The sequence below is a fragment of the Podarcis melisellensis genome (assembly GCF_964234715.1).
Source record: "Podarcis melisellensis genome assembly, chromosome: 3".
In the NCBI taxonomy this organism is placed as follows: domain Eukaryota; kingdom Metazoa; phylum Chordata; class Lepidosauria; order Squamata; family Lacertidae; genus Podarcis; species Podarcis melisellensis.
In genome coordinates, this window is record NC_138530.1 from 11696256 (window position 1) to 11982693 (window position 286438).

General features: G+C 42.6%; 8 protein-coding genes and 4 long non-coding RNA genes across 30 annotated transcripts; 6 read left to right on the forward strand and 6 right to left on the reverse strand.

The window, feature by feature from the left end:
• The first annotated feature begins 8216 nt into the window (after positions 1-8216).
• Positions 8217-49414, forward strand: PNPT1 (polyribonucleotide nucleotidyltransferase 1). Of its 2 annotated transcripts, none has more exons than XM_081903920.1 (28): positions 8217-8427; positions 10001-10061; positions 10238-10312; positions 10896-11001; positions 11468-11517; positions 13272-13335; positions 13431-13478; positions 15369-15482; positions 18220-18406; positions 22302-22353; positions 23032-23089; positions 24346-24442; positions 26018-26120; positions 27558-27628; positions 29027-29063; positions 30458-30524; positions 30608-30697; positions 31645-31698; positions 31800-31909; positions 34423-34494; positions 34595-34658; positions 38632-38715; positions 39712-39795; positions 41412-41518; positions 43470-43525; positions 45830-45908; positions 46743-46790; positions 49094-49414. In XM_081903920.1, the coding sequence occupies exons 1-28, from the start codon at positions 8240-8242 to the stop codon at positions 49247-49249; spliced, it is 2382 nt and encodes a 793-aa protein (XP_081760046.1). In that variant the 5' UTR covers positions 8217-8239; the 3' UTR covers positions 49250-49414. The 2 variants fall into 2 exon arrangements, with proteins under 2 accessions (XP_081760046.1, XP_081760047.1); XM_081903921.1 differs by having other exon boundaries at positions 8294-8427; positions 10242-10312.
• On the reverse strand, positions 49254-51810 carry LOC309365999. Its single transcript, XR_014166376.1, has 2 exons — positions 50797-51810; positions 49254-50428 (listed from the first exon to the last, which is right to left on the reverse strand). It is a non-coding gene; the product is annotated as an uncharacterized lncRNA (long non-coding RNA).
• Positions 51811-56563: 4753 nt separating this feature from the next.
• Positions 56564-87031, forward strand: PPP4R3B (protein phosphatase 4 regulatory subunit 3B). Of its 2 annotated transcripts, none has more exons than XM_081903892.1 (16): positions 56564-57012; positions 58903-58958; positions 61917-62015; positions 62872-63495; positions 68880-68957; positions 69149-69265; positions 70148-70264; positions 72291-72440; positions 73793-73895; positions 76321-76362; positions 77922-78080; positions 78377-78546; positions 81167-81306; positions 82449-82633; positions 82776-82978; positions 84587-87031. In XM_081903892.1, the coding sequence occupies exons 1-16, from the start codon at positions 56871-56873 to the stop codon at positions 84680-84682; spliced, it is 2481 nt and encodes an 826-aa protein (XP_081760018.1). In that variant the 5' UTR covers positions 56564-56870; the 3' UTR covers positions 84683-87031. The 2 variants fall into 2 exon arrangements, with proteins under 2 accessions (XP_081760018.1, XP_081760019.1); XM_081903893.1 differs by having other exon boundaries at positions 56567-57012; positions 72291-72422.
• On the reverse strand, positions 86989-108748 carry CFAP36 (cilia and flagella associated protein 36). 2 transcript variants are annotated; one of them, XR_014166252.1, is made up of 11 exons: positions 108465-108748; positions 103617-103681; positions 102049-102150; positions 100442-100556; positions 95448-95535; positions 95152-95203; positions 93083-93191; positions 92093-92223; positions 89293-89457; positions 87674-87847; positions 86989-87111 (listed from the first exon to the last, which is right to left on the reverse strand). XR_014166252.1 is itself a non-coding variant. In XM_081904315.1 (10 exons), the coding sequence occupies exons 1-10, from the start codon at positions 108577-108579 to the stop codon at positions 87761-87763; spliced, it is 1029 nt and encodes a 342-aa protein (XP_081760441.1). In that variant the 5' UTR covers positions 108580-108748; the 3' UTR covers positions 86989-87760. The 2 variants fall into 2 exon arrangements, 1 of the variants encoding a protein (XP_081760441.1); XM_081904315.1 differs by having other exon boundaries at positions 86989-87847.
• A 1302-nt stretch (positions 108749-110050) lies between these two features.
• Positions 110051-130506, forward strand: LOC309365995. Of its 2 annotated transcripts, XR_014166371.1 has the most exons (5): positions 110051-110336; positions 112340-116075; positions 116176-116248; positions 116405-117579; positions 129439-130506. It is a non-coding gene; the product is annotated as an uncharacterized lncRNA (long non-coding RNA). The 2 variants fall into 2 exon arrangements; XR_014166372.1 differs by lacking the exon at positions 129439-130506 and having other exon boundaries at positions 116405-120236.
• On the reverse strand, positions 121846-135506 carry LOC309365988. Of its 7 annotated transcripts, none has more exons than XR_014166358.1 (4): positions 135451-135506; positions 126256-126363; positions 124511-124608; positions 121846-123570 (listed from the first exon to the last, which is right to left on the reverse strand). It is a non-coding gene; the product is annotated as an uncharacterized lncRNA (long non-coding RNA). The 7 variants fall into 7 exon arrangements; XR_014166360.1 differs by lacking the exon at positions 135451-135506 and adding an exon at positions 134767-134803; XR_014166362.1 differs by lacking the exon at positions 135451-135506 and adding an exon at positions 132714-132951.
• Positions 135507-135533: 27 nt separating this feature from the next.
• On the forward strand, positions 135534-210321 carry CCDC88A (coiled-coil domain containing 88A). 5 transcript variants are annotated; one of them, XM_081903591.1, is made up of 33 exons: positions 135535-136221; positions 136340-136440; positions 154642-154750; positions 157669-157738; positions 159077-159135; positions 159623-159706; positions 160693-160833; positions 162000-162169; positions 168116-168197; positions 169175-169333; positions 171182-171328; positions 172295-172439; positions 173214-173398; positions 174704-174841; positions 176299-177369; positions 179103-179230; positions 183017-183158; positions 184419-184595; positions 185019-185180; positions 186805-187082; positions 187261-187404; positions 187718-187904; positions 189553-189698; positions 190914-191006; positions 191147-191361; positions 195726-195809; positions 197560-197763; positions 198033-198104; positions 198982-199062; positions 200534-200802; positions 202454-202934; positions 207896-207997; positions 209204-210321. In XM_081903591.1, the coding sequence occupies exons 1-32, from the start codon at positions 136159-136161 to the stop codon at positions 207958-207960; spliced, it is 5652 nt and encodes a 1883-aa protein (XP_081759717.1). In that variant the 5' UTR covers positions 135535-136158; the 3' UTR covers positions 207961-207997; positions 209204-210321. The 5 variants fall into 5 exon arrangements, with proteins under 5 accessions (XP_081759716.1, XP_081759718.1, XP_081759717.1 ...); XM_081903590.1 differs by lacking the exons at positions 207896-207997; positions 209204-210321 and adding an exon at positions 203812-204542 and having other exon boundaries at positions 135534-136221; XM_081903588.1 differs by lacking the exons at positions 207896-207997; positions 209204-210321 and having other exon boundaries at positions 202454-203753.
• Positions 210322-214086: 3765 nt separating this feature from the next.
• Positions 214087-217037, reverse strand: LOC309365901 (prolyl-tRNA synthetase associated domain-containing protein 1-like). Its single transcript, XM_081904509.1, has 2 exons — positions 216557-217037; positions 214087-214528 (listed from the first exon to the last, which is right to left on the reverse strand). Exons 1-2 carry the CDS (start codon positions 216653-216655, stop codon positions 214091-214093), a joined length of 537 nt encoding a protein of 178 aa, XP_081760635.1. The 5' UTR covers positions 216656-217037; the 3' UTR covers positions 214087-214090.
• A 5754-nt stretch (positions 217038-222791) lies between these two features.
• Positions 222792-242865, forward strand: MTIF2 (mitochondrial translational initiation factor 2). Its single transcript, XM_081903972.1, has 14 exons — positions 222792-223209; positions 225316-225532; positions 225998-226118; positions 227551-227722; positions 229909-230069; positions 231408-231584; positions 231873-232012; positions 233569-233693; positions 234739-234943; positions 236345-236597; positions 237911-238051; positions 239329-239493; positions 241693-241833; positions 242499-242865. The coding sequence occupies exons 2-14, from the start codon at positions 225323-225325 to the stop codon at positions 242666-242668; spliced, it is 2181 nt and encodes a 726-aa protein (XP_081760098.1). The 5' UTR covers positions 222792-223209; positions 225316-225322; the 3' UTR covers positions 242669-242865.
• Positions 224395-225309, reverse strand: LOC309366064. The gene is made up of 3 exons (XR_014166459.1): positions 225134-225309; positions 225036-225089; positions 224395-224791 (listed from the first exon to the last, which is right to left on the reverse strand). It is a non-coding gene; the product is annotated as an uncharacterized lncRNA (long non-coding RNA).
• A 2573-nt stretch (positions 242866-245438) lies between the features above and the next one.
• RPS27A (ribosomal protein S27a) lies at positions 245439-249727 on the reverse strand. Its single transcript, XM_081904524.1, has 6 exons — positions 249635-249727; positions 249485-249549; positions 248081-248135; positions 247442-247527; positions 246083-246214; positions 245439-245623 (listed from the first exon to the last, which is right to left on the reverse strand). Exons 2-6 carry the CDS (start codon positions 249530-249532, stop codon positions 245474-245476), a joined length of 471 nt encoding a protein of 156 aa, XP_081760650.1. The 5' UTR covers positions 249533-249549; positions 249635-249727; the 3' UTR covers positions 245439-245473.
• Positions 249728-249982: 255 nt separating this feature from the next.
• On the forward strand, positions 249983-267535 carry CLHC1 (clathrin heavy chain linker domain containing 1). Of its 5 annotated transcripts, none has more exons than XM_081904067.1 (12): positions 249983-250004; positions 251780-252047; positions 253220-253407; positions 254805-254938; positions 255218-255419; positions 257544-257662; positions 258748-258835; positions 260680-260786; positions 262342-262516; positions 264549-264751; positions 265630-265809; positions 267205-267535. In XM_081904067.1, the coding sequence occupies exons 2-12, from the start codon at positions 251865-251867 to the stop codon at positions 267399-267401; spliced, it is 1776 nt and encodes a 591-aa protein (XP_081760193.1). In that variant the 5' UTR covers positions 249983-250004; positions 251780-251864; the 3' UTR covers positions 267402-267535. The 5 variants fall into 5 exon arrangements, with proteins under 5 accessions (XP_081760193.1, XP_081760196.1, XP_081760195.1 ...); XM_081904070.1 differs by lacking the exon at positions 249983-250004 and adding an exon at positions 250184-250204; XM_081904069.1 differs by lacking the exon at positions 249983-250004 and adding an exon at positions 250260-250370.
• The last annotated feature ends 18903 nt before the right edge of the window (positions 267536-286438 follow it).

Here is a 286438-nt window from a genome sequence, read left to right on the forward strand (position 1 = left end):
GCGGAACAGCTCTGTCTTGCAGGCCCTGCGGAAAGATGTCAAGTCCCGCAGGACCCTAGTCTCTTGTGACAGAGCGTTCCACCAAGTCGGGGCCAGTACTGAAAAAGCCCTAGCCCTAGTTGAGACCAATCTAACCACCTTGCGACCTGGGACCTCCAAAATGTTGTCACTTGTGGACCTTAAGGTCCTCCGCGGGGCATACCAGGACTAACTGGTATCCCGGAGGCATGTCTGCAACTCGAAGCGTTCGCATCCAGGAGCGTCGTGTCTGCGCAAGCGTGCGGCGCGATTTAGCGCTTCTGCGCATGCGCGAGTGGTGAAACCCGGAAGTAACCGTTCTGGTAATTCCGAGTTGCCACGGGATGCAACTTCAAAAGACGTAACCTGAAGCGGATGCAACATGAGGTATGACTGTGTATATGCTGTAACAACTTTTGATGTAATGATATTACAAGGTTTTGCCCATTGTCACTGCACCCCCGTAAAAGAACGTGGAGGACCGGAAAAGTTTAATAAAAGTTGGGTATGCGGTTAACCAGCTAATTGGTGCCACCTAATGGTAGAGAAAGGGTATCTGTCAAGAAAGAGATAAAGTTTGCGCAATTTGAAAGCCTTTTGTTTTCAGTACTTCTTGCTTTCGAAGTCAGAAATACTCAGGGCCCCTTCAGGTGTCCCCAGGAGGCAGTGACCAACTTAAATGGCTTTAAAAGATTAGACAAATTCATGAGGGACAAAACTAGCAATGGCTGCTAGCCACTATGGCAAATGAAGAAAGTGGGATAACGTAAAGGTAAAGGGACCCCTGGCCATGAGGTCCAGTCGTGGCCGACTCTGGGGTTGCAGCGCTCATCTCACTTTACTGGCCGAGGGAGCTGGCGTACAGCTTCCAGGTCATGTGGCCAGCATGACTAAGCCACTTCTGGCGAACCAGAGCAGCGCACGGAAACATCGTTTACCTTCCCACCGGAGCGGTACCTATTTATCTACTTTCAGTTGACGTGCTTTCGAACTGCTAGGTTGGCAGGAGCAGGGACCGAGCAGCGGGAGCTCACCTTGTCATGGGGACTCGAAGCACCGACCTTCTGATCAGCAAGTCCTAGGCTCTGTGGTTTAATCCACAGCACCACCCACTCTGACTACAATGACCGCCCCCGCTTAAAACGGGGGGCGCCCTTTGCGTGGACGCGTACAGCCCCTAGATCTGGAGTGGCTCCAACAGCATAGGCTTGGCTTTGCCTTCCCTCAGGTGGGATACCTGGAGGTCTCTGCCTACCTCAGTCAGTTGTCCAATCCCAACTGGGGGAAGCGGTGCCAAGGAGACCAGGCCAGGTAGGGGAGGGATTACCTGCCCACACAATAGAGGGAGGATCTTACCTGGGAATCCTCAATTGGCTCCAGACTACAAAATGACTACAAAATTTACATAATCACTTATGTAAATTACGTAATTAAGTAATAAATTAAGTAGTTTATTTAAGTAATTAAGTAAATTAAGGAATTTTCGCCACAGTAGGTGGGGAGACGAATAACATAGTTTTTTTGCAGAATACAACCTGCAGTGGAACGGAAATAGGGCTGCATGTGACAAATACAGGGTGAATCAGGAGACCATGCTTTCTCACATACTTACTACTATCATTAACTCATTGTTTACTGGCTTCCGTTCATCCAGCCCTTCTGCATTCAATCCTTGTACTCAGACACCAGACTAAATCCCACCCAAATAATAGCGACAAGGACATAACAGCAAATTCAGGTTGTGCTGTTAAAGCTCTTGCACAACAAACTCGCTTTCCCTACACACACACCAAAACAAAATAGGGCTTTTGGCAATAAGGAAAGTGACTAGGAAACGCTTTGGAAAGTGTGGGATAATGGTTGCTTAATGCAGTATCACATAATTTCTCCCAGAAACAAATCAGAATGGACGCGCAGTAAATAGCAAACATTGTCTAACCTCCCCATAAACTTTGCGCAGGCAAATCAGAATGAATGCCCAAGAAACAGATTGTCTGGGAGCAGCCATTGTTTTTATACAGTGTTTTTGAGATCTCAATTAGTGCACAAGACGACTGAAGGAAGTTAATAAACAGAGAGGCCACCTATGTGCAGAGATAATTTTTTCCCTCCCCAGGCTAGATCTAATTAAACCAAAAAACACAGCAGATGAGACTGACACGACCTCTTCGATCTTCCATAAACCAGAGAGCAATTAAAGCAGCTTCCCTATCAATAGAAAGTGAATTATTGATCATCAAATGTCACTCACCCAGTGCATGGTAGATGCTCACCAGCTTGGACTCAAAATTACCTTCCACAATATGATCTCAGAATGCGGTGCCTTCATCTTGTTGCCCTGATGCAGAGCAGACTTGGAACGGTCCTTTAGCCCAGAATGCATCAGCCAGGTTAATAGCTGGCATTTGCCCATTTTCACTACCATGGATGGTCACGGCACTTACGCTCTCTTCCAGGGATGAGGGACCCGTGTCTCTCCAGGTGTTGTTAGACTCCAACTCCCATCAACCCCAGCCACCCTGCAAAGAGGTCAGGGACGGTGGGAATTGTAGTCCAGCAACTTGTGGAAGACTACAGGTTGTCCGTTACTGTTCAATACGTCAGCTTTGCATTTATTCCCTCTCTTCTCTGTTCTCTCTATGTATGAACCAACTAATGATGGCACTTCACCCATCTTATCAAATGGACACTAGTTCACAAAAACTTGTGCTACAATAGATCTGTTAATATTCGTCGGGGAGCACAACACACTTTTTCATATTTTCATATTTCATATTTACACACACACACACACATATACACACACACATACATACCGAATCTGACTTCCGTAAGTGACGCTCCAAAAATGACACCACTGCTCTGTCAATTGCTTGTGAAATATATAAAAAAAAATTTCCTTCCAGTAGCACCTTAAAGACCAACTAAGTTAGTTCTTGGTATGAGCTTTCGTGTGCATGCACACTTCTTCTTGTGAAATATATGTAAGCCGCAAGCAATAAATAAAATGAAAATGAAATAGCTTCCAGCTATTTTTGCATTGTTATAGAAATAGTTATTTCAGACTAGCTCCAGATAGGAAGTGAAGTTAGTTTTGTAAGTTTTTGAAGTAAGTTTTTGTGGGGGGGTCAGTCTGAAAGACACTGCAGATTCCTTCTAAACCTATTCCTTCCACCCCCATCGTTCTGCCCAGACACTGAGGTCCAGTGCCGAAGGCTTTCTGGTGGTTCCCTCACTGCGAGAAGCCAAGTTACAGTGAACCAGGCAGAGGGCCTTCTCGGTAGTGGCGCCCGCCCTGTGGAACACCCTCCCATCAGATGTCAAAGAGAAGAACAACAACAACCAGATCCCTAGAAGACATCTGAAGGCAGCCCTGTTTAGGGAAACTTTTAACGTTTTAACGTTTGATGGATTACTGTATTTTAATATTCTGTTGGAAGCCGCCTAGAGTGGCTGGGGAAACCCAGCCAGATTAGTGGGGTATAAATAAATTATTATTATTATTATTATTATTATTATTATTATTATTATTATTATTATTTATGGGAGGCTAGAATCTATAGGAGGAAGCTTGTGGAATGGCCTTAGCTGCTCAGCTAAGTTCCCGCCATTTGCATTTTAAAAGAGTAATCTCTGTTGCCATAGATACAAATGGGGAGGGGGCTTTCCCCACCTTGCCTGGTAGGAAGCCACATCATCCTAGGCTGGAGAACAATAGGGCAAGGGGGCTTTTTTTTTTGTGTGTGTGTGTGTGTGTGTGTGAGTGAGAGAGAGAGAGAGAGAGAGAGAGAGAGAGAGTGTTTTGGATTATGTTGGAAGCTGGGTACACAGTGGCTTGCATTGCTCTGTGCTGGGATTCCCTGGAAAACTTAATGGGGAAGTGAGGTCTGTCGGGAGTGTTAATACTGTGAGTCCTACATTCCTATGCTCAGGCTGTAAAAAGGTAAAGGGACCCCTGACCGTTAGGGCCAGTCATGACCGACTCTGGGGTTGCGGCGCTCATCTCGCTTTATTGGCTGAGGGAGCCGGCGTACAGCTTCCGGGTCATGTCGCCAGCATGACTAAGCCGCTTCTGGCGAACCAGAGCAGCGCACGGAAACGCCGTTTACCTTCCTGCCAGAGCGGTACCTATTTATCTACTTGTACTTGAGGTGCTTTCGAACTGCTAGGTTGGCAGGAGCAGGGACCGAGCAACGGGAGCTCACCCCGTCACGGGGATTTGAATAGCCGACCTAATCAGCAAGCCCTAGGCTCTGTGGTTTAACCCACAGCGCCACCCCGTCCCATTGCTCAGGCTGTATATATGTGTAAATAAAGCCACATATCCTCAAAGATACCACAGCCACTTACCTTCATTCTAAAGTAACCACACCTCAGTAAGCTAGTCACCCATTGAGTCTATCGCTGTTTCGAGACTGAAGTTGCGTGCAACTGTATAATGCACATCAGCTAGTACTAATTTAATCATGTGTGAAGTCCAATACTGGCACAATTGTTGCTTTGAGCTCACATTATTCTGCTGTCTGAGCATGAATGAACAATCATCTCTGCTCTCCAACAAGAGAGCTATATAACTTTACACTTCATGGAATAATTAATATCCTTTTAAAAAATAAGAAGAAGACTTGTCCATAATGTATCATACCTAAACACACACAAGCATAATTAAAAACATTTTTGCTTTCCATAGTACACCATAAAGTTGGTATATAATACTCAGAGCTATTAAGTCTGTCTCTTCTTTTAGGGTTGCCAGTTTTTCAGCAGATTACTGTAGCTCTGTAGCTTCAATTGAAGTCGGACATTTAGTGTCACCAATCCCATGCTGAGGAATACACTTCTAGCAAAGGTTCAACAGACATCCTTGATTTTAATTTTCATGTGCCCCTTTCATGTTGAGAGGTCTCTTCAGTTGTTGCTGTTTTTTCCCCAAGATGCGCCAGTCATTATTATTTTTGTTGTTTTTAAGGTATATGATTTTTTTTGTACAGTCGTACCTTGGATCTTCAACGCCTTGGCTCCCAAACAAATCGGCTCCTGAACGATTGAAACCCAGAAGTGAGTGTTCTGGTTTTCGAAAGATTTTCGGGGACCGAATGTCCTGCAGCCAATCAGAAGCCACGCTTTGGTTTCTGAACGTTTTGGAAGTTGAATGGACTTCCATAATGGAGAATTCAACTCCCAAGGTACGACCGTACATGCAAATTTTATATAGAAAATAATATATTATATTTTAAATTTCCAGAGTTTACTTTATATAAAGGAGCTTGATAACTTTCAACAGCTTAACATGAGCTTATGATAATAAATTTCACTCAGTTTTGTACTAATTACCCTTTTTTTAGCTATTCTATTTATGTTATATTACATTATTTGTACATTTGCTCTTGAACAATATTTCCCCTTGAAATGACTTGAACAAACAAAGTTCTTCCCTGTCCTTTTTTGCTTTAGTGGTGTTACCCCAGTTCTTTGGTTGGTTTTACTAATCTCTAAAAATCAACACTGGGTAGTTCTCAGTGACCTGTTTCCTGAATTGCTTGCAGAGAGATTAGATGATGTTGGCTATTTAATAAGCATTAATTCTGATTTGTTTGCAGGGATGTTAGATGACGTGTCAAAGCAAGTGCTTATCCCACACATTCCGGTACACATTCCTAACCACGAAAGTGTGATATTTGCGGGGGGGGGGGGGTTGTTGAACAAGACCTCCTTATCAACTCCCCTGTTCAATGGGCAGGAGTTTCAACAATGTGCTTCACCGCAAGCCATAGGGCTGTGTCAACAAGACACAGAGTCAAATTATATTTGGAACAACACAAAGTGTCTTTGCCACACCTAAAGACCAACAGTTGCAAGTGTTGTTTTGCATCTTCAAAGAAGATATCTTTGAAGATATAGGTATCTGCCTATATGCAGATACTGGTTTATTAAGTCTGAACAAGTACAGTGGTACCTCAGGTTAAGAACTTAATTCATTCTGGATGTCTGTTCTTAACCTGAAACTGTTCTTAACCTGAAGCACCACTTTAGCTAATGGGGCCTGCTGCTGCCGCCGCATGATTTCTGTTCTCATCCTGAAGCAAAGTTCTTAACCCGAGGTAATATTCAGGGTTAGCGGAGTCTGTAACCTGAAATGTATGTAACCTGAGGTACCACTGTAGTTGGAAGGCTTCGTCTAGAAAGCCAAGTGAACCCTTAGTCACGCAGGCATGTCCAAAGTCTGTTTCGGGGGCCTAATCCGGTCCACCAGTCGGTTTAATCTGGCCTCTGTGCAGTTTATTTCCTGGGGTAAAAATCTTTTAAAAACCTCAACAATTTCAACCCTAAAAAAAGCTCAACAACTTCAATCTTTTAAAAAGCACAACAACTTTTGGTCATCAACTTTGGTCGGCCCTCACGGCCCTTCACTTCATCAAATCTGGCCCTCTTTGAAAAAAGTTTGGACACCACTTAGTGGCACAAACTCCACTGAGATATCTGTGCTGTCTGGATGTCACTACATCCCTTCTCTGCTCCACAAACCTTTGTGCCTGTAGCACCTTGAAGACCAACTAAGTTAGTTCTTGGTATGAGCTTTCGTGTGCATGCACACTTCTTCTTCTTGTTTTGACTATGGCAGACCAACACGGCTACCTATCTGTAACTTTGTGCCTGTGTCTGTGTCCAGCCTTGGGAGGCAAGATCCACAGAGGCAGCAGATCCCAATGTAAATCTTTATCCTCTCTTTGTTCCTGATGTAGATCTTTACTCACCCCTTCTTCCCTGGCAGGGAGGGAGGGGGAGGCGCCATCTTGTGTTTTCCCCCAGGCACCAAAATAGATTGGGCTGGCCCTAGTTGTTTGTACAGTATATTTAGCAGGCTACAGAGTTATGAGGAGGCCCAAAGCTCCAATGCTGTTTAAGCCTTTCTTCCCATATGAAGCAGTCTAAATCCAGGGAATTCCTTCATTGCTTATGCAGACATCCTCAGAGCCTGGAGATATGCAGTCGTGTGGCCACAGAATTGACCATAGAAGAAATGACTGCTAGGAGGACTGCAGAGAGAATAATAATAATAATAATAATTTATTATTTGTACCCTGCCCATCTGGCTGGGTTTCCCAGCCACTCTGGGCGGCTTCCAACGAAGACCAAAAATACACTAAAATGTCACGCATTAAAAACTTCCCTGAACAGGGCTGCCTTCAGATGTCTTCTGAATGTCAGGTAGTTGTTTATCTCTTTGACATCTGATGGGAGGGTGTTCCACAGGGTGGGCGCCACTACCAAGAAGGCCCTCTTCCTGGTTCCCTGTAGCTTTGCTTCTCGCAATGAGGGAACCGCCAGAAGGCCCTCGGCGCTGAACCTCAGCGTCCAGGCAGAACGATGGGGGTGGAGATGCTCCTTCAGGTATACCGAAGAAACTCCATGGTGCATCTACAGCAGCACAACTGGGCACCTTCATATGTCCCAGCTGCAAAAGAATATATATTTTTTATATTCTGCTGGAAGCCACCAAGAGTAGCTGGGGAAACCTAGCCAGATGGGCAGGGTATAAATAATAATTACTATTCTTAGTATTAAAACGTGTCTCTCCCACATTGGTCTCTACAGCCACAGCAGGCGCTGCAACTGTCCAGTAGCTTGACCTCACCCCAAAGGCACCAGCCTCCATTGTCTCCCAACACAGTTTAGAGATGCAGAACTAGATAATTCCAGCATTTCCCAAACTTAGGTGCCCAGCTGTTTCTGGACTACAACTAGCAGGACCAGTGATCGGGGTGATGGGAATTGTAGTCCAAAAAGCAGCCAGAAACCCAACTGATTTACACACAAAGTTTCAATAAAGTTTGTAATTCAAAACCAAAAAAGAACTACAGCACCCACAATTCTTTGCGGGAAAGAACGCGCATCGAACCTCTGCTCCGCCGCGCCCCTTGCCAAGAACAAGAGAGCGAGAAAACGCCGCCGGCGTCCTAAGTCTCCTCTTATTGGCCCAGCCGCGGCATCGGGCCGGCCACTGAGAGGCGAGCTCCGGCGCGTGCGCACTGTCGCCGGCTTCTCCCTGGCTTTCGGGGGAATCGAAATCGAACCTCAACACAGCTCCGTTCTCATTGGTCCTCCCCTTTGCTCCGCCCCTTTTGCCGGCGGTTTTATCGCGGGAAGCCAATCGGCTTGCGCCTTAGTGCGAAGTGAGCGCGGGGTCGGAGGTCGCGCTTTGCCGGGCGACTGTGGTGTCATGGCGGCCGCCAGCGCAGTCTGCCTTTCGTGGCTGAGGCGGAGGGCGAGCGCTTGCCGGGGTAACGGCGCCATGGGGCCCTGGCTGAGGGGTCCGGGCTGCCTCCGCCTGGCGCGGCTGGCTCGGGCTCGAGGCCTGTGGAGCTCTGCTGGAGGCCCCAAAGCGGTGTCTGTGGACGTGGGGGGCAGGTAAGGAATCCGTTCCCAAAGCCGCGCCTGACTCCTGGGGGTGTTTGATGTTGCCTCTGGCCACGTGCAGAGTGTCTTTGCCCTCACCGCCTTGCATAGTGAAGAATCACAGAATCGCAGGGTTGGAAGAGGCCTCCTTTGAAGATAGGATAGGTTGTAACAGTTTGCCTGCAGTTGGGAATTTATTTATTTTTGTAATCGTTTTTATTCATTTTCCATTTTTCCAGTATTGTATCATAACAAATAATTCCCTACTTCAAGAGTTTCCCTTCCTCCCTCGGACTTCCCTCAACCTCCTTCTCTGGTTTATTTTAACATAGTATTATTTCCTGCATATTTTCATTCCATTTGTTTTTAGCATTTGCTCTTATGTTGTTGTTTAGTCGTTTAGTCCTGTCCGACTCTTCGTGACCCCATGGACCAGAGCACGCCAGGCACTCCTGTCCTCCACTGCCTCCCGCAGTTTGGTCAAACTCAAGAACACTGTCCAACCATCTCATCCTCTGTCATCCCCTTCTCCTTGTGCCCTCAATCTTTCCCAGCATCAGGGTATTTTCCAGGGAGTCTTCTCTTCTCATGAGGTGGCCAAAGTATTGGAGCCTCAGCTTCAGGATCTGTCCTTCCAGTGAGCACTCAGGCCTGATTTCCTTAAGAATGCATAGGTTTGATCTTCTTGCAGTCCATGGGACTCTCAAGAGTCTCCTCCAGCACTATAATTCAAAAGTATCAATTCTTCGGCGATCAGCCTTCTTTATGGTCCAGCTCTCACTTCCATACATCACTACTGGGAAAACCATAGCTTTAACTATACGGACCTTTGTTGGTAAGAGGGTGACCTAGTCCAAACGAATCTCAACGTGCAGTCAGTCCCCCCCCCCCCATCCAGTTTGAAACCATGCCGGACACCGCTTAGCTTTGCAAACGTGCTTGTGCTTTTGTTACTGCTGCACCACACCACTATACTTTTCCATTTCTTTTCCAGAGAAGGAGCAGCCTTGAGTTTGGTGCAGTTTAATGTTTGTCCGCATAGCTCTTTTGCCACGTTTCGTGTTATCCGTTCCCAGTGATCACTTTGCAATGTGGGGAGGGGAAAGATGAAATTTTTAAAAAAGCAAGGTGGAAGCAGGAACATGTTCCCACGTTGCTGTCACTTCTGAGCAGGTGCGGTAAAAATCATCAGTCCTGACTTAAAATGTATAAATAGGCATCCAAACAAGGTTGATGATAAGACATTTGTTCAAAGGTCGAAAGTGCTTTTCTTAATTGTTAACGTGAGCTGGTAATGTTTATTTTATTTTTGCTGTTATATCTTCAAGATATATATGTATATAAATATGAGCAAAACTTGTGCAGACTCTTCCCTCACAGATGTTTTATAGTAAAATGAAAGTTTCTCTAAACATGTGTGGGGTACCTTTTTCCATACCTTCTAACTATAGTATTGTGAAATGCCTACAGGCATTTGCAGGATCTGTTTGCCTGTCAGCTGAATAATGCAGCCCCTTGCCATACAGATTTAAGAGAAATATAAATTTTCACATAATGAAGCTTTTCTTTAATTTCCTTTTTTCAGAAAATTAGAAATCTCTTCTGGAAAATTAGCCCGATTCGCTGATGGATGTGCTGTAGTACAGGTAGAAAATTATTCAGTAACCATATACCATTGAAATATGTTTCAGTTGTTTGATACATTTTGCGAATCTTTCCAGAAATATAACAAATATAAAAAGAGATTGATATCTCATTGCTCTGTACTGAAGAAATGTGCCTAATATCTTTCTCACCCTCTTTTTTTTAAAAAAAAATTAAGCTAGGTGATACATCAGTGATGGTGACAGCGGTCAGTAAAACGAAGCCTTCTCCATCTCAGTTCATGCCTTTGGTGGTGAGTAGCACTGAAGTATTTAACATAATGCATAAAGTTATACTATGGGGCACAGGTGGCGCTATGGGTTAAAGCCTCAGTGCCTAGGACTTGCCGATCGAAAGGTCGGCGGTTCGAATCCCTGCTGCGGGGTGCGCTCCCGCTGCTCGGTCCCAGCGCCTGCCAACCTAGCAGTTCGAAAGCACCTCCGGGTGCAAGTAGATAAATAGGGACCGCTTACCAGCGGGAAGGTAAACGGCGTTTCCGTGTGCAGCTCTGGCTCGCCAGGGCAGCGATGTCACACTGGCCGTGTGACCCGGAAGTGTCTCCGGACAGCGCTGGCCCCTGGCCTCTTAAGTGAGATGGGCGCACAACCCCAGAGTCTGTCAAGACTGGCCCGTACGGGCAGGGGTACCTTTACCTTTACCTATAAAGTTATACTAGTTTGTTATAATCCAATTTAAAACATTTCTAGACAAAAGTCTATGAAATTATTTCATTGTTCTGGGTGAATCAGATAAACTGGATTGGTATCTTGTGATTTTCTAAAGTGTCCTGTGCTTAATAAAATAAAAGGGAACAATTATATTGTCTCTTCTGTAAGGTTGACTATCGACAAAAAGCTGCTGCAGCAGGAAGAATTCCTACCAATTATCTGAGAAGAGAACTGAGCTCTACCGATAAAGAAATTCTTACAAGCAGAGTAATAGGTATGCACTATAAGTCTGAGCTGTGTTCTATTATAACCATTTTAGTAATTTCTTGGAAATTTGAAAAGGGGGACTTTGTTTTTAAAGGCTTTCCCCATGATGCAGTAGTTCCTTAATATATTTAGGGGAAATTGTGCCTTAAGTGCTACTTACCTTGGGATGACATAGACCTGATCCTAAACATTCTAACCTGGATGCAAATCTCATTGATTTCAGTGGACTGGCTTCCAAGGTAATTGAGCCTTGCATGCATTTCTTCCATGGAAACCAATGATACTGATTTCTTGCCTGGATACGATCTTCATGTTTGCCTGGATCCCAGGAGATGGTTTTTGGGAGGCAGTCCTGCTTTGCATCAGGGAATTGTCTTAACTGGTTTTATGTCCCTATCTGCTGCAATATGAATAGCTTGTGAAAACAGACAGAGAGAGAGAGATGACCTTAAATATTTAATACTGTTTTACAGATCGCTCCATTAGACCACTCTTTCCAGCAGGCTACTATTATGATACACAGGTAAGTTGCTTTGATCACTTCTTACTTCTAGCCTAGTTCCTAGTGTGGTGTTAGTGCGATACCACTATTAAATACAGTGGTGCCTCGCAAGACAAAAAGAATCCGTTCTGCGATTCTCTTCGTCTAGCGTTTTTTTTCGTCTTGCAAAGCAAGCCCATTGACAGCTTAGCGGATTAGCGCTACAGCGGTCTAGCGGCTTCTAGCGATCAGCTGTTAAGCGGCTTATCAGCGGATCAGCTGTTAAGCGGCTTAGGAAAGGGGGGGAGCGAAAAAACCCCGCGGGGACTCGCAATATTTTTTCATCTTGCGAAGCAACCCCATAGGGAAATTCGTTTTGCGAAGCGCCTCCAAAACGGAAAACCCTTTCGTCTAGCGGGTTTTCCGTCTTGCGAGGCGTTCGTCTTGGGGGAACCACTGTAGCTGCTTTGTATGTTGCTACTAAAGAAATGTGGGAAATATCACTCTGGGTTGGATCCAGCGTTCTTTTGAGTGGAACTTCATTCATGAGATCCTCCTGCTGGAGGAAGAGAGGAAGGCAGTCTTTGCCAATTCCTCTGGCCCCCGTGGAAAACTCCGTAACTCTCAAGCAGTGGGGGAGGGGTGTTAGGGGCTGCATGAGGTAGGAAATGTCACTCGCCTTACCTTGCTTCCTCCAACAGAAGACTTTGCTGGGTCTCAGTGTTTTCCATGAATGGAAGGAGCCCTTCTGTACATGGAAGGAATGCTGTGGATCCAGTTAGCCTCCCTGTGAGAGGCGGCTGTGTTGAAATAGTCAGTTGTGTTCTCTTTCTACAGTCTATTAGAAAATAATTAATGAGAAACATAGGGGACACAAAAGGTATTTATTAAATGAAATATCTTAAAACTTTGGCTCTGGAAAAATCCCTCTCCTAAATTTTTAAACAAGGCAAAAATGAATAACATCACTATTGGACAACAAAACGTTAACAACCCAAAAAGCAAGCAGCAATAATAATACATAATCAGTAGGGCATTAAGGGAAATCAACCCCACAGTACGTTGGGTAAACCTGACAGATAAGAACCTCTGTTTGTTTTTTAAATGAACGGTTTTTCATGGGGGAATCAAAAGAACATAAAGATGGTCTTCCTGACACATCTTTGTTGGGAGGGCAAATCCAAAACAGGAACCACAATGTCATTCAGAGTGTGTGTGGAAGCACACATGTAAGGCGATAGTCCTTACCTAAATGTTACTGATGGCCTTTATATTTGTAGAGAAATCCATTTATTCAACTTCCATAGGTGCACAGTCTATAACGGGTAATACCCAGCTAAGTTGTACTCTATGGATAGACCACATTTAAGTATTTTAACTCCATTGATTTAATTTGTTCTGCTCTGAATATGACTATCTTTGATTGTCACCCAACACCTTGAATAATATTAGCCTTCTTTGCATGCTGCTAGGATATAGGGTGTATAGGGTGTAACCGCGTCTGTTTGGAGTGTGGCTGAGTCCCCCCCCCCCCCCGAGGTTTTGTCTCATTCCTTAAGCAGCTGTACTTTGCCTTGAGCTTTCTGAAAAGAAATCTAAACGTGCAACTTCTGGGCAACCGCGTGCCCAGTTGCAGGTAGGAGCTTACCTGTTGGACTTTAGATAACCACAAAGAACGCATCGTTGGGAGATGCCTCATTGGGGACTGAGCTAAAGACATAATCCTGGTACCTCCATATACATGAACAGGGTTGCTACATGAAATCATGCATCAACTTTTCTTTTGATTTCCCCAGATCCTTTGTAATCTTTTGGCTGTAGATGGTGTCAACGATCCTGCGGTGCTGGCCATCAATGGAGGTAATTTTTTTTTTTTATTTTTTGCAAACAAGACTAGTTCATCTTAGCAAAACAGTATAAAGAGTTTTCAAGTAATGCATCTCAATTACTTTTAGCTTCCGCAGCGCTTGCTTTGTCGGATATTCCATGGAACGGTCCCATTGGTGAGTAAAGATACATTAACTTAAATTTAGCATTGGTCTGAAAACGCATGGTGTAAGTTTATGAGAAATGAAAGCAAACCTCACCAGTTTGAAGCTGTAAAGTGTTTTTTTTTTTTAAAAAAAAAAAAAGCTTTAAAAATCCAGGCACCATGAAGGCTAGAAATCTTTAGAGGCTAGATTACACTGTGTCTCCCCACCCCCACCTAGGATGGATATTAAGTAGTCATTGATACATTGATACATTTGAAGTCATTGATACATTGAATATATCAGAACATATATAGAAGAATGGGGAAATAAAACTTGAAATGAATCATGAGCCAATTCCTAGGGGCCAAGGTCCCTTCATACACAGACACACTCAGTAAAATAGTTGATGAGCATTGCCATTCAAATGGTGTGCTTGTATGCGTCTTGTGATCGGTTATGTGGGGTGGGCTTACCTCCTCCCCCCCCCATATTATTCAAGTTTGCACCCCTGTAATGAATATTTGGAACTCCTCAAGAGATGTTCTGCCTCTGAGCTGGTTTATTAACGTTATATCTAGATTAGTCTTGCTTCAGTCTTGTAAGAGCATCTTTGTAGCTGCAAGACTGGCCAGTTCCGAAGTACAGTGGTGCCTCGCAAGACGAAAATTAGCGCTATTAGCAGCTTAGCGGGCTTAGCGGATCAGCTGTTAAGCGGCTTAGCGGATCAGCTGTTAAGCGGCTTAGCGGATCAGCTGTTAAGCGGCTTAGCGGATCAGCTGTTAAGCGGCTTAGCGGCTTGGGAAAAAGGGGGGGGAGGAAAAAAACCCCTCAGGAACTCGCAAGACATTTTCATCTTGCGAAGCAAACCCATAGGAAATTCGTTTTGCGAAGCACCTCCAAAACGGAAAACCCTTTCGTCTAGCGGGTTTTCCGTCTTGCGAGGCATTCGTCTTGCGGGGCACCGCTGTAGTCAGTCTTTATTGTTGCAAAGCTATTGGCAATTATAGCTTCATTTGAAAACAAGTAGCATACAGACATTAGCTGCAAACAATATAAACCTGATTCACATGTACAGCAAAACATCCATACATATAAATAGACAGATCACATGCGAGCATGTCCTTAGGGACTTGAATAGGTCAGGTAATACCTCCCCTCATCCTGTATTCCCTTTTTTCTCCAGTCACTCTGGACTCAGAGCCAGTTCAGTATTTGCTGAGGAGCATAATAAAGTGTAATATTGTGGCCAGATTTTTCAGGACCCACTTCATTACCTCTTGCACATCTCTCATGGGTTTCTGATTGGTTCCTTTGGAATCTTATCCTTTTGGGGGGTATTTTGGCAGATCTGTGCCAGCAGTGAATTAACATTCAGTCTGTGCAACCTTTGCAGTGATTAGCTCCTGTCCTTCAACACAGTGGAGTTCTGCTTTGTCTTTACTTGAACAGCTGTCCAACCTCTCCTTGCTGTATCAAAAATTGCTTTAGGGACTCATTGTAGTTTGCTGTGCAGCAAGGGGAGGGAGCTGCTAAATTGCCCTCTGGGAACTAGTTCCTCAGTTCTCTGATCTACTGGTCACCACATACTATGTAGAGCAGAGTTTGCCTGCTGTCAAAGCACAGATAGACCAAGTTGTATCATACTTGCTTGAACAGAGCTAAATCCTCATCCCTATCAGTTGTGTCCAGTACAGGCAAATTAAGGGTAGGCAGCTCTTAGAGGTGCAGCTGCTGAAATACTCCTGTGTCACAGCAAAATCTCTTGAATTAATCAATAGTCAAGCCCTACGCAGTTCTCCCAAACTGCATTAGCTTTTCCATGTTAAAAGCACATCTGAAAAGTAACCTCACAAGCTAGTGTTGCCTTAGTTGCAAAAAGCTAACTGACGGAATATCTTAATTTATGGAGTATCTTCTCAGGTGCTGTGAGGGTAGGACTGATTGACGGCGAAGTTGTTGTGAATCCCACACGGAAAGAAATGTCTTCCAGCACGTTGGATTTAGTGGTCTCTGGAGCCCCTCGTAGCCAAATTGGTAAGTGATTCAAATGGATTATTTACTAGTAAAATGGCCAGAGTATAGTATGAAGCCATTTTATGCTATTTTAAAGCCAAGCAGGTGTCAGCCTTATGATTATTGTTCTTACTGGTATCCCATTTATTTATATTCCACCTTTTTCCCTAAAAGGGACTTAAGGCAGCTTACAGCTAAAAATTTTAAGGAGTGTTTTTCCCCCCACCTGTGCTTAGCTGTTAGTAAGAACAGGAAAAAAATCAGTACAGTGGTACTTCAAGTTACAAACGCCTCAGGTTACAAATGCTTCAGGTTACAAACTCCGCTAGCCTGGAAGAGTTACCTCGAGTTGAGAACTTTGCCCCAGGATGAGAACGGAAATTGTGTGCCGGCGGTGTAGTGGCAGCAAGAGGCCCCATTAACAAAAGCACGCCTCTAGTTCAGAGCAGTTTCAGGTTAAGAATGGACCTCCGGAATGAGTTAAGTTCGTAACTAGAGGTACCACTGTACTTAAAAATAACAAAACATTAATAGAATATCACAACACCAGCCCTTTCCTTAAAAACTGTTGGTTCCCAAAAGCCTGCTGGAACCAGAAAGTCTTCACCTGCCATCAGAAGGACAGCAAGGAGGGAGCCAGCCTAACCTCTCTAGGAAGGGAGTTCCAAAGTCTGGGAGCAGCCATTGAGAAGGCTCTTTCCTGCATCCTTGCCAAACCTGCCTGTGAGAGTGGCAGCACCGAGAGAAGGCTTACATGGAAGGCTCATTTGAAAACCAGTGTGCGCCTCTCTCCAAGGGCTGGTTCACATACGCATATTCATCACTTGATGACTAGCATGTGTGAATCAGCAACCACAGATCAAAACACTGCAGTTAGACTTCATGTATCACCTCAGATAACTTCAGGTGCAATAATTCTTGGTTCTTGCATTGAACATTGAGGGGCTGAGAGATGTGTTGAAGGACTTTGATGTGTATGAACCAGTTCTAAACTTAAGTGGTTTCCTGATTCCTCAGTTTTGAGGTCATTCACTAAATTGATTAATTGGGCTGAAACTTTGTCTTTCTTTGAATCAATGGTGCAACCACACTTGGAAAACAGTGTACATTTATGGCTGTCTCACCTCAAAAAAGAAGTTGTAGAGTTGGAAAAAGGGTAACCAAAATGACCGAGGGAATGGAGTAACTCCCCTAAGAGGAAAGGTTACAAGATTTGAGGCTTCTTAGTTCAGAAAAAGGATGAGTAAGAGGAAGCGTAATAGAAGTATAAATTTACACATGGTATGGAGAAAATCAATAGAGAAATGTTTTTCTCCCTTGCAGAGCTAGAACTTGGCAACATCTAATGAAGCTGAGTGTTGGAAGATTCAGGATAGACAAAAGAAAATACTTCTTCACACAGCACATGGTTAAACTATGACATTTGCTCCCAGGAGAAGCAGTGTTTAGGGCTTGGCAATATCTGGTTTTCAACATCGTGATATATCAACAGCAAAGCATCGTGATATGCTGATATATCATGATGGTTGAAATAAGGATGGAGCTATGTAGAGGCATTGGCTGGCTTCACGTTTTTCCCTGTATCGTGATTTTTGCCAGTGATTCGCTGCCCTCTGCAGGAGTCGGGAGAGCTGAGCTGGCAGAGTTAACAGGGAATGCGGGAGTCGAGAGAAGCATTGGCTTGTATCACAGTTTCCCCAACATTGTGGTTTTTTTGCATAGCACACACACACACGTGATTCAAAATACATTGCCAGATCAAGAATTATGAAACCGGATCTGATATCACGGTACGGACATCAAACTAGTTTTGGACAATATATTGATATATCGCCCAGCAGTGATTGCCACCAACCTGGATGACTTTAAAATATTATTTATTTATTTATTTATTTATTTATTTATTTATTTATTTGGATTTATTTATACCCCGCCCTCCCCAGCCAGAGCCGGGCTCAAGGCAGCTAACACCAATAAAATCACAGTAAAAACATAATAGGGGGGAAAGAAAAAAAACCCAATTTAAAATACAGGTTAAAATTTAAAATGCAGCCTCATTTTAAAAGTAGCCGATAAATCAAGACCATAAGGGGAGGGAAACATCAGGGTCAGTGAGTCCAAACCAAAGGCCAGGCGGAACAGCTCTGTCTTGCAGGTCCTGCGGAAAGATGTCAAGTCTCGCAGGGCCCTAGTCTATTGCGACAGAGCGTTCCACCAAGTTGGGGCCAGTACTGAAAAGGCCCTGGCCCTAGTTGAGACCAATCTAACCACCTTGCGACCTGGGACCTCCAAAATGTTGTCATTTGTGGACCTTAAGGTCCTCCGCAGGGCATACCAGGATTAGACATGGAAGATAAGACTACAATGGCTATGATCTGTCTCCACTGTGGTTGCCAGTTGCTGGAAAGCTCAGGAGGGGAGACTGCTGTTGGGCTGAGTTCCTGCTTTCAGACTTTCCACAGGCATCTGGTTTGCCCCTGTGAGAACAGGACGCTGGACTAGATGGACCACTGCTCTGATCCAACAGGCTGCTACATTCAAACGACTGTATGTGATGTCTCATGGCTTACTGTTTCTACTTCATCAGGATCAATGTCATAATGAAATGACCTGTGTTGCAAGAGTGCAAGTTAAGTTGTTAGCTTCTGTTTTCAAAATCCACACTGGCCATTTGGGTTTCTCTGTGATATTGGTTGATAGTATCAGTCAAAGAAGACAGCTGTGACTGACTTTCCCATCTCTGAATCTGAATAAATAGTGATGTTGGAAGCTGCTGCCGAGAACGTATTGCAACAGGACTTTTGCCATGCTATCAAAGTGGGCGTGAAGCATACCCAGCAAATAATTCAAGGCATACAACAGCTGGCAAAGGAACAGGGCGTTGCCAAGAGAACCGTGCAGAAGCTATTCACTGCTCCTGAGCAGATCGTGGAATGTGCAAAGCAGTAAGTACACAAAAGGCTTTCTGGGCTACGTGGGCTGCAACTGCAGATATAGTAGCTGAATTTAGGCTTTCCTTATTTTAAAAATCTAAAATACACCTACGTAAATTTTCACCCACCTTCAAAACACAACAAAAGCTGCTATGATGTGGAAAGAAAAGGATATATTAAAACTGTTCTGCTCATATGCTAAATAAAAGCCCAGCTGTTGATCACTTTCTCTTCCGTTTGGTACCCTTTACTAATTATATTTGTCTTAGTAATTGCCTTTCTTTACTGATCCTCCTTTGTGTGTAGGAGCCTAAATTGTGCTGGTAAAAATAGGCTTGCTTAATCCTTGGTGAATGTGAAATTCCCTGAAATTCTGAAGCTGTGGAAGAAAAAACAGTTTGGTGGGGAATATGGAGGGATATGCAATATTTCATTTTTAGGACTGCCCCTCCTCTGCAAGAACCCAGGGATGGACAACCTGTGACCCTCTGGGTGATGCTTTTTTCCATCCCCATCATTCCTGACCACTGGGCTTGCAGGCTACCCGTCTCTGCTTTTGGGAACGTAACAGGCAGAGCAGAGCAAGGGATCTGAACAGAACGTTAAAACCTTTTCACTGTGTGCTTCCCACCATCCTCGTCCTTAGCTAACACTGCTGACGAAACAGTGTCTCACAAAATACTGCTCAGCAATGACAGTGGTGCTTTTCATCTTGGGAAATTTTCAGTTTTGTAGCTGGCAGAATCTGTTGACCTGTTTGGCCCCTGTCCGCCCAGCTGCTGATGTTGCCTTCTGTCTCTGGAGAAGAAAACGGGACAGAGCTGGGCACCAGGATAACAAAGCACACAAATTTCTTCTTTTTTAAAAAAAGTGTTCTCCCAGCCACCCCCCAACTGCCACTGGGGCTTAAAGTGGGTTGTATTAAAAAAAAATCAACATTAAGTGAAAGCAACTACTTAGTTCACCATCTCTGTAAAGGCAGTTGGACTGTCTTATGAATTATGAATAATTCTTAACCCATGGTTTATTTTAGTTAAAGAAGAAGCCCTTTTTTATTTTTAAGGGAAAAAAGTATTTTTGTCAAGCTGCGTGCAGTCATACTTTGGGTTGAGCGTTTTTGGGTTTCACATTACTTCCGGGTTTCGCCGCTCGCGCATGCGCAGACGCTCAAAATGACATCATGCGCAGCTGCAGCAAATCGCGGCACGTGCAAATGCAGGTTGCGTTCGCTTCAGGATGCGAACGGGGCTCCAGAATGGATCCCGTTCGCATGCTAAGGTACCACTATATTTCGCTTGGCACATGTGGTCCAATAATTGAAGAGAGCAAGAGGGGTGTTTTCATATGCGTGCAGTCTGGAGCAGTGAGGTTCTCCCTGTGAATTGTAGGAAACCTGCTACTGAATCAGCTTAAACTTCCACCCTCTTCTTCACAACCACTCTGAGCAATATTTTGGGAATCTGCCTTGAACAGAGAGGCTGTGAAGTGCTGGAGTCTGTCCAACATCTTTGCATTAAAGTGAGGATTGAAGATAAATTAAGTAACGAATCGGAACACCCAAATACATGGCAGGGGTTGAAAAGGCATAAGGAGTAGAAACAAAAATCTGACCTACACTGAATGAGGCTTTTTTTTCTTTAAAGCAATTGTACTTTTTAGACGTATAAAGTGAAACATAGTCTCAGCCATGAGACACCTTATAGCCTGGCTTCCTCAACCTTGGCCCTCCAGATGTTTTGAGACTACAGTTCCCATCATCCCTGACCACTGGTTCTGCTAGCTAGGGATCATGGGAGTTATAGGCCAAAAATATCTGGAGGGCCAAGGCTCAGGAAGCCTGCCTTATAGCGGTCTTATCTTATGTTTTCTGGTGTGGTGTTCTTTCTTCTGTTGCTTCATGACAAATAAAAAGGTAAAGGGACCCCTGACCATAACGTCCAGTCATGGCCGACTGTGGGGTTGTGGTGCTCATCTCACTTTATTGGCCGAGGGAGCCGGCGTCCAGCTTCCGGGTCATGTGGCCAGCATGACTAAGCCGCTTCTGGCGAACCAGAGCAGCACTCGGAAACGCCGTTTACCTTTCCGCTGGAGCGGTACTTATTTATCTACTTGCACTTTGACGTGCTTTCGAACTGCTAGGTTGGCAGGAGCAGGGACTGAGCAACGGGAGCTCACCCCTTTGCGGGGATTCGAACCACCAACCTTCTGATCGGCAAGCCCTAGGCTCTGTGGTTTAACCCACAGCGCCACCCACATCCCACTCATGACAAATAGTTAGGCTTTATTTCATGCCTGTCTGTAACAGCATTCAATTGTACTTTCCACTGTGCAGATTGGAAAGCTAGTGCCCCAGTAAAAAAGAATAAGCTGGAAATTCTCATTATAAATTTCACCTGTGCTGTAGAAAACCAGGTGCTGGCCTTAGACAAGTAATTCCCTCTCGGCCTCAACTTTCCCATCTTCAGTATGGGCACAACAGCTTTTGCCGAAATAATTACAGCACTGTTGCAATTTGGCTGCAGTTCCATTGTGTTCCGAGTGCCTAAGGCGACATGTTGGTAGCCTTCAGGGTCGCATCGCACGCTGACTTTGTGTATTGCATTAGGACTGTGTATTGTTCTAGATCTAATTGCCGCCCGGTCCTTGTGAGTGTTGTTGCTTATGCAGCCAAAACAGCAACAGCCATGTGTGAGAGGGGGAGGTATTGTTGGACTGAGGTTTGCAGAAGTACAATAAAATATTTAGGGTGGAAAGAGACACACACACCCAAAACAGCCTAATGACAGCTAAACACCTTCATTGAGTGATTGACTGTTGGAATGGGGAGGGGATTATACTGCCGCTTCTACCCCCACCCCCAACATTAACCTAAGATTGGGGGTTGCTCTGAAGAGGTGCCAGCCTTTGACTTACATTGTTCTATAAAATACCTTATGCCCTGACAGCATAACAGTGGTACCTCGGGTTACATACGCTTCAGGTTACATACGCTTCAGGTTGCAGACTCTGCTAACCCAGAAATAGTGCTTCAGGTTAAGAACTTTGCTTCAGGATAAGAACAGAAATCGTGCTCCGGTGGCACGGCGGCGGCAGGAGGCCCCATTAGCTAAAGTGGTGCTTCAGGTTAAGAACAGTTTCAGGTCAAGAACGGACCTCTGGAACGAATTAAGTACTTAACCTGAGGTACCACTGTATTGAAATAAAACAAGAGCAGCGGTGTTGCAGTGGTCTGGTGCCCACTGTTCTGCTCTAGTTTTCTCTGTAGTGGTTCATAAGATGAAGCAGAAAGGGTAAACTTCCTCACTATTTAACTGATGGAAATGGCAAGGCTTCTCTTTGCTTGAGAGACCTCTAACATGTGGGACTCAGGTGGGCAAAATGTGTTGCAGGTATGCTTCTTTTCATCTTCTTGGCACAGCTGTTTGATTTTTGCGGTCTGCTTCAAGGCAGATTGGGATCCTTCTGGAGGCAGAATAAATGAGGTACTAGAGAAGAACTGTCACTCGGGCCTTGGCCTGTCTGGCTAGGATTTATGTGTAGCACCTGTTATTTTCTCTGCTTGTCCTTTGTTGCTGCTTTAAATGTCATGGGGATCAACCAGGTTGGCATTCAGATACAGTGGTACCTCGGGTTAAGCTCTTACTTAGTTCTGGAGGTCCATTCTTAACCTGAAACTGTACTTAACCTGAGGTACCACTTTAGCTAATGGGGCCTCCTGCTGCTGCCACGCAATTTCTGTTCTCATCCTGAAGCAAAGTTCTTAACCCGGGGTACTATTTCTGGGTTAGCGGAGTCTGTAACCTGAAGCGTCTGTAACCTGAAGCGCCTGTAACCCGAGGTACCACTGTATGATTTGGCTATAATTTTTTGTCTTTCTCTTTTCTCCTCTGCCTTCCCGTGCTTGAAGCCTTGCATCTGGAAAGATCACTGCTGTGTTTTCCGACTTCACGCATGATAAAGTGAGTACTTTGGTAAATTGCGCCTGAACCACTTCTCGGGTTTTAGTTGTTTGGCTTCAGCCGGTTTAAAGAGATGCACACACAACTCCTGTCTAGGTATTCTGCTCTGAATTTGTTCCTCTTGTTAGATGAAATGTAAACGGCAATGCAAAGAACCCACTTGCTGTAGCCTCAGTTGGCCTGCTCCCTTCTGCACCACAGCGCCCTCCCATTCCGATCCAAAGAACAAGAAGAGTATCTCCAGAAGCCTTCTGCTGCTTGATTCCTTCCTAAGTTTGAGGGCCAGCATAAAATGGTAACCGCCTGCATACGGTGGGAATTAAAAGTGTCCCCCATCGGTGGTGCCAGCATGGAGAAATTGCACGCATTGGGAGAATGCACAGGGTAAAAGCTTTTTCAGGATCCCAGCTAGATCATACATAAGCAGAGCTTGGGTGGTCATTGTCATGTAAGATCAAGTTGAGGTTCCTGCATTACCTGGAGTTGGGCCTGGTAACTCTTGGGTTCCCTTCCAATTCTATGATCACATCTACTGAGTGGTGTGACTCTCTAGGGAAGTGTGTTTCTATGGCCTCTGCGTGCTGATGTACATTAGCTCCCAAGCGTAGGATGTGCAAGAGATTCTATAGCTCATCTTAATAAAATTCAGAATGTGTCAATGGATATCTTACATCCTAGATCTCAAGAGATGAAGCAATTAACAAAATCAGGCTTGAAACAGAAGAGCAGCTGAAAGGTCAGACTCACTCATAATTGACTATGCTATGTTCTAAAATGTTTTACTTTGCCAGGGTTTGTCTTAACAGTTCTGCATTCGGCAGTCTAACATTTTTTTCATGGACTTGGGGATACAGATATTTGCAGTAGCCTGGTTCTTACTCAATGGTGAACCTGTGTTGGGGCTATACCACTTCTGTGTGTGTGTGTGTGTGTGTGTGTGTCACATGATCTAATGCTTCTTGCCTCATTTCTTAACATTCTCTGCAAATTGAAAATCAGATTGACATCCAGTGGGGTGGGGGGCTGGATTGTATTTTTAATGAGGAGCAATCTGTCATATGCAATCCGAAGAGATAAATGTGTCTGGGCTGAATTGCACCCATGAGAACTAAGCCTATGCTATAGTCCTCCCTGTTGTGGGTGTTGAAGATGAAGATGCTGTAGACAGAAGCATGTACCCCCACCCCAAACCAGACTTCTATTCTGACCTCCAAAGGCACAGAGAATACTCTTGGCTAGTGTTGGGCTGTGTACTGTGTACCTGCTTAATGAAAAGAGACAGAAACCAGCCCGACACTGTAATCCAAACCCCCTTTGTGCCAAGGGGTGTGTGTGTGTCTTATGCAGACCTGTCCCTGCCCATGGGCTCATGCCAGCTTCACTCCACTGGTGCAGAGCTCACCATTCTGCCCACCAAACATGCAGGTGGACAGTAGTATCACCAGCAGGATCCCTGTAGGTGAGGGGCGGCATTTCAGGAGAGGGGCTGAGCCCCACTACTGTCCCATGACAGCACTGAGGATAATCAGTGTGTTGGCTCCAGACTGGTGCAGCTCTTTGTCTTCATCTTATGCCCCAGCCATTCTCCTAGGTGCTTTGAGCATCAAACCTGCCAACGCCAGCGTGGTGTAGTGGTTAAGAGTGGTGGACTCATAATCAGGTGAACCGGGTTCGATTCCCCCACTCCTCCACATGCAGCTGCTGGGTGACCTTGGGCCAGTCACACTTCTCTGAAGTCTCTCGGCCTCACTCACCTCACTGAGTGTTTGTTGTGGGGGAGGAAGGGAAAGGAGATTGTGAGCCGCTTTGAGACTCCTTAGGGTAGTGATAAAGCGGATATCAAATCCAAACTCTTCTTCTTAACTGAAAATTTAAAGCAAGTTGTGACACCTACTGTCACAAATTCCTTTTACTTCCCTTCTAGTCATATAGTTGGGGGGGGAATAAGCATTGTGTTTTAGGTTTCGTTTCAATTTTCTTCTTTCTCTCTAGAAAAGTTCCCGGAAGCGGATTGTTATGAAATCATGGAATCTTTTAACGTCGTCTTGAAGGAAGTCTTTAGAAATCTTGTTCTGAATGAATACAGGAGGTAAACATGGTGTTTTCCGGGTCACTGTCTTTAAAACAGGTTCTTCCGTGGAATAAGGACACTGAAAGGCCAAAAGCAGCAGCATCTTTGCACCAGTTTGCAGTGGTCTAGCATACCTAGCAGCTTCCACCTGGTTCCTTTGAGGAATGGATGCTCACACACATAGAACTATCAGTATGCTCCTACTTTGTGGTACACAGCCTTGTTTTCTGCAATTCTGGTTCTAAACGCAGCATAAGGGGTCTCTATAGTATAGTGCATTTTAAAATGGGGCTTCAGAGTTTTTAGGGGTTTTGAACGTTTTATGTAGTTTTGTAGTAGTTTTATGTAGTTTTTCAATTTCATTGTTCTGCATGGGACAATGACAATAAAAATATCGTATATCATCGCTTTAAGCCCATGGTTAAGCTTAACTATGGTCTAAAGGTGAGCACACAACATGCTGGGAGCACAATTGCAGGTCTAGGTAGGCAATTTCAGGAGCTAAGGCTCAGTGCTAAGCCCCCATACTTGCCCACTGAATTGAATATATCTGACTTCTGAGTAGGCCTGGTTAAGAATGTGCTGTAAACGAACCAAAAGTAACAGTAAGCCAGGAACAAAGCTTACAGCTTGTGGTTTGTTTGGAGGGAGACAAGCCACAAGCCCAAGTTTGGATGTAACACTAGGCCTTCTCACGGTTTCACTCCCAGCAATGCAGCAGGAGAGGAACAAATCGCCTGTGTGTTTTTTTTATATAAATATTTATACAACAAGAAAAAACACACACAAAAACACAAATACCAAATTACACACACATTACAAAAATAACCATAGACACATAATTTTCTTGGCAAACAATAAAACATCTATTGGTCTTAACACTAAAGACCCAACTTCCCGTCTATTCCATATTTCAAATTCATATTACTTATTGCCAATACACATTTTTTTCATAATTAAACTTATTCTCAATAAATCTAATTTCTTCTATCTACCTAGCAATTATTACTGAAGTTCCTCGAATGCTGCAACAGAATTTAAACTACTATATTTATTTTTCAGATATTCTTTGAAAACCTCCCATTTAGAAACAAATTCCTGTTTTGGTTTATTCCTTATTTTTTTCTGATAAACCATCTAATTCGGCATATTCTGTCAGCTTTTGGATCCAATCTTGTATAGAGGGGATTTCATTACTCTTCCATTTTGCTGCGATCAAAACTCTTGCTGCCGCCGTCGCATATAAAAAGATACCTTCGCCTGTGGTTTTAGTGCTGTGCACCAGTCTGCTTTACATTGTGGTTTAAATCGAAAAGCCTTAAATCATGGTTTTGTTTGAGTATGTTTAAGAGCAGTGTGTGACCGAGGCCAAAACCTGCTCTCTTTGGGGCCTTATTTGACTGTGGCTTCAAATGTGTGCACATCAGATTGGACTAGAGGCAAGGTGGGCAGCCACAATCATCGCTTTCCCCCAGTTATATCCATAATAACACTTGCACTGGACTCCAAATATTCATGAATGTAGGCCCAAATCTAGAGCCGAGGTGGGAGGAACCTGTGGAAACCGTCCTCTCTGCTGCTTTATTCCCGTAGATGTGATGGTCGAGACTTGACTTCACTTAGAAACATCACTTGCGAGGTGGACATGTTCAAAACCCTTCATGGATCAGCGTTATTTCAGAGAGGCCAAACCCAGGTATTCACTGATCTTCCTTTAACCCCCCACCCCTTTTTCCGTTTTTTATTTTACTCAAAAATAAAAATACTGTGGTTCAGTGGCTGTGGGTCAGCAACTAAAATGAAATTTACGAAATGGACTTAGTTGGTGTGGATAAGCTCCTGAAGACCATCCTGAAATAAACTTGATTCTTTATTTGAATAAGTGCAAAATCATTCCTAACTTTCTCCGAGCGTACTTATAAAATTAGAGCACACGTATGTTCTGCATCACTATTAAAAACCGCACTGTGTGGGGGATGTGTGAGTCAGTGAATGAAAAGGTTCCCCGTGGGCGAATTGCTTAAAATAACAGCATCTATGAATCAGACCTGCTGCTCTGCTTAAATTGAAGGGTGATAAATTCTCTCTCATATATATATATATATATATATATATATATATATATATATATATATGAGAGAATCTAAGTTTGGCCTCATTGAAGGGCAGTATTTCAATATGAGTAGGAAAATGAGAGTACCCCTAATCAATTTTTTAGAAAAAGCACTGCACGCATGCATATATCTATCTATCTATCTATCTATCTATATATATATATATATATATATACACACACACACACACACACACACACACACTGCCCCTCAATGAGACCAAACTTAGATTCACAAAATGTTTAGGGCTATGCGTTCCCCAAGAAAACAGCACTGTATATATGAGATGTGTGAGAGGTGGGTGTGGGGGGGGGTGTGGTAGTCCTCCCCCCCCCCCGTGTCAAAAAGAAAATCTGTTCAGAAGAACTGTGTGTATATTTTACTGCAAGTTCTTCTAACAAATATCAATTTAAAAGTTGTCGCACCTCTGAACTGCATTAGTGACTCGACCAGCTGTAATCGGTATACGGTGGGAGGGCTAAAATAGCAAATGTGCCCTCTAGATTAGTTCATAATTAGCAGAACCTGTAGCCAAGAAGGGGGGAGGGCTGAAACTTGAAGTTGTTCTCTGTAAATCCAAAACAGTGCAGTGCAAACAGAGAGCCAGTGTGGTGTAGTGGTTCGGAGCGGTGGACTCGTAATCTGGTGAACCAGGTTCGATTCCCTGCTCCTCCACATGCAGCTGCTGGGTGACCTTGGGCCAGTCACACTTCTCTGAAGTCTCTCAGCCCCACTCACCTCACAGGGTGTTTGTTGTGGGGGAGGAAGGGAAAGGAGAATGTTAGCCACTTTGAGACTCCTTAGGGTAGTGATAAAGCGGGATATCAAATCCAAACTCTTCCTCCTCTTCTTCATGTCAATGATTCCCCTTCTGATATCATTGTGAATTTGTGCCCAGAGCAATACTTATCTGGGTTTTTACGTGTCTTGCTTTTGAATCATTGCACTTCCTTATTTGTTGAGAACTTAATTCCTCTCCCCTAAACCACAGTATTTTCAGTAGGTCCTTTGTTTTCTAGGTCCTCTGCACAGTTACATTTGACTCACTGGAATCGAGTGTAAAATCTGACGTTATCACAACAGCTTTAAGGTATATATACCACCATCCCTTCTCCTTTCAAATCCCAACTTGACTTTGGTGTGTTAATTGCACCATGTGACTCTTTAGGACCTTGTGTTCATAATCTTCAAGTAAATCAGGAGGGGCCATAGCTCAGTGGTTAGAGCTTCATGCTTTGCATGAAGGAGATCCCTGGTTCAATCCTGGCATCTCCATTTAAAAAGGATCAGGTGGCAGACAGTGGTGAAGACCTCTCCCTGCCTGAGAGCTTGGGGCAGACTGCTGCCAGAGTCGATAAACTGGACTGTATGGGCAAGTCTGATGCGAGGTAATGCAGCTCCCGACATTCATATGAAATCACCTTTTCTTTGAAGGCAATCTCTCTAAGTGTTATTGAAAATGGGTATATTCAGCCCCTTCAGCGAAATCAAGACTGGCCACATGCAAAAAAGAATATCAAAATAACGTAGCTAAGTTGTTGGAAGAATCCTGAGACAATACAGTGCAAAAGTAGTTATTAAAAGCTTTCCTAAGAAGAAAGTTGCTGGGTTTTTGCTTTTTTCTGTTTCTGTAGGGACAAAAATTTTATTGGATCAGGCAACTCGAATGTGAGTTGGTTATTCCATAGGGGATAGTTCTAACTGGTTAAGGACAAATCCTAATCAGTGGAGCAGATGTATTGAGAAATGGCAGGATATATTAAAAAACGGACTTTGCTTTAGCAATAAGCAGGAATCTAACAAAGGCTGCCTCATCTGTTATTTACAGTGGTAGCTTGGGTTAAGTATTTAATTTGTTCCGGAGGTCTGTTCTTAACCTGAAACTGTTCTTAACCTGAAGCACCACTTTAGCTAATGGGGCCTCCTGCTGCCGCCGCATTGCTGGAGCACGGTTTCTGTTCTCATCCTGAAGCAAAGTTCTTAACCTGAAGCACTATTTCTGGGTTAGCGGAGTCTGTAACCTGAAGCGTATGTAACCCGAGGTACCACTGTATTCAGTATCAGAAAAACACTTCTAGCATGGTTTTGCTCATATAGGCGGCAACCATCTTAGCCGTGTCCAACTGACACGTGATCAAAGACAGAACAGGATTGGAACACCCGCGAGAAATGGTCGCTGCCTGTATGCAAACGATTACTCAGATAAAAATTATTTAAACTGTTGTTGGTCTGCTGCTCACCCAACTTCGCATTGAAGCATAAGCCGGGCTCAGATGCACTTTGTTTTAACGATAGAGTAGCTTACTGTACCCTAATATTGTTCTCTGAGCTCTGGTAGAGGCAGGCATGGCCTTCCTGGGAAAAGAATTTCCCCTAGTATTTAAGGTATTACAGAAACCTACCCCTCGTTTGTACCCATTCCCTTCCGGAGAGGGACAAATTACTTGCAGCTCATTTCGTTCTTTGTAACACTTGTTTCTGTTTTTAGTGGAATAAAGGAGAAGAACTTCATGCTCCACTACGAGGTATGGGAACTCACTTCAGCTTCATAAAAAGCCTTGCAAGTTGAACGTTTTGGCTCCTGAACGCTGCAAACCCGGAAGTGAGTGTTCCGGTTTGTGAATGTTCCTTGGAACTTGAACATCTGACGTGGCTTCCGATTGGCTGCAGGAGCTTCCTGCAGCCAATTGGAAGCTGTGCCTTGGTTTCCGAATGTTTTGGAAGTCAAATGGACTCCAGGAACGGATTCCGTTCAACTTCTGAGGTAACAATATAATAACAGTAGCAGTGGGATCAGTCTGATCCTGGAATACAGAACCAGATAGGTGATTGCTGAAAATGCTCTGCATCCATAGCTGCTTGCACAAAGGAACCTAATCCACTGGAATTTTCGATTTCCCACCCTCTCTTATTAAGAGGACAATTTGTAAATCATCCCTTAGGTTATCCAAATTATATTGACAGCGAAACTTTTGAGTACCGAAGCTGGAAGATGGCTGAACTTAAGCATTAAGACCTTTCTGCAGTTTTAAGACATGTTGGAGAGTTTCAATTAGGTTTTGAAAGAAACCTCTTTCATATTTTGAAACAGAAGATCCTGAAAAGTGTCTAAACCTTAAAGTCAGGCACTAATTCAAACTTCCATTTCTACAGCATAGTATAGCAACTGTAAGTAAAACTACTTTAACTGATAAAATGTCTGGAGGTATCACTTCAAATTATAGTGCAAGTATTCACTCTGATCTACTTAAGATTGTTGCTTTCATTAAAAGGTAAAGGTACCCCTGCCCATACGGGCCAGTCGTGTCTGACTCTAGGGTTGTGCGCCCATCTCACTTAAGAGGCCGGGGGCCAGCGCTGTCCGGAGACACTTCTGGGTCACGTGGCCAGTGTGAATAAGCTGCTCTAGCGAGCCAGCACCAGCGCAGCACACGGAAACACCGTTTACCTTCACGCTATAAAGCAGTACCTATTTATCTACTTACACTTAGGGGTGCTTTCGAACTGCTAGGTGGGCAGGAGCTGGGACCGAGCAACGGGAGCGCACCCCGCCGTGGGGATTCGAGCCGCCGACCATACGATCGGCAAGTCATAGGCACTGAGGTTTTACCCACAGCGCCACCCGTGTCCCTGTTGCTTTCACTAGGAGTGCCTAACTCCACATAGGATAAGCCAGATAGTTTATTTTTTAAAGGTCATATTGTTTTTGTGACGACTGTGAAAGTGTACACCTTAAAATATGTGGCTGAAGATTATTCCAAAGGGCAGCATATTAATAACCCTGCAAATGACTCATTGCATGAGCATGTTTTTATCCTTTTGGGTGAATTCCATGGATGTTTGCCTTGAAATGAATGCTGACAATCAGAAAAGCATTATACTGACTTTCTCCCCCTCTTGATATATTAAAATTTTGCAGTTTCCTCCATACGCAACTAACGAGATTGGCAAAATTACTGGCATGAATAGAAGAGAGCTTGGCCATGGTGAGTAAGAACAGAAGAAGCTGAATATTTAGACTGAAACTGAATTACTCCTTGTAATTCACAACATAATTTTTTACTTGTAGGTGCACTTGCAGAGAAGGCTTTGAAGCCTGTGATTCCCAGTGAATTCCCTTTCACAATAAGGGTTACTTCAGAAGTACTGGAGTCAAATGGTATTTGATTTTTATTATTTAACTATTGCTCAGAATGTGTGGGTGGAATTCAACTTAGCGCTAAGCAGATCGTTCCATCGCGTAAGCAGAAATGCTTGCACTGATAAAACTATCTCCACTCGCCCCACACCTATGATTTGAAATCTGGCAGGGCCCTTACCACAAGGCTAATGTGAAGGGCAAAGGAGGAGGTTCACCCCTATTACTTTTTGAGATTTCCCCCCTTTTTAGAAGGCGCAAGGGGTCATGAATTGGCTAATGGGCTTTGGCCTAATGTTTGTGGATTTCATTAGAGACCCCCTACTCTTTCCCCCAGGGACGCGGGTGGCGCTGTGGGTTAAACCACAGAGCCTAGGACTTGCCGATCAGAAGGTCAGCAGTTTGAATCCCCGCGATAGGGTGAGCTCCCGTTGCTCAGTCCCTGCTTCTGCCAACCTAGCATTTCGAAAACACATCAAAGTGCAAGTAGATAAATAGGGACCGCTCCAGCGGGAAAGTAAACGGCATTTCCGTACGCTGCTCTGGTTTGCCAGAAGCGGCTTAGTCCTGCTGGCCACATGACCCGGAAGCTGTACGTCGGCTCCCTCGGCCAATAAAGCGAGATGAGTGCCGCAACCCCAGAGTCGGTCATGACTGGACCGAATGGTCAGGGGTCCCTTTACCTTTACCTTACTCTTTCCCCCATAATTTGAGCACATGTCTTTAGACCATTTACTGTTGCAGACGTTGGCTGAAATTTTTGAACCACAACAAAATGGTGCAAAAACAGAGTGCTTCTTGTATCTGGAAAGAAAACCCCCTATCCCAGGGAGAAATATAAATCATATGGTGGCAAACGGTTCTCCATTTCTTTTGTGTTGCTAAGAAACCTATTTATATGCAGATCATTTATTTTAGTGGCTACTCAAAAATGGTTGATAGCATAACCTTGTGGTTTCTGTTTCCAGGATCATCATCAATGGCTTCTGCTTGTGGTGGGAGTTTGGCACTGATGGATGCAGGTATTCCACAAAGAGGAATTCATATTTTGGGACGTGTTTATGCATAGGTCAATGGAAGTGGCACCAAAACTCTGAAATGCTATATTCTCTTTTATTGTTAGGAGTCCCAATATCGTCTCCTGTCGCAGGTGTTGCTGTTGGTTTGGTTTCCAGGGCTAATTCTGAAAAAAATGGAGACATTGAGGATTATCGCTTGCTAACAGACATTCTGGTAAGAGTTCCTAATTGAGTCTGTTTCTCAGTATTCAAAAGATCTGGACTCTAGCTTAAAACTCAGATCTGTGACATGTGTAAATTATAGGTAATTGTGCACAAATTGGCAATAACACGTGGCTAGGAGGCTTGGCTATGAATCTGGAAGTCCTCCTTTTGAACCTCTCCTCTGTTATGAATTCAGACAAACTACCATCTCTTCTCCTTAATCCCTTCCATCTGCAATATGAGATAATAATACAGGATTGCTTTACAGGATTAGAGGATTCCCTATATCAGGCATCAGCAATCTCAGCCCTCCAGATGTTTTGGGACTACAATTCCCATCATCCCTGACCACTGGTCCTGTTAGCTAGGAATGGTGGGAGTTGTAGTCCCAAAACATCTGGAGGGCCGAGTTTGGGGGTGCCTGCTTTGGATAGTACAAAATGATTATAAAAGTTCCCTTTGTTTATTATTAGTTCACGTTGGAGAATGCATAGCGTTTACATGCAGAACAGCCACCTTAACACTTCATTAGTAGCCACAATGCTAAAATGGGGAATAATTTGACGGCCTGTTGTAACCACAGTACCTGATTTGACATTAATGTTTTTATCACATTGACTGCCAGATGTTCAAAATCTGCTATCCGTGCAAAAATATTCCACATCTGCAACAGAACTCACATTAATCACAGCATCGCATTAGATCAGTAGTTTTCAACCAGTGTGCCGTGGCACCCTGGGGTGCCTTGAATGGTGGTCAGGGCTGCTGTGGGCAACACTGGCCTCTGTCCTTCCCTCCCTCCTCTGATGCCCTCTCACGTCTCTGCCTCCAAAAGGCTTGCACAGCTGTTTGTTGCAGGAACCCTGGATACCAGCTCCCCAGGTGAATGGTGCCTCTGTGGCTGGACAGGGGTGCTGGTTGCCGGGAGCTAAGGCAGCTCAGAGGCCAGTGGTGGATGCAGTGTCTGCCCAGAGGACTCCCAAGGAGAGGGCAGAGGAGAGGAGGCTGAGTGAACACTCTACAAGGGAGGGTGTTTGGAAAAGGGTGAGAGGCTGCCAGCTCAGCAGGCAAGGGGTGACATAACTGGGCTCCTGAGCCCCACAGAGGTGCAGCAGAATGAATGTAGTTGGTCAAGGGACCCATGGACCCAAAAAGGTTGAAGACCTCTGCATTAGACATATGCATGAATTGGTATACAGTAATTGTGTCTGCTTACCTGAAATCTGGGAGAAAGGTGATGACAAACCTAGACAGCATCCTAAAAAGCAGAGACATCACCTTGCCAACAAAGGTCCATATAGTTAAAGCCATGGTTTTCCCAGTAGTGATGTATGGAAGTGAGAGCTGGACCATAAAGAAGGCTGATTGCCAAAAAATTGATGCTTTTGAATTCTGGTGCTGGAGGAGACTCTTGAGAGTCCCATGAATTGCAAGAAGACCAAACCTCTCCATTCTGAAGGAAATCAGCCCTGAGTGCTCACTGGAAGGACAGATCGTGAAGCTGAGGCTCCAATACTTTGGCCACCACATGAGAAGAGAAGACTCCCTGGAAAAGACCCTGATGTTGGGAAAGCTGGAGGGCAGAAAGAGAAGGGGACGACAGAGGACGAGATGGTTGGACAGTGTTCTCGAAGCTACAAACATGAGTTTGACCAAACTGCGGGAGGCAGTGGAAGACAGGAGTGCCTGGCGTGCTCTGGTCCATGGGGTCACAAAGAGTTAAAGGTAAAGGTAAAGGTACCCCTGCCCGTACGGGCCAGTCTTGACAGACTCTGGGGTTGTGCGCCCATCTCACTTAAGAGGCCAGGGGCCAGCGCTGTCCGGAGACACTTCCGGGTCACATGGCCAGTGTGACATCGCTGCTCTGGCGAGCCAGAGCTGCACACGGAAACGCCGTTTACCTTCCCGCTGGTAAGCGGTCCCTATTTATCTACTTGCACCCGGAGGTGCTTTCGAACTGCTAGGTTGGCAGGCGCTGGGACCGAGCAGCGGGAGCGCACCTCGCAGCAGGGATTCGAACCGCCGACCTTTCGATCAGCAAGTCCTAGGCGCTGAGGCTTTAACCCACAGCGCCACCTGTGTCCCAAAGAGTTGGACACGACTAAACGACCAAACAACAACACCTGAAATCTTGGGAATCATAATTCTTTTGATGGAGCTAGTGTTCTCTTATTGAATTCTTACCACTTCCATTGGCTTAAAATAAGCTTAAGCTTGTAGTGCAGTTGTATTCAAACTCTTACACAAAATACCCCTACTTTGTTATCTGACTTTTTCCAAGGAAACCATGAAACTATAATTAGGGGACTTCCGCTAAAGCTTCCTCAGACAGGCACCGACTGTGAAAATATGTTGCAAGTATAGGTTTTGTGGTTGCAGGCGAAATGTAGGAATTATTTTAACCTATTGTGGTAGAATTTGCATCCCTTTATTATGTTCAGGGCTGGGTGTTGGTTTTTTGGGTCTGTGAGTAGAACCTCTGTGGTCTTGGGAAGACATTTGGAATATATTTATTTTCTGCAGGGAATAGAGGATTATCATGGTGATATGGACTTCAAAATGGCTGGAACGAATAAAGGAATCACTGCCTTACAGGTATCCTCCTCCAATCCTTTTAATTTGAAATAAACCTCTGTTCCAGAAAAAAATGATGCCGTTGATAGTGATTTTAACTTTTTCACTTGTGTATCATTAGGCTGATATCAAGCTACCGGGGATACCCCTAAAAATTGTGATGGAAGCAATTCAGCAAGCCACGGGTGAGTGTAGAGAGCATGGCATTTGATTTTCACTGCTGTTGTAATAATTTCCCATGAAATGGACAATCAGCCCTATTAAAACAGTACAGTGGTACCTCAGGTTACGAACTTAATTCGTTCCGGAGGTCCGTTCTTAACCCAAAACTGTTCTTAACCTGAGGCGCGCTTTCGCTAATGGGGCCTCCCGCTGCAGCGCTATTTCCATTCTCATCCTGCGGCAAAGTTCTCAACCCGAAGCAACTACTTCCGGGTTAGCGGAGCTCGTAACCTGAAGCATTTGTAACCTGAGGTACCACTGTAAATCCTTATCAGTGCCCACCTTAATATCTCTGACTTTTGTATTGTATTTAGGTGGTCTCTTTGAGGTTAAGCCTTCTAAATAAAAGCCTCTTGAAAGCTTCTGTATCGACATGCATTCTGTCCCTGCATAATGGGCAGAACCTCAGTCCCACAAACATGCTTTTTCCTGATTTGAAAGTCCTTGGACGTCAGGTGCATTTTGCTTGTCTGGGTGAAGGATAAGCACATGCCTACTGCACAGAGGTAACAGTCACATTCGTTGCTCTGTCTGCTTTTGCCTCTAGATGGCATGCGGTCTAAGGGGCTGCCCATGATGCCATTTGCTGTGTATCCCATGGACAGTCCTTATTTTTTGTGTTCCCTACAATTGGTAGCCTTACTGGTAGTGCTGTCATCCTCTGTGTTGCCATAGTGTTTCTCAAACCTTAAGCACCCAGCTATTGTTGGACTACAACTCCCATCGTCCCTAGCTAGCAGGACCAGTGGTCCAAGGGATGATGGGAGTTGTAGTCCAGCAACAGCTGGGGAGCCAAGGGTGAGAAGCACTGCAAAGCATGTGAGAAGGCTTCTGTGATGGCCCTTCTCCTCCGAGGTGACCTCCCCTCTGAGTGTAGCTTGAACCATTACTGTAATGCAGACTTCCTCAAACTCGGCCCTCCAGATGTTTTGAGACTACAATACCCATCATCCCTGACAACTGGTCCTGCTAGGTAGGGATCATGGGAGTTGTAGGCCAAAAACATCCAGAGGGCTGAGTTTGAGGAGGCCTGTTGTAATGCTTTTCAGCAATTCATCAAGATGGGCCTCTTCACCTAGGTCTATGGTTGTGTGGACGTATTGCCACCTTTGCTTTGATACTGGTCATTTTTGTGTTTTTCTTCGGCGATTTTCATTATTTTCCAACCTGCCCTAGGCCCATTTGGTGAAGTACACATTGCACTATGAGCACAAATAATAAATGAACAAATCGCTATTCTGGTTTTGGCCCTGATTTCGCCTTTTGAGGATGCCTGGTTAAAATTGTTGGTGTAACAAGCAATCATTGTTAGACATAGGAAGTTCAGTGGTGTGATAAGAATAATTCTGATGTGTGAATTTAAAAAAAACAAAACCATTTCATTGGTAAAATGTATGGCTTCTTATGTGCCAGGTAAATTGGTTGTCTCTTTTTCCAGTGTTTAAAAGTTAGGAGTCTGGTTCATGATATGCGGGGAAAAATATTTCATATTAAAGGGACTCAGCATATTTGAGAGGTTATTAACCTAATATGCATTATTCAGAATGCTTCTATATGAAATAAAATGTGGCATTATTGGTTATTGAACCAAAGACTTAAAGAAAGATATGCACTGGGCATATATTTGTTTGGAGCCAAGGTACTCCTTGGACACAATCTAAAAAATAAAAATATGATAATACTGAGATCCTCATCCTTCATGTTAAGTTTTGTAAAAGAGCTTTTAGCTTATGGGTCACTTCATTTTAAACTGGGGTGGGAAACCTGTGGCCCTCCAGATGGTTCTGGACTTTGTCCATTGTCCCTCACCATGCCCATGCTGCCTGGGGCTGATGAGAGCGAGAGTCCAAGAATATGTGGAGGGCCACATGTTAATTATCCCTGTTCTAAGCAAAATGACTGATTAGTTTTTTAATGTGCACGCTGCAAGACCTCAGTTTGGTGTCCTAATGAAGAGTTAGGTAAAGGGACCCCTGACCATTAGGTCCAGTCGTGACCAGCTCTGGGGTTGCAGCGCTCATCTTGCTTTATTGGCCAAGGGAGCCAACGTACAGCTTCCGGGTCATGTAGCCAGCATGACTAAGCCCCTTCTGGCAAACCAGAGCGGCGCACTGAAACGCCATTTACCTTCCCGCTGGAGCGCTGCCTATTTATCTACTTGCACTTTGACGTGCTTTCGAACTGCTACGTTGGCAGGAGAATGAAGAGTTATCGTGCATCTAATAAACAAAATCTACCATTGACTGTTAGACAGTGAGCCCAGCTTTAATATTTTCCTTTTCATGTTATCGTTCTCATTTCTTAAAGGACTGCATCTGAAGGCAGCCCTGTTTAGGGAAGCGTTTAATGTCTGATGTTTTATTGTATTTTTAATATTCTGTTGGAAGGCACCCAGAGTGGCTGAGGAAACCCAGCCAGATGGGTGGGGTATAAATATTATTATTATTATTTTTTTATTATTAAGCAGAATAGCCTCAAAAAAATAACCAAGAATGTCTTTAAGTTGCAGCCACCATGACTAATCAGCATATAAAGGAGACTTTCTAAACTTTGGGTTCTGAGATGTTCAACTACAACTCCCATCTTCCATAGTCAGCAGGGGCAGCAGTCAGGACTGATGGGAGTAGTAGTCCAACAACATATGGGAATCCAAATTTGAGAAAGGCTGGCATAAAGGTTTAAATAGTTGATTTACCAATTAGAAATAATTAAATGTTGCAGACTTAACTCCATATGGGGGAGAAAAATGAGAGCTAGCCTGTTACTTCCAGAGGTTCTGGATTCCAGTTCTGCCTCATGCTGGCTGGGGATCTGTGGTCAGAAACATCTGGAGGGCACCGGGTTGGTGAAGGCTGGTATGGGGAAAACACCTTGTGAATTCACAGCTGCATCATCTGCTTTAATACTCTTTGGCTTACAGCTTAGCCATATTTCTTCCCAGTCAAACTGTTGTTTATAGGCATTGAACTTTGCCCACCCAGCGTGATTTCTGTTTCTGAAGAAGAAAGCTGGCTAGCTCTCATTTTTCTCAGGAAAGCAATTTTGATTTCTTTGCATCTGCTAGCTTGCTTGCAGAAAAAGCTGTGTGTTAGAGAAAGCATTCCATGTGACATAAGCAAGTGTGACCAATTCCAAGCAACACGTTCATTGAAATAAATTTGAGGGTGGTGGGGCGGTTTCTACCTAAGTAACATATGGTGGCCCATTATTTAGATGAACTTGTGATTGCACTGGGTGTTGTGTTTTTGTATTCCAAGAATCAGCTCCAGAAGTCACACTCTCACGGTCAACACAATACAGTAGTACCTCGGGTTAAGTACTTAATTCGTTCCTGAGGTCCGTTCTTAACCTGAAACTGTTCTTAACCTGAAGCACCACTTTAGCTAATGGGGCCTCCAGCTGCCACTGCGCCACCGGAGCACGATTTCTGTTCTCATCCTGAAGCAAAGTTCTTAACCCGAGGTACTATTTCTGGGTTAGCGGAGTCTGTAACCTGAAGCGTATGTAACCCGAGGTACCACTGTACCAGAAAAGCTTACACCAATGGAATAAGGATTCATTATTGCACAGTGATTTAAGTGCTCTGTAGTGTAATGTGCTTCCCCTGGGGGAGGGAGATGTAGGGCTTTTTAAAACGCGCTGGAAATAATGCACAGAGATGGACAGAAGATCTGCTGCCCTAAGTGCCTTTATGAAGCATAAAACTGGAAACAATTCTGCTCTTTTATTGAACAATGCATCTCCCCAAAAGTGCCTCAAACCCTCGCTGTGCTGCTGCGTGCAAATGTTTTGCTTAATTAGTCATGTTAGAAGCATTAGGGAAGAAAGGAAGGTTTCCTTGCAACAAAATAGAGGTTTTTTTAAATTGAAAGCATTTAACATGTGTGTTCTATATTTAAACTAGAAGGGGTTTTTGTGTGTGTTTTTCTCCCTTAGTGGCAAAGAGAGAAATATTGCAAATTATGAACAAAACGATTGCAAAACCTAGAGCAAGCAGAAAAGAGAACGGACCACTTGTAGGTAATAACACTTGTAATTAACTGTACATGTTCTGAGAGGTGGGGTGGGGAGTGCAGTTGGACGACCAAAGTTCTCGCAGGTGTGCAAACCATGCTTTTTAAGAACAGTGGTAGGTGGTCAAGAATACAGCCCATAGTTCTCAGGCTATGCATGCATTACTTTTTAGATCAGAACCTTTCTTTCAAGTTAATTCCTAATTCAGTATCAATTTCTTAAATGTCTATTTCACTTCCCACTACAAAAGTCCTGAAAGGAGCTACAACGAAAGGAGAAATTCCATAACAAAAGTCACATAAGCATGTTAAAAATTTGTTCAGGATACAGTACTATTAAAGGCTTCATCCCACGTCTAAAATAAGGTAAATAATGCTGGTTTGTAAACATCAACTTGGCTGGTTATATCTGGCAAGTAAGAATCACCTCCAGGTGATCAGGCAGGGAGTAAACATTTGTTAATTCAGGGTAAATTTTGTTTACGCTTTATTTCAGACTGCTAGTATGGCAAAGCCCCCGCCCCTCCCATTTTTTGTGAACTAATGAATTTTAACTTACAAGGCTACCATAAAGTGATGGCATCTTTTGAGCATTATGTCTTTAAGATATTAGTTTAGGTTCTGAATTCCCTTCTGTTCATGGAAGGGCTTTTGATCTAACAGAGGATCCTGCTGGCAGAAAGAAAAAAGGTAGCTTTTCCTGATTCTTCCTGCAATCTCATATACACTCCAAATCCATCTTTTTGTGGGGCAGAAGGGAGTTGCAAGGGAAATCAGAGGAGGCCACCTCCCCTCATCTACTGGTAGGAGTGTCCCATGGATGGAACTTTTATTCCCATTGGAGAAAATGAGTTCCAAAATGATGCCGCAATCTTTTAAGTCTCTAAAAATATTAACATGTTTATGTCTTGTAGCCAGAAAAAAGTATTGTGTGGGTGGGTGTGGAAATCCCTTGATCCTATTATTGCAAGAAATTTCTCACTTAAAACTCTTTGCATTTCAGAAAATGTTCAGGTGCCATTATCAAAAAGGGCAAGATTTGTTGGCCCTGGAGGTTATAATTTAAAAAAACTTCAAGCTGAAACTGGTGAGTCTTTGTTGCTTTTTGATGTGTACGTTTGCCAATTTATTAAATTATCCTGTACTCCTTCCCCAAAGACTAAAAGCAGGGATACAAATAAAGTTTTCATTTTCTGGTGGCCATGTGCTTTCTCTTAGTGCAAATGGAATGTAGATGAGAATCATAGAATTGTAGAGTTGGAAGGACCACGAGGGTCTTCTAATCCAACCCCCTGTGATGGCAGGAATCTCAGCTAAAGCATCCCTGACAGATCACCATCCAGCCTTTGCTTAAATCCCCCAAGGAAGGAGAGTCCACAACCTCTCAAGGGAGTCCGTTCTGCTGTCAAAAAGCTCTTGTTGTTGTTGTTGTTTAGTCGTTTAGTCGTGTCCGACTCTTCGTGACCCCATGGACCAGAGTACGCCAGGCACTCCTGTCTTCCACTGCCTCCCGCAGTTTGGTCAGACTCATGTAGCTTTGAGAACACTGTCCAACCATCTCGTCCTCTGTCGTCCCCTTCTCCTTGTGCCCTCCATCTTTCCCAACATCAGGGTCTTTTCCAGGGAGTCTTCTCTTTTCATGAGGTGGCCCAAGTATTGGAGCCTCAGCTTCACGATCTGTCCTTCCAGTGAGCCCTCAGGGCTGATTTCCTTCAGAATGGATACGTTTGATCTTCTTGCAGTCCATGGGACTCTCAAGAGTCTCCTCCAGCACCATAATTCAAAAGCACAAATTCTTCAGCGATCAGCCTTCTTTATGGTCCAGCTCTCACTTCCATACATCACTACTGGGAAAACCATGGCTTTAACTATACGGACCTTTGTTGGCAAGGTGATATCTCTGCTTTTTAAGATGCTGTCTAGGTTTGCCATCGCCTTTCTCCCAAGGAGCAGGCGTCTTTTAATTTCGTGACTGCTCTTACCAATATTTAAATTTGTATTACTGCTTAGCTAGAATCACCTTTCTTGAAACTTGAAGCCATTGGTTTAGGTCCTACCCCCCGGTTTGCCTACCCATGCTGTAGACTCTTTCCCTATCTCATGAAAACTTTCCTTACTTTGCACTTCCTGCCGTTAACCTTAGCAACAGCCAATACCTTCCAGAGTTTCCTTAAGCTAGTTGGCTTCAATTTCCTGAGGGAGACCTGTATGGCATTGGCATCCTTCATTTTAGTGAACAACGTGGAGGAGAATTCATTCATGGCAGAGATGAGCAAGAAGGTGCATTGGGACCTACTGGAAGATCTCTTTGCAGTAGATTAGCACGGAGATTTCTGACACCCAGCAGCAAGATTACTTTCCCACTGACATGTAGGCTGGTGAGAGGCAGTGAGCAAGAGTGGAATTTTCTTCCATAAGGACTGTGAGTTCAGCTCTGTTGTGGAACGGAGAACAAATTCCTAGGCTCAGAATCTGCTCACTTGTCTCAGGAATCTGCAGAGTAGATCCAGCAAGTCTGAAATCTGCCTTCTCCTTCCTCTTGATCCTACGTTGACGATTTGGGCGTGACATTTTCGCCCCTTGATTCCTACACATCTCTAGCACCAGTGTGTTGAGTCACTTAACAATTCCTGTACAAAACCACCCAATCTTTTTTCTTTGTTTTACAGCAGTGTTGATTTTATCCACATTTTTATCCTGCAGGGGTAACCGTTAGCCAAATAGACGAAGAGACCTTTTCTGTATTTGCTCCAACGCCGTCTGCTATGCATGAAGCACGAGAATTTATAACCGAAATCTGCAAAGATGATGTAAGTGCATATTTTAAGGACTTTGATATATTGTTCATGTATCAAGATCCGTCTCTTAATATAGGTACGGCTGCTTTTCCTGCTGCCTTAAGCCTATTAGATAGGGTGTGCTAAAAACATATACAGTGGTGCCTCGCAAGACGAAATTAATTCGTTCCGCAAGTCTCTTCGTCTTGAGGTTTTTTCGTCTTGCGATGCACGGTTTCCCATAGGAATGCATTGAAAATCAATTAATGCGTTCCTAGGGAAACCGCCTTCAGACCAGGTCCGGGGACAGTCTGTCCCCGGACCTCTTCTGAAGGCTGGGGGGCGGGGACAAGGGCTTTTCTTCCCACCCCCAGCATTTTAAAAAACCTGGGACAGCGGAGGACTTCTCCGCTGTCCGGGGCGATTTAAAAGCCCCTGGGAAGGCAGGCAGGGGGGACAAAGACTTTTGCCCCCCGCCCGCCTTCAGAAGGTGTTCCCGCCCCCCGCCCGGCTTCGCAGCAGCGCTACGAAGCCCGGCGGCTGGGGCAGGTGTTCCCGCCCCCCCCACCCTGCTTCGGAGCAGCGTTCCGAAGCGGGGTGGCTGGGGCAGGTGTTCCCGCCCCCCCGCCCGGCTTCGCAGCAGCGCTACGAAGCCCGGCGGCTGGGGCAGGTGTTCCCGCCCCCCCCACCCCGCTTCGGAGCAGTGTTCCGAAGCGGGGTGGCTGGGGCAGGTGTTCCCGCCCCCCGCCCGGCTTCGCAGCAGCGCTACGAAGCCCGGCGGCTGGGGCAGGTGTTCCCGCCCCCCCACCCCGCTTCGGAGCAGCGTTCCGAAGCGGGGTGGCTGGGGCAGGTGTTCCCGCCCCCCCGCCCGGCTTCGCAGCAGCGCTACGAAGCCCGGCGGCTGGGGCAGGTGTTCCCGCCCCCCCCCCACCCTGCTTCGGAGCAGCGTTCCGAAGCGGGGTGGCTGGGGCAGGTGTTCCCGCCCCCCGCCCGGCTTCGCAGCAGCGCTACGAAGCCCGGCGGCTGGGGCAGGTGTTCCCGCCCCCCCACCCTGCTTCGGAGCAGCGTTCCGAAGCGGGGTGGCTGGGGCAGGTGTTCCCGCCCCCCGCCCGGCTTCGCAGCAGCGCTACGAAGCCCGGCGGCTGGGGCAGGTGTTCCCGCCCCCCCACCCCGCTTCGGAGCAGCGTTCCGAAGCGGGGTGGCTGGGGCAGGTGTTCCCGCCCCCCGCCCGGCTTCGCAGCAGCGCTACGAAGCCCAGCGGCTGGGGCAGGTGTCCGGGATCTCTTTTGAAGCAAGCGGCTGCGGAGAGACGCGATCTCCCCGCAGCCGCTTGCTTCAAAAGAGGTCCGGGATCTCTTTTGAAGCAAGCGGCTGCGGAGAGACGCGATCTCCCCGCAGCCGCTTGCTTCAAAAGAGGTCCGGGATCTCTTTTGAAGCAAGCGGCTGCGGAGAGACGCGATCTCCCCGCAGCCGCTTGCTTCAAAAGAGGTCCGGGATCTCTTTTGAAGCAAGCGGCTGCGGAGAGAAGCGATCTCCCCGCAGCCGCTTGCTTCAAAAGAGGTCCGGGGGCAGCGGGAAGAGCTGCCCCCGGACCTCTTTTGAAGCAAGGGGCGGTGGGGAGAAGCGATCTCCCCGCCGCCCCTTGCTTCAAAAGAGAAGACCCGCTGTCCCCGGGGCAAGCTTCGTTTTGCGAAGCACGCCCATAGGGAAATTCGTCTTGCGAGGCAACTCGAAAACGAAAAAACCTTTCGTTTTGCGAGTTTTTCGTCTCGCGAGGCGTTCGTCTTGCGGGGTACCACTGTATCTAAGATATGATGGCCAGGATGCATAGTTATTAGAAATGGCTTGTTGGTGCCCAGTATGAACTTTGCATTTTTCATCGAGCAGCAGGTCCTGTGCTGAATCACACACACATCCTTTAAATTCCAGATTCCTTGGTTTTGCCGAACTAGTTATTCATCTCTTTCTGGTTTGTTTCTTGTAGCAGGACTATCAGTTGGAATTCGGAGCTATTTATACAGCCACAATAACAGAACTGAGGTAAGAGAAACTAATCAGGTTATAATGACTAATGATATTAGGCTAGTCATTGCCTCTCAGTCCAGCCTACCTCACAGGGATGTTTTGAGGATTAAACATGGAGGAAGGAGAACAATGTACATTACCTTGAGCTTGTGTTTTTTATATAAGCAACTATTCAGTTGCTTAGCTTGAGTATATTTTATATATGCCTACAAACATCAAGAACACAAATCTGAAAATGGTGGTGAATACTAATATCTTTCTTCATTTGAAGGATTACCATATTTTCTTGTGTATCAGACACCTCCTATTTTGGGGGACTCCAAATTAAGAAAACACCCCTCAGCACTACCCATGTATAAGACGAGACCCAATTTTAAACCTAATTTTTGGGTAAAAAACCTAGTCTTATACACGGAAAAATACGGTATGTTTTAAAATAGGGCAGTTTAAAGTTAAATACAAGTGCAGTGATTTGTAAACGTCTCGATGCAGCTTCTGTTTAGTTTGATACCTCCCTCATCTCATAACTGACCTGATTCTGCACCCTATCCAGCCGTTTAATTATATTTTTATAATTAAATATAATTCCAGTGAATCTGGAATTGCACAACGGCTGTTAAGGTAAAGGTAAAGGTACCCCTGCCCGTACGGGCCAGTCTTGACAGACTCTGGGGTTGTGCGCCCATCTCACTTAAGAGGCCAGGGGCCAGCGCTGTCCGGAGACACTTCCGGGTCACGTGGCCAGCGTGACAAAGCTGCATCTGGCGAGCCAGAGCCGCACACGGAAACGCCGTTTACCTTCCCGCTGGTAAGCGGTCCCTATTTATCTACTTGCACCCGGAGGTGCTTTCGAACTGCTAGGTTGGCAGGCGCTGGGACCGAGCAGCGGGAGCGCACCCCGCCGCAAGGATTCGAACCGCCGACCTTTCGATCGGCAAGTCCTAGGCGCTGAGGCTTTAACCCACAGCGCCACCTGCGTCCCACAACGGCTGTTACCCATATATAAAAGCAGTTGTGTGCAACAGACATGAGGGAGTGCATTGTTCCACGACTCCCACCCAGACCCTTAAATCAGTATAGAGATGACACCCAGCTCCACCTCTCATTTAAATCAGAACCAGTGAAGGTGGTAAATGTCCTGTGTGAGTGCCTGGAGGTGGCTGGAGGATGGATAGCAGCTAACAGATTGAGGTTGAATCCTGACAAGACAGAAGTTTTGGGGGGACAGGGGGCAGGCAGGTGTGGGGGACTCCCTGGTCCTGAATGGGGTAACTGAAGGACCAGGTGCGCAGTCTGGGAGTCATTTTGGACTCACAGCTGTCCATGGAAGCGCAGGTTAAGTCTTTGTCCAGGGCAGCTGTCTACCAGCTCCATCTGGTATGCAGGCTGGGACCCTACCTGCCTGCAGACTGTCTCGCCAGAATGGTGCATGCTCTAGTTATCTCCTGCTCGGACTATTGCAATGCGCTCTATGTGGGGCTACCTTTGAAGGTGACCCGGAAACTGCAATTAATCCAGAATGCGGCAGCTAGACTGGTGACTGGGAGTGGCCGCCGGGACCATATAACACCAGTCTTGAGAGATCTGCATTGGCTCCCAGTGTGTTTCCAAGCGCAATTCAGTGTTGGTGCTGACCTTTAATACCCCTAAACAGCCTCGGTCCTGTATACCTGAAGGAGCGTTTCCACCTCCATCATTCTGCCTGGACACTTGAGATCCAGTGCCAAGGGCCTTCTGGTGGTTCCCTCAATGAGAGAAGCCAAGTTACAGGGAACCAGACAAAGGGCCTTCTCGGTAGTGGCACCCGCCCTGTGGAACGCCCTCCCATCAGATGCGAAGGAAATAAGCAGCTATCTTATCTTTAAAAGACATATGAAGGCAGCCCTGTTTAGGGAAGTTTTTAATATTTAATGCTGTATTGTTTTAATACTTCATTGGGAGCTGCCCAGAGTGGCTGGGGAAACTCAGCCATATGCGGAGTATAAATAATAATTATTATTATTATTAAATGTGATTTAATGCTGACCCCCTACCCACATTCTCACCAGCCTTATTGCATAAGAATGGAGATTAAAATGTCCACAAAACTATTGAGATAAGGACTGCAAAGCATTTTTTTGTACACTTCAGAAAGGGCTAGAGAATAAGTAAAGAAAACAAGCCTGCAAAAAATAAGGCGGTTCTTTTATCCTGCCAGTAATAGAGGAATGTGTGGAACAGGCTTAGCTTCATCTAAGTTAGGATATATTGTGCAACACAAGCCCTCTCATCACATTCTGTTGATGTAAAGCAAGTTCTACTCTTCTTTTTTTAATGCAGAGATATTGGGGTGATGGTAAAATTGTACCCAAACATGACTCCCGTTCTACTTCACAACTCTCAGCTGGATCAAAGAAAGGTATTTATTTTTTCCTTCAGTAGTGGCTGAGTTGTGCTTTGGTGCTTTTGCTGTTTCCTGTGCCATTACCTGTGGAGATGTCGTGCTCAGGAAGCTATGCTAGTAGGTCAAGAGGTCTGCCTTTTGGCCATAGTTATCAGAAGAGTCATTTGAGGCAGGAGCAACCTAACTAGTAAGTGTGTAGCCAATATCTAGCCATGACCACCTGCTGATGCAGTGGAACTTTTCAGTTCTTTTCTTTCCACCACCATCCCAGACCACCACCCCCTGTCCCAAATCTGCTCCAAATGGTCCTCTAGAGTGCGTGGGGGACTGCAGAGGGGAGGAGATGATGTGGAGAAGCCCAATTGTGTGAATGGACACCTCCATGTGCTATCTTCCATCTCACCCATTATCTTTAAGGTTTGGCCCCATTGATCTGTGCTATTACTGTCACATGAATGGGTCGTTCTGACCATGGTGGCCACTTAGAGAATTTTGCAGTTACAGTGGTACATCGGGTTACAGATGCTTCAGGTTACAGACACTTCAGGTTACAGACTCCGCCATCCCAGAAATAGTACCTCGGGTTAAGAACTTTGCTTCAGGATGAGAACAAAAATCATTCTCCGGCGGCGCAGCAGCAGCCAGATGCCCCATTAGCTAAAGTGGTGCTTCAGGTTAAGAACGGACCTCCGGAACTAATTAAGTACATAACCAGAGGTACCACTGTACATGTTAGCACCAAGCAAATGGAAGATGGAAAGGTAAAAGAATAATAATTCATGCCCCAGGAGAGTAGGATTTTCTGGCAAATAATTGGATAAAAATAATGATATTGACCCTCTGTTCTAGATTAAACATCCTAGTGCTCTTGGATTAGAAGTTGGCCAAGAAATCCAGGTAAACTTTAAGCCAATTTATGAACATCCTCTAGGTGTTTTTCAATTGTCTAAGAAGGTTAATGTGTATGTAAACTCAATGGACACCATCCGTAAACTGTTCCTTTTGCGCAACTAGCATTTCATTAGGTTGTACTTAATAGATCGCTGCTATGCTATACGATTTCTGCTGTAAATGTACTGTCCTTATAATGCACGTGTGGGGGCAAAGTGGGGTTGTTTGGGATGAGAGTGCGTGCCTATTCAGGTGTCCACAAATCCTCTTGCCAGGGGTAAATTCTCCGGGCTCTCTGGCATGTAAAGCACTGAAGCACAGATTCCCCTCCCCAGAGCTCCCATTCGCACTCTGCTTCAGATAAGGTGAGAAAACAGCAGGGATCTCTTCCCAGAAGTGGGACAAATGTTCTTGTTCTCCATACATTAGTGCAAATTAGAGAAGACCCCTCCCTTCCTTTCTCCTAAGTCTTCTGTGCTTGCCAGAGGATTCAGAGGAGGGAAGTGGGTCACTGGTGACTATAAATAGTAGCTGGCTAGTAAACTGACTCAATATTGGGGAGAATCCCGTGGCAAGGTTTCTCTTTTCATTTTTCATTTTCTGGCTTGTCAGTAGGTCTGTCCTTCTGCATTTCCACTTGGGACAGGCTCTGCCTGAGTGGAAGGCCTGTTTCTGAGATGCACCATTTCCAACTGCGAGAGGGCCTTGTTCTTATTAAATGATCCTCCGCACATAGAAAACTGGTCTGTTGGGGGAGAATCAAAGAATTCTAGAGTTGGAAGGGGACCATGAGGATCATCTGGTCCAACCCCCTAAGCTAGAATGGTTGTCTGTGCACAGTGTGTTTATATGTAGGAACATCCTGTTAGGTGAAGCCCCACTTGAAAGGGGAGAAGGGGGGTTGATGGGTATATATTCTTGTCTCATACAATCCCACAGGTCCATGTACATACCGTATGTACAAGACAACTTTTTATCCCTTGAAAATCACCCCAAAAATCAGAGGTCGTCTTATACGCTGGGTATACGTGTTGGGAAGGGACGCGGGTGGCGCTGTGGGTTAAACCACAAAGCCTAGGACTTGCCAATCAGAAGGTCGGCGGTTCGAATCCCTGCGATGGGGTGAGCTCCCGTTGCTCGGTCCCTGCTCCTGCCAACCTAGCAGTTCGAAAGCACAAAGTGCAAGTAGATAAATAGGTACCTCTCTGGCAGGGAGGTAAACGGCGTTTCTGTGCGCTGTTCTGGTTCGCCAGAAGCGGCTTAGTCATGCTGGCCACATGACCCGGAAGCTGTACGCTGGCTCCCTCAGCCAATAAAGCGAGATGAGCGCCACAACCCGAGTCGGCCACAACTGGACCTAGGGGTCCCTTTACCTTTACCTTATACACGTTGGGAAGGAGGAGAGGGAGCCAGTGAGCAGAGGCACTCCTTCTGCTGTCGTTCCTCCTCCCTCCCACAGAAGGGGACACAGAAAGTCCTTCTGAGCACGACACTTACCAGCCCTCCAAACACATCGCCTCGGGCTGCTGCTGCTGCGACGGCAGAGGCAGCGGAGGGGTGTGCGCTCTGCTCCTGGCAGCACTCAAACTCTATAACTCTGAAACTCTAAAATTGAGCAGCAAAAGTTGTCGGTTGTCTTATACGCCCAGTCACCTAATACACCAGAATCTACGGTACTTCGCAAAGGCTCGGTTTGGACATCATGCTAAACCAAAGTGTGGCATAGTGTGAATGAGCGAAGGTGTAGGCTCTTGGATTGGAGATTCTAGCTGCTTAGCTCCTGGTTGTTTTTCTGCAAGCCATGGTTTGGCTTAACGTGTTGTCTGAACCCAGGTTGTTTCCACACAAACCAAAGGTTGTAACCAAGGTTCGTAATGTGGTTCAAAGCTCAGGGTGAACGAGGCCAAAGTCAACACTCTCCATGGTCCAAAACAGAAATTTTAAAAAATGGGACCAGGCCACAAGGCCTTTATTCACTTGCGATGGTACACCCACAAAAGTATTCCTGCACAAGTTATTCCCTGTTTTCTGAAATTGCTTAGTGCGGTAGCAGGGAATCCTCAAATGTTATTAGTAGAAAAGAAAGGGAAGCTTTTTCACTATTGAGGGTTTCAGACATACCCAAGATGTCCCATTTCTAAAATCACTTGAGTACCTCTTGTGGGTTATTATTAATACTGTCTGCCTATATTGTAAAAGCAAATAGTTAAAAATAGGGTTTTAAAAAAACAATTAAGGTGTTTTAACTTTTATACAGAAGTGTCAAATCCCCTCACAGACTATCAATCCCATTTCTTCCCAATGAACAGGTGAAATATTTTGGGCGTGATCCTACTGACGGCAGAATGAGGCTTTCAAGGAAAGTGCTTCAGTCTCCAGCTACAACAGTGGTTAAAACACTCGGTGACAAGAGCAATATAGTCGTGGGAGGTGCCATTCCAGAGCCTGCTAGTTCAACATCATAGCAACTTTTATTCGGAAGTGTAGAAATCTTTCTGGACTTATCAATGCTGTGACCCTCTGACAAGAGACTAAATTGTTGTGAAATGACAGGTTCTTATCATGCAGGTTTGTATACCACACAGAGAAATATTTTAAATTTTGTATAAAGATCAGTGGATATCAGTTCATTTTCTGTCGTTTGATTCTTTTTCTTTTCCCCTCGTAGACTTTTTTCCTTTTGAAAAACATGCCCATAGCAACACCTCTATAAATTATGTAAAACTTGAAAAAACACTTCCAAGTAGCTGGACTGTTTCCAGACAATAAGAAAAGAAAACTGCCTATTACTTAACACCTTTTGTTGCTCAAGAGGTGTGTTGAAGATACATATGTGTGTGCACACACTCAGCTGTCTTCTGTATATTGTTCGGCTTGCAAGAATGTCTTTAAAAAATCCAAACAGCTCATTCTCTCGCATAACAGAAAATGACCTCCGTGATCTATTTAACTCTGCGGTAGGCTTTGCTTTGAAACCCTTTCAATACAATTTTATGTGCATCTTTCCCATTAGAAACTAGTGACGATGGGACTGACTGCTATAAAATGGAGCAAACTGCGCAAAACAACTTTGCAGGCGAACATTTTAGCAAATGCGTATTTATAACTGAACAAGAGCAGTCTGGCAAATTTAGTGCGACTTTGAAAAATGGCAGGCTGATCCCATTATGAACATTTTTTAAAAGACATTTTCAGGAGAGCTCATCAAAGACAGTGTGGCTTTTTTGTCATTTGGTCATGCTGAATGTGTAACATTCATATATTTCACCCTGGAATCAGGTCCTCAAGCTACCAGTTGAAAGATACAGGTGGTTAGGCAGGAACAACCTTTGGGATGTGTAAAGACTAGTGGAGAGAGGATGGCCTGTGGGCTGCCAACGTCTGCTCAGGAAAAACAAGATGAAAACTGAAATGGGTGCCTTAAAATGCAAATCCAATTATAGAAATCTGAAAAATTTATTGAAGTTCTGGAAGCATTGCTGCAAATCTCTTGTGGTGTTATATTAGAAATGGTGAGCCTGCCGTTGTGTACAATAGCACAAGGGGAAACGTAGGCAGAACATCCTTCTCCTCTTGGCCTCAGAATAAAAAAGACACACTAATTGTACGTACGGGGATGCACATTGTTAAATGTGACAATCTACCTTCCTGGGACGCGGGTGACGCTGTGGGTAAAACCTCAGCGCCTAGGATTTGCCGATCATATGGTCGGCGGTTTGAATCCCCGCGGCGGGGTGAGCTCCCGTCGTTCGGTCCCAGCTCCTCCCCACCTAGCAGTTCGAAAGCACCCCTAAGTGCAAATAGGTACCGCTTTATAGCAGGAAGGTAAACGGAGTCTCCATGTGCTGCGCTGGTGCAGGCTCGCCAGAGCAGCTTCGTCACGCTGGCCACGTGACCCGGAAGTGTCTCCAGACAGCGCTGGCCCCCGGCCTCTTAAGCGAGATGGGCGCGCAACCTCAGAGTCTGTCACGACTGGCACGTACGGGCAGGGGTACCTTTACCTTTACCTTACCTTCCTGGGGGGAGATGTAAGTGTGAAGAACAACACAGGATGAGCAAAACGAAACTGTCTCCAACCAGAAAGGAACCTTGCAAGATGTATGGATTTACCATGCTATTTTCATAAAATCCTAGCTCCCAAGTGTGTTGTACTTTGAAATTATTGTTGCATATTGGGAGCTGCGCTTCCCAGTAGAAGCGATAACCTAAATGTCAAAATGAACCAACAGCTAGAAGAAATATTGGGTGCTCTCCAGTGTTAAAACCATACTGAGAGTGCAGCTGTTGGCATCCGTCTTTCTTGAGAGACAATGGAGTGTGCCTCTGGGGGTGAAATAAAGCTATTGCATTAACAGCAGTGCTGTGACCTCCCTGGAGCAAAAGGCTGCCCAAATGACAAGACCCCCTCTCAGCCTCATGGATATTAGTCCAAAGGAAAGGAGAGCAATCAATTTGGCACCAGCTTGGCTGCAGGAGCTGCTGGAAGGAGGTATACAAGGCGCCTTCCAACTGTTTCAGATCTCCACTCCAGATTTGTGTAGGGTTTATTCCTCAGCCTTTTTTTCTCCTGAAGATATCCTGCAAGGCAGCGGAGGTTTAGGATCTGAGTTTTCTTTCTCCTAGGTGGGCTGCCTTCCCAGGTTGATGAGCCCCATCTGCCCCTCACTCCCCACTACGGCAAGCGTGCGGAAACTGCCTCCTTGACCATTGAACACTCTTGGTCTCATCCACGAGAACATGTTTTCACATGCTGCTGTTGTTGTTTAGTCATGTCCGACTCTTCGTGACCCCATGGACCAGAGCACGCCAGGCACTTCTGTCTTCCACTGCCTCCCACAGTTTGCTCAAACTCATGCTGGTAGCTTCGAGAACACTGTCCAACCATCTCGTCCTCTGTCGTCCCCTTCTCCTTGTGCCCTCCATCTTTCCCAAAATCAGGGTCTTTTCCAGGGTGTCTTCTCATGAGGTGGCCAAAGTACTGGAGCCTCAGCTTCAGGATCTGTCCTTCCAGTGAGCACTCAGGGCTGATTTCCTTCAGAATAAAGAGGTTTGATCTTCTTGCAGTCCATGGGACTCTCAAGAGTCTCCTCCAACACTTAATTCAAAAGCATCAATTCTTCAGCGATCAGCCTTCTTTATGGTCCAGCTCTCACTTCCATACATCACTACTGGGAAAACCATGGCTTTAACTATACAGACCTTTGTTGGCAAGGTGATGTCTCTGCTTTTTAAGATGCTGTCTAGGTGAGCCCCTATCTCACTGAGGTTTTGAGACACATCAACTTCTCTCCCCTGGTTTAGCCGGCTAGTCAAAGCCATTCCCAGGGTGTGGCTTCTAGTAGCCACAAGTGAGAACTGAACGCAGGGTGGGGACCAAAGGTGGACGTTTTACCTATCAAATACATCCAGGCACAGACAGAGAGCAAATTCTAGAGGGAATAACTGTGAAGCATCTTTTGTTTGCTGCTGCCAGAGAAGTCTATTTAGCCTCTTCAACAGCCCAGCGTTGACTGTTAAGAAGAGCCTGGCTTGATCAGACCAAAGCCTCATCAAATCCTGTACTCGGGAGCCATGGGGAAGCCTGCAAGCAGTTCCCTTATGGCAGCAGTGGGGCCCAGAGCAAAGGTGTGTGATGGGAGGGTGTCCCAAAGAGTAGGTGCCATCAAACTAAATGGTGCCATTCCTACGTCACATGGAACGGGCCTCCTGATGAGATTTGTAATGGTATTGTGACCAAACCTGAGCTCTTGCAATAGGGAAGGGACTAAAAAATATGTTTAATGATGAATAAAACAAATATGGATGGAATATTGCTTTTCTGCTGTTTGATCAAGGCTGTTATTCCCCCCTCCCGTGTTTGTGTGTACACTAGGAAGTAAATCCCACTGTGTTCTGTGGGACTTACTCGGAGTGCAGCCTGTACGAGTTTATTGTGCCATCAAGACTATGATTCCCTAGCGCTATAAACCCTTGACTGCCCTGAGAAGCACCTCTTGGTTCTTGCGTCTGTGCATTACGTTTAGCTGGCAAGGTCATGCAGAGGGTATTCTCAGCAGCCAGAGGCTTCCCCCAATGAGTGTGTCTTTCATAAGTGTTGTAGGACAACTCTCCCTGTTGCAGCGTGTTCTTGAAGCCTAAGGTTAAGGTGATCTCACATTTTATTTGCATAATTAGTTATGCAAATATGTGTCACAACAAGCCCCGAGTCTAAACAACAGTGACTGGTTTGTTGGTCTCTGCATAACCATTAGCTGCTCCAGTTTTAACCATTGAGACACGTCCTTCGTCCTGGAACTTAGTTGTAAGCACCTTGGGGAACAATAAAGGTGCTGAGGTGGAATTAACTTCTGAATTGTTTAGTATATAATTAGTCTAACACCCGGCATAGTATGAAGAGTTATGGACTATCCTTTAATGAAGGTGACATCATTTTGTGCATTAATCGTTCCAGGGGAAAAGAACTCCAATACTGCTATCCAAGTAGTGTTTTCTTATCTACAGTGTTCTTAGTGGTCTGTAACTTCACAGTTTTAGGCTTTTGTAAAACAGATATTCTGAGGACTGGGTTACAGTTCCCACAACTCTTAATGTTTTGTTTGAAGTTCAGTAGTAATTGTAGTTTCAATTGGAGAAAGTGGGACTGACTTTGGTGAATTTATTGTCAATTGATTTGGAAATAATGTTATGACTCTGAGTCTCTAGCCAACTCAGTAATTTTAATTTACAGAGTTTTTTGGGGGGAATAAGTGTTCTGTTACGGTCAAGACTGCTCCAATCACAGAAGCGAACTAGGCCACCGCTTGGTGTGCAAAACATATTGGAGAGTCTTCAGCTTATATACTCTTTGGAAAAGACACGCAGGAGCTCAGCAGTTCTTACACAGATTGAAATCTCCTGCATTCCATCATTTATTGAGCTTCATTTTCAGCCCAGGATTTAGACCCAGTTTTAAAGGGAAATAAGCAACTAGCATGAATTAGAAAATAGTATCCTAATCGATTATACTGCTTAGCATATCATAAAACACAACTGTATACAGCAGATCGGAATAGCTTTATGAATAAAAGCGAGAAAAGGAAGGTTCCATAAGTGTTACAAGGTTATGGATTGTACAGTTAGATAATGTCTTTTCCAAATGTTTAATTCATCCAAAAAATAAAAATAAAAAAGAGGTCCCAGGGCAGGTATTAGCCACTGCCAGGGGGCTGGAGTTTGTAGGTGCCAGCCATGTAAAGCCTGAATAACTAGAACTCATGTCCTCACAGGGACACAATAGATATTGACAACAGCCAGATGTTTGTTATTTTAAAGAGATTGTTTGTGTTTTTGTGAATGTTGTATCAGAACAGAGGTATCGTGAGCTTCATGGCTGAGTGGAGTGGGGAGGATTTGAACCCTTGGCCTCCCATGTTGTAGCCTGACACTCTAACCCAAGTATCTTCAATCTTTTCAGACCCAGTTTTAACCCAAACATGCATCTGGGGAATCTACTTCCCCATCATTTATCGTACGTTTGCATGGTGGTAGTGCTCCTGTTGCAGCTCATCTTGGATCAGGCTGTGACCCACCCGTCAAAGGCCATGCTCTAACCACTCCACCATACTAGCCAGACCCTTTTCCTGCCGCACCCCCCCCAATACTGGAACCCCTTGGCAGTGGCGTAGCGTGGGTTGTCAGCACCCGGGGCAAGGCAAGTAATTTGCGCCCCCTAACCCATGGATTTGCGGCCCCTAACCCATGGATTTGCACCCCCTAACCCTAACCCCCAGATGTTGCGCCCGGTGCGGCCGGCACCCCCCACGCTACGCCACTTTGGTATGTCCAACTCCCCATGCAAACTCCTCACCCTCACTATGTAACCAGCACCACTAATGTCAAATGGATAAATGCCTTTATGGCTTTGCAGTTCCAGTCTACACGCTATGCCATTGTTGTCGTTATTTTGTGTATGTGTGTGTCTCCACTGTGCCATAGTTGTCTGGAACTAGTGCCGGTGCCCTAGGCAAGGCTAGCGACTTACAACCCCCAAGCCTGACCGCTAACTTTGAATTTCAAAAGCGGGTGTCTTGTAGGAAAGCGAAAAGCGAAAAACTTGAAACCGCTGAATTTAACTTAAATTGCAATAAGTAGTAATGTAGCAACCCTTGATTACCTTCCTCAAATGCAAAATAAAATGTTTTGGCGCACAACCTTGCGAATTGTGATGTGAAAATTTAAGTCTCGCTTTGTGTGCCTTTTCCTTTGCAAATTTTGTCACCAATTCCTTCAGGTCAAAAGCGCTGGTGCTTGGGCATGTTCAATTGATATAGTTGAAAAGCCAGCTACTCTCTTTTGCAACGTTGTTGAGTTTAAGGAGGTTTTTTTTAATAATCTTGAGCTTTAAGAGAACGGCACATGAAGTGAGTGTTTGCCCATGTGGAGGCAATAGACCTGAAGCCTTACGCACTACTTACTGGTTTGTGCAATTTAGGAAGATTTAACAGCAGCCACGTCCAAAGATTTAAACATTCCAGTTGATAGATTGATTGAGCATCTGATTTAACTTTTTATTAGGGGACAGTGTCCCCCACACCTCTGAAAAAGTGGCCTGTTTTGGCCTTTGGAGCAGCAATTTTAAGGAGAAAAGTTTGTGGGGGGTTTAAAGTTAAATTATTCAGGGGAGCAAACTCATCTGACAGAATGCCTGGTTTTAATTTAAAATTACTATTTTTTTACCTTGTGGTGTATTTTATTCTGTTTAATGTATTTGCTGTTGTTATCGGCTTTGGCTACAAAAATAAATGATATTCATATATCCGTGATAACTGAGGGAAGTGCTTTCACCTCGGAGGCGATACCCGCCCATGCCTGCATCCCTTTTTTAATACATTTCAAATAACATTTAAATGGGGAAAAGGTACGGAAAAGGTACAAAAAAGAAGGCAGGTGCAAGAACCTTTAAAGCTTTTAGAAAACGCAGCCCACTTTTGTCTCATTTGCAACAAAGAACATGTGTGAACCTGTGGCATGACTGCTTTTCAAACCAGCAGCTATGAAATCAATGTATTATTTTGTTATTATTTATCTTTGTTAAATTTGTATGCCACCCTTCGTCCGCACATCTCAGGGTGGCTCATAAAAACACAAGATAAGAAACACCTGGACGTAGTAGGAATGGTGGTTGTGTGTGGGGAACCTTAACTGATTGTTTCAGGTAGGTAGCCTTGTTAGTCTGACACAGTAGAAATTAAAAAAATTAAAAATTGTTCAGTAGCACCATAGCAACCAACTAAGTTTGTTCTGGGTATAAGGTTTCCTGTGCATGCACGCTTCTTCAGATTGTTTGTTCCTGTATTCAAATATTGGTGCATGTGTTAGTTATTTAATTATAATTAACTAAATTTAATTATAATTTAATTTTAATTAACTAAATTTAATTATAATTTAATTATAATTCCTGGGCTGTGGACGTGTTTTTGTTTTGTTTTTTTATTTGCGCGGGCCTCAGACTCTCGCCACATGCATCTCTCTGCACGTTTTTTTCCATGTGTCTATGTGCCGTCAACTGCCAGAGAGGTCGAGAGAGGCGAAGGAACGCCGCCTTCCCGCGCTCAGCAGGAGCAGGCGCAACCGCGCAGGCGCAACCTCCTCCCCTCCCCATCACATCGACTCCTCCTCCTCCTCCTCAGCCCTTCCCTTCCAAACTACGCGAGCTCGAAGGCGTGCGCCCGCTCGCGTTCGCTTTCCTTCGCTTCTCGGCCGCCGTAGCCCCTGCTAGTGGAGCCCGTGCAGGCCTTCCGCCCCGCTCCTCCCCCCTCCCTCCCCGGCTCTGAGAGGAAGAGAAAGGCAGGGACGGGACAGGAGTCGGATTACAAGATGGCGGCCGCGCCGCGGTGGTAGTTGCTGCTGCTGCTGCTCGCCTGGTGACGCTGAGGGGGGACGACTCGGAGGCGGAGGCAGAGGCGGCAGGCCCGGGCGCCATGAGAAGCGGCGAGTTAAAGGGCTCCTGAGCGGCGGCGGCGGCGGCGCCCTCTTCTCCTTCCCCTCCCTTCCCTCTGCCGCCCCTTCCTCAGCCCCTCGCAGTCCGGCCGGGCCGGGCCGCGCACCATGTCGGACACCCGGCGTCGGGTGAAGGTCTACACGCTCAACGAAGAGCGGCAATGGGACGACAGGGGCACCGGGCACGTCTCGTCCACCTACGTGGAGCGGCTCAAGGGGATGTCGCTGCTGGTGCGGGCCGAGTCGGACGGTGAGGAGGGGCAGGGATAATGGGGCGAGGCGGAGGCTGGGCTGCCTGGGACAATGGAGAGCGGCAGGAGGGGGGAGGCGGCGAGGTGGTCCTCAGGCCCCGAGAGGGCCCCCCTCCTGGTTTCCCATCGGGACCCTAAGGAGCCCCCTCCCCCACTTCGTCCTGCTTAGGGGGCAGATGGCTCCCCGAAAGGGTGCCTCGGAGCACCTCTTGTCTCTCACAACACAATCCTCCTTCCCTCTCACTTGAAGTCTCGGGAGCAAGTTATTCGTGTTTTTGTTCTCTCACCCCACAAAATATTAAGGGGAAAAAATAAAGGCTGGCAGGCGCTGCTGATTACCTGCCTGCAACAATATCAATAGTTGCAATAATTGCAGGCGGGTTGGGCAAGATGACCCTTGGGGTCCCTTTGCCAACTCCACAGATCTGTGATTCTAGCCACTCTCTTCCCTCAGTTCTTGTCTCTTGCAGCCTGCCCTCCTTTACAGATCACAGCTCTCTTCTTTTCTCTCCCCCCTCTCTTTAGTACCCTCCCCATAAGGTTGCAGAAGTCATTAGTAAGCCCATCCCCCCCCATAGGTTAAACATTAGTTGTTTTCTGTCATAAGAAGAAAGGGGCTGAAAGGTTAAGGGGGGGGAGGTGAGGCAGCTTCCCTACTTAGTCACCTTCGTTCAGGTGATTCTTACTAGTAGATGACCAGGCCGTGGCTGTTTACAGGCCTGCAGTGGTATCAGAGTTACTCTTCCAAATACCACTTCCATCTTCCTGTCCAGACGTGAAATTCCTTGCAGTTCTAGAAAGCTGGGCTCAAAAGCTTATCCCAATGGGATGACCCATTCAAAGGCACTTCATACTTGATAACGAAATTTATTTCGTTGAACAGTCTTCTTCAGGTCCTTGTTCATCTGACAGTTTTACAGGGGGGAAAAACCCTAAACACTTGCTTAGGAGAAACTAGTGCCTACGATGGGGAAGGAGACCTATCTCTCTTCTCTCAATTCCTGCCTCTTTTAAGGCTACCGGGCCCATTACTATGACAGATGCCTAAATAATATGGAACATAGTTTCAAAAGGTTTTTTGTGTGCTAATACTTCAGCTTTTAGAATAGCTCAGTTACTAGTTAGTAGCTATGAATTTGACATGTTTATTTCGAAGTGTGTTGAGAACTGGGTTATAAGTATCTAAAGCACTACCTTAACATTGCCCCTTAGGGTGGAATCTGTATAAGCCTCCCATTGAAATATGTGTGTGTGTGTGTGTGTGTGTGTGTGTGTGTTTTGGTGTGAAGGCCTCTTTTAAAAAAGTTTCCTTGTTGCAATATATTTGTAGCAAAGATTTAAACTCTTGTTGTAATAGGTTCTTTTTCTTTAAAGATCAGGAAAGCTGTTTTTAGAAAATGTATTGGCAACGTTGCTAACGAACAGGTGTTAATGTGCTAAATAAACCTTGTGAGGGCTGGAAAAGATTACTCGAGCGGTTGCCACGATACATGACTGCTTAGACACACACATAATACAAAGTTTAGGGTTAAAGAGTTTAGTGTTATGAATATACTGCAACAGAATATCATCTTCTTCTTTGGCGATCACTCCTAGTCGAGTAAGATTGAACAGAATATATGTCAGCCACCTCAAGAAGATAAGAATACATTATTTCATGAGTAAGAAAAATTATATGGCGTAGTTGTATTTGCTTTTAGTTGCCTCTCAAGGTATTAGAATGGACTTGCAGATGTGTATTTTGATTTTGTGTTTATCTCTGCTGTCTTTCATCATTGCTTGTATGAAACTGTTAGACTGGAGGGTGGTGCTCTGAAACATAATTACTGATTTCTATAAAACTCATTTTACTTCACATAGGTTCCTAACTGTAATTCTTCTTTTTTCAGGTTCGCTTTTGTTGGAATCGAAGATAAATCCAAACACTGCATATCAAAAACAGCAGGCATGTACTAGCTTTTTCCTATAAGTATCTACTGTGTTGCCATTGTACAGAAATCTCTTGTTTGCACAGAGTTGGCACACTACTTAATTGCGAGTGCATTCTATGACAGAAAGGAAGGAACCTGGGGGGACGGGACTTTAAAAGCTAGATTACATGTTTCTTTGACCATTCTAGTTTTGGAATGATTAAGGAATACTTAGTCTGTTATAAGTACTGCACCATTTCCCCCATATTGCAAATTAAGTTTAGTATATTAATTTGGGGGGCAGGAGGGGATATCCCAGATACGTTTACTCTTGAGTTTAATTCCCTGCAAAGGCTTACTGATTAAAGTTACAACCATAGAACAGTTTTGGATAATGTTCCCCATCTTCATAAAACTATGATTGCATCCTGTCTTATTATTTTGGTTAGCTAATTGACTTTACACAAGTGTTTTCCAACTGAGGTGTATTAGGAACTTCAAGTTTAATGCAAAGCAAGAATGAAGCACTGAAGCCATCGCATGAGACGAAGGCAAAGTGCTCAGATCTGTCCTTCAATAAAAAAGGTTAGGGGAAAGGTCCAAACTGGCTGGTGCAGAATTTCAGAAAATGTAACACTTTCTTTTGGATCTTCAGGAAGCTACGAGAGGTTCAGCACTGAGTGTTGAGATATGAAATATGAGGATTTTGGAAAGGAACTGTGTAGGAAAAAAATTATATGCCTAGCAGTGAGGCTTGCGTCACTGAAGACAATTGTAGGTTTCTGTTTTATAGTTGGATCCATAGAAGGTGACCTGACTTCTTTACCTTTGGAAAATTTCACTTGACTTCATTAGAACTCTGCTGGCACAGGAACTGTTTTGCATGGAATAGAATGAAGGATCAGGGCTGAAATAAGTAAATCTTGTCTATAAATAGGTTTAGCAAGGCTTGAAGACAAATTCAAAAATACACAGGTTGCAGCCACTTGTTATCCTTTTCAATCATTCTACGTATATATAGAAACTCTTGCGTACTTTTTAGTTCCAAGAACAAGAAGAATTTAGTAGTATACATATAATTTATTTTTACTGTAGTAAAGAGCCTCTCCTTTTTCACTCTGTCCTGGCTCTTATGGCAGTATATATGAGGCTGTTTTATGCAATGCAGTTGAAATATTAGTGTTGTATCCAAGTTGCCTCCAAAGGTTTTCAACTAGTAGAAACAGGTCTGATTCAGGAGACAAGAAGCAAATTTAATACCCACCCCACCAAAAGAAGCATTTGGGAAATATTGGTGGTATTTCATTGTTTTATCTATTTTGGGAAAGGATCCAAAATCCCAAAGATGGGATTTGATGCATCATCATAGATGATTATATAAACGTCTTCATAGAATCATAGCTGGGTTGCCAGTTCAAGCATTAACAGAAATTACTTTAATATTGGCCATGGGTTTGCATTTCAAAAATACCTGAAATAATAAAATCAACAATATTGTTAACTAAGTTTCATTTGTCTTTTGTTTTGATTAAATTACATTGATTGGGGGACCCTCCACAGCAGATTGGGGGGGGGGGCTGGAGGAGACAGAATTAGAACAAGAAGTCCCGTTGCACAAATGATTTTTATTTGTACAAGTGGGCAGACTTCATTCTCAAAAATGTGGTTCAAAGTTGGTACTCGTTTCTTTAAGGTTGTTTAATAGCAGTCTTTTAATGTATGCTAGGCATGCTTTTGTACACTTTAAAAGTTATAAAAATTAAACATTTCCCACTAATTTTAAAATGCTTTTTTAGGAAAGGGGTTTTTCTTCATAGCTTTCCTGACCTATCCTGATCCTGTGAACGAAAGATGGCAAGATAATAATTAACTTGCAAATCTCTCCGTAAAAATAGAAATCTATCTTTGAATGACTTTGAATTAACGCTGCTTCAGTGAGAGGGTGGTTTTAAGATTGTAAAAGTCCCTTTACAATATGGCTTTCTGATCCTAAATACATCAGCTGTATGTGTTGAAAATAAGAGTTGTGTCTCAGGAGCTAGTTAAGTGGTATATCATGCAAGCTTTTCAACTCCTGTTGTATCCTCATGAACATGATAAACAATGGTCTCTGCCTGCTTGAGAACTTGTATCTCTGAGAGAGCAAAATCAAGAGAGGTGAGGTGACTTCCCATTTTCTCTGATCAACTAGATCTTCATTGCTAGTGTTGTGTATGTCTTAATGCTGAAGGCTTCACAGTATAATATAATTTTCTATAAACAAAGAAATGCAAAATTCTATCTGGATCATCACAAATACTCATAATGTCAGAGATTCCCCCCCCCCCCATTTAAGGACATTGCAGTTCCCCACCTATTGCTGTTCTCTTTCTAAAAGAATAAGAATATTGTGACAATTAAGATAAATCATTATACTTCCTGGGTGAATTTTATTAGGTTCTGTGCATGCCTTTGATAGGAACATAGGAACAAGCCTTTGATAGGAACATGAGTCAGGCCATTGGTCTGTCTAGCTTGGTATTGTCTACAATGATTGGCAGTGGCTTTCCAGGGTTTCAAGCAGGGAGTGTCTCAGCTGTATCTGGTGATGCTAGGGATTGAATCAAAGATGTTCTTAAATACATAGCTAGCCTCTTGGCCTTTTATCCAGACATGCATAACCAAAGAGTATTCAACTGCATTCATTGTAGATCATTGGCGATTTATATGGTAAATTATATTGTAAAAATAATCCTGCATGTATAATATAAAATCAGTTGTAAATATTATTGTTTCTTTAAACTGGAGGGTTAATATTTCTAATTAAAATTTCCTAATAGGAAATTGTGAAAGGGCATATGAAGAGCAGTTCTAAAAAGGTAGCATTTTTTAAATAAAAAACCCCAGTATCCTGTTTCACCAAGTTGTTTTGTTGGATATATCAACCTAATTGTATGCCACTGTTGTACTTGTATGGAATCAAATAATCAGTACAGTCTTTCGTTTTGAAATAGGATACTTTGATTGTTTGGTCAGAAGCAGAGAATTATGATTTAGCCCTGAGTTTTCAAGAAAAAGCTGGCTGTGATGAAATCTGGGAGAAAATTTGCCAGGTAAGGTTAATCTTTTTAAAACTTACCACATTTTTATTGCAATCATATTATTTACAAATCCCACTTTGAATATGTTATGTTATTGTTTCTTACATGTAACACAGTCATAGAATTTCATAGTACAGTGTTAGAACTTCATGGCATCAGGGCACAGGCTTATTTTACAGTTTCACCTGCTTGCTCCTTTCATGGGTGTTTTTCAATTGCCCCTTTTTATAGTAATATTTTAGGCTTCCTTGGCATTTTACATGGCATCAAATGTGCCTGCAGTGCTACAAGTTCATGCTTCGGAGAAACAGTAATTCTAAGCTCCATGACATGTACATGTGCGTGAAATAACATGTAACTGAAAACATGCTGCTGTGTGTCTACATGTTCTGTAAAATGCTTTATATGCATCTGTGTAGGACTATAATGTGTAAGTTTCATCCAATTCCTAGGACTGAGCTTTAAACCAACTACTTGGGCTGCCTTGTCTCCTAGCAGAGTACTCCTGTGCCTGGAATTACAGCCACCATAGACTGCATGTGACTCTCCTGTATGACATCTACTGGGTTGGGATGTGAATAGAACTGTTGATCCTTTGCCAATGAGTCATGTTCAGAACAGTTGCTCATATGCACAGCCCTGGTGGGCCACAAGAAAGTTCTTTCCCCTTTTCGCACTATCAGCATCTGCCGCAGGAACAGAGCCTGAGTTTGCGCAGCCCAAGAGCCACATTTCATTCCTGGTCAGTTTGCAGAAGCCTATTAACGTTACGTGATTTGACCAAATTATTTATTTCCTCTTCTCTGCCTCCGACAGTCACCAGTATGTTTCAGAATGAGTCAGCAATTGTTCATGTTTCCATTTTTAGGTTCAAGGTAAGGACCCTTCAGTGGAAGTCACACAGGATCTCATTGATGAATCTGAAGAAGAGCGCTTTGAGGAAATGCCAGAAACAAGTCATTTGATTGATCTCCCTACTTGTGAACTTAACAAACTCGAAGAGATTGCAGACCTAGTTACCTCAGTTCTCTCGTCGCCCATCCGTAGAGAAAAACTAGCTTTGGCTTTGGAAAATGAAGGCTACATTAAAAAATTATTGCAGCTTTTCCAGCTTTGTGAAAACCTAGAAAATACTGAAGGCTTACATCATTTGTATGAAATTATCCGAGGAATTTTGTTCCTCAATAAAGCAACTCTTTTTGAGGTGATGTTTTCAGACGAGTGCATTATGGATGTTGTGGGATGCCTTGAGTATGACCCTGCATTAGCTCAGCCAAAAAGGCACAGAGAATTCTTGACCAAAACAGCAAAGTTTAAAGAGGTCATACCCATAACAGACTCTGAACTTAGGCAAAAGATTCATCAGACTTACAGGGTACAGTACATCCAGGACATCATCTTGCCAACACCATCAGTTTTTGAAGAAAATTTTCTTTCTACTCTCACATCTTTCATTTTCTTTAACAAAGTCGAGATTGTCAGTATGCTGCAGGTAAGTGAAACTAGACGTTTGGAAGGCTTGCATTTTGGAGATTTGACATACAAATGTGAGGTTAACCGTAGCATGCCTTTAATTCAGTGCTGTTTGTGGTACATGCTTTTAAACCTAATTTAGTAGTTCTGGTGCTTCCTCCTCACCCCCCTTGGCTAGCTTTGTTCTTTGCTGTAATGTCTCAGTTGTGTATTTCACAGTCTTCTTCATAAGCACAGTGCATTCCTTCTAAAGCAGATACATTACGTTCAGCTCATTCTGTTATGTGAGAGGTAGGTGCCTTTCAGCAGTGGCCTTATTCGTGGCAGATGGTTAACAGTTTTTTCCTGCTTATAAGCAGCTGTGTTGTGTGTTGTATTAAAAACGAAATGCAGTATAAATAGCAACTCTCACAAATGCTATCATTAGCCGCCTTACACTTACAAACTGTAATATTCGAATTGTAACATTATTTGATTAAAGTTTTATACAGGCTGCATGAGAAAGGCACAGCTTTTTAATTCTGTAAATGTTTTAGCTCTCTATAAAATTATGCAACAATCATAAGGTTCTGAAGCTAAATCGAAAACAAACTCGATAATTTCTCTTGGCTTGCTTATGATTAATGTTTTTTGTTTCTGTGAATCCTCTAACAGAAAATATTTTAAAAATACGCAGGAAACAAATTAAGAATCTCCTGAGCATAACCTTGTTCATCCCAAGAAACTTTTTAAAAAGAGCTAAACCAAGGGTTTGACTGTAGGGGACGTAGGAAGCTGTCTTAGGTCCACCTAGCACAGTGTTGTCTATTGTGATTGGAAGAAACTCCAGCATTTCACATAGAGATATTTGTATCACCACCTACCTTAATTGAAGATACTAAGCCCAGGACCTGCTGCATGAAAATAATGGGCTTTCCCATTGATCTGTTCTGTGGTCTCTTCCCCATGAATAAAAAAGCAATCCTTCTTCTAGTTAACATTTTTTGTTGTTGGCATAATCTTATTTAGAATTTGCTGTTATAAGTCTCCTAGATTTAGGAAATCTTTTTGCATAATAGCTTAAAAATAGAGTTAAATGGTCTGACAAACGGGGAATGTCTGACAAATCCTCTGTTTAACCCCCTAGCTGCCAGAACTATTGTTTGAGAGCTCCGAGTTCATTTTTAGGTACTCCTAATTTTTGTAGTACAAATAATGTATTGAAGAAAACATTTCACATGCCAGCATTTAAGAATATAGAACCTTGTCTTCCTACATAGTCTTAGTTTGCAGTTTTTATATGTCAGATTGTGGGAGCCAAATGAAAACGAGTGAATTCCAGCTCTTCGGAGGCTGTAAACCTTGTCATTTTGCTCTTAAGCCCTTAAGTGGCAGCATATAGTAGTTCACAGACTTTTGGAAGATACGGCCAGAACAAATGTAGATTTAAATAACCTGATGTGGTTCTTAAAATAATGTGTTAGTTGCAATGTTTTATTGGCTGCCATACCACCTGCAGTGTGTCATCCATAGGCAATTGCTTGGGTTCAATTCATCTTCAAGTTCACCCTATCCAGTGAAAAGACAAGTTGACTAAATCTTCGCTAAATGATTACTTGGGTCATTGTCATTTTTTGTTGATAGCAAGGTGGTTGAACTCATGCCCACTGTTGGGCATAACCTAACAGCAACGCAAGCCTAGAGTGCAACAAGATATACTGTACCCTGATAAATCTTTTAAACCTTTGTTTATAAGACGTTGAGGAAAGCTTTCAGTTTTTCAGATGATAAAATGTTAGAGAACACTTTAAAAAAGCTGTGGAACGGAGTGGAAATGCCCCTTTTAAAGACAATACTTCAGTCACTCAAAATGTGTGGTTTAAAGAGTTTATGCAAGGCAGTTCAGCATTAGAGGGGTAGTTCATATATTGCAGACATAAACAATAGTCAGATCAAGATGTATTTCTGCACCTAGATAGTGAGTGTTACTGTCTTCATGAGATAGTGAAGTGCTGCATGCCTCCTCCTAAAAACATTTGACCTAGTTTAGAGGTGCTGAGTGGGATTCAGCTAATGAGCCCCAGCAGCAGATGCCCTATGCAAGGACTTCCACTTGCACAGTGGATCTTCCCCTTCCCCTTCCACTGCACATCTCCCATACCCCCCAGTTGGCTCTGGGGCAGTTTGGAGAACCTCTGGAACAGTGCACAGGAGGAGAAGAGGGGAATTTGTTCTGTCTGGCGAGCTGCAAGGTACTCCAAAAACAGCTGGAGACCAAAGTTTGGGAAACCCTGCTCAAGACTCTGAGCTATAGTCAACTAAAAAAATTGCACAAGCAAAAGAAATTCTGCTTCTGCACCCATGCACAACCTGCACTGACCCCAGATCTGCTTCAGGGGGTTGAGGGAACTCCCGCAATAGATTTAGGGGGCTTGGGGTATGGAAGAGAGGGGCAGCATTCTGTTGTGCAAGAAGAAATTATTGGGCTGGCAAAATATTTGCCTTGGCACTACATTGAATAACACACTATTGCTTGTAATGGAAGTCCATGTAGATTGGCCCTTGCTCGGTTTTACAACTGTAGAAGTTCTTCCTTTGCTCAGGCGTAAGCCCTTTATTTGAGTTGGCTTTTTATGGGTGGAGGCCAAACTGATAATGGATGGTCATTTTAATGGGTGGGATTTTTCTAAGATTTTAAATAGATTTACGTTGTTCTTGATGCTTCAAGCTTGATTTTAAATATTCTGTAACTTGAGTACTTTGATATTGAGTAGGATAAACACCTAAATTGCTAATACGTCATAAACAATACAACTTCTTGGTATTTCCCCCTTTCTGCCTCCCTCTTGTCTTCCAAAAGCAGAACACATGGAGGAGATATTTTCAATACTTGCCAACAACTGTGTTTTGGAAACAGTTTCTTTTATTTTGGTCCTTGGCTGCTGCTGCTGTGGCAACATGAAATTGGTGTACTTTTTGAGGTTTCTTGCTGCCTGCATAGCTCTAAGCATTCCAAATGAATAGATGTTGGACGACTCTTCTGATTGGTAGTGTTATGAGCAGTAGTAGGTAGAAGGGACCTGTATAGTAAGCATGAGTAGCATCTTAATTACTTGATAACTGAGGTCCAAAGAGCTACTTCAGAAGACAGCCCAAGGGTTTATGCATGCCCATGGGATTATTTTTAACTTCCTTGTTTGAATAGGAATATTTCAACCATGGCATATATATATAACCATGCCATGTTGCAAACACCTTGAAAGCTGCTTCAGTGATTTCTCTTACGCCGTGATTGAAAAACAGGCACACACACCGGTATGTGTAGTTTGTGTGACTTTTTGGATCTTCACTTATGCCCGTTAGCCATTTTGGAGGTTGTCCTCATAACCTCAAAACTTCCCCCTACTTTCTGGGGGCAAGCAAATACAGACGAAACTCAGGTCATGTCCTGAGTAGGGAGATGTTTTGCTTGCCATAGACAGGACTGCAATCCTTATTAACTAGTGTTTTTCATATTTCCTTTCAGGGTCCTTATAAAGACTTAGCAAATAAAACACTTAAGCTGTAACTTGCAGAGAAATGACTAGTTAATATTTGAGACTGTCCAGTACAGTTCCTTTTTCTACAGTAATGCCCCTGCAGCCATGCATTACACAAATGAAGAAATAACTATATGCCTAATTAATTACTGACATACCTTTTTTTACCTAAAGTAAAAGTGATATTCAGTACTTCGTAAGCTTTGATCATTGGACTCTTGTGTATCCAAATATCCAAGTGAAGGAGACAATTTGATGTAGGGATATGCCCACATATATGTCATGAGCATGACAGTTTGTGACACAGTCATTAACCTTTGATTGAGGAGGGTTGCATAAGAAGCAGCTCACTAGCTTACGGGTCCTGATTTTTTGTGTGCATTATGACAGTTTCATATAATGATGCATTTCTAAGAGTTGGACTATATCTAAAAATAGCATGCAAACTCCAGTGTCAGAGAAGACTTTAATGAGATGGTGGGCCATTTTGGGAATAGGACAGTAGGAAGCAAAAAATGGCTATGACCTATTTATGTGTTACCCACCCACCTCCAGTTCTAAAAGTGTGTAACATCTGTGTTTTGGCTTAGCAAAGTTACATTGACTTATGTGCAGTTGAAGATTTCCAGATGGGTGGAAACTTGTAAACACTAATATATCTGTCTTGTTACTGTGTCTTCCCAGATTATTAGGAGAGAATTGGGGGGGAGGCATTAATCTGTACTGGTTTTTTTTTAATGACATGTTTTTAGCTGCTTAATTTAAAGGCTTGGATTGCCCCTGCCTTGCACTGTGCCTGCCACTTCCTTCTCCTAGTTCACTAAATCTTTTATATAATCTTTTCACAGTCAAGCTCAACACATGCAGCACTTAATGCTAGAAAACTATCAAAAGGGTTAAAATAAAACGACTCACTGTTTTGTTTTGTTTTGTTTTGTTTTGTTTTGTTTTACATTTTTTAGGTCAGATACACCAATTGAGAATGAGTCTAGCATCATCACTGTTGAGTCCGCAACTGACTTCTAAACTTGCAAGGCTTAAGAAATTGTAAAAACTCAGTCCTAAATTTCTTGTTGGAACAAAAACACTGGCTGGATTGTTCTGTTGAAGTCACAAGTGCTTGACTTCTAAAACTCGTTAAATTTGGTGTGGAGCAGCAAATTAGCAGTGCCACTTTGATACCTCAGACAATCCACAGGGCAGATATAAATGTGTAGGGCTCCTGGGGCACTTTTTTGCACCTCAGTTGGAGGTTATACAGATTGGATTGAAGCCTCGTACATTCAGATCATACACCTAGTTATAGGGGTGGGCAATAATGTGGGTGTAATTGGTCTCGTTGGCTTTACTTCCCTCCATTGTTTCCCAAAGAAGCTTGGAGGGAGGAAAGAGACCTGAGTGAGAGGAGGAATCCTCTTCCCCCTGAAGAAGCTGGATGGAGAAGGAGATGCAGAGGTTTATCAGGGACGGGAAAAGTCTGCTTTCATTCATTCATCAATTTCTTCTTACTAACTATAGTCATCTGCATTTTGAATTCATTGTATGGATACTTAAAAGAATCTTAAGCTAGGTTCCTATACTGATTGGGCACAAGTTGACCATTATGACGGATAGACTTGTCTTTGGTAAATTGAAACAATGCTGTTCATACATAATACTGCTTACTGCAGTGGGACTCACTGGAGGAAAAAAGTGACTTGTAAATCTGTGGAATCTGCCTTCCTAGCTGTGAAAGCATAGGCAGCATAGCACAGATGGACGCATTAGTTTAGTGGTACATGAAATAAGAGAGTAACTTGCAACAGTACAAAACCTGATTTTGCATTGCAGCTATAAAATAGAGAACTTTGTGTCATAACTATGTAAAAATTGCTGTATTGTACAGGAAGATGAAAAGTTTTTGTCTGAAGTTTTTGCACAATTAACTGACGAAGCTACAGATGATGACAAAAGGCGTGAACTGGTAAGTCCAGTTTGGATGCTTTTACCTTGGGAAATAGTGTGCTAATGCTGCTGCCTCTTTTGCTTGAAATATGTGTTCTTTGTGTTGAGTTAAAACTCAGATTCTGTTAATATCTGAAACTGTATAAATGTTTACTTATTGGCTGTGTACTGGCACTTTCTGTATTGAAATGTTTCTTTCACCTCCCACAGGTTAACTTCTTCAAGGAGTTTTGTGCATTTTCACAGACATTGCAGCCCCAGAACAGAGACACGTTTTTCAAAACGTTGGCAAAGTTAGGAATTCTCCCTGCTCTTGAAATAGTAATGGTGAGTTGAATGGTAAAGTATGGGCAAGCTTTGAGATGTCTCGTTCGTTTGTCTTTACATTTTTGAGCTATTGCACTCTTTCAAATTGTTCATAGGTTGGCTGATTCTAATACTAGTCTCTGATGTATGTAGAGCCTTTGAGAAAGATACAGTTCATAGATATTTAAATGATTACTGACTTATTTAAATATACAGTGATCACTGAAGTGACAAATACGTGTGTATAAAAAACAGAGCACTAAGATTCAGTGGCCATGTTTAGGTATCCAACAGACAGAGGGAAAAGGGTTTTTTCAAATTTGTATCCTTTAAATCACCTTGGGTTGCACTCAGACTTTCTCTTCAACCAACAGAAGGGCTCTTCCATTTGTGGAAGATCCAGCAGAGGGCCTTGCAGAGGTGGTTTTTACAGTTTTCCTTTATAAACCCTGGTGACACCTGCTATGCTGTTCCAACCCTCTGGAGCAATTTCTCTGGAGGCTGCAGGGGGAAGGAAGATTCCAGAAAAATCACACACACCCCTTTTTCTGGTGGGAGTGTCCTTTGAGCAAAGATCCACTCACAGGAACTCTGGATCAGCACATCATCTTCACAAATAGCCACTAATCCTGCATATAGTTTAACTACCTGAATTTCAAGGCAACAAAGTTGGACTACTTCTTTTTTTTTTGTAAGCGAAATGTCCAAATCTACACCCTTAGATTCACAGCCATAGACTCTTGAGGATGATAAAGAAAGCTTTTGTACCCCATGGCTTGTAGAAATAAAATTACTATCCTCTTGTATATTTGAAGTCGGAGTTTTACTGTATTGTAATAGCTTTGTATAGCATTACGAACTCCATAATACCTCTTTTTCACTGTTAATTGATTTTCATTTCAGGGCATGGACGATCTGCAAGTTAGATCTGCTGCTACAGATATATTTTCTTACCTGGTAGAATTCAGTCCATCCATGGTGCGGGAATTTGTAATGCAGGAAGCCCAGCAGAGTGACGATGTAAGAAAGATGCAGTATGCTTATATGATACGGCTGGCAATGGCCAGTCCTACCACTATGTTCCTTTTATTAAGTAAAAAATTTAGTGTTCTTCGATATTTCACACCCAGTCTAAGATCACAGACTTGTATAGTCATACCTCGTGTTGCGTTCGCTTCATGTTGCGTCTTTTCGCATTACATCCCGCGGCAACCCTGAAGTACCGGAATGGGTTAATTCCGGGTTTTGCTGCTCGCGCATGCACAGAAGTGCTAAATTGTGCTTTGCGCACGTGCAGAAGCAGAAAATCGCACTGCGTAGATCCAGCACTTCAAGTTGCGGGCATTTCACGTTACGGACGGGCCTCCGGAACGGATCCCGTCCGTAACACAAGGTACCACTGTATTCTGAACTATAATTTGGGCTGACATGAGAGCTTCCTGACCTGTTACACCTGACATGTTTGATTCATTTAGCAAACAAAGGTTTGCTCTGAAAGTGTTCTCCAACAAGGGTTGCATCAGTCCTGGGCCACTGGGTTCCCATTTACTACTCCACTGTTGGTTGCTCATGGCAAGGCAGTGTTACTCCTTGTCGTCTTTTGTCTCATAGGTGTCCCAGATTTATTTATTTTTTAATTACACACCCAGAGTTTGTATCTGGGGGTGGATACTCTGGTTTGGAGCTTGAACGCTTCTCTCTCTCTAAATTGTGAGCAACCACAAAACTCAAATAATAATCAGAAGCAGTAATCTGGCTGCAAATCTCATAACAGAGGCAGTGGCTAGAGAAGGAGGGTCCTGGTACTCTTACATTTAACTTTTATAAAGCTCTCTTATGGAAGCTCTAGAAGAGTCACCAGGTAGCTTGAAGGCTTTGGTGTATCAGAATCTAGGTAAAGGTAAAGGGACCCCTCACCATTAGGTCCAGTTGAGACCGACTCTGGCGTTGCGGCGCTCATCTCGCTTTATTGGCCGGGGGAGCCGGAGTACAGCTTCCGGGCCATGAGGCCAGCATGACTAAGCCGCTTCTGGCGAACCAGAGCAGCGCACGGAAACGCTGTTTACCTTCCCGCCAGAGCGATACCTATTTATCTGCTTGCACTTTGTGCTTTCGAACTGCTAGGCGGGCAGGAGCAGGGACCGAGCAATGGGAGCTCACCCCGTTGCAGGGATTCGAACCGCCGACCTTCTGATTGACAAGTCCTAGGCTCTGTGGTTTAACCCACAGCGCCACCCGCGTCCCTGTATCAGAATCTAGGCAGGTACTATTGGGCCTCCATAGTAAGGTTTCTTTCCCATCTCCTCACTGTTGCATCTAGATATACTGCAAGCAACATGTCTTCTTGTACATGTGCTGCTGGAAGAAACTACATGTAAGCGAATGTGTATGAATTGTTGAGCAAAAATAGTGTGGCAGTCGCTGAAGGCAATAGATATCTGGGGTGGCAAGTGGCCACTAGGCAGTTAACCCTGCCTATTAGCTTAAATTTGTAAAGGGTTCATTGTGAAAAATCTGTTGTCTTTAACACACAGTCTCCAAAAACACTGCATAGCAGAAACATAGCAAACGGTTAAAATGTTGAATAGGCTACATAGCAATAAAAATGACTTCACGGGTGAAAAAATACCTAAGAACCACCATATTACAATTTTATTTTATTACAATTTATTACCCTTTCTTCACTTTAAGGCTCCAGGACAGGCTACAACAATCAGAACACAATGTTAATATTGAAATGCAATATTACATAATATTATAAACTGTTTTGAACTTAAAATTACAAAAATAAGGTGGATCCTAAAAATATACATCACAAGTGAACTCTCCATAAGTTCCTTTTTTTAATCAAGAGGAAATAAACATCCTCATCAATAAAGGTGGGAAATTACACAAAGCTCAGTAATTGGTACCCTGAGAGATGGTAACCAAAATCAAAAACTGTCATAGATTCCTATTATTACCCTTCCCCCGCAAAAGGAAAAAAATACTATTTACCTTTGTTAAATTTCTGAAAGCGTGTCTAATTTGTCTCTGTTTGTTTCAGGACATTCTCCTCATAAACGTAGTCATTGAGCAAATGATCTGTGACACTGACCCCGAGCTTGGGGGCGCTGTTCAGTTAATGGGGCTCTTGCGTACCCTAATTGATCCTGAGAACATGTTGGCCACAGCTAATGTAAGAAAATGGAAAGGGGTAAAGAAACTTTACTGTCTAAGAAACATGTTGACTCAAATCTACTTGTCTTTCGGCACACTTTGTAACTATTTGCAAAAATGTGCGTTAGCTTTGCATTTCTGGAAAATATACTTGGAAGCATGTTTTTTCTTTAAAATATATGTACGTATATGTTTCCACCACAAAACTGGAATGGTAGTTTTACTTCATCTCAGATGTCGTCCCCACAGCATGATGTCAGAACGTTTTATTTTAGACCATGTGCGTGACTTTTCATGTGCGTGGAGATTGCAGTACTTGTACACCGTTTTTTGTTCAGTTTAAATATTGTCCACTCTTGGGTTGAATCATGAGTTCTTCTTCCATGTCTGCTGCCCAGGGGATTGAAAGGCATCAACACCATATATGGACTGGGTGACCTTTGAGCTCCCCATGGCAGGTGGGGCATGGTTAATACCATTGCCTGCAAACCAAGGTCTTACATAATCTGGGCTGGGAGCAAGTGTTTATATAGTAAAAAAAAATTCAGTCTGGTGCAATGGGAAGAGTTGGGGATTTTAATTTAGAAGGACCAAGTTCATGCTCTCAAACTGAAGTTTACTAGCTAGGTAAGCTGCCATGGTGGCTTTGAGGTAAAACACAAAATGTGTTGCGATTTCCTGTTCCATTGTGACTGTACAATGGAAGGATAGAAATAAAGCCAATGCTCTGTAGCTGTGTGAATGTTTATGCTGGTGCGTGCGTGCCGTATTGTCGTTTAAAGCATCTCAGTCCTGCCCTTCATTATATGAGTCTCAAGGTATCTTACAGCATATCTTAAAACTGCTGCTTATAAAACAATTTAAAGAGGCAGTAAAACACAGAGTTTAATTTCACAACAGCCGCAGCCTCCAGAGCCATTTAAAGTCATCAAGCCGCTAAAACTCAGGAATGTTAAACATATGGGAATGTGTCTTTTTTTAAAAAGGGGGGGATTATCTGGTGCTTGAAAAGCAACAGTTTGGATTCTATGTTAATTGGTGAAGAAAGGCAGTTGCATAACTTAGGTACCAGGGCAGAGATGGGCCCTGCCCCACCTCATTAGGGTGAGGCCACCCTAATTTTATAGATTTTTTAATTTATTGTATTCATACAATTTATATACCGCTTGATTGCCCAAAAAAAAAACAACCCCTCAAAGCTATTTAAAACATTCAAATAATAATAGTGGGAATGTGATGGCTTGCATCTCTTCTGGGTAGAAGATACCTTGAAGGCGCTGAATTCAGCATCATCGATTTCTCTTTGTTTGGTTGTTTGTTACTTCTCAGCTGCATGACTTTACATGCTGTTAGCATATTTGCTAATCTAGTTAGTATTTTCTGTTTCAGAAAACCGAGAAAAGTGAGTTTCTCAATTTTTTCTACAACCATTGTATGCATGTCCTCACTGCTCCACTTCTGGCAAACACATCAGAGGACAAAAGCGACAAAGGTAAGATCAGATGTTTTGATTGTCTTTTCTGCCTTCTTCTATCCACGTTTTCGTATTTCAGACTCATGCCGCTGTTTGCAGGACAAACTGTGTTTTTGTTGTGCGGATTAATTTACTCAAACCGAGACTTACATACTTTTATGCCCTGGTTGTATTGAAGCTGTCCGAGGTTTGCAGAAGACTGGTGGAAGGAGAGTGTGGCCTGCTTCACATAGATTAGTGTTGCATGCGTGAGCTTGCATGTCGCCATTCTCCACAGTTACAAGGAGGAGATTGGACCTTTAGCTTCCTCTTTGCACTAACCACATTTCCTCATTATGGGCAAACCTAAACCAACTGTCTCTGGGGAAGAAAGCCAGCTTCAAACTGAGGTTTAGGTCTTTGGCTTGTTTCCCTAAGCCAGCCTTCCCCAACCTTGTGTCCTTCAGATGTGTCAACTACCGTCAGCATGGCCAGTAGTCCAAAACAACTTGAGGACACAGGGTTGGGAGAGGCTGTTCCTAAACATAGTTAGCCCTAGTCACAGTTCTCCATTCAGGTGAAATAAATACAGTGGTACCTTGGTTTACGAACTTAATGCGTACTGGAAGTCCCTTCTTAAACCAAAGCATTGTTCAACCAAGGCGTGCTTTCCCATAGCAGCGGGAGACTCTGTTTACAAATGGAACATGTTCTGCTTCCAAGGCAAAGTTCACAAACCAAAACATCTACTTCCAGGTTTGCAGCGTTCTTCATCCAAGTTGTTCATAAACTAAGCTGTTCTTAAACCAAGGTACCACTGTAGTTGGAAACTAAAGCTAACACTTCTAGTGTCTTCAAGGCTGTGCCAGAGGAGCAAGCAAAGCTCACTCAGGCTTGTACCCCTTTTGCTAAGCTGGTTTAGCATTAACATCTGAATGCTGTGTTTGTGGTTAGTCCAAATGTAGTCGTATCTTGGTTCTCAAATGCCTTGTGACTCGAATGTTTTGGCTCCCGAATGCCGCAAACCCGGAAGTGAGTGTTCTGGTTTGCAAACATTTTTTGGAAGCCATATGTCCTCCGCAGCTTCCGAATGAGTGCAGGAAGCTCCCGCAGCAATCGGAAGCCGCACCTTGGTTTTCAAACGTTTTCTGAAGTCGAACGGACTTCGAGAACGGATTCCGTTCAAGAACCAAGTTATGTCTGTACTGTTGTAAAATTCCAGATTTTTATGGGTTCTCGTTTTCACTGACTGCTGAGTACTGGAAATTCTGGTCTTCAGGGGCTTCAGTTCTAGAAACAACCTTCTGTCGTTGGATTTTAGCTGCTGATATTGACTACATTTTGTAAATTTTTAGACAAAAAGGTCTTGCATTATGATGTACAGTGCTTCATTTTTGAGTTACGGTGGTACCTCGGGTTAAGTACTTAATTCATTCTGGAGATCCCTTCTTAACCTGAAACTGTTCTTAACCTGAAGCACCACTTTAGCTAATGGGGCCTCCCGCTGCCGCTGCGCCACCAGAGCACGAATTCTGTTCGCATCCTGAAGCAAAGTTCTTAACCTGAGGTACTATTTCTGGGTTAGCAGAGTCTGTAACCTGAAGTTTCTACAACCTGAAGCGTATGTAACCCAAGGTACCACTGTACTCTAAAATAATTTCAGAAACCAAGGGATCTCTTGAGAAACTGTCTCATCGTTTTTGCCTAGCACACTGACTCAGGTGTAGCTTCTTCTCTCAAGCCCATGAGGAAGAGACGCTTCCAGTTTTAAAGCAACCACCGTTTCCCTTGGTATCCAAACATGAGGAGTTGTGATCTGAGAGCAAGATAGACTTGTTCTTACTTGCTGTAGTTTAAACAAATCTTTGTTTCCAGCATTGGGATGTCAAAGGGAACCGTGTTTAGTTTAAAACTGGAAGCTTCTCTTCATAGGCTCGGAAGGAGAAGAGAGGGAACACACAAACCCAAGGCTCATGCAGGCTTGGTCACACAGTGGGAAACCACAGTTTCCTGTTGTGTGTGAACCAGGCTGCTGATTTTTTTCAGGCACAGTGGTTTCTTACAAAAATAAACCCATATCTTTAAAAGTCACTTAAGCAGTTCTGAGATTCAAAGGTTGCTGCAATGAAAGCAGAGTAGAATGGGATTGGTAACTTGTTTTTGTAGCTTTTTGCAAACTTCTCCATGCTGACTTGCATGTCTCCTATCTTTTACCACCAATTTTTAGTGGCTAACACAGTACTATTTGCAGATGGAGTACATGTGTGCAACTCCAATGGTGTTACAGACAAAACTAGGTGGGTTCTGGTGCCTGACAACCCCCCTCCAAAAAGAGTTTGGGTGGGCTTCTTGTGCTGCACAGGCGAGTCAGAAGTTGTCTGACCTTGAAATAAAATGTATTTTCTGTTTGCCACAGCCATTAAGCAGGCATCTTAACAGTGCTAAATCTTTTCACTTCTTTTAGATGTGGTAGTTGGAAGCAACAAGAGTAATACAATTTGCCCAGGTAGGTGTATGCATTTGTGATTTTTTTTTTCTTAAACCCCCACCACCACCATCCTAATTTGAAATGAGGTGTACATATGGAAAGATCCTTTCCTAGGAATCTTAGATTGACAACTTTTTCTTCCTCCTGGGGGAGTGGGGCATTCTAGAGACATCACCCTAAAAAATGGGGAAATCGTGTCCCCAATTGACAGCAAGAAGGCTGCATTTCAGCCATCACTGCCACTGGTCTGCCAAAGCATGAAGGATCTGGAATGAGCCATGCGCTTGTGTGGTTCTCTCATGCCTCTGGCAGAATAGCAAACATCTTGTTTTGTCAAACTGCAGTGCGGTGCGGATAGAGAGAGGTTTTTCTATTTCTCTCATAATACTAGAACTAAAGTGCTTTAATGAAGCTGAGAGATACAGGACACACAGCAAATAACTCAACTGTGGAGTTTACTACCACAAACTGTAGCGATGGCTGGTGATTTGGATGTCTTAAAATGGGATTAGCAACTAGCCACGGTGGCTGTATTATCTTCAGTATTAGAAGTAGCATGCTTTGGAAAATTTCAGCAGCTGGGGATCATGAGCGGATGCTGTTTCACACAGGCATCTGGTTGGCCATTGTGAAAACAGGATACTGGACTAGATGAGACTTTGATCTGATCCAACAAGGCTATTCTTTTATACGTTTATGTCTGAACTGGGAAACCAGGATTGCAAGTGTGTCCTTGGCTCCTTCCAATCCTCCACGATGTGGAGGGTTGAAGAATGTGACATACAAATGCGTTGTGTGAATGGTTGTGTGAAATCATCCACTTTGTGAATACAGCCACTCTGCGCACAGGCTTTTCACAAATCTCTAAGCTTTTGGTGTGCCGTGGCAAGACCAGCCACCAAGACTTGGTAGCAAGACCAGCTACCAAGGGATTTTCAGAAACACCCCTGGACATTTAAGGACAGGGGTCAGCAAACTTTTTCAGCAGGGGACCGGTCTACTGTCCCTCAGACCTTGTGGGGGGCCAGACTATATTTTGGGGGGAAAGGGGAGGAGAACGAATTTCTGTGCCCCCAAATAACCCAGAGATGCATTTTAAATAAAAGGACACATTCTACTCACGTGAAAACACACCGATTCCTGGAGCGTCCGCGGGCCAGATTGAGAAGGCGATTGGGCCGGATCTGGCCCCCAGGCCCAAGTTTGCCTAGCCATGTTTAAGGAGGTACATGCATCTTCTGTAGCAACAGCTGACTGATTTGATACAGTTACTGAGGATTTTTTCCACACATTTGTTTGTTTGTTATTACATTTTTATTAACTTTAGTAAATCTGAGCCTCCTTAAGTAATCAGAGAGGCTGGGTACAGAAGATTTTAAATAAAAACAATGCTAGACCTAGGATCCCAGCTTGTGCTTAGAGAACTCTGCTCCATGGCAAAGGTTTTTGATCTCAAGCATGCTTGACATTAATGTCTGGCTTGGGGAAAGTCTTACTCCTAGGCGAACACTATTTTTGTTGTGACTTTGGCATTTGCAGGGTTCATTGTATCTAACTGGGTTTTGTTCCTTTGGCAGACAACTACCAAACAGCACAGCTGCTTGCCTTAATTTTGGAGCTGCTCACCTTTTGTGTGGAACACCACACATATCACATCAAGAACTATATTATGAACAAGGATTTGCTCAGAAGAGTGTTGGTCTTGATGAATTCAAAACACACCTTTTTGGCACTGTGTAAGTAGCAGGTCAATTTTCCTTTTCTAAGCTGGCTCCTAGACCAGCTTTCCTCAACTTGGTGCACACCAGTTGTTGGACTCTTGGATTCCCATCAGCTCCAGTCAGCATGGTCAGCGTTGATGGGAGTTGTAGTCCAACATCATCTGGAGAACACCAGGTTTGGGAAGGCTGTCCTAGACATCATAGTTTGCTGCTGGTCAGTAAACTGGACTACTCCTTTCAGCTGATGTAAACAGATGCTGGTAGTGTGAGAACCAGAAAGGACCCTCTTAAAGTGCTTTTTAACATTGCAGGTGCTCTTCGTTTCATGAGGAGGATAATCGGCCTAAAGGATGAGTTTTATAACCGTTATATCACCAAAGGAAACCTGTTTGAGCCCGTCATAAATGCTCTTTTGGATAATGGAACTAGGTACAATCTCCTGAATTCAGCAGTCATTGAGCTTTTTGAATTCATCAGAGTGGTAAGTTGTGCTTTCAATTCCAAGAAACCTTTCAGGCATGTGTGAGCTTTAGATCTTGCTACTGAACGCTGGAAATAACTTTTTTATGTGTTGTGGGCATTCATCTGTCTTGGGAGACTGTGGAGGAGTGAGTTTTTGGAGGTGAGGTCAAACTGTTGGCAGCTTGCAGTGCGTTCTGTGGTTGTAGAGGCTGACACAGCACCTGGGACAGATGATGGCGGCTGGTTCTACTGCTACAGATGGAGCATGGTTTTTCTTCGCTCTGCGCTCTTCCCAGCGGTCATTCCTCCTTTGGTCACTGCTATGGATACATGACCAGATGGCCTGTCTCCAGGTGTTGTGGTCTTCTGCAAGGGATTCCCACACAGGAGGGTTGATGTCACCAGCCTTCGTGTCCTGTTTGCAGACATTTTGTAACATAGAGTTGATCTGCCAATGGGCCTGGTGCCTGAAGTCAGCTCCCTGTAGAGCAGGTCCTTGGGGATCCTGCCATCTTCAAGGAAGTGTTAAGTGTAAAAAACAAAAAAACCACACCCTGAGTCACAGCAATATAGGGGAATGGACCATTACTACTAGAGTATGACATGGAAAAGACTGAATCTTGAGTCCATTCCCTATTCTCTCTCCCTTCCCTGCTGGCCTTTCCCAACGGTGCCTCTTGAGCAGCTGTGTCCATCCTTTCCTGTTCCAGAGGGTTTTCCTGGTTTGGCCATGTGTGACTTGCCACTCACTAGAGATTGATGCAACACTCTGCATGGGGAGCATGGCAAGTGGTTTTGTTAAACCCTTCATGCGAGCCACAGACTTGTTCTCATATTTTGTTCAGACTCCTTAAAAGTGTCTTGGCAGGCCTGCATAAATGCCTTGGAGAAGCTTTACCCATCCTGACACCTTCCAGATGTTTTGGACTACTAGCTTCCATCACCCTTAACTATTGGTCATGCTGGCTGGTGTTAGTGTAATCCAAAACTGTGGAAGGGCACCAAGTTGGGGAAGGCTGTCCTAGAGCTTTACTGGCAGTGTTATTCAAAGCAAGAGTATGGGGCACTCTTCTGCTAGAAAAACTGTCTGCGTTAGCTGCAGAGAAACTCTCAAGTATGTGCCATTGCTCAAAACGTTTTGACTTCTACACCTACCACCAGCTGCCAAAAGAGAGGAGCAGCTGAACAGGGTAGTTGACTCAAAATTCCCATAATGGAAGCCAGGTTTCTAGTGCGCTCTATGACTAGAACGCACTCCTTCCTTCCCGGCTGTGCATCTTGATCTCCACAGTGATTTTCCAGGAATTCATATACAAAACACATCATAGAACACTTCACCCGTTTAAATGCAAAAGGAAGTTAATCAGGCTTGTAAAGCTAGTTTCATTTAGTGATTTTGAGTCAGTGATTTTCCCCCCAGAGTATGTTAGTAATTTCAAGCTAAAAGGTGGTGTTCAACTGCGGTTTGCATAGATCAGAGCCACTGAAATTAAAGCTCCTGAGTTCTACTCTGGGTAAAACGTAGTTGAGTCCTGCTGTTTCTGAGTGTCAGCAATGATCATAATGTCCACACTTCATTTTTCCCCCAGCCTGTTATACAAACATCACAAGCAGGAAAAAGGGCAGCTTGAGGCAGTAGGGTGGCTAATTCAAAATCATTCTTCACACCCACAGAGATCCAAATAGAACTGATTTGAAGAATCTGTGTTAGAAATAGTATGGCTTCTGCCCCTACAGGCGTTGCAGCCGTGACTGGTGTGCCACGGTTGTGTCAATAGGCAGCAGAGAGGAACAGGCTATGTCTACGCTCAGTGTTCTGCAACCTGTGAGCACTCAGAATGATTAATAGCCTGACAGGTGTAGTAATGAAAATAAAGGAAATAGTATTACTTATTTGAATTTAAATCTCAGTCTTCTCTTATAGGTGTATTGACTTTAAGAAAGTCTTTTAACCCATTACTTGCTTCTCTTCAAATTTCTGGGAAATTGAGGGAGCTGTCGGTCTTACAGAAAGCCATGAGGCTGCTTCTTTTTTCTTCAGCCTATAAGGGATATCCCCAGGGTCTATAAAACACACAGTACAGCTTTCAAGCTTGGAAGAGCACCACTTATACTAAGAGTTCTGCCACAATCTTATCCCTGTTTGGCAGGAAGCAAACTGGCTGTCACATGGAGATGAATACAGTAGCCCCTTTAGTTTGATTCCGTTTTTGTAAGTGCTGCACCAAAGGCTTGTGTGAATTTGTAGAGGAAAATAATTTGGAAGGGGGCAGGTGTTTTGACTCTTAACTCTTACTACTACTACCACCACCCCCAATTTCAGAATTGTATTTGTGTATACAGCCATAGTGTTTGTGGCTACAGAGTTCTCTGCATATCTTTGCCTGTTAGCTCAGGTAGCACACAAGCATATGAGTGAATTGTCTGGAATTCCTCCTTGTGTACTTTGTCAGAGGGTATTACTTCAGTAAAATATTCCTGAGGCTGCTCGATCACGAAACCCAAGTTTCAAGCTTAAATCATTTTTTACCCTTTTGCTGTGAAAGGAAAAGTTAGCATTTAACTGCAGTGATGGGCTGAGATTGATATGTTTTCTTATCCAGCTTGGTAACGCTAGCCTTTGTTTTGTGTTAATGCAGGAAGATATCAAATCACTTACTGCACATATAGTTGAAAACTTTTATAAGGCACTTGAATCCATTGAATATGTTCAGACGTTTAAAGGACTGAAGACAAAATATGAGCAAGAGAAAGACAGACAAAGCCAGAAATTGAACAGGTATCCCTCTTGATCCTAAACGTCAAACTGAAAGCACCTTTGCATGGCCTTTCTAGAAGGTTTCATGACCTGTTCCTGCCTTGCTTGTCCTGTTAATGATACTGTCAAATGTGCCAGCCTTTCTTACAAAGAATGCACAATATATAACAATAGAGTGTTTTACTTGGTCAGGACTTTTTGTATTTAGTACATTTCTCTCTCCGCTTTACAACTACGAGACTTCCGGATCTCAGCATTTTGGTCCTTGGCTTGCTTTGAAAAGCATGTTGCTTAATTTCAAAACAGAGGTGAGGAAACTAGAATTTGGCCACAGGTATCTGGAAGGAAATTTTACGTTGCTTGGATCTCTGAGACTCTGACTCGGTAAGGCATCCTGAAAGCTGAAGGGCAGCAAATAGATTGTTTTAATGCATTAATACATTATATCCAGGGGTGAGGGGGAATCTCCCCCTTTAGGGAAGTTCTCAGGTTGGGATTTTGTCATGGTGAGAGGAACAGAGATTAGTTGAGCCAACAAGTAGGCTGGTGCAGAGCAGCCCATAATTCCTGAAGGTGTTAGAAGACCCTGAAAGGCTGCTGTGGAAGTTCAGGTGGCCCACAATCCTATAAAAGGCTGCCCTAAGCTCCTTAGAAGGTACGCGGGTGGCGCTGCGGGTTAAACCACAGAGCCTAGGACTTGCTGATCAGAAGGTCGGCAGTTCGAATCCCCGTGACTGAGTGAGCTCCCGTGGCTCGGTCCCTGCTCCTGCCAACCTAGCTGTTCAAAAGCACGTCAAAGTGCAAGTAGATAAATAGGTACCGCTCCGGCAGGAAGGTAAATGGCATTTCCGTGTGCTGCTCTGGTTCTCCAGAAGCGGCTTAGTCATGCTGGCCACATGACCCGGAAGCTGTATGCCGGCTCCCTCAGCCAATAAAGCGAGATGAGCGCCGCAACCCCAGAGTCGGCCACCTTTACTTTTACCCTTAAGCTCCTTAGAGGAAGACCAGGATTCTGGCATTAACTAACTACTCTCAGTGTTGTTTTCTGGTAACTTCTCCATACTGTAACAACCAAGCATGGTCTAGCTTTGTCATCTTATATAGGGGACCCCCCTGCTCTGCGCGTGTCAGATTTTGAGCGTTTTTGTGTGTGTATTTTACAGTGTCCCATCTATACTGCGTAGCAACAGGTTCCGTAGAGATGCTAGGACCTTGGAGGATGATGAGGAAATGTGGTTCAATGAAGATGAAGAGGAGGAGGGTGAAGCAGTTGTACCCCCTGTAGAAAAATCGAAGTCAGAGGACGATTTTCCAGATAGTTATGAGAAATTCATGGAAACAAAAAAAGGTATCCCCCCATTTTTGCCATGCTTCCCCCAGTTGGAAGTGCCATTTGAAGTAGTAGTTCAGTTGAGCTGCTGTATGCATCTCGGCTTATATAGGTCATTTATCTTAATGACAATGCTAAACAATTTTTTTTTCCCCAATAGCAAAAGAGAGTGAAGACAAAGAGAATCTCCCCAAAAGAACTTCAGCAGGTGGTTTCAAATTCACATTTTCCCACTCCGCCAGTGCAACTAATGGAGCAAATAGTACAAACAGTAAATCTGTAGCAGCTCAGACGTCGCCAGCAAGTTCAAATGGTTCTTCTTCTAAGAATGCCAATTTGACTGCAGCGGTCACAGCCACAAAGGTGAGCCAGCTGGTATCATTGATGATGGTGAGAAAGCCCCTTCAAATGTATAAACCTGTTCTTAAAGCCCAGAGGGGAGACCTTCCTCATTGTACTTACCGTATTTTTTGCTCTATAAGACTCACTTTTTCCCTCCTAAAAAGTAAGGGGAAATGTGTGTGCGTCTTATGGAGCGAATGCAGGCTGCGCAGCTATCCCAGAAGCCAGAACAGCAAGAGGGATCTCTGCTTTCACTGCGTAGTGATCCCTCTTGTTGTTCTGGCTTCTGAGATTCAGAATTTTTTTCCCCCTTGTTTTCCTCCTTCAAAAACTAGGTGCGTCTTATGGTCTGGTGCGTCTTATAGAGCGAAAAATACATACCTGCCAGGTAAAGCTGGTGGGAGTGTGACAAGTCTCTTACAGCACAGCATTGTTTTGGTCTGCAGTTCACTACAGCTTGACCCTGGCAGGAGTATAAATGTGACAAAACTTTGCTGATTAGGATGGGCATTTTGTTGAGAGCTGACATTGGGATTCATGCGCCTGTAGCTCTTTAGTGTGTGGGTGGTACTTTTAATACTGCTTTTGAATGTTAATCAGTTGAAATGTCTGGTAGTCAGCCAGGGTAATACATTTAAAATACAGTATTAATCCAGTGACAGAATTATCCATGTCATGTTAAGGAACTCCAGTGGCATTTTTAGGGCTCAGATTGTTCCATAGAGGCCACAGAAATTCCGGCTTGTGTCAAAAATATATGAAAATCTGCTGGAAACCACAGGAGGGGGGAGTGTGCTTGCAGAAGCCAGATGCTGTGGAAAATGGGATGCGGGACTAGATGGTCCCACAGGGCTCTTCATATGCACTTAAATGGATCATTTCCACTAGTTTGAATGTCTTGACCAGGGACTGCATCTCATAATGCTGTTTTCCAGGTTACGTGGGACATTTGAGCAGCCAGCCCAATGGCTTTTGTTTGCAGGGCTTAATGCTTAGTTGAACTCTTCCTGCTTCGGGCACGCTTTGAGCACAGCAGATCTGAATTGCAAGAGGCATCAGTTTATCCTTTTGCTGTTTAATAATGTTTTCTGATTATTACTCATGACAATCGGTGGCTGCATCTGCAGTCAGGCTCTATAACACATGAAAAGAGCCGAAGGTCCATGTAGCTTAGCCTCTTGTTTACCACAGTAGTCCGTCAGATACTGCCAAAAAGCCAAATGCAGCAGTAGTTCTTCCATCCGGTTGTGAGAGAGTCATCATCTCAGCATGGAGATGCCATTTAACTATCATAGTTAATAGCCATTGATAAGGTCTCATCTTGCAGCAGCATATTCCATAAGATAGAAACATACCATTGTTGTCTTTAAGGACTTTCCCCCTCTCTGCATGCGGAGTAATGCCTAATCCTCACTCTCCGAAATTATGGCAGATATATACATCGGGTATGCATGTCTTCATATCAAATGTAATCTTTGCTCTTGTCGGAGCCAGTGGCTACATCAGGCAACCCCAAGTGATGCTCTTAGTTTTCCCTGCATATGCTGGCAGCTAGTGGGGGAGTCATTTTGCAACAAGATTGTTCTCAAGAGTTCTTTTCAATATGAACCTTTTCTTTGCCTTCAACAGGGAAGTTTAGTCGGCCTTGTGGATTATCCAGATGATGAGGAAGAAGATGAAGAGGAGGAAACATCCCCAAGGAAAAGACCTCGTCTTGGCTCTTAAGAATACCGAAACAAACTCTAATTGAGGGTGCTCAAATGCTGTGACTGAACTAAATAGTCTGACAGAAAGCTTTCTCCCTGGAAAATACACGAGAATGCAAGGAGTAGCAAAAGAAACTCGACTAGAAGGGTTTAGTTCTGAGAACACCAGGCTTCCAAAGAACCTAATCTCTTTCTAGTCAGCGAGTCTGCCATTCGGGCTGTTAAAAATTAAACTGAAATGGTGGGTTACTAATCAGCTCCTGGATGACAGGTTGCCAGCAAAAAGAACATCTCGGGCTCTGTGAGGGGATGGGACAAGTAACTTTTTTGATATTGCAGGGTTTCCCCAAGCTAGAAGAAAATTGTAAGGCTTCAGTTGCAAACCTAGTAACATGACTTTGTAATGGTGCTGTCCATTGTGGGTTTTTTTAAGCAGTTGCCTCTTTTAAATGATTCTCTTTCCATAAAAAAAAAGAATTCAAAAGTTGGGGACCACTACTTGCACAGTCAGCCAAAACACAGAGGGTATCATCACCCTGCTACGTAGTGCATGTTGAGTGGCAAATTGGTTTCTTCCCCCTCCCCCCCATCTCTAGTTTTTTGGGAGGAAAAAAGAAGCTTGGTTCAAGATTGAAGATGACTACAAGGGGCTGTTCAGGAAGGCTGGTACCCAAGGCTCATCAGCTTACAGTAAAATATATAGAAAACATCAATAAGCCCTAGTGCTTGGAAGCAGCATCTGAGTTGCAACTACCAGTAGCATCTTACGGGAAGCCAGGCCGAATGGAGTTGCTCCCTGCTAGCTTCAGCATTTTTTCCCCTTGAGAAATCTGCATTTCACATTTGCAAGAGTAAAAGAAAGAGTACTGTGAAATGCCAGAAGCTTTGGGGGCATAGTCATTTTTAACCAAGAATGATTGGGAGGTGGAGTCAACGCGCAGCACCTTGAACCTGGGAGTGGGGGGATAGTAGAAAGGCTGCTTCTTAACACATTCCATGTATTTAAGCAAATTTCAAAAAAAAAAAGTACATTAGGTAAATTGATTGAGGCAACCATTTTGAGACCTTTTTTTATTTTGAGAGCAAGTGAACTGTAAATATTTTAATGTTAGTTTGGCCATATATGATCTGAGATCATGCAGAAGAAAGAATTCCCCAAACTACAAATTGCATTAAGAGTGATAATGAACTTATGAAACCAGCAGCAATTCACCATATAGATCACTCTTGCAATGTGTTAGGGTCCATTTCTCCTGGAACAGTTACTGACACAGTTTCCCTGTTTTGGAGATTTTGTAGTTAATTTTAATTTTAGCTATTGTTTGCAAAAGATGGGCTGACTGTGTAGATATGAAGTATAGTTTTTCCATGAAACAGAAGTTTATTTTGTATTGAAAAAAGAAAACCACTGTACTTGTTTTACACCATTTGTATACATGTGGTGATATTAATGCTGAACTGTAAAATTCAGGAATTAAAATGTGACCCTGTAATTCCATAATTATTGGTTTTGTTTGGTTTGTTGTAAATGGTAAGTTAATTCAGATTTTGAAATGTTGCCTTTTTAGAGGATTTTAATGAGATAGTTATTTGTACAAATTAATCATTATATGCCACCAAACCAAATCTAGCGGGGGGAAATGAATGTTCCCAGATTTGATTTGGTGTGTTGCAATGACTGACAGTTAATATGGCCTGAAGGACATATCTCTGCCATCTGGGGGCTCCAGGCAACTAAAAATAGGGGCTTCCTTCTCACTTCAGCTGAAGACTCCTTTGTTTGAAGGGAAGTGGGTGGCAAAACATTTGGGCTGGTTCAGCAGTGTTACTATGTAGGTTTGATATGCTCACTTTGTATTCCTGGCAAGTCTCTCTCTTCTTCTCCCCCTGCCCTCAAACCCGCTAACAATTTTCTTCTTAAGCTCTATATGAGGTGGGGACATCTGGCCTGTCTCCAAGCTTTCATTGAAAAAGGACCCAACGCATTTGGTCTCTCATCTTCCATCCATTTTCAAAGACTGTTGAGAGCTTTAAGAACACATGCAGGCCCTGCCCCACGAGTCACTTCTATAGCAACAATCAGTTTTTTTATTAATAGTTTAATGACATGGAAAGTTAGGAGCGTTTGAATATTGGCTGACAAATACTGCGTAAGATGAAGCTCCTCCCTTTCAAGTTACACAGTCTGCCTCAGGTGCTTTCTTCCCACCTTCCTTCCTGCTTGTTATGGTGGGTTTCTTTTTGCCACAGGACAGCCCACATTTCAAATGCCTGGGGCCCTTCAACTGATTTTTTTCAAAGAAAAAGATTACATCTGCCAACATGTCTCAGTTAAATACTATTTTAATAAAAAGTTACATGAAATGTGGATGAGCTGTGTTTCTTACTGTGTTGGAAATTTGTAGACGGTAGCCTTCTGGTGCCGGAAGCGCTGGGAGAGTGATTGTTCTGAATAAAGCACAAATAATATTGAATGGGTTCACTTAAAATATATGAAAATATATTAGCTTACTCTGTTTCTTCAGCCTGCTTCAAACATTACACAGCATATTTATATGTAGGCAAATTTACAATGTGCCTACTTCTGCCCTGTAATTTGCAAGGTTGCCAAACCTCCGTCTCACAAGACAATCTTGTGAGAAGGAAGGAACACTTGGAGCTCTATACAGTTGATTTTAAACTTCCTGTTGATTTAAAACTTGACACTTCTACATTCATCTGTATATAAAATCAAAACAAGTTTAAACACTTTAATGTCAGTCTACCAATGTACTTTTGACAAAAGAACCGACAAATATTAAACCAAGCAAAAGAGTTACAGTGTTCACATTCAGCAATACGTATTGGAATCGTAAGAATCTAAACTGCTGGATGCTTAAGACTTTGGAATGACCAAGCCTACCTTAAAAAAAAAAGTAAAATAAATCATTACTTTTATCTAATTTAAGTCTATTTAAAAAAAAACAAGAAAAAGTTAATGTTTAATATAGAAAATCAAATTAATGCATACAATGTTTGTGAGCAAAGAATTCAGTTCATGGTTAAATATACTAAACAGTCATTCTTGTCCCCAACTCCTAGAAGCAGCTTCTCTGAACTATCGCTTATTAATAACTTCTTCTTTAAGTTTTGCTGCAAGGATTCTTTTCTTTAACAACCTTTGCTCCTCTTCTTCTGTCATTCCCTAAAAATAAAAATGTGAAATTTTAAACTGCAATATCCTTTGCTAAGTTACACAGTACTATGCATTTCTATATAGACATACTTCCAGTTTAATGTAACTTTGTCTTGGTTAAAGTGTGCATAAGATTTTAGCCCATCAAGTATGGAAGAATAATTTTGCATAGAACATTGTAGGTTCGGCAGTTTGTAAGGCAAACATGTTACGGAGCTCTTTTCGGTGTGACATTTAAGAGAGAAACCTGCACTCCTGACCAACGCAGAGACCTGGACATCCATGCTGGGGGCTGAGTCTAGGAGCACACCCAAACTGACCCTGTATCTTCTGAATAGCTATTCACGGTTCTGCCTTCTGACTGACCAAGAGCACGTCTCTCTTGCCTAGATTAAGTTTCAATGTGTTCACCTTCATCCAGCCTGTTACTGAGGACAGACATAGGCTTAGATCCTTGGATGTTGGTGGAAAAAAATGCCTGGGTGTCATCAGCATACTGTTGACACATAACCCCAGAACGCCCTACAGCCTCTCCCAATGTTTTCAAGTAAATGTTAAACAGCATGTGGGACGGAAGAGAACCCTGAGGGACCCCCAAGGCATCAAACAGGAGTCCCCTTCAACCACATTCTGGATTTGGCTCTCCAGAAAGGAGCAAGAGTCCATGTAAAACAGTGCCTCCAAGTCCCATTCCAGCAAGGCAGCCCAGATGGATGCCATGGTCAACGGTATCAAAAGCCGCTGAGAGCTCCAGTAGAACAAACAGGGACACATGCCATATGTGGAATAGTACTGCCCCAGCTAATAGTTGTCATCAGGATTGCTGCAAGAATGTGAAGCGGTCTGAACACGTGAACGTTATCTCGCTTCCCAGTTTACAATACAGTCCTGAGCATGTCTACTCTAAAGTAAGTCTCACTAAGTTCGATAGGGCTTACTCTAAAGTAACTGCATAGAGGAGTGTAGCATAGTTAATGACACTTTTATAGGCAAATTAAAAGTTCATGCTATTACATGTGTGCATGTGTTGGGCTATTCACACACACAGGTGTGAATCAGCTCACTGACCTTAGAGTGTACACTCTAGATCTAGTGGCACATTAAATAGAAGCAAGTGGTCCAGCTCTTTTATCCTTTTCGTGCATCAACTCTGTACTATGCAAGTATTACTGTAAGGATGTTTAGCATGTCTGTTTACCATCGTTGCTTTCTTAGCTCCCATTTCAACTCTCTTAGGAATTGTGGAAACAGGCTTGTGGTTGCATATCCTTAACTAGATGAGGAACTAAGCACAGACCTACTTTGAATACTGAGCAGTTGTGCTAGGATGCAGCCCTGCCCTCAGCCTACCCCACGACTGAACAGTGCTATTCAAAGCATCAGTTTGGAACTGCACATAGCCCTGCATTTCTCCAATGCAGACTGGCTGGTTAGAACATTCTCTCCTCTTTTACCTCCTTAGAAGGTAACAGCTCTTCTTTCTGCTCTGTACTTTGTGGTGGTGGTGGCGGCGGCATATTAGTTTTGGACTCCTTCTTCAAAGCCATCAATGCATCTCGTTTCTGCTTTAGATAGTCTTCACGCTCCCTGAGCTCTTGTGCTCCAAGTTCTGATAGTTTCTGGTAAGTAGAATTTAAAAAGGCAGACTTATTGCATAGTTTCTGTAATGTATTTTTATCCAATTAGAGATTTGTGAATGAAAGAATGCAAGCTTTGTTTTTTAAAGAGTGTTAGATTAATTGTTAAAACATATATAGTCCCAACAAAATGGAAAAACAAAAGAGATGAAGGACAAGCATGTTTGTTTACAATGTACCGTATTTTTCACTCTATAAGACGCACTTTTTTCCTCCTAAAAAGGGGGAGTGTGTGTGCGTCTTATAGAGCGAATGCAGGCTGCGCAGCTATCCCAGAAGCCAGAACAGCGAGAGGGATTGCTGCGCAGCGATCCCTCTTGCTGTTCTGGCTTCAGCGAAAGCAACACAAAGCCTCTTCAGGGCACCGGAGGAACGCTCCCCCTGCCCTGAAGAGGCATTCCATGGCTATCCCAAAAGCCAGAACAGCAAGAGGGATTGCTGCGCATCAATCCCTCTTGCTGTTCTGGCTTCTGGTATTCAGAGTATTTTTTTTCTTGTTTTCCTCCTCCAAAAACTAGGTGCGTCTTATGGTCTGGTGCGTTTTATAGAGCAAAAAATACGGTATTTATTACAAGTAATAATTTGATGCTACCCCGCTTCAAAAAAAGGATTCCGCCAGGGGCCTTGAACTTTAATTGCTGCTGTGTTTTGGTAGCCTTTAAGCAAGTAGAAAGGGAGGTCTGGAGCCAGCCACAGGCAGAAAGAGAACATCAAGCACTCTGGATTGATTTCGTCTAAGCTAGAGAAGAATTGATGCAGGTGGCACTGTGGGTTAAACCACAGGGCCTAGGGCTTGCCGATCAGAAGGTCAGCGGTTCAAATCCCTGTGACGGGGTGAGCTCCCGTTGCTCGGTCCCTGCTGCTGCCAACCTAGCAGTTCAAAAGCACAAAGTGCAAGTAGATAAATAGGTACCGCACCGGTGGGAAGGTAAACGGTGTTTCCGTGCGCTACTCTGGGGTTCACCAGAAGCAGCTAAGTCATGCTGGCCACATGACCCAGAAGCTGTACGCCAGCTCCCTCAGCCAATAAAGCGAGATGAGCACCGCAACCCCAGAGTCGTCCACAACTGGACCTAATGGTAAGGGGTCCCTTTACCTTAGAGAAGAATTCAGGGAGCAGGTACCATTCGTTTTCTAATGTGGAACATTGCTAAGAACTATGGTAGCATCACTAGTGACATGCAAGCCACAATATTTTTTGCAGTGAGTGTACACGTTCATCGGTTTTGCACATTATGCAGAGCAGACTAAGGCTTGCTACCAGGTGTACAATCAACTGGGAGTCACAGTTGGTCCTTGCTGCCTGATAAGTGTACCTGATGAGTAAGCATGCTTGACACACTTACACTTTACATGTGTAATGTACACCTAAAAAGACAAAGTAGTACTTTCTTTTCTAAATTCTCCAAGGCATATAAAGGCTCACCTGGAAGGGGTTTCATAATGAGCTTCTTTCAAATTAATACAAGAGGGAAAATGTATATACCAAAGTTGTTCCCTAATCTAGTCTGATACATTGGCAGATCTTTAGTCAGAATATACTACTAAAGATAATATATGTGAAAGGAGAAGGAAGACTGCAGGATATATTACATTTTCAAGACCTTCTGCAAAGATGCCATAAACACAGGAATGCATGGCTGTTGGACTCAGATTTCCAGAAGTGACATTCTCTTTTAATAAAAAAGATATAAAACTGACATATGAACAACAGATGCCTTCTTAATTCAACTCAGCTGAACTGTTTAACTATGTCTGCCCTATCCTGCCACGTGACCAACAACAGACCACATCATCAACGCTCTTCTTACTCTCTTAAAAAGAGAATGAACAATGAAATTTAAATTCAATCTCTGAGCACATTTATTCTAAATCTAGTTACAACTACATATTTTTTCCTACAAACTTTAAGGTCAGTTTGTAGCATGTGCCCTTTTAAAAGTGTTGGGGGAGACAGTGTCTCATTAACATTTATGCTGACACATACCTTGTTGTGTATGGAATTGTGTTTCATAATAAATCAAATTTCCTTAGAATGTCTGAATACTGCTGAAGTGTGCTGAAAGTCAAATATCTATATCTAAAAAACTAAAATCCTCCTCCTCCATAGAAGTCTATAGTTATCCATCCTACTCATTCCTTGTGATTGTGCTATTCATTTTTGCTTTGTACACAGAGTTCCTTTTCCTTCTCGTATTCTACTGACTTCCTGGTATCTGGCTTCTCCCATTAGCACATTTAAACTCCTGACAAAACTCAACATTTCATTCTGACATTCTAACTGATTTTGCTTATTGATTCCACTCTCCTTACCTTCCTAAGATTGTAACTCTGGAAAGATATTTTTCTTGTTCTCATTTTATATATGGCACCTAGTTCTTGTGATGTTCAGTAAATGATATTCCAATGGTTCAAGCCAGCATTCCTCAACAGGGTGCCCCCCCCCCAGATGATTTGAACTACATCTCCCATCATGCCTGAACACCAAGGTGGGGAACCCTGGATCACACTTTCTAAATATTTATACACAACTATACCATACAAAAAGTAATCCAAAATGACATACTAGCTACTAAATAATATTAGTTATCTTAAATGAAGTGAGCATTCAGCTTACACGTCCTTCAGTCCCCACTTGCTTTGCTACACATTCAGAGCCATTCCCTATGGTTTTCTTCCGACTCTCTTCCTTCAGTTTGGCGGAGGGCAGTTCCCGGGTAGGTAAGTGTTTGTGTTTTGCCTCTCGACCTAAATTTACATTGAAAGGAACTAATCCATCATACGTTCATCATACTAATACAAATCAAAGGTAAGGGATCTTGGTACCTTGATGGAGTTTAACCAAAGAGCAAGAATTTTAAAAACAATTCTTCATTTCCTAAAGGCTTCCCAAATACTAATATTTTATGGATTGTATTCCAACTAAGTCCACTACATTAAATGAGGCTACTCTAATTTAACCATTTGCATTAACTTCACTAGGTCTTCTGAGCAGAAAGAACACACAAAATAAACACTGTGAAGTGCTTTACCCATCAAAAACAAAATACCAGGTTTTATTCAGTGTTCACGGTGTTTTTCATCTCCTTCAGTTCTGAATCTTTGAGGTCTGTTCTCTGGTTTATTACATCAAGTGGGGCTGAGCCTTAACAGGAAAGCAGGAGCAAGGTCTTCTGTTGAGACTTAGACATTTCCTGTCTGAGCTGCAGGGAGAGCTGCATGGCCTGCTAGAAGACCTCTTGACATCCATGAAGCAATACCATTTACAGTAAGAATAACTGTTTCTTCTCCCCATCCCAATTTCCTCTGGAGCATGTCAGGTGCTATTGCTCTTGGGATGAACTGACAGCTGGGTTTTGCTCATGCTTAGAGTCTGAACAATTGCTATACCAGGTTTCCAAAGAGCCTCTGCTTTTCATTTTTCAAACATACAACACAAAGTTCAACTGAAGCATCAAAATTCTTCCCTCCCAGCATTCCCATTTAAATGTCAATTCCCATTTATAATATTTTATGACCACCCAATCCAAAGTCCTGAGTGGTTCACACCACGTTATGCTGTATATTTTTTCATCTCTGTATTTTAGATACCTGCAGATAATCATACCTGATAAATGTTTTGTAGTATGGTCAGCAGGCTCTTTAGTTCCTGCACTTTCACTCAGATGTCCTGGAGATTTGTGTGCACCATCAGATGATCTCTGTTTCTCATGTGACTATATATTTAGGGGGGGGGGAGAGATAATAGAACAGTATCAAGTAATGCACTCAAGACACTAAAAACAAGTACAGCCAAAGCCACATATAGCTTTTCGCAGTCTTAGAGCTACTAAAACATGGTTTTTGACAAATGCTATACTCTCACAAAATTATGCTTTCACAAATTAATTAGGTAAGTGTGCTTGATCTCATTTAAAACATGGGAAGTTCTGCTATGGCTATACTTTAACCCTTATGATCTTCTCCACTCATGTATGGGAAATGGATGGCAGCTAACAGATTGAGGTTGAATCTTGACAAGACAGAAGTACTGTTTTGGGGGGACAGGGGGTGAGTGGGTGTGGGGGATTCCCTGGTCCTGAATGGGGTAACTGTGCCCCTGAAGGACCAGGTGCGCAGCCTGGGAGTCATTCTGGACTCACAGCTGTCCATGGAGGTCAGGTTAATTCTGTGTCCAGGGCAGCTATTTACCAGCTCCATCTGGTATGCAGGCTGAAACCCTACCTGCCCGCAGACTGTCTCGCCAGAGTGGTGCGTGCTCTAGTTATCTCTCGCTTGGACTACTGCAATGTGCTCTACGTGGGGCTACCTTTGAAGATGACCCGGAAACTACAACTAATCCAGAATGCGGCAGCTAGACTGGTGACTGGGAGCGGCCACTGAGACCATATAACACTGGTCTTGAAAGACCTACACTGACTCCCAGTACGTTTCCGAGCACAATTCAAAGTGTTGGTGTTGACCTTTAAAGCCCTAAACGGCCTCGGTCCAGTATACCTGAAGGAGCGTCTCCACCCCCATCGTTCTGCCCAGACACTGAGGTCCAGTGCCGAGGGCCTTCTGGCGGTTCCCTCACTGCAAGAAGCCAAGTTACAAGGAACCAGGCAGAGGGCCTTCTCAGTAGTGGCACCCGCCCTGTGGAACGCCCTCCCACCAGATGTCAAAGAAAAAAATAACTACCAAACTTTTAGAAGACGTCTGAAGGCAGCCCTGTTTAGGGAAGCTTTTAATGTTTAATAGGTTATTATATTTTAGTGTTTTGTTGGAAGCCGCCCAGAGAGGCTGGGGTAACCCAGCCATATGGGCGGGGTATACATAATAAATTATTATTAAATTATTATTATTATAAGCTTCTCGCTTCAGTCTCCCCAGTCACACATATCCAAAAGACCTCTCAGAGAGTGAGGGCCCCCCTAGAAGCCACCACATAAGGCACTATTGCTGCTGTTAAGACAAAATAACTGCCACTTCCTCTGTGCTTAAGAACTGATTTCTGGGAGGGGGCGCTCATATTCATGCATAGGTATTGCTGGCATATAAGCACCAGGAACATGCTAAGAAATATGAATGGAGAAAACAGCAACCTCTAAAGCACATTCAAAGTGAGGCACATACAAGACAGGCATTAATTCTATTCCAGATAAACACCCTTGAATGAGACACTAACTTTCCCAACCAATAGGACAAGGCTGTTCTCATGGCTCTTAATAGACATCCTGACAAATTGATCTCAGAATGCTGCGTGTCTTCCATATGGAATCTCTCTCCCCACCCAGATGTTGTCTACCTTCATTAGGGCCTGTAGATGATTAGTTAATATTTTCTTCCACTGCAGCACCATCTATCACCTACTTTGTGATTCATTAAAAATAGCCTTTACTTCAGAATATTTTCTCACACCATCATCAGTCAGCTTCCTGAACGATTTGCTCAGTAGCGTGATAAAGGGACACTCATCATATCCATGTCATCAAGTTCACAAGAGAAAAAAGGGAAAGGAAATGAGAGTTGCAAAGAAAGCATATGTAACAGGGATATGCTGGTAATTTTATTAAGCCACCAAAGCCTGATGAGAAGCACATGTATTTGATGGAAGGCTGGATTTATAGAGCTGTAATTAAATAATAACATCACTACATTCACAGAGTAGATTAATTCAATTGAACTTCGGCATACCTCATTAGTTCTTTTCCTTTCTTGCTCCAGATCATATTCTTCCTTTGACTTTCTGCAAAACAGAATGAGGGAACACACATTTCAACAGTTCAGTTATTTATCTGCTCACTCACAATGCAGGAACAACGAGCAGCCTCTCCTGACAGTCAAAATGTGCCCAATTTGGGGGATCCCTCCTTTTCCCCTCAACCACTTGGGCCCCAGCCCATGAAATTCAGGAGGTTCTCCCAACTCTCAGAATAGGCACTTGGGAGGCACAATTTGTTAGAGAAACAAAACAAAAAGGGTCTTTTTACCTGAGTACCTCCCTTAATATTTTCATTTCCTCTTCTTCAATTTCAGTATATGCGTCAGACCCATCCGTCAAACAATCAGGTAGCACACCTGTTTAAAAAAGAAACAAAGAAAGAGGAGTCAAAGGAGGATGACATTCAGTTTTCCACAGATGAAGTACAAGCTGTTATCTGATTGTCAAAATGTGCACAGAAACTTGAACTTTTAGAAGTGATCATTTTTAGGTGATTTCCACTGGAATTATCTCCATATGTGTAAAATAAAAAAGACATTTGTTACAGAAACCTTGGAAGATTATTAAAGAAAGAGAGAGATTGGAAACTCAAGCATCTGTAGCAACATCTTGAACTCTGTTTGAATCCCACATAACAAACCTAACAGACAATTTTACAGTTGGATTAAAAGAAATATGAAACAGATCACAGAAAAAGGCATTTTAATTAATAGATATTGCTTCATACAAATTCAGTCAAGTAAGAGAACTATCCATCATTTAAGTCCTTCCCTGCCCCTCTTTTTCAAATGACTGAAAGCCCAGCTCCTTCAAGAATGGAGGAGAAAGGGAATTATGTACAGTAGATGCTTTTCAACGATCCCAAGCTGTCCTGTGGGATAACCTCTGGGGAAATCGATCTCTGGGCTAGACCGAAGGAGCCGTAGCTCAGACAGCTTTACGATCCGCATCAATCACTTACAGCGGGTCCGGCACGCTTCCTCCAGAGCTGCGCAACAACTCCCAAGGAGCCCTGCTGTCTTCTCTCAGTCACGGCTTTTTAGCAGAGTAGAAACACGCAGCGTGTAAAGCAGCCTTACTTCTCCAAGCAAGCATACATAGACAGGTGTGCCTATATACAGCTCTTTATTAAAACATTACAGCATCAAAGGTCCGTCACTGCAGGCAGCCATTGCTGCAAACATGTCTCCCTCTCAGATACACAGAGGGAAGTGAAAGTACAGGGAAAAACTCCTCCTTCTTAGCTTCTGAAAGCTTCTGTCTCCGCCCAGCTTCTGTAAGCTGACGTTAGCAGGTGACACACACCAGGGAATTTAACCAGTTAAGTTCTGAACTATAACACCCCCCCTTGTGTCCCTGCGTGATACCTGTGCAACATCTTCAGTAACACCTTGTGAGATCAATCCCTTCCCCAATGCCTTGTGCCCTCCCTTGGCATACCTGTTTGGCATTTGTGGAATCACCTCACAACTCTCAGAATCGCACTGTGCGAAACTTACCCACGCACCTGTGGCCTGATACCTCTCTGGTGGGATACCTTTCGTTGTGCGACTGGACCTCCTAGGCACAAACTCAGGTGTTCCCCCTGACTCACTTTGATTGGCAGGTGTATCCTCTGCATCATGGAACTCACCCTCTGACTTAAAGCGTCCTCGAATCCTCTCCATTACACTCACAGGAGAACTAGGCTGACTCTTGGGCTGTCTCTTAACAACTTGTGGAGATGCCACATCCTGCTCTTGACCCTGGTCAGTGACCTGGTCGTCATCAGCAGCCTCAGCCCCTTCTTCCTCTGCCTCATCAGAACTGTCTTCTGGGTCAGAGAGACAATCTGAGAGAACATCACGCCTGACAGGAGTCTTTGACCTTACACCCTCCTCTAAGAACTCAGCGTGTTTACTGATCAGCACCTTACTCTGATCACCTGATGGGTAAGCAAAACGCCATGCACGGGCATCTGGCTCATACCCACAGAAGATCATTTTCTGGACTTTGGCTCCATCTGGCCCTTGCAAAGCCTTAGGCAAAGCGACAAGCGCAGGAGTCCCAAAAGTCCGCAGAAAGTGAACCTGGGGTTTGCGGCCATTCAACAGAGAAAACGGTGTGTCACCTACCAGTGAGTTATAGACACGATTCCAGGTGAATGACACAGCCCTAGTAGCCTCCAACCAAAACTCAGGAGGCAACCTGGCTTCTTTCAGCATCACCTGTGCAGCCTTGACCAGAGCTCCACTCCTCAGCTCTGCCCCCCCCCCTTGCTGGGGTGAATTAACTGTGTGGCGTATCCCTCTCTTCTGCAAGAACTTCTGCAACGCAGAACCAGTGTACTCAGCATTTCTGTCACTGATGATCTCTTGAACCCTGGTGGAGAACCTCTGTTCCACCCCCTCAATCCAGCTCTTGATCAGCTGTGCTGCATCCTCCCTGGATTTGAGACCATGAGCCCAGGAACTTTGCGAGAAATTATCCAAAAAAGTTAGGAGAAACCTGGCCCCCCCTAGACTTGGTTCCTTGACAGGACCGGCCAAATCTATGTGTACCAGCTCAAAAGGTTTAGTGGCCACACGTTCCACCTTTGGGTAACTGCACCCTCTCACCTTTGCCTGCTTGCAAGTGTCACAATCAATGGCACTTCCACAATTTTGAATCCTACACCCCGTGGCAACCTCGGGCAGAGTCTGCAAGTCCTCTACCGACCCATGAATTGTTCTCTGATGCCATACGCATGCACATGTAACATGATGAGCGGGAATTGTAGCACGTTGGTTGGGAACTGTAGCACGCAACGCTTGTGCTTTCTCAACCTTCCCCTCACCTCCAAGAGACGTTTTAAGAATGAAAAGATCATTCTGTCCCTTCCGCACTTTGGCCAGTAACCTCCCCTCTTTGGAGATTGTGCAGACATCATTTTCAAAACAAACTTTGAACCCCTTACTTAACAAATAAGGCACAGATAGCAAACAGTGATGAACGTCCGGAACAACACAAAAATCCACCGTCTCCTGTAAAATAGAAAGAAAGACATTAGCACATTTGTGAACTCTAGTTTTCTGTCCATTCGCGAACTTAATAGTTCGCCCCTTCGGAACTGCTGTGCAATTCCACCTCTCGACTGCAGGGGTCTCTGGAACCATGTTGCGGTTAGCTGCAGAGTCTATAACAAAGCTGACGGAATTTTCCACTTGGCCGTCGTCAAACACTGCCATACTCGCAGAAACTTGATAAGACTCTTCTCCCTGCTGTTTACTACGGCCACCTGCACGCCTGCCTGGCTGGCCAGGCCTGTTGCCATGGAAACCCGCCTGATTCCCATGGGAAAAGTCCTTCACAACATCCTGCATCGGCTCTCTGCTCCGGTGGGGGCAACTGCCACGCCGACGTTGAACTCCAGTGGAAAAACACTGCCCGGGGCTCCTCCCAGCTGGCCTGGCCTTCCTCCTTCTGGAACGGTGCCTTCCACCAGTCTGGCCCCCCCTGAAGCTCCTCTCTGCTTCAGCACAAAGCGAAAGTTGTTTAAACTTGCCTTTGGAACTCTTCGCCCCCCCGATCTGCTCACTAGCGCTCCTAGAGGCTAAGACATCGGGAACAGGGCCTGCCAGTCCAGCTTCTCCAGGACTCAGTCCATCACACAGACGTGTACGTGTAGAAGCATTACAACAGCTCCCCAACACTGTCCCAGCCCCCATTGGGCTTTCTGGGCATCCTTCAGCCCCCCCAGGGCTTCCTCCAGGGCTTTGGCCTTTCGCTGACGCCTCACACAAGCCCTTCAGCAAATTCCAGGCAGCCCACGCTGTCGTTACGCCCTCCAAATGAGGCCTCAGTGATGCATCAACGCATGCTCTGAGCATCTCTAGCTCTTGCAGCCTCTGGCTCTCTTCAGCCAACACAGCCCCACAGCTTGCATCTCCTGCTCCAGCTGCTGGCCGGCCAAGGGGTGATGATTTTGGCTCCCATTGACTTGCTTCCCAGAGCCCTTCGACCAAGAACCATCCCCTTATTTGTCTGGACCACGTTGCCCAACTCTTTAGAGTGAGCATTTCCAGCGGTATATTCTGGCATTTGGCCATCTTCTCCCGTTTTCCCGTGGGGCCCCTCAAGCTGTACTTACTCAGAACTCAGTACCAGCTGGGCGTCCAAAGCAGCCGTCTCTCTTGGCTCTTGCTTCCGTGGAAAAACGATTTCTAGCTGCGTCTCAGCTTCCAGCTATTTCTCAGCTTTTTAGCTGCTTTTTAGCTCAGTCTCTGCAGCCACCATTGCCTCTCCGAAAGCAGGCAATCATTCATTCTTGCTCTCCAGCACCCACGCTGACTTCAAAGCGTTCCCGGAGCTCACACCGACTGCTTTACGAGCGTTGTCTGACCCCATAACCTCTGGGGAAATCGATCTCTGGGCTAGACCGAAGGAGCCGTAGCTCAGACAGCTTTACGATCCGCATCAATCACTTACAGCGGGTCCGGCACGCTTCCTCCAGAGCTGCGCAACAACTCCCAAGGAGCCCTGCTGTCTTCTCTCAGTCACGGCTTTTTAGCAGAGTAGAAACACGCAGCGTGTAAAGCAGCCTTACTTCTCCAAGCAAGCATACATAGACAGGTGTGCCTATATACAGCTCTTTATTAAAACATTACAGCATCAAAGGTCCGTCACTGCAGGCAGCCATTGCTGCAAACATGTCTCCCTCTCAGATACACAGAGGGAAGTGAAAGTACAGGGAAAAACTCCTCCTTCTTAGCTTCTGAAAGCTTCTGTCTCCGCCCAGCTTCTGTAAGCTGACGTTAGCAGGTGACACACACCAGGGAATTTAACCAGTTAAGTTCTGAACTATAACATAACCAAGGTACAAATAACTTGGAAAAAGCAGAGTATGTAATTCAGCTCCCCTCTCATTTTGGGCTGCTCATTTGAGCGTTGACTGCAGCAACAGGAAGGAGGAGAACAAGAAAAACCCAGAAAGAGCTCACCTTCTGCCCAGTCTAGCCTATCTTCTTCCTCTGTTTATCTTCCTGCCTTCACTTTCCCTTCTCTGCTCTCATTGCCTTTTCAAAATATTTTTTCTTTCCGCCCTCTTAGCCTTCAGTATCTTGCCCCTTTAATGCTATTCTTTCAACTCCCTCGCTGTTGTGTCTCATGCCGCTTTTGACCACTTGCCCATGCCTCATTGAGCCCGCTGAAGCTCCCTGCCTCAGAAAAACCTGAAGCCACCCCTGGTCTCAGCAAATGAAGAGATGAAATGGGAAGACAAGTTTCTCATTGGCCGCTACTCACCATTTCTTTCCTGAATTATTCTTATGGCTTGCAGTTGCATTTCAATATTTTTCTGGACCATCATCTCTTTAAACAACCTGAAATCTTCAGCTGCCAATACTGGCTGCAAGATGGCCTGCGTGAGAAAAGATGTTTTATAATAATAATAATAATAATAATAATAATAATAATAATAATAATAATGTATTATTTATACCCCGCTCATTTGTTTAAATCTTACAGTGCAAACAAATTTGCAATCTGATCAATTTTTTTAAACAGGCTCAAGTCCCACATTACTGCAATGGTATAAATTTAGGGAGGAAAGTTCTGAAAAAGTTATTGTACCACCACCTACACGGCTTTATAGCTTTCCTCCTATACCACCTTAAAGGTAAAGGGACCCCTGACCATTAGGTCCAGTCGTGACCGACTCTGGGGTTGCGGCGCTCATCTCGCTTTATTGGCCGAGGGAGCCGGCGTACAGCTTCCAGGTCATGTGGCCAGCATGACTAAGCAGCTTCTGGCGAACCAGAGCAGCACACGGAAATGCTGTTTACCTTCCCAATGGAGCAGTACCTATTTATCTACTTGCACTTTGATGTGCTTTCGAACTGCTAGGTTGGCAGGAGCAGGGACTGAACAACGGGAGCTCACCCCGTCGCAGGGATTTGAACCGCCAACCTTCTGATCGGCAAGTCCTAGGCTCAGTGGTTTAACCCACAGCGCCACCTGTGTCCCTTACGTAGGAGTAAATCCCACAGAATCGATGAAAGTTACTTCTGATAAGATATTAAAACAGGACTGCATTGTCCTTTACCCAAGTATTCCTACAAATCAAGACTATATATAATATTGGAATACAGGAAATCATCTAGTCTCTCTCATGGGAAGGTGTGCAAATATCTGTTTCCAGGAGGTTACAATAATGAACATTTATATCAGAACTAGGGAATCTCTGGCCCTCCAAGCCTCTCTATTTAGCCTCCCTCCAACTGGCAGCCTGAGGCACAGCCATAGCTTGCTCTTCCTGCATCAATACTTACTGTATGTGCTCATATGTGCCTGCAGAAACACTTAGTGTTTGCAATTGTCCTGGATAGTAAGAAGTATTTTTAATTAGTATATTATTTAATTGTGCTGCATGTTAATATCAACATAATATGCAGCACTGAGAGTACATCCTGAGTAAGCAGGTAGTGCAGCTACAAAACCAGAAACTGGCAATAACACACCAGCACCCCTTGCACCTGATCCTATGTGCTTTTTCACCACTGCCGGGGAACCAAACTACAGATAACTTGCTAAGACACTTTCATCGTTAGTATTCCACTAGTTCACTTTTTTCTCAGCTTCTGGATGAAAGTTGAGTGACAAGGGCTGCAGTCTTAAACATACTGTTAAACATGAGTTCTGTTACCTTCAATGATCATTCTTTTTAGCCCATTGACTTTTAATTTGTGAGGTTTTATATATACAATGTGTGCATTCTGTTAAACTGAAATATCATTGTGTGTGTTTGACACAGGAGGGTTTTTTTAAAAAAAATACAAATGAAAATATATACAAAGGGAACACAATCACATATCTTCAGGACTGTTTTTTAATTTTGCTAAAAGAAAATTTACCTGTGAGGTACGAGTCTTGGCAAGAGGAGACATACAAGCTTCCTGGAATTTGTCTTCATTGATTCCAACTTCTTTAAGGTAACTGTCTAACAGCTTTTCAACCTGCAAAAAATGGATGGCGGAAAAGATTATTCCACAATTCTCTATAGCCTTGAACCTTACCCCCTTCCTTTAAACTGGGATATAAATATTTATTTATTTATAACAAATAATGTAAGTCATTGTACATAAGTTAGCTTACTGCGTTTGCTGCTGCCAAGTTTCCCTATTTCTCTTAAATTATATAGCAGCATATATGTGCATGATGTTTTACAAAATACAGGAGTACATTCCTGGAATTTGAGATTTGCAATCAATAAAGGGAAAACAACACTGGAACAGGAGAGAAAGGAAAGTGGAAGGAATTAGGGAAATAATATGTGATGATTTCAGTTGCACTTGCTTAGGCTTAGCTACAATACAGAATAGGAACTATGGGGGTTGTGCCCAAAGGTTTAATGAAAAAGTGGGTTTTGAGGAGGAATCTGAATGAAGAGATATGGAAATGCAGAGGCGGCAGTTCAAGGCCTAGGGATCAATAATGCAGAAATAATGGAGGCCTTTGGAGAATACCCAGACAGTTAAGGGGTGGTGGTGCTGTATAAGCCATCATAGGCAGTATGTATTGGGATGTAAGTGGAGAGAAGGAGGACAAGGCCAAAAAAGTACTCAGGTGGATAGTTATCACTGTGCATTACTAAGACACTATGGATGCTTCCAGATGAGGACTTAATATCACAAACAGGCTGTTCATATCATGGTTTATGTCTGCGTAATTGGCTTACTAGTTTTCCCACATTCCATTTTTTCAGTTACAGACATTAGTTGCTCTCAGCCATTTGCCACCCACTAGTGAGCTTGGCAGAATGATCTCTTGTGCTCTTTTTCTTGTTGCTCCCCTCTGTAACTCCTCTCCAGCCCTCCACTACTTTTTTCCAGTTTAGGTACATATGCAAGGACAACTGCTGCTAATATTCTTGCTGTGATGGGAACACAACAAATATAAATAATTCTAAGTGGTCTGAAACAGCAGAACTTGGATGTGCCAGATTATGACATAATTCAAGACAAAGTAGAACAGGAGCTCACTCCTAAAATCTTATTTTCAGACTCTATCACAGGAGCAATGAGCCATAGTTTTAATCTTTAGAAAGAAAAGAATGGCTATAGAAATGATTGACTGAATGGGATGAAAGCAGGAAAAAAGATGCAGGCAATTGCTTTTGATTGCGGTCATATAACCACAGCAATATCAAGTTCTGGCTATAAAGGCTCAGCACAAAATAAAAGGATACAGTTTCTTCAATCTAGAGCATCTGCAACAAACTAGGGCAATGATAACTAAGCACAATGCAAAGACTCAAAGATGGCAGAACAATAGCTCTTTTACATTAAACCATGACTCAGCTAATTTTCAAAAAATGTAATACTCATAGGAATATATAAGTTGCCAGAAGTGGTGCACAAACCATTCCTGTTTCAATAGCACATTTTTCTTAAAACGTGAAAATGAAACAACCACTACTCACCAGAGCTTTATATTCCTGATGAATCTCAGTGTAAGACAGCTTGCTTTCTTCTTCTTCATCAAAAACTAAGGAGATAAGTTTTACTTTTTTAAAAAATGTGAATTCTCAAAGAAAGTTTCCAAAATAATCTACAACTAGAAATCTTTTAAAATTACATTCGTAGTATAGTGAAATTTATCTAAATAAAAAATTAAGACCATTCATAACATTAGATGACCAATCCAACAGGCAATTGTGTCTCACTTCCAGATTTATCACATCCTCCATGACACATACACCCCTCTGCTTTCTTCTCTTCTACTGGCATATAACACCTATGCCCATTCAGCCCCTCAAGCTACTTTTTTTGCCTTACTTACACTAGTGGTATGTATTAACCACAAGATTCCCTTTGGGCCCAAGTTCAGCATTTCTAAACACATTCCAACTCAGTCCAAGGTGCTTCATGGGCTGCCAATTCAGCTCAGGCTCCACTTAGCCTTCCACATTCCCCACCTTTCCATTTGAGATTGGGATTTCTTTTTGAGGCCATAACTCCCCCCACCCCATTCCTTTATCAGACCTGGATGGAACTTGCAGGCATTCTCACCTCCTCCAAAAACCTGCCAAAACCAAAGGGTTTTGTGCTGGACACACTTGAAAGTTTGATATCTGTAACTTTTTTCTATTGCTGTGGAACTGAAATGTGTGGGCAAGGTTGCTCAATTCTGAGGGCACAAATCAGATTTCACATGAATAGCTGCAGTGGTTTTCCTGCAAGGGCAACTAGCACAGTTTTAGTGTAAGTAACAAGAGGAAATGCTTAATCTCCCCTGGTGTTTTGTGTCCAGATGTTCTGCAATCTGAGAGTAAGAAACCAACCAAATTGTGGACAGACAGGTCCAAAGGCTTTTGCCCTAGGTTTCTTTAAAATTGATTTTCAGGTGGGAAGAACTAGAAGAGATTTTATTTCCAAATACAATTATTCCTTCTGATTGCAAGCTTGACCTGTCAGTCAAAGTAGAACTTTCCCTCTTCCCACTCTGATGTTTGATCTCCCTCTTCCAATCCACCCTGGCATTATGGCAAGCTTAGAGACATCACTGTCGCTTTCAGCAAATGCTTGTCTACAACGTTTTTTGAATGTCTGGATTGCTTATGCATCACACAGCATTTCAGGGCACCCCACTTCAAATGATGCTACCTTGTACAGATCTTACTTTAAAACAAAATTTAAAAAATTCCTTCAGATACACAGTGTATCTGAAGAAGTGTGCATGCACACGAAAGCTCATACCAAGAACTAACTTAGTTGGTCTTTAAGGTGCTACTGGAAGGAATTTTTTTATTTTGTTTTGACTATGGCAGACCAACACGGCTACCTATCTGTAACTGAAATCCATAAGTCTACTCTTCTTTTCAGCAATCCTGGTAGGATCTTGATGCACAATTTGGAAAATCCCAAATCATAAATTTCACTCAAAATGTACCCAAAGAAACTAGAACACTGTTTCAAGCAGCAGGCCTAGGCAACAATATACTTCAGTTTAACAACACTTGATGTAAGATAGCTGTCAGGGGTTCAGGAGCAGAGACACAGGAGAGGGAGCAAATGGAGAGCGAGGAGGAGGAATCCGAGGGGGGAGTAGGCAGTGACAGTGGTCAGAGAGATTCCACGAGTCTCACCAGCGAATCGGAAGACTCACAGAAGGGAGCGCCCATGGCCAGGGCGAGGGGGGTGCCAAAGGGGAAGCTCCAGAAGGAAGGGGCCAGCGGGGACTCCTTGAGCAGCAGCTGGAAATCAGGACCAGCTTCCCCACCAGAGCACAGTAGGGGGGAGGAGTCCCAGGAATCAGGAACAGTGTTCTCGCCACCAGCGAGAGGAGATGAGTCAGGGTTGACCACGCCCACATCGGAGAGCGGGGGAACGGTCAGGAGGAAGGTTACCGGCTGGGCGCGCGCGCCAAGTTCAAATGTACAGGCGAGCGGCACAGCAGGTAGCCAGGATGGGGAGCCAGGTCCTAAAGCCCGCCGGAAGGAAGGGCAAGACTCAGGAGGGTCAGCGTCAGAAGAGTCCAGAAGGGAGGAAACCCCAGGGGGCAGAAGGACCCAGAGGAGGAAAGAACAGCGGAGGAGGTGGAGCCGGGCCAGGATCTTAAACTGGTGCGGAAGGGGTAGTGATTCAGAGGGGACTTCGCCGATCTGAAGTCAAGACGTAGGGCTGCACGCTCTGGGGTTTGAAATGGAAACTAAACTTCAATAAAGACTTTTGTACATTAAATCAACTGGGCGTTGGTCCTCTGTGAGCTGGGACCTGGAGGCAGTCCTGACAATAGCTGTCTGTACGGACAATAGAATAATACAGTACAGTAACAATATAATAATCTACAAAAAATCCAGAAGTGCTCTGATGAAAATTCAGCTAACTTCTCTGACACTCAGAATAAGCAAATCATTCCAAAAACAAAGTGGTTGTTAACAGAGACCTAACAAAGATTCAGTTTCATCTTGCCTGCAGGAAGGACATACAGTCATACCTTGGAAGTCAAACGGAATCCATTCCAGAAGTCTGTTTCACTTCCAAAACCAAATTGTGGCATCTGATTGGCTGCAAGAAACTCCTGCAGTGGACATTAGGGTTCCAAAAGAACATTCGCAAACCGGGAGCCAAAACATCCGAGTTCCAGGGCGTTTGAGATCCAAGGTACAACTGTACTTCAAATGTTATAACTAAGAAGTATTTTGTGGCAGTTCAAAATGTTTCCAGCTAACAAAAAAAAACCCCCAAAGAAGTAAATGCTTCCTTCTGTTCCCCATTGATCTTCAGTGAGCCATCTGCTAAACAGTTGTGAGGTTATAGAGCTCCCCTTTCCCCCCTAAGAATCCAACAACAAAAATAAGATGACTAACTAGCAATTTCTTCAAACTACTACAATATCTTTGCTTTAATATATGCTTTAAAACATATTGTTGTTGCACTTGCAAACCTCATTCATTTCAGAAGGGTGTGCACTAACTGCATGCTATATATTTGGAATCAGCTGCTCCCTACTGAACTTAGACAAGGCTGAAAACTTACTTTAAGAGGGCTTTCTCTGAAGTTTGATGTGGCTATTTCACACTGTATACACAATTTGTATATTTTGATGTATTTAAGATCTGCTTTTAAATTGCTATGCATATATTTATTGCTAATATATTATGTTTTCTGGCATACTCAACTTCAGAAACATTATTTGGGACGCAATTTAAACATTATAAAATAACTAAATTATCTATCAAATTGGAATCTCATTGTATGTAGGTGAGTGACCCCAATACAGGCTCAAGCTTAAACAATGTAGCTGCAGTATTTTTTTAATGGGGAGACCTTTCTGAAACTAAGAGCCAGCAACTCACAGTTTAACAAGTAAAGGATGAACAATCTTAAAAGCCTTTATTTTACAAAATAAATCAGCCCAATCCTGCTGTAGCCACGCATGCTTAAAAATGCCATGAACAGCTTCAGAACATGAATGGAAATGCCTACTCTACTGAAAGCAAGAAATGGCAGACATACATGCACATTCCAAACTCATGTTCTGTTAATACCCATACTCCTTGATCCAGCAAAGCAATAAACACATGGACAACCTGTTTACATATGCAGATATCTTAAACTGGATTTGTCCAAGTCTGTTTAAATTTGCTCTCCAAACAAAATACTTCAGGAAAATTTTAAAGGGTTGCATAAACACTTCTTTTAAATAAAAATAATAAAATCCTGGATTCCAAACATTCCCTTTCTTGCCCACTTCACAAAATTCACACCCTCTAGTCTAGCTAGTATCTGCCTCCAGCTTTTCTAGAAATGTTCGAACCAGAACAGAGTCAACAACAGTAAGCTATCTCCCACCAAAAGAATTAAGAGTCATAAAAGTATCTGCCTCAGCAAAATGCAATAGTGACTCAGTGCAAAAGCTATTAAAAACTGTAAGGTAAGTGGATAGAGAAGCTCAAAATGAAAAGGTTATGGGTGATTTGACAGCTCTGTAATTCTGATGTCATATAACCACCTTCATAGCAACTTCTCTGAATTCTGTGTGATTCTCTACTTAAGGGATTTTAGGACCTCCTACGCATACACCAGAAATCTACAAAATAACCAATATGTGCACAATCAAGTCCAAAATAAAGGTGCTCCCCCCTTTTTTTTACATCCCAACAGAAACGTCACTTGGGGTTTTTTGTTCCAACGGGTTTGACACGTGCACTTAATTTTGCTTTTGGAGGGGGTACAACCGCAAGCGTGCTACAACGATGGGAATTTTATTTTTACGTCTCAGCATATAGCCAATGGCCATCCCAATGGAGTATGAGCACGAATCACACAACTACAAGGCAAAAGACTGTTACCTGCATCAGGTCAGTACAAAATCTACAATGTCCAGAAATTAAAAGAAACACCCCTTCTGGTCAGCATCCCTAGGGGGTTTGGCACTTGCACTACCCGGAAAGGATTTCCCTTTTACGCGCTTTGAAGGGATTTCGTTTCTAAGCGCCCTTGCGAACTGAATCAGCCCCAAATAAACAATAATAACGACGATCATTCCCGCAGCCTCCCCTGGTCCCTAAGTGCCATTGGGCCTCTTTACATACATTTCTGAGGGAACGGGGGGGGGACACACACAAAAACAGGTTTTTTTAAAACCGGGGAGGGCGAAGACTGCAGGGAGATTCCCCTCAGGGGAGTGGGGGAGAAAGGTTGTGAGGGAAGGAGACGCTTATTCTTATTTCCTTATATCCCGCCTTTCCTCCTATATATTAATGGGAGGTGGTTCTCTACCCGCCCGCCCTCAGCCGCCGCCCCCCCCCCTGGTCGCTTCTCACCCTCGCACTTGTGCTCCACGAACTCCAGGATGGGGATAGACCAGGCGGGGCTGCGGAGGAAGCCGGCGATGCTGTCTACCACCCACTCCACCTCCGCCTCCCCCTCGGCCGCCATCTCATCTCCCCTCCCCTCTCTCCCTCACGAAACGCGGGTGCGCGCGCGCGCGGCCTTCGAGGGGAGGGCGGGAAAAGAAGGCGAAGGGGAAAAGGCGGGCTGAAAGAAAGAACCGCAAGGGCCTCACGCAAGGCGGCGGTTGGGCGGTGGGGGGGGGGCGTTCGGTTCCCGTCACTATGGCAACCGCCGTCACGGAACGGGCAGCGGGGAAGGAAGCGCGAGCGCACGTATTGTTACGCACGCGCGCGCGCGCCTGCGCTACCCCGCCCTCCTAAGGAGCGATCCAGTCACGCGCTCTCGTGCTCGCTCGCTCTCTCCGGCCGCGGGCGCATGCGCGTCGCGTTCGAAGTGGGGCTTCGTGTTCCCGTTATGTGTAAATCGAGAAACGTCGGTGTCCAACCGCCCGCTGCGGGGCGCGCGAGGTTCGCGAGCTCGCGGCAAACATTGGGGAGGGGGGGGGAAGCCTGCCCCTATTGCTTCGTGTATATATATGTGTGTTGCTGATATATAAAGGAAATTGGGAAATAAAGCCCCCTAAGCGGTACCTTCCCATCCTCGCAATGACTTTACGCTGCAAATGTTGGTTTGTGGAACCCATTAGCACACACAAAAACCACACCCCTCAAATTATGGGAATACAGTACATCAGTCAGGGCAGGGACGAATTAGGGAAATCTGGCTTCTGCTGAGGCCCCTTCTCGTCCTCTCTCAATTGCGGGGATGGAGGGGGGCTTATAGCAAAAGGTGCACCTTAGAAAAAAGGTGTCTTGCGTGGCACCTGGAAGACTCATTTTTATAGTGGCATGCACAGGTTGTCTAAAGCAGTGTTTTTCAACCTTTTTTGGGCAAAGGCACACTTGTTTCATGAAAAAAATCACGAGGCACACCACCATTAGAAAATGTTAAAAAATTTAACTCTGTGCCTATATTGACTATATATAAAGTAATTCTCTTGAATAGGAATCAAATAAACACGAAGAAAGTATGTTATAATTACTTTATTATGAAATAGTAAGTAAACAGAAATATGAAAAATTATAAAATACTTTATTTTTAAATCTTTCGAATTTTTCAATTTTTCCCATGGCACACCAGGCAACATCTCATGGCACACTAGTGTGCCGTGGAACAGTGGTTGAAAAACACTGGTCTAAAGGGTATTCGGGTTATCCTTGGAGGGATGATGATGATAATGCTCTGCCTTTTCCTCTCAAGGTGTCATACAGATAAAAATAAGGACAGCTAAAAACATAGGAAAAAATAGCATTTAAAAAAAACATGTTTGTTTTTTAAATTGACAATATTCAAACATAACATGACAGACACAATACGTTTGTGGGTAACTCACTCTGCATTTTGCTGAGGGGAGCTCTACAAAAAAAGCTTTATGCCACAATGAACCTGATAGACTTTTGAAACGCCACACAACTCTGCTTAATATATAACAGAAAGGCAGGTAAGACATCCTGTGAAGGAAATATTCATGGGCTGGTGCAACGGCAACAAAAAAAAATGTTTTTATAAAATGCCACGAGAACCGGTAGGGCCATTATCCATATGAAGGAGAGCTTTTTCTCTTTTCCCCATCCATTTCCCCTTTTCCTCCAGTGGGCTTTTGCCCCCTCTTATCAGTATTAATGGCCACATAGGGCCTATGCAAGTTAATGTGTTTTGTCTATTAATTTAGGACGAACTCAGCAAGAATGATGCTGTCATATTTCCACAGCTTACACACACAGCTATCAATTGTTGTTTTGGTGAGTGAGGATGCAGGTGGAGCTAATTTGGTTTTTAATACGTTTTTGTCTTTTTCCGTTGCTGGAATACTTTGTTGGCCTCTATACGTTGAATTTAAAAAAATTAAGAAAAAGAGCTTTTACTTTCACCATGGAGGGAGGCAAGGCACTTGAGGTACCAAACTGCCTCAAGATAAATTGAATTAATTCAGGAGGCAGTCGTGCCCCAGTAGGTTAAAGGCCAAAAGCCTGGTTACAGAGGAAGCTTTCAGCTGTTGACTAAAACTACATATACACACACACACACACACACACATACATATATACATATATATATATAAATAAAGATGGTGCCCGGTGAGCCTCGCTGGGGGAAGCATTCCAGAAATGGGGAGTCAGCACAGAGGACTGTTCTGATGTGCTCAAACTTCTTTTGGAAGGGACACACAAAGAATTGTCTTTTTGTCATCACATCAAGGACATGTTAATTCTGATAGGCATTTAATTTAACCCATTAATTTATGTTGTCTTTATTGGGATACCGATGCCTTGGAGTGTAGAGTTTTTGAGGACAATCTCCCAGTGGCTGCAAATGCCTTTTGAAGGCACAACCATACCTGCTCAACTGGTGTACACAGGAATATGTTAGAATCTATTTACATATGTATTACATTTCTAATCACCAGAGACCTATGCAGTTTTCTATAGGTTATTATCTAGATTTCTATTGCTATAAGAGCAGGAAGCCTCAGGGCACAATCTTTGCAGCACTTGCTCATGTGAGACTTTAGAAACTTATTTTACTGCGGCCTATTTTTAATTAGTCTGTTTTGCTTTGGTTTCCCATCTCCCATTTAGCTCTTTGTTCTCAGCTTTGCTGAGAACTTACTTCTGGCACCTTTTTAAAAAAATCTATTTTTCCTACTATGGTGGAGCAACCAAGTTAATCCAGCAAGTTCTTTGATCCTTGAAGAACAGATGTGCACAGATCTGTGTCCTGTAGTAAGAGGGGAAATGAAGCATTGTACTAGAAAGATATTACTATAATACTTTGAATGAGAAATATGAAATATTTATATTAAGCTTTTAAAAATACATTGTCTATATATTATTGTGAACAAGGAGATTGGATAAGAATAAAACTACATGAGATTTTAGGAGGTGAATATAAAGTATGTCAGTTTTACATGAAATCACAAGATGAGAATAGTATAACATATAAATTGCAATTGCTACAAGCATCAAAAGGATGAATAGTGGCAAGAAATCATCAGTCAGGAAGGCTTCCTAGCAGCTTAAACAAGTTCCATTACTGAGATATAAACATTAAAATAAAGAATACTTAATGAAAATAAAATGAAGGATCATTGACAGGGAAATCCATATAATTACTAACAGTAAAGAGAAGCAAGACAGCTAATAATAGGGTGTTAAGTCTCAGTGGAATGGAACAATTCCAAGATACAGTCAAGAATCAGAATATGCAAACTAATTACTATAGTCATTAAAAGAGGTGGCAAGGTGGTTAGTATATGCTGTTGTATGAAAACTCAAGACAAAACCATTGACTCATCATATTCTCCTGTACACTTTACCAAGCACAATTGCCAGGTTTCTGGTATTCCATTTTTGTTTTGCTTACTTAGCAAAAAATATTTCAGATAAACAGTCTTTCCATCCATTTAAAGTGTGTCTTATGTTAAAGGAAAAATCTAAGCATACAAATTAATATGGAGGCTATGGAACAAGCAGTCGGAAGGAAAGCCATTCAAATAGGTTTTGGCAATAATGAATAATACAAGTGTTTAGATGTTACTCAGCACCACAGATTTTGAGCACAATCCCAGATGCGACCTCCCTACCATGTTGGAAGTGATGTATAGACTCTGGTACAACAATCAATCCGATGATTTCCAGAAGTCCTCTTCATGAAAAAGAAAGCACACTGGGTGTGGGGATGCTCATTTGAACTACATTAGCAGAAAATCTTGAGTAATGCAGCACAGTTTCTTCAAATGTCTTAGGTACGGCTATCAAAGGAGACATCTTGGCTATTGTTTGTATTCTGGGACAGCATGTTTAGAGGAGATAAAAAGACATTAACAAAGGACTATAATCTATTATCAGGACCAAGGCTGAAAAGAAACCAGATAGCAGGAATTAACAGGAGGTACCATAACAAGGTACCATAACAAAATCTGATTTAGAAAGTCCTGCCATAAAAAGGGAAGAACAATGGAGATTTTCCCTTATGACCAATGCTACAACATGAATCCGTAGCTTTAAGTTGCGCTAATGAGGTCTGAGCTGCCACGACGGACCAGAAACAAGACCTTGAGGTCATAGAAAATAGCATGATATAAATGTTGACCTGGTATGTGGTCGCTGTGAAAAAGATAAATTCAATGTTAGGGATCATTGCAAAAGGGATTGAAAATAAAACCGTCAGTATTTTAATGCAGTGTCAAGGGGATCCCGAGTTGTGGTCCAGGAGATCCTGTCTGCTCCTCAAATCCTTGATCTGTGGAGTGGAGTGTCTGCTTTATCCTCTGATGACTAAATGTCTGGCACCAACCTACAGCCAGGCATGATGCTACTGTACCATAGGAGCCAACTCTTAGGAGCAGAGATCCCTTCATAAAATATTTGAAGGGGCTGGGCTCCCCAAAGTTGATGGGCATTGCCCTTCATGTGGTGTGCATGTGACGTGTCTTATGATCAATTATGCGGGAGGGGTTTAATTGCCCCCCAATTTCTTTATTCAAGATGGCACCCCTGTATTGTACTATGCAGCAAAATTTATCAGCTGAAAAAATATTGTTACAAAGGTTGTACGCCACCCCCTATCTCTGCCGAGTGGTAGCAAAATTCCATGGAGGTTCCAGACGGTCCCCTAGGACCTGGTTTTCACTGGGAATCAAGACACAGAGGAAACTGTTGTGTCTTTAAGAAATATGGTTTATTAGCACATATTTGGAGGAGACTCTTGAGAGTCCCGTGGACTGCAAGAAGATCAAACCTCTCCATTCTGAAGGAAATCAGCCCTGAGTGCTCAATGGAAGGGCAGATCCTGAAGCTGAGGCTCCAATCCTTTGGCCACCTCATGAGAAGAGAAGACTCCCTGGAAAAGACCCTGAAGCTGGGAAAAATGGAGGACACAAGAAGGAGACGACAGAGGATGAGATGGTTGGACAGTGTTCTCGAAGCTACCAGCATGAGTTTGACCAAACTGCGTGAGGCAGTGGAAGAGTGCCTGGTGTGCTCTGGTCCATGGGGTCACGAAGAGTCGGACACGACTAAACAACAACAACAATCTGGATACAGATGGAGAAAGTAGCGTTTACAGCATTCACATGTCACGAGGGGCTTGCCCTTTGCACAGCTCAGCATTGCATTCAGAGGCTTTCTTCTGCCTCAGATTGTCTCTGGCCAGCTCTCATGGCATCTGCCCTTCCACATTCCTGCATGACCTTCTCCCCACTTCCTGCTTCTCCTTCCCAGAAAACCCCTGGCCAAGCAACTCCTCCCCTTCTGGCTGCTATTCAAAGCCTAGTTCTAAGAGTTAAGAATTTTCCTGTAACTTACATTATTGACACAGACCCAAGGATTTCTCTGTGATGAGCCATCAACATCTTCTGTCACGATTAACGGCTTCTATCTTAGGTGAGGCCCCAGCCTGTATTTTTCCACTGGCCTGGCATCTTTCCTTCAATACTCCAAATATTATCCAAAAGCTACGCCTCTTATTAATTTCTAACATTTGCTAATGCTGGCAGTTATGGGTACATTTTCACCCCCAAACTCTGTTACCCATAGATCTGTAACAATATTGTATATAGCAACCCCATCAGCAGTCAATGTCAGCTGTGGGAAAGAAATGCCACTCCCTGTAGTGAAGAAAGAAGCAGACAAGTCCGCAGCTGGATTATTCTGAATTATCCCCAGGGATTTTCAACAATGTTGAGGGCTAGCTCTGAGTATTAAGAGATTCCTCCTCATTGCATTCTATTTTTAACTTAAAATTCCAGCAACAGAGCAGCACATCTTGCAGGTATTAGAGAAGTCTTACAGTACTTCACTATACTGATGATCTGACTGGAGCTCAAAAATAATCTTCCCAATGCCTTCCTTCAGCAACCCGTCATTTTAAACATGTCTTATATTCTGCAAAGATAGTTTAAGTTGGCCATGAGTTTTTTCCCTTTCCAGTTGTGAGAATTTTAATAGTTTTTCTGATAGATAAAACAGACTAGACTGTAGCAGCCTACCCATAAATATCTACATCGTCCTTAGGTCACCCCCATAAGACATGTTTACGTGGTTGCCACCTAGTGGCCCAAAAGCAAAATTGTTTCTTTTGAAGAATTGGAACTGAGCATGCTCTAAGCATGTGCTTTTAGGGGTAGTTTCAAGATGGATGCTGGACTGAGAACTGAATTAAGAGAAACCAATAAATAAAATGAGTTTCTTTTTCCCTCTTACTGGTGTAGCCTACATATTGTTACATGCCACCCCAGTCTCGACAAGCAATTAGAGATTCCAGGAATACCAGGCATGCTTAACTTTTGGGACAATGAGGCACAGTGGAGACTGGGTGGTCTTTATGATATATGGTTTATTTACACATATGTACAACCTGAGCCTAGGATGGAGGGTTGCACAGCATTACTCCTCAAGAGGGTCCTTTGCTCAAAGGCACAGCAGACAAATCAGGCATATTATTCTCTGAGTCTCTTTGCTATTGCCTGTCCCAGTCAGCCTACATAGTGCTCCAATCCCACTTCCTCTAGCTTGCCACTTTTTTCCTGTTCTCTTACGCCATCGACTCTGAAATCCTAAACCCCTTTGGTCTCTGCTCACCAACACACAGCTGGAGGAAGGGCTGTCCCGCCCTTGTTTGGTACTTCTTCGCTGTCTTGACAGCTTCCCTGATGGGTTAACAACGGGCCATCATACGCCTCAGGATCCCTTCTGACTCTACAATTCTATGATTCTATGATCTTTCAGTGTGCCAGCACCTACACTTTGGAACTCCTTGACAATTGTCAATAGGCAGGTGCCTTCACTGTTCTTTTTCTGCTGCCTGTTAAAAACATTTTTGTTCAAGGAAGCCTATTACTCACTGTTTAGCGTCTGATTTTTTTTTATTATTATTATTTCAGGATAAAGAAAAATGTCCATGTTTACACTGCAATACATAATTTCGTCTCTTGTTTTGTCGACTTCCCATTCCAATTTCCATGGTGATTTTGTTTTCTCCCCCTTTGCTGCATCCTATCCTCCATCTCTTATATCACAACAATATTACAGTAAGTCCTAATTCTTTCTGTTGCTCATACTTCAAATCCTGCTCACGAATTCATAAAACTATATTTCTTTAAATAGTCCGAAAAAGGCTTCCTCCACAAAACTATAATCATTGAGTTCTCTTATTTTAGCTGTTAACTTTGCCATTTCTGCATAGTCCATCACCTTACTAGCTTCTAATTTTAATTACATTTTGCATTTTTCAAATATCTGTTTTTAACTTTGTCTTTTATTTACAATTTTATTTTATTTTTATTTTTTGTAAACTGCTTAGAGGTTCTGCTTAGATTCATATATGCATTCTGTTAAATACATAAAATAAATATTGCAGATCAGGGACCTGAGGCTGAGACAGTGGCCACATGTGCATGTCACACTAAACATGCAACCATCCTAATTATAGCTATCCAATTAGATCTAGGGTGTGTTGGCATTCTGTAATGTGAGGGAGAGGTCATAGAATCATAGAGTTGGAAGAGACCACAAGGGCCATCGAGTCCAAGCCCTGCCATGCAGGAAACAGAGCACTCCTGACATATGGTTGTCAAGCAAGGTCGCTGCTGCCCTTAAAGAAGCAGTGGTACAGCTATTCCCAATTAAGCCCATTCTGCATCCAATGGTTTAAGGCAGTGGCGTAGCGTGGGTTGTCAGCACCCGGGGCAAGGCAAGTAATTTGCACCCCCTAACCCGTCGATTTGCGCCCCCTAACCCTAACCCCCAGATGTTGCGCCTGGTGCGGCCGGCCCCCCCCCGCACCCCCCACGCTATGCCACTGGTTTAAGGACAGCTAACAACCGATCACAAATACTGTACAATATCTTGAGCGTGAAGATGCCCGAGAGGGTGGCAGCAAGGCAACTGCAAACACTCTTAGAAGATATCAATTCCATTCTGGGTTCATGACTAGTTTCAGGAATGATTTGGTTGAGGAGATGCTCCATGAAATCATGTTTGCTGCCCAAAATAGCCCTCTTTTTAATTCTTTGTCCTTTCGCTTCAGCATATGTGGAGAGAATGTAACATGACATCCTCACATTGAGCATTGCTATGTCCCATCTGCTCCAGGACAGTCAGCAATACAGAATGAGGTGAGATAAATGACAAGGTGGTGGCATGTCACATATTTTTTCCCTATGTAGGTGTTACAGTGAGAAGACTGGGAACTAAATTTGCAGGGGCTGTTTTCAGCAGCAAATACACATTTAAGGTAACTTCCATTCTGAGCCTAAAGGAAAAGGCCACACACATCTCCCTCTTCACAAGCATGTAATCATGTGCTAATAAATTTTGTTGAACCCATTAACTGCTGCTTCAGGATGTAAATCTACTGTACTTGATTAAAAAGAAGTAAAAACAAGTGAGTCCCCTTCACTGCACCACTATTTAGAAATTGCCAGCTTCCATTCAGAATTAAACTACATGGAGACATCCAGTCTAATCATGCTCAGATGAAGAAGTGAACTCATTTGCCCTCTTTTAGAGAACTCTTTGTAAGTTTTATAATGTTGGACAGAAAAACCAGTGGCGTGTGAAATGGCCTAGAATAGATTTACAATAGAGGAGTCTAAAAATAAATTCACAACATTAAAAGAAAAATAAATTATTCCTCGGCTATCCTTGTGTTCCTCATCATTACCATTGTCTCAAATAGTTTCCACAGGTCATTATAAAAAAAGGTTAGGGAAGGTTTTGGAAATGCCATGCAAAATCATAACCTTCCTTTAAAAGAAAGTGTGCAACAAAAGCAAGCCATAAAAAAGCCACAGAATGACAAGATGGAAAAAAACAGTTACACCGCACAGGAAGGAGTCCAAGGAGAAACCGGGCAACTAAAATGATAGGGGCAGAGACATAAACTGACAAGGAGATATAAATTAAATACTGAAAATCTACAAGTGAGGGAAAATATACTGTTATCTCTGAATAGGTTGCAAAAGAAAGGGAAAATTCAGCAACGGTAAGTATCTCGGGCGCTGCTGAGTTCTGATGCAAAAGAAGAAAATAAGGGAATGCAAAACCAATAAATGTCATGGTCTGAAGAAACCAAGGAATTAAAATGCGGCATTCTTGAATTTAACATTGCTCTAGTCTTAATACAGCAAGAGGAAAGGAGGCTGAACAAAAATAGCTGAATGCAAACATTTGCACAGTGATTAGAGTGGATTACATGTTTTATCTGGAGCGCCCATAGTGTTTTTCTGAAACTCTGAGCTCAGGGAGGAAAGCAGAGTTCTGCAGTGATTTTACTGGCATTTTCGTCTTGCCCTCTTTTCCTTCTGCATTTTCAGAGCATGAAAAATCCTTGCTAGTAGGCCTGCCAGTAATTCTCTGGTCTGACTAATGAAAGTGTGTTCTGTTCATCTAGACATAGATGCGGAAGGTCCATCATCAGGGCTGCTTGTGGTCATTGCTGTTCCAGTTAAAAGCAGCTGGGGGAGGGGAACTGCAGTGCTATGGAAGGTGGGATTGAATTCTCTCCACCACCACCCCCTGTGCCATATCCCAATTTAATCCACCTTTTTCAAAGCTTCTCTTTGCCCTACTATGTAATTTTAGACCCTGGACTTAATGGTCTTACAGTAGGGAAAGTGGAGATCTTTAGACAGTGGAGGGAGCGGGGACCTGTGTATTATTTCAGTTGTGAAACACTCAATTAACATTTCTCGCCTCCAGAGTAGAACCTTGTGTCAGGAAAAGCAGCTGGGAGCTGGGGGTGGGGTGCAATTTGGAGCAGGAAAGCAACCAGCCTGGAAGGAGTTGCACTTATAGACTACAGACTGCAGCCTTATTGAAACGTTAATAGTCCTATTGGTAGGAAAGTACAGAATATTTAATTTATCTCTGGTTTATTTATACATTGCTCAATTGGAAACAAACAAACAAAAAACTAAAGTTTTACAACAGGAGTAAAACAATAACACTGGTATAAAAAAAATCAAAAAGATTAAAATCAGCAATAAACTGAAAAGACTTGTCCACATTCTGCATATCTGGGTAGCCTATGGCCACCTGCAGACTGTGAGGATTTTGCTGTAGGGATTCAAATGCATACCAGAACTTTAGCATCCCCTCGATTCCTTCATCCAAGCTGTTTAAAAAGACATTCATTGAACAGCAATGGGCCTAGGACAGAACCCTCTAGCACCCCATTAGTCTTCCCCCCCCCCACTTTGATGAAGAACCATTAGCAAGCATCCTTTGGGTTGGGTCTGTCAATCAGCTACAAACCCACCTAGCAGTACATCACCCAGCCCACATTTTACCAGTTTCTCACAGCCTCAGAGTAGCTGTGATAGCAACGGAGTAATGAGATCTCTTCTGCCTGCCCCTGCCAAGAAAGGAGCAGCATTCAGCAGCAATTGAGGCTTTTGTGTTTTAGGATGACGGTTTAAACAGAGACAGAACTCCTTAGAGTAACTGCAGATTCAAATAAATCTAGAGTCACCGTCTTGCCTTGTTAGCCCGGTGCTGCAAATCAGTTACTAAGGCAGCAGAAGGCAATGGCCCATTCCTTTTCTTCTCAAAGATGTCACAATGCAAAATTCACAATGTGCAAGCACAGGTGATCCTTTATGAAAGATCTGGGCCATACTTACTATAAGGGCATCTGCTTCACCAAGGAAAGTGTGTGATATATCTTTCTAGCCTTTGAAACCACGCATATTTTTCAGGTCTTACACCCAGCATCTTATATTGTATTGCATTTTTGGCAGTGCTGCCCTGCCATAAACTGTGTTGTGCTGGGTCTGATGGTTCAAAATATCTGGAAGATGCCTGGCTAGAGGAGGATGCTCGAAGTGAGGGGCAGCCAACAAGGTGCCCTTCATCTGTTGTTGGACTACGACTCCCATAATCCCTGAGACAATGGTCTATGCTAGGTGAAGCTGATGGGAATTGAGAGTACAACAACATCTGGATAGCACTGTTAGGAAATAACTGGTGAATGCCCACATGTGGGGGGAAACTATAAAAGAAAAAGGAACAGCTGACTGCCTGAATACAAAAAAGTGTGGGGCTTGACAGTCTCTAGTCAAAAGAACTCCTAGCAGATTTTAAAACAGAAATGCCTGTAACGTTTGCAAAGTGCAGGAAATACAGGGCGTGATACTTTTAAATGTCCCCATATTAGGCACTCACACTTGTGCTCTCCTGTCTCTACCCCTCTTGGGGTGAATAGATAACAACCTTAAGTAAGTTTAAATGCTTACAATAGTCAGAGGTCTCACTCATGCATCGCTCTATGCAGCAGCAGAGACAACACAGGCAAGGTATTCATGGTTATAGCCTCAGACGTCTGCTCAGTTACATGGTTCAAAAAGGAGAAAGAGAGACTGGGAGGGAGGAACAGGAAACAACCCAGTGTGGTGTAGTGGTTAAGAGCGGTAGACTCGTAATCTGGGGAACCGGGTTTGCGTGTCCACTCCTCCACATGCAGCTGCTGGGCTAGTCACCTTGGGCTAGTCACACTTCTCTGAAGTCTCTCAGCCCTACTCACCTCACAGAGTGTTTGTTGTGGGGGGAGGAAGGGAAAGGAGGGAAAGGAGAATGTTAGCCACTTTGAGACTCCTTCGGGTAGTGATAAGGCGGGATATCAAATCCAAACTCTTCTTCTTCTCCCTCCCTAAAGGTTAGGGGTTATCATGACCAACCTGAATCTTCTCTTGCTATTAATAATTCTGTGGTCCTTAACCTTTTCTTACTTGCAATAAAGCAGTTACGTTTGGCTGCATAAATCTCCCCCAGGCACCATGTATATGGGGTTTGCCATTTCAGATAAGCACAGCATCCATTCAGAACATCTCTCTCAAATTATTTGGCTATTTAATTTCTTGTTCCCCATTTTCTATACGTATGCACTTTCTTCTCCCAAAATTGCATTTTTAAAAAAAAATCTCTCTAAAATAGCACTATGCAATTATTTCCATCCCTACCTCATATCTTGCTTCAGTGGGCTGGCATCTGTACTTTCAGTCCACTTACATCTGTTTGTAGTTCCTTCTTTCGGCTCCTATAGTAGCCTTTGCCAACCTGTGCTGGCTGAGGCAGGCTGATGGGAATTGTAGCCCAAAACATCTGGAAAGCACCAGGTTCGTGAAGGCTATTCTAGAAGGAAGAGCCTGGAACTCAGTCTATTTCATCAGTTATAGAGACCATAAGGACCTCCACTTTTTCCTAATAATGCATACCTTTTTGTGGATTTTAATTGTAAGTTTACTTTGGATTAAAAGTGGAGCACAAATGAAGTGAATTGATTTGTTGTTGTTGTTTAGTCGTTTAGTCGTGTCCGACTCTTCGTGACCCCATGGACCAGAGAACGCCAGGCACCTCTGTCCTCTACTGCCTCCCGCAGTTTGGTCAAACTCATGAAGTGAATTGATATCCACCAATAAATATGATGCATCGTGCTGAAAAACAGTGTTTATGTGTGGAGGGATGGCTTGAAATGGAATCATAAAGTAGCACAGATTCTGGATAATCAAGTGGGGTTGTGTATAACCTCCGTGATATCATCATGAACACATATCATCATGAAAGCTCAATAAAAAGGACGTCTGGAGAAGAGAACACCCTCTCTTCTTGAACCCAATGCAGGACTTTGCGTCTTCTACTTTTTTGTCCTAGGAACAGCTGCAGTTCTAGCCTTGCCTGCCTGCTGTGTGTACATGGTTGTTTGATTACAGAAGGGGAAATTGCAGTTTTTTAAACCTCCTTTGTTTTGGATATGAGAAAGAGAGAGAAAATAGATAAGAACTGTGTCCAAAGTTCTGATATTGCCAGAAAGGGCCCTGTTCATGGACTGCTAGTCTTTTAAAAACTTTCTGGTCCTTCAACTGTACCAGAGAGGTGAGGGGAATAAAATGAAGTTTTCTTTATTCTTGATAACAGTCCTCTGCTAGCAGAACTATGAACGTCCCTCCACTGCAGACAAATTTCTTATTCCCCTGGAACATATGTCAGAGGCAATTTACTGTAGAAACATTTGGAGGGAGAAACACAGCCTCTTTCTGTATGTTTCTGGTGAGATCAACAGACTTTTTCCACTGTGACATCGCAGGCTGTATGCCTGCCAAGGCTAACTTTAAAGTATTGATGATGGCAGGCAAACTCAACAGAAAAAAACTACCTGCATAATTTCTAAAGGAAAATTATTACTTTTGATAAACAGTGGCTGGTTTAGAATTAAACATTTTATCACATAATTTGTCTTTTTTTTAAAAAAAAAAAAGGGAATCCTGAGCTAACTTGAATTTGTTTTGCTCAGGTGTTATGTTTCATGAAACATACTGTACTTTTCCTTCTATAGGACGCCCCCATGTATAAGATTTTGGGGGCCTCAAAATTTAGAAAATAGGGGGATTGAGCTTTGGGGAAGGATTATTTGGAGGGAATGCCGAAAATTGCTCACCCGCCAGAATATAGCACACAACCGCTTGCGTCGCTTACAATTGCCGCTTCCAATCTCGGGCTAGCGCGGGTGAGCGATTTTTGGCACCCCCCCAAACAATCAAGCGGCAAATCGCCACTTAAAATCTCCAGCTCGCTTCGTAAAAAACACCTATCACCTGCTCAATAACTGCCAGCAGCCGCCAATCACGCTCCCGTTTGCTGCAACTAGTGCAGCTGTCTATTGGTTGCCGCAGCAGAATCGGAAGGGCTAATGGCAGCGATCAGGCAGCTGCGACGCGAGCGGTTGTGTGCTGCATTCTGGCGGGTGAGTGATTTTCGGCATTCTCTCCCCCCCCCCCCAACAATCAAGCAGCCAATTGCTGCTTACAATCTCCAGCTTGCGCCAAAAAACCATTCGCCCATCCCCCTCAGCACTACCCATGTATAAGTTGACCCTAAATTTTCAACTTCATTTTTGGGTCAAAAAAGCTCGTCTTATACATGGAAAAATACAGTAACAGTGCCCAGGCTGCACTGCTTCTCATGCTCTACCCTACAAAATTTCATGAATGAAAATATCAGTTAATTACGTACGGGCAAGATAACTGATTTCATCTTTATATCATGTCTATCTTTTCAAGGTAACAATACTATGCAGAGGTTAGCAGGACTAACTATAGGATGGTGAGGGGGAGAAAGACAAGTACCAGTTGCTGTTAGCACCAGTTGCTGTTAGCTGTTCCCTCCCATCTCTGCTCTTAGTAGAACTACACCTTGTGCAAAAGGCTGTTCTCATATGCAGATTTTCTTTTTCTGGTAAGAAGCATTGGCTAATCACTCAATTCAGATACTACACCAAACAATGGTTAATGAAGCTTAACAATAGGTTGACACAATAACTGAATAAACAAGCCATGGTTTGTAACCAGCTGGCATTCAGAAACCATTGTTGGAGACTCGGGCTCGGCTCTCTCCGCCCCTTGGTCCCCCATGGCGGCGCCGGCGCTTCTTCCATCGTCCCCGCTCTCTGCAGCCCGCCGTGACCCGGGCAGCCCTGGTGCCCCAGGAGGGCGGCTGTGTCGGAGGAAGGACAGTCCAAGCTGTAACGTGACTTTCACAACAGCATGCAGTGCTCACCAAAAAGCTGTTTCTCAGAAGGTTGCCTTACCATGAGTGCTGTATCCCAGAGCATGCTGCAGTTGGGCCAATGTGCTCCCTTGAGCCCCAAAGACAGACACACTCACTGGGGAAATGGTGAGGTTCGTTCCGTGGTTGAGCTCTGCCCAGTGCTGGGAGAGAACAAGGGCAAACTCCGTGCTCAGGTTCTGTGGTTCATGGTGTCAGTATAAAAGCTGTTCTGCCCCTGCTCTCCCTCCATGTCTTCAAATATTATGTCATCCAAATGGAGAAGAAGAGAAGGCTAGCAATTATAACTGTTTAGGAACTTTCTTATATACCCTGAACATATCCTTGGAAATAGACATTACCTTCATTATTTTCCTTGGCATTTCTTCCTCCTGTCATCTTCCTGCAGATCAGGATAGCAGGAGGTCTGCAGAGCCTATAGGGAAACAAAGAGCCACATGGGATATGTCTATTTTCTGAACCTCCAAACAGGCCTCAAACAGTTACAGAGAGACCTTTCTTGAGAACCCTTAGGGACTAAAATTAATCTGGAAGCAACATCTATACGCTGAAGGGTTTTACATCTGCAGTGTAATAAAAAAATTTAAGGTATTATATATATAATAAATGTTCATAAATGTACCAACCAAGCACAAACATAGATACGTGGACCACATGTCTGGAGCAGCACAGGAACACTGTCCTGAAACCATTTCGACTCCCAAACTGACCAAATGTTTTCTTTGCAAGGAGGGAGGGCAGGAATTGGGTAATCACCAATTCAAAGGAATGGGCAGACTACCAGTAAAGGCAATCAGATAAGGCATTATCAGATAACCTGGCAGACAGGACAAACAACAACATTCAAATTTCTGCTGTAGACCACCTTTTCTATGATGTAGTTATGATGTTTGTGAGGGGTGGTCTTGGGTTACTCTCCTTCTGTGATGTATGTATGATGTATGGAGGGGTGGTCTTGAGCTCCAGGGCAGGGAATTTAAAATGTCTATATAAGGACAGGCACACCTTTGTTCTGGGTCCTCCTCCATCCTCCTGCATGTGAGGGGAGCATCCTGTTGCAACAGCTTTAATAAAGATCAGGCTTACTAACTGCTTTACTTCTCGATATTCTCTGGTTGGCCTCTGTTATTTTCTCCTACCAATAGGGAACCCACGTAAGGACTCATAAGGGATATCTCATAAGGGAAAAAGGGCAGATTTTGTTTACAACAGTAGTCCTCTGAAAGAGGGGCCCAAAGGCGGAGGCGGTGGGCAAGGGGGAGGACTCTGGGAGAAGAGAAATTTTATTTTTTCTTCCCAGACGGGAGAAGACTTTTCTGAGCCTTGAAAGTCTAAAAAAGAAAGAGAAATGGAACTCACAGTACTCTCTAACACCTCTATGCTCAAGATGAATTCACTATTATCACAGAATACAGATGCTGAGAGAAATCCTCCTTACATGTCTATCTTCTTCCTGTAACAAACACAAAATGATGCAACCATAGGAGCTCACCAGACCTTTTAGCACTCTGGTGACCAGTGAGCCAGCAGAGGGACGTGTCACAATGGCTTTTGTAAATCTGGGGCTGTCTCTTGAAAATAGCAACACTTGGTGGGTCTGCTGAGGTGCCCAGATGGAGACCACCAGGGAACCCATGATATGGTGTTTAGAATTATACAGACAAAAACTTTGTTGTTGTTGTTATTTAGTCGTGTCCAACTATTCGTGACCCCATGGACCAGAGCACGCCAGGCACTTCTGTCTTCCACTGCCTCCCACACAGGGACGCGGACTTATAAAAAATATTGGGGGGGCCCGGGAAAGCTCATGAATAATAAATAAGCTCATGAATATGCAAATAAAGTGGCGCCGCCTCCTCGTGAGTGAATAGGGGAGAGCGTGCTGCGCCTATTAATCAGCTCCTAAGGAAATTGGGTGGAGCTTTTGCTCGGGAGGGAGGGCAGGAGGCATGCAGCCCGCCCCTCCCTGTGCATTTTGGGCTGGGGGAGGGGCGGCGATGGCGCTCTGCTGGAGGGGCGCCGGAGATTATTGGGGGGGCAGAGCCCCCCAAACGAATTTTTGAGGGGGCTCGGGCCCCCTCAAGCCCCATGGAGTCGGCGCCTATGCTCCCACAGTTTGGTCAAACTCATGCTGGTAGCTTCGAGAACTCTATCCAACCATCTCGTCCTCTGCCGTCCCCTTCTCCTTGTGCCCTCCATCTTTTCCAACATCAGGGACTTTTCCAGAGAGTCTTCTCTTCTCATGAGGTGGCCAAAATATTGGAGCCTCAGCTTCAGGATCTGTCCTTCCAGTGAGCACTCAGGGCTGATTTCCTTCAGAATGGATAGGTTTGATCTTCTTGCATTCCATGGGACTCTCAAGAGTCTCCTCCAGCACCAGAATTCAAAAGCATCAATTCTTCGGCGATGAGCCTTCTTTATGGCCCAGCTTTCACTTCCATACATCGCTACTGGGAAAACCATAGCTTTTACTATACGGACCTTTGTTGGCAAGGTGATGTCTCTACGCAAATAAATATATAGGGGGAAAAGAAAAGAAACCATTGTTGGAATTTAAAGTGTTTTTGCAAACTATGGTTTAGTGTGATGTCTGGAATTGACAACCTGCCTTGATGTCTCTGAAGGTTATTACATTTAGAGACTAGAGTTAGCCTGTACGTTTGAAAACTGAAACCATGGCTTCAGTTCTAAACTATGCCAAGTGCAAGCAGAGTTTGGCATGATGTCTCAACTTGAACAAATAGAATTATTTTGCCTGCAAATTTACACACTTAAAACTTTACGACTAATAAATATAAACAATGAATAACAATGCTAAAAGAAAATAACAAACATTTGATGCATTTTATTTAACCAGGTAGAATGATCACTAATGGAGGCAGTTCTGGACAGAAAGTAGCCAAAAGTTACTTGGTGACATCCAAGCCAATGGGCCTCACTGCTAATGAAGCCTGTCCTGGGAGCACAGGATCCAAATGGTAGTCCCAGACAATTCACTGAGGGCAGGACTTGTTGTCTTCTTTCTCCCTTACATTGCAACTAAGTGGAATGGCCACTGAAGGAGACATTTCTAGGAAGGAGCCAAATGGCTTGGTCCTACCCAATCCAAAGCACAGTCCTCACGGCCTCACTTCTGCTGATGCAATCTGGAGCTACAGTTTCATCCTCAATCTTGAAGGTAGAGATTAAGCCCTCTAAAAAATATGGTCTGCAACCGTATAATAAAAATTGTTATTTATTTTGGCAGCTGATGTCTTATCTATTGTGTAACGGTTTAAACGTAAGGTTTCATTATCTATACTGGATTTTAGAGCTCAAAATCCAGTACAGTGATACTTCAGGTTACATACGCTTCAGGTTACAGACTCCGCTAACCCAGAAATAGTGCTTCAGGTTAAGAATTTTGCTTCAGGATGAGAAAAGAAATCGGGCTCCGGCAGCACGGCAGCAGCAGGAGGCCCCATTAGCTAAAGTGGTGTTTCAGGTTAAGAACAGTTTCAGGTTAAGTACGGACCTCCGGAACGAATTAAGTACTTAACCTGAGGTACCACTGTACAGTACACAGCCTACAGAGTACACAATATGGGACTTCCCCCACACCCAGTAAAACGGTGATGTAAAAACAACGAACTGCTCCGTTCTAAGCCTGTCTACTTAGAATAGAGTTTGATTGTTCTTCATGAGGCTTACTCTCAGATGTATATGATTGTAGCTATTGCGGCACCCTACAAACACAGAAATTTATTATTTCATAATAAATAATATTCTGGTCCACAGTACTCTTTATTTGATGGATGAAGTGCAATCCCAAATCTACAAGCTTATAAAGATATTTGTGTGCAAACATGCCTCCCTAATTGAAACTCTTCCCGTGTCTATCAGAGAGCAGACGAGAGACTCTGTACAGGTAAATAAAAGTTGCAAAAAGCTGCTACATTCTATCTGAAAAGTTTAGGAAAACAGTCCTTAAATTTACAGCTTCTATAACGTTAAAGGAGAACCTCATGAAGATGTTTTACCGATGGTATATAACACCTGCAAAGTTAGCAAAAATATATAAAACCTGTAACAAATGCTGGAAATGCAGGGAAAAAGAGGGATCATTTTTCCACATGTGGTGGGAATTCAGAAAGGTCAAAGGTTTTTGGGAAAGTGTTTATAATGAAATGAAGAGTATACTAAGATACACCTTTGAAAAAAAAACGGAGGCTTTTCTGTTAGGACTAGCAGGAAGGGATATCAAGAACAGTGACGGCAAATTCTTTCAATATGCGACAACGGCCGCAAGAGTCCTACTAGCTCAAAATTGGAAACAACAGAACATACCGACGGTTGAGGAATGGAGAGCAAAATTGTTAGATTACGCGGAGATGGACAGATTGACGGGGAAAATTAGATATATAAAGGACCAAAGGTTCATTGATGACTGGGGGAAATTTGTGGAGTATCTGGAAAATATAAGTGAAGGTCAGATAACGCTAGTTGGGTTTAAAAAGGCTCTGTGAAAAAAGTAGGAATATTGTCTAAAGAGAAAAAGATGAAAAGAGAAAATAATGTCAATATAAACTAGGATTTGCGTAAATTTGTTAAATAAGGGCATGGATGATTTGAGGGGAAGTTGAAGGAAGTCTCAAAGAAAGGAATCCGTGATAATAAGATGTAAACTGTTTTATTTTGTTTGTTTGTTATGGTTTAAAAACAATAAAAATCATGATAAAAAAAAAGAAAAGTTTAGGAAAACAGTCCTATCACTTTTCTTTGGGGAGAAAAAAACAGATAAGGATCTTTTGGGAAGGTTTTAAGCTTTTTAATTAGTTTTGGCTGGTAGCCAAAGACCTGCATTGAGGGCTTGCATTAGCCAAGTAACTTTTTCTTTTTTTACTTATTTCTCTTTGAACAGCTAATCCAGATTCCACATCACAATCTCCTTCCAGTTTCAAAAGCAGCTTGCCATATGGCAAGTGGGTGTGGAATTCCTTTAAGAAGAAAACAAGTCTAAAACCCTCTTAGACTCATGGAGCTAGTTCCATGGTTCCCAACTCCCAGGCTTTGATTTCTGACCCACCCTATGTCTAGGACAATTCAAAGTCAGCACGACAAAACACCCAATTAAAAGATAACAAATAAAAAGATTAAAGTCAGCACTGTTTAATCCCGCTTTATATTAGGAGACTGCGTTGATTGACCTGTGGTATTCAACTCTCTTATTCGAATTAGGTAGAATCCATTCTGAGTCCTGTACAAGCTGCGTTCTCTTGCAATTGCATCTTGCCATGAAATGCAAATCGCCAAAAGCAAATGATTTGGCTTGCACTTTTATTTGTCTCCAAAGAGATTTTATTAAACAGTGAGAAAAATGCCTGCTATGGATGTTGAAAGGACTCCTTCCACACAACAGACACATTCCGCCCTGCAGTATTGCTGCCAGTAATAGATAGCCATGCTAGCCAGTCCCAGAGTGATATGCAGAGTGAATTACAATAATATATGGGAGAAAGGAAAAGAGATATTCAGGGGCATGACAGCAAGTTTGGGGAGGAAAGAGCATGTTTAACCCATTCTCAGCTGTGTCCCAGCCAGGCTATTTTGCCTGGTTCAGTTTAAGGATGGGACAGTTCCACCTTCTTTTGGACTCAAGTTATGGCAACCAAATACAAAACAATAGTTTCAATAACTTCTTCTAGCAATCTTAGACTTAAATTATCAATGAGCATCAATTGCTACAATCAGCACACACTGAGAATGTATTGTTGTTGTTTAGTCGTTTAGTCGTGTCCGACTCTTCGTGACCCCATGGACCAGAGCACGCCAGGCACTCCTGTCTTCCACTGCCTCCCGCAGTTTGGTCAGACTCATGTTTGTAGCTTCGAAGACACTATCCAACCATCTCGTCCTCTGTCATCCCCTTCTCCTTGTGCCCTCCATCTTTCCCAACATCAGGGTCTTTTCCAGGGAGTCTTCTCTTCTCATTAGGTGGCCAAAGTATTGGAGCCTCAGCTTCACGATCTGTCCTTCCAGTGAGCACTCAGGGCTGATTTCCTTAAGAATGGATCGGTTTGTTCTTCTTGCAGTCCATGGAACTCTCAAGAGTCTCCTCCAGCACCATAATTCAAAAGCATCAATTCTTCGGCGATCTGCCTTCTTTATGCATTAGAGATACAGTATTCACAAACATACAGAATGGGAAAAGTTGCACAATAATCCTGAGGTTTTGAGAGCTGAAAACAAGCCCTGTATATGGACATTTTCTTATAACTGCCTCTTTCTAATATTATCTCAACAGATTTTGACAGGATCTATTTCTGAGGTGCTAGTTCCTTTTTTGATAGGCTGTGAGCTGATGTTCCTATTAGCAAGATTTACCCCCACCTCATGAGAAGAGAAGACTCCCTGGAAAAGACCCTGATGTTGGGAAAGATTGAGGGCACAAGGAGAAGGGGACAACAGAGAACGAGATGGCTGGACAGTGTTTTCGAAGCTACCAATATGAGTTTGATCAAACTGTGGGAGATAATGGAAGACAGGAGTGCCTGGCGTGCTCTGGTCTATGGGGTCATGAAGAGCCGAACACGACTAAATGACTAAACAACAACAACCACCCCTGGTAAAGCTTTAAAAACCAGGAAATGATCAATGCTGCAGTCATTGCTACTTGACAAAAGACTACGCTGATGAACCACAGAAGCTTGATAATATTTGTTCACAGGGTTATATTCTACACAGAAGCTTAGCAGATAAATATTCAGGCTTTTACAAAAAATGCTTTTGTAGTTGCCTTCAAGAGCTAGAAGTTTATTGGCAGTGGTTTTACTCATGTGTCATGAGACCTTTGCTCTAGTACAAGATTACCCAGGCTCCTCTTCTACCCCCACCCAGCCATAATTTCATCTGGAGACCAGTAATTAAACCCTTCCACAAAGATCTGATTTGCTGGGAAGGAGGGAAAGATGATCTGTCTTGGGCAAGATCCACATTTGATTAAAACTGGAAAGATAACATCTTATTCTTGCTGACAAATCCATCATATTTATGTTGATCTAGATACCACTAATTCTAATTTCTCCGAAATTTGATTTGAAAGGCTAGTTTTCCTACAACCTGTAATTTATTCTTTTCTCTTTCACAAAAATGATTTTCTCTTGTTTTGTGGATAACAGAAGAGGTTGGTGAAAGGGATTTTTCTACCTAATCTCGAAGAATTAGGACATATACATCATCCAGATATTTGGGTTAAAAGCATAATCTGTTTAGCTATTTGACCCTACTTGGAATTTTCCCTCTCCCAAATGTTTCCTTCTGAACCAACCATTAGTTTCTACTGCATAATTCTAAAGCTACTTGAATTTGAAGAACACTAAAAGTAAAATGTAAGTAAAATGGGGGGACACTACGAAGTTAGAATTTCACTCCTCTCGCACCTTATTTACACTATGCTCAAATTCAAGAGGTTTTTAAAATAGATAAAAAAGTTGGTTTCCAGGTGGAAAAATCGAAATTGGAGACAGAATTGTTAGAACCAAAGACCAAGACACTATCGAGAATGTATAACTTGCTGCTTAAGTGGAATATACAGGATGAGACAGTTAAATCTGCCATGATAAAATGGGCACAGGATGTTGGACATAACATTATGTTCGAAGACTGGGAAAGGTTATGGAACACCGGAATGAAATTTACGGCATGTAGTGCCTTGAGGGAAAACATTATGAAAATGATATACCGGTGGTACATGACCCCAGTCAAGTTAGCTAAGATATATCACCTGTCTGATAATAAATGTTGGAAATGTAAGGAGGCAGAAGGGACATTTTTTCATCTCTGGTGGACCTGCCCAAAAGTGAAGGCCTTCTGGGAAATGATTTATAATGAATTGAAAAAGGTATTTAGGTATACCTTTCCTAAGAAACCAGAGGCCTTCCTGCTGGGTATGGTAGACCAGAAAGTGTCAAAGAAGGACAGAACTTTTTTTATGTATGCCAGCACAGCAGCAAGAATACTCATCGCAAAGAACTGGAAGACACAAGATTTACCCACGCTGGAGGAATGGCAGACGCAGTTGATGGACTATATGGAATTAGCCGAAATGACTGGCAGAATCCGAGATTTGGAAGAAGAAACAATTGAGGTGGATTGGAAAAAATTTAAAGACTATCTGCAAAAATATTATATGTTGTATGAAGTTTAAGTTAGTGCACGATTAGGAAATGTTATGCTTTAGCAAATATGATTAAGTAAATGGCAAAATAAGTGATAAATGAGAAAAGGAGACAATCGGAATTAAAACATTATGTTTATTATAAAGGTGTTAAAATTGAGTTACAATATATTGAATTTGAAGACATAATGATTGGAAGTTACAATAAGGTTTGAAATAAGGTAACAATTTGCTGACATTGTTAATTTAAAGAACGCAGACCTGGAAGGTGTGGGGAAGTCCAAAAGGGATTCAAGGATAGTTGAACTATTAAGTATTTACAATCTCTTTGGGTATTTTCTTTCTTTTGTAAAAAAAAAAAAAAAAAATTGTTTCTTGTATTTCTTTTTTTCTGTATCGTTTGGAATGCATAAAATTATGAAAAGAAACGCAATAAAAAATTTGTTAAAAAAAAAAAAGAATTTCACTCCTCTCATTTGTGAAAGAACTGGGGCTTTATTCTCATGTGAGATTTTTAAAACTTCTTTATCAATACAGCATATAAGCACTCGTGACTATTAAGTACATTAAATCCCCTGGGTTAATGCAGCGCTTGGGAGTTTAATAATGCCAAACACGCAGGCAATCAATTCACTTGATTTCCTTTACTTTTCTGCAGCAACCTTGTTTCTCCTCTGTACTTTTTATGCAAAAGTTAAGTTGTGACAGGAATGCAGATGCAGAAATGTCTAAGCTGTAATGAAAATCTGAACTTTGGTGAGGGCTGCCATTCAGATGTAAATGTAGCAGGTCCAAATGAAGTTTCTGAATGTCCAGAAGCTCAAGGCTAAACTAAACATAATTAGTCAACACATCTGGGGTTTTTTAAATAGCATGTGCAGGACCCTTAATTCTGGGGATACCACAACACATGAAGAGGGGAGGTCTAACCCTTTTCTTCTTTTCCTAAGGTGCTATTATCTCCAGATGAAAAGCAGCTGTCCCTGCCCAATCAAGTAAATATCCAAAAATACTTAACTGACTGACCAATTGCACTGCAGATAACTCAGTTCTGCCCCCCCATAAAGCCTGCTTCCGCCCCCCAAAAAATAAATCTTGGCTACACCCATGGCTGTGACCTCAATCTTTGCATTCTCTTTCAACCATGTCTTATACATGCAGCCCATTTCACTCTGCTCCATAGAATTCAATGGAAACAATGAGAAGAGAGCCAGAGCTCATCTGCATTGCCCCACCCCTTCATCTGCATAGCTGCTGTTTCTTGATGTGAAACACACCATATATATATATATATATATATATATATATATATATATATATATATATATAACCTTGAATGAGAGCTACATCCACCCCCCTGCCTGCTTTTTCTTGATGTGAAATGCACACAATATATATTTTACCTGGAATGCGAGATATATCAATCTTCTGAGTCTGTACTTAAAACTAGATGAGCACCTATAATTGAAGTGTATAAACCGTGCCCCAGTCAACAGGTCCATATTTCTGGGTCTTCCAAGAATGCTATAGCATGTTGTGCACAGGGAAGTTTAAAGTTTATGTATTTGGGGAGGGTCTCTGACCTTGATTATTTTTCAGTGTTATCTTGAAACAAATTCATGTTCCTTCTTGGGGGTAGGAAGCGTTCACAAATGGAACTAATCCTGTCCACAAAAATTATTGCCGGGGTGGTGTGGGAATTAGCTAGAGAAAAAGACAATCTTCTCCCAATTCTTGCCACAAGGGGGAAATTCTTAAGATCCTGCCACTTCCCTCCCCCACCACACGGGGGTTCTCTCATGCCAGAGGTAATGATTCACACGGATCTTTGACCTGCAAGTGAATGCATGAAATGGGGGGGGGAGTATAATATTTAAACACCTCCCCCATTCACAAGCATTGATAAGCATTCACAAGCAATTCAACCTCAGTCTCTTTACATGCACACCCAATTCTTGACCAGATGGCATGTCATATAAGATATATATATATATATATATATATATATATATATGCAGGTTTTGGTGTCCTCGGGTGTCTTCCCGTGTAAAAGTTGGGGTGTCTAGGCGACGTTTCGACGAGGTCTCACTCGTCATCTTCAGGCTGGTGCTTTCGGCTTCTTGTTACTGGAACAGAGCAGGATCTCAGTGTTTGAGTTCCTATAAATACTGTTGAGGGGGTGTGGTGTATAGCCTCCAATGTTCTGGGCAGAGAGGAAGTTCCCAGGCTAGTGTGCCTTTTCTTCTTTTGTTCCTTAATTACTTGAGGGATATCCTGAGTGATTTCTTGAGTGATATCCTGAGTACCACTTAGGTGGGTCATTAGGTGTGGATTAGTTGCTAAAGTCTTTGTGTCTTGACCTCTTGAACTTTGTGAAGAGTTTTTCTGAGAAGATGGCTGTACTGCACTTAGTTGTGCTCTGGCTTGGCTTCGTGTATAGGGGCGAGCTGTGGTTTTGTGGCTTGTGTCAGCCACACTTATACACTTATACACAAAGACTTTAGCAACTAATCCACACCTAATGACCCACCTAAGTGGTACTCAGGATATCACTCAAGAAATCACTCAGGATATCCCTCAAGTAATTAAGGAACAAAAGAAGAAAAGGCACACTAGCCTGGGAACTTCCTCTCTGCCCAGAACATTGGAGGCTATACACCACACCCCCTCAACAGTATTTATAGGAACTCAAACACTGAGATCCTGCTCTGTTCCAGTAACAAGAAGCCGAAAGCACCAGCCTGAAGATGACGAGTGAGACCTCGTCGAAACGTCGCCTAGACACCCCAACTTTTACACGGGAAGACACCCGAGGACACCAAAACCTGCATTCCTGTACCCGTGAAAATCTACGAAAGCATATATATATATATATATATATATATATATATATATATATATTCTCATATATATTCATATATATATATCATACACACGTATATATATACACACATATATACACATACATACACACACCCCTGAAAAAAATAGAAAATTGATATAGATATAGAATATTCTAATATCTATATCTATGCAATATACTATTTCTTCTGAGGGTGTGTGTATACACACACACACACACACACACATATATATATATACCCCCTCAGAAAAATATAGGATAGATATAGATATATTATATAGATATAGATATGTATGAAAAAATAAAAATAATTCCCCCCCCCACCTCAGAAAGACAGCGCGCCCTCCCTCCCTTTCCACAAGGCGCTCTGGGGCGCGCTCTCGCCGCCCGTTACTGCAGCGGCTGCCGGCGCGTGCGCGCGCGCGCCATGCAGCGGTTTTCTCCCTCTCCTCCCCTTTCCTTAATTCACCCCCCCACACCCCTCTCTACCAGTCTCAATGAGGCGGAGGGATAAACCCAGAACCGTGAGGGATAGAGATTACATACATGCATATACAGTATACAAAAAAAAAAAGTGCGCGGCGTCTCCTCGCCTCTGCTGCGCTGCGGAAGGATCTCTCTTTTTTCCTCTGGCTTCTTCTCCGTTAGAGGGGAAGGAGAGGAAGGCAGGCGTGTGCCGGGGAAAGGGGAGGGGGGGCTAGGTGGGTGTGGAGAGAGAGAGAGAGAGAGAGAGCGAGCGCGCGAGCCGCGAGTGATGCGGCTGCTGGGCTGAAGGGTCGTTGAGCCGTTACTGAGGGGCGAAAGGCAGGAGAGCGGGCGGGGGGAATTAGTCCCTAGAAGTGTGTGTGGATTTTTTTTTGGGGGGGGGTGTTGCTGCAACTGGGACCAGCAAGGGGAGAGAGAGGAAAAAGAGGGTGGGAAATGGGGAGGGAGAGAGGAAGCTGAGGAGGCAGCTGGCTGGGGCGGGGGGCGGGGAAGGGAGTGAGTGAGGGGCTGAGGTGGTGGGTGAGTCACTGGGGGGGGGGGGAAGCCCGTGGAAGGGAGAGGCTGCAGACCAGAGCAGCCTTTGGGGGGGGTAGGTAGGCGGGAGATGTGAAAGGCGAGCGCTGAGGGGCCAGGCAACGGGGTGGGGTGGGGTCCCCCCTTACATATCCATCTCTACCTCTTTTGGGTAGAGAGGTGTCGCCCCCTGAGGAAAGCTGCCTCCCCACGGGGTGGGGGGTGGGAAAAACAACCTTCCTTCCTTCCCTTGCACCCCCCCACCACTCCAAACCAACCTTGGCTGAAGGAGCCGGCGCCCTCCTTGTCTGCATGGGGAGCAAAGCGAGCCTGGGGAGGGATTTCCTGTGCGGGCTCGCTTGAGAAAAGGGGGGGGGACTTGGAAAGTGGGGTGGTGGCTTGGAAGGAGAGATTTCTGTGCGCCCCCCCCCCTTGTCACACACATGCACGGGAGCGAAACTGGGTCGAGGTAGTTTTCCTTGGGATTTGCATGTCTTTGCAGTCTCGCTTGCTGGTGCGGCGGCAGCCCCGGGGGGGGGGAGAAAAGGGGCTGGGGGGGTGTTGCTGTTGTGCGGCTGGCTGATGTGGGGCTCTTTCGTAGGGTCGCTTCCTTTCTTTCTCCTTCCTCTTAAAGCACGGGCAGAAGAGGAAGAAAGAGAGTGAAGTCGAAGACATACATCCGTAGGAAGCGTCGGGGGAAGGGTTTTTTTTTGGGGGGGGGAATCCCTGAAAATGATCGTCGATGGCCTCGCGACCGCTCCTTTTCTGGACGAGGGGCATAATGAAAACCCTGTTGTCGCCGCTGCCCTGGCTACTTTTTGAATTTTATCGGGGGAACTAGCTTGGACGTATTCTTCCTGAACTCGTGGAGCATTTTACGGAATTACTGCAACGGAAGGGACCTCATACAGGCTTCTGGTTTTGTTTTGCTTTTCTTTATTTTTGGAAAATCCTGATTTGTTGTCTTTTTTAACAAAGCTCTTGAGATGGAAAACGAGATTTTCACACCTCTTTTGGAGGTCTTCATATCCAGCCCTCTTGTTACGTGGGTAAGCATTAATTCACTATTCAGTGGCAGAGATTTCAAATGTGTGTGTGTATGTATGTGTATAATTTCTTACGGTAGAGACCAAGACGAAGTATGTCATTGTGATAATTCTGTTATAGGTTAAGACATTTGGACCGTTAGCTGGAGGAAATCCAACAAACTTGGACGAATATGTTGCACTTGTGGATGGAGTTTTCTTGAATGAAGTCATGCTTCAAATGTAAGTTGTTTTATTGTATGATTTGGTGTCTTCTGTATGCCACTTTTAGCAGTTGGTCTAAGAATGCATTTATTTCTTGTGGTCACTTTTTCTGCTTACTTGGGAACATAGTTCAGTGCCTTAACATATTCCCAATTGTTTGTACTGCTTCTGTGTGCAGCTGTTTCCTGGCAGTTGTATATCCACAAGAATTCAGCAGAAGTGGGGAGATGCAAAATTGCTAGGCAGAAGTAACACAGGATTCGGTCCAGTAAAGGGTTAAGTACTGCATCTGGTCTGAGAATAATTGTACTCAGATGAAATGTTCAACTCTAAGCTTTTTATATTTGCCGTATAAGCTCAGTATACATTTTAATGTTTTGTAGAAACCTTCCAGGTTTCGTCCCTCATATGTTATCTGTGTGGAGCTTCAGATCCCTGATTTTGATCAATGTTTAAGACAAAATGCAATAGTGCTTGCAAACTGATCTTAATTTTACTTGGGAAGGAAACCCCATTGATTTCAGCAGTTTGTTTAAATGAAAGTTGCACTTAATTATTCTGTGCTGTAATATACTTCAGAAACACAGCTCAGAACAAAAGTTTGAGGGAAATCTGTTGAGGATAGTATTTTGGTTCAATGGCATCATTTTGTAGTGATCATTACAAAGGCTAGTCTGTCCCCAGTTTGAATTAATATTGGAAAACCCAGCAGAAATGGATTCATATTTTAAACCTTATGGCTAAGTGATGTTAATTTTTGTATCACTAATATGGATGGAAGAGGCATATATTCATTCTATTTTTCAGTGGTGAGATATCTTAACAAATAAAGTTGTGGGAAATTAAAAGTAGTTTTATAAGAAATAGGGCACTCCCAGAAGCAGCATGTTTCCTTTGAGATGAACATTGCCACAAGAGGTTTCCCCAGTTTTTGATGAGAGATGAATGCCACTAATGAAATGGCTTACAACTTGCTGCTAAAACATTTTTAGACTACACAGGACTAAACCTAAAAGTAACATTTCCACATCCTGAATTGGGAGCAAAAATGTTTTAGTCCTGTGTAGTCTATTGTACTTTGTTTGCCCAAGAGCTGTTGCTCATAAGCTAGTGATTCAACATGTGGAAATCATCATGCATGAATCAACATCTGTGAAAGATATGAGCAGCAACAAGTACTGTTGTTAAAACCTTCTGATTTAAGTAATATTCAAAGGGTTCCCAAATTAAGGATGCATGCAGTTAATAATGGCTATGTATAAAAAAGTCTAGTATGAAGTCAGACTTCACTGACATGAAATTTCAATGAATATGATTACTTGAAGCCAGAGATTACAATTTTTTGTTCTTTAATAAAGTTGTATAGCTGGATGATTACTTTCAGTATAGTCAGAAACATAATAGAATTTAGGATGTCATTCTAAAGACTAAGAGCCTTGTAATGTACTCATTTCTTTGCTGTTGGTGCAGTGGAGAATTGGAGATGATCCTTTGGTAGAGATGGAAATTCTTTCTTCTTATATGGAATAGTGTGTACTTTTGTTGAAATCTCTCTACCGTGACTTATAGTAGCTTGGGCACAACAGAACCTTGTTTAAACTGCTTTGTAGTTTTACCATCATTTTATGAAGATTTAGATTACTCTTGGTACTCAGGGTGGTGAGCCACTAGGATTTTATTCCTGAGAGTTATGGACCTAGCTAGCTTCCAGAATGCTTAGGCATAGTGATGTGTTTGGGATGGGACAGGCAAAGGTAAAGTTGATGCTGATTGATGACCTGATGTGGATTGGAGGTTGACTGAGGCTGTTGAGAAAATAGTTCCCAGAAAAACACTTGTGGTCTTCTCTTATTTACAGTGGAGGTTTTTGGCACTGGAGTATCAAGGGAGACAACAAAGAGTGGCAGAGAAATTAGTCTGCATCTGACTCATCACGCCACACCTGTACTATAACAGTGTCAGTGATAGAAAATGCTCTCTTCTGCTACCATTGTGTCTGAATAAAGGCAGCTTATTTTTGATACCATTTAAGCAGAGTTGCTTGGGGTAATGATAATTCAGTTTGCTAGCTGATTTGCAAAAAAAGTCAGTCGCATACAACTTGACTTGGATATCACATTTAGAGTACAGCTGTACCAAGTGCTCATGTGCAGAGATTTTCTGACAAAAACCCCTGATTTAAGGAGAGATGCAAAATGCTTCTCTCTGCTGCTCCTTTGGCACCATTTTCTTCTCCTTCACAATGTGACCCCAGCTAATTAACAACCATACAGCAACTATGAAATAACACTGCTATATAGATGATCTAGATTGGGTACATTTTATCCCAAGGTCAATTAAATTAGCACAAACTCTGAATTGGTATTGGGAGGGTAGCAAATATTTTAATCAGGAGTCTACAAAAGCTACTTGGAGCATCAACCACCACACCCTTTAACCACAGGGCCTTTTGACAAACCAATTGGCAAACTAAAATGAACCTCAAGATGTTTGATTCAGCATTCTCTCTATGTTGGTTCTATACCAGGAGAGGGTTCACTCACTCAATGTTAAGTGGGACACTTTTAAGACAGGCAGAGGGTCAAGTGCTGCTTCATAGTTGCTGTATGATTGGGGCAACCCAGTCAGATGGACGGGGTACAAATGTTGTTGTTGTTAATAATTAGCTGGGAGGCATCATAAATTGCATATTCCACTACTACAGTTGACTGTCTTACCTAGGCTGTGGTCCAAGTTTTCCAGTGAATCTGAACAGCATAACAATTTAGGAAACCCTTAGTTATCTTCCAGCAACTCCTGTAGCCAAGCTAGTGCCAAACATATTGCTCTGCTTTCCTTTGGACCACAAAAAATGCTGAGAGAGCAGAGATAACATGGGAGGATAGCCACAACAGACGCTGTAATTCTTCAACAGTTTGACTTCACCCCCAAAGGCACACTTCTCCACTGTCTCCCAAGACAGATAGATGCCAACCACAGTTAACAAATCATTTTAAGATTTAGGACAAGACTGCACATGAGGTTTACTTATAGTTTGACCTTGAGTACAAACTTCTCACCCCAAAAAACAGAAAGGTGGTGGTGTGGATATAGACCTGGGACTCCAGTGTAGTGGACATGAACCTTTTGTCCCCCTGAAATAATAGAGGACTCCCCATGCCTACAATTTTCTTAGGAAATTTTTTCCCCAGGCATGGGGAGTGGGTGGCTGCTTTGGTTCAGGACCCTAGCAAGGTAAAGGCTTAAAGTACCACTATGCCCCATGCATTCTCCTGCATGCAAAGACAGGCTGTAGCGGATTGAGTGAATGAGACCAATAGTGGGTCCAAAGGTCAATAAGCCAGTTTCTGCACATGTTGTAGAGGGAAATAAGGGACAGATGGGGATCTTCAAACTGGGGAGGTAGCCCATCTAGGAAAAGGAAAACTCTGACCCCAAACCTCCGCTGCTTTGAGGGACCGAAGAAAAGGCTAAGGAATAAACCTTACACAAAACTAGAGTGGAGTCCCTAAGATGCTTGGATGGCCCTTGTACGCCTCATTCTGGCAACTTTTGCAGCCTAGCTGGTACCAATTGTATGCTTTGATTTCCTTAGGACCACATCAGGCCAGGGGGCGGGGGCAGTGTTTTGTCATGTGGGCAGCTCGGAACCTCCACATATTCTGCCCAGGCTTGCACTCCGGAGAAGTCACTTCAGTGTTCCTAATGCAGCAAAAACAACAGTTTGACTTCATCCCTGGAGGCATACTCCATTGTCTAGGGTCCTGAACTGATAAGGATCATGCTGCTTATGCTGACAGTTCTTTGAAGGGGAAACCTAATGATAATTCCATAACTGGGGTACCACTGTTGAGAACTGATGATTTTCATATCTGGTGGTAGAAGACATTGATAGAAGATATTAATGTGCAGAAAATATTAATGATAATGTGCAGAAGATATTAATGATAATAGGATAGGTGCTCCTAATCAATAGCTTTTCTATATTTAGGTCAGGTCATGTATAGGAGCTACTTTCATAGGCTCCAGTATCAAAAGAAGCTTGTCAGTGTACTTTCCAGTCCTACACAGATTCTCACTTCACTACCATGCCATGAATAGACTTTGGTAACTAAATGTAACCTTTCTCTGAAATTCAAAACTCTTCCAAATTCCTTGTGAAAGCCAGTCCAATAAAATGGGTCTCTTCTTTCAAGTAGCTTTATCAGCTTTTGCAAATCAGGACTTGAGATTTCTCATGAGAGAGAGGACTCTCTGTGCTGTGCTGTGATGAACAATACTCACAATCAATTCAGTTTAACAAATAAGGCATCAGCTGCAGGATATTCCAGCTACATCCCCTCCTTTATTGTATTCAGCCACCCCGGGATCAGAGGGGCTGGCTCTGCTTAAAAACAAGAAGAAATCTGGAAGCTTTTAGAAACAATAAAAATACTACTACTACTACTTTGGCGATCACTCGTAGCCGAGTAAGATTGTCTTCCATGAACATGGTCTTAGCGGTGAGTCCGTAAGTGACTGTGGAGGCCAATTCTGGATCCATACATCCTTCCACAGTAGGGACATAGGTTTCCGGGTGGGAGTTGATGATGGTGAGGGTTCCTTCCTCTTAGCACATTTCTCCCTTTTGTTCTGAGTTTGAGCATCTTCCAAGTCCATGACACCTGTGGTAAAGGTGTTCTCCAATTGGAGTGCTCACAGGCCAGTGTTTCCCAATTGTCAGTGTTTATACTACATTTTAAAAAAGATTTGCCTTGAGAGAGTCTACATTTTAAAAAAGATTTGCCTTGAGAGAGTCTTTAAACCTCTTTTGTTGACCACCAGCATTACGCTTTCCATTTTTAAGTTCTGAACAGAGTAGTTGCTTTGGAAGACAATTATCAGGCAATTATCCAAACAACATGACCAACCCAACCAAGTTCATGTTGAAGAATAATTGCTTCAACACTGGTGATCTTTGCTTCTTCCAGTACACTGGCAGTAGTTCAACTGTCTTCCCAAGTGATGTGTAAAAAATTTTGGAGACATGATTGATGGAATCTTTCAAGGAGTTAGAGATGGTGTTTATAGGTGGTCCATGTTTCACAAGCATACAATAAGGTTGGTAGTACAATAGCTTTGTAAACAAGCATTTTGGCTTCCCTGTGAATGTCCCAGTCCTCAAACTCTCTACATTTCAATCGGGAGAAAGCTGGATTTTGGCATCGGTGTATGCTGATATCAAAGAAAAAGTGCTGTTTACTAGAATTTGCAGCCAGTGGTGAAGGGACTACCGTATTTTTCGCTCTATAACACGCACCAGACCATAACACGCATGTGGTTTTTAGAAGAGGAAAACAAGAAAAAAATTTTTTTAAACAAAATAGTGGATATATGATTTTTGTGGTTCATGCTGTGGCCACAGACATGTGATCTGACAGTGAGTTTGGAGTAGCCCAATGCAAAAATCCTGAGGATCCATGTGGATCCATGCTTTGTAACCACGGAGGAGGGAAGGAAGGGGAACCATGGATCCTCTGCTCACGACTGCAGCAGATCCCCCCCGCCACCCGCAGGCATTCGCTCCATAACACGCACAGACATTTCCCCTTACTTTCTAGGAGGAAAAAAGTGAGTGTTATGGTGCAAAAAATACGGTAAATAGACGGTGATGATTTCTGACCTGTGAAGCAGGAAGTTTGGATGTGGAGAGGCTTATTCCAGCAGGATGTTGGGAATAGCTATTTCGTAAGGCAAGGCATGGGATATAGGAAAATAGATGAGAGCTGTTGGAGGATGCTTGGTCCTTGAAGTACTCAGGGGCAATAGGGTTGCTGGTGAATATATTTTGGTATGCAAGATATGAAAAGGTAGCATCTTTTGATGGAGATTTTTATTAGCTAATCACTGCCCCTTTGCACATGAAAGCAGCGGGGGGTAACTACAGGTAATATCCAACTAAGTCATACTCTGCATAGTCCCATTGAAATCAATGGATCAGAATAATTGTGGATTCCACATTTGTTTCAAAATGAAATTAACCAGCACAGCAGCAAAAGAAGATGTGTAGAGCCCTCCTATTCCCTGTTGCATATACTCCTGCCAGAGGTGAAACCATTTGCACTTCAGTAGGGAGGGAGTTCCAAAATCGGGGGCCACCACAGAAATGGGCCTTTTTTTCATGAAGCTTATTGCCCTCGAGCTGTACCTCGAGTTGCAAACGCCTCAGGTTACAAACTCCGCTAACCTGGAAAAGTTACCTTGAGTTGAGAACTTTGCCCCAGGATGAGAACAGAAATTGTGTGCCAGTGGCAGCAAGAGGCCCCATTAGCGAAAGCATGCATCTAGTTAAGAACAGTTTCAGGTTAAGAACGGACCTCCAGAAAGATTTGAGTTCATAACTAGAGGTACCACTGTATTACTGAAATGAAGGTATTTTTAATCACTTTAATCATACTAGCCATAACTTGAAAGAAATGGCTAGAATAATGATGTGATAGCTTATTTGTTGTGTGGAGGGACTGAAGACATCGGATCTTTTACAAACGTCTTCCTTAAGTGTTTATTGATTTGAATATAATGGCTGTTAACAAACAGTCCAAAGCATCTGTTTAAAATATCATTTTCCCCATTCAGTTGTTCAGTAAGGCTTTTCTGTTCCAGCAGAACAGATTTTATTTCTGTTATGCCATGTTCCCTTCAGTTGTCTACATTTCCCATTGTAGGTCACTGTTAGGGCAACTTTATATATTCATTCCAGGGCCCATAACTAGGTCACTTGTGTTGAAGGCTCATATTAAGTGAGGCACTGACTGCATTTTTTTCCTAAGTAGGATCCCTACCCCCCACACCAGTCAGGTGATTACTTCAAACAATTTAAGCAATAAATGATGCAGACATAAGCTACAATACAGATAGAAATATAAGTATAAGCAGAATATAGTCATGGCCATATTATTTTAAGTTATAGCATTGTAAAAAAGACACAAGGTTGGACATTATAACTTATGGAAACAAAACCTTTCAAGAGAAGTAAAAACCATTCCTTTAAATTTATTTTCTTGCACCTTTTGCTGAACCCTGAGGGGGAAACATAAGTTTTATATATACTGCAATTTCTATTATTTTAAAATAACAATTCTGTTGTAGTGGAAGGTTCTGTTAATTTCCAGTGTTGGAGAATACATCTTCTAGCTGCTATTACCAGATTCTCTATAAGGTGTTTGATATTAACTGATAGGCTGTGATCTGTTGGGTTTTATTGATAACCTGATTCTGAAACCCCTGGAGATTTGGGCAGATTCATAAAATGTGTAGAAAGTGTGCCCTTGAAACCCTGAGCTGATGAGGGAAGCTACAGGAGGGGGTAGGTCTAGACTCCTTATCTATGTGTTCTTTTTCCTATTTAAAATAACAGAGCAATCCTAATCTTAGGCTAGGGTCTGGGAAGGTCAGCTGAAGCCTTGCAGGCGTCTACTGTCAAGGGCAAGAGGGAGCTGGGTGCATGCCTCCCCGCCCCCCTTTTCCCCTTGCTATGCCAGCTTCAAGCTGGTATAGCTGAGGAACCAGAGGATCAGACTCACAAAACTTTACTCAGTGGATGTAAAGCTGCTGGCACAATGCCCTAAAATGGCATTTTAGGGTTTTTTCATGCTGAACAGCTGGCAGCAGCTTACAGCTTGTTTGGGTTTACTGTACCTTGAGGCCTCTGACATGGGAGAGCTGCCTCCAACATAACAGCACTCCTTTCTGCCAGTAGAGAGAAATTTATGTGCTATCATAGTCCTACCTTCCTACCTACCTACCTACCTTCCTTCCTTCCTTCCTTCCTTCCTTTTACTTGATCAGAAAAATTCTATATGTAAACAAATGGCATTGCTGCCATGACATCTATTTTGGCTCTAATGTTATGGAGGAAAGTATTTTAAACTAAATAACTGGATAGCAGTGAAGTTTGCACTTCTGGTTTCTGAGCAAAAGATGAATTATTTGTATCAGTTTGTTTCTTCAATTCACATTTCAGAATTTGTCAACTGGGATTAAGGAAGCAGTATTTTTAATTTTAAAGGCTGCTGTACACACATTGAATTTAAGTGACTATATTTTAATGCGTCCTCTTAACTGTTCATAATTATGCCTTGAAAGCGAAAATATATGCACTTTTTTAAAAAAAGCTTGTGGCTATTTATGTCATTTGAAAATGTTGTAAGTGGGTTTATTGTGTCCACTTGGCAATGATTCGCTCCTGGGATGCCTGACAAAATACATGTTTGGTTTTGCTTGAACGTAGTAAATAAAACAAGTTTGTTTCAGTATATAAAGGAGCACATGTAGTAGTTAAACTAAAATGTAACAATAGTGCAACTGTTTTCACAGTTTGTGCTGCTTTGAGGACACAGCTGTTTAAATTAATGTAAAAAAATACTTCCTGGAGTTAAATTTCTGATTTGTCTTCAAGATCTCACAATCTTCTTTCTTAGCCATTTTTTGTTATCAGTAATTCTAAGATCATTACTATTTCTTTTGTCTACAAATAATCCTCTGATCATTCTGTCTTTCCTAGTTTTATGTCCTTCTTTATCCTCTGATTTTCATCTTTTTATTTAAAAATCCCGATTTGTTTTGTGGGTTGATGTATAAGATAAATTTTCTTTGGTCTTTTCCCCTTTTAATTCTTTTGATCCGTAATACTGGATAGTCTGTGACAGTAACTGTATCAACAGTTAATAATATATTTGGTGTAGCCTGGTGCAGAAAATAAGGGTATAGGAAAAAGTAGTAAATTTTGTCCTTCAGAAGCTTTTTACCCTTAAGGTTTCTGTGGGAGGGTGAATTATTATTGCCCCCACAATGCATTGCAGGACAATGTACACTAAAAACAGCAAAAACACAGTTGAAAACAACACACACCAAATATATATTGATATAGATACAGATATATAGTGTGTGTGTACACACACACACACACACACACACACACACACACACACGGAGAGAGGGAGAGAGAGAGACCCATGACAGAGACCCTTCATTCAGCTGGGAAGGCCTGTTGGAACAAAAAATGTATTCAGTTGTTAACACAAAACGCAGATAGTGTTGTATTTTGCAAGGAATCAGGTTGGTTGGCATCCATTTGTGTCGGGAGACAATGGATGAGTGCCACAAAACAGATGCAGCCATACTAAAGCACTGCTCTAAGTCTGAATGCATCAAAGCAACATAAAATTCTATTTGGTAATCAGATATTCAGTTTTCTGTCGAACACAATCATCTTTATAATGCACAAACTTAGATTTTCTCATCCCAGCCAGAAGTCGGTCCAATTATCAGTTTTCAGCAATCTGGTGTCTTCAAGTGATCTTTCCCAGCAGCCCCAGGTAGTACTACTAATGTGAGTTCTACTTCAGAAGATAATGATTTTTTTTACCCTGATATAAAATAATAATAATAATAATAATAATAATAATAATAATAATAATAATAAAAAATTTTATTTATATCCCGCCCTCCCCAGCCAAAGCTGGGCTCAGGGCGGCTAACAACAATCAAAATAGTTCAACATTCTAAAAACATTCATTATAAAATTAATTAAAATCAAATTAATGGCAACCATCAAGCAAAATTCTGTGCAGGTTGCCAGAGGAGGGAGTCAGGCTGTGCCCTGGCCAAAGGCCTGGTGGAACAGCTCTGTCTTGCAGGCCCTGCGGAAAGATGTCAGGTCCCGCAGGGCCCTAGTCTCTTGTGACAGAGCGTTCCACCAGATTGGAGCCGCGGCCGAGAAAGCCCTGGCTCTAGTTGAGGCCAGCCTAACCTCTCTGTGGCCTGGGATCTTTAGGATGTTTTTATTTGCAGACCGTAAATTTCTCTGTGGGACATACCAGGAGAGGCGGTCCCGTAGGTACGAGGGTCCCATTAAAGGTTAAAACCAGCACCTTAAACCTGATCCTGTACTCCACCGGGAGCCAGTGCAGCTGGTATAGTACTGGATGAATATGATCTTGCAGTGAAGACCCCATAAGGAGTCTCGCCGCGGCATTCTGCACCCGCTGGAGTTTCTGAGTCAGTCTCAAGGGCAGCCCCACGTAGAGTGAGTTACAATAATCCAGTCTGGAGGTGACCGTCGCATGGATCACAGTGGCTAGGTCAGGGCGAGAGAGATAAGGAGCCAAATGCTTAGCTTGGCGGAGATGAAAAAATGCCGCCTTTGTTATAGCTGTAATCTGTGCCTCCATAGAGAGGGAGGTATCAAAGATTACACCCAAACTCTTAACGGATGGTGCTGGCACTAATTGCACCCCCGCAAGATGGGAGTTGCCCCCTCAATCCCATATCGCTCCGTCCCAGCCAGAGGACCTCTGTCTTCGAGGGATTTAACTTCAACCGGCTCCCACGTAACCATCCAGCCACAGCTTCCAAACATCTGGTCCGTGTATCTGGGGCCGAGTCAGGATGGCCGTCCATCAACAGATAGAGTTGGGTGTCATCGGCATACTGATGGCAACCCAGCCCAAATCTCCGGACAAGCTGGGCGAGGGAGCGCATAAAGATGTTAAAAAGCACATAAAAGAGGCACATATATCTGAAGCTTGTCTTGGAAGTCTGATTTTGCATTTCAGCATGCAGCCCCCACATGGACCTCATGGTCCCAAAGCACTAATCTTTCTCCCCTGCTCCATATCAGCACCCTGATGGGGAATTGCACACAGCAAACGTTTTGAGTGGAGACTTTCCCCTGCCAAATCATGCTTTCTTTTTCATTCTCTTCCTGTATTTATGACTTAATGCTGAGACATCAAGCAGGAAGCACCTGAGCTGATGCACTCTAGCAGCACTCTAGACTTTATTTAGTGAAAGGAAATGTTGATAGTCAAAACCTTTTATAGAACCATTTTTCTTGCTACCTTTATTTTTTCTTTGTTTTTGTTTATGGAAAATGAATGCCTTTTTTGAATTACTTTTTCCTCTTAGGAAACCTAAGCGCAGTATAATAATAATAATTTTTGTTTGAAGTACTGTTTATAAAGGAATGGCTTTCTTGTTTATGTCTAGTGGAATAATATTTCTTAAAACTGAGCTTGTGATGAGGTAGCTTGTATCATGAACAGTTGCTTAAGGGAAGAGAATGGTGTCACCCATCCAAGCATAACTGTGAATGAGAAACTTGGCACATATCCTTAACACATCAGCGTGAACATGAGACGGCTCTGTTTCAGCTCACAGATTTCCTCAGTATTAACAGTTAGCGATGCGTGACATTATGTTTGCTTTCAACTTTGGCATCTTAATCACAGGATCACCCATACTTTCCTGCATGGGCAAATATACTATTAGAATGAATTGTGAACCAATGTGATCAATTGTCACAAGCATTATCTTGTCACTAGCTCTGTTAAACAGTAGCCATAGCCAGCTATCTCATAAGAGTGCTTACTTTAGATATTCAGAATATTTGTGACTTTCTAGTACAAAACTACTCAGATTTGAAGTCATTTTTGTTGGTTTTCTAAAAAAAATTTCATTCCATACAGAAATATTTTACTTCTAAGGTTCTAAATCCACAACCTCATAGAACTATCTACAGAAGGCTGTCAATTTTCCTTTATTCCTGGGTGAAATATCTGTATAACATAGATGAAATGTCACAGAGCCATATTAGCTTCCTCTCTTTTAAAAAAGTTAAATCTGATAACTATACCACTATGTTTGAATCTTATAATATAATAATATAATAGAGCTGGTTGAAATTGCTGATTGGAATGCTTTACTGGTAGTTTTCAAATTATCAAGTACAGCCTTCATTTATTCCACCTGCCACTGCTTACAGTTTGCAAACCAGAACAGATTAATAGATAAGTTATAACATACCAGTACAGACCCAGTGTGGAATCCTTTTCCAGTACAGACAAGTGCTGAAATGGATTTTGTGCATGTAGTCCATTTTAGACTTTCAAAAATTGACAAAGTATGTGTCATGTTCACAAAATATAAAACAGGAAGTTAGACAAACTCTTCCTTTTGAGTAGATATTGACGTACCATTAGTTTGGCAAACGGGGGCATGCCGGAAAATATGGGACATTATAAAAACATAGTGACAAAAATTGGCCATGTTTCACATTCATTTCACTAATACTTTCAAGAGGCAGTCCTTCAGAGATACTGAAAGACTATCTCTTTTAGGCAAAAGTCTTTTAGCTCAAGAGTTTCACTGCCAAATAAATACTTTGCAGTTATGTATTCCTCCTTACAACAAACGTAAAGTTTCAGTGTACCCTTTAGCAGTGCTATTTTTCTAGAAAAATAGGTACTTGAACTCACCATAGACACTTCCCTGAGTTCCAAATAGAAAAAGCCCTGCCCTTTTGTACCAGTACTTGAAAATCATAGCTAGAGTCTGAAGAGGGAAAGATGTTACAGCTATATCTGAACATATTCAGTATGATCAGTTTACTGTATTGGATTTTAGTATTCACCATGTATAAAATAATTTGAAAATGTATCTTTGCAGACATTATGAAGCATTGTTGAAACCATTAAAGTTTTCAGGGTTTTGATATGTAGAAATTAGTGACCTTCTGAGACATTTAAGCTGCAATTCTAATGATGTATACTCAGAATTTTGCCCCATTGATTCCAATGAGTTACTCTGTGGTGTGGTTAGGCCTGCAGCCTTAGAGATAGATTTTCACAAGAGTGTTTCTTGAATGATAGATGTAGTTCGTATGTCAGTCTCGCAGAGCTATGAATGCTCAAGCAAATCATGTATTGTGTGGTTAATATAGGTTGTATTTGTACTATAGTATAAATATATATTTTAAAATTAATAATTTAGTATAATTGAGTCTGGTTTAATCATTAAGTACCGTCATTGAACAGATGGCAGGAGAAGACACAACTGATTTGCTGTCTGGTTAGATTTAGAAATCTGATAGCTTAATGGCTTCATATTTATTTGTGATAGATTTTGTTGCATGAAAAAGATACCTAATCCCTGATTATGTGATGTCTGAATCTGTAGTTTATAGTGGTGATAGCATTTGAGAATAACAGACTCCCCTCTATTTACTATGCTTTTTGAACTAATGTATTATCATTGTGGGTGCTCTTGTCTGTTTTTCCTCCAGTTGAAATTAATGTAACTTGTCATATGTAGGTTGCTTTTAAATGTAAAATTGCTTAAGGCTATCTTTTACTGCTGGGCTGCCTATTGACTTCTAGACAAATTTGCCCTATTTTGTTAGGCTATTTGCCAGTGAAGCATTCTCATTTTCCACCTTACAAAAGGAGCTATTCAGATATGTAGGATTCATTGCCTTAGAATATATATAGTGTGACTTTCGAGATTGCCACTGGCAACTTATGTTTGTCTCATGCAGATATTTTTCTGTAATCCCATAAAGTGTAGGTCTATTTTTGTACTGGAAATATTTCAGAAGCAATGATCCTGCTTTTTAATATTGAGACTATGAACTGAAAGTAGCACCACATATTACACTGTTAAATTCAATGGAAACCACAAATAAGTTACTATGTTTTGAGATATGTTTTCCCCATCCTGCTCTAGAGCATACCTCAGGAAGCAGTCCAAGGTGCATGGAGGCCGAGGTCTTCCTACTCCTCTAGGTCTTCCTCCATTAGTGATAGCTTAGTAGAATAGCCATCTAGAGCCACTGTGATTTTCAATTGGTCCAGATGCACACATGACTCATAACCTGAAACATGGATCCCACTTTCAGATTTTCACTCTTGATTAAAAATTAATAGTGTGAATAATGCACATTTTCAAATCCTAAAATTACTAATTCTAAGATGGCAGTTCAGAGGAATATACATAGTGTTACCTGGACATTGCTACTATATCAAAAGCAGTGATTTTTTAAAACAGTATTGTAATTAAAAACAGATTTACGTTGAAGAGTCAAGAGTGTCTGTGCAAACAGGTGAGTCTTCAAAAACCAGTAGAATTCCAATACTGATAGGGCCTCTCATAATTCAGCAGAAAGTGTATTCCATATATACAACTTGAATATTGAAAGAAAAAAAATGCAACATGCAGTGCCCATCACTGGGGAAGAGAAATGCCAATATAGAAATCACATAATTTACTTGAAAATTAAAGCAGTGCTTCTCCAACAAATGGAAGAGGAAACAAAACCGAGAACTAGACGAATGGGTTTCTTCTGCTGAGGAGGAAGAAGTCCCCTGCCGCTATTTCTCATTCTTAAGGTGATCTGAACTGCCCTTAATCAGGAGCAAACCCTTTGAACCTCTGTAGGTTTTGTAACTTGATTCTAATACATGTTTGCAGAGAACCAAGAGCAATTATATGCATGTCTACTCAGAGGCATGTCCTGTTGAGTTCAATGGGACTTACTCCTAACTGTGTATAGGATTACAGCTTAAATCTACAGATCTCAGGTGGTGTCCAGAGAATTATCTAGTCCTGAGAACGGGGCCTTTTCTGCAGTGGCTCACTGTTTGTGGAATGGTCTCACCAGGAACACTCACCTGGCACCTTCATTACATACCTTAGATGTTAGGTGAAAACATTCCTCTGCTCCTAGGCCTTTGGCTGATGAAACAAACTACGACCTTTTAAACTGTGTGTGGGGTTATTGTTTTCTTTGTTATTATAGTATGTATTTTTGTGTTTTTATACTGTAAAGTGCCCTGTGATCCTTTGATGAAGGGTGGTATATAAATTTATTATTTAAAAAGCAGCAATTCTCAACATGTGTGTGACTGGGGGTGGGAAGCAGTGTATATGGTGGCATGAACAGGCTGCTTTTCCACTTACAACCTGCTTGCCTTCTCAGCTGGGTGTCGGTGGTAAAAATATTCAAAATACTTTTGGTTACATGTGTGTGCACTCCGCACTGCGCCCCACCCCCCTGCTTGTTCCATGAGTGTGAAGAATTGCAGCCTAAACCTTTCCTTCTTAAAAACATTTGCAAGACACCCTTTGAGGCAGCTAACAATTTTTAAAGAGAAAAAAATAGTCAATTTCAAAGTAAGTCAGATTATATAACTGCAGCTTAGATCCCAAATGTTTGCTTAAATAAGTGAGCCCTATATTTTTCCTGAAGGTTAATAAAGGGGTGAATTACTACAGCTCTGCTGGGAACTGATTCAAAAGCCTGAGGCCACTGTCGAAAGGAGAGGGTGCAGGGAATAAATAAAGTTTAGTACTGCACTTTGAATTCTTTTTTCCTCCTGCCTTATTGGGTAGTGTGTTGATTATTTATTTGCAGTTCTGCAGGTTTTAAGATTTCAGTTATGTTGGCCTTCCACTGGGATCAGAAATAATTGCTGCTTCCTACTCACATCTGCCAGACTCATGGGAAGAGCTTTCTTCAGCTGCATGTCTTGGCTTCTAGAATTTCTGTGAGATCCTTCCTTGACCGCTGCCAAGAAAAGCTATTTCCTTTGTCTAGCAGTAGCTACTGGTACAAAGACTTGGGCCTTCTGCTGTAATTGATCAGTAACAGCTGAGCTGCCTTTACACTTACACTTTGATTACTACAGAATCAAGACTCTCCATCTCATCCTATCTAAAACAGGCATTTCTAGGTTGAAAATCTTTGCCAAAAGCCGATACGATTTACAACTTGTATCCAAATACTTACTGGTATTTGGTTTTGTTGTCTGCCAGTGCTGAATCAGACAAAGGCCTCTATAATCCAGTACCCTATGTCCCACAGCAGCAAACCACAAGCAGAACATGTTGGTACTACTAACTACTAGCCTCCGTCCAGTAGCACCTTAGAGACGAACTAAGTTTGTTGTTGGTATGAGCTTTTGTGTGCATGCACAGAAGGTACTAACAAACTTAGTTGGTCTCTAAGGTGCTACTGGAAGGAATCCACCCCCCACCCCCGACTATGGCAGACCAACATGGCTACCTACCTGTTACTAGCCTCCTGTTCTTCTTACCTACTAGCTACTCATCTGATCATGAAAGTAGCATACAGGCATGATGTCTAGCAGCTGGTGATGTTAGGCTTATTCTCTGTGAAGTCTGCTAATCTCATCTAAATTAGTGGTGATCTCCATATTTTATGTTAGTGAATTCCATTACATTTTATGCAATTTTTAGTTTATGTATGTGACACACAGATAGAAGCTATGTATTCGGGAGACCTAGGTGCTGGGTTCTTGGTATAATACCATGTTTTAGTTTTATGCTGGTTTGAATGTATGCATTATTTGTTTGCTGATGTTGTAAGTGGCTTTTGAGTTACATTTTTTGGGGGGAAATTAATAAGTTTAATAAATATCTCTTGGAGTGCATTTCCATCAAATATTAATTATATGAACAGCTATTTTTGGTTCTACATAGCATCTTGTATTGGTTCTTCTGTTTTATAAAGTCAGGGTTTGAAAAAATGGGTAATAACAATCTTACAGTGTTCTCTATCAGAAGAAAACTTTAGTAGAAGAAATATTAATCTGAATCTCATGGCTGTTTCCATGTTGTGATTAAATTTAATACAGTGCTATGAGGAAGAGGGTGAAAGCTAGGGAGATACACTTTAAAAAGTATGTGAGGCTCTTCTGCTTCCTAAATTCTAGAGCTTTGATGTTTTTAGTTATTACATTTGAACCCTTTCCTCCCTTTGTGCTAATGTTTCTTATAGTTGACAGGTTTTTTTCCAGAGTTAATTTTGGACACACACAGTTTCACAACAGAAAAGAGTCTTCTTAAGAATGTGTGAGAACAAAAGCTACCCACTGGTAGAGGTGTCCCTTGCGTTTCTGCATGAGTTAATTATTCTGAATGTGCTTCCTGTTTGAAAGAAAGAAAAGCCAATAGAGTAGCTTGTTCCCATTTCCCTGAGGGCAACCAATTTTGCTGCATCTCTATCAGGAGCAATTGATCTAATTACACACAAAGCAGAGACATGTCAGAATTGTTCTCCAGTAGGCTAGAGCCATTAATCATGCAGATGCAGTGGGCAGCCTCCTCTGTGCTGAGTACTTTTGGCAAGGCTGGCGCTATGATTTTGGAAGCTCTTGGGGCAAGAGATAGTTGGAGTACCTGCTTATCAAGCCTCTTGCCCAGGAGCTTCCAAAATCATAGAAGTGAATTGACGCAAGGGGCAGCATATCAGATCAAATGCTTCTGTTACTTCCTCATCTGCTGCTTCATCTTGCACCAATTCAGATTTTGCACATGAAGTGGACCTAAGGTAATCTGGGGTGAGGGTTCTTTCCCCATATGCATAATGCATGCACTCAGTGCTTTTTGTTTTAGAAAAAAAAAGATGCCGGTACTCATTATGATGCTGTTACTTTAAGTGTCACACATTTAACATTTTTTTTTTGGGGGGGGGGAGGTGCTGGGACTGCACATTTTATGAAAAGTAGATCTAAAAGGCTAAGGGAAGGGTTAATTTTACGCTTAAGAAAAAAAGCAAACATTGAAAAATGAACAAGTCTATGAAAGATTATTGGAGTGAATCCCAGTACACTTAGATGTGGGGTTGCTCAGATAGTCAGAGATTGGGACAAAGGAATAGGAGCACCATATTCCTTATTTATGGTATTGGAACTGGTAGGTGGGGATTGAGTGACAGGCTTCTCAGCACAATCAATGGATTGAGTTTCTCATATCCATATATATTTGGAGGCTGGCATAGTTTTATTTAAAAAGGAGTTTGCTTGGGCTATCCCTGGCCGTCTTGACATAATCATGGGATAGCTCAGATTGTATACACAAATGTGGCAAGAGTTATAGGTCTTGGCCTCCCTGAATGAATGGAGGCTAGGAAGACTGTGTTTTACAAAGAGGTCTTACCTAGAATGGCAGACAAAAGAGCTGTGAGTCATATTTTGAAGTATTCCCCATCCATATGCTTGTGTAGCATTGTCCTTGCAGCCCTAGTTACAGCAGTGGAATTGAGCCTTTCAGCTAGTATTTTTATCTGGACTCCTGACACATATAACAGATCTGAGAACACAAGTATTGTCTATCTGGCCTTCCTTCTTTGTTCTTAGCCTTGCTTGTTTGTATAAACAAAGTGCCCCCAGTATTGAAGGTTCTATAGATATGAGAGCACAGTAATATATCAAAGTGCTTCTATTATTTTTGCAGCCCCCCCACTCCCGCAAAAAAGTTTGTGAATCTGGATTATATTTGAGTAACTAGTAACTGTCTTTCTCCTTAGCTGACACATAAATTTCCCTTTGTGAATTTCAACTAAATGAACTTTCTTTAATTTACTTTCATGTTTTATTTCAGCAACCCTAAGGCATCTAGTCAAAGAGTAAATAAGAAAATCAACAATGATGCATCACTTCGAATTCAAAATTTATCTATTTTGGTGAAGCAAATAAAATCATACTATCAGGTAAGTGATTTTTTCTTTCTTTTAAAAAGCATTTGTAAAGATGTGTTTTGTGGACAGTGCTAAGCTAATATAGACACAATTGTCTAAATTGTGAATTTGGTTTGCTGTGCTGCTGTTCTTCTCCTTTCCTCTATGAAACCCATAATGAATCAGAATGTCTCTATTTGAAGTTGACAGTGAGCTAGTTAGCAGGTAACTTTAAAACATGATTAAAAGTAAACTGTGGTTTACCCAAAGAGCTCACTGTGCTGGTTCATGCAGCTAATATAGTGCTTGCTTTGCTCTACCCATGCTCCTTCTGCTGCCTTGCAGCCGGCAAACAAGGCAAGAGATCCAAATCTGGATACTATCCAAACAAACCATGAGCCCAGGTTTGGATGTCATGAGAAGCTAGAAATTGACTTGTTTTCTGATGGCGTGCCAACAGTTGGGGAGGAGCAAAGCAAGCTCTGTGCATTAGCATTCTGCTGATTCACATTTAACCAGGGATCACTAACACAGTGCCTGGGGGTGCCATGGGAGACACTGGTGGACGCGAAAGGTCCCTACAAATATCTGCTCAAAAATCCACAGTGCATTAGAGACTGCTTTTCTCCTTCCTGTTGGCCGGGATTGGATATCAACCCTCACTTCCATTTAAACAGCTGAGAGGTGCAAAGAGCATCTCTTTCTGAAAGAGTGGTAACTAATTTAGGTGTCTTCCCTCTCCCCATTGATGGGTGCATGTCCACATCTTTTTGTATACCTGTCATAGATGGCCATTATTTCTTATTTCTGTCAAAGCACCTAAACAACATTCTTTTGAGTTGAAAACCATCCTAAATACAATACTAAAATTTAGAGGGCAGAGCAGGTTAAAATAATTGATTTCCATGACAGGAGTGTTGTGATTGGAGTGTCAGAATGTTGATTCATCCAGAAGGAACACTTTACCTTTCTGGTATCTTCATCTTCTGCTATTTTCTGGTAGAACTATAAAATTTCAGTATAATGGGTTATATTTTATTATGTCATACTCAGACTAAAACAATTGAAATGAATTGGTGTGACTAATGAGTCTATTGTTGCCAAGGGTCTACCCTTGAGTATGACTTATTGGAACCAGCTGAATGTATTTTAAATGCCGTCTGATCCTTAATTGCTTGGATGTAGCTAATACTTCCATCAGCTCATCTTTTTCTGATCAGTATTTTATACTATGGAACTTAGATTTGCTTCCCAGTAATGACTCAGCTTTATGTGTATAGAAAATGTAAACTTAAATTCATTATATTAAATTCATTTCAGCACCTCGGATCCTTTAGATTCAGTTCTGTTGTTACATCATTTTGTTATCTACTTAAAATCCTATCTTGCTTTGAGAAGTAGATTATCAGTTTCTTCATAACTGTGTCAAAATATGTTGTACAACAGCTGAAAGAAAAGAGGACAGCCCTCTTAATCATGCAGAACATAAATTTGGACATTTTTATTGAACATATGGCAAAATCCCTGTAATATAGAAAAACAGTCTTGTGCTGCCAAATCTGTGTATGTGTTAGCAGCTGCTGTGATAGGTTTCCAGATGTTAGAGGGAATACACACTAACGTTAAAGAATTAGGTACTGTCTAGACTGAGGATTTTCGCTCATTACCACTGCTGCACACTGGTATAGTTAGAACAGGTCAACTTCCATGAGATTGTTCATGGAACACATAAATTGTACTTGTTTTCTTTTTAAATATTTTTTTTTTCATTCCTGGACAACACTGCACATTCCAGTTGAAGCAAATTTGCACTATATCTGTAGTCCTTGTTGACCTGACTATTGTGATACAGTTCATTCTTGTCTGTCTGTAGTCTGCATTTTTAAATTTTCCTAGACCTTGATCAATGGAGGAAATTACTTTTATTATCAATTATATCTTGAATATGATACTGTTTTTAATTTGTTAACTTCATACTTAATGAGCAATCACTGGGTTTTAAATTTTTTGTCTCAGTCTTATATACACATTAAAGTTAACAAATGTTCATTTTTCATGTTTATTGTGAGTGTCTGGTGGACCTAATGCAGACTAGTCAGGTGGGTCTGAGGTTTTTTATTATTATAAGGTTACAAATTGTTCCTGGAGGAATGCTTAGTGCATGTATCAGACAGCATCCTACATCAGTGATAATATTATTAATTCAATTTATTTGTTGTCTAATACAAAATGTCTCTAGGCAGCTTACATACATAATTAAAAACAACCACCAAGTATACAATAACAGTACCCCACCCCCTTAAAAACCCACAGAAATCATGATGATAGTATTCTCTCAAATGCTTGGGTTAAGAGGCAGGTTTTAATCTGGCACCGAAAGGATGTAAGTGTTGGAGAGTGCATTTCATAGAGCGAAGGGCATCAGATGATGATAGTAGGGACTGGATACATCCAAGTCTAATGACACATTCCCTTAGATAATGGGATCCTGGGCTGAGTTTTGCAGGTTGAAAGTAGCACTTTGAAGTGGAATCAGAAACATATGTGCAGCCTCCTATATATGGTTTAGACCAGGTACGGACTTTGGTCTTTCAAATTTAAGCAGCGCCTTGTGCAAGGCCAAAAATGGCCCCCGCCTTCCGTTCTGCTCAGTTCACTAGATCATAGTTGTACTGCCCTGCTTTGTCACCAGGGCTCGGTACCCAGTGAGGCAGAAATGGTCACACTGCCCTAAATCCACCTCAAACAGTGCAGTCCTATGTACTAAGGTCATTGGGTCTTACTCCTAGGTAAGTATAGATAAAGAAATGTAGCCTAGGTATATGTTAAATAAGAAGTGAGTTTGAATGGGTGCTTCATTATTTTAAAGATATTTGTGTTTTTAGTTAACATATGGATGGTGTGGTCATCCTTCGCACAGCTCTTGTAAATCTTTACATTCATTTCTATAGGAGACATTGCAACAATTGATTATGATGCCTTTGCCAAACATCTTGATAATTGGCAAAAATCCCTTTTCAGGTAAGTAGTATATTCAGTTTAAAACTGACATTCAGTGTTAAGTTTATTATTAAATATTTAGAACTCAACATTTGCATCAAATTTTCAGGTGTTCAAAGGGGTTCCCATTCATTATCATATTTATGATAACCCTGTAAGATAAATCAGTATTAACATAGGGGGAGACTAAGGATGAAAGGCAGTAGCTTGCTTAAGACTGTCTCGTGAACTCATAACAGACAAGTTTAGAACTGAGAAAGACTTTCCTCCCTGAAAGAGAGGGGAGTGGTTGTGGGCGGGAGCCCGAGCACCGCCCAGCAGGGGGCGTTGCCCCCTGCCTCCAGCTCACCTGGCTGGCGCTCATGCCCCCTCCGGTGGCTACCCAACCAGGTGCCGCGGTGGGGGCGTGTTCAGCAGCCTTTTGCTGCAGCGTCAGCCTTTCCCTGGCCTCATTCCTCGTCGTCGTCCCATCACGAGTCACCCACCCTCCACTCCCTTTTAGTTAGGGCTTAGGTCATTGGCCTTGCTATGGACCTTAGGTTGGTTGCCCGGGGGGCCTGGTAGGAGTTTTTCCATTTGGCAATAGGCTTTTTGGTTTTTTCGCCTACCTCGTAGCAATCGTCACAACTTTTGTGGTATTGGTGGGTAGGTTAGGCATTGGAATAATGTGTTGTGGTGTGTCGAAGTGCTAGGTGTGGCCATCGCCTATGCCTTCAATTTTTAGGGGTATTCCGTTAAAGGAATCTGGCGGTTGTGTATTCTGTCCGATGCTGCTTGGCGGGAGGCCATGGCACGACCCGTGGTGACAGCAGGGGTGAGCCTATAGTTGGATTAGCATCAACAGGTGATGAACCCCTGGTGAATAAACCCACTTGTTTCGATCCAATGCCTAAGCCAATACCTTTTCATTGCTGTAATCAATAAAGTTGTGGCCTTTTCTAGCCCATTAACCTTATATCACGTGTCCTTGTGTCTTCATTTCACTTCGCGGGGGTCGGGCCCTCGAACCACAATTTCCTGATTCTTGACTTTGCTTACAAGGGATTGCATTACCATCCCATGCCCTAAAGGTCTTCATCAAACTCATAGTGGCAGTGGTAGCACACTTCTGCATGGAAGACCATCCACATGTATGTTTACCCGGATGACCTGTACAAAGAGCCCTTCAACATATTAATATCAGACTAGCCACCCTAAGTGATCATGGGTTCCTAGTGAAAAGGGTACTTATTCTTTTCAGGAAGAGTATAGCACCTAGGAGTGCTAGTCCTAGCCAAAAAGTAAAAAATAGTTTTGGTAGCGTACAAATAATGATTATCTAAAGATGTACACAGTGTGCTGTTTTTCTGATATTTTCAGAACAAGGCACTGAAGAAGTAAAAAAGCTGCTTCTACTCCTTCTTGGATGTGCAGTTCAGGTGAGCTCTCAATTATACAACCGCTCGTGATATTCACTTAAAGGTAGCAAGCTGCCTTATACCGAGTCAGAGTACTGGTTCAACCAAACTGGCAGAGGTTCTCTAGAGTGTTCAGACAGAAATCTTCTCCATTCCTACTGGATATATGACAGCAATTGAAACTGGGACCTTCTGCATGCAGAAAGAGGGGGAAATGCTGTTGTGCCCAGGTCCTGTAGTTTAACCAAGAATGGAAGCAAAAGCTTTTGAATTCCTCCAACCACATGGAGGAAGGAAAAGAGGGAAGTGTGTGAATCTAGGAGGAGGCTAGACTTGTTCACATAGTTTGGTATGATATCTGAATGTAACTGTTGTGTCTAGGTACTCAGTTATTGTTAATGAGACCTTTAGATATTTCAGTATGCCTAACAGATAACATTTTAGGTCTTCTTGAGCTATTATGTTTAGCCAATTGTAATGTTAATTTTGGTTAATATCTGTGTTTTAGTGTCAGAAGAAAGAAGAATTCATTGAAAGAATCCAAAGTTTAGACTTTGATATAAGAGCTGCTGTTGCTGCCCATATACAAGAGGTATTATCTGGTTTTCTACTACTAAAATCTTATCTATATATGGATTTTGGAGGCAGCCTTCCATTTTGATTTTTTTTTTCAGAAGAATATAAATTATAGTTACTACAGATTATGAAGCCAATATGATACACAGAACACACTGTAAATCTCTGTAAAATTAGAAAAAATACATTTAAAATGTTTCTGAAACAAGTCTTTTTCATCTTTTAATACTAAGTATCTACCCAGGTAACAACTTTAATCACAATGAATGAATGCAAGACATGACATTTCAGTAATTTTAGGGAAGGGAGATTCAAACCAACTGATGAATTTGAGAGTTTATCTGTATTGTGATTTAAAAAAAGAGTGTGAACAAGGGTGTGCACAAGATAAGAGCCAAAAAGTCTTGGGAGAAAAAAATCATGAGTCAATTTTAGTTTCAACTTTAAAAAGCCATAAAGGTGGTATGCTAGAAAGGTACATGACTGCTAAGAGTATTCAGATATGGTTTAAAGAGATGTTATTGTTGTTGGTACCTGTATTTGTGTTAACTACCACTAGTCCTTAATAGCAGTTGAGGAATTTTTCATTTTAAAAATAAAATGGAGTAGATTTTTTTCATTTGATTTATAGACGGCTTAATATTAAAAAAATCTCTTAAGTGGTTTACAGTAATTTTACTTCTAAACAGAGATGGTTTTAATGTGGTAAATAAAATTATTTAAAAATAAGATACGCGCTAAGGCTGTAATCAATATCTTCATTCTTGAAGGATGAGCCAAGTGAAACTATTCCCAAATCACTGGATTTTTCTTGGACTAAGTGGTACGGATTTCAGAATGTTCCTTAAAATGTATTTAAGGTTATGAATCTTTGTTTCTTAAAGCTGACATGGACTTCAAATCTTTTGCTCCACATTAGGTTACATTCTGTTAGCACATCTTTTCATAGTCTTATCATTGAAACAGCACAGTTTTCACTTTATTGTTATTTATCATATGCAGGTAACTCATAATCAGGAAAATGTGTTTGATCTCCAGTGGATGGATGACAGTGCTCTGTCACATGACTGTATTGAGTCTCTCCTAAAAAATATGGCATTGCATTTAAAAAGGCTTATAGATGAGCGAGATGAGCATTCTGAGGTATGTGTCGTACTAGTTTTCCCCTTCTGCTAATGGATTTTTAGTTCTTAAAGAAGTGTGTTAATTAGAAAAAAGCCTGGGAGTATAACTGCTCAACTATTTGCAAATACTGAAATTTGATAGATTTGTATATTTTGTTGATGTGTAGGTACACGTGGCCCCTTTCAGTGGTTATGTTTTTAATATTACACTTCTTTAAAAACAACAGCCAGCTTTTGCCTTAGTGCTGAAAATAGCTGGCAGCTAAAAGCAACAATTGACCGGTTTGCACATCACATTAAACCATAGCTTAAAACAAACTATGGCTTTAAGTGACTGAACATAGTTCTGATGGACTCCTGAGAAGTTCATGTAGCACTCTTCCCCTGCTCTTACTGCTGCCATTAGACTACAGAAATACGTTTTTTAATTGTCTTCTTCTCAGTTCTCTAAACTGAGTGGTATTGACAGATGAGCATCTTGGCCTTGAAAAATATGGGTTAAATTCACACACACCTACTTATGGACTCAGAGGCAAGAATACAGAAAATCAGTTATCTAGTGTCATGGACTGGCTGGATGCAGAGGAGTAGTGGGAGCACCAGCTGGGGAACTCCTTAAGGATCCCCCAGGGAAGAAGGCTCGGGTCCAGGGGATTGGTGGTGGGACGGTGATGAATGGTCAGAGGGGAGAAGGAGCAGACTGGGAGAAGAAGGAGGAGGTCTTAGCAGCAGGAGAGGTCACAGGGTTTAGTGAACAGGAGGAATCTGTGGCAGAGAGCAGAGGGTGGCCAAGAGGCAGAGTGGAGACAAGCTGCTGAAGAATCCAGGGAGTCTCCCCCTCCTGCTGCATCCAACTGCTCTCCTTGAACTCACAGAGAAATGAAACAGGCAGAACAGAGAGTGTGTGTGTGCAGGCACAGCCTGAGCTGGGAAAGACACTGGGGAGGAGGAATCCTAGTGGACACTGGGAAGGCAGGGACCTTCAGTCTTTGCAACTGCTTCATTGGGGCAAGACCTAGAAAGAGTTACTGAGACCAGTAGGCGTGAGCTGTAGTTTGTTTCCTTAAATAAAAATTTAACTACCCTGGCCTCGGGTGACACCCCCCCCCCCCAATTGCTGACCTATATCTAGCTCCTGCCCTGACATGCTTATGTGGTAATCAAAGCTTTCATGTTGTATCTTAGACTATCATAGAACTCTCTGAAGAACGAGACTCTCTTCATTTTCTACCTCATGCATCAGCAGCACAATCACCTTGTGGATCTCCAGGCATGAAGCGCACTGAAAGTAGGCAGCACTTATCAGTGGAACTAGCAGATGCCAAAGCAAAGATCAGAAGGCTTAGACAAGAGCTGTAAGTACACTATGAAGAGTGCTAGGCGGTAATGAGAAACTGTGGGCCCTTGGGGAAGTAGTGTAGAAATAGCCTTTTTAGCTTGAAGTTTTATTTTATTAGTATCTGTGTTATATATGCTGCTGTAGTTGTGTATCAGACTTGTGTATGTGGTTAGTTAACAGTTTATTCTTATTTTCAGTTCATATAGTTGGTAAGATGGAAAATAATGCTTAAAGTATCTTACATTCTTATAAGCGCTTCCAAATTCACCTTCTGTCTTATCTCAGTTACAATACTCCTAGGGTCAGGGTGTTTGAGTTGAACTTTCAAGTAAACAAGTGTAGATTTTGAATGATAAGTCACTTGGTGACTTCAATATGACTTCCAGTTATATGAATGTAGAACTGCAGCATAATTCTGTTGTGCTTACGCAGAGAAATATAAGCATTTTTGCAGTTTGGCTCCTCTCTTTTCCAATGGTGTATTGGTGGTTTTGCAGGAATGAATTTCTGGATGAGTTCAGTATTTTTATAAAAAGATACGCAAGCACTTTGCACACATATTCAGGCTTGCAATCATTTTTCTTTTCTGAAGGTCAGTATCAAAAGTTCCTTAGTCTTTTGGTGATGGCTTGTGAAGTGGTGTGAAGTACAGGCTTTTCTGCGTAGATTCGGGGAAAGCATTGGAACCTGAGTTTGTTGCAGGATGTGGTCCCTATGTTTATATATCCCTTTTTGCTGTCTTTTGTTGTGGGTAAATAACTTTTAAATTAAGGGAGTATCTCTAAGCAAGGACAGGCTTACCACTCAAAGGTCATAGAGATGGAAGGGACCCAGAGGGTCATCTATTCCAACCCCCTATAAAGGCTCTTTTGAGAGATTTTGGACTGGACTGGACTAGAGAACACTGGACCTTTGGAGTTATGCTAAATGGCTACTAATTTAACAGCCTTATCCCAAAAGGTTAAGAGTAAATGTTAGCTGACAAATTTGTAAGAAGTTGTTGTTGTTGTTGGTGGTGGTGGTGTTTTTAAGTTGGCATTTGGTCTGTCATTCCCCTTCCTCTTCCATAGGGGAAGAATTTGACAATCCTGACCATCTGTGTGGCCTTAAAACATTTCTTGAATAAAAGAATACAAGACTGCTCTGAACTGGAACTGACTTTTTAAAAAATTACCTAAAGGGGTGGTAGTTGGAGGCAGAAAATGTCCAGGAACAGTGGTATAGAAAAACAAGAATTTAGGGCAGTACAGCTCTGGTACTTTTGTCACAGCAGGATGACAGCACCATCCTTGCCATGGTTGTTTTATGGTTGACAGCTGATCCTAATAAATTCGTTATTCTACTGTCTCTGCTGCTTTTGGGGATTAGTAATGAAGCAACAAAGCTGCCTGCACTTCTAGATTCTCCTTGGAGGTGTGACTGTGGACTTTTTGGTTTATAGCTAATGAAGGCTGTCATGAAGAGTGCCTACACTTTAAAATTTACCCCATCCCACTGACTTCGAAATCTACTGCCAGAAGCCACTATCTAAGTCTATTATACCAAATTCTAGGGTGTTTCCGCCAACCTTTATCAGCTAGGATTTTCAAGGGTCTAACTTGGAACTAGTCACCTCCTTTCTTCCAGACATTGAATACTTATTGGTGACTGACAATGAAGTAAGCCTTCTAAGTAAGATTAATCTTTGGATATTATACACTCAGTTCTGAATCTGCAAACAAATCGGTTTTGTGTCAGTTTTCCTGAGTAAAGGATTTATTTGCAAAATATGTGGCAAATGCACGATAGCTGGCAGAAGGTGACAGCCCCCGGTGGGGTCAGCTTAGGTTAATGAAGTTGTTTTGCACTCAGCAACAGTTGTACTGGATGGCTATACATTTGTTTGCCATTACCATGCCACAATAGTGTTTTAAAATCACCTTATTTTTGGTTTTTAAAAATCCGTAAAAACAAGTGTTATCATCACATCCCTCAAATCAGGGTGTTGTGTTAGAAGAAATTTCTGCTTATTCTATCAGCTTTAACCTAAGTTACCCAACAGCTGTTCTGTAATTGTCTGGCCTTCTATTTAATTTTCTGATGTGTGCCATATGGTGCTGGGAACTTTGCCATTTGAATAATGGGAGGGTGTGCCTTTATGCCAGTGCCTGAGGTCAGCGCTCGATGACACCCCACTCAACTGGGCTATTAACAGTGTGTCCCCTTTGAGTGGTATGCCTTCTGAGCTTTCTGGAATCCAGCCACATGCATGTGTGTTCACTTGCTTTGTCTCATACACTGGGCTGCATGACAACTATGATGCTGCTCTCAAATGATAAAGTCCTATCCTGCCATTCATTGAACAGGTTATAGCATCAAGACAATAGCACTCAAATCTGAGAGTTAGTGTTGAATTGCCATTGTAGGAACTGCAGACCAGTGTTTTGAATCGTAGCCCAGCCATGAACTCTGTGAGTGGCCTTAATAGACCCATATGAAATCTCAGTTATTCATCCCCATAATTGTGTGCAAGATGTGATTCAAACACACTATAAATTGCAAGGTTTATTATTACCTGTTACCAAGACTAATGCAACCATCTTAGAGTTTTGTTATGGAACAAACATACTAGCAAAAGCTCAATGCATACTGGGCAACCATTTAGAGACTGAATGACTAAGAAAACAGGGTAATCCAGGGTAGAACTTCTTTCCCAACTGCCCGTCAAAAGTTGATTGTATATCAAGTACCTATCTGGAACAGTTGTGAGCACATGATGTTGCTCAGATTCCATCCAATTATATTAATAACTTTAGTGACTTCACTTTGGTTGATTGTTGTGTGTTTCATCACTGATTTTTGCACTGGACTGCAGCAGTGATAGTCTGGGTGAGTTCCAGTGGTTTTCATCAAATAATACAATAGAGGACAAACATAATATTGGGACATTTACAGGATACCTATACCTGCTAAGTATACTAAGAATGATGTAATTCTTACAAAAGAGTTTTGACTATACAGTATCTTCTAAAACTGACAGAGTTAATTGTTATCTCACTTCAACTCTCTCTCTGCCCCACAAGCATACACAAAGTAATATACCGTATTTTAGTCATCATGAGCACTGGAATATAAGAGAAACAGATCTCATTTTCTGATGTGTGGATTATTACATGTCTGTTGAAGTGAGCTTACTCAAGATATTCTGTAAACAGCTGCACTAGGAAAATTAATGCAAATTGCTGTTATTAATTTGACTGGCAGTTAATAGACTAAACAGTGCACACTGCTGCATTCTGTATAATTAAAAACAAATCATTTTATACTGTAGTTGAAGCACACAATTGGAAGTATAGACATCACTGAGAACATGTTACCACGTTTGCAGTGTGTTGGATTTATTTACAAATAAAGTTACAAATAAAATGCTAAATTTATTGATTAAGTTGTTTTTAGTAGTTAGTACTACTGAACCCTGTAAATTACATTCCACTTAAAATTGCATATACAACAAGAAACTGATTTACAGCAGTACCTTGGGTTACAGACGCTTCAGGTTACAGATTCCACTAACCCAGAAATAGTACCTCGGGTTAAGAACTTTGCTTCAGGATGAGACCAGAAATCGTGCGGTAGTGGCGGGAGGCCTCATTAGCTAAAGTGGTACCTCAGGTTAAGAACAGTTTCAGGTTAAGAACGGACCTCCAGAACCCAAAGTGTTTGTAACCCAAGGTGTTTGTAACCTGAGGTAGCACTGTACTTATCTTAGGAAACTGCCTTATATCAAGTCAGAATGTTGATCCCTCAAGTCAGCATAGTCTGACTAGCAGTGTCTCTTAAGGTTTCAGGCAGGAAACATTTCCAGCCTACCTGGAGATGCCTGGGATTGAACATAGATATAACCTTCTGATCTATGTCCCTTCCTCTCAGAGTTCATGTTCTGGTTCCATTTACAGCTTTCTCTACTAACTGCAATAGTGTTTGCTGGTATTTTCACATCTTTGTCTCTCTTGCATTTTTCATATCTCAGTCACAGCTCTTTTAAACTCTTATATATATTATTTCAACTCCCCATCCCAACCAGTCAGAATGCGAGTAGAGTCCTGAAAGTTTTTAGTCTCCAGTAGCTCTTTCTGTTCCCCCCTAAAATGTGTAACACTCAGTTTCCTCAAGTTCCTGTACTGACTATTTGACCATTCTGGTCAGCACAGCCTATTTAATAAAAGGGAGCAGTGCTTTTATAACAAACAACATAACATACAATGATGGAACCTTCTCCCTATTGCATTAATTGAAAAGTCTTTTCTGAGGGATTGTGAACTGTAGTATTTGGTGAGGATTGCCAAAAATTGGGCAGAGACACTTTGGGCAAGCTGAGGGTTCCCTGATTACAATTCCAGTGCCTTTTATTTTTGTCTAGTTGATGACTGAAGGGTCTTACAGTGATTCAGCGATAAATGTTTCATTAAAAAAAACCCACATGTATGGAGATTTAAGGAGCAATTACTATAAAAACATGTTTGTGTGTATCCTTGCAAGTTATTTTTCTCAAACTTAACTCTATGTACAGGAATCTTTTATATAATGTCAGATTTAGACTGTGATTTTCTAATCTTCAATAATTTGGATATCTTACCTTCATTTTGATGAAGCTTGAATTAAATTTCCATTGGGCATGTAAAAATTCATAATAAACTTGGATTCTTTGTAGTATGTATAAGGATAGGAAGAGAACATTTATTTACACAACCTTGCAGAAGTAGATCAGAGGATAATAATTGACATTTTTATCATTAGACATTGAAAATAAAGCATATATGATGTGACTGTTGACTAGGGTTTGCGTGCTTTTTAGTGAACTTTTGTAGTCCTGCTTTTTAGCAGTAGTTCAAGCTTAAGGAATTGGCAGGTGAAACTTTCCTATTTGAAAAGTAGGCAATCTGATCCATTTGATATTCCATATATGCTAGTAGGCTTTATGCAATTCTTTATTTGGTTTTAAAAAGCAGAGCTAATATCCCTTATTGCAGTGGTCCCCAATTGGTGATCCATAGGCCTCAGGGGGTCCAGTGTAACCCACCCGGGGGGGGGGGTCACAGAATCATAGACCATGGCCCATACCAGTCAACTGGGGAGGGGGGCTATTGGGTTGCTGTTTTTATTTTGATTATGTATTTTGTGGTTTTATATCTTGATTTTATTCTGTAAACTGCCTTGAGACCTCCAGTTATAGGACGGTATATACATTCAATATATTTTTTAAAAAAATTACACACATACACACACACACACTGTCCAAGCATCCCGTTTCACAGTGCCCAAAACCACATGAGATCGCAGGGCCCCAAAAAACACATTTTTGGGCGCTGTGCTCTCTCGCAGGACTGCAGTCCGGAAGATGCGCACCATAGTTTTGTGCTGGGACATGTTGGAGATATCAACATTTTCAAAAGCAGGGGATCCTAGTTAATTGGGAACCACTGTTTTTCTTGATATGCTGTTAACTTTTGAAGGAAATCTGTGATCCCCAGGTAAAGAGCAAGCCTGTGTTCATGAGAAAGATGTTAGATAAATTGTACTCACTAAGCTGCAAACCTACAGGGAGTACTGAAACTAAAGAAAAGTGTATTGTCAAGAAAAGTCATAGAAGCAGGGAGGGGACCTTTTTGCCTGCAGTTTTTGCTTCAGAACACCCCACACCACTCTCCCCCATCAAGTTAAAAAATGCATGTGATGTGTTGGTGGGGTTGGGGGGAAGTGACTTAGAGTGCAGAGAGTTAAGCACACTCCCAGCTCTTCCTTGTTCATGGTTGATGAATCCAGGAGTTGGGTTTTTTTGAAAGACAAACAAAAAGCACCCTTCAGGGGTTATAGGCATCTGAAGTATAAATTCTGGTGTGAACTATGAAGGGGAAGTCTATTCATTTTGTTCTGTCCCTTTCTTCTTTACTTCCTGTTTTTAATTAAATAATTTTATTTTTAGTGAGGAGAAGACAGAACAGTTACTGGATTGTAAACAAGAACTGGAACAAATTGAAGTTGAATTGAAAAGACTGCAACAAGAGGTTTGGAAATTAAAGATAACTTCTCAGGCCATTGTGCTTAGATTAAGTATATTTATTTGTGTTTATCAGTTTAATTAATTACATGTGTTGTCATGCTCCAAGCTAGGACCCTGGATTAAATAGGTTTTTGTGCTAAGGAGCTCTGGGTTCTGCCTCAAGTCCATATTTTGGTGTTTTTGGATGCAGTATTTTCCTGCTCTACTTGAGGTTCATTCAAATGTTTGGCCAATATGATATTATAAATTGTATGAACCCTGTGTTGAAAAGTGTTTCCAAAAACATGGAAGAATAAAACTGACATGTTGAAAAAACAATTGGCATTACTTTTATAATGGGTTGTTATTGATTTCATCAGACTTTAATGACAAGTCATCAAACATAACTTGATTCCTACAGTTTAATTGAGTTTAAAGCAAGCAGAGGATGTTTGTGAAACTGGACATTGGACAACTCAGTCTCCTCAAGGGAATAAATCCTTTGAAGAGGAACATTACAGCATTGAAATTGCCTCAACACTTTTATATACATATAAGAAATAACACAGTTATCCTGGGATTAAGATAATTATTTGATTACCACCTTTTCTGTAAAACTAGCAATCGTGTTACAGTAATTGTTTCAAAATTTCAGTGAGAAGGCGAATTTCCAGCTAAATAATGAGATTAATAATATATTGGGGCTTCAGTTTTCCCCACAATTACTTTGAAGCAAACCTCATTGAAGTCATGCTTATTTCCATGTAAACTTGCATAGGATTGAATTGCATGCAACGCATGCAGATTTCATACATGGATCTGAATGCATTTTGTGTTTTGCTTCTCATTGCCTTTAGTATTTTGAATAGCTTAGTGTCATTCTCCAAGCTTTAATTTTGTCATCTTGCATGAAAACTCAGTGTTGCTCACTGCAGATCTGTAATGTCAATGTTTTCTTCTACAAAACAATTAATAATTAAATATGTTTGTTTTGTTTGCTAGAATATGAATTTGCTTTCAGATGCCCGTTCTGCCAGGGTGTACCGTGATGAACTTGATGCTCTCAGAGAGAAGGCAATCAGGGTTGACAAGCTTGAAAGTGAAGTCAGTCGGTATAAGGAGAGGCTACACGATATTGAATTCTACAAGGCTAGAGTAGAGGTGACTTGAAATTCAAACATTAAAAATTAAAGGTTTTATTTGTTAATAGCTTCTGAATCTGGTTGTTTTGAAGTACTAGTTTTCACGTAATGGAAAGCTATGACTAACTGTAACTTCCTAGTTTCTTTCCCTGCTTGTATGATTCGGGAGCAAAGCAGTTTCATACTAGGGGTTGTATACAGGCACACAAAACTTGTGCATGTCAGTCACTTAGTCCTACCCTTCTGTACTGGAGGTTTGTTTGTTTGTTTGTTTGTTTGTTTGTTTGTTTTTATTGTTAGGGATTTTGGTGTTTGGATTTATTTATTTTTAAGATTTTTATTACCATTTTTCATAATACAATAAAACATAGAAAAGTAATGTAGAGAAAAATCAAAAACAGGGTCAGGAGCAAATCAGCCATAAATCATATGATGTAGGTGAAGTTAACTCCTTACTAGAAAAAACAGGATCTGCTAAGGAGTGCCAGGCCTAATGTGCACAACAATGCTTTGGTAGATATTGCCTCTATGAGGCAATTATGGAGACTGGAGGTCCCCGCCCTCCCACAGCTGCCTAAGCCTCCTCCTCTCCCCAGGTCCTTCCCAAGCATCTGAGACTACGCCAACGTGCCTATCTGTGCTCCTTCTGCTTCCTACCTCTCCTGGACCTGGAAGACCAGAGGGGAGGGGAGTCGGTTGCAGCAAGGCAGGGAAAAACCATTGCTTTTTCACTGGCTGACTCGTCTCTGCCTCTTGGCCCTCCTCCTTTCCTGCTTCTGCCTCTGCTTCTGCTTCTGGACTTCTATCTGCCACAGACTCTCCCTGCTCACTTAAGCCTGTTACCTCTTGAACTCCCAACACCACCACTTCCCAGGTTTCTCCTTTTGACTTCTCATTGTATTCCCACCACCAATCCCTGGGCTCTAAGCCTCCGTCCCTAAGGGGTTCCCCAGCCAGTGCCTCCCACCATTGAGCTGCCTCCAGCTAGTTCATGACATACAGGTACAAAAAGTACATATAGAATTGGAGTCTTCTCTTAAAGATAGTTGTTAAACTTTACTATCCAGAGAATGTAATATCTCCTCCCAGCCTCTCACCCTGGGAGACCAACATACCCAGGGTCTCTCCATCTACCATCCCCATGAGTGTATAATCCTTGGACCCCAATAATGCTTCAAGCAGAGGACTTGGTGTTTGAATTTAGAATCTGTTTCTGTGACTTCCAAAGTGGATTCTGAATATTAACACAATTTTAGCTCAGGGGTCAGAATGATGTAGCTGTAACCGTCAGGAGGTCCTACACACGAGTAGGAGTCCAGCAGAGACACATCCCCGACTGGCATGTTCTCTCCCTCCAGGTCGGTCGTTTGGGAGATTCAAAAGCTTTCTCCAGCCCGAACATCGCAGGGACAGATACCAAGAGGCATCAGCACACTTCAGGATCAGCAGAGTATAGGCAGTCAGCGTTCAGACTCAGTTGCGCAGCTTTTTGGCTAAACTACATTTATTTACATATATACACTTGGAGCATCGTAACTCAGCTCCTTCCTCTTCAGCATCAGACAGCAAAGGGAAGGAATAAAGGACAAAAATCCTACATCACAGAAACACAGTAATAAAAACATCCTGTCTCCGTCACTTCCCAAAATGTGGAATGAAAACATACACTGTCATGTGATAAAAACAATCCCATGACTGCAACACTGGGAATGAATCCTAACAGTTAACTTCATCAAACTTTTATGTGTGTGACACAACTCTGTTAAAAGCTTAATTCAGCAAATTATCACTTTTGTTCAGTTCATGCCATTTTTATGTTCTTTGACACAGTGATCCTCAGCTTCAATTTTCTTTCTGATTATTGTAGGAGCTAAAAGAAGATAATCAAGTACTGCTAGAAACAAAGACAATGTTGGAAGATCAGTTGGAGGGAACCCGAGCTCGTTCTGATAAATTGCACGAACTGGAAAAGGAAAACTTACAGTTAAAGGCAAAACTTCATGATATGGAAACGGTGAGCATACAACATGAGACATCAGATGTGTAGGTTTTAAAAACAGAATTAATTATTATAGGGGACATCCAGTGATACTTGCCTATTTGCTTAGCGGGACTTCCTACCTGTGTGTTCCAGATCTGCTCTGAAGAGTCCCCTAACTCTGGACTCCTGCTGCATGAGCAAAAGCCTGCTCACGTGACATTGAATGTCACTCTATGAATCTGCTAAACCATGGTTTGTTAACATACACAGAATGTTGGCTTTATATTGAATCAGGCAGTTGGTTTATCCAGCTTAGTACTCTCCAGAGTTTTGGACAAGAGGATTTCCAGCCTGGAGATTTCAGGGATTGAAACTAGGGCCTTTTGTATGCAAAGTATGTGCTCTTCCACTTAAATATTGCCCTTCTACTAACATCATCTTTACTAAAACAATTAAAAAAGTTATTTATGATACTATGTGGTGCTTGATTTTTTTTTAAAATCAACCAGTTTTATTTATTTTTATTATTTGTTTGCTTGCTTGCTTTTTTCTTAAAAAACAAGGATGTTTGACATAGAATGATTTTGGTAACACACTGTATTGATATAACATTCATTTAAAAAATGGTTGATTTTTAAAAAATATGTTTTCAAGGATAGGATAGCATAGCATGATAATCTTTAACATCTGATAATATGATTGTATATACAGGGGGAGACCATTTTAGGTGCGCCCAATTGACATGTGATTGCCAACGCACAGGTCCTTTTGTATCTGGAAGAAGGCAGAATGTTTGGGTGTGGGCAGGGAGTGCTTATGCACTCTCTACCGGCATAAGTTTAAATAGGTCTTTTTTCCACTGCTAACACTAGATCAAGATCCTTTAACATAAAAAGATTTAAGTCAGTAGCATTTTGCAAAAAATTGTTACTGAAATAGGTTTGTGCACTTTGAGAAGAACTTTTAAAGAGTTTTCCCCCCATGTAAACAATGTTTAAGGAACGTGATATGGACCGGAAGAAAATTGAGGAACTTATGGAGGAAAATATGACACTTGAAATGGCTCAGAAGCAAAGTATGGATGAATCACTGCATTTGGGCTGGGAACTTGAACAAATAAACAGATCATCCGAACTTTCTGAAGGTAGATGAAGATTTAATTCTGCGTTTTCTTATTTTCTTCTGTTTATATGGGAAATAGGCAACTGAACATTGCAAATTCTCCACATGCTGTAAACAGATATCCTGTAAACAGTTCTCCTTGGATGGGCCCAAAGATGTAGCCATGTGAACAAAGTAATATGGCTCAACAATAGGTGAACCATAGGTGTAGTTTGGTGTTTGGGCTGGGATAGCTAAATATATAATAGAGTGGTACCTCGGGTTACATACGCTTCAGGTACAGACTCCGCTAACCCAGAAATAGTGCTTCAGGTTAAGAACTTTGCTTCAGGATGAGAACAGAAATTGTGCAGCAGTGGCGCAACAGCAGCAGGAGGCCCCATTAGCTTAAGTGGTGCTTCAGGTTAAGAACAGTTTCAGGTTAAGAACTGACCTCCGGAACGAACTAAGTACTTAACCTGAGGTACCACTGTAGTTTAAGGAAGGTTGCTGGTTGGATTCACATAACTCCAAGCCAGAGTTAAAACACACAAAAGTTTACAAGCCAGCAACACACCATTATGTCGCATCATGTTTTGTTGACAGTAGACAAATGATCATTAAATTATGGCTTAGTCGTATGGGAGAACTATTATGTCTTCAGCGGTGTGTGGCAGCAGCATGATCAAGTAGGGAGTGGTGTGGTTCGCTTCAACATGGTTCCAAGGGTGCAGTGTCAATTGTATATAAGAAATACCTACAGATAATGGATGGGAAACGTAAGTCATTTCCATTTTTTTTTTAAACAAACCCACAGCGCCACGAAAGTCACTTGGTCATGAAGTGAATGAACTGACATCAAGTAGGTTACTGAAACTAGAAATGGAAAACCAAAGTTTGCTAAAGACTGTGGAAGAGTTGCAAAATGCAGTGGGATCTGCAGAAGGCAGCAGTTCAAAAATGCTGAAAATGGAAAAGGAAAACCAAAGACTAAGTAAAAAGGTACCATTTTTATTGTATTTTTAAAATAGGAAGAAGGTAAATCCTAGCAAATAATTCAAAAATGGAGATTCTAAAAACATCTTAGACTCTTAAAGTTTCTGTAAGCTTTCTGTCATGAACTTCATTGTAGGTTCCCTGTCTTAAGTCTCGTTTTAAACAAATGTTTTGTTTAATATTATCTGTGTATGTTTAGCCAGAGGATTTACTTAGTTTGACAAACATTTTCTGAAATAAAGTAGTCCTTAATGGTTTACCTTTTTTTTTTTGTATACTTTTTCAAAATTATATATATTAAATATCTGGCTTATTTATTAGTTAGACCTTTTCTACCCTGTTCCAGGTAACTTTTCTCAAAATTGGAACAGGACAGAAAAAATATGAAGAAACACAATTGACAAATGCCTTTTAACACATAATAAAGAAAATATAAATTCCGCTTTGTTCGAAGCCCGTCTTTTTAAATTTTGTGGTGTTACGCTACCTAGAAATATTTCATCCGAGTATATTTTGCTGTAACTATATTAATGTCTTGGTGGGTTACACACACTCTTAAGTTTCCCTTGGCAAACCAGGCTTCTAAACAGCAACCACTTTTGAAGGCACAGTTTGGATTCAAAGAACACCTGCAAATAGCATAAAAGGGGCTGGTTATCAGTGCTAATCAGCAGATCAGGAGCCATCCATTTTTTATTAACTGCAGTTGCTTGTTTCATCTATACCCAACAAAGAATGATTAATCCTAACAATGGTTTAGTTGAAACAAGCCATCTTCAATCCTTGAGTTATCAATCTGACTTGTTTCAACAAATTGTAGTTAAGATTAACCTACGGTAGAGCTGGCATGTAACGCTAAACTCTGGCTAATCAAAAAACAGATGTGAAAGCTGCTGATCTGCACTTCACAGGCACACTGGTGGAGGAGAATGTTGAAGCCCAAGGCTTGCTGCAGTTTATCTCTTCAAAATAATGATTTATTATTATATTTAAAGTGTTTTTGATTCCAATACAAATAACTGTTTTAATTTGCAAGATGTTCAATGTATTTTAACACTCTTTTACAAAATGCAGTATACATTCTTGTGCAGAACAATAGAAGCTACATAAATTTTCAGAAATAAAGGTGTAGAAAAACCAGATATTCTGGACACTTCTGTATGTTGTCCTTGGTCTTTAATTTTTCTTATAGGAAAATTTCATTTTGGGGAGTAGGGACTTAAGAAACAAATAGTAACTAAAAACTTTCGGCATGTCTTATACACTGTAATGTAAAATTTTATCAATTTTATTTTGTTCTTCTCTCTCTAGCTGGAAGGACTTGAGAAGGAACTTTCTGAAGAGAAACAAGGTCTTCAGAATAGTCAGAATCTTAGCAAAGATCTAATGAAAGAGAAAGCCCAACTTGAAAAGACTATTGAGACTCTAAGAGAAAACTCAGAGAGACAGGTAAAATGACAAAGATTTTCACTTGTCAAGCTTAACTTTCTTTAGATGGCCAAGACTGACATTTTAAAATAATTGTATATGTTATTTTATAGGATATGATAATCATGGTCAATTTTTCCTGCTACCATTTTCATGTTTTTTCAAAAATGTTACTTGGCTTTTTCTATTCCTCTACTTTGTCAGAGTACCTTGTGGGTGGACTATGTCCATGTTTTTCAGTAGTATCTAAGCAGGCAGAGAAGCCTCATGCTTTAGAAATCTTCTATACCGCTTTTCTTTCAATCCTAGTGTTTTCTAACATTGCAATCCTAACAGTGGATTGTCTCCAATGCTAATCGTACTTGGAGTAGCTACAGTGACATTAATAAGCTATTTTAAATTAGGGTCCTTAATTTCAGTGGCTCTATTCTGAGCAAAACTTAGTTGGCTACAACCCTGTTTACCCCAAAGTTCTGTATTTTTCCGTATATAAGACTAGGTTTTTTAAACCCAAAAATTGGGTTTAAAATTGGGCTCGTCTTATACACGGGTAGTGCTGAGGGGTGTTTTCTTAATTTGGAGTCCCCCAAAATAGTGGGCATCTTATACACAAAAAAATACAGTAAGTCCAGATGAATTCATTGTGACTTACTGAGATAAGTAGAATTGGAATTGCAGTTTAACTGCTTAACGAAGCCCTTCCTCTTTGGCAAAACCTTTCCACTTCTACTTTAGTTCTTTGGGTCATACAACCATTCATAATCTTGAGCTGAAAGAAGTCCAGGTACCAAAATGTTAGCCTTCCATCCTCAATTAAATGAAACCCCATATGTTGGTGTAACGGACAGAATTCTTAAAGAAGAACCCCATGAGATTCTAGAGCATCTTGCTCTCCTGCGCCCCTGAAATAGGGTGAGATCTAGGTTTAATAGGTTTGTAGGTGAGGCAGTTCTGTGATTGCTTCACAGCATACCAAAGATTCAAACTGACTTAATACTTTTGTGTTCTTTAACGCTTGAAATATTTTTTGTAACTAATTTTGTTAATGTAAAATATTTTTAGCCTGGTTTAAACTTTCATTTCAATTAGAAGTTACCTGAAAGTACCAAATAGGCCTAGGATTAAATTAGGAGTTAATTAAATAAATGTGATTTAGAATGTTAAGAAAAGTTAAGAAATTTGACTCTAATTGGAATATTGTTTTTGAATAATGATATTGGAAAATTGCTACATTCAGTTACAAGGAAATTCAGATGGGAGGGACTAGAGGAAGTCAAGCAATATGTTTATGAGGTTGGAAGTTTAATTAATTAATCAATTTGTATTGTTTGTGTTTGTTATCATATCTTCTGTTTTTATTCACTTTATTGTTTTTTTATTTGTGTTTCAGTTGTTTTATAGTATGTGTTATATTTGTATGAAACTCAATAAACATTATTGTAAAAAAAATAGAATAAACTTTCATTTCAATTACTTAGATTAAAATCCTGGAACAAGAGAATGAGCATTTGAATCGAACAGTGGCTTCCCTCAGACAGCGTTCACAAATCAGTGCTGAAGCAAGAGTGAAAGATATTGAAAAGGAAAATAAAATTCTCCATGAATCTATTAAAGAAACGAGCAGTAAATTAAATAAGATAGAATTTGAAAAGAAGCAACTGAAGAAAGAGTTAGAACATTATAAAGAGAAGGGAGAAAGAGCAGATGAACTGGAGAAAGAAGTTCAACATCTTGAAAAAGAAAACGAACTATTACAGAAAAAGATTACCAACTTAAAGATTACATGTGAAAAAATAGATTCCTTAGAACAAGAGAACTCAAGTCTAGACACTGAAAACAGGAAGCTGAAAAAGACTCTAGATAGTCTTAAAAATCTCAGCTTTCAATTAGAGTCATTAGAGAAAGAGAACACACAACTTGATGAAGAGAATTTAGAGCTCAGAAGAACAGTTGAAACTTTGAAAAGTACAAATATCAAGATGGCTCAGTTAGAGCTAGAAAATAAAGAACTGGAAAGTGAGAAAGGACAGCTTCAAAAGAGCCTGGATCTTATGAAAACTTCTTTTAAGAAGACTGAACGCTTAGAAGTAAGTTATCAAGGTTTGGATACCGAAAACCAAAGACTGCAGAAAGCCCTAGAAAACACCAACAAAAAGATTCAGCATCTAGAAAGTGAACTACAGGATCTAGAGACGGAAAATCAAACCTTACAAAAAAACCTGGAAGAACTCAAAATCTCTAGTAAACGCTTAGAAAAATTAGAAAAAGAGAACAAGCTTTTGGAGCAAGAGACCTCTCAGCTAGAAAAAGATAAGAAACAGCTGGAAAAAGAGAACAAGAGGCTTCGACAACAAGCAGATATTAAGGACAGCACATTAGAAGAAAATAATGTAAAAATTGGTGATCTGGAAAAAGAGAACAAGTCACTCGTTAAGGAAATTGGTATATGTAAAGAAGCTTCTGTTCGTTTAAAAGAGATTGAAAAGGAAAATAAAGAGCTTGTGAAAAGAGCCACCATTGACAAGAAAACACTTGTCACATTACGGGAGGTAATATTTCCTGCTGAATGATATACTATAATTATAAAGGGTAATGCAGCTGTAACATTCAAAAAATTCTAGCTGTCAATTTCATGCAATAATTCATGCAAATTTAATGTATTTTTGTTTTATTTGCATATTATTCAAACACTATTCATGAGCTTGGTGGATTCTGAGTTGCTCATACATTAAGAAGAAATGGTGACAGAAGATGTTCATACTTCTTTTTGTGCCCCCTGTGTTATGAGCAAAGCAGAAATGTTTGCATTTGAGCCGTGTGAATATCATGGACTCGCACACTGCAATGCAGGCAGCAGTTGCCAGCACTTCGTTTGCTTCCACCCTGGGACCTGTTGGCACTTTTGAGGCATTGTGGAATAATTATTGCCTTGGAAGCAGAATTAAAACGATGGTTTCTGTGTAGCAAAGGTGGACTGTATAATATCTAGCCCTTGCCCTCCTCATTGCTCCTTTTCTAATATTTATTCATAAGCAGGTCCCCTGCAACATTAGTTACTAGCTTCCTCCTTGCAGTAATGAGTGTGCCCTTAATTAATCAGCTTCTCTTCTCCATGGTGACAAGTCTGCTTTCCTTTAATTCTCCCCCACTTTACTTTTTATACTGAAACGATAACCATTTTGCTATGAAACAGTGAAAGGAAACCAGTAATGTACACAGGCATCAGAAGCTGACTAATTGAGGGCTAATTGATAACTAGTCTTCCAGGTGCATACGAACTGAAATGAAGAAATAATGAGGAAGAAACTGCAAGAAGGAAGCTTTTCATTGAAGGCACACTAGTTCTTAAAAGCTGTGATGGCACTTTGGCTGTCCACACTGAACAGGCTGGTGCTGTGATTGTGTTTCATTGCAAAAAAGAGCAGGAGTACAATACCAGAATACAACCATTTGACAATCTGGATACTCCATAAAAAGCAAATGAATAAAGAGAGACAATTTCAATCAAAGGAGCTAGCATGGAAGCAATTGTTATAACACTTGATGGCTTTATTATTCAGGATCATATGTACTGAACATTTGAACTATCTTGTTGGATTTAGTAACTTAATATAAAATTAGTGGGTTGTATCCAATGGTGGTTTAATGTGAGGGGAAAACGCTTCTGCCCAAGCAAACTGGGTCACTTCATCTTTCCTACCTACCTAACACTTCCCCAAAGCTACTTCTGAGGAATGTGGAATCCACTGGGACAGAATAGGATATGGTTGGGGAATTGGGGAAGAGTGAGTTTTCCAATTTAAACAAATGTTCTTTCTGCTAAGGCAAGTCCAGCATTGGATATATTAACTAAAAATACCCAGCAAAAATAAAGGAGGCAAACCTTTGAAATGAATTCATATTTGTTTTTGGAATATGATTGCTGATTAACTAGAAGTTTATGCAGTAAGTGTCAATAGGATGGAGACAAAATATAGTTTTTTCAGAGAGCTGAAGGTGGTTTGAAATAAGGATCACAGCTTTATTGCATGTATCTACATTTTAATTTCAAATCTGGCAAACTGATTTGGCATATTTTTGTAGCCTTTAAAAAACCTAAAAAAAATTAATGGGAGACAACTGAGATAAAAAAATATTTGTGTTCAGCATTGAAAGGGAAACCTCTCTTAAAGCCACTTTCAACTTCCTTAAAATCTATTGCCTGAGTCTCCTGCTGTAGTCTCTAGAAATGGCATTATTGCAATATTATACGTTCAACACATTTTCAAAAATCTATTTAAAGGATTTGGTGAATGAAAAACTGAAGACACAGCAGATGAATAATGATTTAGAAAAGCTTACACATGAACTTGAAAAGATAGGTTTAAATAAGGAGCGCCTCTTGCATGATGAGCAGAGTTCAGATGATAGGTGAGTATATTAAGGCCTCTTTGGAATAGGTTGAGCGCAGTTCTTTATGGCATTCTGCAATAACTGTTTTTCACAGGATATGCTCCTGAATGTATATGAACAGCTACTACAGTGTGCACTTCTTTCAGGTTCCACTTTCAATTTTGTTGTACGAAATTCTATATGTCATCAAAGGAGTAAACATCTCTTTGCAGAGTTGGTATAGACATTTTGAGCACTTATCTCCAACAGTTACTATATCCTTTATAATAGATTCCTGAGTCTATCAGCAGGAAAAAAATCAGTATCTCTGAAAGAGCTTTTGGCTCTCTTCAGCTTACTCCATCTGCCAATATAAAGCTAATAGCATACAAACATCTGTTTCCTTTACTTGGTCATGTGTTCCATCCTGTTCCTTGTGGAATTGGAGAAAATATGTGTTAACAAAAGCAGAATACTCCAGCTTCTGACCAGCCCTCCTGTCAGCATGCCACTCAGTTGAGAATAATGACTGGCGCTGTAGTCTGTTATTAGCAGTGATTGACATAATGATGGTGGCAAATTCAGAACCTTCTATCTTGAGAGGAAGCCAGCATTATAATTGTATGTATCCAGTCTTACTTTCAGGATACTGTTGAGACAATGTAAGCTTTTCACAGTGAATTATCAAGACTTTCCCCATTTAAAATAATTTTCATTGCTTTTTTCCACCCTATAAGGTTTCATTTCTACCTAGTTTTCAATCATTAGCTCCTGACAACTGCTTAAGAATCCTAGTTTGGTGCCCATGGAAGGGGTTAATTTCTATTCCAGAGTGATGGATTTGATGTGGGAAGACCAAATTTAGTGGCAGTGATGTTGGCTTAGGGAGATATGTGTGAGAAAGAGAGGATTGAATAGAGAGGTTAAACAAGGAATTTTTTTATTTTGGTGAGAGGCTTCAATGGAAGGAGTAGATTTTAGGTGTTAACTCGGTTTATCTTCAGATTTTGGAATGGTGGGTGTCTACAGGATATGCTGCAGTTGGTGGTTTCAATTACCTTCACTCAGACTGGCTGCTTGTGTGTTCTAGTCATGATAAAGTGCTGTATGCCCAAGCCTGGTGCAGGAAGCATGTTATGCTGCTGGCAGGGGCTACCCCAAAGGGGAACACTCCTTTTGGGAAGCTGTGTGGACCAAAGATTTACCCCCTTTTATCAGTTTTATTGGCCAGGGTTTTATGTGTGGTATTGTTTGTTCATTTCTATCCTTTGGGGAAGTGTTGTGTTTTCAGGGTAAGAGGTTGAAGGTGGTCTATGTGTGTTAGAGAATATTGATTTCATGCCTATGGAGTGTGGGTCCAATCCTGCATGAAACTGTGCCTTTCTCGGGTGGGAAACTGGGGGAGTGGTGAGTTTTTATCCCAGATGAGAGCTGAGGTGTGTCACATTTGATATTTTTATTTTAAAAGTATCTCATAGTTTGAGTTCCCCTGACATTAACCTCTGCTGTATTCCTGTCATTTCGTAGAGGTAGCACAGGGTGGTAATATGTTTAGGAGGCGATACAGAGGTGAATGAAGGTATACAGGGAGGAGAAATAATAATAATAATAAATTTTTCTTTATATCCTGCCCTCCCCGGCCAGAGCCGGGCTCAGGGCGGCTAACACCAATAAAATTACAATAAAACATAGTGGGAGGGGAAACAAAGAAAAGAGGTCTAGTTACATCAAAGCCCAGGCTCCTTCTGCTTCACCTGCTGTATTTCAGAATCTGGGGGTGCTAGTAAGCCAGCTCCCCCCTTGGTGCTGTGTCGCTAAATGCCAGGTCTGTTCAGAATACAATATTGACCATTCATAATTTGATCCTGGGTGAGGGAGCCAACTTGGCATGTATGACTGACACCTGGATGGATGAAGTTGGTGGCCCTAAGCTCACCCAGCTATGTTCACCTGGACACTCAGTGCAGCACCATTAGAGGTCAGAGGGATGGGGCAGGGAAGTTGCAGTGGAGACCAATCCCTACTGTGTCTGGATTTGAGGGATTGTTTGCATTGTTGGGCCAGAGGGCCGGAACAAGGATGTTTTTACTGTACCATCTACCCTGCCGCATTAAGTCTCCCTAATTGAGATGGCAGAGGTTATCTCAGATTTGATGTTGGAAAATGTTTTTATGGTGGTGTGGGGGAAACTTTATTATCCATAGTGAAACTGTCCCATATGGACCAGCTCAGGACTTCATGGTCTCAATGACAGCCATGGCGTTGTCTCAGTATATCAGTGTCCTCACACCTGGTTGGACATAACCTTGACCTGGATGTGACCTTGACCATAGGAGAGCGAATTACTTTCTGAGTAAAATAGTTTGATTCTCAGAATGGATAGTGATCAGACAAAATATATGATGCCATGAAAACTCTTGTTTACCTTTAACTAATTTTGCTGTACTTGGCTATATCTATATTTGTAAGTATTCCCGGATTTGCGCTACATTCAGTCTGTGTGTTGACCTTCTATCCCTCCTCACATACACCCTCTGTTATCTCTTGGCAGCATAGGGATGAACAGAGTGCAGCGTTTCCATTAATTTGAGCCAATGTTATTTCATGCTTTCTTAGCATTACATCACTTTAAGCCAGGAGAAAAATTTCCCACAGTCCAGTATTCAAAGGACATGTATGAAACTTTGGGAACTTGGCTGCAGACGCAACTGATGTGAAAACAAGCGTTGCTGTAGACTTAACTTTGCAATAAAATGCAGAAAGCAAAGGGTAAAATCAGATGTGGACAGCATCAGTCAATTTGGCTATATTGAGCAATGGAAGTACTAATTTAGAAATAGCAACTGTAGTGTTAGGTTCACACATTGTGAGTATATATAGGAAATCATCATGCACCTGTATGTTTGTTCCTTCTCTTCTCTGCTCCCATTATGTTTTGAAGAACCAGGGTTGTGTGGTTCAGTCCTTTGTAGTGGAGGGTTGTAATCAAGCTCATTTTTTTATCTTTGATTTTGTTGGACTGTAGCCAGAATGAAGACTGCTCACCAGCAATTCAGTCTCTTTGCATTCTGCATTGTTTATGTGCTAGAACTCTCTGTATGATTAAATGTACATCTTCCGTTCTCTTAGGGTGTACCCAGACCAGCATGGGTGACACATCTCAGTTTTGTCCTTTACTGTCACAGAACAAGTTTCTTTTCTGTTTGTATACACTTGCTGGATTTGTTTCTTTAGAGTTTGCATTATTTTCTTGAATATTCTCCATTAAATACATTTGATGAAAGTGATGGCAAAGGGATTAGGTCATGGCCTTTGAGGTCAGGAGATGGTGGTAGGCAGCTTCCTAAATCTCCATAGTAGCCAGATTTAGACTTTAAATTGGTCAGATGAACAAGTGCTATAGTGCTAATGCATTAATTAAAAAGAGGACTGTGTCTGTACCCACGGAGTAAAACTACTTCTGTCTAAACAGTTTAATGAGGTGTAAGAATTTGTAGAAAATCTTGTATGTTTCAATCTCTTTTTAGATCATTGCAGACTTTATATTTTGAATGTTTTAAATAGTTGCTTTTATTGTTTCAACGGATTATTTTATTCTCTTTGGATTTGTTTGTTTTTTACATTTGAGTGGTTTCTAAATTTTATGAAATAAATAGAACAATAGGAAGTGAAGACAGCAGACTGTTGGGTGAACTGTGGTCCTGTCCTCACACAGATTTATTGAAAAACAGTCAAGCTATCACCTTGATGAAGCTTGTATATTTTCTTAGGGGATTGTCTTCTTCTTGATAATTAAAACATTATTGTAATTTTTTTCATTAATAGCAAATACAAGCTACTGGAGTCAAGATTAGAATCCACATTGAAAAAGTCACTTGAAATAAAAGAAGAAAAAATTGCTGCTTTGGAAGCTCGATTAGAAGAATCAACAAATTTAAATCAACAACTGCGCCAGGAACTTAAAACAGTAAAAAAACCCAAATATTTCTATTACCTTAAATTGTTTCTAACAGTTATAAAGGTGTTAGAAAAAAAATCTGTTTCTTATATTGTCAAAAGTTTTTTCGAAAGATTTATGCACAGTGCTGCTTTTGATAAGCAAAATACATGCTGAATTATACTCTTGCTTTCTTAGTGAAAACAGTATATATATTACCAATTTATCTTCACAGAAATATATGAAAAATGTTGGTTTAAAAATTAATCAGTGCTTTCCATGCAGAAAACATTTTGTTTTTTGACTTGGCAAATTTTAGGTGTTGCTGATAGCAGTATTTAAAGTGCTGTTCAGCTTCATGTTTAGCCCCTTTCTGAACAGCTGCCACTTGAGACTGCAGCATGTGGTTTTGCTAATTTTTGCTAGCATTTATTTATCTATAAAAGTTTGTGTGTGTGCCCTCTCCTAAAATATTGGGGTGGTGTACCAGCAATCTAAAAGCATAAAAAATTAAGAGCAATACAAAACAATTATTAAAATGACTAAAATAATAAACCCTAATGATTAGAATCATGAACATTTAAAACAAGTGCATAGGCCTGTTGGTGCAAAAGTCTCCAAAGGGAGGCCACAAAGTCCCAAATAAGGATGCCTGCTGAATCTCTGCTGGAAGAGCCTTCAACAATATGTAACTTCTGGTTGAGGCCCATCAGGCCTCTGTAGCATGGGGGGAACAACCAGTACTCCTCAAGATGACCTCAGTATGAGTGAGCTGCAGTATATGGGCTCAAGTGGTCCTTGTGTAATGTGAAGTGGAGTAGAAGCTAGTGGGCCAATTAGTTGAGCTGAATGAAACTACACCTGAGACACTGAATGGTAGGCATTCTTGCAAAAAGCTTTGAAAGTAGCAGTCAAAGTCCCTCCTAAAGATGCTCTCCTTGTCATTAGTCTACCTCAAAAGGCCAGACTAAGCCACAGACATGAGAGTAACAATTGGGTTGCCACCAAATCCCTGTAAAGTCTGGGGTGGGGTGTGATCTAAGCTGCATAGGGCAGAAAAGAAGGCATGCTGAACCCTTCCACAAGCCATACCTACCCCCTGAAACTGCCTCTCCTCTTACTGCTTTTTTTCCCTATGGGGATCAAAGGTTGGAACCTTTGGTGAAAGAAAAACAGCTGTGGCAGGGCCATTTTTTCTAATTAAATAATAAGAATAAAGTTGTCCTGGCATGCTTAGGATTTAGTAGGATTTAGTATTTTACATTTGAAATTGAATTCATTGATCTTTAGGTGAAAAAGAATTATGAGGCCCTCAAGCAAAGACAAGAGGAAGAGAAAATGGTACAGAATTGTTCGTCAAAAACTGATGAAGAAAGTTTGTCTGTCAATAAATGGGAACGAGAGAGCCAAGAAACCACTAGAGAACTTTTGAAGGTTAAAGATAGATTAATTGAAGTTGAGAGAAATGTAAGTAATAATTTGGATTATTTTAATAATTTTACCTTGATTGTCAACCTGTGTAGGGTATAGTAAGCCACATTTTGTTGCCACGGATATAACAAAAGAATAGGCTAGTAATTAGGGTAGTCTGATCTAATACTGTGCTTGAAAGAACATACTGTTTCTAGGAAATAAATGTAGTTGATTTCAGCATAACTTATTATGCCTCTCTGCCTGTCTTATTTCTCTCTTGCATGCATACATAGGTACACCACATCGAGTAAACCCACTTTCATCAGAAAGCAAACCCATACTTTGTGTGATTTCTTCTGACTGCAAGAGTGTTTCCATACTTCAGATTGTTTGACATAAAATAGAAGTCTGAATTTAAACAATGTTTTGTTCATTTAAATGGTGCATGTATGTAATACATTTTGTTCCTTTTTAAAGAACGCAACTCTGCAGGCAGAGAAGCAAGCCCTGAAAACACAACTAAAGCAGCTTGAGACACAGAACAATAATGTGCAAGCTCAGATTGTGGCACTTCAGAGACAGACTGTTTCCTTACAGGAGCAAAATACAACGCTGCAAACTCAGAATGCCAAGCTTCAGGTTCTGTTTTCACAAATTTGTATTTATCTCCCAACCGCAATATAGAATTTACAAGTGAAAGCCTTGCTGTTATTCACATGGCTGTAGCAGCAGCTATTCTTGTGACACTCATGGGAAGCCTATACAGTGGTACCTCGGGTTAAATCCTTAATTCGTTCCAGAGGTCTGTACTTAACCTGAAACTGTTCTTAACCTGAAGCACCACATTAGCTAATGGGGCCTCCTGCTGCCGCCGCGCCGCCACTGCATGATTTCTGTTCTCATCCTGAAGCAAAGTTCTTAACCAGAGGTACTATTTCTGGGTTAGCGGAGTCTGTAACCTGAAGCATATGTAACCCGAGGTACCACTGTATTTTGAACATAAGTGGTTTGACTGGTGGGCAGTGCCCCATCTGTAGTAACTCCCTGGCTCCCTGGGCTAGATCTACTTCCAAGAAGTTCCTTTGGATAGCTCCCATTACTATTGGATTGTTTTGTACTTTATTTTTTCACTTCTTCGATGATCACATGCCCATATCATTTTGAGTCCCTGTATATCCCATTTGTGGTGGTATGGTTAAGTACTGCAAGATGGGGGTGGGTGGGTTCTTGTTCTACAACCCTATGATTCCATCTCTTCATGCTAGAGAGGTGTCTCTTATTTCCCAACCCTAATTAGAACTTGGTAACAAGAGTGAAACGTTTGAGTTTCCTGCTTCTGTTACATTTAGGTATCTTAGAGACAAAAACAAAAAAACCACTTAGTTCCTCTTGCATTCTAGAACAGCTGTGAAATTTTTTAGAAGGAGAATCTATAGGAAAGGGTCAGAAGAATCTCTATGAGGCTAGATGTAGAATTTGTAATCTGTTTGACAAAGAAAACAGGTCAGTACAGGCATCCCCCCCCCACTTAGGTGGGCATTACACCCCTGCACACATAAGTGAAATCTCATGAAGTGGGAAGCGCCCTGTAAACACCTCTTCTTTCTCTTCAATCCATACCAAAAATACTGTATCCACAACTAGAATTGAAGCTGTAGGGTTGGCAGGAGGCTGGCAAACACATGCTGTTAGGTGGGGAGACTGAGCGGCAGAAACAAAGCCCTGCTGCACCCCCGGTATCTTCTATCTCACAATTTCATGGTATGAGTCTATGTAATTGTTTCCCAGCACCACACGTATATGCAGTTGCGCTTCAGTAGAATGTGCCTAAGTGGGGGGACTCCTGTATTTACCTAAACAAGCCTAATTTAAGTATTTCACTGCTGATCCTCATGTTATTTCTGGAGTTGATTTAGGAAGCATAGGACAGGAGAAAATGTCCACTTTGACTGGCAGTGGCAGCTCTCCAGCATCTATGTCAGAGGTTTCCTGTACCACCTGTTACCTAATCCTTATAAGTGGATATGCATACAGATGCAAACTGCAGAGCTATGCAGTGAGAGTGCATTGAATGCACGAAGCCCCAGTTTGATCTCCAGCATTTCTTCGAAGAGATTGGGGAAATTGCTCTGAGATAACAGGATTTAAAACCTGTTAACAACCTAGGACCAAAATTGGCTAATTCTGTACAAGGCTAATTTTGAATGAGTACACCACAAAGTACTTTGTTATTGATTGTCCAATGTCACTTTGGCAATTGTAGGTAGAAAATTCTGCTATTAATTCGCAAAGTACATCTCTTATGAATCAGAATGCACAATTGCTGATTCAGCAGTCCACCTTGGAAAATGAAAATGAGTCCATAATCAAGGAACGTGAGGATCTGAGATCGCTGTATGATTCACTCATCAAAGATCATGAAAAACTGGAACAGCTTCATGAACGGCAAGCTACTGAATATGAATCTCTAATTTCCAAACATGGAAACCTTAAGTCAGCACACAAGAATCTTGAGGTGGAACATAAGGACTTAGAAGACAGGTGATTTCAATATATCAGTCATAACCAGTTTGCAGCTTAATCTGAAAATTATTTAAAATGTTAGATCTTAAATCCTTATAGTTGCAGCCATGTTGAAAGTGGAAGCTGTATTCATAATAACCTTTTGTAAATAATACTTGAGAATAGAATTAGTAATATTATATAATCCATTTGACAGATACAATCAGTTGCTGAAACAAAAAGTGCAATTAGAAGAACTGGAAAAAGTTCTTAAAGCAGAACAAGAGAAGATGCTGCAGCAAAACAAAAAGCATGAAACTGTAGCAGCGGAATACAAAAAGCTTTGTGAGGAAAATGACAGGTAAGAAAACAAAGCAAATGAATAATTATCTGAATTAAAGTGTATTATTAAATGTGCCAACTATATTTTGCATTTACCCTGATCTTAAACACTGCATAAAAGTTAGAAACCCTTAATACATTAGAATAAGAAAAAAACAATAAATCTACAGTATGCTCATAGAAATTGGTTATAAGATATTTCTACAAACATTATGATAATGTAAATCTCTCTTTAAATGTGAGTATATGATATAACTGTGCAGACACTTGTTTAATTGTTAATTTTGTGAAAACTTACTTTAATTTTGTTTTCTGTCCATTTTTAATTACAGATTGAATCATACATATACGCAGCTTTTGAAAGAAAATGAAATTCTCCAAATGGATCATAAGAATTTGAAAACATTACTGAACAGTTCTAAACTGGAACAAACAAGGCTGGAAGCTGAATTTTCCAAACTCAAAGAGCAGTACCAACAGCTGGATATTACGTATACAAAACTGAATAATCAGTGTGAGGTAATGAGTTTGCATTTCTTCAGTAATGTTTTATTATAGCCCTGTTTATTCATGACAAAAGAGGCTTTTTTAGATTTTCGCAGTAATATGCTTATCTTTATGAGTTTTCGGTAAGGGTTGTAATAGTTGAATTTAGTAATGTACAGTGGTGCCTCGCAAGACGAAATTAATTCGTTCCGCAAGTCTTTTCGTCTTGCGAGTTTTTGGTCTTGCGAAGCACGGTTTCCCATAGGAATGCATTAAAAATCAATTAATGCGTTCCTATGGAAACCGCCTTCAGACCAGGTCCGGGGACAGTCTGTCCCCCGACCTCTTCTGAAGGCTGGCGGGGGGCGAAAGTCTTTGCTTTCCCCCCCGCCTGCCTTCCCGGGACAGCGGAGACTTTTCCGCTGTCCCAGGGTGATCTTAAAATGCTGGCGGGCGGCAGCGAAGGGTTCGCTGCCGCCCGCCAGCATTTTAAAAGCCCCCGGGACAGCGGAGACTTTGCCGCTGTCCCGGGGCGATCTTAAAATGCTGGCGGGCAGCAACAAAGGCTTCGCTGCCGCCTGCCAGCATTTTAAAATCGCCCCGGGACAGCGGAGGAATTCAAAAGCCGTCCGGGATAGCGGGAAGCGCTTCCCTGCTATCCCGGACCGCTTTTAAAATGCTGGCGGTGGGGAGCAAAGCCTTTCGCCCCCGCCGGCCTTCCTGGACCTCTTCTGAAGTCCAGAGGGGGGGAAAAGGCTTTGCTCCCCACCGCCAGCATTTAAAAGAGGTCCCCGAGATTTCCCTATGGGCTTTCGTCTTGCGATGCAAGCCCATAGGGAAAATCGTCTAGCAAAGCGTCGCAAAAACCGAAAAACCCTTTCGTCTTGCGGGTTTTTCGTCTTGCGAGGCATTCGTCTTGTGGGGCACCACTGTATCTTAATAGTTTTGAAGGTGTCTTTGTATCATATTAGGAACAAACTTAGGTCTGTCGTTCTGCTTATTCTGGAATTGTTCTAGTGATTTTATTGAGGAATTAGTGGAGATGTTCTGAAAAGTTTCTTTAAGACTGCATGTATCCTCTTATATCAATCAACCTAGTGTCTTTGCACTCATTGATATGAAAGCTAAAAGTTTGATTCTCACTCCATAATTCCGAATATTGAATTCATGGTTTTCTTTCAGTCTGTTTTGTACATAAAGAGAGAATAATTTTTTTGCATTTAAACAAAAGATTAAGATTCAAGGAAGAGATATAAGATATCCTGAAGAGAGCCAGACGTCTTCTGCTCCCTTTCTTATTGGCTTGAACAGTGGATACATTGGTTAGAAGCTAAAAGGATGCTAGGACCTTAACAGAAGCTACAGATTGCTCTCCTCAATTGGAAGAAAAGCAATTTACAATTATTTACAAAAACCAGATAATAGAATCATAGAATTGTAGAGTTGGAAGGTACCATGAGGGTCATCTACTCCAGCGTCCTGCAATGCAGGAATCTTTTACCTATAGCGGAGCTTGAACCCACGACCCCAAGATTTAATAGTTTCGTGCTCTGGTGACTGAACTATTGCTGCCTCTATCATTTGACTTGTCTTCTTGACTTCATTTTTCTTTTGTACTTTATAAACAGAAAGCTGGGCAGACCTCATACACTAAAATATTGTGTTTTGTACATTTCAACAGTTGCTTAGCCAGCTAAAAGGAAATTTGGAAGAAGAAAACAGACACCTGTTGGATCAAATACAGACATTAATGCTGCAAAACAGAACATTATTAGAGCAGAATATGGAAAGCAAAGATCTGTTCCACGTTGAACAAAGGCAGTATATGTGGGTATCAAAAACGGTGAAGTAGTTGCACCCAACAGTTGGATGTTCAAATAGAAATAAATCATGGAAATGTTAATTGGTGCATTCCATTAACAACAGATGAAAATGTTAATTCGTAGTTGGATTTTAATCAATATTGTTCCTTGTGAAATAAAGTTTACTGTGGAATGATGTTGAATTATTGTTCCTTAAACTGCTAGAATCAGAAGAGCAGTGGGATTTCTTATGGGAAGTTATAAGCCACCTGTTTCCTCCTCATGTTGGCAGGTTTTTTTTAAGGAGCAATCCTTCAAGATATTTGTGCTGCAGCATGCATTTGCTGAAGGTATAAAAGGAATGGAGGAATGCCCCTGTGAGGAAGGATTGTACGATTTGGGGCTGTTTCGAGAAAATGCGAGAAAGATAGACGTTTATAAAATCATGCATGGCATGGGGATAGTGGATAGAGAAAAGTTTTCCTAGTCTCTGGCCCTTACAGTACCATCTTCCAGATTGTGCTAGGCCTAATGTGGGGTGGAGCGTTTCCATCCTTGGTTTGCAATTCTTTCCTAGGCACCTGAGATCACATTTCCCCGTGCTTTATAGCAAGCAAGACAACTGGGAAAGCATCTCAGACCACCAGACCTGCAACTGAAATCTAGGTGACTTAATCCCTGCCTTCCTCCTGCTTTCCTAACCTATCATTCAACCAAACCAGAAGGAACCTTCATGGCAAACGTCCAGTGTTCCCGTCTAAAATAAGGGGAGAATGACCTTCTGTAATGGAGAGAAGAGAGTGGTGTAGCTCAGTGTTAGAATGCATACAGAAGTTACCAGGTTCAATTCCTAGTTTTCCCAGGTAGGGCTAGGAGAATCTCCTCTGGATATCCTGGAGAGCTGCTGCCAGTCCTGTGCTACATGGATGTAACGGTCTGATGTTGTATAAGGCAGCTTCCTGTGATCCTTTGAGTGACATGTGTATAGAAACATCTTGTCATATGCCCAGCACATTATTCTAACACCTTCTCGCATTCTACATAGTGCCCATATTTCCCTAAAAATAAAATATTGTGACTTGAGTTCTGGCAAAATGTTGATGTAAACTGCCCTGATGCAATGCAAACTGCATTTAAACACACATGTCCTAAAAAGTCGCTGAGGCACACTGATACAAAGGAAAAACATATTTTAGAAACATACATGCCTTCTAACATGTCAATTACCTTTTGTTCACAGTGACAAGCTAAATGAATTGAGAAGACAAAAAGAGAAATTGGAAGAAAAGATTATGGATCAGTATAAGTTTTATGAACCATCTCCTCCAAGAAGGTAATGCATGACCACATATTTCTCTCCCTCTTTCTTTGCCAGAAATGTGCCAGTGTATGTTAGTTAAAGAAATAAACTAATTGTTTTATAATATTTGCAAGAATTTGTTCTAAATATAGCATTCTTCATTTCTCCAAAAGGAGAGGTAATTGGATTACTCTGAAAATGAGGAAACTGATAAAATCAAAGAAGGATATTAACCGAGAACGCCTCAAGTCTCTAACTCTGACACCAACCCGCTCAGAATCTAGTGAAGGATTTCTTCAGCTGCCACACCAGGACAGTCAAGATAGTTCCTCAGTGGGCTCAAATTCCCTGGAAGATGGTCAGACCGTGGGGGCTAAGAAAAGCAGCAGTGAGTAAATTGCTTAATTTTTGTAAGGGGTAGTGTGTCATGCAGTACTTCCTGATGCGGTGAAAAGGTTCAAAATACCCTTGGAGGAAGTTTGCTTAAAAGTATTTTGCTCATGTTCCTGTAGGCTCAAGGATGGAGAATCAAGCTCTACAGCAGAGGAATGCTCTTTAAAGTTTTTTAGGGGTGCAATATTTACTGACAGTGAAAAATTTGGTCTGAGCTGACTGTAGAGGTGAAATTGGCACCCCTTCTTTACCCATAACCATTGCTCTTTTCTGTACTGTTTCTTTTCATCCACTTATTACGTTTCTACTCTTGGCGTGTGAAGAGTTCCCTGTAACATGCTTCCTTATCAGCATCTTCATACTGCTGATGAATTGGTTGTGTGTTTCTGCATGTCTATGGGCATACTGCATGGAAGGGGGACTGTGCTGTATCGATCTGCCTTGCAAAGCTTCAGTGTCATGCATAGCTCTGGTCAGCAGGTTCTTGAGAGTAGCTGCATCCATTATATATACTCTAGAAGCAAGAGGTCCAGCTGTGTAATAGCTCTTCTTCCACTCCTTTTAACCCGTACCTTTACATCACATTCTGCTTTCAATTCACTGGTATGCCAGGCTGTGCTGACACAGGGTGTGTGACACTATATCGTTAACAGCATTTCATTGTACCAACATTGCTTTGGAATAGAATTTTGAACCTTAAGTAATCATATTATTGTTTTTGAGCGCCATATCAAAGCAAATATTTACAGTGGAATTCAACATGGAATTCAGCATAGCATCAAGTGAGATATTTATGTCCACTTGTACTAGAAGCACTGCATGCCCCCTAAACCTGTTCTGGGGGAATCTTGAAAATAAGATCTGTTAGAACAATAAGACCGAGTGGCAGACACGGTGTTGTTTTTTAAATGAATGTCTTTGATGTTTTTACATGGTATCAAAATGTGTGTAAACATTCTTCCGTTTGATCAGGCTGGAAAAGAATCAAACCCCAAATGATGCGTGCTTTGATTATATAGATTTCTGTACAAACATTAGAAATAACGTTCTGCTTCATAGTATGTTTAACTCTTTAGTTGAGTAATTGTTTTTACAGTTTTTATTCATTACTGATCTACTAATGATTGAAGATTACATTTGCTGTGCGAACTAAAAGAGGAGAGAAACTGCGGTAATTCTGTGGAAGAGAAGACTTTGACCAGCCTTTGTACTAGCCTAGCGTTTTACATCTTAATTTAGGTCCCATATTAGTTGAGTAGTTGCCTGTCATGATATCTGGTCCACAATTGCTGTCCTCCTAACTACAAAGATTTTTACTTTCACAATCTAGAAGATTGTTTGCTCTTAGTGATCTAGAGTAATCAGCATGTGTTGTTCAATTGCTGCACAGATAATTTCCATTCTGATGGGGATACTTTTAAACATTGCAGCAAATGTCAGGTATATTTGGAGGAGAAAGTGTGGCGATTCCCCCCCCCCCCCGCCCACCATTAGCATTATCAGGTAGGAAGGCTAGTTAGGTCTGAAGAATTGCTAAGCATTGAAGAATTGCTAAATAGTCTTTAAAAGTATTCCTTAAATTATTCCTTTCAAAAGGTTTGTGATCGGCAGGGAATCTTTTTTCTGTCATGAGATAAATCCCCTTGGGAAATCCACTGGGAGCTACATTTCTTTTTCCCAGATCATCTTCAGTTAATCAGTTTATTCCTCCAAATTTGTATCCTGATGCTCAGTAAATGTGCAGTCATTACGAAAAAATTTCATTGCTCCACCTCCCTCTTGCACTGGGATCAGTTATGTTCCAGAGATAAAGTAGAATTTCTATTTAAGACCATGGACCCACATGGACCCACATACTATTATATAACTGATTTGTGGGTTGCAGTTTATGTGTGTGTTCAGTATATTTTCACTGGTAATTATTAGGTAGCGACTGAACTAGAAAATATGTCCAAAATTATTTGTATTTTTCTTTATGATGTGTTACTTGTATCTGATCAGCACATAACTTACTTACATTTCCTCACACAGAGAAACCTATCTGATCATTTGTATTTGTGGACCATTTCTTCAGCATCAGTTTCCATAGAATTTTGTTATGAATAAGAAATATATCATTTGCATATTTTGTGAAAATGTAGGTAATACATTTACATCCAATGGTTTGGGTGCCAGCGACATATTTGCTACAAGATCATGCCTTTACCTTGAGTTAGACCCTTTTCTCTTTAGAAGATATTGTGAAAGCACTCCTGCCAAGGGGAATCAGAGCTGTCCACTCATGATGGCTGTCAGCAGTAGCTAATCTATGTGTGGGAGTTACTTCCGTGATGAAGGGACAGGATATCAAAACTGAAGGAGTATTCAATAGATATGAATTTATTTTGACTTGCCCAATATATTTTTTTCTATGTGCTTTTTGCAGTCTTTCTCTTCCCACAATTCTCTTGCAACTTTTTTCAGACAACTCAGATAACCTTTTTTAATCAAAATATGTATACAAATTTTAAATTCTTCTATTCCACCTCCACAGGGCGCACCATTTCAGTATGTTGCGGCAAAACCAACAGAGTGTTGTGGCACCTTTTAAAGACTCAGTGATTCATTCCACAATAAGTATTTTATTCTTTATGGTGCCACAAGTCTCTGTTTCCATTTCATTACTTTTTAGACAAAATGAAAAGGTGAGGTTTTTATCCAAAATTGTGGAGAAAGATTTGAATGTGAGAAAAGTTAACCTTCCATAGTAACACACTTTGATTTGATATTTTACTCTTGTAAATGATACTTTACTACACATTTCAGGGGAAGCATGGAATATCCATCACATGTTTGTTTCCCTTTATACTGCTGATCCCTGCTGGGCTGATACTTAACTCCTCTTCAGCCAGCCAGTTTATTGCTTCTAGGTCTAGGACATCTTTGAATGCTTCTATTATCACCGCTCCCAGCCAGTTACCAAAAGTGGGAGCAGGTTTGGCTGAAGAGGAACCAAAAGCATTTGCAGGGGGTGGGATTGGCATGCACTGGAAGGCTTAACCATATGCACATAGATTATCATATTATACAATGCATTCATGCTATCTCTGCAAAGAAGGGTTTTGGAATACATGTTTGTTGAAAACATGTATTTCCACCCGTAGTTGCTACACAAGGTGTCAACTGGTTTAGCAGAGAAGAACGCCTGTGGCATGCCTTCTAGGACACTGCACTAAGCATGCTGTGGCAATGCTCCTTCACATGTGCACAGCACGCAGATGAGGAAACAGGTCATGTGTAAGTGAAAATCCGTCTCTTCTCATTCAGCTTGTTTTACTGCAAGTAAACACCATTTATCACGGTGGAACTTATTCATGAATGAACATACATAGATAATACTGGATGACTCCTTGACTGAGATGAAGGGCTTGTATGTACACTCATGGCTTACATCTTTTGCACTGGATTAGTAATAATGCCACATTGAAATGCAAATGTTTGCTTTATTACAAGGTCTTCTTGTATAGGGTTTCAACCCTGCCACAAGCAAACATGTGAAAGCTTTCTGTAACATGCAATTTAAAATTCTCACTGCAGTTAATACATGTTTGCTTTTTAATGTTCCCGCACTGTCACTGTTCTGTTTGTTTCTTTGTTCTGTCATTTTTCTGTTTGGTGCCTCCCCCCACTTCACACCCCGTAGCAGTATGGTATGTCATTTAACCAATAATTCTTAATTAAAGCGGTAATCAGTCAGAATATTACAGTATTCTGCACTCCATTCCAATAATTTCTTGATCATATGTTCAGATGGTGTGTAAAAGGAGGTAAAGGTTAGATACTGCTGTTCTTGGAAGTTAAATCAACTAAGATGAGTTCACATTAATACAATTTAAAACAAGTCATTAATGTGAAAAATACAATGACTGCTTGGTCAGCAAGAAATGAAAGTAGTGCTTATTGAAAGATACTTTGATAAACCAAGTGAACTTTTTTTTTTCCAGTATACCTTTCCATCTCAGGAAACCTGCTTGCTGGTTTTTGACTCCTTGCCCATAATTTTTGTGCCTGGGTTTGGCTTCTTTTTATATCTTTTTTTTGCTTGGTTTTTAAGACATCCAATAGTTGTGAACTGTGAAAGTTCCTTATATTCCTCAGGCATGGTTTCCAGCGTTTCCTTGGATAGTTCCACAGTGAAGGCTTCATATCCATTGCCATTCAGCAACATGAGATTAATAGCTTTTAGTAAATAAAGTGCACCTAGCGGAAACTCAAGCATTCATTTCTGTCCTTAGTTTCAACATTTAACTTCCATCTGTTCTTCTCCCCTTTTTCTTTCATCTTCCCGTTTCCGTTTTTCCTTATGCTATGACATAAAAGTGGTTGCACTGAAAAGACTGCCCTTTTTGAGGAACAGACCGAAGGAAAAAGACAAAATGAAGGCCTTCTACCGTCGCTCCATGTGTAAGACTTTATGACAGTTCAGCTTCTTTTTAAATGGCTACACTGGCTTCTATTACTACTTTCACTAACCTTTCCGTGGACTGCGCTGTTTTTCCTATTTTGCAAAGTGCAGGTCCTGCTATAATACAAGGAGCTGAAGCAATGTTTCTAAACACCTTGGCACTCACTATACATAACTCTTGGGGTGTATAAAAATGTATATGTATTCATATAATAATAATAATAATAATATAATTTATTATTTATACCCCGCCCATCTGGCTGGGTTTCCCCAACCACTCTGGGCGGCTTCCAAAAGAATATTAAAATACTGTGATACATCAAACATTAAAAGCTTCCCTAAACAGGACTGCCTTCAGATGTCTTCTAAAAGTCTGGAGTTGTTGTTCTCTTTGACTTCTGGTGGGAGGGCATTCCACAGGGAGGGTGCCACTACCAAGAAGGCCCTCTGCCTGGTTCCCTGTAACTTGGCTTATCGCAGTGAGGGAACCGCCAGAAGGCCCTTGGTGCTGTACCTCAGTGTCCGGGTAGAACGATGGGGGTGGAGACACTCCTTCAGGTATACTGGACCGAGGCTGTTTAGGGCTTTAAAGGTCAGCACCAACACTTTGAATTGTGCTTGGAAATGTACTGGGAGCCAATGTAGGTCTTTCAAGAGCGGTGTTATATGGTCTCGGCAGCCGCTCCCAGTCACCAGTCTGGCTGCTGCGTTCTGGATTAGTTGTAGTTTCCGGGTCACCTTCAAAGGTAGCCCCACTGCATTGCAGTAGTCCAAGCGGGAGATAACCAGAGCATGCACCACTCTGGCGAGGCAGTCCGCAGGCAGATAGGGTCTCAGCCTGCATACCAGATGGAGCTGGTACACAGCTGCCCTGGACACAGATTTAACCTGTGCCTCCATGGACAGCTGTGAGTCCAAAATGACTCCCAGGCTGCGCACCTGGTCCTTCAGGGGCACAGTTACCCCATTCAGGACCAGGGAATATGCATACATCTATCTACACACACAATGAACACACATTTATAGGTTCAAGTTCTGGGAATTATATGCACATATATATGTTATGTGTGTGTATTTATAAAGATATAGTGCACTCAATGCATTTGCACATTTTGAATTCCACTCCTAGTAATCAGTTTTATAAACACCTCAGTACAAATCTAGAAAATCATTTGCTTACAAAATAAATAAACGGTGACCTGTTATTCCTTAGAAATGTTTTACCATTCTTAGTTGAAGGAGTGGGGTGGGGAAATCAGGTATTCTTTGTCATTTCTTCAGTGAAATGCTCTTGGGAAAGTTGGGAGAGGACACATTTATTTTAAACACTTTCCTCTATTGTCATGCAATAAATATTATTCCTGCAAAAACCTGCACTGAAGGACCCCTTATCATTGCCAACACTGACTTTGTATTAGCACTTCTGCTCATCTTTCCCTGTTCATTCCATTTTTCATTGCGAAACATATCAGAGCTTCTAACATATATTTATTTATTGTATAGCACTCCAGCACAAGCATGGCGGTTGTAGCTAATAAAAAGCAATAAAATCATCTGTACAAGGAGGCTTTGGCTTTTTAACACTTTTCATTCATTCAGCCAATTGCATGTTTTAACATGTAGAAACTTGTGGACTGTAGCTTTCAGTATGCCTTGATGCTTAGGTAAATGAAGCATTTTACAGTACAAAATAAAACTTTTAAAAAACATTGAACCATGCTGATTCATTTGCTTTCATTTGCATCCCAGCCATGAATGACCTGGTGCAGTCCATGGTCCTAGCAGGAGGACAATGGACAGGTAGTTCTGAGCATCTGGAGGGTCCTGATGATATATCTACGGGTAAAAGGAGAAAAGAATTGGGATCTATGGCCTTCTCTACTACATCCATCAACTTTGCAACTGTCAACTCTGCTGCAGGCTTGAGATCCAAGCAGTTGCTTAATAATAAAGGTATAGGTAGAACCTTTTCACGCTGTGGTGTGGTTGTGTTGGTAACCGTAGCGTTATTGGAAACTGTTTGTGCTCCATATTTCACATTCTTTTCCAGCAAATAACTGGAATATTTGATTTGCAGACTTGTGGAATATTAGGATGGGGAAACTAGTTGTATTTGTAAACTTTTGTGGGGATCAATGAGCCATAAAAAATTTCTTGTGTTTTAGAGATGATAAATTCAAAGGTCTGTTTTTGCAACAAAATTGTGCTTGTTTCCCCTTTAGATGCTACATCTTTTGAAGATGTAAGTCCACAAGGAATTAGTGATGATTCTAGTACAGGATCAAGAATTCATGGTAAGATTTGTGCTTTAAAGGAGTAGCAGACCTACTACGGAAATGCTAGTAAAGTTTATCCAGAAATAGAAAATGACCTGCGTTGCAAGTGTGCATGTTTGTACTCTTTCCTTACATCTCATCTCATCTAATTGTATGGGAACTTTTCCATTTCTTTCACTCTGATTTCACTCTTAAACAGAACAAACCTATTCAGTATGAAGTGCACCTGAACAGGACCCAAATTTCTCTCCTCTCCATCAGTCCTGAGTTCAATTGTGAGAACTTTCAGCTTATGAAATCTTCTTTTCAAAATTCATCTTATTAATAAATGTATTTTTCCTCTATCAAATTTTGGCATAGTTGTAAAATACTTCCGTTAAATTTGAATCACAGTAGTGCAGTTTCTAAAACCCTTTAACACTGCTTCTGCGCCTGCTTTGGTTAGGAGTAAAGAACATTCCTGAGCAGATGTTCTTTCTCTTCCTGTCGGTGACATTTCTGTAATGTGCAGAGTTCCGTGTCAAAATCTTTTGTAAGTGCCTTAACCGCAACCAGATTTCTGCATGTTGGTGCCATTTTTCTTTAAAACCTTGGTTATTCCCATCAATAAACCTGATACAATTCAAAACATGTATTTTGTTTCTCTGTTCCTTCTTTTGCTAACCTGCTCGCTTGTCTAGTGTACTTTCCTAAAGTGCTGACTTGGGCTGCCTGGGGACACCATCTTTTCCCACCTGCGAAAATCCACACTTTGACAGTGGACATGTTCAGCTTGTGCGATATCAGTAGTGCATGATTTCCTGCCTCAGAGCATTCTGTGATCAGAATGTACTAGGCACAGTGTCATCTGCTATGGTATGTGCTTCATGCAATCTACTGGTTTTTTTCCATTTAGCTTCCAGACCAGCCAGCCTTGATAGTGGCAGAACATCCACTAGCAATAGCAATAATAATGCCTCACTCCATGAAGTCAAAGGTATGCTTCCAGGCAAATTGACACATCTGCTTCATTCCTCACATTTCCAGGGCAGGGAGGGAGAGAATTCAGGGCATGTTTTCCTTTCCTTTCATCATTTCATTCCTTTTTAGATGAAGCTCTGGAATAAGGTGGGTCACATGTCTGATGTAGGAAAAGTAAATTAATGCAGGACGTTGCAGATATTCATCCACCCATGTAGTGTAGTAGTGTATTCAGATACATGGCAATGCCTTGCAGCTCACATAAAACAAAATATGAATAATGCTTTCAAATCCTTTTTAGCCTGCAAACAAATGTCATATTAAGACAGAAAAACAACATTTCTAATATAACAGCAAATTACATTCTGGGCAGAAGACACATAGGCCATTTTTACTAACCATGTTGTAGTAAACTCATTGCCAGGCAAATGTCTTGGAATAAGACCTCTTGAATCAGATGTGAATCTGTATTCTTTGGTTTTCTTCAAATGAAAGTGCCACTTGCCTACAAATTAAGAATAAATACATGGATAGTTCTAGAGAGGAATTAATGCTGTTGTGTTGCAAATGAGTAGAACCAAAGGGACAAATGATAACACTCAGCTTTTTCTGGTCATCTGCTTTGAGATACACCTGACAGGATGGTCTGTTTCCTCTTCTGTTGTAAAACAGTTGTATGCAAGGCAAAACTGGAAGATTTCTAGCAGTCACTGCCTTATAAGGGATTATTTAAACTTCATTTAATTCATTTCACTGTATTTCTAGATAGTATCTGCTCAGTGGAAAATATGGATAGGTCTTCTAAAATGTTTGTGATTTTCCAGTATAAACAATTCCTTGCAGTAGTGCATGATGTAGTTCAGTAGCATTGATAGTGTATGCTGCTTGTTTTTCTTCAAAATAATAATAATTCAAAATAACACAAAGGGCAGCTTCCAGTTGGTTGATTTGTATCTGTTTAAGGAAACAATGTGAACTGGCATTTCTTCAACCTTTACTCCGTGCAAAATGGGATGTTTCTGCTCCAAGTCATGACAAACTGATACAGGCATTTGACGGAATGCATTTTTAAGAAACCTTTCTCGAAGAATATTTCTTGATCAATCTGAAAATAAATTATTTGCATTCCATCTTTTATATTTTTACCTTTTGCCATATGTCATAAATAGTAGCGGATGTCAACTTTGTTGCTGAACTGGGTCATATTTAATGTCTGGGATCTCATTTTGTTGAGAAAGATTAAACATTCAAAGTTATTTGGTGGTGGTGTTTAATTGGAAACATGTCATGTCACATTGAAGAACCTTACTAGGTAAGGCAAGGGAACTAACTTTTATTTCTCATATGGCTTCCCCATAGGTTTTTTAGTACCTTATGACAAATGCTTCTTCAATGTGACAAAGGAAAAACATCCAATAATGCATTGTTAATGTTTAAAAATAATATAGCGTGCATAATAAAGATGACAATACTGTTTATCCCTAAAGCAGGCACAGTTACTAACCAAAGCAGGCCACAAAGCCACAGCAGTGGAGAATTTAGCCTGCTTCATGAGCATGACGCATGGTCCAGCAGCAGCAGCAGTCCCATCCAGTATTTGAAAAGCCATGCCAGGTCTAGCCCCATGCTCCATCCTAAAATGTCAGAAACAATGGATAGACAAGGAACGCACAGAATTAAAACGGACTCCCCTGGAAGTGAAGTGGTTACTCTGCAGCAGTTCTTGGAAGAAAGTAATAAAGGTACTTCGGCTGAGGTACGTTGAAAAGCTACTTAATTTCACTTGGCAAAACATAAAGCTGCAAAACTTAGTGCACTTTTTAGGTTGCACAAGAAAATCTGGTGGTGACTTTACATTTGTAAAGGCCAGAATTCAGAATTAAGTTGGTTGGGAAAATTAATTGACACATAGGGCAGGAATTTAAGTAACATTATGAGACAGGGAAAGAGAAAACGAACCTTTTCTGAGAGAAGAGCAAATCTCCTGTAGAGCAGTCTTTCAGGAATGAATGAGCTAATTTATAAATATAAATTAATTTTTCTTAGGCAGAGTGTGGGTGCTCATTCTCTGAACCAAAACTATAAGGTGTGAGTCGTTGTTGTTTTTGTTTAGTCGTTTAGTCATGTCCCCCTCTTCGTGACCCCAATAGTGAGTCAATAGTACTACACAAAAGGCCTACACAAAATTGTTGTCAGGTCTGCTGCAGTCTGTGATCCAAAGAGCAATGGGGTGGGTATTTGCAAGCTCTAAAGAATTTTTCCAACACCCATGGCAGATTACATTTATCTTCAGACAGTACCATAGCCAAAGCAACTCAAAAGTTACACTTTTAATCTCGACTTTTCTGCATTGCTTGTGAAATGCTTTGGACTGTGTCTTAACCACGTGCTTTGCACTGAAGAGATAAAGACTAATTGAAGAGCTATCTGACTATAGCATTTTCACCTACCCACCCCAAAATCTCCAGTGTGTATTTGCCATCATGATTGAACTGTGTCTTCCAGCCCATTCTATTTCTGTATCAAGGAAACAAGTGGCTGTATGCTGATGCCAAGTTCTAAAGCATTAAAATAACCTTGGAATAAAATGATGTACTTAATTTAAATAATAATGTGATTTCGGTGTTTATTTTTTAAATTGGAATAATTTAATTCTTGTCTGTCCGGTCTCACATATAATAGCCTTTTCAAAGATAGATAATATGGGTATACAATCAATTTATTACCTTTTCCACTGTTTTGAAACAGACCCACTCATTTTCTCAGCTATTTATTAATAACAGTATAAACTTTTTGCCTGGCGACTGCTCAAATGCCACAATCCGTCTGAAATAAGGTGCATTTGTGTTTAGGTGATTGGTTCTTAAATGAGCCTTAAAAAGGAAAGGCGGTCTTGTTCTTTTCTTATATCTTGGATATTTTCCAAGGACTCCAACTGGCAATTCCAAATCCGGAAGTCCACACAATGATTTCAGGCTTAGGCACTCCTGTACATGATGTTCAGATTGCTAAGGAAGTTGTTTAAACAGTCAGTGAGAAAGTTATGGGATAGATCTGAAAGTGAAATGGCCATCATTGGTTGAGCCTTTTGATGTTGGAGGAGAAGGGATATTTGCGTAAATGTTAAAATAAATGGAAATATTCACAGAAATCAAAATGTCAAGGTAGGAATGTTTATTTTCAGTACGTTTATGCATTTAAAATTGAAAAAAGAAATTGTGGCTTTTCTATTATTAAGTAAAACTACTAAACCTGGGTGATACCATATGTATCAAGGATTTCCATTATTTTGAACTGCATCATGGTTATGCATGTTTGTGCTGTCGAAGTATGAAACACTCTCTTGCAGAAACATTAAGAAACAAAGCAGCAGATAATGAATTAACTTATTTGGATATCTTTTGCAGCTCAAGTCCTCAAGCCAAGATAATCTTTTGGATGAAGTGATGAAATTTTTTTCTGAAAATGCTGAATTAGTCGGAAGAGATAAATTAAGAAAACAGTCATCAGGCAGCGGTGGTATTGCCAGATCACAGAGTGTGAAAACCACAATGGAGTTCTCCGATGGAAAGTCAGCTAAACAAGGACACCTTACAAGGCCCAGCTCGCGTAGAATGGAAGATGCCAACTTTGCAAACTCTTCAAAAACGCTTACAGCAGGCACTAAAGGAAGGGCCAGGTCTGTTAAAGAAAGTGTACAATCACAACGACAATCAAAAGATTGTAATCCTTATGCTACTTTACCTCGTGCAAGCAGTGTGATTTCGACTGCAGAAGGAACGACTCGGAGGACAAGCATCCATGATTTTTTGTCTAAGGACACTAGGCAGCCAGTATCAATTGATCCAACTCCACCTACAGGTGACAGAAGCGTCCCATCAGCTTCTAGTGAGTACAATCCCCAACAACACTCCTCTGTTTTTCATTATCCCCCTTTTCCTTCAGTTACCTCGTCAGAAAATGACTTGGGTAGGATAGCTACGCTAGATAATTCTACATGTAAATCAGAAAAGGCTAGGAGTTCAAGAGCAGACAAGACAAATTCTATTACTAAAACATTTTCTTGTAGTAATGTGTACAATGAGAAAATGGGCACATCAACAAGCATTATAGGTAAGTTGTCTGCAGTCCGTTTGTCCAGGCCATTTTTGGCCCTCAACACCGAATTAGTCAGCAATGTTAGTGGACTGCCCCAAATGCCTGTATCAAAGACAACTGATAAGACATTTGATTCATCTGTGAAATCTCCACAGAATGATCACAAACTACCTTCTGAGAATCAGAAATCATCTGATGGCAGAAATGTAGAGATGAGTCAGAATAGTGGTGAATCTACACCACTTACCCATTCAAATGCTAGTGATAGTAAAATACCATCACCCGTTTCTGAAGATACTCAGACTGTTTGGTATGAATATGGTTGTGTATGATAAACATATATAATATTAAGTAAATCTCTGCTACACATTGTGGATGTTCTTGTTAATGTTAATAGATTTAGACTATATTTAATTTTACTAGCCATGATAGTAACTAGGTGTACATAGTTTTTCTCAAAATGGAGATGGAGAATTCACCTTTACCCCCTTAGCATGTGAATGAATGTACAATTGTAACCATGCCAAAGCTTGCATGAAACATTAACTGCACTGTATAATTTCTGCATGCCTTTTAAAAGCCTTAATAATAAAAGCTAACTGTATTTTATTTTCTATTTGTTATAAATATTTTATTTTCTATACATTACTGGATGCATGCTAACCAGTTGCATGGTGCTGTGCCAGAAACAGCACAAAAAAACAGGTAACTTTCAGCAACAGTACATTCAGTTTTTCTTCCTTTCAGAGTCCACTTTATCATGTAGATTATACATTTTGGACTCAATTCAACTAAAGCTGCTTGTGACTGATATAAAATTAATGGAACCAACTCGGCTGTAACTGACTCAAGTCTCATTGCCTAGTGGCTTACAGATCAGTTACATGCATGTTTACTTGGAAGTAAGCCTCACTTTTGACTTACTTCCTAGTAGGTGTGTTTGGAATTAAATCTTAGCTTTGACAAGCTTTAGCTGGATTGGGGCCTTTTTGTATCAGTGTCCTTTCCCTGTTTTGCTGGTGAAAAACTGCAGGAGGCCCCTCTGCACCTCTAGCTTTTTACTTTGGACGTATACAAATTCTACTTAATAAATGAGCCATTCTCAAAATAGTGACTATAGTTTGCACACTGAATGTGTACTACCATTCATGCTGATAAAACATCAAGGTTTGGAATCCTAAACAGTGGGCCTTTTCTGTTTAATGATACATAACTAAATGTAGTTTCGTTGGAAAAGTTGACCCTCTTCATCTTTCCCTTTTATGTGCTTTTCCCGTCCCATGCTTGATGTATTTACATGGTCATGGTGTTGTCTCGTCGATAGAGCTTTATCTGAATCTTTATTATATAGCTTTTAATGGATTTTTACAGTGTATTAAAATAAAAAATAAACTGGTATTACGGTATTCTTATTTTCTGTTCAGGGATGTGATAGTGAATTAGAAAATGATGCACAAAATGTTTTTTTTAAATTGGCCTGATGGTCCAAAATGCTGCTTTAGACATGTCCAAGGTCTTGGGTTGACAGCTTTCTTTGAGAAAGTAGAATTCCATGCCATATTAAAAGTTGGGTTTAAAGAACTCTGATTTTATTTTATTTTTCCTTCTTTTTTGCCCTTAGCCAAGATGCTTCATTTTCTAAAATAGTAAACAGTACAGCCTGTGGTTCAGGGAGCTTCTGGGTTCTCCAGGTAGGGTGGGAAACAACTCCCATGTGAAATCTTGGAGAACTGCTGTATCAGTACAGGCAGCAATGAGCTAGGTGGATCATTGGACTGGCTTTGGTCAAGACAGCTTCCTATATTGATTAACTATTCAAGAAATAAAAGCTTAAAGACATTTTGGACTACAGAACAACTTGAGAGTCTAGTGACCAGAACATGGTGCATCTAAACCAATTTTCGTAGTTGCAATAAACCCTAATGCAACATGAGCTTGTTTGAAAGCAAAGAGTTATTGTGGGTTAAATTCCAAAATCGTTCAGTGAATAAGAATCCACAGGTACTTCAGGTAAAAGCATGGGCTACTTTCAGCATGCTTTAAGCTTGGGCACAACTATTTGGAATTTCTTCTTCTTTGAACAGCAGGAACACCCCTGTGCCACATCACACTATCCATCTCTAAGAGTTCCCTCACCTTCAGTAGTGATTTGCCATGGGATGTGGTGGACCGTTGTTCATGAAAATAAGCACGAAGCCCCTTTGCATGCACAAAACTTAGTTTTATAGTTCTTTGGATCCTCAATATGCATCTGTTTCTTTTTAGGAAAGTAGAAGTTATTAGCTGCTGGGTGACCTTGGGCCAGTCACACTTCTTTGAAGTCTCTCAGCCCCACTCACCACACAGAGTGTTTGTTGTGAGGGAGGAAGGGAAAGGAGAATGTTAGCCGCTTTGAGACTCCTGAAGGGGAGCGAAAGGCGGGATATCAAATCCAAACTCTTCTTATAATAAGTGAGTTGTTTAAAAGTTGCATTAGGAAAAATAAATTTCTGGGAAAATGAAAAATGCCTTTCCTGATTTTGATTGGCAGCCTATTTGGAGACTGAAGATTGCTGCTTTACTCTCAGGAGCAGCAAAATCAGAATGCTACAGGAAAAACTCACTAACCGTGTTTTTCGCTCTATAAGACGCACCCAACCATAAGACGCACCTAGTTTTTAAGGAGGAAAACAAGGAACAAGAAAGCAATGCAAACCTCTTGAGCGAAGACGGAGCGCTACTCCCTCTTCGCTCAGGAGGCTTTGCCAGGCTATCTCTGAAGCCAGGAGAGCAAGAGGGATCGGTGCACACCAATCCCTCTTGCTCTTCTGGTTTCAGCGATAGCTGCGCAGCCTGCATTCGCTCCATAAGACGCACATACATTTCCCCTTTTTAGGAGGGGAAAAGTGTGTCTTATAGAGCGAAAAATACGGTAGTTCTCAGCTATCTGGCCACCTCCAGGGACCAAAGGACTTGCTTTTTTTTGTCCCCATCTTAAAAAGACAAGAGGAACAAATGACTAAATTACACCTTTAAACTGAAGTATTTTATGCAAACTAATTTAATTCCATTTTGTCTTAATTATTTACATTTGTGACACATGAAGAATTCAGTGATGTTTGAGAAAAAGCCAGGAAAAAAAGTCCTTCACAGATATAAAACTTTTCTAAAAAATCTTGTCACAACTGACAAAATGTCCTGTAAATGCTGGCTGATAACTTCTTGCTTCTTCTTTTGTGGTCTCTGTGCAGTCCCACATATAGGGTCTGTGCCATTAAGTGTGAATTCACTACCAATTAGGGCTAGCCGATAAATGTTTTGGTCAGAAACCAGCCCATTGCCCTGACGGTGTAGAATTCAAGGGGCTTGGCCCCTCTCCGCTCAGTATCTTCCTGACTACTCCAGCACTGGTATCTGTAAGAATTTGTTTTGCTTTTCCCGCCTGAGGAAAGTATGAACTAAACCTGCCTTCTGTTTTTTTCTTTAATTCTATATTCAGCTCTTTTCTTCAGTGCTGTTCTTTCTGTCTTCAATTTTGCATTTGATGTGGTTTTGTTTATATGCCTCTATGGGTGCTTTCACTGCTTCCAAGCAGATGCTTATAGTGCAGAGGGCAACTTTTCTGATTTTTTTGGGGTAGCAGTAGGTCATCCCCAACCCTTTAGTATTAGGCAGAACCTCTGTCTTGGCGAGGTTCCCTTGGTAGCACTCCACCAGGCAGGCGTGTCAAAATCACTCGTCCCAGCTCTGAGCAACATTGTGAGGACAGGCTGTATTGGCAACACAATCTGATGTCTAAACCCACACAGACAACATGACACTGTTCTGTCCATAGTGTTACTGATGGTCAAGTCTGATCTTGCAGGCCAGGGAGCAGTTACTAGCATTGAGCTTCTGTCACCTAACTTAACTGTGACATCATTCTCCTTTTATAAGTGGACCCACTTTGTTTGATGGGACTTACTTCCTAGTAGGTGTGTTTGGAATTGAATGAGTGACAAAGGAATTACTGTATTTTTCACTCTATAAGACGCACCAGACCACAAGACGCACCTAGTTTTTGGAGGAGGAAAACAAGAAAAAAAATATTCTGAATCTCAGAAGCCAGAACAGCAAGAGGGATCGCTGCGCAGTGAAAGCAGCAATCCCTCTTGCTGTTCTGGCTTCTGGGATAGCTGCACAGCCTGCATTTGCTCCATAAGACACACACACATTTTCCCTTACTTTTTAGGAGGGAAAAAGTGAGCAAAAAATACGGTATATAGTTGATTTTGTACACGGGCCTTTCAGTGCACTTTTTTAAAAAATTGCATGAATTGACCCTAAGTAAAAGAATTAAATACAAGTCCAGCATCCCAAGAAAAGCATGAGGCACTTGATTAATTGTTTTGTGAATTGGGACAGTTGTTTTGCTTGCAAGGAAAGGCTTGCTTGAAGACTTACTTTTCTAAGCAAAGAGCTAATTTCAGATAATTTGATTTTGCATGTTCCATTTTATTGCATGCAAGGATAATTTGCTGCTTTACAGACTTTGTTGGTACGATGCATAAATCAAATGCACATGTTTTGCTGCACAGTTCCTTAAATGTTCTGTTATTGTAGTCTATTGACAGAATAAAGTTGTAGCACCTCCAGTTGTGTTCCTACCTTCCCTTTTTGTTCCTCTCCATTTTTGTGAACTTTTGGTCAGTAGTACCTAACAGTATATGTTGCAACATCAGGTAATTTCCTCCCTTGCTGAACAAGTAACACAAAATGCTTTTCTTCTGCAGATGTGGAAGCTAACCCAGAAAACAGAAATTCAAAAAGCAGGTCTAGGGAGCAACAAAGCTCCTAATTCTATTACCCCCACTACATGAGATGTGGGCCAAGTGGTGAGTTTTCTGCCCAACATGTAAATGAGATTGCTTTCATTTACAGAGGAGTAAAAAACTAACATTTATAAATGAAAACAAGCGCAATTTGCATTAACAGTTGTCCGTACCGCTTGCATTAAATGGCTCACTATCTTGCTTACTGTATTCAAGCTAAGCCAGCATGTGACACTTATTTATCTACCCAGGCATGGAGTGTCCAGTCTTCTAAATCCACCTTGCTTTTCTCATATATGTCTCCAATAATAAATCACAGTGTATAGTAGCAAGTCACTATCCAAAAAATGACAATGCGTTGTTCATTTGGGGACTCCTGTGCAATCCTGTGCCAGTGTAACCTTTATGTTAACTGCCTCTGAAGAGCCAGCTGTATTATACTGCTCATTTTTATACTGGTCATTTTCTCAAGCATATCCATTTTGAGGCTACAATAATACCCATTTTAGAACGTGATATATGATCAGAGCCATGCAGACTCCATAGAAACAGATTTTTAAAAAAAAAAATTACACCCAGAAACAGTTTAAGTTTTGTGGTTCTGGATTCTGCGAATTAAATAAATTAAGCGCAGTGCTTCTTATTTTATTTAACTGTCATTTTTACTATTTTGCTTGATTTATTTCAGTTATGTTGAGGGCACAGAAGTATCCCAGGCCCTTTGTGTACATTGGGAATGCTGTTCAGCCCCCCACCCCTCCAGTTCCAGAAAAACTTGTTTTCAAGCATATCTTTGCAGTCCTAAGGACTTGAAACCCTATCTTTAAAAAAACAGCCATGAATTATTATCAAACTTGAGTTCTACCCCAAGCAGCACCACTTGTGCTTTCTTCTCTGTCAATCACAGAGACTTCCAGAGACTTCCAGATTTCCAGACTACACAGCCCTGTATAGTATGCATGTAAAAGCATAGCTACAGGAATTGAAAGGCTGCAATCCTATACACATTTACATGTAAGTCCTATTGAAAATAATGGGACTTGTTTCTGGGTAATCATGTATAGGATTCAATTATAACAGTGGTGCCCAGATGCCATTATATAATATTTTACTCTTGGCATTCTGTCTCCCTTCTTCTTAATCATTGCTTAAACCATTTCTATTGTGTCCTCCTAGTTCTTGTAGTCACTTTACTTTTTTATATCTCTTCTATATCCTTTTAAGCTTTTCTTACGTTTACTTCTCTTTCTACTTTTCACTTGAACACAGAGAGAAAAGTGTCCTTCAGTATCTCAGTGTGAAGCCTTTATTACTGAAGTAACAAGGCATCCGGCTATAGGAATCATGTTGTGTTTTTAAAAATAGTTGAAGGTTTTTACAGGCCGACATGAATCGAACAATCAAGAAATATGCATCTTCTTTCCTTGAATCAAGGAGCTGTGCTGGTGTCTCCTGCTGAATTTTTTTAAAGAAGGAATTTATTGCACATTGCACTGTTAAGATCTACTGAATAAAGGACAGCTTTAACCTCTCTAACGACCAAGGGTTGTATGGCCTCAAGATTTGCTCCAGGAACTCAATTGCTTTTTTTTCTTCATTCCTTTATGAACCCTAGTCATCAACTGCTTACTGCTTCTGCTAATAATTAGCAATATTTAGTTCTGTAAATCTGAAAGGGGAGAAGGCTGTAGTATATTGTGGAATTTGTTGTAAATACAGGTACAAAAATGAACCCCTCAAGCTTATTTTATTGGTTTGCATAATTTGCATGATGTTGCTCTTTGTAAAATGCTGGTTATTTTGGTGCAAATGGCAAGAAGAAATTGTTTAGGTACCTGAAAAATTAGCTAAACACTTTAATCCACACTCAACATGAATTTTTTTTGTTCCATGAGTTTTCAAGGCAACAAGTTATTTTGCAAAACAATACAATTGGGGTGGGGTGGGGGCAGGGAAACGATGGAATTAATATTCCTGGCACTTTCTATGTCCAATAAAACAATCTCTGTTTTCAACAAATACAAATTTTGGAACAAAACTGTCTTTAAGTTAAATATTTTGTATTTTTACTTGTGTTTTTTAATTTGTGATTTTGTTAGGTTATTATGGTTTAGGAGGAAGCTTTATGGGGGAAGACGAAGGTAAACAAGGTTCTGATAAGCATTTTGAAGCCATTCCTTTTATTAAGGCTCTTACTAATATTTCCACCTTTTTGTTCCTTATAATTGTATATGAATTAAGATTTATTAATGCTGTTGGTACTTTAAAAATATTTGTTGTATGCATTTGTCTTAAAACTCTTGCAAAGAGCACAGGAAAATAGATTTGGTTAATCCTGGGAAATGTACATGAAATTATCCTGGTTTATATTAAATTTCAAAGGTTTATTTTCTTACGAGTCACTAAATGTATTAATATTTCCATGACAATATATCACATTTTAACCATTTAACCTCATTGGGTTCATTCAACCTTGCTAATATTTATGCACATGGGCATCCTTTTTATTTCAGCCAAACTATTTGCAAGGAGCTATACTATATCTAAAAGCCCATCCCTTGCTAATCTGGGGCCCACCAGATGTTTTGGTCTACAACTCCTATCAGTCCCAGCCAACATGGATGCTGGCTGGGTTTGCCTCATCTCAGGGTTGCGGGTTCAAGCCCCATGTTGGGCAAAAGTTTCCTGTTTTGCCAGGGGTTGGACTAGATGACCCTTGTGGTCCCTCCCAGCTCTACAATTCTATGATTCTATGGAGCGTTGTAATCCAAAACATCTGGAGGGGGCTATGTTTGGGAAGACCGACCTAGTAAACTCCTGTTGGGCTGGGACCGGAGCCCCCTATGTTAATATCAAACATTTTTTTTTAAAAAAAGAAAGCATTTTGTACAGCCTTGCAAACATTTATTACAGCTATCAGGCTTCTTGCAAATGATTACTAATGTTATTTGTAATGTAAGAATAGGTTCTGTCTCCCCCACTGGCAAACAGCAAGGTGCAAATGAAACACAGCAGGGGTGAGATAGGCAGAGTAGCTCACCAGTCCAGTCCTGTCCTGAGAGCAGCAAACATTCAGAATCCCCCCCCCCCATGGCTGTGTCAGGTATGTTCCTGAACAATAAGCATGTAACTGGATGAAGACACACACACACACACACCAAGCAGGGCATCTGATGTCCAGGCTTTTCATTTTGTTCTGTGCGGTTTTAATCTTACGGTTTAATTTTGGTTCAGGCTGTGCATCTTTCAACCCTGGAGGGGGAGCGTATTATAAATACTTGTAATAAATAATGATAAATTACAGGCAGCATACAGCTAGTGTGTGTGTGGAGAGGCTCTTCAGCCTAAAAGTTGTATGTACTTCCTACCCTCTGCATGGGATGATAGGATTGTGGCCATAATTGGTAATTTCTGAGTCCATGGCCTTTCAAATATTACCATGCATCCTTGACTATGATTTTGTCAGAATAAAAATAGAATAAAATGAATGAACGGTAAACTCCCCTTGAAGAGGAAAACAGAAGAGGTTGGATACTAGGCATATGAAAATCACATAAAACACATCAGTAATTTTGTTCAGTAGCAGGTTGTGCCACCCTGTCTTGTGTCACCAGTCTCTTCCCCTCTGAAGATACGGGATCTTTTAAAAGGATGATTTTAATATCTGGAAACATTGATGTTTCTAAATGTGGGTGTACATGGAGATGGTGATTAGCTAGCTTTGTAGATCAGCTTGTTTTTTTATGAACTGATCCTAGGCTTCTGTTGCTTTGTTTAGACTCTCAAGCTTTTGGGAACAATCGTATGTTTTTCATGCATTTACCAACCCGCTGATTGACCATACCTATTTTCTTAAGATTTGCACCTTTTTGAGCTTTGCACTTGTTTCATATTCCTGTGTGCTTTGGCTTAATGATTTCTTTCACATGCACTCTACCTTTCTACAGGCAATTATATCACCTAGAGACTGACTCTCATCTACCTGGAACTTCTCTTGTGCATGCAGGCCTCCCTTGAAGTCAAAGGGAGTTGCGCAAGAGCGTTGCTTTATTTTCACAACACTTGCACAGGCAAAGGGAACGCAAGATCATGCCTTTTATGATTTACCTGTTTTGGCAATAGGCTGGAGTTAGCACTATGTGTAAGGTTTCGTTGGTGGTCGTTTTCGTTTTTAATAGCATAATTCAAAGTTTTAAGACCGAAATACAATCTTCCCTGAACAAAACTTAATTCATTGATATTTCACAGAGGAAGAGGCTCACGAGCTGCAAGCATTTTGCTTCTCTAGCTCTTTCTCAACAAGCCTAGTAATTTGTTTTGTATAAAGCCAGATGTTCTGCTAACAGCTTAACAGAAAACAGTGCCTGGATTTTATGCAGGAGAACCAAAGCCCTGTATATTTTTAGCTTCCCTTCCCAGAGCACATTGAGGAGTATAACCTGGCTCCCTGATCTCTCTAGATTCCATCACTTATGAATCGGAAAGAAAATTGAAATGGTCCTCCCACTTAATCTCAATTTTCATTGCCGTCTACCCCGTTTCTAAAAATAATTAACTTTTTTAAAAACTTTATAAAATCTGTGACAGTGTCAGAAATTAATGTGTCACTTCACCATCTGTTTAAATCCCAGCAGCTTTAAAACTAAATGCAAGGGCTTTTTCACTGCACAAGACAATATCCAGCAGCTGGAAAGTGGAAGCTGGAAACGTGTTGTAATACAATGAAATGTTTTAATTTCCGCTCTGCTGCTGCAGTTGCCAAGGCTACAATCGCCTTTTCCAGAATGCATTGTTTCTTAAAATGTTTTGTGTTCTGAGAGACTGAGCAGCTCCAGCAATGGTGTGAACTGTTGTGTGTATGTGTGAGTGTGTGTGTGTAGCTCAAGCATTGTTAAGAATGGAACTGCCTTAAAAGGAGGGAGCACCTGGGTGCGACACAAACTGTTTAAACACTGTTTTACAGAAGCTGTTATTTAAAGCTGTAGTTTTCCTTTCTTATACCTATTAAGGAGTTTTGTAATGTTTGCCATTGTACACGACTTAATTATGTTATTAAAATTCCAAGCCAAATAACTCAACTTTCCCTCTCTCTTTATTTGCCTTTTTCAAAGATGCTTTTATTTGGTCCTTCCTGAGCACAGAGTTGGAACTAAAGGACTCTGTATCTGGAAAATGGTAATAAAATCACGTTTGTGGCTTATAGCCACCACCCATCCTACCTGAGCGGCAAACGATTAAGTTAAATGTGGTTGTATTTGGAATTGCGTAAATTGTACTGGTTGCCACAAAGGGTGGAGATTTTAGGTACTGAATCAGACATTCTAGATTTCAAACATGTGGCCTTACCACTGACTCACTGCCACTCACAGAGACTGATGTGGCTGGAAATAACAATGGTCACATCCACACCACAAACTTGAAGCACTCCTTTACCACTGCCATGGCTTACCTGCCCAAACTCTGCCTCCCAAGAATCCTGGGATCTCTGTTTAAGGCTTGTTAAGGGTGCTGGAAGTGAGAGCTGGACCATAAAGAAGGCTGATCACCGAAGAATTGATGCTTTTGAAATATGGTGCTGGAGGAGACTCTTGAGAGTCCCATGGACTGCAAGAAGATCAAACCCATCCATTCTGAAGGAAATCAGCCCTGAGTGCTGGAAGAACAGATCCTGAAGCTGAGGCTCCAATACTTTGGCCACCTCATGAGAAGAGAAGACTCCCTGGAAAAGACCCTGATGTTGGGAAAGATGGAGGACACCAGGAGAAGGGGACGACAGAGGACGAGATGGTTGGACAGTGTTCATGAAGCTACCAGCATGAGTTTTGACCAAACTGCGGGAGGCAGTGGAAGACAGGAGTGCCTGGCGTGCTCTGGTCCATGGGGTCACGAAGAGTCGGACATGACTAAACAACAACAACAACAAAGGGTGCTGACAATTATAGCTGTGAGAGGGGTACACTACAGTTCACAATATTCTTTGGCAGGGGGATAGCCATGACTGTATAAGCGCGCTTTAAAAGTGTGGTGTGGATTATCGTTATCAAATACATCATGAAACCGGTAGCAACTTCCTAACTAAAGATAAACTATTATAATTTTGAAAAACACTATACAAATAAAATTAACGGATAGCTAGCATCTTTAAATGGTGTAAAGCTACTTGTCACTTTCATCAAAATGTACAATTGTAGGCTCATGTCCTGTGGACTTCAGGAATCTTAGAAAGTCTTCTGGATGTAGTCCCATAGTTGCTGCATTTGTCATTGGGTGAAAATACAACATGTCGTGGCCTCCTTCCAGAAAGTCAGAATCCAACACAAACTTCACATCTCCCTGGTCACAGAAAAGAGCTAGGGGCGTTGCACACCCCTGGCCAACTTTCAGCTTCTCAAGCATGGCCGCTTCGTCAGCAAAACGAAGATTCCCGCTCCCGACGCCTAGTTTCTTTGCCAAGTCATTTAAATTGATTTGCCTGTCGTGCAGGACCGTCACCAGCCAGAACCCTTTTTTCTTCTTATCTTTAAGGAAAAGGTTTTTGCTGTGTGCTCCTTTCAGATGCTGGACGTAAGGCATCATTTCTTCAACTGTGAACACCTAAAAGAGATCATTGAAATAGTTTGGCTATTCCTTGCACAATCCATTGGCCGAGTTTTTCAAATTACACATAAGCCACAATTCACAGAATGACTCATGTGCAAACCCTAGTGCAATGACCGCAAAAATCTTGCTCGTTTCAACATAGTGCATACAGGAGAACCCCCAAGCGGAATGTTTCCACAGGCTTCCTATACAGGAACAAGACTGACTACAGTGGTACCTCTGGTTACAGACACTTCAGGTTACAGACTCCGCTAACCCAGAAATAGTACCTCAGGTTAAGAACTTTGCTTCAGGATGAGAACAGAAATCGTGCGGCAGTGGGAGGCCCCATTAGTTAAAGTGGTACCTCAGGTTAAGAACAGTTTCAGGTTAAGAATGGACCTCCAGAACAAATTAAGTTCTTAACCTGAGGTACCACTGTAGTTTAAATATAGAAATATGCCTTCTGAGCCTGAGCTTGAGGTCATTTTCAGCAAGGAGAAGGACTATTATCAGGATGCGTTCCATGTGGGTCACTGTCCAGCAACTAGTCACATCCAGGTTTATCAAAGTGATGGGGAGCTCCAGAGCAATCGACCCAATTTTCCCTTACTTATATCAGTTTCATGTTAGAAGCTACAACTAGTTCTAACTAACACTGTAGTTGCAGTGTGATCAATGTTCTCAAGTGGCTAGTAGGATTCCTCGTTTCTTGGACCCATGTTTGATAATGCACAGAAATCGCCCTGTTTTATTAACTCTGTATCTCAGACTATGGGGTTGCTTGGTTTTTTCTCATGTGATGGCAAAGGTGTTATAATGCAATTTTCACATAAGTAAAATACTTCCTATCACACTCCTGTCTTCAACCTGGTTGGTCCTTGTGAGAACAGGATTGCCAGGTTAGATAGGCCATAGGCCTGATCCAGCAGGCTATTACGACTTTAATATTAAGGCTGATGTAACTCTAAATACTTGCCTGGGAGTAAACCCTATTGAACTCAGTGCAGTTTACTTTGGGGTAGAACATGCGTAGGATTGCATCAGCAAGTGTAACATAATTAATTGCATTATTTCTCCCCTGCCAACAAAACACAAAATCACTTTTACCCTACTGAATTCCTAGCTTGTTCTTGTCAAAGGAATAATAATAATAGGAGCTGTAACATTAAAAATTAAGCCCCTCTGAGTGTGTCCAGAGAGCCATTCTCTTTTCCAAGGCCGTGACGACTTAGAGCTGTTTCTTTTATTGTTTGTCATTATAAGACTCTCGCTATCCTAATGTGTCTACTGTGGTTTTATTGCTTTAGAGCTTTAAACTTGATATTGGAGAGTATTGTAAGAAAAATGCTGGGAGCAGGGCATCTGCATCAGACTGTAGTCATATCTTTAAAAGACATCTGAAGGCAGCCCTGTTTAGGGAAGTTTTTAATATTTAATGCTGTATTGTTTTTAACACTCGATTGGGAGCCACCCAGAGTGGCTGGGGAAACTCAGCCAGATGGGTGGGATATTATTATTATTATTATTATTATTATTATTATTATTATTATTATTATTGCCTGCTGGATCGGGCCAAGTCCCATCTGCTCCTGAATCCTGCTCTCAGTGGCCAACCAAATGTGAGACACAACAGCACTCTCCCCGCCCTTGGTTTCTAACAGCTGGTATTCAGAAGCATTTCTGCCTCTGATCTTGGAAGCAGGGCATAGGTGAAATTTCTCCAATTTCTTAAATCTATCCAGGTTGCTGGCCCTGCGGGAGTGAGTTCTGTATAGTTAAAACTATGCGTTGCGCGAAGTTGTTCTTTCATCTGCCCTGGATCGTCCAACATTCAGCTTGGTTGGGTGCCCACTCGTCCTAGCGCTATGAAACAGGGAGAAAAACTTTATACCGATTTTCTCCACGCCTCTCCTCCAAACACCCGCTTTGGCCAGGACGCATAAGCACCGGGGGCTGGTAATCGGAGCCAGCCACGTGGCAACTGCTCTTCCCTGCCTCTTCCTCCTCCACGTGCGCCCGCGATCCGCGCACTCCCCTCACCTCGGGGTGCTCCACGGCCAGCGTTTGGATGCCCAAGCCGTGCAGGTGATCCTCTAGCGCCTTCCGAAGTGTCCCCTCCGCTTGCGGCTGCCCGGCCATGGCTGATCCTTCGCCCTCGCTTCGGGCCTTTTGGAGATGGGGGCCGTCAGCTGATCGAGCGACGCGCTGCGGGAGAGGAGGCGCCGCCTTTCCGCTTGGGCCAAGGAGAGGGGAACGTCTTCCGCCAGCCAGAAAGAAACGAGGGATCGCTTTCACTTCTGCCGCTCCCTTTCATCCGCTTTGCAGCTGAAAGTGCGCGGTTCGATTTCCGAATCTACTCGCGTTTACTCGGCAGCGAATCCCCGCTGATTGCAGGGGCGCTTCCTCTCCGGTAAACGCGCGTGGAATTGCAATCCGCAACTCGTTGGCTGCAGGCTTTTAAACCCGATTGCTAGAGAATAATCCTCATTGAGACCTCTGAGTAACGTGCATAGGATTGCAGTTACTTTATGTATAGTATGTGGGGCAGATGAGGCTCCTCAGCCTGGGAAGGTAGCCCATCTAGAAGGAAAACTCTGGTCCTAAACCTCTGCAGCCTTGCAGGATATACAGTGGTACCTCGGGTTACAGATGCTTCAGGTTACAGACTCCCAGAAATAGTACCTCGGGTTAAGAACTTTGCTTCAGGGTGAGAACAAAAATCACGCAGCAGCAGGCCCCATTAACTAAAGTGGTACCTTAGGTTAAGAACAGTTTCAGGTTAAGAACGGTTTCAGGTTAAGAACAGACCTCCAGAAAGAATTAAGTTCTACGTATGCTTCAGGTTACATACACTTCAGGTTACAGACTCTGCTAACCCAGAAATAGTACCTTGGGTTAAGAACTTTGCTTCAGGATGAGAACAGAAATCATGCTCTGGCGGTGTGGCGGCAGCAGGAGGCCCCATTAGCTAAAGTGGTGCTTCAGGTTAAGAACAGTTTCAGGTTAAGAACAGACCTCCAGAACGAATTAAGTTCTTAACCTGAGGTATCACTGTATTCTGGAGAAGAAAAGGCTAAGGAGCAAACCGCACACAAGTGGAGTCCGTAAAACGGTTGGACAGCGCCTTGCACGCTTCCTTCCAGCAACTCCTGCAGCCAAGCTAGTGCCAACCGCATTGTTCTGCTTTCCTTTGGACCACATCAGTGAGGCCAAGAGGGGGGTCTTGGACCTCCACAGACACTGCCCAGGCTTGTCCTCCCAGGAGGTCACTTCAGTGCTGCTAAGGCAGCGGTTTGACTTCACTCCCAGAGGCACACTCCATTGTCTCTGTAGACAGATGGATGCCAACAAAATTCATGATTAACATGATCTATTCCTCAACTACAGCTATTTGGGAACTCATAACCCACCTACTTTCAGCAGCAAGAAACACCGTAACCAGACACTGGAGAGACCTGTCAGGAGTAAGTATGGACCAATGGTACCAAATAGTATGGGAAACAGCCCTACTAGAAAAATTAACCAATAAACTGAAACTGACACGGGGACAAACGGAAGAAGACGCTTTTACCCCGGTATGGCTCCCCTTTATCACACACACAGCTCAACAACACAATGACAAGAATCCACCAACAGCATACAAATCAATATGGCTACCCTGATCCAAAACACCCACCCACCCCGTTCACACACGAAAACAAGGACCACCACAGCCAACCACAAATGAACAGCCACACCCTAGGCCAACCCCAACCTCTCTCGCCACCAAAGAAACACAACTGAACAGCACGAGCAACGCTGACACCAAACCCTACATGCATTAAGCAAAATAGAAACATCACCACCCGACCCCCCCATCCATCTTCCCCCCTCCCCCCTCCCCCCAATGTCTCAACAAATGAAACTGATTTGTAAAAATGTTACCTGGAAAAAATACGAGAGACATTACACAAGAAAATCTTTAATAATAATAATAATAATAATAATAATAATAATAATAATAATAATAATAATTACAACTATTTAGATCAAAGGTGCAATGCGTGCTCCTTTGCTTATGATGTGATTTCCCTGGCTAAAACAAGAGCACAATCTAGGAGTAATTTCATACGCAAAAGCAATAGGAACCACAGAAAGTGGCCTTCTCCCAAGTTAGACCATTTGTCCATCTAACTTAGTATTGTCTACACTGACCGGCAGCATCTCTCCAGGGTTCCAGGGAAGGCTTCTCTGCCAGCTGTATCTGTAGAAGCCAGGGATTGTATCTGGGGCCTTCTGCTTGCAAAGAAAATGTGCCGCCACTGAGCCATGCTCCATCTCTTAATATTCATTAGATTCCTGCTTAAATTAATATGTACTTTAGCGCTATTGATTCAATGTAGTTTAATGAGAGAGAAGTACCCAGTGGATTGGGCCTTAAGCATTTTGAGATTCTCTTGGAATGCTGTGAGCTAGCCTTTCCTAGTCTATGCCAGGAGGGATTTGCTAAGCTGTTAAGAACAACAATCTGTTCTAATGCAAGACATTAACTGGAAAGTGAATAAATTAGCATTAATTCTGGGGGAAATGGATATTAAATTGAATGGCTTTAATTGTGCATTCACACGTATTTGGCAATAGGTGAACTGCAGAGTGTGAAATGCATTGCAATTCAACTGCTTAATGAAAACAGCTGCTCTTGGTGTGTTTTATTTAATAAACCAATTATCTAAACAATCTTGCTTGCAACTGAAGCGAGATGTAATATTAATCCTGTTAAAATGCTTCTGCCTAGTTAACCAAAATATGAAAGGGGTGGGACCCACAAGGTAATTTTTTTAAGCTGAGAAACAACTTCTGATGTTGATTAGATCAAAGTCTTCTGTGCCATGTCATGATTTTAAAAATAAAAGTGTTTCGAGTTTCATGATGGTCCACTTATTCCAGGGGTTGCCAACTTTAGGTTTCACTGGCCAGCTGTTGGGCAGTGTCTACAGAACAGGCGTAGTATCATCTGATAGAATTGTAGAGTTGGAACGTAAGAAGAGTCCTGCTGGATCAGGCCAGTGGCCTATCTTGTCTAGCATCGTGTTCTCATAGTGGCGAACCAAATGCCTATGGTAAGTCTGCAAGCAGGACCCGAGTTCAAGAGCACTCTCCTTTCCTGTGGTTTCCAGAAGCAGACAGCCTCTGACTGTAGAGGCAGAACATAGTCCTCATGGCTAGTAGCCAATGGTAGCCTTTACTTCCTTGAACTTGTCTAATCAACTACCTCAGTGGTAATCTGGCCTAAACCCCTGCTGATGCTAGAATCATAGGGATTTTCTAATGGTTGTGTAGAAAAGGAAATTCCAGTACAGTAGTACCTCGGGTTAAGTACTTAATTTGTTCCAGAGGTCCGGTCTTAACCTGAAGCACCACTTTAGCTGCTGCCACACCACCGGAGCACGATTTCTGTTCTCATCCTGAAGCAAAGTTCTTAACCTGAGGTACTATTTCTGGGTTAGCGGAGTCTGTAACCTGAAGCGTATGTAACCTGATGTACCACTGTGATAAGCTCAAAAAGCAGTTCCAGCAGTGGCAAGTAGAGCTCATCCCGCCCTGCCCCTCTGTTACGCTGGGGCATTTTACCTAATTGTATAGAATCACAGAATCGTAGGGTTGGAAGGGACCCCAAGGCTCATCTCGTAGTCCAACCCCCTGCAATGCCAGGAATCTCACCTAAAGCATCCATGACAGATGGCCATCCAACCTCTGATTGGAAACCTCCATAGAAGGAGAGTCCACAGCCTCCCAAGGGAGAGTGTTCCACTGCCAAACAGCCCTTACTGTCAGAAAGTTCTTCCTGATGTTAAACTGGAATTTCCTTTGTAGCCAAGGACTTACTACCATCACAAAACCCATAGCACTAGGTTATTATTGTATTTATTTACCTCCCGCCTCCCCTTCATGGATCACTGCCTTGCTGTGGCGAAGGGGCTTGAATAACTCAGAGAAGCTATGAACTATGCCGTGCAAAATGGAGGGCACAAGGAGAAGGGGACAACAGAGGACAAGATGGTTGGACAGTGTTCTCGAAGCTACCAGCGTGAGTTTGACCTAACTGTGGGAGGCAGTGGAAGACAAGAGTACCTGGTGTGCTCTGGTCCATGGGGTCACAAAGAGTCAGACACAACTAAACGACTAAACAACAACAACATCATCCCGCCTTTTTCATAGTTGAACACCAAGACAGTTCATGTTAATTACATAAAACAACACAGATAAAATACAAGCGGCTAAAAAATTATTAATAACAATAGTTTAAAAGTAATGAAACTATAGCAGAATTAAAACAACATAAAAACAGAGGAGAAAATAGTATAAGTTTCAAAGTGATTTTTCACTATGGGTTTAGTAAAAAGGAGACAATGGAAATATGGCAAGGTATGTTCTGACCAATCCCAGTCAATAATCTGACCGCTGTATTTTGAACCCATTGAAGTTTCAGTGTCATCCCCCAAACCATCCCATGTACAATGCATTGTGAAAGGCATGGCAGACTCCTTTGCCAAATGATTAGCAACCGGCACAGGGATGCATAAACCTGAACCTGGATATGTAAAACGTATTTGCAGAGTCTCTCAAGTCCTTTCCAAAGAAAACTCTACAGAATGCTGTTTGTCTGTTAAGGACAGCACCTGTCAAAAGCACTTTCACTGACATCGCAGCAGTCAACATATGTCTGCTGTGCTCACTGATTGCCTGTGTTTTCCTCTCACCGCCCCCCCAACCCCCCACTGCAGCCAGATTACAGATGGCTGGGTCTTTTCAATGAAATTCTTCCTGGCACACACATGACATCAGTCCCATAGATTAGAAGAAATTCTAGGCAGAAGCAGTGGTCCTTTTAAAAGCCTTTGAAAACCCTTAATCTTCTTCTGCCCTCCCCTCACATTAACAATGCAGAGAAACCCCAGGGATAATCCCAAATGACACAGTGCAAGCAAGTGCTCTTTAGCCTGAGGAGAAGAAGGCGGATTTTTTTATTGGGCCTGGGAGGAAGGAGCAGAGGATTGCTGCAAATTATAGTGCCTTGGCAGGAAAGAAAATTAGAGCTTAGACTATCAGTGCAACCCTGTGCAAATTTACTCGAAAGTAAGCGCCACTGAACCCAAATAGGTGCAAAGGGGATTGCAGCTGGTGTCATGTCAAAATTACTGTGCTTGAATACTTCAGAAACTTTATATCTGATAATGCATGTTAAACAACGTTTGAATGCCCCAAAAGAATGTGTCAGACTACCCAAAGGAGGAAAAAAAAAAAATTAAACATGGGCTGTAAAATGGAGAATCAAAAGAGGAACTAAGTAATATTGTTTCAGTCTTCCAGTTTTGCTTAAGAAACAGCACACACAACCATAATCTGGGGGTGGGGGTAGGGTTCGTCTTTGTCACCGCAAATTTCTATATTACATCCATTCTTTTTATTGTTAAATTTGCAGCTGTTAACAATCTGCCCATCCTTGCAGCTGTTAAAAATTCCAATCGCTCGCCAGCATATGGAAGACAGAACTTCTGCCTAGTTTAATATAATATAAGTCTAGTATACATGTCTACTCAGTAGTTTGTCCCATTGAGGTAAGTACATGTAGGAATGCCAACTCAATTCTGCATAAACCAATAATGGCAAAACTCTACTTTTGCTTTAAAACGAACACCATTTATCAAGGCTAGGGCAGATTAAAGCTACAATACACCACCACAAATAAGGCTGCAAATATTCTCCCTGCTTATGTGGATGCAAGTATCATTGAACAATCAAGGGACGCGGGTGGCAATGTGGGTTAAACCACAGAGCCTAGGACTTGCCGATCAGAAGTCGGTGGTTCGAATCCCCAAGACGTGGTGAGCTCCCGTTGCTCGGTCCCTGCTCCTGCCCACCTAGCAGTTCAAAAGCACGTCAAAGTGCAAGTAGATAAATAGGTACCACTCCGGCAGGAAGGTAAATGGTGTTTCTGTGCGCTGCTCTGGTTCACAAGAAGCAGCTTAGTCATGCTGGCCACATGACCCGGAAGCTGTACGCCGACTCCCTTGGCCAATAAAGCGAGATGAGCGCCGAAACCCCAGAGTCGGCCACGACTGGACCTAATGGTCAGGGGTCCCTTTACCTTTATCACTGAACAAAAGAATGGGTTGCATTTATTTGTATTTATTTTGCAGCACCGAATACAGTGTAACCTCCACCTCTTATAAGTGAGGGAGGCAAATGCAACTCTCAGGGACGACTCAAAATCAGGACTGACCCCAACTTTACACTTTATACCGTTTATTTTGTGGCTTCAGTTTTAACATTGTAAACCAGACTTTTGCGCCCTGGCAGGAAGTGGGTATATAAATAGACAGCTTCAAGTAAACTTGCGACAAACATCAGCTGAAAATTAATTACTAGGAAGCAAAACCTATAGAACTCAGCCAGGGGCTTATTCAGCTTTCACTCAGCAGCTCTCTAACATCCCTTTTCACCACGTGAGTTGCGGCCCCGCCCTTCCCGAGTGAGGGCGAGAGAAGGGCTACAGGGCTTCGGCCGCCGCTACCGAGCATGCTCAGGAAGGGTGGCGCATGCTCAGTGAAGAACTCGGCATGAAGAACACCTTTCCTCTTTTCTTTTCAAGGGTTGCGCTGGGGCCTTCGGCTCCCCGCTGAGGGAGAGGGCAGGCTTCTTCCGGAGAACAGGTAGCTACAGAAACACACGCACCCGGGTGGGGGTGCTCGGTGCGGGGGGGGCGGCGAGGACGGCGCGGAATACCAGCACGAGAAGCGGCGGCGGCGGCGACAGCGGCTTTCCTAACGGCCCTGTCTCGAGACGCGGCGGTTGGGCTGCGCATGCGCGAGGGGTGGGTGGTTTTGGTTTTTTAAAAAAGAGCCGTTAGCGGCCGAGGAGCGCGAGCGCCACCTTCAGGCAGGGTGGCGGCAAAGCAGGAGGGAAGCCGCACGGCGAGGGGACTGAAGCAATGAGAATGTGGGCGGGGCTTGTCGGTCCTCTCCCGCTGATTTGAATGGATGAACGGGAGCCTTGGAGCAGGATTGGCTGTTCCCTCACCCGCCCTGTTTCTTTTCTTCATATAAGGAAGAGCGGCCCATTTGCCATGTCACAAAGCCCATGGGCGGCATCATCATCATTATTATACCCCTGGCCCCCTTTGAGTGTCTGTGCCACTCTGTTTCCTGTCTTCTATTGTTATTGTTACTGTATTTATTTATTTATCCCCCCCCCCGCTTTTTTTTTGCTTGACAGTGACTCAAGGCAGGCTTACAAATAAAAATAAGACCTTCATATCCTCATGCTTTCTGGTAGCAAGTACTCATGTTTATAATATATATATATATATATATATGCTTTCGTAGATTTTCACGGGTACAGGAATGCAGGTTTTGGTGTCCTCGGGTGTCTTCTGTTCCAGTAACAAGAAGCCGAAAACACCAGCCTGAAGATGACGAGTGAGACCTCGTCGAAACGTCGCCTAGACACCCCAACTTTTACACGGGAAGACACCCGAGGACACCAAAACCTGCATATATATATATATATATATATATATATATATATATATCTTGGTAGCTGCTGCAAATATATATATACACACACACGGTATTTTGCAACGAAACATAAAACCAGAAAATAACATCAAGAAAAATTTAAAATGAGTTAAAAGCATATATATATATATATATATATATATATATATATGGAATTAAAAGCAGGCGTATGGAACTAGGGGGACGTGGGTGGCGCTGTGGTCTAAACCACAGGGCTTGCTGATCAGAAGGTCGGTGGTTCGAATCCCCGCAACGGGCTGAGCTCCCGTTGCTCGGTCCCTGCTCCTGCCAACCTAGCAGTTCGACAGCACGTCCAAGTGCAAGTAGATCAATAGGTACCTCTCCAGCGGGAAGGTAAACGGCGTTTCCGTGCGCTGCTCTGGTTTGCCAGAAGCGGCTTAGTTATGCTGGCTACATGACCTGGAGAAGCTGTCTGTTGACAGCCTTCTCATCTTTGCCGTGTGCAGCTTCTTCCATCACTGCAGCGCAGTCCACATCTGGGGAGATTCCTCCTTTTGATTCATAACGTGGCCAGATTTCTTTCTTGGGGTCCGGACATGACAACCTATTATTATTTTCTGATTAGGGTGCCAGGAATAAAGTAAGATGTGAGCCTCTGTGGTTTTCAATAGTTATGTAGAATATTGAATTACAGTAAGCATGTCGAAATAAATTTAAAAATTGTCCAGTAGCACATTAGAGACCAACTAAGTTTGTTCTGGGTACAGTGGTACCTCGGGTTAAGTACTTAATTCGTTCCGGAGGTCCATTCTTAACCTGAAACTGTTCTTAACCTGAAGGACCACTTTAGCTAATGGGGCCTCCTGCTGCTGCTGTGCTGCCGGAGCACAATTTCTGTTCTCATCCTGAAGCAAAGTCCTTAACCTGAAGCACTATTTCTGGGTTAGCGGAATCTGTAACCTGAAGCGTATGTAACCTGAAGTGTATGTAACCCGAGGTACCACTGTATAAGCTTTTGTGTGCATGCATACTTCTTCAGATACAGTAATCATGGTCTTCTCTCCCTCTCTCTCTCTCTCTCTCTCTCTCTCTCTCACACACACACACACACACACACACCCCTCAATAAAAATTTCCTGCTGACATTTCCTCTTCCACACAGCCATGGAAGACACAGCATTCCTGTTCCTCCTTTGCATCTGGTGCTGCTTTTTGTTCCGATTTGTGGCTTCTAATGGTCCATATATCTTGAAAGGTGACTCGTTCTATCCTTTCCTTCAGAGAAGAAATGAACTGGAGGGTGATGCTGACGCTGGAGAACTTGGGCCAGTTGCACCGTGCTTGCCGCCAGCTGCACTCCCTGGCTTATGGGAAAGTACACCGAACACAGTGGAAGCCTGTCTTGTCATCTGCCTACCCCATGTGCCCCGTTCAGCTGCACCCCCTGCTCTGGCAGCCAGACACCAGCTCACAATTCAGGCTTTTAACAACCAAGGAGGTAATTAACAGCTACTTTATTCTTGCTTCCAAGAATTCCTGTTGTGTGTGCCTGTGGAATGAAAGCTGGCGCTGTTTTGTGGAGGAATCTTCAGTGTATTTTGTAGGGAAACAAAAACGATGCTTAATGCAAAAGAAACGTCGAGTAAAAGTGTTTGATCTGTTCCGAACAAATTCAAGTGTGCCTTTTGCCCAGCCCATCTTGAAATGACAAAAGTGAAAACCATTGGAAACAAGATGAAAAATGGTAATACGGCACAACATATGGTTTAATTGTTCCTCTTTCAAAGTGCATCAGCACTTTGTTCACTGGAGCTGAGTGCCTGTGGATCTTTCTTACATAGCTGTGTGTGTGTCCGGCTGCCGTATAAGCAAAGCAGGCCTTGCATCTTAAGATTTTACAGCCTTGCGTGAAACTGCTTCCCCTTCCATCCATCCCATGTGTGCTCCTTGACCTCTCTTGCAGAGAAAGAAATCGGCCAAGGAGAAACCGCGACATGTACAACCAAAACCAGAGAAGCAGGAGGTTGAGATAATGTCCAGGATGACCGTGGAAGACCTTGCAAAAGCCATGCATAAAGACATAGGTGAGACTGTTTCTTTGACTTTGCAAAGGGCACCATCATCAGAATTCCTTCTCAGCTGCTCCCACTTGAATCCCTTTTTAGTGAAACTCAGTATAGCATCTGCCCTGCGGGCATGCAGGTTGAGTTCACAGCCTCTCCAGGCAGCACTGGCAATGTCTCCTGCCTGAAACCCTGAAGAGACCCTGAGATAGATGGACCAATAGTCTAACTCAGTATATTGCAGTTTCCTGTGCTGACAAGACAGGAGAATGTGGTCCTGGTATCTGCTGACTTGGGAGTCCTGCAGCGGAGCTTATGTCACTCATTAGCCCATTTTAATTGTTTCAAGATTTCCTGCCTTTCCAGTGCCATAAAGGAGGTTTGTGTAAGATGTCTTTCATCCTCTAGAGCATTCCTCAGCCATCTGCTTCCGATGTGCTTGAGCTACTTTCATCTGAGAAAGGTTTGAATTAAATGAATTTGCCATAGAATTGGTCCCAGTTGGATGGGTTTTTTTTTTTGCAGTGGGAGGTTGGGAGAGGAGAATGGGAAACCCTTTGTTGTACTTCTTTAGCTTGTTTCATTTAGAGTTTTTCCCCCACATGTGAAATATATTTCCCCAAGGTGGTAGTGATAAATTTGGTTATTTAGTAATTTAGTCGTGTCCGACTCTTCGTGACCCCATGGACCAGAGCACGCCAGGCACTCCTGTCTTCCACTGCCACCCGCAGTTTGGTCAAACTCATGCTGGTAGCTTTGAGAACACTGTCCAACCAGCTGTCGTCCCCTTCTCCCTGTGCCCTCCATCTTTCCCAACATCAGGGTGTTTTCCAGGGAGTCTTCTCTTCCTTCTCATGAGGTGGCCAAAGTATTGGAGCCTCAGCTTCACGATCTCTCCTTCCAGTGAGCACTCAGGGCTGATTTCCTTCAGAATGGATAGGTTTGATCTTCTTGCAGTCCATGGGACTCTCAAAAGTCTCCTCCAGCACCAGAATTCAAAAGCTTCAATTCTTTGGCGATCAGCTTTCTTTATGGTCCAGCTCTCACTTCCATACATCACTACTGGGAAAACCATAGCTTTAACTATACAGCACTGAAATCCAGGCTTGAATTCAGCGGCTGCTGGGGTGGTGACTGCAAGTCCCTGTGTGACAAAGACCCTATCCAGCTAGGCTCCAAGTAGTCCAAATTGCTATGTTTTACTTCCATTGTTGGAGGCAGTATGTGTCCAATTGGCAGTTGCTCCGAATCACAAGTGGAAGGGAGTGCATTTGTTCTCACGTCCTGCTTTTGGGGTTCCCATAGGCATCTGGTTGGCTAATGTGAGAACAGGATGCTGCCCCAGATGTGCCACTGGCCTGATCCAGCAGGCTCCTCTTAGAGCTGCTTCATCAACCAGGTTCTTCCTGAGGTTGGTGCACTGACCAATACAGTTTTCCGTTTCTGTATTCAGATCATATATACGAAGCCTTGCTAAACACGAGCGTTGATATAGACGCACTAGAACCCGACTCAGTCCTGGATGAAGTGTTGATCAAGGACATCGTTCAAAAATCCGGCATGAAACACAAATGGGCCAAGTTGAAAGAAGACAAAATCAAAGAAAACAAAGATGCCGTAAAGAGGTAACGGCTTGGGTTAATTGATTTTGGTTGCTAGGTTTGTGCAGACCTTGTTTTCCATCACTCTTTGGCTATTCTGGCTTACGTTTGATGTCTATAGTCTTTGATTTTCATTCACAAGCTCGGATCCTAACTTTTCGCTTAGGTTTTTGTGTGTACTGGAAACCGCCCAGAGTGGGCAGGGTATAAATATTATTATTATTATTATTATTATTATTATTATTATTATTATTATTACTATGAGTCAAAGGAGTTTCTGTTCATGGAAGGAGAGCTGTACTCATGGAAGGGGTTCTTCGGTGAGCAAAACCCATTATATGAAGCAACTCTTACTATGTGAACAGAAGCTCCTGCAGCTGAATGGAACATGGCTGTGGGAATTCTTAGAATGTACTATCCACCTTGGACCTACCCCTGGAAGCAAGTCTAGAGTGAGAGACTAAGGCGATGTCCGCAGTTTGCAGGAACTCTTCTCATTGTGAGACTTTTGTGGGTGAGCTGATTGTTTGGACCCTGGGTGAGAGCCCAGAGGCTGAGAGGGAGAGTGTGTAAAAAAAAAAAAAAAGAATTGATATTGATTTAAATATATTAGTAACTTTGTATGAATGTACAAATTATATCTAACTGCATTTTCATAATATTTTGTTTTAAGTCGTCTGTTGTTGCTTCAGTTATTTCTATACCGCTTAGAGATATTTTCAATATGTTAAGCAGTATAGAAATTAAAAGGGACGCGGGTGGCGCTGTGGGTAAAACCTCAGTGCCTAGGACTTGCCGATCGTATGGTCGGCGGTTCGAATCCCGGCGGCGGGGTGAGCTCCCGTCTTTCGGTCCCAGCTCTTGCCCACCTAGCAGTTCGAAAGCACCCTTAAGTGCAAGTAGATAAATAGGGACCGCTTACTAGCGGGAAGGTAAACGGCGTTTCCGTGTGCGGCACTGGTGCTGGCTCGCCAGAGCAGCTTTGTCACGCTGGCCACGTGACCCGGAAGTGTCTCCGGACAGCGCTGGCCCCCGGCCTCTTAAGTGAGATGGGCGCACAACCCTAGAGTCGGACCCGACTGGCCCGTACGGGCATGGGTACCTTTACCTTTACTATAGAAATTAAATAGTCAATCAAAGCCTTAATTAATATTGAGCCAATATTGTTTTCTCTCTGTCCACACCCCCTTTGCTTTGCTTATCCTCTAGCCCACTGGTTCTCAACCATTTTTCTCTGATGGTTCTTTCAGAATAAAAATTTGCTTGCACCACACTGAAATTTTTATTGATAAGAAATATGTTGGAAAACGATTCCCGTGCATCTGTCTACGAGTCCAAATAAAAACCATTTAGCCGTTATGGAAATCTCATTTGGTCAGTAGTCTTTGAAATAAACTTTTCTGAGATCTTTTAGTTTCTATAACTCAATAAACAAAGAAGCTCTGACTGAAGTAAAGCCATTTGCTGTGAAGAGAGCACCCCGTTTCATTTAGCCGCATATCCATGCTTCTTCTGTTTCCTGAAGAAAAGAAAAACCACATCTTGGCAGGCTACTGGCATTGGGCTGTGACTTGTTGCTGAGGATCGCATGCTGAGATCATTGATGCTCAGGAATTTTAAGGGATCTGTTAAGAGAAAAATGTTAAGGAGAAATACAAGGAGAGTTTACTTCATGGGTAGGCAAACTAAGGCCCGGAGGCCGGATCTGGCCCAATCGCCTTCTCAATCTGGCCCGCGGACGGTCCAGGAATCAGTGTGTTTTTACATGAGTAGAATGTGTCCTTTTATTTAAAATGCATCTCTGTGTTATTTGTGGGGCCTGCCTGGTGTTTTTACATAAGTAGAATGTGTCCTTTTATTTTCAATGCATCTCTGGGTTATTTGTGGGGCATAGGAATTTGTTTTTGTTTGTTTTTTCAAAATAAAGTCCGCCCCCCCCCAAGGTCTGAAGGACAGTGGACCGGTCCCCTGCTGAAATAATAATAATAATAATAATAATAATAATAATAATAATAATAATAATAATAAATTTTATTTATATCCCGCCCTCCCCAGCCGAAGCTGGGCTCAGGGCGGCTAACAACAGTCAAAATAGTTCAACATTGTAAAAACATTCATTATAAAATTAATTAAAATCAAATTAATGGCAAAGGTTTGCTGAGCCCTGGTTGACTTCATCTGCAAGCCTTGTGCGTTTCTTTTCATTGCAGGCCTCCTGCAGATCCTGCTTCATTAACTCCGAGGCCTCCGGTTGTTACCATCCTGGGCCACGTCGACCACGGGAAAACCACGTTGCTTGACACGCTGCGGAAAACTCAGGTGGCAGCAATGGAAGCAGGCGGCATCACGCAGCATATTGGTGCCTTTCTTGGTATGATTTATCAAAGTCATCTTTGTTGGCTATTTGCAGATTAGTTGCACTACAGAAAGTGTGCTGGGGAGACCACACATTACAAGGAACGCAAAAATAACTTTTGCTAGGTTTTAATAACAAAAACAAAAACTCCTTTTACAATATATCAATAAGCATGACCCAACCACCAACCCATCCACCAGGGTACTGAGAGAGTTGGTGCTGCTCTTTATATACTATACCCAACAGCTTAATTAACATAACTTAACAGTACCTGCTGGGACGCGGGTGGCGCTGTGAGTTAAACCACAGAGCCTAGGACTTGCTGATCAGAAGGTCGGCAGTTGGAATCCCCGTGACGGGGTGAGCACCCGTTGCTCGGTCCCTGCTCCTGCCAACCTAGCAGTTTGAAAGCATGCCAAAGTGCAAGTAGAGAAATATGTCCAGCAGGAAGGTAAACGGCATTTCCGTGCACTGCTCTGGTTCGCCAGAAGCGGCTTAGTCATGCTGGCCACATGACCCGGAACCTGTATGCCGGCTCCCTCAGCCAATAAAGCGAGATGAGCGCCGCAACCCCAGAGTTGGTCACGACTGGACCAAATGGTCAGGGGTCCCTTTACCTTTAACAGCACCTACTATACTGCTTCACAACTGTAAAACTAGGTCACGTTATTTGCTCTGGCCCTTAAAGAAAAACACATCTTGTGGAACAATAATGAACCTTCAAATTTAAAGAGACCATTCAGCAATTTTAACGTGCACTGATAATTACGCCAGCTTTTTCCTGGGATTGTCCCATCCACACCATACATTTAAAGAACTCTTGGGCCACTTTAATGGTCATAGCTGTTAAGGGTGTCTGCTCAGCACCCTTGAACAGCCCCCAGGATTCCTTGGGATCTCAACACAGTCTTGTTTCCTAAGGTGTTTTGGTGTCAGAAAACAGTCCCACATCTAAAGATTGAGTTGCTGACACTACTCTGCTGTACAGCCTGGAAATGAAGACCAGCTTCAAGAATAAGGGGTGTGGCTTCCAAGAAAATAATATTTATCATGAAGGCATACAGTGGAGCTTGGGACTGCAGCAGTGACAGTAAAAGAAACCTTTAAAAAAATATATGTTTTGCAGATTCCCTGAGTAGAAATTGGAGTTTGGCTTTGTGAAGAACTGCTGCTGCCTTAACAGAATCCATGTTCAAAAAAAATTTGAGCAGTCTGTAATCGTGTAACCATTTTTTGGTGGGGAACAAGAACCATGGAGCTCAGTGGAGCATAGATTTTTGACATGCATTTATAATTTTTACAATAGCGCTGTGTAGATTTGATTGTTGTTGGGGTTTGGGGTTTTTTTTGCAGTGCGTTTGCCTTCTGGAGAAAAAATCACATTTCTGGATACTCCTGGCCATGCTGCATTTTCAGCCATGAGGGCGAGAGGTACACATGTCACAGATATTGTCATATTGGTGGTAGCCGCAGAAGATGGCGTAATGAAGCAGACCGTGGAATCTATTCAACACGCTAAAAATGCCAAAGGTACAGCACTTTGCTTTAAACAGGTGGGAGGAATGGAGAGATAAGTGCCATTGGTCAAATACCATATATAATCACCGAAAGCCTTCACTTTTTTCCAAGGCCCTTAGGTCAGATGCTCACCTGTTTGCGAGCTGCTCTTTCTGATATGGTGGGATCAAAACAGCTTCACAAATAAATATCCTTCCACTCGATTGAACTGTAGTTTTGGGGAAACGTCTTTGGTTTGCTGCTTCCCATGCTTCGCTGTTTAGACTTTGGCACTCTCCCCCGTTTCCTTTTCTCTCGCAGTTCCAATTATCGTTGCCATTAATAAATGCGACAAGCCTGAAGCCGACCCGGATAGAGTTAAGAAAGAGCTCCTGGCTCACAATGTAGTTTGTGAAGAATATGGAGGAGATGTTCAGGCTGTCCATGTATCAGCACTAAAGGTAATTTTCACCTGTCGTCACGGTGCTAACCGTGGGTCATAGGTGGATTTCATTTCTGGAAGCGTGCTATTTCCAAAAGCACATTTCCTTTTCCCATAAGCTAGTTCCAGCTACCGTATTTTTCGCTCTATAAGACACACTTTTCCCTCTCCAAAAATGAAGGGGAAATGTGTGTGCGTCCTATGGAGCGAATGCAGGCTCCTTGGCTTCAGCAATAGCAACGCGAAGCCTCCAAAGCGCAGAGGGAGAGTTCCCCCTGCGCACTGGAGGCTTCGCATTGCTTTCGCTGAAGCCGCCTGAAGCCCCCGGAGCACAGGGAACTCCCACTGCGCTCCGGGGGCTTCAGGCAGCTATCCGCAAGCCTTCAGAGCGCAGCAGGAGTTCCCGCTACACTACGAAGGCTTGCAGATAGCCGCCTGAAGCCGGGAGAGTGAGAGGGGTCGGTGCACACTGATCCCTCTTTCTCTCCAGGCTTTGCTTCGCTGGAGAGGCGCTGCACAGTTTTCCCTCTCTGCGCAGCGCCCCTTCAGCGAAGCGGGAGAAGAAATGGAAGGGGCTCTGTTTCTCCTGCTGCTTCGCTGAAGGGGTGCTGAGCAGAGAGGGGGAGAATTTATTTTCTCCTGTTCTCCCCCTCCTATGGTCCGGTGCGTCCTATGGTCCGGTGCATCCTATAGAGCGAAAAATACGGTAATTCTGGAAGGTAATTTGTAGTGTTTTTCACGGTGCAAAAGAAAAATGCTTGTGCCATTCTTGTGTGTCTGCAGGTGTAGATCTACAGATCATTAGATTAACGCTAAGACGTTTCTTACATCAATCTGGGAGAGAATTAGTTGGGGCAAATGTTAATTTTTGAGGTTGAATAAACAACTAAATCTGCAATCCTAAAATGGGTGGGACCCAAAGATGATTTCGCTACCGTCTGCATTTAAGCCCTGCTGTGTTTTCACCAGCAGGGCAGAAGGGAGGTCCATTTTGTGGGTTCTTAGAAACCCTGTTTTTGAGGGTAATACAAAGGTGTGATTTACATCATCACCTGGGCTTTTGGATCTGTCCGATTCAAGCTGTTTCCTGGTGCTTCCTTGAAACACCCTCTTTTTGACTCTACCGGCATCCATTGGTAGGGCCAGGTTTCGGTAGTGTCAAGGAGGTAGAATTCAACCTCTGGCCTCTCTCTGTTTATCCTATAGTCCTAGGGTTGCCTCCTTAAAGAGCAGAGGCAGCAACAAAGCTGCTATATGACGGACCATACATATTGGATGTCTTTTCCTCATGTTATTGCAAATGATCAAAAAACCCACAACCCAGCAAAGGAAGTACTGTGGGTTGGGAAAAAAAATCCCTGATGCTGATGCATGTTCCTGGGCATGAAGGAATACCTGGCCACACAATGACCGTCTCCATGCAGAGGGGTTTAAATCATCCCCACCCTCAAACGGCCACCTATGCAGTAATCCAGATTTTAGAGCTATTCATCTCCTGTCGTAACGTAACACGCAGTCTGATGTGTCATTTCCTTGATCCCAAGCGACTCAGCCCTTTTTCTTTGTTTGGCGTAGGGTGACAACTTGCTGGCTTTAGCAGAGGCAACCGTGGCTCTTGCGGAGGTGTTGGAACTGAAGGCAGACTCTACGGGCCCCGTGGAAGGCACCATCATAGAGTCTCGCACAGATAAAGGAAAAGGGTGAGCCATAGGCACACGTCCCTTCATTCCTTGACAGAATCACTAGTCATTATTATTGGTAAATGTCAACCATGCTTTTTTCTTCAATGTTAAATTTATCTCCATTAATTGCCACCACCAGTCCTCCATATTTTTCCATCCATCTTAAAATCTCTCTACTGTGATCACATATTGGAATAATATTCCATAGTTCCCCCCTCCCTTGTTATATATCCTTTAAATCATGCTCAGTTCCAGATGTTCATGTTGCATTTCCATTTCCTGTTGTTTAGAAGCAAAGTGGCTTCTGTTATTGCAAACATAAGAGAGGTTAGGCTGTTGAACCCAGTGTGCAACCGATCTATCTTCTGGGAAGCCACAGGAGAGCGACCGGGAATGTAGTGGGCGAACTTGGGACTGGTCCTTATCTCCATCATAATTCACCTAACAGGAGTAAGGAACTGTGGGGTTGGCAAACCAGTGGCCCTCCAGATATTACAGGATTACATTTCCCATCGTGCCTGATCGTTGGTTGGAGGTGAGGGGAGTTGAAGCCCAGCAACATCTAGAGGGCCACTGATTTCCCCATCCCTGACTTAAGGAGTGGGTAATCTAGGTACACTGTCCTGAACTATTTGGAACAGCCGGGCTCAAGTGTGGTAAAACAGATATCAAAGTACAGTGGTGCCTTGGGTTACATACGCTTCAGGTTACAGACTCTACTAACCCAGAAATAGTACCTCGGGTTAAGAACTTTGCTTCAAGATGAGTACAGAAATCGTGCTCCAGTGGCGTGACGGCAGCGGGAGGCCCCATTAGCTAAAGTGGTGCTTCAGGTTAAGAACAGTTTCAGGTTAAGAACGAACCTCCAGAACGAATTAAGTACTTAACCCGAGGTACCACTGTAAACAGAAAGCATGTGCATTGCGAATTTGTTGGCTACAATCCACATATGCTATAACGCGTCTCAAGACATCTCACCATATTAAAGAAAAGCAAATAAAATTAGTAGCGTGAAATTGGTTGTATGAAATCAAACGCCATCTTCCCTCCTTCTCCCCTCTAGTCCAGTGACCACTGCCATCATCCAGAGAGGCACTCTGAGAAAGGGCTGTATTCTGGTTGCAGGGAAAAGCTGGGCCAAAGTGCGTCTGATGTTTGACGAGAACGGCAAGGCCATGGAAGTTGCCCCTCCAAGCATGCCAGTGGAGATCGTGGGATGGAAGGAGGTTCCTTCAGCCGGGGAGGAAATCCTTGAAGTAGAGTCTGAGGTACCACAGATTTCCCGTTCAGCATTTAAGCCTGGCGCCCCCAAGGTGGGTCCTCTCACTGGGCAACGAGGACACACTCACCTTGGGCTCCAGGCCTCTGGGGGGGAAGCAGCAGGGACAAGCTACCGGGGCAGGGATGGAGACCCTGCGGCCTTCCCCATGTCGTTGGGCTGCAACTCCCATCTTTCCGAGGCTGATGGGAGTTGGAGCCCAACAATATCGGGATGGCCATATTGGGCCCCTATCCGTGTACTAGAGGGAAGGAGCAGAATTAATGAACACGGATTGGCTTCAGCTGTGGCAGCACAAGAAGCTATTTACACTGCTAAAACGGAAGCTGCGTGCAAGCTGTTTGCATTCTGCTTTCTTCCACTACATTACAGTGGTCCCTCGGGTTACATATGCTTCAGGTTACAGACTCCGCTAACCCAGAAATAGTACCTCGGGTTAAGAACTTTACTTCAGGATGAGAACAGAAATTGTGCTCCAGCGACGCAGCTGCAGCGGGAGGCCCCATTAGCTAAAGTGGTGTCTCAGGTTAAGAACAGTTTCAGGTTAAGAACAGACCTCCGGAACAAATTAAGTTCTTAACCCGAGGTACCACTGTACCTCATTGACCACCTCTCCTCATATGAACCTCTCCAAGCCCTGACATCATCCTCTGAGGCCTTTCTTCATGTGCCTCCCACACAAAAGGTCTAGAGGGTTGTAACATGAGAACAGGCCTTTTCTGCAGTGGCTCCCCACTTATGGAATGCTCTCCCTGGGGAGATTTGCCTGGCACCTTCATTATACACCTCTAGGCACCAGGCGAAAACATTCCTCTTCAACCAGGCCTTTGGCTGATTGACATCCAATGCCCTTTTTAATGTGGTTTTTTTGGGGGGGGTAGATTTTTAAGTTTGTTGTTGCTCTTATTTTTATTACGTATCTTGTGTTTTTTATATTGTGATTATATATTGCAAACCACCCTGAGATTTAAGAGTGTAGGGTGGTACACAAAATGAATAAAAAATTAAAATAAATAAAGTAATAATAAAAAGTGTAAGGCAAAAAATAGAGGTTTTAAAAAACCCCTAAGCTAATTTAAACAGAACAGCTGTGTTTGGAGGCAATATATATTTGAGTACCAGCTGCAGTGGCTGACTCCATCCTAGTTTGAGCTGTTAACATCTGGCTGGTCAGTGCTGCAGATGTAGGTTTGACTGCTACCTTCCCTTCCAGGTACACAGTTCCCCACTTCCCTCTGTAGCTCTCGGTGCACACCAAAAATAAATTGCTGGTGGGAGGGGAACCCTTGGGCTGTTGGGTGGGGGGTGCAGATGGAGATGGGAGCCCAGATCCTGGGATCCCAGCTATCGTGCTAGATCAGAGAGGCAGCTCTTTTGTTCTTCTGCCAAGCAAAGGGCTCGTGAAGTTGTTGAGTGGAGAACCTACGCCGAGCAACAAGAGAAGGCGAAGAAGGACCTAGAGGTCATCGAGGCGAAGCAGAAGGAGCACAGGGACGCCTACAAGAAGGACAGAGAAGGCATGGAAAACATGTCCTGGAAGCAGAGAAGGGCAGCGGTGTACAAGAGCAAAAAGCATCTCCTTGCTATACGGCCGAAAGAAAAAGGGGAGAGTGACAAAAATGTGCTGCACATCATCATCAAAGGTGGAGTCTTTCTTACTCAGTTGGGTTTGTCCTGCTCCCAAGAGCTGCTATTATTATTATTATTATTATTATTATTATTATTATTATTATTATTCCCCAGCACTGGGCTGGGCAGAAGCCTCGAGAAAGCAAGGCCCACAAGAGGGCACACATGGTACATACGAAGCTGCCTTATATCAAGAGAGACCATTGGTCTGCCTAGTTCAATATTGTCTGCACTGATTGGTAGCGACTTTCCAGGATTTCAGACAGAGTTCCCACTGTCTTGCCTGGAGGTGTTGGAAAGTGGACTTAGGTCGTCCTCCTGCATGGAAAGCAAATGCTTTAATGCTTGAACCGTGGTCCTTCCTCATGCTACTTAACTGACACACAGGTGTGGCTTAACTGGCATTGAGAATGGCCCCTGTCATTGTTAGCCATTTATGATAAAATAGGCACCTTACACAAGACCTGAAGATAAATTGAGACTTGTCAAGTTGGCAGCAGTTGAACAGCAAGTATTATTCACGTATACGTTAATGACTACAATGTGTTTCTCTCCCTTGAGCCCAAGAGAGGGTTTAGTCCTTTTTGTTTTCAAAACTCCTCCATAGCAGTGCGTAAGTTACTAGTCCATAGCTTGCCTGTCCTCACAAACTCCTCCAGACACCCTCACGGTTCTCAGCCAAAGAATCAACTAACAGAGTAGCTTGCCAACTGCCACCTTCTTTCCCCATACCAGTTATTCTTTGTGAAATGCATTTATAATGCAAATATAATACAGATACTAATAGTCACGACTGTTAATGGCTGTACTTGTAGACTCTTCTTTACTGAATTCCAAGTGACCCCACAACATTTTAATCAGACTGTTGGAAAGTCCTTGGGAGGTTTTAATTTCAGAAGAAGAAGAATTTGGATTTGATATCCCACCTTTCACTCCCCTTAAGGAGTCTCAAAGCGGCTAACATTCACCTTTCCCTTCCTCCCCCACAACAAACACTCTGTGAGGTGAGTGGGGCTGAGAGACTTCAGAGAAGTGTGACTGGCCCAAGGTCACCCAGCAGCTGCATGTGGAGGAGCAGAGACACAAACCCGGTTCCCCAGATTACGAGTCTTAGCGCTCTTAACCACTACACCACACTGGCTCTCAGTGTGTCTGTGAGACACAGTTTCCAAGAATTTAATCAAAGCTCTATTCCTTGCTCAGCTTCTTCTCATTTAATTGCATGAGACTTAAGTTCCTCATGGATTGTACAGAAATCGGTTGTGCTGTTCTTTGTTTTGTGTGTGCCACTCACATTTAAACTCACTGGGACTTTTGCTCCGCCCAGGTGACGTTGATGGTTCTGTGGAAGCCATCTTGAACATCCTGGACACCTACGATGCCGATGAGGAGTGTGAACTAGATGTGGTCCACTGTGGGATTGGGGATATTAGCGAAAATGACATAAACCTCGCAGAGACATTTAAAGGTAAAGGGTGGCCATTGAAGAAAGCGGCACCAAGTCATGTGGCTAAAGAGCCAAAGCACTTTGCCTTGCAAGCAGCCAGCAGCTCAGTAAATGGCCTTAAAGTGCACAGAAGGTGTGCTGCAGTGACTGCAGGCAGGGTTCCCATGGAGCAGAACAGGACACACTTTCCCACCCATGTTGCAAGGCAAGTCAGGAATGCAGATCTCATCCCCTCGACACATTGTATTACCTGTCAAGACTGTGGCCAGCTGGCACCTTTGATGCCAACTATTGGAGCTGCACAGGGACGTGGGTGGTGCTATGGGTTAAAACACAGAGCCTAGGACTTGCCGATCAGAAGGTTGGCAATTTGAATCCCTGCGACGGGGTGAGCTCCCGTTGCTCGGTCCCTGCTCCTGCCAACCTAGCAGTTCGAAAGCACGTCAAAGTGCAAGTAGATAAATAGGTACCGCTCCGGCGGGAAGGTAAACGGCGTTTCCGTGCGCTGCTCTGGTTCGCCAGAAGCGGCTTAGTCGTGCTGGCCACATTACCCGGAAAGCTGTACCAATAAAGCGAGATGAGCGCCGCAACCCCAGAGTCGGTCACGACTGGACCTCGTGGTCAGGAGTCCCTTTACCTTTACCTACTGGAGCTGCACATTAACTCTCCTGTTTTAGGGGTAGTCGCTACATGCACCATCCTGATTTCTGAATGCTTTGCATGCAAGATTCGAGTCTTCACGTAATGCTTTTCATGCAAGTCACCTTCAGGCCCTTTGTGGGACAAAAGGCAACTTGCAGGTCTTTATAAGTGAAATAAATGGCTTTCTGCGTGGCTGTGGCAATTCAGGGCACAGAATTTAACATCGCAAGAAACTCATCTTTATTGTAAAGGAGGTCTCTCTCCCACATGGCTGCAAAGATAGGCTTGAGAGGTGTGTGTGTGTGGAATGCTTGGTGAAATCGTGGAAGTCAGAGAGGAGTAGGGTAGGATTTTCAGTTCCCGAGGCGTCTCTTCCCCATCTCTTTCTTGCAGATGTGGAATAAATTATGCAAAATAAGCAGGTGCGTGCGAATGGGTGCGATTCAGTTGGGTTTCAGAATTTAGCATTCCTTGGTACAGAATGTTACCATGCTGCAGATGTTTTGGATTTTCTCTTTATGAATAAACTCAGCCCTGCCCTTAATGTTTGGTAAACACAGCAACTCTGGAACTTTTAAAGTATGCTTAATTTGAGCCATTAGAAAGAAGAAGTAAAATAGCAATTTTACACTTACCCTCTTTTGTTGCATTGTCAGGTGTTGTATACGGGTTCAACGTGAACGCAAATAAACCTATTCAGCAGCTGGCTGCCAAGAAGGGAATAAAGTTGAAAATGCACAAAATCATCTACCGGCTTGTTGAAGATTTACAGGCGGAGCTGAGCAGCACCTTGCCCTGTTCTCTAGAGGAGCATGTGTTGGGTATACTTCTGAATTTGAGATGGCGAAAATAGGGGTGGTGGGGGTTGTAAGCATTGCTGGCCCAGGTGCCCTGCTGGTTGGCTTCCCAAAAGCAGCTGTCTGGCCACTGGACCTTTGGCGGGATGATACACCAGAAGTCTTTCATTCAAGGGATAGCAATTTCAGCATGGGTATTTCTAAAAGTGGGATGTGGGTGGTGCTGTGGTCTAAACCACTGAGCCTCTTGGGCTTGCCAATCAGAAGGTTGGCGGTTTGAATCCGCACAACGGGGTGAGCTCCTGTTGCTCTGTCCCAGCTCCTGCCTACCTACCAGTTCGAAAGCAGACCAGTGCAAGTAGATAAATAGGTACTGCTGCAGCAGGAAGGTAAATGGCGTTTCCATGGGCTCTGGTTTCCGTCACGGTATTCCGTTGCGCCAGAAGCGGTTTAGTCATGCTATCTGTGGACAAACGCCGGCTCCCTTGGCCTGAAAGCGAGATGAGTGCCGCAACCCCATAGTCGCCTTTGACTGGACTTAACCGTCCAGGGGTCCTTTACCTTGCCTTTTTCTAAAAGTACAGTGGTGCCTCGCAAGACGAAATTAATCCGTTCCGCGAGTCTCTTCGTCTTGCGGTTTTTTTCGTCTTGCGAAGCACGGCTATTAGTGGCTTAGCGGCTATTAACGGCTTAACAGCTTAGTGGCTTAGCGGCTATTAACGGCTTAGCGGCTATTAACGGCTTAGTGGCTTAGCGGCTATTAACGGCTTAGCGGCTTTAAGAAAAAGGAAAAAAACTCGCAAGAACTCGCAAGACGTTTCATCTTGCGAAGCAAGCCCATAGGGAAATTCGTCTAGCAAAGCAACGCAAAAACCGAAAAACCCTTTCGTCTTGCGCGTTTTTCGTTTTGCGAGGCATTCGTCTTGCGGGGCACCACTGTACTGATATGCATGAAATAGTGACAAACCAGAGACAGGATTCTCTGCAGAAATGCGCAGTGTTGTAACCGGCTGCAGAAATTCCACTTCCTAAGGATCTATTTTTCTATTTTAATGCAAAATTCTTCATTTATATGGCACCCTTCTGACTGGGGTGCCCCAGCCACTCTGGGTAGCTTCCAACAAATTAAAAACATCAAGCACAGTAAAACATCAAACATTAAAAAATTCCCTGTACAGGGCTGCCTTCATATGTCTTCTAAAAGTCAGATAGTTGTTTATTTCCTTGATATCTGCTGGGAGGGCGTTCCACAGGGAGGGAGTTGACTACTGAGAAAGCCCTCTGCCTGGTTCCCTGTAACCTTGCTTCTCACAAGGTTAGAAAGCCCTCGGAGGTGGACCTAGAGTCCAGCAGGGCTGGACCATGGGGTTGGAGACACTCCTTCAGGTATACAGTTCTTGAAACTTTGCTTGTAGTGTTTGCTACAATCTTACAGCACTTAGTGAGGTGCAGTTTTGAACAGAACTCCTGTAGGTCAAGACTAGGGGGAAAAGGGATGGGCTTCAACATTACTCAGAACAGACCTGAGTTCAGTGGGTCTACCAATCAAGTTCATTTCATGTTCGCCAGAAGTGGCTTAGTCATGCTGGCCACATGACCCAGAAGCTGTACACTGGCTCCCTCGGCCAATAAAGCGAGATGAGCGCCGCAACCCCAGAGTTGGTCACAACTGGACCTAGTAGTCAGGGGTCCCTTTACCTTTAAGCTCTAAAACTTTGTTGAATGAAGTAAAACAGACTAAAGCTGCAGAGTACTACAAAACAAGAAAGGGGGAAGATTGTTCAGTTACGTTGTTTAAATGGCACAAAATCCAGCTTTTAACTTGGGAAGTCTGGATGCAGGGTTTTTTTAGTACTGGATACAAGTCACCTGCCAACCTAGCAGTTTGAAAGCACGTCAAAGTGCAAGTAGATAAATAGGCGGGAAGGTAAACGGTGTTTCCGTGCGCTGCTCTGGTTCGCCAGAAGCGGCTTAGTCATGCTGGCCACATGACCCGGAAGCTGTACGCCGGCTTCCTCGGCCAGTAAAGCGAGATGAGTGCCGCAACCCCAGAGTCGGCCATGACTGGACCTAATGGTCAGGGTCCCTTTACCTTTTTTTACAAGTCACCTTAACTTTTGTATTTTGATTGGAATTAATGTTCATATCCTTTTTAATGAGCAGCGACTGCCTAAATGGCACTTTTACACTTTTAGGATTCTCATGCTTTTTTGTTTTCCTTAGGAACAGCTGTTGTTTTAGCAATCTTTGATGTCACAGTTGGAAAAAATACAGTTCCAGTAGCTGGCTGCAGAGTACAGAAGGGGCAGCTGGACAGAAAGATGAAATTTAAATTAATTCGTAATCAAGAAGTTATTTGGACAGGTGAGTAGCGGTTGATTTCCTAAGCAGCCAGTTCTACTGCCCAGTTCCCACAATTTTATGAAACTCCTGGATTTCGTAAGCCTGCTTTCTGCCCCTCCTCTAGGTGAAATTCTTACTAAAAAAAATAGCAAATAGACTGAACAAGGAACCGATATTTAAGCACCTCTTTATACAAAAAAAGTTTGGTCCTCCTCAGTCAAATGTAAGTCACTGACACTTTCCCAATATGATATGTAGAATTTTTTGTGGGTAGCAGAGCCCCAGGTGGAATCAGTTACTGATTCTCTTCCGTATGACTGTGATGAATTATTGCAGGTGTGTTCATATAATCTCATGTGAGGTGTGTGTCTCCAACACTGTTAACTTTCAGGAGGAATTTGAAAACATTACCGTTTACCCAGGCATTTGATGGTTAAATCCTATATGTGGCAACCATGAGAACACTGGATGCTTTAGTTGAGATTCCTGCATTGCCAGGGTCCCTTCCAAATCTACAATTCTGATTCTGAGTAGTGTGCTCTGGAGTGCTGTGACTTATATGAAAATTAGTTACCGTTAAGACATGGTCTGGATTGGAGCAATCTCTGCACTCTAAACATTTCTCGCCTTGTAATAAATGTTGCACAATTTGGAGTTTTTGCTTTATGTATGTCTGTTTTCCCTAGGATACCTATCGTCAATGAAGCACCATAAAGATGATGTCCCTGTAGTCAAGACTGGCATGGATTGTGGGCTCAGTTTGGACAAGAACATAGCATTTCAAGTGGGAGATGAAATTGTTTGTTTCAATGAAAAGGAAGTTGAGCAGACGATCTCTTGGGACCCAGGATTTTAAATCTCCAAACAGCCAAATACGTGATGGGCTGAGAAACTCGGATTATATTATTTGCACTGCATCACAGAGACATTTCAGAAGCAGCTTGCATTGTAAAAATGACTAGGGGACTTTAATGTATTTTTTAATATATATAAAAAATCATTATGTTGTAAATTTCAATAAAAACTGTGGGAGAGCTTAGCTGTACAGTGAAACCACCTTGATCTATATTTTATGTATTACAATAGGAGCATCCTGAAACTTGTGTCATAGGCTGTGCCAAAATAATACATTTTGCTGAACAGATCTAAGTACTTGTTAACTATGTGAGGATCTGTCACTGCAGATATGTGTGCCAAGCTATTATTCAAATCAGTTTGGGAGTACAGACAAATTCCCTCACACATTGAAATTACATGAGGGGATTACAGGGCCAGCGCCAGCTTGCCACGAATTCAAGAACCACATGAAGGTAGTATTTCTACCTACATGCCGCATTCAGTATGTATGTTGAAGGTAAAGCTAAGCTGCTGCTACCTTTGTGCGCTTCCAGGGGATGAACAGGATTCTCATGACTCCCTATGTATTTCAAACTGGAAACACATTTTCATGATCGTTGGGAGTCAATTCCTGCAACGCTTTACGAGAATCGTATGCCCCTTCTTCCTCAAGACTCCATGCTCAGATTGTGCTGGGTGAATGATAGCAGCTATGGCATCTCTCCCTCCCCCTCCCCCCATGGTTGTGAAATAGGTATTGGAGACGCGGGTGGCGCTGTGGGTTGAACCACAGAGCCTAGGATTTGCCAATCAAGGTCGGCGGTTCGAATCCCAACAGGGTGAGCTCCCGTTGCTCGGTCCCTGCTCCTGCCAACCAAGCAGTTCAAAAGCACATCAAAGTGCAAGTAGATAAATAGGTCCAGCAGGAAGGTAAACGGCATTTCCGTGCGCTACTCTGGTTCGCCAGAAGTGGCTTAGTCATGCTGGCCATATGTCCCGGAAGCTGTACACCGGCTCCCTTGGCCAATAAAGTGAGAGGAGCGCTGCAACCCCAGAGTTGGCCGCGACTGGACCTAATGCTCAGGGGTCCCCTTTACCTTGGTATTTAGTGTCTAAGCAAGGGATGTCAACATGGTGCCGAGACATCACAAAGCATCTCGTCAGCCCAGAAAGATACTTCCCTCCTATTCCTAAAATGATACTTTATAGCATTTTATTGTAGTCAGAACACATTGTGGTGTGGATAATAGTACCCAGAGGGACAAAAAGGTTGGTAGCCCGCTGCTCCATGGAACAAGGTCTTCCATCATTCCAGGTTTGGAGAGGGAACTAGTGATGGCAAGAAACCTCATACAGTGGTACCTCAGGTTAAGAACTTCATTCTGAAGGTCTGTTCTGAACCTGAAACTGTTCTTAACCTGAAGCACCACTTTAGCTAACGGGGCCTCCTGCCGCCACCACGCAATTTCTGTTCTCATCCTGAAGCAAAGTTCTTAACCCGAGGAACTATTTCTGGGTTAGCAGAGTCTGTAGCCTGAAGTGTTTGTAAACCGTGGTACCACTGTACTTTTTCCATCATGAATCCATACTTTAGAATCAGTATTGCTATGTTTTAGTTTTTTTCTGTCCCACCCAACTATATTAGAAATGGGCCATAAAATGCAGCAGGCCTAATAATCTTAATTTGTTTTTGTTTTTTAAAGTTTCTGACTTCAAGGTGTGGAAACTAGGCAATCACAAGACCCCCCCCCCAAAAAAAAGCAAGCAAGAAAAAATATGCCGCAGTCTCTGCTGTAGGCCCTGTTGGATTCACCTGACCAACCCAATGAGCAGCAACCCTCTCTAACAATTTCTGCAACAGGACTTCTGTCCTCCCCCCACCCAAGTGACTCTAGATTGTTCCAGCTGCCAATATGAAACACTTACAGAGAATGACTAGAAGAGTGCAATGTTGCATTCCACGCAATGTATGCAAAATAAAGCAAGAGCTGTATCTCTGCTTATGTACTATAACAGAAACAATTGCCCTCATTTTCTGTAAAAAAGGGGCCATTTGGAATAGATAAAAGGTAATTTGTACTATCTCATTTTTGGATCAGAGCAAGTATTTCATACTAAACAGGTAAGTTACAAGGCAGTTCAGGTGGTCAGAGCGTGGTGGCGGTAATGCCGAGGTCGTGAGCTCAATCCCCATACGGGCCAGCTGCATGCTTTAGTTGAGATTCCTACATTGCAGAGAGTTGGAGTAGATGATCCTCAGTGTCCCTTCCAACTCTACAATTGTATTATTCAATGAAACAAAGCAAGCAAGAGCGTTTGTACTGGTCAAGAACTGCACAAAGGGCTGGCTCTAAAGTAGCTTCAATTTTTAACAGATATGAGACAGGGCTTTCACTGAAGTTTCTTACAAAGGAGCCCGTGTGGTGTAGTGTTTAAGAGCGGTGGACTCGTAATCTGGTTAACCGGGTTCGATTCCCCGCTCCTCCACATGCAGCTGCTGGGTGACCTTGGACCAGTCACACTTCTCTGAAGTCTCTCAGCCTCACTCACCTCATAGAGTGTTTGTTGTGGGGGGGGGGGAAGGGAAAGGAGAATGTTAGCCGCTTTGAGACTCCTTAGGGTAGTGATAAAGCGGGATATCAAATCCAGACTCCTCCTCTTATCAGCAATGCTCATGAGTAGCCCCATGTCTTCCATTTATCTACTTTCCCCTCCTCTGTGGTCCATTTAGCAAACATGTTAGAACCCCTGCTTTGAACACTCATGTAACCAGAAAAAACACAGCAGAATTTAAAGCAACTTTTATTTATTACAATAGACACATTTACTTGTCTTCTGGTTTGTTGAAGCAGTATGTCAAGCAGCACTTGCCACAGTAATGTCTGTCAAAGTGGCTAGCCATGAATACTCCAGCCCCACATTCCTCAGAGGGACACTCGCGCCGCAGGCGGCTGATTTTCCCATTCTCATCCACCTGCAAGAAGAAAGGCTTTAAATCGTATTGCATTTTCCATCTCCCCTGAAAATATGGAAGCTTGACTTATGCAATCCAGACCACCACTGCTTGCAATTTTTAGAAACACTATCATTTAAGGTTACATTCTCAACCCTGACAAAATTTAGTCGAGTGGGGTGACCATATTTGTCGTTTAAGCATTAAATGCAAGAAAATAACTTATGCTCCCCACCAACAATTCAGCATAACTAAATGCCCTAACCAGTACTATTAATCAGTTGTGCTCATGCATTATTTCCAAACAGACTTAAAGGTTACACTTGTCACCAGAAGACAGGCTCATGCTGGCATTCTAACTAAATGCAGAAACAGCCATCAGTAGAAAGAATCTGTATCTAGCAAGAACCCGCAAACTCTTCATAGGCAATTAGTTACCGCTGACCCAGTATGTCAATTCCCGCATGAAGTTGCTCTTACCTTATAGTACTTAAGGACAGCGAGTTTCACCTTCTTTCGCTTATGCTTATTCTTCTTAGGAGTGGTGTAAGACTTCTTCTTCCTCTTCTTTGCTCCACCACGAAGTCTCAGCACAAGGTGAAGGGTCGACTCCTAGTTTTAGAAAGCAAACAAAGGACACAAAAATTTTGACAGCTGTAGTCATGCAACCGTTAGGAGTTGGGACGGACACAAGAAACCAAAATATAGGTGCTCTGCTCAGCCACGAAGCTAATAGCCCTGGACAAGTCGCTTAGCCCAGCCTACCTCCCAGACTGCCACCCTGTGCTCTTTTAAGGAAGAGTGAGATAAGAGTAGCAAATGGATAAAATACCAAAGCACATAACTGGCACTTTGCTGATGCGCTAAATAGACTGGAAATAATCTCAATGACTGGGAAATACTACAGAAGTCATTGGGTTGCATTAAATGGAGTTGTGCCCAGCAACTAGATGGGCTTGTGTGAGAAGCAACTCCCCCTGAAGCCCTCTGCAGACACACCCAAATTCTGTGAATTGTGCTGGATATTGTGTGTGTGTGAGAGAGAATAATTTATTCCAGAAACAGAGAAGAACAGAGAAGTTTGAAGAAGCAGCAGAAGGCAGAGATTGTTTTATCTATGCAAGGACTTTTTCTGTGGGAACTGTTCTTTGGACATACACAGTGTGACAAGAAGTGCTGATAACAATGGTTCTGTGCAACTTCTTGTGAGTCTCTTGCTTGCGCCTTGCGGTGAGAGAAGCAGAGAGAGTGAGTCTTGGACTCTTGCTGGACTCTGAGCATGCCATGACCATGGTAGTGGTGAATGTCTGTATATATTTGCTACCAATATGCATTTATGCCTGTCAAGTAAACTTCTACACTCGACTGAATCTTTATGGCGTCCATGAGTGTTTATTGCCTATTGTGTGTACCTTCAACCCCAAAGACGCTTCCACGGAAGAAGCTGCATTAAGATGTAACTCTGCAGAGTATGGATACTGGCACACATGCGCAGCGAAAGTGATGCAGGACCCAATCCTTCTAAATCATCCATCAGAGGTTGATGGATTGATCCAAGAAACTGCTCCGGAATCCTTGGATGGGAAACAGTGTATGAATAGATCTGTAGAAGGTCTCCCAACCCTCCAGAGTAGCTGCAATGGGAATGTGGGGTGCAGAAGAGGGAGCAGAAAATTGATCCCTCTCCACTCTGCTGATAGAACTCTTACCATGTGCTGAGCAACACTGCTGGATGCAACCTACTGTGCTTTTCAAATCCAAGTTTGCTACGCTCACCTCATATTTGATCAGGTCAGCACAACTTCTGATATTCGGGATATTAGAACACTTAGTACATACCTTTTGAATGTTATAATCAGACAGAGTGCGCCCATCTTCCAATTGCTTCCCAGCAAAAATCAATCGCTGTTGATCAGGAGGAATTCCTAATAGAGGAATAATGGTGGAGTATGAGTAATTGATTCAGTTATTTATAAGAACATTTTAAAATGGCCTTGCAGCTCTAGAAAGTACCAGGGCAATTTACAATAGATTAAAACCAGTCTAACATGCCTTTCTCTCAATGTATTCATGCCATGTAATTTATGTTAAGACACATTATTTAGTTTCCGATTATGTCAATAAACACCTTTTTGTTCTAGACTAGCTACTTAGGCATTTATGCTTTTTTTAAAAAGTGTTTTTCCATTTATTTATTATCCTTTTGGGGAAAGCAAAATAAGCCTCATTCTACATGTACCCCAATTAGACTTGCTAGCTTTTATTTTATTTTTAAATAAAGAAGGCATCATTCCTAACTGTATCCTGTTTGCTGCAGCATACTGAATTGACTCTGCAAGCATCATTATATGACCTCCTTGAAGACCAAATTTGATGGAAAAGAATGGTACAGGTAAACAGAGAATTCTAGCAAGGAAACTTTACTCCATAGTAGAATAATTTTAAAACCACAAGTTCCAAAACAAAAGCAACACCTACCTTCCTTATCCTGAATCTTGGCTTTGACATTTTCTATAGTATCAGATGGTTCAACCTGTTTATAAAAATAAGTCACCATTGAATTGTGTTACAGACTTAAAATAGTTATAAATTCATTACTGCTCCCAACCAGGCATCAGAACAGTACATGCATATTAGCTCAGTGACAGATTAGACTAGCAATTCTCAAAATACACATACAGCCATGGACAAGATAATGTTGGTTAACAAACCAAACATTGAGTTCTTGTCATATTCTCTGTAGCAGCATACAAACACCAATCCTGCTCCTGTACTTTTAACAGCAGTTTTAACATACAGGAGACAAAGTTTTTCACAGCACAGAGATAAAATGGTAGGAAAATGTTGGTGCTTGGCTTGTCAGCTGTCTCCCTTGCCATCACCAGGCTAGAATGGAAAGAATACACATCTCCTCAAACCTTTCCTTTCAGCAACAGCAAATAGTAGAGGCAAAGAAGGTGCTATATTATTCTGCTGCCTGGGTTCTTTGTTCAGATATTATTGTGAGGACATGGGATGGGGGCAAGGGAGGAGATAACAAAGTGCATTCACATTATTAATTTAATTTATATAGCGCCCCATACCCAGTGGCAGTGACGGCCACCAATTTAGGCAGCTTTAAAAGCAGATTAGATAAAGACATGAAAAACAAGGGCTATCAATGACTACTAGTCACCGTGCCCACACACCAACTGCACAACCAGAAGCAGCATGCTGTGATGGAACTGTTGTGGTCTTTAGTTAACGCAAAAACGGGTGGGTGGGTTACAAGGCCTTTGAGCTCGGAAAAGAGATGGGATAGCCATCTTCATAAATATATCATCCATAATATATATGCATAATACATAAATATATCAGCTTGGTCTAAGGACCCAAATCAACGGATTCAAGAAAGGAGATTCTGACCCAACATCAGTCAAGACCTTTCTGATCGGGAGGTGGTGGGCTTTCCTCCTTCCTTGGAGGTTTTTAAGCAGAGGCTGGGTGGCCATGTCACGGGTGATCTAGTTGAGATTCCTGCATTGCAGGGGGTTGGACTAGATGACCCCGAGGGGACCCCATTCCCACTCTACCATAGCTCTCAACTTTTCCCTTTTCTTGCGAGGAATCCTATTCGGAATAAGGAATTTTCCCTTTAAAAAAGGTAAAAATTGACAGCTATGCACTACGATTCTATGAACCAGAGGCTTTCCTCCCCCCCCTTTTTCCCCCTTTTTGGGAGGGAGCAGGGGGCGGAATGGAACTACGCAAAACCCGCCATTTCCCTCTAGGCCACAAACTACCGGGAGGGGGAAGAAAGGCCTGGAAGCCCAACTCTGGGGACACGAGGCGAAGAGGCCTTGCTCTGAACCCCTCATATGCTTTCTTTCTTCCCTCCCTCACCTCGAGGGTGATGGTTTTCCCCGTCAGGGTTTTCACGAAGATCTGCATGGCGGCGGCCGTCGGACCTGAGGAAGCAACGAGAGCGAGAAATGAGGCGAAGGAAGGCTGAGGGAAACGGAGAAGCAGGCCCCGCACTGAGCAGCCACTCACCAACGACCCGCTCCCGGAATGGCGGACGCCGGAAAGAGAACCCGCTCGGCCGCGCACGGGGTTTCCAAGGCTGGGGAGCGGAAGGAAGAGAGGAAAACGCTAGCTGAGGAAAGGACTGCAACTCCCGTCGTGCACCGCCGCCTGGAACGTATGAGGAGGTATGACGGGAGCGGTAGTTTTTAAAGGCGGGCGCGTCCTCGGTTGATCCGGTGGCGAAAGGGCTCTTGGGAGTTGTAGGCTTAAGTGGGCACGCGGGGAGGGAGGGGGAGCTACCTTTCCCAGCATGCACCGCTCCGAATCCACCCACGCAACCTGCGCCTTGCTTAGTGATTTAGCTCAGCTTGGTTGCTTGCCGACAGTTGGCTCCTGGGTGAGTCCGCTGGGGCAGGGGGGCGGGGCTAAGGGGCAAAAGGGGCGGGGCGGGGCCGGTTGGCAGTTGGCTCCCTCAGCTGAGGGAAAGAAGAGGCGCTTTTTGCGCGCGTTGTTAAAAGGAGGTCCTTCAGAATTACAATGGGAATGGGGTTTCTGCCATTTCTGCCCTCAGTGTGAGGCAGAAACCCCATTTCCATTGTAATTCTGAAGGACCTCCCCCCTCCACATAATATCCTGGGCCGTATTTATATTAATTATTTCTACACCGCCCATTGGCCCAAAATAGGCTCCCAAAGAAGCTTACCAACGTGATCTCTGAGATGGTCCCTGCCCTCAGGTTCACGCAGTCTCCCCTCATAAAAAGGCATGGCAACTTATGAGGAAAAGTGATTTGGTAGGGAGGAGAGGGAAAAGCAAGTGTGGGCACAAGTTCTGCTTATTTCATAAACGTTTGTGCTTGCCGACTAGGGAAAAAAGCCTCAAAAAGGCAGAAAAATAAGAAAACCACGTCCATCATTTAAAACACGCAGAGGGTGAAACCTGCCGCAGAATAGACTGCAACAAATTAAAACTCATGCAGACTGTAATCTGGATAACCAAAATGTTTTCCTCAGGCGCCGAAACGAATACAGTGAAGGCGCCTGCCTGGTATCATGAGGCAGGGAGTTCCAAAGTGTGTGTGCTGCCACACTAAACAACCTAATTCTTACAGATGTGGCACAGCTCTGGCTTTCTAGAAACGGCAGCTACATCACAGGAAGCTGCCTTACAGAGGAGAATTGGGCCAATGGTCTGTCTAGTTCAGTATTGCCTACACAAACTGGCAGCAGCTGGACAGGATTCCTGTCCCGGCCTTAACTGGAGATGTTGGGGATCAAACCTGGGGACCTTCCACACAGTCAGTGGGTCTTGTCGGCACTTAGGATCCTCATGGGACGGGGCTAATGGAGTTACACTCCTTCCTCGCTGATCTCCATGGCAGTTTGGCCTATAAAGACCTAATGGATGTGCAAGGTCTGATGAGACAGTTTTGCAAGTATCCAGGTCCCAAGTTGCATAGGGCCTTACCATACCCTCCAACATTTCTCCAATGAAAATAGGGGCATCCTATTCCATAATCAGAATAATTATATTATTTATGCCCCACCCATCTGACTGGCTTGCCCTAGCCACTCTAGGTGGCTTCCAACATATATAAAAACATGATGAAATATTAAACATTTAAAAAGAAACCCTTCTCTATACAGGGCACCTTCAGATGTCTTCTAAACTTTGTATAGTTACTTATTACCTTGCCTTGGGGGGTCGCATAACCTCTAACATTTATGCGATGAAAATAGAGACGTCCTAAGGAAAAACGGAACATTCTGGGATCAAATCATAAACCGGGACAGCTTCTGTAAACCCTGGAAAATGGGGACACTTGGAGGGTTTGACATGCTAGTACCAGGACCTTGAACTTGGCCCAGTAGCAGATTGGCTGTTGCACATCCCAGAAGCATGGTGTTTCACACTGGCTGTAGTTTGCCCAGCAAGCAAACTAGTTGCTGCTGTCTGCAGTAGTTGCAGCCTTTGGACCAGCCTCACAAAGGACACTGCTACTGCATACTTGCGCAAAGATGAATTTAACATGACTATTCCACAGTGAGATGCTTGATTCTGCATCCAGACCAGCACCAGTTTATCTGCGAATAAGTCCCACTGAAGACAGCGAGACAGGCCAGAAAAGTTCAAAATTATTTCAACAGTGTCCCTGTCACTTTTTTCTTTTAGATTTTGACTGAAGTGTTTCGGTCGAAAGAAACAGCTGGGAATTCTCAACTTTTGTCTGCAGTAGAAGCTTAGCTGCTCCTCCGTCATGAAAGCTGCCAGTGTCAAGGCAAGAAAGTGCTCAGTGTTGCCTCCTATCATCCCTGAGGCGGAGAAGGAATTTCTGGAGAGCATCCAGAGTTATATCCACTCAGAAATCGAGAAAGTGGGCTGTACTGAGCAAGGACTGGCTGAGGAGTATTACATAATATACAGAAATGTGTTTGAAATGGTAACCAAGCATTGCTAAGAACATTTCGCTTTTCAAGACAAATGGGTGCAATCTTGGGAGTTTGGGAACGTATTCTGACTTTCACTGAAATCAGTGGCAAAATAATAATGTGCAGCGTTATATAGGACTTCTTAAATGTGCAAAATGTTTCCCACCCATTTTTACAGCAACCCTGTAAGGTAGATCAGTAGTATTATCCCCCCATATTGCATGTGGGAGGACTGAGGAGATCATAAATCTGCTCTGCATGAAGGAAGATCCCAGATTCAGTCCCTGGCATCTCCAGGTGGGACCTGTCTGAAACTGTGGAGGGTCACTGCTCGTCAGTGTAAATGATAATGAGCAAGAGAAACCAATGGCATGACTCAGTCTGAGTCCACTTCCTATGTTCCTATGAGGCTGAAAAACAGCAGCCAGTCTGGTTCATGGTCCATCCTGTTAGCTACTATCCTGTGATCCGCCCTGAGACCTTTGGGTATAGGACGGTATATAAATTCAATAAATAATAATAAATATCCTGTACCTATTCCCAGTGGCATTTGCCAAGGAATCTACTGGGCCTGTGTTAATCACTACTAATATGGATATGAACATTTTGCGATTGAGCTAGGCTTCATCATACCGGGTCTTAGTCCTGGAATGTGTAAAATAGCAAACAAACAAACAAACTAAATAGGTGTCTTAGTGACATGTAGCCAGTCCATCAATGTGGTGTTGGTGGGGAGAGGCATCTACACCGGCCCTTTCTCCACATGTTTGCTCATGGAGAGAAGCTCTTTTTGCACCTATCCTCTTTTCAGAACAGATGGGAGGGTGGCTGTCCAATCCTGGCATTCAGTGAAATGTGGGCATGTTTAAGGGAGCTCAACGTAGGAGAGACTTAAGCAGTGAAGACAGCAGGAATAACAAGGAGTCTCACATGTAGTGTAGATTTTTGAGGGGATATTTACTTAGACCTTTCGCAGGTGCCCTAGGAGGTACTGGTGGACACACTGGGAACCTCAGGCACCACACTAACAAGCAATTATCTGCCATATATGGAAGGGGGAAGGCTGCTTTGGTCTGACCTGGCAAGGAGGGGTCTTTCAGAGATTGTGGAATGAATCTTGTTCATAACTAGTGTGTTATAAAGCAGGGAAAGCAAATGACCAGCCTCTATATTATTGACACAGATAATAGAGCATGCTAATGCGTACAAGAATATCCTCACTACAATCAAGCAGGAATATGATGCCTTCATAGAAGCAATAAAGAAGGGCCAACAGAATGCCTTTTATCTTCATGGGAAATTAAAGATTTTAGCCTGCGAGTCTACAACTCTCATGTATTATAAGAACAGAATTAGTCAGCTGAAAGAAAAGTAAGGACCTCTTTGGCAACTGTTAAGTACAGGAGGTGGGGTGGATGGCCTTTCATAGCATATTTTTGAGCAAGTCTGTAGCACAACAGCATGGACTTAGTAAAATGGGGTTAAAAACTTTTAACTATGTGCGGTTTAGTGTCCTATTTTTCACGAATCGTGTTTCAGTCTAGTTTTCTGAAGAATATACATTTAAAGTACTCTTAACACCACTTGAACTGTCATGGGTTCCCCACAAAGAATCCTGGGAACTGTAGATTGTTATGGGTGCCAAGAATTATAGCTGGGATTCTTTAGGGTGAGCTATGCCTATTTAAGTGGTATGAGTGCTTTAAATGTATGGTGTAGCTTCAAAGCCACACAAGAAAATAGTGAAACTGCAACTCTTCAGAGTACAGTGGCAAGCTCTTGGGGAAGAAAAGTCAAGTAAAAGCAGCAAACAATGCTTTCTTTTAAAATTTAGGATAATTTTCCTAGTCTACTTTTAAACAAGCTCTTGAGAATTCTGTCCTGGCAAGCATATTTTTCAGTCAGAGCCTTTGGTGGCTTGTTATTTAGTTTACTGTCTACTGATATGCTTTATTTATAAAATGTCTCTCCCCTCCCTCCCCCAAACCCCCTGCTCTTTATTGTTTTTAATCTGCTGTGGGTTGGGGTTTTTTTTGGTAAGTTGTCTTGAATAGGACATTCCTATTTCCATCGGAGAAATGTTGGAGGGTATGTAAGGCGAAGGAATGCCTTTGTAATTTATAGGCCTGTGGACTCCATGTTTGTGGGTTCCCCCGCAACCACTGTTCTGTTTGATTAAGTAAAGTTGCCTCAGACATCCCATTGGTGTACTTACTGAAGAAATCCAGCACAGGGCAAAATGCAGACCTCCAGGCTTCTCTGCCTGACCCTTGGAACTGTCCCGAGGCTGCTCTCCTCACCAGTGCTTTTTTTGCGGGGGGACGCATACCCCTAAACATTTTGTGAATCTAAGTTTGGCCTCATTGAGGGGCAGTATTTCCATATGAGTAGGAAAATGAGAGCACCCCTAAACATTTTTTTTTAGAAATAAAAGCACTGCTCCTCAATGTCCCTGCCCTCCAATCTCCTCTAGTCCTTTTCCCTGGCAACAATATGCCCTTGAACAGAAATAATGCTCCTTTGCTTGCCTGAATCAAGAGATGTGTATGTAGAAATCTCTGGTTTTGCATGATTGAAATTTCACCTACTGTGCAAAGGTAAGAGTAACAATTATTCCCCCTTCACTTTTGCCTCTGGCCCCGCCCATCATTGCCATGTGGCCCCCACAAGGTGGCACATGTCAGAATGGGTGGGGGTGTCTTTGAACATGAAAGCCACTTACACAAGAGAGGCTGGATTAATGTTTCAATGACTGTTTCTTTTCTCAGGATAAAAACAATTGAGAAAAATTCTGAAAGAATCACAAACTTGATACAGAAAGTAAGAGCATTAAGGCAGACATCCTCTGCAAAAGACTCTCCAATCCCGACCAAGACAATCAACCCTGCCATCCTCATTCCAGGTGAGAAGCAGCTCTCTTTAATATAGCAATCAAGTTTCTCTTAAATTTGGAGCATGAGCTGGCCATAGTTACAGACTTTTCACTTAAGTCTTGTGGATTTCAATGAAGGAAAATCAAGTAATGCAATTTAGCATTGTCACACTTGACTTTGAGAAAATTGAATCTAATGAAAAATGACCACAGCTTTGATTTTGTTTTAACAAAGTTGAATTTCCAGGTAATCGGTGTGCTATCACAGCTGCGAGTTCACCGGAACCTATGCTCCTCCTTTCCCAACAGGCATCAGCATGAAAGATTCTCTCGACATCAATGCCCTTTCTGTCCACCTGGCTCACCTCCAACAGAGGGTGAGGGACCTGAAGGAAGACATGTTGACAAAGTACATCCCCCTGGAGAACACTGTAGACATTGAAGAGGACCTCAACCATGCCCTTATCCAGAGAAATGAGGCTGAAAAACAGAATGAGCTGCTGAAGTTTTGGTATAATGATCCCCCTTGCAACATGAAATTTACCTTGTATTTAAAAGAGCTCTGCAGGGTATTATTTCTTTCAACCTCTACCACACTCCTCAATTTTGGAGCTGCAGTAGCAATGCAGTCCTCTCTAGGTACAGACCTCATAATCAGGCTGGATCATGGCTTAGATCCCAGAGGCGGAATGCCTAATACGGTCATACCTTGTGTTGCGTCTGCTTCATGTTGCGTCTTTTTGCATTATGTTCCGCGGCAACCCGGAAGTATCGGAACGGGTTACTTCCGGGTTTCGCCGCTCGCGCATGCGCAGAAGCGCCAAAGCGCGCCTGTACAGACGCAGTGCTTTGAGTTGCAGGCATTTTATGTTACAGATGGGCCTCCGGAACAGATCCTGTCCATAACACGAGGTACCACTGTAGTTATTAATTCAACCTCTGGTAGGTACACACACACACAGAGTTGTTATTATTTTTACACTTTTATTTACAGTCAAACCTTGGTACCCAAAAGCCTCCATTTTGGAACATTCCGGCTTCCGAATGCCAAAAACCCGGAAGTAATTGTTCCAGTTTTAAAACATTTTTTGGAAGCCAAACATCTGATGTGGCTTCTGCTTGAGTGCTCCTGCAGCCAATCAGAAGCTGTGCCTCGGTTGCTGAACATTTCAGAAGCCGAATGGGCTTCCGGGACAGATTACGTTCAACAACCGAGGTTTGACTGTATTTGTATCTCACCTTTTCTGCCAGAACTCAAGGAGGCACACAAAAATTAAAGCAAATACAGATAAAATGGACAGAGCTGAAAACATATAAAGGGTTATCTTTCAAAGGCAATTAAACCAACTGAGGAATTAATGTTAAAAAGTATCTTCTAGAATGCAGATAGTAAAAAATAGTACAGAGCCCTTTCCTTAAAAACCAGTCACTTCCTAAAAGCCTGCTATAATAATAATAATCATAATAATAATCATAATAATAATCATAATAATAATCATAATAACGCTTTACCTGCCAGTGGGAGGATAACAAGAAAGGGAGACAATGTAGTTTGCCTAGGAAGAGAGTCCCAAAGACTAGGAGCAGCCACTGAGAAAGTCTGTCCTGCATCTTCACCGGGTGTGCTCGTGAAGGTAGTAAGACTCCCTCTGAAGATTGCAATGCCCATTTTTGGGACGCGGTTGGCACTGTGGGTTAAACCACAGAGCCTAGGACTTGCTGATCGGAAGGTTGGCAGTTCGAATCCCCGCAACGGGGTGAGCTCCTGTTGCTCGGTCACTGTTCCTGCCAACCTAGCAGTTTGAAAGTACATCAAAGTGCAAGTAGATAAATAGGTACCGCTCTGGCGGGAAGGTTTCCATGCACTGCTCTGCTCTGGTTCCATGCACTGCTCTGGTTCGCCAGAAGTGGCTTAGTCATGCTGGCCACATGACCCGGAAGCTGTACACCGGCTCCCTTGGCCAATAAAGCGAGATGAGCGCCACAACCCCAGAGTCGGTCACGACTGTACCTAATGGTCAGGGGTCCCTTTACCTTTACAGATAGCTTTGACCTAAGCCATATAGTTAGGCTAGTACCAGGCAGATGGATCAGTAGTTCTCAACTAGAACATAGTGACATTCATTTCATTTAATGGGGAGGACCAACAGCACTTAGGCCCTGGTTCAGTTCCCCAGCATCTTCTTGTCAAACAACCTCTGCCAAATCCAGCACCTCTCCAGCGCTGTTCAAAGGAGGTTTGGGTTGGTCTCTGTTAGAAACTAGCCAGGAGTATTACTGATTTACAAATTATGACAATGTGTTTATCTTTGCATCAAAAATTGGAGAGAGATAAGGATTTATACAGAGATTTATAGATATATAGATATATTTGTACACATTACTTGGCTGGAGAACTGCATTTCAGTATTCAGATAATCCCAAATTGTGAGCCACTTGATGAAGGAACATGCAGTGGGAAAGGTCTGTAGCAAAGAAAACTCAAGTCCTGTGTTTTGAAGACTAAAGGGAGCAAGATGATAAGAATAAAGGTGTGGTTGGGGGAAAAGAGAAATTTAGGAAGAATCACTAACAAGAGCCTTTTGATGAGCCACAGCCAGGCAGCCAGTTTCACGCACTATTCTCTCCTTTGTAGCTTTTATCGACTATCACAGTTTGTCAACATTGTGACTATCTGGGAGAGTTCAGACAGGAGTTTAGAAACCTTGCACCAGCTCATCTTTCAAATGATAGAAAATGAGAAACTTTCAAAAGGTAAAATATACGAGTTCAGATTTTGCCATCCAACAGCAAGCCATCAAAGGAGGACAGGGAAGAACATTTGTCTGTGATGCATGCTGAAACAATTGATCCATGTGGCAATGCTAACGTTCCCTTTCCTTTTTAAATTATTTGCCAAAGCAGGGCTTGCCTTTTGCCCATTATCTTCCCCTTATGCCAATCTTTCAGCCTCTGATCCGTTCTAGCTCATTCTTCCTATCACATGCAACACTGCTGCAGTTCCTCTTCTTGCTGTCTGCTGAGGTGAAACTGCATAATTTATGTAATTATGTAACTTATGTAAAATAAATTTGTCATTATGTTATTCTGCCCCATTCATTTCGCTGCAAAGGAAACACTGTGCAAATGAGAGGAAACATAATCAATTATGTATCATGTGCAGATTGAAGAAAACAGCCGATTGTATTCACTGGATTGTTTTTGCTTCTGGACACATGGGACAAATAAGAGAACATGGGCAACTTCTGCTCTCATTTCTGTTTTCATTGGAATGCTCCGGCATCATTATTTGTCAGTTTTCAAATTTATATCTCTGGAGAATTCCGACAAGCTACACCTTATGCTCAAGCTGATTCCTTTCCTGCACTCTTTTCTTTGACTCATGTGCTAGCAAACCCTTTCCTGAACCACCCTAACTTCACCTTTCATGTTCCATCGTCTCCAGCTGACCTCCCCTTACTTCTCTACTACATCCAGTCCACACCTCTCATTCCTGTCTTTCCTGCCCACTGCAAACTGTAAGCCTTTTGAACAGAGACTATGTCACTTCTGAATGCTGCACAGTCTTTGGAAAACAGCTGGCGATGTCTTTGGGCACACATTCGCTATTGGCCAAAATTAGTTTAACAGACGTTCCTCTCCCCTGAGAACCCTGGGAAATGTAATTCTGCGGTGCAGAGTAGAGCTCTCTAAACAGAATTCTCAGCACTTTCACCAAACTACAAGAAGCCATATCATTTAAAGTAATACTAAAAGTGATGTAAACCTGTGGTTCCTGGTGGTTCTGTTTTCTGAGAGTGTAAAATGGTAACTTGCTATGGGTGGCTTTCTCTATTCAGATACACTTGCCAGCAGCATTTCCAGCGTATTTGAACATGACCCCAGCAAAAGCAAAGAGGCTGAAGACCTGATTGAATACATTGAAAGGTAAGGTGATGGAGCATGCCCTTTAGTCTGTGCCCGCCACAACTAGCACATCAAGCACATTGCGGTCATTAGACTCCTCGACTGAACATAGAGCAGCAGTACAGTGGAGATCTTCTGACAGCTGCAGCAGTGGACACAAGCAGTCTCCCCGCTCCCCTCTGTGACACATTCTTGGTGTGCAGATTGTGGGAACATTAAGGAAGGTAGGAGAGGATATATTGTTTTGATACTATCCTTCCTCACTCACGCTAGTGAGTAAACAGCAGAACACATTCCCTTTGCAACATATTGGAAGCAAGTTGATGATTCATTAGAATCCTTTAATTAAGCAATCCAGTCTGGATTGTTCCTGGTAAGTTTTCCCTTTATTTCCCCCTTAAAATAATAATAACACGACACAGTCTTCTTTAAAAGTAAGAATAAAGTTTTACTCGCATTCAGTTCACAGCAGTAATCTGAAGGCATGCTTTATCTTGTGGTTACAGTAAAAAGAAGTCTGAGCTACATCTCAGACTTTCTGCTTGTGGGCTACAACCTACGTGAAGGTTGAGCCATGCGCTGGCTAAGAGCCACAAGACTCCAAAAGTAAGAGACTAAGAGTTCAAGAGAGAGATGGTTGTGTGGCCAACCCTTTTATCTGGTCAGTTAGGGTCATCTACCTGGTCACACACGGGGAGGAAGCTCCACACAGGTATGACAGGAAGTCCTCCTTGTCTGGAGCCACATTCCCCTGTGTGTCCATTCTAGGCAACAGGAAAATGTTGTACTTGACTGCTCTAGTAATAATACATCCCACACAGATGGGGACATGGCATACACAGCCAGCAAAACTGCAGGGAAAAACAGAACTGGGGAGATGGAGCAGGAAGCAAAGAGTATCCCTTACCAGTTGGCTGTGCCAAACAGAACTGCTTCTTCTATTCCTTAATACACAGAAGTATTTGAGGGCCAAAGTTAGTCATTAGCATGGGCTGCCCCAGAGATCTTGGATAGGCAAGACACTGGGAGAGAATAAGGTCAGGAATTGATGTAAGCGTATGAGGAAAATGGAGGTGCAGGGAAGGAGAGAAGCAAATGGTGTCTTTGGGCAAGGGTTTGCTGGAGAAATGGATTCTTAGGAGAGCCATAACCAAAAAGGCTAATGGAACCAGAGAGATGGTTTTCAGATGAGAAAGCGTCATTTCACTGTTTCACTTCCCTCTTACTTCTCCACGGACCCCTCCCATTTATTTAACATCTACACAAAACCTCAGAGTGGGGTTATGCAGAGGCCCTTCTTCGTGTGCCTCCTCTGTGAGAGGCCTGGAGGGTGGCAATATGAGAACGGGCCTTTTCTGCAGTGGCTCCCTATTTGTGGAATGCTCTCCCCAGAGCTTATTGCTTGCCACCTTCATTAAATATCCTTAGGTGCCTGGTGAAGACATTTCTCTTTAACCAGGGGCTGATTAACATTTTATGTCCTTTTTAAATGGGTTTGTGGGAGGGTTTTTTGTTTGTTTGTGTTGGTTTTTGTTATATATTTTATGTACTCATTTTGTATTTTTATGTTGTGAATTGCCCTGTGGGTGGTATACAAATTGAATAAATAAAACAGATAAAAATGGGGTCAGCAGGCTGGAAAGAGATAGTTTGCTCCTCACCACAACTGTCTTGCTGTGCACAGCAACATAGCAAGAACATGAAAGAAGAGCATCTTGCTATGTATTTCTAGTTTGACTATCATACCCATGTTACACAGCTTCTGGGGTTGTGTCTGGCTGGTGTACATCCACTGCCAAGCATGGAATTGTTTTCGCATCCACTGCCTGTGCCTTTGAACCTTTATGTTCTTTAACCTGTGCCAGGTTCAATGAATTGTTTTCCCGTAGTCAGTTTGAGGCTGCTGCAATATATGCAGCAAACTGTCCAAGAGGAATCCTCCACAATGAAGAAACCATGGAGAAATTTAGGGGTATGTATGTATGTATGTATGTATGTATATGAGTTATTAGTCACTCAATAGATATACCGTATTTTTCGCTCTATAAAGCGAAATAAGATGCACCAGACCACAAGACGCACCTAGTTTTTGGAGGAGGAAAACAAGAAAAAAATAATTCTGAATCTCAGAAGCCAGAACAGCAAGAGGGATCGCTGTGCAGTGAAAGCAGCAATTCCTCTTGCTGTTCTGGCTTCTGTGGTAGCTGTGTAGCCTGCATTCGCTCCCTAAGACGCACACACATTTCCTCTTGCTTTTTAGGAGGGAAAAAGTGAGCCTTATGGAGCCAAAAATACGGTATATATAAATTTCTAAACTGCTTACAAAAATTTATTAATAAGGCATAGCATAAAAGCAAATGAAACACATTGCAGCAATAATTTTAGTGACCCATAAACAGATCCAGCAAAATAGCAAACCTTTAGGAGCAGAAACCAGCAATAAAAAGGACATTTACCATAGCCTTTTAAATACTTGGATGAAGAGAGAAGTTTATGTCTGGTGCTGAAAGGATGTTAATGAGGGAGATCCTCGGATGTGGTCCTTCTCCCTTGCAGTTTCTTAGATCAGCTAACTTCCTCTAGCCGTGTTGTTTCTTGTAGCACAAACCACTTAAAGCACCTTAACAACTAACATTTATTAGGTATGAGATTTCATGGACAACACTTCCTGCATCTGATAAAGTGGAGTCTAGCCTACAAATGCTTATGTCATAATACATTCATTAATATTTAAGGTTTATATGACTTTCCTGTTTTAGATCAATCAATACAGTGCTCTGAGTAGCATAATTAGTATGTCAGGTTAGACTATTTTTAAAAGAGTGCAGAGAGATACTCTCAGTAGCAGACACTGAATAGCCAACCTATCAGGGATGCTGTAGCAGAAGATTTTCTGCACTGGAAGGGGCTTTTGAGGTAGCTTTCAATTTTCTGATTCTGTAAGGTACTACAAGACTCTGACAGCCAAACAGACAGAATCAACCAAAAGAGCACCCCAAGTAGTTGCAGGTTAGAACATTATGTAGATATATTTTCTCAGATTTCTTTACACCTGAAGTCTCATCAAAGCCTGTGGTATTAAAATGCAATTTTTAAAATATTCCTGGTTGCTACCTTGCTTTGTGATTGCGCTGGATAAAAAAATTAAAACTGATAGCTAGCTAAATATATTTGTCCCTCTGTCCTTTTAAACCCACCATTCCTCACTTTCCACAACTTGTTTCCCCCCTCCCTTCTCCTCTCTGAGATTTTCCTCATTTCTTTAAATCTTAACAGCCCTAAGATCAAGCAATTATATAAATCCAAGGTTCGAATTAAGGCTCCTTTAGTGGAGAATCTGAACTGAGGAGGAATCAGCAGTGCAGAGAAGAAAAATGACCAAGCAAAAGCATGTTGTTGTTGTTGTTTAGTTGTTTACTCGTGTCCGACTCTTCGTGACCCCATGGACCAGAGCACGCCAGGCACTCCTATCTTCCATAGCTTGCTTAATTTTTTTTTTTTTTAAACTTACTGACTTCCCCTTTCAGGTGTTGGCCCAATCAAAGGGAAGGTTCTCCCTCTGCTCATGTACTGCGAAGCTCTAATAAGCACATGCATAGCTACTAAGCAGCCACTTTCAAGCCATTTGGTAGCTGAAGCCATCCAGTGTGCCTTGAATGAGAAACGGTTAGACCTGGTGATGCACTGGGTCACCATGCACAGGTAAGTGGCCACTCGGAGCATCCAAGGAGGGCTCATAGCTCAGTGATAGAGCATGTGCTTTTTATGCTGGAAAGCCCTCTGGGGAGCCTCAGAGTAGGCAATACTGGGCCACAGGCCCATTCAGAGCTTGTCTGAAGCCTGGGGGCAGGAGTCTTGTTCTTACCATGACAGTCTAGCAGGCCCCTGGCTCTCCTTCCCCACAGCCATCTTAGCCCTCTGAGGCCCGGGTAAGTGTGTTAAGTATAATTGTTTAATTGCACATTGAAACAGAAAATCACACTGTATGTGTATTGCTAAAAGGGCATGGGAAATTCCATTGAGCTGTACTAGGAGCTCTCTAAGTGCCACCAGGTTGACAATTACCTGTTGATGTCTACCTACTGGCTCTCTTACATGGTGTTTAACTTTACACCACATGGAAGGGATATTCAGTTGCAAATTGCCATTTTGAGGGTGCCTTTTGTTCTCTCAAGCCACCGAAGACAAAGGTGTGCTAATGAAGTCTCTCTCTCCTGGAGAGAAAACAGCTCCAGGCTGTAATGGAGGCTGTGGAGATAGACAAACCTTTGATTTCAGGCCCATTTGGTATGCAACTATTTGGATGTACAGTGGTACCTCGGGTTACAAACACCTCGGGTTTACAAACTCCGCTACCCCGGAGGTAGTATCTCAGGTTAAGAACTTTGCCTCGGGATGAGAACGGAAATTGTGTGGTGGTGGCAGGGCGGCAGTGGGACGTCCCATTAGCGAAAGCGTGCCTCAGGTTAAGAACGGTTTCAGGTAAAGAACAGACCTCTGGAACAAATTAAGTTCTCAACCCGAGGTACCACTGTATCATTTTTTGTATTTTTATCTGTTTGAAGAAAATTCTTTTAGTAAAGCTTTGAAACCATATTTTGGGTCTGGACAATTTTTATTGCAAGAGGAACCAGTTTTTAATTCATCCTATTGCTTCAAACTGCACAATATTAATACCTGCAATAAAGTATACTTGGCTGCCCCCCATTCTGCACAGGTCTGCTAGGCCATGCGAACCAGTGATCTGGCTCCAAAGAAAGCAGATCCAGATGCGTTACTGATGCTCCTGCTGATTGTACTTCTGTGGACAACAATTCTCAAAATGTGAAGAGTTAACTCTGAAACTGAGGCAGCCTGGCTCTATCAGACCCAACTGCATTGGGGCTGAGCACAGGAGGAGTCACCTCTGTTTATTTTTTAGGGACGCGGGTGGCGCTGTGGGTTAAACCACAGAGCCTAGGGCTTGCCGATCAGAAGATCGGCGGTTCGAATCCCTGCGACAGGGTGAGCTCCCATTGCTTAGTCCCTGCTCTTGCCAACCTAGCAGTTCAAAAGCACGAAGTGCAAGTAGATAAATAGGTACTGCTCTGGCGGGAAGGTAAACGGTGTTTCCGTGTGCTGCTCTGGTTTGCCAGAAGCGGCTTAGTCATGCTGGCCACATGACCCGGAAGCTGTCTGCGGACAAATGCCGGCTCCCTCGGCCTATAGAGTGAGATGAGCGCACAACCCCAGAGTCAGTCATGACTGGACCTAATGGTCAGGGGTACCTTTACCTTTACCTTTTATAGGCCAGGATGAGAAGAAAGTGAGGCAGAGGCAGCATGCGAGTGGCAGTGGGGGAGCAAGCAGATTTGTGGTCAACAGGAAGCACCTGAGCAGAATCTCAGAAGTTACTTTCCCAGCATGGGAATCATTTGGGTAATGCTCAAACTCCTGGAATGTGCAGAGAGAGTCCTACACCAACATTGCCTTATGAGCAAGACTTTTCTCAATTCCTTGTTTTCTCTTCCTGTTCCTTTCTTTTTTTACTTTGCATCACTTAGATTATAAATTGTTATTGTATTATTATAATATTTTATATTAGTTACTCTGCCCCGCCACTAAGTCTAAAGTCAAAGTGAGTTCCAAAATGATCCTAGGTATCAATATTTCAATTATTCCACATTGAAATCCTTCACAATACCCCAAAGCCTGATAAGTCCCTAGAATGTTTAATTGCTCTTGTTTCCCCTAGACTGGCATTCTGTGAGGAAGCCGGCGATGCAATCTTCAATTATGCACAGATGGATAAGCACAGTGAGTCCCAGTGCTACGCTTTGGCTCAGATTGTCTACCTTGAATGTGGAGCGCACAAAAAAGCCGCCCTGTGCTTGTGCAAACAAGGACAGATCTACGGAGCCATGGATTACCTTCAGCAATGCAAACGCTTTCCAAGAGGTAGATTCCCAAGCCTTGTTAATTTATATCTCACTGCAACCACGACAGCAGTGAAATTAACCAAAGACCTGTTTAAATCTTAATCATCTTCTGAAAAGTGGCAAGTGAAAGAGCCTAGTGAGCATCCTTCAGCAAGGAGTTTCACAAGAACAGCACTAATACTTAGAAGGCCCTGTTCCTTATAGCTCACATGCCTGACTCCAGAAGCCAGGAAATCCAGAAAAGGACTTCCCCTCGTGATCTCAAATGTTGGGGATGGATGGTGATGATGCATCAAGTAGCTGCTTTTTCAGGCCTTAATTACATGTGCTATTTTCCAGTGGTACCTCAGGTTACATACGCTTCAGGTTACATATGCTTCAGGTTACAGACTCCGCTAACCCACAAATAGTGCTTCAAGTTAAGAACTTTGCTTCAGGATGAGAACAGAAATTGGGCTCTGGCGGCGTGGCAGCAGAAGGCCCCATTAGCTAAAATGGTGCTTCAGGTTAAGAACAGTTTCAGGTTAAGTACAGACCTCCGGAACGAATTAAGTACTTAACCTGAGGTACCACTGTATGTTGAATGAAGAAATGCTTCTCAGCTATCTTCAAACACTTTTGCAATGCTCTGTGTGTGAGAAAGAGAAAGTGATTATGGCTCTTCCCCTCTCTCTATTGCTTATGGTTTGAAACAAGCATTAGATCTACATGGAAAATAGTTCATTTGCTGTCCATCCATGTGATCCTAAAGTCCATCTTGCCTTTTTAAATATGGCAGATCTCTTCTTGTCAGCAAAGAACTGGAGACACTTTGTGCGCCTCGTGCCCCACTTACTGGCATGATTGATTGTATTGTTTTCAGATGGTCTTTCTAATGTAATTCCTGTTTGGTTTCAGAAGACTATATCTTCCTACTGCAACATTGCCCAAATGTAGAACTCATGCGCTGCCTAACTCAAGAGTGGAATGGGCATCCACCCTTCTTGTCCCTCGGGGAAACAGTCCTGACACTCATCGACACGGAACACAAAGTCATTTGCGTACGATTGTTGGAAGATATTTCCAAGGAAGGCAGGGGTGAGCACAGCTGGGTTTTTTCAGTAGAAATGTCACTGCATGTACTTGCAATTTATCCCATATCTACAGGCACCTGTACATTGCAGGTATGTTTGGCCTCACAAGGGTAAGTAGTGGATGGCGACAGGTGGAAGATTTTAAGCAGGAGCAGGGGCTGCTCTCAGCTTCAATTAAACTTTTAAAAACAAGTGAGAGATCTGATCACAGGTCTCCCACTGCCATGTCTGTTTTTGGCCTTCATACCATGGGCTTCATTTGTTGCACACTTGTCCAAAATACTGGCCACCAATGCTATACGCCAAATTAACAGCAGTTAAGATCATGTTTTTGCTTCCAAGATCCTTTAATTCCCCGGATGGTGCCCTCTAGATGTTTTGGAGTCCTGACTCTCATCAGCCCAAGCCATTGTAGTTCAAAAAATTTGGAAGACACCAGGTAAACCACAGAGCCTAGGACTTGCCAATCAGAAGGTCGGCGGTTCGAATCCCCGCGACGGGGTGAGCTCCTGTTGCTTGGTCTCTGCTGCTGCCAACCTAGCAGTTCGAAAGCACGCCAAAGTGCAAGTAGATAACCTTCCTGCTCTGGCGGGAAGGTTAACGGCGTTTCTGTGCGCTGCTCTGGTTCGCCAGAAGTGGCTTAGTCATGCTGGCCACATGACCCGGAAGCTGTACGCCGGCTCCCTTGGCCAATAAAGCGAGATGAGCGCCGCAACCCCAGAGTCGGTCACGACTGGACCTAATGGTCAGGGGTCCCTTTACCTTTACCTTTTAAGTTGGGGAAAGGTGCTTTAATTGGATATGTGATGCAGATGTTCTACTAAATGTGATGGATTAACTCTGTTAGCTAATCAGTTAACATCCTTTCATAGAGGACAATCTGTCTAAAAAGTCAGCATGTTTAACCTGTGACTAAATGTAGCAATTATTTATGGCTTCATTTTACCCCAGCTTTAAGATTTAAGCTTTGAAACATAATATTAACATGAATGCCATTGTTCTAAAGACCTGCTCTACCTTGGCATCTTACGTCTGCTGGGACATAGTTCAACCTTGCAATCCAACCTATGTTTCCTCAAAAGTCAGTCTGAGTCCAATGGGGCTTGCTCCCAAGAAAACATGCATAGGTTGCAGTTCATCAGTGCAGACCTCTGCGATGTTAGGTTACAATCCTTTGCATACTATCTTGGGCGAAACCTTAAGAATGCAAATTTACTGAGAGTAAATATCATCAAACTCAGTGGGGCTTCTTCATAGACATGTATAGATCGCCCTGTAATGGATTTAGGATCCTATCCAAAGGTATGCCTGTTTCTGTTTTTTACGACTCATGATTCAAGCAGAAAGGAAAAGCAGCAAGACTTTGTTTCACATTTTTCTTTGTTGAATGTCGTTACAGATGTGCTGGAACAAATGATTGTAAAGGATAAAGAATGTAATGTGGATGGCTGGAAGGAAATAGCTGAAATATGCCAGAGTATGAGGAGAGAAAAACTATCCAAGTTTCTTATCACGATCCTGGCTGCCCAAGCAGGAGTGGTTGAAATTCCTGATAGTGCAGAGGATGCCAAGTTAATGGAACACGTTTTCTGGTAATTTCCCTGCAAATCACACGGGGGAGCTCTTGGCCTCCAGAGTCACTTCAACTGGGTGAAGACTCAACAAAACCTGACTTGTGAATGTGCTTTCTTCTTAGAAACAATAACATATTAAACACCTGGGTGCCTGTCCTTATTGGGAGAGATGTTTGTCATGGCAAAATATGACTGTGTTGTTTGAAGTCTGTATTTGATTTGGTTTTGGATACCGTCGTCCTTGTTTCACATAAGACTTGTTCCAGAAGGGTAGCTGTGCTAAGTCTGTTATAGCAAAAAGCCTGGGGCAGGTTTAAAGACTCTGTTGCTAGCAGTTCATGGTTATGGAGTTTCACGTTCATACTAAAATTATTTTCACTTCATTTCTCCTCTAATTTCATTTTTGTCACCCAACTTTTTCTGCTTCCGAAATAGTTTCTGCCCACATGACTTGGTCTATTTTTTCAAATTGAAAAATTCCATATTTGCACAATAGCACCTATGCCACTGGGCCGAGTGGTTGAAATGCTCCCTCCCTCCCTCTCACATTCACACAATACCCACGCCAAAAGACGTATTCAGGGCCTTCCCACATGCCATACAGGACTAACATTTGGTGTGGTTTTTTTTTATTTCTCCAACATCTCTACTCCCAGGTAATCAAAACAACAACAAAAAACCTTCCAGTAGCACCTTAGAGACCAACTAACAGGTAGTTAGGATTGCAGATGTAATTTATCAGAGAAGCTTTTTGTAAGAAAATGCAGCCAGGATCATTCATTTGTGAAGGGGTTGTTGTTGTTAAAAAAAAGCAGACTCCAGCCAAGTAGAGTTAATATCTGACTTTTGGAATATAGTTGCTACTGCCAAAAAGCATGGCAGTTATTCCCAAAGGCTTAATTTTTGCTTTGGGACTCGTATATATATCTTTCTGTATGTTTTAAATTATGGCCATAATAATTTTTGGGGGGTGACAATTTTATTGTTTTATCTTTTTCTGTAAACCAGTCCCTCTCTCAGTCAACCTCGCAAGGTTGTTCTTGTGAGTGGACAGGGAGAACCATACAGCCCACCGTGACCTTGCACGAGGTGGCGTATAAATGTAAAAAGTAAAAAAATAAAAATAAAGGGCCGTCCCTCTGCATGATTTCCCTCTCCCCCTGCCCGCCTTCACCTTGGACTCATGAAAATATTGCAAGCAAGAGCAGTCCTGAGCATGTGCAAACAGCACTTTTTCTTCAGTAACTGCAGCCAGTCCTGGCACATTGGGATTCAGTGAGGAGGGCTAATCCCTAGGTGAGGAGGCTGGGCAAATCGGAAGTCACTTGAAGACACCCACAATACATTTCTTTTGGAAACCCCAGCATCAAGTTTACCCTGTCTCCATTTCTTCTTCTTCTTCTTCTTCTTCTTCTTCTTCTTCTTCTTCTTCTTCTTCTTCCTCTTCCTCTTCCTCTTCCTCTTCCTCTTCCTCTTCCTCTTCCTCTTCTTCCTCTTCTTCCTCTTCTTCCTCTTCCTCGTCCTCCCCCTCCTCCTCCTCCTCCTCCTCCTCCTCCTCCTCCTCTTTGTTAACCACCCTTTGCTCTACGGCCCTGTGCTGGGTTGCAGCCATTTAAAATACAGCGTTAAAAGCAATTTTAAAATTACAATCACTAAAAATAGAAGCAGTAGCATCTTATAAAAAGTGCCATTGCTGGGTTTTATTGGAAAAGGTTCTGTTTTGCAGGCGTTAAAATAGTTAGGTGTAGAATGTGATCCTATGCATTATTATTCAGAAGCAAAGACCCCCTTATTAGTACTAATGTCTTATTAAAACACCTGAAGCTGCTAAAAGAATGAAGAATCCAGGACCACTTTAACAAATTTATTTAGGGGTCCACCTGGCACCATCATAAACCATCTTTCTGGCGCTAAGCTAAAACGATGGATTATGATTAGCTAGATAATGGCTTATTTGATGGAATATTCTGCAGGGTTCTGCTGGGTCTCTTTATGGATTATTGAAATGGTGTTACTGAAATGTATTGTTATGGTTTTGGCTACACATTTGTGCCTTAACTTTTTTATAAGTTGCTTAGAGATTTCTTGTAGTAAGTGACTAATAGGTCATATAGGTAGCAATACTAATATTTAAAATGTTTTAAACATTGGAGTAAAATGACTATGGAATGTCTAAAATATAGGCTGAGATTATTGTGCATTTATTCAACAGAATTTGCATGCCAATTAATTGTAAAGAGTGGTTGAGTTTAAAGTATGCAACACAGTGATCATTCACAACAAAAGTAATTAGTGATTACATAATCGGCCTTAATTTGCTATGTTAATTAATATATGTAGTTAGATAGAAAACCATTACATTTATAGCCATAGATATAGACATGGTCTTTTTTTAAAACAATATTTTTATTCATTTTCAAGTTGCACATCACACATAAAACAACATAACAAACAACACATTAACTACATTCCTTAAAATATCAGATTATTACAGTTCACGCCATAAAAACTTGTCACATATTACCATGAGATATGTGGGGGTTAAAAACATGGTCTTACCAGTTAAGGTTGGGGAAGCGGCTGCTGTTGCCATTGGACCACTTCCCCCCTGCACTTGCCCCCATGGCTTTTAGGAAATTGGGGACCTCTAGCAGCCAAGGCTAGGAAGCTCACTTTCCCCTCCAGAACCAGCCTGACCACCCAGCCCAGACAGGCGGAGAATCCACTGGGTGCCCCTGGGGCATTCGCTTGGCCAGAGGTGCCTTCGGAGACTGGGGCAGCTCTGCTGGGGGACGTGACAAAAAAAAAAATCCGCACTGCGTACCACCTGACTTTGCTACGCCTCTGATTACTAAGAACTTGTTATAAGAATTTTAAGGTCTTATATATAAAAAATAGATGTTCATAAATGTACCAAGCAAACACATACAAGTATGTAAACCACATGTCTGAAACCCACAGAGAAGACCTGAAACCATTTTGTCTCTCCCAAAATGACCTCAAATATTTCTCTGCAAGGACGAAGGAAAGGGGAAATCTCCCCATTGTCTCTTTCACAAATCCTGTCTTAAGGGCACATCTAAGATATGAATAGGGTGTGAGCCTGTGTCCTGTATTCAGGAATTGAGTAATAAAAGAGTGGCCAGGATGTCTAGGTAAAGTAAAGGTAAAGGACCCCTGACAGTTAAGTCCAGTCACAAACGACTCTGGGGTTACGGCGCTCATCTCGCTTTATGGCCGAGGGAGCCGACGTTTGTGCTCAGACAGTTTTTCTTGGTCATATGGCGAGCATGACTAAACAGCTTCTGGCAAAACCAGAGCAGCACACGGAAACGCCATTTACCTTCCCACCAGAGTGGTACTTAGTTATCTACTTGCACTTGGACGTGCTTTTGAACTGCTAAGTTGGCAGGACCTGGGACAGAGCAACGGGAGCTCACCCTGTTGTGGGGATTTGAACCGCCGACCTTCTGATCGGCAAGCTCAGTGATTTAGACCAGAGCATCACCCGCGTCCCGCCAGGATGCCTAGGTAATCCAATCAAGCAACCTAGCAGACAAGAAAAAAACAACGCACTCAGATTTCTGTTGTAGGCTGCCCCTTCTGTGATGTATGTATGATGTTTCTGGGGGTGGTCTTGGACTCCAGGGCGGGCAATTTAAAATGTCTATATAAGGGCTTGTGCACATGGCTTGGGGTCCCTCCCCCCTTATGTGTGTGTGTGAGGGAGCACCCTGTTGCAACAGTTAATAAAGATCAGGCTTACTAGCTGCTTTGCTTCTCAATATTCTCTGGTTGGTCTCTGTTATTTTCTCCTACCGATAGAGAACCTACAAAAGGACTCTATATGGGCTCTTGGGTACCCGATAAGGGAAAGAGCAGTTTTTTTCCTCATAACAATCTAAATATATGTCTCTTTTCCCATGGGAAACAGCTTTTTGAAAGTGTGTGATTAAGTGAGTCTATATGGGTGTTAAGGGTCTTTAAATTATATGTGCATCCGGCTCGACCCCGCACTGGAATGTGGCCCCCAGCAGGTTTCCACCAAGGTATTGTGGCCCTTGGCTAGGAAAGATTCCCCCACGCCTGGTTCAAGGCATGGCAACAACTTCCCTTCTTTCCAGATGCAATGCAGAACATCAAATGAGCAGAACCAGGACCAAAGGCAGAATTTTTGCAGCAGCAACCAGAGCTGGCCAGCGCTCTTACACACTGGGCCTCATAAAAACGTGAAACAGCTAAAAACTCAATGCAGGTCCTCAATGCCTTTAAATATAAGCAATTTGTGTTTTTCAAATAATGTTAATGAAAGGCTAATTAAATTTAAACATTTGTGCCAAGTTACTGTGAAACGCATCACTGGCCAGAAGGCTTTAAGGCAGGTAAGATGACTAGATAGTGTCCTCTCTCTCTCTCTCTCTCTCTCTCTCTCTCTCTCTCTCTCTCTCTGCTAAATAAGAGGACTTCAGACTTGCTCTCTTGTTCTTTCTCTCTCTCTTTGAAACGTGAATATTTTTAAATGAATATTATATATCATTGAGGGCCCTCACAGACACAGACCTAGCATATAGTCACGTTGTGGTATATAAAACGCTCAGATAAGCACAGCTGTGCTGGCTGGCTTATATTAGCAGAAATTGGGGAGACTGTTATATCTCTTTCAACCTGCAATGGCTTTATTAGCTAAAACTCCCCTCTGGGTACAGTAACCAATGAAAAAGCAGACTGTTGGATGTTTCTGGCTCGCCTGATGTGTATTCTGACTTTGCCACTGGCTAGGACTGAATGCAAGTCAATGTCTCAGGGTGAGGGTTTGCTATGAAACGGTCCAGGGTGGGGGCGGGGGAGAATGCCATGGCAACCAATGGGAAGCTTGAGCATTTTGGACATTCACAGTTGGTCGCTCGTCAAGACTGAGCATGCTGTTGTGTGCTCAGTTACAGCAAATATTGTCTAAATGCCTTACAGTGTGTAAGAGTGAGGGACTCCCCAAGAACAATCACACCAGGATACTCCCAGTGATGTACAATGAGTTTGGTTGTTCACACCTGTTATGCAAAAAGTTTATAATATTATAACAGCTTATAACGGGGAAAACCCAGACCACTGAAAAGGAAAGACTATTTTCATCTAATCCAGTGGTTCCCAATTAACTAAGCACTGCTAACCCTCTGTTTTTCAAAAGCCAAGCTGCTTTTGAAAATCTCGATACAGTGGTGCCTCGCAAGACAAAAAGAATCTGTTCTGCGAGTCTCTTCATCTAGCGGTTTTTTCGTCTTGCGAAGCAAGCCCATTGACGGATTAGCGGATTAGCACTATTAGCGGCTTTTAGCGGCTTATCGGCTTAGCGGCTTAGAAAAGGGGGGGGGAGGAAAAAAACCCCACAGGAACTCGCAATACATTTTCGTCTTGCGAAGCAAGCCCATAGGAAATTCGTTTTGCGAAGCACCTCCAAAACGGAAAACTCTTTCGTCTAGCGAGTTTTCCGTCTTGCGAGGCATTCGTCTTGCGGGGCACCACTGTATCTCTGAAGCGTTCTCAAAGTAAAGGAAGGATTGAACTCTGATTAATAAGAATACACACAGAGGCTTGAACCAGCCAGACTCTGGGAAGGGTGCGTATAATAATCTGTCTCCACCCTCCGGCCCAGGTCATTTTATTCGCAAAAGAACTTTTTACAGAGTGTTCATAAGAACCAATCAGATTTCTTCTGAGCATTTCAACAAACCCCACCTGGGGACAAAGTTAAACTACCAAAGCTAATTAAGCATGGGGTAAATAAAACAGAACTACAAAGGAGTGCATTTGGCAACCCCTGAGGTCATAAACAAGCAATACACAGGATAAGAAGGATGGCCAGGAAGACAGCGATCATTATCACTTTCAGGTGAGATCTGTTTCCTGGCCCTAAGATTAACATCCTAAAATTAACATATCAGAAAAGCTACATCAAAGGAAGCTGCCCACTGTCTTTGATGACCCAGGATGCCCGCCTGCAGTACATGACTTGTCAAGCAAGAGAAATGGACAGTAGAGGAAATGGCCAGAGATGCAGAGGGTTGTGGGATTTGGTCAGAAATTATTGTCAATGAATTAAACCCAGTCAATGCCATGCTTTCACAGCGGACACAATGGCTTGATGCATATTTTATAATTCCTCATAGAAATCCCATCTGACCCCACACACTGGATATTTGCACTCCTACAATCTCCGTGGTAGTTTTTGTTATGTGTATGGTACCATGGACGCCCAGAGTAGGTTACGAGGACCTCCTGGGGTCTGTGGATCACCAATTGGGAGCCACCGACCTAATCCACAGTTAAAACTGAAATAATTCAAGGCTGAAAGATATAGTGAAGGCCAGTAGCTGAAATGGCTTTGATAAAGGATTAGGCATATTCACAGATGATGTGTTTGTCAATAGCAATTAGCTATGCTAGAAGCCTGCAGTCAGTGAACAGGTTATTTAGGTTATTTAGCTGGAATCGATATGTGAAATTCCTCTCCCTCCCTTGCTCCTTGGCTCCTAATGCCCCCCACCCCAGTCCCACTAGCCTTGCCTGCTCATAATACTGTGATTCAAGAAGCCCCACATGACAAAGGGTCTCTTCTATTAACCTCTTTGCGGTCCCTCCAGACAGGTGTTTTATGGCAAGAGCATTTCTGCCGCATGTTCATTACACATTGATAGTGACTAAGTGGTGGATTTATTCTGCTTTATTAAGTTTTCCTGCTGGACTTCCCCTAATGCTGCCACCCAATGCTTTCTGGAAGGGCTAAAACTCAACAAAAGTGGGGGAAAGATAAGTCAAAGCAACAGTTGCTATTGTCTCTCCTTCTTTGGCGATCACTCATAGCCAAGTAAGGTTGTCTTCCATGAACATGGTCTTAACGGTGAGTCCGTAAGTGACTGTGGAGGCCAATTCTGGATCCATACATCCTTCCACAGTGGCGACATAGGTTTCCGGGCGGGAGTTGATGATGGTGAGGGTTTGCCAAACATGCCTTCCTCTTAGCACGTTTCTCCCTTTCGTCCTGAGTTTGAGTGTCTTCAAAGCCCATGACACCTTTGGTAAAGGCTGTTCTCCAACTGCAGCGCTCACAGGCCAGTGTTTCCCAGTTGTCAGTGTTTATTCTACACTTTTAAAGATTTGCCTTGAGAGAGTCTTTAAACCTCTTTTGCTGACCATCAGCATTACGCTTTCCATTTTTAAGTTCGGAAGACGATAATCAGGCATCTGAACAACATGACCAATCCAACCAAGTTCATGTTGAAGAATCATTGCTTCAACACTAGTGATCTTTGCTTCTTCCGGGACACGGCATTAGTTCGCCTGTCTTCCCAAGTGTAAATTTTTTTCAGAGACACCGTTGATGGAGTCTTTCGAGGAGTTGGAGATGGTGTTTGTAAGTGGTCCATGTTTCACAAGCATACATTAAGGTTGGTAGTACAATAGCTTTGTAAACAAGCATTTTGGTGTCCCTGCAAGTGTCCCAGTCCTCAAACACTCCGCACTTCAATTGGGATAAAGCCGCACTCGCAGAGCTCAGGTGATGCTGGATTTCAGCACCAGTGTTGGCCCTTGTCTCCCAGGTAGGAGAAGTGATCGACACTTTCCAACGTTACACCATTGATTTGGATTTGTGGCACTGCAGAGGGGTTGTTTTATGCTTGTTTATATAGCATTTTCGCGTTTTGGATGTTGAGTGATAGGCCAAGCTTTTCGTAAGCATCTGCGAAGATATTTAGGGCGGTTTGCAGGTCATCCTATGAGTGTGTACACTTGTTCCTTGTCATGTTTGTTTATTTGTTTCAAGGCACAGCAAATCTGCTAGGATCTCTAGACAACTCCTGATCTATTCCAGCCCTCTGGCCAATGCAGGCAATGTGGTGCCCTCCAGATGTTGCTGGACTCTGACTCCCATCAGCCCTTGCCAGCATGGCCAATGGACAGAGGTGATGGGAGTTGTAGTCCAGTGGCATCACATTGCACATCCCTGGACTCGATGGCCTACAAAGCCTCTTCCAGCTCCATCATCACCATCATTTATCATCATTGCCCTTCACTTGTCTGCCTCTTTCCCATTAAATCATGCCAAAGGTGGCTTACAACATTAAAAAACAACTCCTAACAATAGCAAAAAATAGAACAGTCATAAACAAAACTTTAACAATAAACCACAAAAATATACAATAACATTGAGCAATCTGCACATACTTCACAACACGATCTAACAATAAAAATACAAAGCCATACAATTGTATGTTTTGATTTCTGTATGATTTGTTTTTAAATACCTGGGCTTTGCGGTCAGGAGGTCAGGCCGCCATATTGATTGCAAACTGGCTGTAGTAAAAATGTGTCGCTGAAACTGCACAGGCGTGTTTTTAAAAAAACAACAACAGCATTGTTTTCTTTAACGGCACGGATAAAAGTGTGGCTGTTTCTTGTTTGCTGTTTTCTCTCAGCGGGGAGACATTGCACAGTTTGGCTGCCAAAATCCATACAAGCAAGAAAGGGCCATTTTTCGCTCGGTTTGCTTCAAAGGAATCTGTTCATGTGCTGGGTTTCCCTTCTACTGCTGCATTGATTTTCTAAAAATTGGTACATTTCATTAACCTAGGCTCAGCATTTTTCTTGTTAATACCCGATACATCCTTTCCCGAGAATCCTTTGAAATGTGCTGATGTGTTTATTGTTCTGTGGGTGAACCAGGAGAGAAAGAGGCCTTTATATTTTTTTGAGCATGCCCTGTCTGATTATTTCAAATAAGTCTATCATAGAATCATAGAGTTGGAAGGGATCCTGAGGATCATCTAGTCCACCCCCCTGCAATGCAGAAATATTCAGCTGTCTGATGATGGGTTTATGCCAAAAGTGAGGGCTGATGGAAGTAAAAAAAAAAAAAGACTAATGAGACATCTTTGTTGTTGTTGTTGTTGTTTAGTCGTTTAGTCATGTTTGACTCTTCGTGACCCCATGGACCAGAGCACGCCAGGCACTCCTGTCTTCCACTGCCTCCCGCAGTTTGGTCAAACTCATGCTGGTAGCTTCGAGAACACTGTCCAACCATCTCGTCCTCTGTCATCCCCTTCTCCTTGTGCCCTCAATCTTTCCCAGCATCAGGGTCTTTTCCAGGGAGTCTTTTCTTCTCAGGAGGTGGCCAAAGTATTGGAGCCTCAGCTTCACAATCTGTCCTTCCAGTGAGCACTCAGGGCTGATTTCCTTCAGAATGGAGAGGTTTGATCTTCTTGCAGTCCATAGGACACTCAAGAGTCTCCTCCAGCACCAGAATTCAAAAGCATCAATTCTTTGGCGATCAGCCTTCTTTATGGTCCAGCTCTCACTTCCATACATCACTACTGGGAAAACCATGAGTCATCTTTATTAGATATGAATTCTAGCTTTCTCTTCAAGAAGGATCCGGTACCACTGCAAATTCAATGGGGGACCTTGTGTTGAAATTCCTGCATTGCAGGAGATTGGACTAGATGACTCTTGGAATCTCTTCCTGCCCCGAGGAGCTTACAATCAAACATTCAGCGCAGTGAAAACAATGGCAGTTGTCATCTGAGCAGCATCTGAATGAAGGCATGTAGGCTCCTGAGAAACTGAGCTGATGAACAGTTATACAAAAAGGCTGGGAAGGAAAATGCATCTGGAATAGAAGAATTTTTGAAAAAAGAAAAAGATCCCGAAGGAGAAAAAAGACCGACTGAATGAACCCATAGAAGAAGAAGAAATACAGCGAGCAATAAAAGATCTAAAAATGGGGAAAGCGCCAGGACCGGATGGATTTACAGCAAAATATTACAAAAAAAATCGAGTCAAACCCTAATTGCACCCTTGCAAGGAGTAATGAACAACATATTAGCAAAGGGAGAAATCTATTAGAACGTAAGACACCATGGTGGCTCTCGCCGCTTAAGGCAATGAGTGTAAAAAAAGACAAATATGAGTAAAAATTGAGCCACCTATGAACAATTAGTAATAGAGATGGAGAACAAATGGAAGCTAAAGCCCTATGAAGGTGTAAAATGTATGGTGAATGATTGGTTGCATTATCCTCAAGTTTGTAGGGTTAAAAGAAGTTTTGTAAGGGGTAATATATAAATTATTGTGAAAAGAATTAAGAATAGGTATTAAGATTTGAATTTATAGCAATAACTGTAGTAACAAAATGCATAATTAGAAAGGATTTTAGAAAAACCATCAGTTGAGGTTGAAGGAAGTCACAGGCTGTGATAGCCAAAAAATTTTAAATGATGTTTAAAAGGATGACATGCTGGAAAATGTTTGTAAAAACCAATAAAAAATATATATTTTTTTAAAAAAAGAGAAACTGAGCTGGTGGGAATTCATTGCAGATGAAGAGGTTCTTCCAGCATAAACAACTGAGTGCAATAAATGCACACACCCCCCCCGCTTTCATTGATAGCTGACAATTCACCCCCCACCTTTCGAAGCATATATCAGCTCTGAACTGAACACATCTTAACTTGGGGAAGAGGCTAGACAGAAATGCAGAAGGAACATATGACATTGGGATTCTTGTCCCTGAGCAAGCTCAGACAGTTCAATTAAACTCCACTGAATTATGCCCTCCATAAAGTCGGTTATTACCCTCGTTTGTCTTAACTTTTAATTACTTGTTTATTCAAATATTTATAAATTGTGCTGAGCACCGCCGAGTCTGATCGAAAACTTCTGAGAAATCAAACAAGGGAGTCGGGGTGAGCGGTGGACCCCTTTGCAGCTGATCCTAAAAAATCTTATTTGGAAGTAAGTCCCACTCCGCTGAGTGAGACTTACACTAACGTACGTGTGCATAGCATTTAAGCTAAGGATAACAGTGTGAGGGCTTTCTTAGTTGAAGTATGCGTAAAGGAACCTAATCATCTGAAATAACTTGGAGTCGAGTGTTAATTTCATGCTCTTTATTCAGCTCATAGTAGCAATGAATGAAACTTTCCCCAAAATGTCTAGCTATAAATACATTATTTACACGATGGGCCCCGTGTGATTGGCGAATTCCGGGCTGCTCCTGTAGGCCAATCAGGTTGCGGATTCACCCCCTCCAAAAGCCTGATTGGCTGCTCCTGCAGGCCAATCAGATCGCTGATTCACTCCCACCTGGAGCTGGATTGGGTGGTTCCTGCAGACCAATAAGACTGCTGCATTCTGGATCCTATTGTTCTAGGATTCAGCTCAGTACATAACATCATGGTTACTCAGAAGTCAGTGACATTATCCTATACCTCCTGTGGCTCAGTGAGTCAGTGCGTCTGGCTGTTAACCAGAAGGTTGGTGGTTCGAGCCCACCTAGGGATGGCTGTGGGTAGGATTACTGCTTTCCAAGGGGTTGGACTGGATGACCCTTAGGATCCCTTCCAACTATACAATTCTATGATTCAGTTCAGTTCAACTTATCAACTACTACAGGGGTGAGGAACCTCAGGCCTGAGAGCCCTCTATCTGGTCCCTGGGCCACAGAAATTCCCCAGCCACCCATACTAGTGACTCTGCTTCATACCCCACCTTGAGAGTTTTCATCCAGCTAGACTACCCCCTTGAATTCTGATGCTGCCTCCTGCTTCACTGGATAGAGGGCAGAGGGGGTTGTATGTAGAACTATAGAAGGGGAAGAAATGGAGGCAGTGAGAGATTTTACTTTCTTGGGCTCCATGATCACTGCAGATGGTGACAGCAGTCACGAAATTAAAATTAAAAGACGCCTGCTTCTTGGGAGAAAAGCAATGACCAACCTAGACAGCATCTTAAAAAGCAGAGACATCACATTGCCAACAAAGGTCCATATAGTAAAAGCCATGGTTTTCCCAGTAATGATGTATGGAAGTGAGAACTGGACCATCAAGAAGGCTGATCGCTGAAGAATTGATGCTTTTTAATTATGGTGCTGGAGGAGACTCTTGAGAGTCCCTTGGACTGCAAGAAGATCAAACCTCTCCATTCTGAAGGAAATCAGCCCTGAGAGCTCACTGCAAGGACAGATCCTGAAGCTGAGGCTCCAAGACTTTGGCCACCTCAGGAGAAGAGAAGACTCCCTGGAAAAGACCCTGATGCTGGGAAAGATGGAGGACACAAGGAGAAGGGGAAGACAGAGGACGAGATGGTTGGACAGTGTTCTCGAAGCTACCAGCATGAGTTTGGCCAAACTGTGGGAGGCAGTGGAAGACAGGAGTGCCTGGCGTGCTCTGGTCCATGGGGTCACGAAGAGTCAGACACAACTAAACAACAACTGTTGCAAATGTACCCTTTGGCTGGCACTCAGGGCCAGTGGATTCAGCATCTTGGGGATATTCTTATTTAACTAAGTCCTGGCTCAAGCCTCCACTTTAGGAAACCAGCGACTCCAGTTTGGATATCTGAGTGGCAGTCTTCTCGCACATAATACTCACACGCTCCCATTGAACGCTGCTCAACTAGCAAGCAGCCGCTGATCAAGAAATGAACGATGCAGCACAAAAATCTATTTTAGTCTGGAATGTCCCATCTTTTCCCAAGGTCCAGCTATGGCACAGGAAGTCTGTGGGTACTCCGACCAGCAGGCGGCAGCTGAGAGGCTGCAGCAGCAACTCTGGTACATTGCAAGAGAGAACTCCAGCAGGTGGCAGCAGAGAGGTTGCAGCAGCAACTGAGGTTCATTTCAGTAAGGCACAGCAGGTGGCAGCAGAGAGGCTGCAGCAGCAAGGTGGGGATGAATGCGTTGCAAGAAAGAACTCCAGCAGGTGGCAGCAGAGAGGCTACTGTGACTGCTGCTCCAAGCTCTAAGGCAGTGTTTCCCAACCTTGGGCCTCCAGCTGTTTTTGAACTACAATTCCCATCATCCCTGACCACTGGTCTTGCTAGCTAGGGATGATGGGAGTTGTAGTCCAAAAACAGCTGGAGGCCCAAGGTTGGGAAACACTGCTCTAAGGCATGAGTAGGCAAACTAAGGCCCAGGGGCCGGATCCGGCACAATCTCCTTCTAAATCCGGCCCATGGACAGTCTGGGGATCAGTGTGTTTTTACATGAGTAGAATGCGTGCTTTTATTTAAAACGCATCTCTGGGTTATTGTGGGGCATAGGAATTCGTTCTCCCCCCCTCCCTTCTGTTAACGGAAAAATCTGAGGGCTCCCTTGGACAAAAACAAAGACACCAACCAGGATAACTTGGAGCAAAACAGCAGCCTGTAGGCTTGGCCTTTATTGGATACTGTTGCAACAGGACTCCCACCCGCAACAAGATGAAGCAAAATGGAAGCCCAGAAGGAAAGAAGACCCCAACTTTTATTACACCCCTAAGGCTACATCACAACTACAACACAAAAAGGAGGGCTTGAGGGAGGAGTTGTGGTGATAACCTGAGTGTCCTGTCACCTGGCTGGTTCCCCCCTTTCCCCCTCCCCATGAGTACTTTCCAGGTGACAGAGGGGAGTTTGCAGTTTCCTGCCCCCAGAGGGAAGAGCTGATCATTGTCCTTTGTTCCAGTCCATGCTGAATCTACTCCCATATGCAAGTTCTTTGTGATCTTGATGGTCTTCTGTCCAGGACCATCAGGGTTGGCATAGCAACTGGGCAGGGGCTCCTGTGGATGTGCTGGGATGTTCAAGGGATTATGGCTGGCCTGTATCAAACCTTCCCCATTTTGTAGTCCTTCCTTCATGGAGTAAAATAAAAGTGGAACAGTGCAGATCCGATGTATGGTTGATTTTCTATGAATTTATAACAGAAGCGTAGCATATGTAGTGTGTGAGTGAAGTTTGTACAAACTGAATGATGGGGGGGGGGGGTTTCCTGCGACACAAGGTCTGAGGGACAGTGGACTGGCCCCCTGCTCAAAATGTTTGCTGATCTCTGCTCTAAGGTTCTCCCCACCTAGCTGGAGTTCAGCAATTCAGCCAGTAAAGTTTAGCAATCCTGCAACAAGCATTCTGCAGGAGACAAGTTCATCTCTTCAGTTGTCTCTCTCCCCTTCTTAAAGAGAGTCTCTCCCTTTCACCTGTGTGGCATAGTGCATAGGATGGATGGCGGCTAACAGATTGAGATTGAATCCCGACAAGACAGAACTACTATTTTTTGGGGTCAGGAGGCGGACAGAAGTGGGGGATTCCCTGGTCCTGAATGGGGTAACTGTGCCCCTGAAGGACCAGGTGTGCAGCCTGGGAGTCATTTTGGACTCACAGCTGTCCATGGAGGTGCAGGTCAATTCTGTATCCAGGGCAGCTGTCCACCAGCTCCATCTGGTACGCAGGCTAAGACCCTACCTGCCTGCGGACTGTCTCGCCAGAGTGGTGCATGCTCTAGTTATCTCCTGCTTGGACTACTGCAATGTGCTCTATGTGGGGCTACCTTTGAAGGTGACCCAGAAACTACAACTAATCCAGAACGCGGCAGCCAGACTGGTGACTGGGAGCGGCCGCCGAGACCATATAACACCGGTCTTGAGAGACCTACATTGGCTCCCAGTACGTTTCCGAGCACAATTCAAAGTGTTGGTGCTGACCTTTAAAGCCCTAAACGGCCTCGGTCCAGTATACCTGAAGGAGCGTCTCCACCCCCATCTTTCTACCCGGACACCGAGGTCCAGTGCCGAGGGCCTTCTGGCGGTTCCCTCACTGCAAGAAGCCAAGTTACAAGGAACCAGACAGAGGGCCTTCTTGGTAGTGGCACCTGCCCTGTGGAACGCCCTCCCATCAGATGTCAAAGAGAACAACAACTACCAGACTTTTAGAAGACATCTGAAGGTAGCCCTGTTTAGGGAAGCTTTTAATGTTTGATGTATTACAGTCTTTTATTTTTTTTTTGGAAGCCGCCCAGAGTGGCTGGGGAAGCCCAGCCAGATGGGCGGGGTATAAATATATTATTATTATTATTATTATTATTATTATTATTATTATTATTACTACTACTACTACTACTACTACTTAGAGTGTCCGACTAGGCTCTGGGAGACCAGGGTTCAAATCCCCACCCAAACATGAAGCTCCTTTGGGCAGTCCCTGCCTCTCAGCCTAAACTACCGCACAAGGTTGTCTGGCTAAAATGAGAAGAGAGAGCGCCGTGTACACCAGCTTGAGCTCCTTGGATGAAAACAGGTGGGTTATAAGTGCAATAAATAAACAAGGAATAAAGTTTTCCCTCTCCCTGACCAGATCTGTGACCCCTGCTGCCTAGAGGTCACTTAAAGAATATTTAGCACAACATAGGGCTTTGAACCCACAGCCCTGAGATGAAGAGTCTGAGGCATTTCCGCATGATATGGTTGGCACAAACCAGCATCAGTGCTCTTACTGAGGGTAGCTAGATCACAAAGAAAGCACAAAGGGTTTGTTAATTTATCTCAACAGTTACAATAAAACACAGGAGTGCAACTCTATCCAACGTGCAAAGAATACAGTACAGTGGTACCTCGGGTCACATACGCTTCAGGTTACATATGCTTCAGGTTACAGATTCTGCTAACCCAGAAATATTACCTCGGGTTAAGAACTTTGCTTCAGGATGAGAACAGAAATCGTGCTCTGGCGGCGCAGCAGCAGCAGGAGGCCCCATTAGCTAAAGTGGTGCTTCAGGTTAAGAACAGTTTCAGGTTAAGTACGGACCTCTGGAACGAATTAAGTTCTTAACCCGAGGTACCACTGTATAGTGGTACCTTGGTTCTCAAACGCCTTTGTACTCAAACGCCGAAAACCCGGAAGTAAGTGTTCTGTTTTTTGAACGCTTTTCAGAAGCCAAACGTCCAGTGTGGCTGTTGGCTATTGTTTCCGGGGCACCTGCCCCAATCAGAACCTGTGCCTTGGTTTTTGAACATTTCAGAAGTCAAACGGACTTCCAGAACGGATTAAGTTTGGTGCGCGCTTTTTTTTTTTTTTGCTATTTTGCATTTTTGTTTCTGAGGCTTTTTTGGTTAATTTGTTTTTGTGACTGTGTGGAACCCAGTTCAGCTACTGATTGATTGACTGCGGAAATGGATATAAAAGCAAACAATGACTATAAGAAAAAAAAAATAATTTTAATTTTTATCATCTACAATACTGTCTTATTTATTTCATAGTACAGCACATTGATTTATTGCTTTCATTTTATGGATCAATGGTCTCGGTAGGTAGTAAAATTCATGTTAAATCGCTGCTTTAGGGGTTGTTTTTAAAAGCCTGGAATGGATTAATCCGTTTTGCATTACTGTACTTTCTATGGGAAAGTGCGCCTTAGTTTTGTAATGCTTTGGTTTTGGAACGGGCTTCCAGAACGGATTAAGTTTGAGAATCAAGGTACCACTGTACTGGCTTCTAGGTTTCCTCTGTACTTCCTTGCTTTCACCACTTGGTGGAGGGTAACTACCGTATTTTTCGGTCTATAAGATGCACTTTTTCCCTTCTAAAAGGTAAGGGAAAATGTGTGTGCGTCTTATGGAGCGAATGCAGGCTGCGCGGCTAAGCCAGAAGCCAGAACAGCGAGAGGGCAGCTCCGTCTCGCTGTTCTTTCTTCAGGTTTAGCGGCGCGAAGCCTCTGCAGGGCAGCGGGGTGCCTTCATCCCGCTGCCCTCTGGAGGCCTCGCGGGCTGTCCCAGAAGCCTTTGCAGGGTATGGGGATGAAGGCTCCCTGTGCCCTGCGGAGGCTTCGTGCAAAGCTAGACCAGCTATCCCAGCGGCTATCCCAGAAGCCAGAACAGCAAGAGGCTATCCCAGAAGCCAGATCCCTCTTGCTGTTCTGGCTTCTGGGATTCAGAAATCCCCCCCCTTATTTCCTCCCCCCCCCGCCAAACTAGGTGCGTCCTATCATCTTGTGTGTCCTATAGAGTGAAAAATACGGTATTTTCTCTGCAACTTTGCACAGATGTAAATTTTGCATTCATTGCCCTGCACACTTTTGCTGACTCTCTGCCCAGAGCTGCCATGTGTCTCCCGCTGCCCACAAGGTACTCCGGAAGGGAATGTGACCCTCGATCTGAAAGATGTTCCCCACTCTTGACCCTGTAAGTGTTCTCAGAGTAACAGCCAAGGAAGCCTCCCCAATCCAGCTGCTGCATTCTATAAGGATGGTGTTATGTACTGAGTTGAATAGGATCCAAAATGCAGCAGTCTGATTGGTCCTAGAACAATGCAGCAGTATGATTGGTCTGCAGGAGCCACCCAATCCAGCTCCAGGTGGAAGTGAATCCACAACCTGATTGGCCTAGAGGAGAATTCCGGAATTAGCCAATCACGTGCGGCCCATTGTGTAAATAATGAATATAAAGCAGATACTTTGGGGGAACTTTCATTCCTCCTCACCACTATGAGCTGAATAAAGAGCATGACATCCACTTTCGACTCTGAGTATATTTCAGATGGACTTTGGAAGGCTGTTATCTCCCTCTTGTCAAGATCAAAGAAGAAGCCCTGTTGGTTTTAAGAGAAGCTGGATTTCACCCTGCGATTTCTTCTTGAGAAATTCTGCTTGGGTTGTATAAAAACTCTTGGAAGCCTAAGCTGTATTTGGGAGAGTGTGTGAGGAAGTTGCACATGGCCTATTTATGGATCTTGCTGGAACTTGAGCTAAACAAACAATTCCCAAAGCACTCCAGAGCAAGGAAGCTAGATAAACAAAATGCAAGGTGCCAGAAGGCAGACATCTGATTGCAAGTAGTTCTCAGACCTGCAATCCTAAACACACCCAACTAGAAAGTGAGTTCTGTTGAATTCAGTGGGACTTATTCTCCCCCCACCCCAAATTATTTTTATTAAGGATTTTCTTGGGTAACAAAAGTACATGCAGTGTCTCTGCTTTCAGACCTTTTTACAGATCAGTTACATTTGATGTGAGACAACAATGTCATGGAACAGTGTGAGGGGTGGAAGAAGAGGAGGAGGAGGAGGAGGAGGAGGAGGAGGAGGAAGAAGAAGAAGAAGAAGAAGAAGAAGAAGAAGAAGAGTTTGGACTTGATACCCCACCTTTCACTCCCCTTAAGGAGTCTCAAAGCGGCTAACAATCTCCTTTGAGAGCCAGTGTGGTGTAGTGGTTAAGACCGGTAGTCTCGTAATCTGGGGAACCGGGTTCGCGTCTCGGCTCCTCCACCTGCAGCTGCTGGGTGACCTTGGGTTAGTCACACTTCTCTGAAGTCTCTCAGCCCCACTCACCTCACAGAGTGTTTGTTGTGGGGGAGGAAGGGAAAGGAGAATGTTAGTCGCTTTGAGACTCCTTCAAGGGAGTGAAAGGCGGGATATCAAATCCAAACTCTTCTCTTCTTCTTCTTCCCTTCACTGGCTAGAGCAGGCTTCCTCAGAGTCGGCCCTACAACTCCCATGATCCCTAGCCAGCAGGAAGTGGGACTTACTTTTGATATGCATACATATGCACACACAGAACCAGAAGCCAGACTTCCCACAGGTATTTGGTTTGCAACTGCAACAACACAATCCTGGACTAGATAGGCCTCTGGTCTGATTCTGTAGGACTCTTCTTAAGTCCTTATAGGATTAGTCTGTTCCCCCAGAAGCTCAGAGAACACATAGCATTACTGGTTATTTGGTCAGTATTTTCCGAAGATTGCTTCATAAAATCCTAGAATTGTAGAGTGGGAAGGGACCCGAGGGTCATCTAGTCCAACCCCCTGCAATGCAGGAATCTCATCTAAAGCGTCCATGACAGATGGCCATCCAAGCTCTACTTAAAAATCTCCAGAGGAGGAGAGTCCATAACCTCCTGAGGGAGTCCATACCATCGTTGAACAGCTCTTACTCTCAGAAAGTTGTTCCTGATGTTTAGTCGGAATCTCCTTTCCTGTAACTTGAAGCCATTGGTCCTTCGAAGGAGGAGAAAGCAAGCTTGCTCCATCTTTCATGTGTCAGTCCTTGGGATATTTGAAGGTGGCTATCATATTTCCTCTCAGTCTCCTCTTTTCCAGGCTGAACATACCCAACTCCCTCAACCGTTCCTCATCAGGCTTGGTTTCCAGACCCTTGATCATCTTGGTCACCCTTCTGTGCACACATTCCAGCTTGTCAACATCCTCCTTAAATTGTGGTGCCCGGAACTGGACACAGTATTCCAGGTAACCTGTGGCCTTACAG

Coding starts and splice junctions, on each gene's coding strand:
- CFAP36 (XM_081904315.1), bottom strand. CDS start 108,579: ATGGCGGCCGAGGGGGAGGCGGAGGTGGAGTGGGTGGTAGACAGCATC. Junction 103,682..108,464: donor CGTGGAGCACAAGTGCGAGG/GTGAGAAGCGAC, acceptor TTATCTCCTTAG/TTTTTGATGAAGAAGAAGAA. Junction 87,848..89,292: donor AGCTGTTACCTTCTAAGGAG/GTAAAAGAGGAG, acceptor TTTTATTTTTAG/GGAATGACAGAAGAAGAGGA.
- CCDC88A (XM_081903588.1), top strand. CDS start 136,159: ATGGAAAACGAGATTTTCACACCTCTTTTGGAGGTCTTCATATCCAGC. Junction 197,764..198,032: donor GCAGTTGCTTAATAATAAAG/GTATAGGTAGAA, acceptor TTTCCCCTTTAG/ATGCTACATCTTTTGAAGAT. Junction 200,803..202,453: donor ATAAAGGTACTTCGGCTGAG/GTACGTTGAAAA, acceptor TATCTTTTGCAG/CTCAAGTCCTCAAGCCAAGA.
- CLHC1 (XM_081904067.1), top strand. CDS start 251,865: ATGAAAGCTGCCAGTGTCAAGGCAAGAAAGTGCTCAGTGTTGCCTCCT. Junction 252,048..253,219: donor ACAGAAATGTGTTTGAAATG/GTAACCAAGCAT, acceptor TTATTGACACAG/ATAATAGAGCATGCTAATGC. Junction 257,663..258,747: donor AAATGAGAAACTTTCAAAAG/GTAAAATATACG, acceptor TTCTCTATTCAG/ATACACTTGCCAGCAGCATT.
- PNPT1 (XM_081903920.1), top strand. CDS start 8,240: ATGGCGGCCGCCAGCGCAGTCTGCCTTTCGTGGCTGAGGCGGAGGGCG. Junction 11,002..11,467: donor TCTTACAAGCAGAGTAATAG/GTATGCACTATA, acceptor ACTGTTTTACAG/ATCGCTCCATTAGACCACTC. Junction 29,064..30,457: donor ACTTCATGCTCCACTACGAG/GTATGGGAACTC, acceptor AAAATTTTGCAG/TTTCCTCCATACGCAACTAA.
- MTIF2 (XM_081903972.1), top strand. CDS start 225,323: ATGAACTGGAGGGTGATGCTGACGCTGGAGAACTTGGGCCAGTTGCAC. Junction 225,533..225,997: donor GGCTTTTAACAACCAAGGAG/GTAATTAACAGC, acceptor CCTCTCTTGCAG/AGAAAGAAATCGGCCAAGGA. Junction 241,834..242,498: donor TCAAGAAGTTATTTGGACAG/GTGAGTAGCGGT, acceptor TGTTTTCCCTAG/GATACCTATCGTCAATGAAG.
- RPS27A (XM_081904524.1), bottom strand. CDS start 249,532: ATGCAGATCTTCGTGAAAACCCTGACGGGGAAAACCATCACCCTCGAG. Junction 248,136..249,484: donor GGAAAACCATCACCCTCGAG/GTGAGGGAGGGA, acceptor TTTTATAAACAG/GTTGAACCATCTGATACTAT. Junction 247,528..248,080: donor CAAGATTCAGGATAAGGAAG/GTAGGTGTTGCT, acceptor TTCCTCTATTAG/GAATTCCTCCTGATCAACAG.
- LOC309365901 (XM_081904509.1), bottom strand. CDS start 216,655: ATGGCCGGGCAGCCGCAAGCGGAGGGGACACTTCGGAAGGCGCTAGAG. Junction 214,529..216,556: donor TGGCCGTGGAGCACCCCGAG/GTGAGGGGAGTG, acceptor GATCTCTTTTAG/GTGTTCACAGTTGAAGAAAT.
- PPP4R3B (XM_081903892.1), top strand. CDS start 56,871: ATGTCGGACACCCGGCGTCGGGTGAAGGTCTACACGCTCAACGAAGAG. Junction 62,016..62,871: donor TCTGGGAGAAAATTTGCCAG/GTAAGGTTAATC, acceptor TTCCATTTTTAG/GTTCAAGGTAAGGACCCTTC. Junction 82,979..84,586: donor CAGCGGTCACAGCCACAAAG/GTGAGCCAGCTG, acceptor TGCCTTCAACAG/GGAAGTTTAGTCGGCCTTGT.